Here is a 288,358-nt window from a genome sequence, read left to right as displayed (position 1 = left end):
TTGTCTCTATGGTGGATTTTTTTATGTAAATTATGTATAAAAATGTTGTGATCTCTGTAGATTCTGTATAATAATAACTTTCTTTTTATTTCCAAGTATACCAAGGATGGCAGAAAAACCAGCGGAAAGTGAAAGATTTGAATGAAATATAGGCAAGTAGAATGTTTAATTGATTGATTGTTTTTTAGAGCTTTTTTCCTAATGCTTGTAGTTTTAAGGTTTGGTTGGCTTGCTTGCTTTGCTTGTATAAATGTTTGCTCAAGCATTGTAGTTAAGATTGACATCTGCAATCAATAGATAGGCGGGGCTTCAGCTTGTATACATTATACTCTGCATTATACTTAACATCCACTAACATTTAAGTATGAGTATAATGTATACAGGCTGAAGCCCCACCTATCTATTGATTGCAGATGTCAATCTTAATTACAATGCTTGAGCAAACATTTATACAAATGAAGCAAGCAAGCCAACCAAACCCTTAAACAACAAGCATTAGGAAAATAGCCCTAATTGTATTGCTGTTTTTCATAATCAAGTTCATAGACAAGTCCTTCAACAATTAGAAAATGTTTAAGCTAGAGAAGGGGTCAGAACTTCTCCAAATAAAGTGATATATTTTGGATATGGTATTCAGTTAATTGTGTATATCCAATGAGAACTTCCAACTATTGTCTCTATGGTTGATTTTTTTATGTAAATTATGTATAAAAATGTTGTGATCTCTGTAGATTCTGTATAATAATAACTTTCTTTTTATTTCCAAGTATACCAAGGATGGCAGAAAAACCAGCGGAAAGTGAAAGATTTGGAAGAAATATAGGCAAGTAGAATGTTTAATTGATTGATTGTTTTTTAGAGCTTTTTTCCTAATGCTTGTATTCAAGGTTTGGTTGGCTTGCTTGCTTTGCTTGAATAAATGTTTGCTCAAGCATTGTAGTTAAGATTGACATCTGCAATCAATAGATAGGCGGGGCTTCTGCTTGTATACATTATACTCTGCATTATACTTAACATCCACTAACATTTAAGTATGAGTATAATGTATACAGGCTGAAACCCCACCTATCTATTGATTGCAGATGTCAATCTTAATTACAATGCTTGAGCAAACATTTATACAAATGAAGCAAGCAAGCCAACCAAACCTTTAAACAACAAGCATTAGGAAAATAGCCCTAATTGTATTGCTGTTTTTCATAATCAAGTTCATAGACAAGTCCTTCAACAATTAGAAAATGTTTAAGCTTGAGAAGGGGTCAGAACTTCTCCAAATAAAGTGATGTATTTTGGCTAAGGTATTCAGTTAATTGTGTATATCCAATGAGAACTTCCAACTATTGTCTCTATGGTGGATTTTTTACGTAAATTATGTATAAAAATGTGATCTCTGTAGATTCTGAATAATAATAACTTTCTTTTTATTTCCAAGTATACCAAGGATGGCAGAAAAACCAGCGGAAAGTGAAAGATTTGGAAGAAATATAGGCAAGTAGAATGTTTAATTGATTGATTGTTTTTAAGAGCTTTTTTCCTAATGCTTGTATTTAAGGTTTGGTTGGCTTGCTTGCTTTGCTTGAATAAATGTTTGCTTAAGCATTGTAGTTAAGATTGACATCTGCAATCAATAGATAGGCGGGGCTTCAGCTTGTATACATTATACTCTGCATTATACTTAACATCCACTAACATTTAAGTATGAGTATAATGTATACAGGCTGAAGCCCCACCTATCTATTGATTGCAGATGTCAATCTTAATTACAATGCTTGAGCAAACATTTATACAAATGAAGCAAGCAAGCCAACCAAACCTTTAAACAACAAGCATTAGGAAAATAGCCCTAATTGTATTGCTGTTTTTCATAATCAAGTTCATAGACAAGTCCTTTAACAATTAGAAAATGTTTAAGCTAGAGAAGGGGTCAGAACTTCTCCAAATAAAGTGATGTATTTTGGATATGGTATTCAGTTAATTGTGTATATCCAATGAGAACTTCCAACTATTGTCTCTATGGTGGATTTTTTTATGTAAATTATGTATAAAAATGTTGTGATCTCTGTAGATTCTGAATAATAATAACTTTCTTTTTATTTCCAAGTATACCAAGGATGGCAGAAAAACCAGCGGAAAGTGAAAGATTTGGAAGAAATATAGGCAAGTAGAATGTTTAATTGATTGATTGTTTTTTAGAGCTTTTTTCCTAATGCTTGTAGTTTTAAGGTTTGGTTGGCTTGCTTGCTTTGATTGTATAAATGTTTGCTCAAGCATTGTAGTTAAGATTGACATCTGCAATCAATAGATAGGCGGGGCTTCTGCTTGTATACATTATACTCTGCATTATACTTAACATCCACTAACATTTAAGTATGAGTATAATGTATACAGGCTGAAGCCATACCTATCTATTGATTGCAGATGTCAATCTTAATTACAATGCTTGAGCAAACATTCATACAAATGAAGCAAGCAAGCCAACCAAACCTTTAAACAACAAGCATTAGGAAAATAGCCCTAATTGTATTGCTGTTTTTCATAATCAAGTTCATAGACAAGTCCTTCAACAATTAGAAAATGTTTAAGCTTGAGAAGGGGTCAGAACTTCTCCAAATAAAGTGATGTATTTTGGCTAAGGTATTCAGTTAATTGTGTATATCCAATGAGAACTTCCAACTATTGTCTCTATGGTGGATTTTTTTATGTAAATTATGTATAAAAATGTTGTGATCTCTGTAGATTCTGTATAATAATAACTTTCTTTTTATTTCCAAGTATACCAAGGATGGCAGAAAAACCAGCGGAAAGTGAAAGATTTGAATGAAATATAGGCAAGTAGAATGTTTAATTGATTGATTGTTTTTTAGAGCTTTTTTCCTAATGCTTGTAGTTTTAAGGTTTGGTTGGCTTGCTTGCTTTGCTTGTATAAATGTTTGCTCAAGCATTGTAGTTAAGATTGACATCTGCAATCAATAGATAGGCGGGGCTTCAGCTTGTATACATTATACTCTGCATTATACTTAACATCCACTAACATTTAAGTATGAGTATAATGTATACAGGCTGAAGCCCCACCTATCTATTGATTGCAGATGTCAATCTTAATTACAATGCTTGAGCAAACATTTATACAAATGAAGCAAGCAAGCCAACCAAACCCTTAAACAACAAGCATTAGGAAAATAGCCCTAATTGTATTGCTGTTTTTCATAATCAAGTTCATAGACAAGTCCTTCAACAATTAGAAAATGTTTAAGCTAGAGAAGGGGTCAGAACTTCTCCAAATAAAGTGATATATTTTGGATATGGTATTCAGTTAATTGTGTATATCCAATGAGAACTTCCAACTATTGTCTCTATGGTTGATTTTTTTATGTAAATTATGTATAAAAATGTTGTGATCTCTGTAGATTCTGTATAATAATAACTTTCTTTTTATTTCCAAGTATACCAAGGATGGCAGAAAAACCAGCGGAAAGTGAAAGATTTGGAAGAAATATAGGCAAGTAGAATGTTTAATTGATTGATTGTTTTTTAGAGCTTTTTTCCTAATGCTTGTATTCAAGGTTTGGTTGGCTTGCTTGCTTTGCTTGAATAAATGTTTGCTCAAGCATTGTAGTTAAGATTGACATCTGCAATCAATAGATAGGCGGGGCTTCTGCTTGTATACATTATACTCTGCATTATACTTAACATCCACTAACATTTAAGTATGAGTATAATGTATACAGGCTGAAACCCCACCTATCTATTGATTGCAGATGTCAATCTTAATTACAATGCTTGAGCAAACATTTATACAAATGAAGCAAGCAAGCCAACCAAACCTTTAAACAACAAGCATTAGGAAAATAGCCCTAATTGTATTGCTGTTTTTCATAATCAAGTTCATAGACAAGTCCTTCAACAATTAGAAAATGTTTAAGCTTGAGAAGGGGTCAGAACTTCTCCAAATAAAGTGATGTATTTTGGCTAAGGTATTCAGTTAATTGTGTATATCCAATGAGAACTTCCAACTATTGTCTCTATGGTGGATTTTTTACGTAAATTATGTATAAAAATGTGATCTCTGTAGATTCTGAATAATAATAACTTTCTTTTTATTTCCAAGTATACCAAGGATGGCAGAAAAACCAGCGGAAAGTGAAAGATTTGGAAGAAATATAGGCAAGTAGAATGTTTAATTGATTGATTGTTTTTAAGAGCTTTTTTCCTAATGCTTGTATTTAAGGTTTGGTTGGCTTGCTTGCTTTGCTTGAATAAATGTTTGCTTAAGCATTGTAGTTAAGATTGACATCTGCAATCAATAGATAGGCGGGGCTTCAGCTTGTATACATTATACTCTGCATTATACTTAACATCCACTAACATTTAAGTATGAGTATAATGTATACAGGCTGAAGCCCCACCTATCTATTGATTGCAGATGTCAATCTTAATTACAATGCTTGAGCAAACATTTATACAAATGAAGCAAGCAAGCCAACCAAACCTTTAAACAACAAGCATTAGGAAAATAGCCCTAATTGTATTGCTGTTTTTCATAATCAAGTTCATAGACAAGTCCTTCAACAATTAGAAAATGTTTAAGCTAGAGAAGGGGTCAGAACTTCTCCAAATAAAGTGATGTATTTTGGATATGGTATTCAGTTAATTGTGTATATCCAATGAGAACTTCCAACTATTGTCTCTATGGTGGATTTTTTTATGTAAATTATGTATAAAAATGTTGTGATCTCTGTAGATTCTGAATAATAATAACTTTCTTTTTATTTCCAAGTATACCAAGGATGGCAGAAAAACCAGCGGAAAGTGAAAGATTTGGAAGAAATATAGGCAAGTAGAATGTTTAATTGATTGATTGTTTTTTAGAGCTTTTTTCCTAATGCTTGTAGTTTTAAGGTTTGGTTGGCTTGCTTGCTTTGATTGTATAAATGTTTGCTCAAGCATTGTAGTTAAGATTGACATCTGCAATCAATAGATAGGCGGGGCTTCTGCTTGTATACATTATACTCTGCATTATACTTAACATCCACTAACATTTAAGTATGAGTATAATGTATACAGGCTGAAGCCCCACCTATCTATTGATTGCAGATGTCAATCTTAATTACAATGCTTGAGCAAACATTCATACAAATGAAGCAAGCAAGCCAACCAAACCTTTAAACAACAAGCATTAGGAAAATAGCCCTAATTGTATTGCTGTTTTTCATAATCAAGTTCATAGACAAGTCCTTCAACAATTAGAAAATGTTTAAGCTTGAGAAGGGGTCAGAACTTCTCCAAATAAAGTGATGTATTTTGGCTAAGGTATTCAGTTAATTGTGTATATCCAATGAGAACTTCCAACTATTGTCTCTATGGTGGATTTTTTTATGTAAATTATGTATAAAAATGTTGTGATCTCTGTAGATTCTGTATAATAATAACTTTCTTTTTATTTCCAAGTATACCAAGGATGGCAGAAAAACCAGCGGAAAGTGAAAGATTTGAATGAAATATAGGCAAGTAGAATGTTTAATTGATTGATTGTTTTTTAGAGCTTTTTTCCTAATGCTTGTAGTTTTAAGGTTTGGTTGGCTTGCTTGCTTTGCTTGTATAAATGTTTGCTCAAGCATTGTAGTTAAGATTGACATCTGCAATCAATAGATAGGCGGGGCTTCAGCTTGTATACATTATACTCTGCATTATACTTAACATCCACTAACATTTAAGTATGAGTATAATGTATACAGGCTGAAGCCCCACCTATCTATTGATTGCAGATGTCAATCTTAATTACAATGCTTGAGCAAACATTTATACAAATGAAGCAAGCAAGCCAACCAAACCCTTAAACAACAAGCATTAGGAAAATAGCCCTAATTGTATTGCTGTTTTTCATAATCAAGTTCATAGACAAGTCCTTCAACAATTAGAAAATGTTTAAGCTAGAGAAGGGGTCAGAACTTCTCCAAATAAAGTGATATATTTTGGATATGGTATTCAGTTAATTGTGTATATCCAATGAGAACTTCCAACTATTGTCTCTATGGTTGATTTTTTTATGTAAATTATGTATAAAAATGTTGTGATCTCTGTAGATTCTGTATAATAATAACTTTCTTTTTATTTCCAAGTATACCAAGGATGGCAGAAAAACCAGCGGAAAGTGAAAGATTTGAATGAAATATAGGCAAGTAGAATGTTTAATTGATTGATTGTTTTTTAGAGCTTTTTTCCTAATGCTTGTAGTTTTAAGGTTTGGTTGGCTTGCTTGCTTTGCTTGTATAAATGTTTGCTCAAGCATTGTAGTTAAGATTGACATCTGCAATCAATAGATAGGCGGGGCTTCTGCTTGTATACATTATACTCTGCATTATACTTAACATCCACTAACATTTAAGTATGAGTATAATGTATACAGGCTGAAGCCCCACCTATCTATTGATTGCAGATGTCAATCTTAATTACAATGCTTGAGCAAACATTTATACAAATGAAGCAAGCAAGCCAACCAAACCTTTAAACAACAAGCATTAGGAAAATAGCCCTAATTGTATTGCTGTTTTTCATAATCAAGTTCATAGACAAGTCCTTCAACAATTAGAAAATGTTTAAGCTAGAGAAGGGGTCAGAACTTCTCCAAATAAAGTGATGTATTTTGGATATGGTATTCAGTTAATTGTGTATATCCAATGAGAACTTCCAACTATTGTCTCTATGGTGGATTTTTTTATGTAAATTATGTATAAAAATGTTGTGATCTCTGTAGATTCTGTATAATAATAACTTTCTTTTTATTTCCAAGTATACCAAGGATGGCAGAAAAACCAGCGGAAAGTGAAAGATTTGAATGAAATATAGGCAAGTAGAATGTTTAATTGATTGATTGTTTTTTAGAGCTTTTTTCCTAATGCTTGTAGTTTTAAGGTTTGGTTGGCTTGCTTGCTTTGCTTGTATAAATGTTTGCTCAAGCATTGTAGTTAAGATTGACATCTGCAATCAATAGATAGGCGGGGCTTCAGCTTGTATACATTATACTCTGCATTATACTTAACATCCACTAACATTTAAGTATGAGTATAATGTATACAGGCTGAAGCCCCACCTATCTATTGATTGCAGATGTCAATCTTAATTACAATGCTTGAGCAAACATTTATACAAATGAAGCAAGCAAGCCAACCAAACCCTTAAACAACAAGCATTAGGAAAATAGCCCTAATTGTATTGCTGTTTTTCATAATCAAGTTCATAGACAAGTCCTTCAACAATTAGAAAATGTTTAAGCTAGAGAAGGGGTCAGAACTTCTCCAAATAAAGTGATATATTTTGGATATGGTATTCAGTTAATTGTGTATATCCAATGAGAACTTCCAACTATTGTCTCTATGGTTGATTTTTTTATGTAAATTATGTATAAAAATGTTGTGATCTCTGTAGATTCTGTATAATAATAACTTTCTTTTTATTTCCAAGTATACCAAGGATGGCAGAAAAACCAGCGGAAAGTGAAAGATTTGAATGAAATATAGGCAAGTAGAATGTTTAATTGATGGATTGTTTTTTAGAGCTTTTTTCCTAATGCTTGTAGTTTTAAGGTTTGGTTGGCTTGCTTGCTTTGCTTGTATAAATGTTTGCTCAAGCATTGTAGTTAAGATTGACATCTGCAATCAATAGATAGGCGGGCTTCTGCTTGTATACATTATACTCTGCATTATACTTAACATCCACTAACATTTAAGTATGAGTATAATGTATACAGGCTGAAGCCCCACCTATCTATTGATTGCAGATGTCAATCTTAATTACAATGCTTGAGCAAACATTTATACAAATGAAGCAAGCAAGCCAACCAAACCTTTAAACAACAAGCATTAGGAAAATAGCCCTAATTGTATTGCTGTTTTTCATAATCAAGTTCATAGACAAGTCCTTCAACAATTAGAAAAAGTTTAAGCTTGAGAAGGGGTCAGAACTTCTCCAAATAAAGTGATGTATTTTGGCTAAGGTATTCAGTTAATTGTGTATATCCAATGAGAACTTCCAACTATTGTCTCAATGGTGGATTTTTTACGTAAATTATGTATAAAAATGTTGTGATCTCTGTAGATTCTGAATAATAATAACTTTCTTTTTATTTCCAAGTATACCAAGGATGGCAGAAAAACCAGCGGAAAGTGAAAGATTTGGAAGAAATATAGGCAAGTAGAATGTTTAATTGATTGATTGTTTTTTAAAGCTTTTTTCCTAATGCTTGTAGTTTTTAGGTTTGGTTGGCTTGCTTGCTTTGCTTGTATAAATGTTTGCTCAACCATTGTAGTTAAGATTGACATCTGCAATCAATAGATAGGCGGGGCTTCTGCTTGTATACATTATACTCTGCATTATACTTAACATCCACTAACATTTAAGTATGAGTATAATGTATACAGGCTGAAGCCCCACCTATCTATTGATTGCAGATGTCAATCTTAATTACAATGCTTGAGCAAACATTTATACAAATGAAGCAAGCAAGCCAACCAAACCCTTAAACAACAAGCATTAGGAAAATAGCCCTAATTGTATTGCTGTTTTTCATAATCAAGTTCATAGACAAGTCCTTCAACAATTAGAAAATGTTTAAGCTAGAGAAGGGGTCAGAACTTCTCCAAATAAAGTGATATATTTTGGATATGGTATTCAGTTAATTGTGTATATCCAATGAGAACTTCCAACTATTGTCTCTATGGTTGATTTTTTTATGTAAATTATGTATAAAAATGTTGTGATCTCTGTAGATTCTGTATAATAATAACTTTCTTTTTATTTCCAAGTATACCAAGGATGGCAGAAAAACCAGCGGAAAGTGAAAGATTTGAATGAAATATAGGCAAGTAGAATGTTTAATTGATTGATTGTTTTTTAGAGCTTTTTTCCTAATGCTTGTAGTTTTAAGGTTTGGTTGGCTTGCTTGCTTTGCTTGTATAAATGTTTGCTCAAGCATTGTAGTTAAGATTGACATCTGCAATCAATAGATAGGCGGGGCTTCTGCTTGTATACATTATACTCTGCATTATACTTAACATCCACTAACATTTAAGTATGAGTATAATGTATACAGGCTGAAGCCCCACCTATCTATTGATTGCAGATGTCAATCTTAATTACAATGCTTGAGCAAACATTTATACAAATGAAGCAAGCAAGCCAACCAAACCTTTAAACAACAAGCATTAGGAAAATAGCCCTAATTGTATTGCTGTTTTTCATAATCAAGTTCATAGACAAGTCCTTCAACAATTAGAAAATGTTTAAGCTAGAGAAGGGGTCAGAACTTCTCCAAATAAAGTGATGTATTTTGGATATGGTATTCAGTTAATTGTGTATATCCAATGAGAACTTCCAACTATTGTCTCTATGGTGGATTTTTTTATGTAAATTATGTATAAAAATGTTGTGATCTCTGTAGATTCTGTATAATAATAACTTTCTTTTTATTTCCAAGTATACCAAGGATGGCAGAAAAACCAGCGGAAAGTGAAAGATTTGAATGAAATATAGGCAAGTAGAATGTTTAATTGATTGATTGTTTTTTAGAGCTTTTTTCCTAATGCTTGTAGTTTTAAGGTTTGGTTGGCTTGCTTGCTTTGCTTGTATAAATGTTTGCTCAAGCATTGTAGTTAAGATTGACATCTGCAATCAATAGATAGGCGGGGCTTCAGCTTGTATACATTATACTCTGCATTATACTTAACATCCACTAACATTTAAGTATGAGTATAATGTATACAGGCTGAAGCCCCACCTATCTATTGATTGCAGATGTCAATCTTAATTACAATGCTTGAGCAAACATTTATACAAATGAAGCAAGCAAGCCAACCAAACCCTTAAACAACAAGCATTAGGAAAATAGCCCTAATTGTATTGCTGTTTTTCATAATCAAGTTCATAGACAAGTCCTTCAACAATTAGAAAATGTTTAAGCTAGAGAAGGGGTCAGAACTTCTCCAAATAAAGTGATATATTTTGGATATGGTATTCAGTTAATTGTGTATATCCAATGAGAACTTCCAACTATTGTCTCTATGGTTGATTTTTTTATGTAAATTATGTATAAAAATGTTGTGATCTCTGTAGATTCTGTATAATAATAACTTTCTTTTTATTTCCAAGTATACCAAGGATGGCAGAAAAACCAGCGGAAAGTGAAAGATTTGAATGAAATATAGGCAAGTAGAATGTTTAATTGATGGATTGTTTTTTAGAGCTTTTTTCCTAATGCTTGTAGTTTTAAGGTTTGGTTGGCTTGCTTGCTTTGCTTGTATAAATGTTTGCTCAAGCATTGTAGTTAAGATTGACATCTGCAATCAATAGATAGGCGGGCTTCTGCTTGTATACATTATACTCTGCATTATACTTAACATCCACTAACATTTAAGTATGAGTATAATGTATACAGGCTGAAGCCCCACCTATCTATTGATTGCAGATGTCAATCTTAATTACAATGCTTGAGCAAACATTTATACAAATGAAGCAAGCAAGCCAACCAAACCTTTAAACAACAAGCATTAGGAAAATAGCCCTAATTGTATTGCTGTTTTTCATAATCAAGTTCATAGACAAGTCCTTCAACAATTAGAAAAAGTTTAAGCTTGAGAAGGGGTCAGAACTTCTCCAAATAAAGTGATGTATTTTGGCTAAGGTATTCAGTTAATTGTGTATATCCAATGAGAACTTCCAACTATTGTCTCAATGGTGGATTTTTTACGTAAATTATGTATAAAAATGTTGTGATCTCTGTAGATTCTGAATAATAATAACTTTCTTTTTATTTCCAAGTATACCAAGGATGGCAGAAAAACCAGCGGAAAGTGAAAGATTTGGAAGAAATATAGGCAAGTAGAATGTTTAATTGATTGATTGTTTTTTAAAGCTTTTTTCCTAATGCTTGTAGTTTTTAGGTTTGGTTGGCTTGCTTGCTTTGCTTGTATAAATGTTTGCTCAACCATTGTAGTTAAGATTGACATCTGCAATCAATAGATAGGCGGGGCTTCTGCTTGTATACATTATACTCTGCATTATACTTAACATCCACTAACATTTAAGTATGAGTATAATGTATACAGGCTGAAGCCCCACCTATCTATTGATTGCAGATGTCAATCTTAATTACAATGCTTGAGCAAACATTCATACAAATGAAGCAAGCAAGCCAACCAAACCTTTAAACAACAAGCATTAGGAAAATAGCCCTAATTGTATTGCTGTTTTTCATAATCAAGTTCATAGACAAGTCCTTCAACAATTAGAAAATGTTTAAGCTTGAGAAGGGGTCAGAACTTCTCCAAATAAAGTGATGAATTTTGGCTAAGGTATTCAGTTAATTGTGTATATCCAATGAGAACTTCAAACTATTGTCTCTATGGTGGATTTTTTACGTAAATTATGTATAAAAATGTTGTGATCTCTAGATTCTGAATAATAATAACTTTCTTTTTATTTCCAAGTATACCAAGGATGGCAGAAAAACCAGCAGAAAGTGAAAGATTTGGAAGAAATATAGGCAAGTAGAATGTTTAATTGATTGATTGTTTTTTAGAGCTTTTTTCCTAATGCTTGTAGTTTTAAGGTTTGGTTGGCTTGCTTGCTTTGCTTGTATAAATGTTTGCTCAAGCATTGTAGTTAAGATTGACATCTGCAATCAATAGATAGGCGGGGCTTCAGCTTGTATACATTATACTCTGCATTATACTTAACATCCACTAACATTTAAGTATGAGTATAATGTATACAGGCTGAAGCCCCACCTATCTATTGATTGCAGATGTCAATCTTAATTACAATGCTTGAGCAAACATTTATACAAATGAAGCAAGCAAGCCAACCAAACCTTTAAACAACAAGCATTAGGAAAATAGCCCTAATTGTATTGCTGTTTTTCATAATCAAGTTCATAGACAAGTCCTTCAACAATTAGAAAATGTTTAAGCTTGAGAAGGGGTCAGAACTTCTCCAAATAAAGTGATGTATTTTGGCTAAGGTATTCAGTTAATTGTGTATATCCAATGAGAACTTCAAACTATTGTCTCTATGGTGGATTTTTTACGTAAATTATGTATAAAAATGTTGTGATCTCTGTAGATTCTGAATAATAATAACTTTCTTTTTATTTCCAAGTATACCAAGGATGGCAGAAAAACCAGCAGAAAGTGAAAGATTTGGAAGAAATATAGGCAAGTAGAATGTTAAATTGATTGATTGTTTTTTTAGAGCTTTTTTCCTAATGCTTGTATTTAAGGTTTGGTTGGCTTGCTTGCTTTGCTTGAATAAATGATTGCTCAAGCATTGTAGTTAAGATTGACATCTGCAATCAATAGATAGGCGGGGCTTCTGCTTGTATACATTATACTCTGCATTATACTTAACATCCACTAACATTTAAGTATGAGTATAATGTATACAGGCTGAAGCCCCACCTATCTATTGATTGCAGATGTCAATCTTAATTACAATGCTTGAGCAAACATTTATACAAATGAAGCAAGCAAGCCAACCAAACCTTTAAACAACAAGCATTAGGAAAATAGCCCTAATTGTATTGCTGTTTTTCATAATCAAGTTCATAGACAAGTCCTTCAACAATTAGAAAATGTTTAAGCTTGAGAAGGGGTCAGAACTTCTCCAAATAAAGTGATGTATTTTGTCTAAGGTATTCAGTTAATTGTGTATATCCAATGAGAACTTCCAACTATTGTCTCTATGGTGGATTTTTTATGTAAATTATGTATAAAAATGTTGTGATCTCTGTAGATTCTGAATAATAATAACTTTCTTTTTATTTCCAAGTATACCAAGGATGGCAGAAAAACCAGCGGAAAGTGAAAGATTTGGAAGAAATATAGGCAAGTAGAATGTTTAATTGATTGATTGTTTTTTAGAGCTTTTTTCCTAACGCTTGTATTTTTAAGGTTTGGTTGGCTTGCTTGCTTTGCTTGAATAAATGTTTGCTCAAGCATTGTAGTTAAGATTGACATCTGCAATCAATAGATAGGCGGGGCTTCAGCTTGTATACATTATACTCTGCATTATACTTAACATCCACTAACATTTAAGTATGAGTATAATGTATACAGGCTGAAGCCCCACCTATCTATTGATTGCAGATGTCAATCTTAATTACAATGCTTGAGCAAACATTTATACAAATGAAGCAAGCAAGCCAACCAAACCTTTAAACAACAAGCATTAGGAAAATAGCCCTAATTGTATTGCTGTTTTTCATAATCAAGTTCATAGACAAGTCCTTCAACAATTAGAAAATGTTTAAGGTAGAGAAGGGGTCAGAACTTCTCCAAATAAAGTGATGTATTTTGGATATGGTATTCAGTTAATTGTGTATATCCAATGAGAACTTCCAACTATTGTCTCTATGGTGGATTTTTTTATGTAAATTATGTATAAAAATGTTGTGATCTCTGTAGATTCTGTATAATAATAACTTTCTTTTTATTTCCAAGTACTAAAATACCAAGGATGGCAGAAAAACCAGCGGAAAGTGAAAGATTTGGAAGAAATATAGGCAAGTAGAATGTTTATTTTATTGATTGTTTTTTAGAGCTTTTTTCCTAATGCTTGTAGTTTTAAGGTTTGGTTGGCTTGCTTGCTTTGCTTGTATAAATGTTTGCTTAAGCATTGTAGTTAAGATTGACATCTGCAATCAATAGATAGGCGGGGCTTCTGCTTGTATACATTATACTCTGCATTATACTTAACATCCACTAACATTTAAGTATGAGTATAATGTATACAGGCTGAAGCCCCACCTACCTATTGATTGCAGATGTCAATCTTAATTACAATGCTTGAGCAAACATTTATACAAATGAAGCAAGCAAGCCAACCAAACCTTTAAACAACAAGCATTAGGAAAATAGCCCTAATTGTATTGCTGTTTTTCATAATCAAGTTCATAGACAAGTCCTTCAACAATTAGAAAATGTTTAAGCTAGAGAAGGGGTCAGAACTTCTCCAAATAAAGTGATGTATTTTGGATATGGTATTCAGTTAATTGTGTATATCCAATGAGAACTTCCAACTATTGTCTCTATGGTGGATTTTTTTATGTAAGTTATGTATAAAAATGTTGTGATCTCTGTAGATTCTGAATAATAATAACTTTCTTTTTATTTCCAAGTATACCAAGGATGGCAGAAAAACCAGCGGAAAGTGAAAGATTTGGAAGAAATATAGGCAAGTAGAATGTTTAATTGATTGATTTTTTTTTAGAGCTTTTTTCCTAATGCTTGTAGTTTTAAGGTTTGGTTGGCTTGCTTGCTTTGCTTGTATAAATGTTTGCTCAAGCATTGTAGTTAAGATTGACATCTGCAATCAATAGATAGGCGGGGCTTCTGCTTGTATACATTATACTCTGCATTATACTTAACATCCACTAACATTTAAGTATGAGTATAATGTATACAGGCTGAAGCCCCACCTATCTATTGATTGCAGATGTCAATCTTAATTACAATGCTTGAGCAAACATTTATACAAATGAAGCAAGCAAGCCAACCAAACCTTTAAACAACAAGCATTAGGAAAATAGCCCTAATTGTATTGCTGTTTTTCATAATCAAGTTCATAGACAAGTCCTTCAACAATTAGAAAATGTTTAAGCTAGAGAAGGGGTCAGAACTTCCCCAAATAAAGTGATGTATTTTGGATATAGTATTCAGTTAATTGTGTATATCCAATGAGAACTTCCAACTATTGTCTCTATGGTGGATTTTTTTATGTAAATTATGTATAAAAATGTTGTGATCTCTGTAGATTCTGAATAATAATAACTTTCTTTTTATTTCCAAGTATACCAAGGATGGCAGAAAAACCAGCGGAAAGTGAAAGATTTGGAAGAAATATAGGCAAGTAGAATGTTTAATTGATTGATTTTTTTTTAGAGCTTTTTTCCTAATGCTTGTAGTTTTAAGGTTTGGTTGGCTTGCTTGCTTTGCTTGTATAAATGTTTGCTCAAGCATTGTAGTTAAGATTGACATCTGCAATCAATAGATAGGCGGGGCTTCTGCTTGTATACATTATACTCTGCATTATACTTAACATCCACTAACATTTAAGTATGAGTATAATGTATACAGGCTGAAGCCCCACCTATCTATTGATTGCAGATGTCAATCTTAATTACAATGCTTGAGCAAACATTTATACAAATGAAGCAAGCAAGCCAACCAAACCTTTAAACAACAAGCATTAGGAAAATAGCCCTAATTGTATTGCTGTTTTTCATAATCAAGTTCATAGACAAGTCCTTCAACAATTAGAAAATGTTTAAGCTTGAGAAGGGGTCAGAACTTCTCCAAATAAAGTGATGTATTTTGTCTAAGGTATTCAGTTAATTGTGTATATCCAATGAGAACTTCCAACTATTGTCTCTATGGTGGATTTTTTATGTAAATTATGTATAAAAATGTTGTGATCTCTGTAGATTCTGAATAATAATAACTTTCTTTTTATTTCCAAGTATACCAAGGATGGCAGAAAAACCAGCGGAAAGTGAAAGATTTGGAAGAAATATAGGCAAGTAGAATGTTTAATTGATTGATTGTTTTTTAGAGCTTTTTTCCTAACGCTTGTATTTTTAAGGTTTGGTTGGCTTGCTTGCTTTGCTTGAATAAATGTTTGCTCAAGCATTGTAGTTAAGATTGACATCTGCAATCAATAGATAGGCGGGGCTTCTGCTTGTATACATTATACTCTGCATTATACTTAACATCCACTAACATTTAAGTATGAGTATAATGTATACAGGCTGAAGCCCCACCTATCTATTGATTGCAGATGTCAATCTTAATTACAATGCTTGAGCAAACATTTATACAAATGAAGCAAGCAAGCCAACCAAACCTTTAAACAACAAGCATTAGGAAAATAGCCCTAATTGTATTGCTGTTTTTCATAATCAAGTTCATAGACAAGTCCTTCAACAATTAGAAAATGTTTAAGGTAGAGAAGGGGTCAGAACTTCTCCAAATAAAGTGATGTATTTTGGATATGGTATTCAGTTAATTGTGTATATCCAATGAGAACTTCCAACTATTGTCTCTATGGTGGATTTTTTTATGTAAATTATGTATAAAAATGTTGTGATCTCTGTAGATTCTGTATAATAATAACTTTCTTTTTATTTCCAAGTACTAAAATACCAAGGATGGCAGAAAAACCAGCGGAAAGTGAAAGATTTGGAAGAAATATAGGCAAGTAGAATGTTTATTTTATTGATTGTTTTTTAGAGCTTTTTTCCTAATGCTTGTAGTTTTAAGGTTTGGTTGGCTTGCTTGCTTTGCTTGTATAAATGTTTGCTTAAGCATTGTAGTTAAGATTGACATCTGCAATCAATAGATAGGCGGGGCTTCTGCTTGTATACATTATACTCTGCATTATACTTAACATCCACTAACATTTAAGTATGAGTATAATGTATACAGGCTGAAGCCCCACCTACCTATTGATTGCAGATGTCAATCTTAATTACAATGCTTGAGCAAACATTTATACAAATGAAGCAAGCAAGCCAACCAAACCTTTAAACAACAAGCATTAGGAAAATAGCCCTAATTGTATTGCTGTTTTTCATAATCAAGTTCATAGACAAGTCCTTCAACAATTAGAAAATGTTTAAGCTAGAGAAGGGGTCAGAACTTCTCCAAATAAAGTGATGTATTTTGGATATGGTATTCAGTTAATTGTGTATATCCAATGAGAACTTCCAACTATTGTCTCTATGGTGGATTTTTTTATGTAAATTATGTATAAAAATGTTGTGATCTCTGTAGATTCTGAATAATAATAACTTTCTTTTTATTTCCAAGTATACCAAGGATGGCAGAAAAACCAGCGGAAAGTGAAAGATTTGGAAGAAATATAGGCAAGTAGAATGTTTAATTGATTGATTTTTTTTTAGAGCTTTTTTCCTAATGCTTGTAGTTTTAAGGTTTGGTTGGCTTGCTTGCTTTGCTTGTATAAATGTTTGCTCAAGCATTGTAGTTAAGATTGACATCTGCAATCAATAGATAGGCGGGGCTTCTGCTTGTATACATTATACTCTGCATTATACTTAACATCCACTAACATTTAAGTATGAGTATAATGTATACAGGCTGAAGCCCCACCTATCTATTGATTGCAGATGTCAATCTTAATTACAATGCTTGAGCAAACATTTATACAAATGAAGCAAGCAAGCCAACCAAACCTTTAAACAACAAGCATTAGGAAAATAGCCCTAATTGTATTGCTGTTTTTCATAATCAAGTTCATAGACAAGTCCTTCAACAATTAGAAAATGTTTAAGCTAGAGAAGGGGTCAGAACTTCCCCAAATAAAGTGATGTATTTTGGATATAGTATTCAGTTAATTGTGTATATCCAATGAGAACTTCCAACTATTGTCTCTATGGTGGATTTTTTTATGTAAATTATGTATAAAAATGTTGTGATCTCTGTAGATTCTGAATAATAATAACTTTCTTTTTATTTCCAAGTATACCAAGGATGGCAGAAAAACCAGCGGAAAGTGAAAGATTTGGAAGAAATATAGGCAAGTAGAATGTTTAATTGATTGATTTTTTTTTAGAGCTTTTTTCCTAATGCTTGTAGTTTTAAGGTTTGGTTGGCTTGCTTGCTTTGCTTGTATAAATGTTTGCTCAAGCATTGTAGTTAAGATTGACATCTGCAATCAATAGATAGGCGGGGCTTCTGCTTGTATACATTATACTCTGCATTATACTTAACATCCACTAACATTTAAGTATGAGTATAATGTATACAGGCTGAAGCCCCACCTATCTATTGATTGCAGATGTCAATCTTAATTACAATGCTTGAGCAAACATTTATACAAATGAAGCAAGCAAGCCAACCAAACCTTTAAACAACAAGCATTAGGAAAATAGCCCTAATTGTATTGCTGTTTTTCATAATCAAGTTCATAGACAAGTCCTTCAACAATTAGAAAATGTTTAAGCTAGAGAAGGGGTCAGAACTTCCCCAAATAAAGTTATGTATTTTGGATATAGTATTCAGTTAATTGTGTATATCCAATGAGAACTTCCAACTATTGTCTCTATGGTGGATTTTTTTATGTAAATTATGTATAAAAATGTTGTGATCTCTGTAGATTCTGAATAATAATAACTTTCTTTTTATTTCCAAGTATACCAAGGATGGCAATAAAACCAGCGGAAAGTGAAAGATTTGGAAGAAATATAGGCAAGTAGAATGTTTAATTGATTGATTTTTTTTAGAGCTTTTTTCCTAATGCTTGTAGTTTTAAGATTTGGTTGGCTTGCTTGCTTTGTTTGTATAAATGTTTGCTCAAGCATTGTAGTTAAGATTGACATCTGCAATCAATAGATAGGCGGGGCTTCTGCTTGTATACATTATACTCTGCATTATACTTAACATCCACTAACATTTAAGTATGAGTATAATGTATACAGGCTGAAGCCCCACCTATCTATTGATTGCAGATGTCAATCTTAATTACAATGCTTGAGCAAACATTTATACAAATGAAGCAAGCAAGCCAACCAAACCTTTAAACAACAAGCATTAGGAAAATAGCCCTAATTGTATTGCTGTTTTTCATAATCAAGTTCATAGACAAGTCCTTCAACAATTAGAAAATGTTTAAGCTTGAGAAGGGGTCAGAACTTCTCCAAATAAAGTGATGTATTTTGGATATGGTATTCAGTTAATTGTGTATATCCAATGAGAACTTCCAACTATTGTCTCTATGGTGGATTTTTTTATGTAAATTATGTATAAAAATGTTGCTATCTCTGTAGATTCTGAATAATAATAACTTTCTTTTTATTTCCAAGTATACCAAGGATGGCAGAAAAACCAGCGGAAAGTGAAAGATTTGGAAGAAATATAGGCAAGTAGAATGTTTAATTGATGGTTTGTTTTTTAGAGCTTTTTTCCTAATGCTTGTAGTTTTTAGGTTTGGTTGGCTTGCTTGCTTTGCTTGAATTAACGTTTGCTCAAGCATTGTAGTTAAGATTGACATCTGCAATCAATAGATAGGCGGGGCTTCAGCTTGTATACATTATACTCTACATCATACTTAACATCCACTAACATTTAAGTATGAGTATAATGTATACAGGCTGAAGCCCCACCTATCTATTGATTGCAGATGTCAATCTTAATTACAATGCTTGAGCAAACATTTATACAAATGAAGCAAGCAAGCCAACCAAACCTTTAAACAACAAGCATTAGGAAAATAGCCCTAATTGTATTGCTGTTTTTCATAATCAAGTTCATAGACAAGTCCTTCAACAATTAGAAAATGTTTAAGCTCCAGAAGGGGTCAGAACTTCTCCAAATAAAGTGATGTATTTTGGCTAAGGTATTCAGTTAATTGTGTATATCCAATGAGAACTTCCAACTATTGTCTCTATGGTGGATTTTTTACGTAAATTATGTATAAAAATGTTGTGATCTCTGTAGATTCTGAATAATAATAACTTTCTTTTTATTTCCAAGTATATCAAGGATGGCAGAAAAACCAGCGGAAAGTGAAAGATTTGGAAGAAATATAGGCAAGTAGAATGTTTAATTGATTGATTGTTTTTTAGAGCTTTTTTCCTAAAGCTTGTAGTTTTAAGGTTTGGTTGGCTTGCTTGCTTTGCTTGTATAAATGTTTGCTCAAGCATTGTAGTTAAGATTGACATCTGCAATCAATAGATAGGCGGGGCTTCAGCTTGTATACATTATACTCTGCATTATACTTAACATCCACTAACATTTAAGTATGAGTATAATGTATACAGGCTGAAGCCCCACCTATCTATTGATTGCAGATGTCAATCTTAATTACAATGCTTGAGCAAACATTCATACAAATGAAGAAAGCAAGCCAACCAAACCTTTAAACAACAAGCATTAGGAAAATAGCCCTAATTGTATTGCTGTTTTTCATAATCAAGTTCATAGACAAGTCCTTCAACAATTAGAAAATGTTTAAGCTTGAGAAGGGGTCAGAACTTCTCCAAATAAAGTGATGTATTTTGGCTAAGGTATTCAGTTAATTGTGTATATCCAATGAGAACTTCCAACTATTGTCTCTATGGTGGATTTTTTACGTAAATTATGTATAAAAATGTTGTGATCTCTGTAGATTCTGAATAATAATAACTTTCTTTTTATTTCCAAGTATACCAAGGATGGCAGAAAAACCAGCGGAAAGTGAAAGATTTGGAAGAAATATAGGCAAGTAGAATGTTTAATTGATTGATTGTTTTTTAGAGCTTTTTTCCTAAAGCTTGTAGTTTTAAGGTTTGGTTGGCTTGCTTGCTTTGCTTGTATAAATGTTTGCTCAAGCATTGTAGTTAAGATTGACATCTGCAATCAATAGATAGGCGGGGCTTCAGCTTGTATACATTATACTCTGCATTATACTTAACATCCACTAACATTTAAGTATGAGTATAATGTATACAGGCTGAAGCCCCACCTATCTATTGATTGCAGATGTCAATCTTAATTACAATGCTTGAGCAAACATTTATACAAATGAAGCAAGCAAGTCAACCAAACCTTTAAAACAACAAGCATTAGGAAAATAGCCCTAATTGTATTGCTGTTTTTCATAATCAAGTTCATAGACAAGTCCTTCAACAATTAGAAAATGTTTAAGCTTGAGAAGGGGTCAGAACTTCTCCAAATAAAGTGATGTATTTTGGATATGGTATTCAGTTAATTGTGTATATCCAATGAGAACTTCCAACTATTGTCTCTATGGTGGATTTTTTTACGTAAATTATGTATAAAAATGTTGTGATCTCTGTAGATTCTGAATAATAATAACTTTCTTTTTATTTCCAAGTATACCAAGGATGGCAGAAAAACCAGCGGAAAGTGAAAGATTTGGAAGAAATATAGGCAAGTAGAATGTTTAATTGATGGTTTGTTTTTTAGAGCTTTTTTCCTAATGCTTGTAGTTTTTAGGTTTGGTTGGCTTGCTTGCTTTGCTTGAATTAACGTTTGCTCAAGCATTGTAGTTAAGATTGACATCTGCAATCAATAGATAGGCGGGGCTTCAGCTTGTATACATTATTATCTGCATTATACTTAACATCCACTAACATTAAAGTATGAGTATAATGTATACAGGCTGAAGCCCCACCTATCTATTGATTTCAGATGTCAATCTTAATTACAATGCTTGAGCAAACATTTATACAAATGAAGCAAGCAAGCCAACCAAACCTTTAAACAACAAGCATTAGGAAAATAGCCCTAATTGTATTGCTGTTTTTCATAATCAAGTTCATAGACAAGTCCTTCAACAATTAGAAAATGTTTAAGCTTGAGAAGGGGTCAGAACTTCTCCAAAAAAAGTGATGTATTTTGGCTAAGGTATTCAGTTAATTGTGTATATCCAATGAGAACTTCCAACTATTGTCTCTATGGTGGATTTTTTACGTAAATTATGTATAAAAATGTTGTGATCTCTGTAGATTCTGAATAATAATAACTTTCTTTTTATTTCCAAGTATATCAAGGATGGCAGAAAAACCAGCGGAAAGTGAAAGATTTGGAAGAAATATAGGCAAGTAGAATGTTTAATTGATTGATTGATTTTTAGAGCTTTTTTCCTAATGCTTGTAGTTTTAAGGTTTGGTTGGCTTGCTTGCTTTGCTTGTATAAATGTTTGCTCAAGCATTGTAGTTAAGATTGACATCTGCAATCAATAGATAGGCGGGGCTTCTGCTTGTATACATTATACTCTGCATTATACTTAACATCCACTAACATTTAAGTATGAGTGTAATGTATACAGGCTGAAGCCCCACCTATCTATTGATTGCAGATGTCAATCTTAATTACAATGCTTGAGCAAACATTCATACAAATGAAGCAAGCAAGCCAACCAAACCTTTAAACAACAAGCATTAGGAAAATAGCCCTAATTGTATTGCTGTTTTTCATAATCAAGTTCATAGACAAGTCCTTCAACAATTAGAAAATGTTTAAGCTTGAGAAGGGGTCAGAACTTCTCCAAATAAAGTGATGTATTTTGGCTAAGGTATTCAGTTAATTGTGTATATCCAATGCGAACTTCCAACTATTGTCTCTATGGTGGATTTTTTACGTAAATTATGTATAAAAATGTTGTGATCTCTGTAGATTCTGAATAATAATAACTTTCTTTTTATTTCCAAGTATACCAAGGATGGCAGAAAAACCAGCGGAAAGTGAAAGATTTGGAAGAAATATAGGCAAGTAGAATGTTTAATTGATTGATTGTTTTTTAGAGCTTTTTTCCTAATGCTTGTAGTTTTAAGGTTTGGTTGGCTTGCTTGCTTTGCTTGTATAAATGTTTGCTCAAGCATTGTAGTTAAGATTGACATCTGCAATCAATAGATAGGCGGGGCTTCAGCTTGTATACATTATACTCTGCATTATACTTAACATCCACTAACATTTAAGTATGAGTATAATGTATACAGGCTGAAGCCCCACCTATCTATTGATTGCAGATGTCAATCTTAATTACAATGCTTGAGCAAACATTTATACAAATGAAGCAAACAAGCCAACCAAACCTTTAAACAACAAGCATTAGGAAAATAGCCCTAATTGTATTGCTGTTTTTCATAATCAAGTTCATAGACAAGTCCTTCAACAATTAGAAAATGTTTAAGCTTGAGAAGGGGTCAGAACTTCTCCAAATAAAGTGATGAATTTTTGCTAAGGTATTCAGTTAATTGTGTATATCCAATGAGAACTTCCAACTATTGTCTCTATGGTGGATTTTTTTATGTAAATTATGTATAAAAATGTTGTGATCTCTGTAGATTCTGTATAATAATAACTTTCTTTTTATTTCCAAGTACTAGTATACCAAGGATGGCAGAAAAACCAGCGGAAAGTGAAAGATTTGGAAGAAATATAGGCAAGTAGAATGTTTAATTGACTGATTGTTTTTTAGAGCTTTTTTCCTAAAGCTTGTAGTTTTAAGGTTTGGTTGGCTTGCTTGCTTTGCTTGTATAAATGTTTGCTCAAGCATTGTAGTTAAGATTGACATCTGCAATCAATAGATAGGCGGGGCTTCAGCTTGTATACATTATACTCTGCATTATACTTAACATCCACTAACATTTAAGTATGAGTATAATGTATACAGGCTGAAGCCCCACCTATCTATTGATTGCAGATGTCAATCTTAATTACAATGCTTGAGCAAACATTTATACAAATGAAGCAAGCAAGCCAACCAAACCATTAAAACAACAAGCATTAGGAAAATAGCCCTAATTGTATTGCTGTTTTTCATAATCAAGTTCATAGACAAGTCCTTCAACAATTAGAAAATGTTTAAGCTTGAGAAGGGGTCAGAACTTCTCCAAATAAAGTGATGTATTTTGGATATGGTATTCAGTTAATTGTGTATATCCAATGAGAACTTCCAACTATTGTCTCTATGGTGGATTTTTTTACGTAAATTATGTATAAAAATGTTGTGATCTCTGTAGATTCTGAATAATAATAACTTTCTTTTTATTTCCAAGTATACCAAGGATGGCAGAAAAACCAGCGGAAAGTGAAAGATTTGGAAGAAATATAGGCAAGTAGAATGTTTAATTGATGGTTTGTTTTTTAGAGCTTTTTTCCTAATGCTTGTAGTTTTTAGGTTTGGTTGGCTTGCTTGCTTTGCTTGAATTAACGTTTGCTCAAGCATTGTAGTTAAGATTGACATCTGCAATCAATAGATAGGCGGGGCTTCAGCTTGTATACATTATACTCTGCATTATACTTAACATCCACTAACATTTAAGTATGAGTATAATGTATACAGGCTGAAGCCCCACCTATCTATTGATTTCAGATGTCAATCTTAATTACAATGCTTGAGCAAACATTTATACAAATGAAGCAAGCAAGCCAACCAAACCTTTAAACAACAAGCATTAGGAAAATAGCCCTAATTGTATTGCTGTTTTTCATAATCAAGTTCATAGACAAGTCCATCAACAATTAGAAAATGTTTAAGCTTGAGAAGGGGTCAGAACTTCTCCAAATAAAGTGATGTATTTTGGCTAAGGTATTCAGTTAATTGTGTATATCCAATGAGAACTTCCAACTATTGTCTCTATGGTGGATTTTTTACGTAAATTATGTATAAAAATGTTGTGATCTCTGTAGATTCTGAATAATAATAACTTTCTTTTTATTTCCAAGTATACCAAGGATGGCAGAAAAACCAGCGGAAAGTGAAAGATTTGGAAGAAATATAGGCAAGTAGAATGTTTAATTGATTGATTGATTTTTAGAGCTTTTTTCCTAATGCTTGTAGTTTTAAGGTTTGGTTGGCTTGCTTGCTTTGCTTGTATAAATGTTTGCTCAAGCATTGTAGTTAAGATTGACATCTGCAATCAATAGATAGGCGGGGCTTCTGCTTGTATACATTATACTCTGCATTATACTTAACATCCACTAACATTTAAGTATGAGTATAATGTAGACAGGCTGAAGCCCCACCTATCTATTGATTGCAGATGTCAATCTTAATTACAATGCTTGAGCAAACATTTATACAAATGAAGCAAGCAAGCCAACCAAACCTTTGAACAACAAGCATTAGGAAAATAGCCCTAATTGTATTGCTGTTTTTCATAATCAAGTTCATAGACAAGTCCTTCAACAATTAGAAAATGTTTAAGCTTGAGAAGGGGTCAGAACTTCTCCAAATAAAGTGATGTATTTTGGCTAAGGTATTCAGTTAATTGTGTATATCCAATGCGAACTTCCAACTATTGTCTCTATGGTGGATTTTTTACGTAAATTATGTATAAAAATGTTGTGATCTCTGTAGATTCTGAATAATAATAACTTTCTTTTTATTTCCAAGTATACCAAGGATGGCAGAAAAACCAGCGGAAAGTGAAAGATTTGGAAGAAATATAGGCAAGTAGAATGTTTAATTGATTGATTGTTTTTTAGAGCTTTTTTCCTAATGCTTGTAGTTTTAAGGTTTGGTTGGCTTGCTTGCTTTGCTTGTATAAATGTTTGCTCAAGCATTGTAGTTAAGATTGACATCTGCAATCAATAGATAGGCGGGGCTTCTGCTTGTATACATTATACTCTGCATTATACTTAACATCCACTAACATTTAAGTATGAGTATAATGTATACAGGCTGAAGCCCCACCTATCTATTGAATGCAGATGTCAATCTTAATTACAATGCTTGAGCAAACATTTATACAAATGAAGCAAGCAAGCCAACCAAACCTTTAAACAACAAACATTAGGAAAATAGCCCTAATTGTATTGCTGTTTTTCATAATCAAGTTCATAGACAAGTCCTTCAACAATTAGAAAATGTTTAAGCTTGAGAAGGGGTCAGAACTTCTCCAAATAAAGTGATGTATTTTGGATATGGTATTCAGTTAATTGTGTATATCCAATGAGAACTTCCAACTATTGTTTCTATGGTGGATTTTTTACGTAAATTATGTATAAAAATGTTGTGATCTCTGTAGATTCTGAATAATAATAACTTTCTTTTTATTTCCAAGTATACCAAGGATGGCAGAAAAACCAGCGGAAAGTGAAAGATTTGGAAGAAATATAGGCAAGTAGAATGTTTAATTGATTGATTGTTTTTTAGAGCTTTTTTCCTAATGCTTGTAGTTTTAAGGTTTGGTTGGCTTGCTTGCTTTGCTTGTATAAATGTTTGCTCAAGCATTGTAGTTAAGATTGACATCTGCAATCAATAGATAGGCAGGGCTTCAGCTTGTATACATTATACTCTACATTATACTTAACATCCACTAACATTTAAGTATGAGTATAATGTATACAGGCTGAAGCCCCACCTATCTATTGATTGCAGATGTCAATCTTAATTACAATGCTTGAGCAAACATTTATACAAATGAAGCAAACAAGCCAACCAAACCTTTAAACAACAAGCATTAGGAAAATAGCCCTAATTGTATTGCTGTTTTTCATAATCAAGTTCATAGACAAGTCCTTCAACAATTAGAAAATGTTTAAGCTTGAGAAGGGGTCAGAACTTCTCCAAATAAAGTGATGAATTTTGGCTAAGGTATTCAGTTAATTGTGTATATCCAATGAGAACTTCCAACTATTGTCTCTATGGTGGATTTTTTACGTAAATTATGTATAAAAATGTTGTGATCTCTGTAGATTCTGAATAATAATAACTTTCTTTTTATTTCCAAGTATACCAAGGATGGCAGAAAAACCAGCGGAAAGTGAAAGATTTGGAAGAAATATAGGCAAGTAGAATGTTTAATTGATTGATTGATTTTTAGAGCTTTTTTCCTAATGCTTGTAGTTTTAAGGTTTGGTTGGCTTGCTTGCTTTGCTTGTATAAATGTTTGCTCAAGCATTGTAGTTAAGATTGACATCTGCAATCAATAGATAGGCGGGGCTTCTGCTTGTATACATTATACTCTGCATTATACTTAACATCCACTAACATTTAAGTATGAGTATAATGTATACAGGCTGAAGCCCCACCTATCTATTGATTGCAGATGTCAATCTTAATTACAATGCTTGAGCAAACATTTATACAAATGAAGCAAGCAAGCCAACCAAACCTTTGAACAACAAGCATTAGGAAAATAGCCCTAATTGTATTGCTGTTTTTCATAATCAAGTTCATAGACAAGTCCTTCAACAATTAGAAAATGTTTAAGCTTGAGAAGGGGTCAGAACTTCTCCAAATAAAGTGATGTATTTTGGCTAAGGTATTCAGTTAATTGTGTATATCCAATGCGAACTTCCAACTATTGTCTCTATGGTGGATTTTTTACGTAAATTATGTATAAAAATGTTGTGATCTCTGTAGATTCTGAATAATAATAACTTTCTTTTTATTTCCAAGTATACCAAGGATGGCAGAAAAACCAGCGGAAAGTGAAAGATTTGGAAGAAATATAGGCAAGTAGAATGTTTAATTGATTGATTGTTTTTTAGAGCTTTTTTCCTAATGCTTGTAGTTTTAAGGTTTGGTTGGCTTGCTTGCTTTGCTTGTATAAATGTTTGCTCAAGCATTGTAGTTAAGATTGACATCTGCAATCAATAGATAGGCGGGGCTTCTGCTTGTATACATTATACTCTGCATTATACTTAACATCCACTAACATTTAAGTATGAGTATAATGTATACAGGCTGAAGCCCCACCTATCTATTGAATGCAGATGTCAATCTTAATTACAATGCTTGAGCAAACATTTATACAAATGAAGCAAGCAAGCCAACCAAACCTTTAAACAACAAACATTAGGAAAATAGCCCTAATTGTATTGCTGTTTTTCATAATCAAGTTCATAGACAAGTCCTTCAACAATTAGAAAATGTTTAAGCTTGAGAAGGGGTCAGAACTTCTCCAAATAAAGTGATGTATTTTGGATATGGTATTCAGTTAATTGTGTATATCCAATGAGAACTTCCAACTATTGTTTCTATGGTGGATTTTTTACGTAAATTATGTATAAAAATGTTGTGATCTCTGTAGATTCTGAATAATAATAACTTTCTTTTTATTTCCAAGTATACCAAGGATGGCAGAAAAACCAGCGGAAAGTGAAAGATTTGGAAGAAATATAGGCAAGTAGAATGTTTAATTGATTGATTGTTTTTTAGAGCTTTTTTCCTAATGCTTGTAGTTTTAAGGTTTGGTTGGCTTGCTTGCTTTGCTTGTATAAATGTTTGCTCAAGCATTGTAGTTAAGATTGACATCTGCAATCAATAGATAGGCAGGGCTTCAGCTTGTATACATTATACTCTACATTATACTTAACATCCACTAACATTTAAGTATGAGTATAATGTATACAGGCTGAAGCCCCACCTATCTATTGATTGCAGATGTCAATCTTAATTACAATGCTTGAGCAAACATTTATACAAATGAAGCAAACAAGCCAACCAAACCTTTAAACAACAAGCATTAGGAAAATAGCCCTAATTGTATTGCTGTTTTTCATAATCAAGTTCATAGACAAGTCCTTCAACAATTAGAAAATGTTTAAGCTTGAGAAGGGGTCAGAACTTCTCCAAATAAAGTGATGAATTTTGGCTAAGGTATTCAGTTAATTGTGTATATCCAATGAGAACTTCCAACTATTGTCTCTATGGTGGATTTTTTACGTAAATTATGTATAAAAATGTTGTGATCTCTGTAGATTCTGAATAATAATAAGTTTCTTTTTATTTCCAAGTATACCAAGGATGGCAGAAAAACCAGCGGAAAGTGAAAGATTTGGAAGAAATATAGGCAAGTAGAATGTTTAATTGATTGATTGTTTTTTAGAGCTTTTTTCCTAATGCTTGTAGTTTTAAGGTTTGGTTGGCTTGCTTGCTTTGCTTGTATAAATGTTTGCTCAAGCATTGTAGTTAAGATTGACATCTGCAATCAATAGATAGGCGGGGCTTCAGCTTGTATACATTATACTCTGCATTATACTTAACATCCACTAACATTTAAGTATGAGTATAATGTATACAGGCTGAAGCCCCACCTATCTATTGATTGCAGATGTCAATCTTAATTACAATGCCTGAGCAAACATTTATACAAATGAAGCAAGCAAGGCAACCAAACCTTTAAACAACAAGCATTAGGAAAATAGCCCTAATTGTATTGCTGTTTTTCATAATCAAGTTCATAGACAAGTCCTTCAACAATTAGAAAATGTTTAAGCAAGAGAAGGGGTCAGAACTTCTCCAAATAAAGTGATGTATTTTGGATATGGTATTCAGTTTATTGTGTATATCCAATGAGAACTTCCAACTATTGTCGCTATGGTTGATTTTTTTATGTAAATTATGTATAAAAATGTTGTGATCTCTGTAGATTCTGTATAATAATAACTTTCTTTTTATTTCCAAGTACTAGTATACCAAGGATGGCAGAAAAACCAGCGGAAAGTGAAAGATTTGGAAGAAATATAGGCAAGTAGAATGTTTAATTGATTGATTGTTTTTTAGAGCTTTTTTCCTAATGCTTGTAGTTTTAAGGTTTGGTTGGCTTGCTTGCTTTGCTTGTATAAATGTTTGCTCAAGCATTGTAGTTAAGATTGACATCTGCAATCAATAGATAGGCGGGGCTTCTGCTTGTATACATTATACTCTGCATTATACTTAACATCCACTAACATTTAAGTATGAGTATAATGTATACAGGCTGAAGCCCCACCTACCTATTGATTGCAGATGTCAATCTTAATTACAATGCTTGAGCAAACATTTATACAAATGAAGCAAGCAAGCCAACCAAACCTTTAAACAACAAGCATTAGGAAAATAGCCCTAATTTTATTGCTGTTTTTCATAATCAAGTTCATAGACAAGTCCTTCAACAATTAGAAAATGTTTAAGTTAGAGAAGGGGTCAGAACTTCTCCAAATAAAGTGATGTATTTTGGATATGGTATTCAGTTAATTGTGTATATCCAATGAGAACTTCCAACTATTGTCTCTATGGTGGATTTTTTTATGTAAATTATGTATAAAAATGTTGTGATCTCTGTAGATTCTGAATAATAATAACTTTCTTTTTATTTCCAAGTATACCAAGGATGGCAGAAAAACCAGCGGAAAGTGAAAGATTTGGAAGAAATATAGGCAAGTAGAATGTTTAATTGATGGTTTGTTTTTTAGAGCTTTTTTCCTAATGCTTGTAGTTTTTAGGTTTGGTTGGCTTGCTTGCTTTGCTTGAATTAACGTTTGCTCAAGCATTGTAGTTAAGATTGACATCTGCAATCAATAGATAGGCGGGGCTTCAGCTTGTATACATTATACTCTGCATTATACTTAACATCCACTAACATTTAAGTATGAGTATAATGTATACAGGCTGAAGCCCCACCTACCTATTGATTGCAGATGTCAATCTTAATTACAATGCTTGAGCAAACATTTATACAAATGAAGCAAGCAAGCCAACCAAACCTTTAAACAACAAGCATTAGGAAAATAGCCCTAATTTTATTGCTGTTTTTCATAATCAAGTTCATAGACAAGTCCTTCAACAATTAGAAAATGTTTAAGCTTGAGAAGGGGTCAGAACTTCTCCAAATAAAGTGATGTATTTTGGATATGGTATTCAGTTAATTGTGTATATCCAATGAGAACTTCCAACTATTGTCTCTATGGTGGATTTTTTTACGTAAATTATGTATAAAAATGTTGTGATCTCTGTAGATTCTGAATAATAATAACTTTCTTTTTATTTCCAAGTATACCAAGGATGGCAGAAAAACCAGCGGAAAGTGAAAGATTTGGAAGAAATATAGGCAAGTAGAATGTTTATTTAATTGATTGTTTTTTAGAGCTTTTTTCCTAATGCTTGTATTTAAGGTTTGGTTGGCTTGCTTGCTTTGCTTGAATAAATGTTTGCTCAAGCATTGTAGTTAAGATTGACATCTGCAATCAATAGATAGGCGGGGCTTCTGCTTGTATACATTATACTCTGCATTATACTTAACATCCACTAACATTTAAGTATGAGTATAATGTATACAGGCTGAAGCCCCACCTATCTATTGATTGCAGATGTCAATCTTAATTACAATGCTTGAGCAAACATTTATACAAATGAAGCAAGCAAGCCAACCAAACCTTTAAACAACAAGCATTAGGAAAATAGCCCTAATTGTATTGTTGTTTTTCATAATCAAGTTCATAGACAAGTCCTTCAACAATTAGAAAATGTTTAAGCTTGAGAAGGGGTCAGAACTTCTCCAAATAAAGTGATGTATTTTGGATATGGTATTCAGTTAATTGTGTATATCCAATGAGAACTTCCAACTATTGTCTCTATGGTGGATTTTTTTACGTAAATTATGTATAAAAATGTTGTGATCTCTGTAGATTCTGAATAATAATAACTTTCTTTTTATTTCCAAGTATACCAAGGATGGCAGAAAAACCAGCGGAAAGTGAAAGATTTGGAAGAAATATAGGCAAGTAGAATGTTTAATTGATGGTTTGTTTTTTAGAGCTTTTTTCCTAATGCTTGTAGTTTTTAGGTTTGGTTGGCTTGCTTGCTTTGCTTGAATTAACGTTTGCTCAAGCATTGAAGTTAAGATTGACATCTACAATCAATAGATAGGCGGGGCTTCAGCTTGTATACATTATACTCTGCATTAAACTTAATATCCACTAACATTTAAGTATGAGTATAATGTATACAGGCTGAAGCCCCACCTATCTATTGATTGCAGATGTCAATCTTAATTACAATGCTTGAGCAAACATTTATACAAATGAAGCAAGCAAGCCAACCAAACCTTTAAACAACAAGCATTAGGAAAATAGCCCTAATTGTATTGCTGTTTTTCATAATCAAGTTCATAGACAAGTCCTTCAACAATTAGAAAATGTTTAAGCTTGAGAAGGGGTCAGAACTTCTCCAAATAAAGTGATGTATTTTGGCTAAGGTATTCCTGTTAATTGTGTATATCCAATGAGAACTTCCAACTATTGTCTCTATGGATGATTTTTTACGTAAATTATGTATAAAAATGTTGTGATCTCTGTAGATTCTGAATAATAATAACTTTCTTTTTATTTCCAAGTATACCAAGGATGGCAGAAAAACCAGCGGAAAGTGAAAGATTTGGAAGAAATATAGGCAAGTAGAATGATTAATTGATTGATTTTTTTTTAGAGCTTTTTTCCTAATGCTTGTAGTTTTAAGGTTTGGTTGGCTTGCTTGCTTTGCTTGTATAAATGTTTGCTCAAGCATTGTAGTTAAGATTGACATCTGCAATCAATAGATAGGCGGGGCTTCTGCTTGTATACATTATACTCTGCATTATACTTAACATCCACTAACATTTAAGTATGAGTATAATGTATTCAGGCTGAAGCCCCACCTATCTATTGATTGCAGATGTCAATCTTAATTACAATGCTTGAGCAAACATTTATACAAATGAAGCAAGCCTGCCAACCAAACCTTTAAACAACAAGCATTAGGAAAATAGCCCTAATTGTATTGCTGTTTTTCATAATCAAGTTCATAGACAAGTCCTTCAACAATTAGAAAATGTTTAAGCTTGAGAAGGGGTCAGAACTTCTCCAAATAAAGTGATGTATTTTGGCTAAGGTATTCAGTTAATTGTGTATATCCAATGAGAACTTCCAACTATTGTCTCTATGGTGGATTTTTTTATGTAAATTATGTATAAAAATGTTGTGAACTCTGTAGATTCTGAATAATAATAACTTTCTTTTTATTTCCAAGTATACCAAGGATGGCAGAAAAACGAGCGGAAAGTGAAAGATTTGGAAGAAATATAGGCAAGTAGAATGTTTAATTGATTGATTGTTTTTTAGAGCTTTTTTCCTAATGCTTGTATTTAAGGTTTGGTTGGCTTGCTTGCTTTGCTTGAATAAATGTTTACTCAAGCATTGTAGTTAAGATTGACATCTGCAATCAATAGATAGGCGGGGCTTCAGCTTGTATACATTATACTCTGCATTATACTTAACATCCACTAACATTTAAGTATGAGTATAATGTATACAGGCTGAAGCCCCACCTATCTATTGATTGCAGATGTCAATCTTAATTACAATGCTTGAGCAAACATTTATACAAATGAAGCAAGCAAGCCAACCAAACCTTTAAAACAACAAGCATTAGGAAAATAGCCCTAATTGTATTGCTGTTTTTCATAATCAAGTTCATAGACAAGTCCTTCAACAATTAGAAAATGTTTAAGCTTGAGAAGGGGTCAGAACTTCTCCAAATAAAGTGATTTATTTTTGATATGGTATTCAGTTAATTGTGTATATCCAATGAGAACTTCCAACTATTGTCTCTATGGTGGATTTTTTTACGTAAATTATGTATAAAAATGTTGTGATCTCTGTAGATTCTGAATAATAATAACTTTCTTTTTATTTCCAAGTATACCAAGGATGGCAGAAAAACCAGCGGAAAGTGAAAGATTTGGAAGAAATATAGGCAAGTAGAATGTTTAATTGATGGTTTGTTTTTTAGAGCTTTTTTCTTAATGCTTGTAGTTTTTAGGTTTGGTTGGCTTGCTTGCTTTGCTTGAATTAACGTTTGCTCAAGCATTGTAGTTAAGATTGACATCTGCAATCAATAGATAGGCGGGGCTTCAGCTTGTATACATTATACTCTGCATTATACTTAACATCCACTAACATTTAAGTATGAGTATAATGTATACAGGCTGAAGCCCCACCTATCTATTGATTGCAGATGTCAATCTTAATTACAATGCTTGAGCAAACATTTATACAAATGAAGCAAGCAAGCCAACCAAACCTTTAAACAACAAGCATTAGGAAAATAGCCCTAATTGTATTGCTGTTTTTCATAATCAAGTTGATAGACAAGTCCTTCAACAATTAGAAAATGTTTAAGCTTGAGAAGGGGTCAGAACTTCTCCAAATAAAGTGATGTATTTTGGCTAAGGTATTCAGTTAATTGTGTATATCCAATGAGAACTTCCAACTATTGTTTCTATGGATGATTTTTTACGTAAATTATGTATAAAAATGTTGTGATCTCTGTAGATTCTGAATAATAATAACTTTCTTTTTATTTCCAAGTATACCAAGGATGGCAGAAAAAACCGGCGGAAAGTGAAAGATTTGGAAGAAATATAGGCAAGTAGAATGTTTAATTGATTGATTGTTTTTTAGAGCTTTTTTCCTAAAGCTTGTAGTTTTAAGGTTTGGTTGGCTTGCTTGCTTTGCTTGTATAAATGTTTGCTCAAGCATTGTAGTTAAGATTGACATCTGCAATCAATAGATAGGCGGGGCTTCAGCTTGTATACATTATACTCTGCATTATACTTAACATCCACTAACATTTAAGTATGAGTATAATGTATACAGGCTGAAGCCCCACTTATCTATTGATTGCAGATGTCAATCTTAATTACAATGCTTGAGCAAACATTTATACAAATGAAGCAAGCAAGCCAACCAAACCTTTAAACAACAAGCATTAGGAAAATAGCCTTAATTATATTGCTGTTTTTCATAATCAAGTTCATAGACAAGTCCTTCAACAATTAGAAAATGTTTAAGCTAGAGAAGGGGTCAGAACTTCTCCAAATAAAGTGATGTATTTTGGATATGGTATTCAGTTAATTGTGTATATCCAATGAGAACTTCCAACTATTGTCTCTATGGTGGATTTTTTTATGTAAATTATGTATAAAAATGTTGTGATCTCTGTAGATTCTGAATAATAATAACTTTCTTTTTATTTCCAAGTATACCAAGGATGGCAGAAAAAACCGGCGGAAAGTGAAAGATTTGGAAGAAATATAGGCAAGTAGAATGTTTAATTGATTGATTGTTTTTTAGAGCTTTTTTCCTAAAGCTTGTAGTTTTAAGGTTTGGTTGGCTTGCTTGCTTTGCTTGTATAAATGTTTGCTCAAGCATTGTAGTTAAGATTGACATCTGCAATCAATAGATAGGCGGGGCTTCAGCTTGTATACATTATACTCTGAATTATACTTAACATCCACTAACATTTAAGTATGAGTATAATGTATACAGGCTGAAGCCCCACCTATCTATTGATTGCAGATGTCAATCTTAATTACAATGCTTGAGCAAACATTTATACAAATGAAGCAAGCAAGCCAACCAAACCTTTAAACAACAAGCATTAGGAAAATAGCCCTAATTGTATTGCTGTTTTTCATAATCAAGTTCATAGACAAGTCCTTCAACAATTAGAAAATGTTTAAGCTTGAGAAGGGGTCAGAACTTCTCCAAATAAAGTGATGTATTTTGGCTAAGGTATTCAGTTAATTGTGTATATCCAATGAGAACTTCCAACTATTGTCTCTATGGTGGATTTTTTACGTAAATTATGTATAAAAATGTTGTGATCTCTGTAGATTCTGAATAATAATAACTTTCTTTTTATTTCCAAGTATACCAAGGATGGCAGAAAAACCAGCGGAAAGTGAAAGATTTGGAAGAAATATAGGCAAGTAGAATGTTTAATTGATTGATTGTTTTTTAGAGCTTTTTTCCTAAAGCTTATAGTTTTAAGGTTTGGTTGGCTTGCTTGCTTTGCTTGTATAAATGTTTGCTCAAGCATTGTAGTTAAGATTGACATCTGCAATCAATAGATAGGCAGGGCTTCAGCTTGTATACATTATACTCTGCATTATACTTAACATCCACTAACATTTAAGTATGAGTATAATGTATACAGGCTGAAGCCCCACCTATCTATTGATTGCAGATGTCAATCTTAATTACAATGCTTGAGCAAACATTTATACAAATGAAGCAAGCAAGCCAACCAAACCTTTAAACAACAAGCATTAGGAAAATAGCCCTAGTTGTATTGCTGTTTTTCATAATCAAGTTCATAGACAAGTCCTTCAACAATTAGAAAATGTTTAAGCTTGAGAAGGGGTCAGAACTTCTCCAAATAAAGTGATGTATTTTGGCTAAGGTATTCAGTTAATTGTGTATATCCAATGAGAACTTCCAACTATTGTCTCTATGGTGGATTTTTTACGTAAATTATGTATAAAAATGTTGTGATCTCTGTAGATTCTGAATAATAATAACTTTCTTTTTATTTCCAAGTATACCAAGGATGGCAGAAAAACCAGCGGAAAGTGAAAGATTTGGAAGAAATATAGGCAAGTAGAATGTTTAATTGATTGATTGTTTTTTAGAGCTTTTTTCCTAAAGCTTATAGTTTTAAGGTTTGGTTGGCTTGCTTGCTTTGCTTGTATAAATGTTTGCTCAAGCATTGTAGTTAAGATTGACATCTGCAATCAATAGATAGGCAGGGCTTCAGCTTGTATACATTATACTCTGCATTATACTTAACATCCACTAACATTTAAGTATGAGTATAATGTATACAGGCTGAAGCCCCACCTATCTATTGATTGCAGATGTCAATCTTAATTACAATGCTTGAGCAAACATTTATACAAATGAAGCAAGCAAGCCAACCAAACCTTTAAACAACAAGCATTAGGAAAATAGCCCTAGTTGTATTGCTGTTTTTCATAATCAAATTCATAGACAAGTCCTTCAACAATTAGAAAATGTTTAAGCTTGAGAAGGGGTCAGAACTTCTCCAAATAAAGTGATGTATTTTGGCTAAGGTATTCAGTTAATTGTGTATATCCAATGAGAACTTCCAACTATTGTCTCTATGGTGGATTTTTTACGTAAATTATGTATAAAAATGTTGTGATCTCTGTAGATTCTGAATAATAATAACTTTCTTTTTATTTCCAAGTATACCAAGGATGGCAGAAAAACCAGCGGAAAGTGAAAGATTTGGAAGAAATATAGGCAAGTAGAATGTTTAATTGATTGATTGTTTTTTGTTTTTTAGAGCTTTTTTCCTAATGCTTGTAGTTTTAAGGTTTGGTTGGCTTGCTTGCTTTGCTAGTATAAATGTTTGCTCAAGCATTGTAGTTAAGATTGACATCTGCAATCAATAGATAGGCGGGGCTTCTGCTTGTATACATTATACTCTGCATTATACTTAACATCCACTAACATTTAAGTATGAGTATAATGTATACAGGCTGAAGCCCCACCTATCTATTGATTGCAGATGTCAATCTTAATTACATTGCTTGAGCAAACATTTATACAAATGAAGCAAGCAAGCCAACCAAACCTTAATACAACAAGCATTAGGAAAATAGCCCTAATTGTATTGCTGTTTTTCATAATCAAGTTCACAGACAAGTCCTTCAACAATTAGAAAATGTTTAAGCTTGAGAAGGGGTCAGAACTTCTCCAAACAAAGTGATGTATTTTGGCTAAGGTATTCAGTTAATTGTGTATATCCAATGAGAACTTCCAACCATTGTCTCTATGGTGGATGTTTTGGTAAATTATGTATAAAAATGTTGTGATCTCTGTAGATTCTGAATAATAATAACTTTCTTTTTATTTCCAAGTATACCAAGGATGGCAGAAAAACCAGCGGAAAGTAAAAGATTTGGAAGAAATATAGGCAAGTAGAATGTTTAATTGATTGTTTCTTTCTGACTTTGGAGCTTTTTTCCTAATGCTTGTAGTTTTAAGGTTTGGTTGGCTGGCTTGCTTTGCTTGTATAAATGTTTGCTTGAGCATTGTAGTTAAGATTGACATCTGCAATCAATAGATAGGTGGGGCTTCAGCTTGTATACATTATACTCTGCATTATACTCAACATCCACTAACATTTAAGTATGAGTATAATGTATACAGGCTGAAGCCCCACCTATCTATTGATTGCAGATGTCAATCTTAATTACAATGCTTGAGCAAACATTTATACAAATGAAGCAAGCAAGACAACCAAACCTTTAAACAACAAGCATTAGGAAAATAGCCCTAATTGTATTGCTGTTTTTCATAATCAAGTTCATAGACAAGTCCTTCAACAATTAGAAAATTTTTAAGCTTGAGAAGGGGTCAGAACTTCTCCAAAACAAAGTGATGTATTTTGGCAAAGGTATGCAGTAAATGGTGTATATCCAATGAGAACTTCCAACTATTGTCTCTTGTCTGTTTGTCCGTCTGTCCAGCTTTGGATTAAAGTTTTTAGTCAAGGTAGTTTTTGATGAAGTTGAAGTCCAATCGACTTGAAACTTAGTACACATGTTCCTTATAATATGATATTTTTAATTTTTAAGCCAAATTAGAGTTTTGACCCCAATTTCATTGTCCAGTGAACATAGAAAATGATAGTGCAAGTGGGGTATCCGTGTACTATGGACACATTCTTGTTCATCTTGAAATAGTGGACTTTTGGGGCCAAAAAAAGGGCCCTTATCAGCCAACTCCTTTATACAACTGTCATGTGCAATTTGATTTTTGAATTTACATTGATGATTAAAGAATATTATTCAATTTCATTTGTTTATATGAGTTATAGTTTTGTCTTTTAACTATAAAAAATGAAAAACAACAAGCCAAAAATTTCATGCGTCCGAAGCGCTTTTCTGGATTTTCCTTCATCAGAAACGCTCAATGGCAAATATTTGAAAGCCAAGGATGTGTCTGACCTTCCAACCCTTGGAACACCATGAAACATTCATATGATTGAAAGAATAAAAATAAATAAATTTAAAGAAATGTGGGGTTCCAACCCCCAAAACATCCCCTCGGGCCCCCAATGCTATACCATGAGTATTCAGTGCAATTTCATATTGAAATATAGTTTTCATAAATCACTGGGAGTTGGCCTGAAAGAAAGATTTTCTATTTAACTATGCTTTGAAATTGAAGAAATGGTTGAATTATTTCAACAATTAATTTGCTGTACATTTTTTGTCTAGTCTTGTATATATATGAAAGATACATTTAGAAAGGGACTGTTGATAAATAAATTGATTTTAAATTTCGTACCATCACAGACATGTTACTAAATAAATGTATCATACAAAAGTCTATCATTGTAGGTACTGTGCTTCAGTTGTGATGGATGTGGAGTCCTAACAGGCTGACATTTTGGGCAAGGGGAGGTAATACCCCTGTTTTACTCCTCATTTTGGAAGTTCCTTTAGTATTGGGCAATAACTAGACATTTTTATACCCCCGCTTTAAAAAAGTGGGGGTATACTGTTTTACCTCTGTCTGTCCTTCCGTCAGTCTGTCGATCAGTCCGTCCGTCCCATGAATATTTTTGTCACATTTTTCTCAGGAACTACTTGACAAGGATTTCTGAAATTTGGTTTCAGGGTTTATATAAGTCAGCTATACCGTGTGATGCGTTTTCAGATTCATCACTCATCAACTTCCTGTTTACCGAAATATTTCGGCGGGGGTATCATTAGTGAGCAGTAGCTCACAGTTTTACTTGTTTAATTATGTTTATTTTATGTGTATAAGTATTTATATATCAGATGTCTGCTAACAAGTCTATTACTATTGTATGGAGGGTTGTAAAAAAAAACTGTAAGCAGAGATCTATATAACAGTGTTTTAAAGGGTGGAAAAAAATTGCGGGTTACAACTAAACTTTTGGTAAAATTTCAAAATATAAGTTCTGTTTAAAAGCTCATCTCTGGTACTTAATACATCAAAGTATAATAAAATCATCATGATTGGAAAAAAGAAAGTAATGTGAGAAAAATAAATATTTTCGTGACAAACTGTATATTATTAAATGTTGTGAATGAAGTAGACATTTCAGTTATTCAAATGGACTTTAGTGGAGTCAAATAGCATAAACGCCATTGAAGGCAGCCAGGATATCAGCTCCAAGGAAGATGGTTACATAGATCTTTAACCAAGTCGGAGGATTTACAATGAAAGAAATCAGGCAAGTTATTTAAGCCATACATTATCTTTACATCCTGTCAATTTACATGTACATAAAAGTACACAAGACAACATACAATATTATTCTTGTAATTATCTTTTTCACTTACAAAAGTTTATTTTATCTTTAAAGGGAGACAAGTGCAACAAACAAACAATAATGTTTTATTCAATGGGAGATTACTCAGACAATTTTTGTGCAGATGGAATAAGATCAAACCTTTTTCTAACTCTTAAATTCTTTACACAGACAGGATTGATGCTATATAATTGGGTAGTAAGAAACAGAATAACTTTGATAAAATTTTAGGATGACAGTCATACTGAATTGTAAAAATATATAATTTATGTCAATTTTTGTCGAGCCTGCGAATTTTGTCGCAGAAAGCTCGACATAGGTATAGTGATCCGGCGGCGGCGGCGTTAGCTAACTTCTTGAAAGCTTTATATTTTAGAAGCTAGAAGACCTGGATGCTTCATACTTTGTATATAGATGCCTTATGTTATGAAGTTTCTGTCTGCCATATGTCCATTGTCCTTGACCTCATTTTCATGGTTCAGTCAATACTTGAAAAAAAAAGTCATCATTTTTTGTAATGTTAATTTCTTTCTTATTATGAGTAATAGGATAACTATATTTAGTATGTGCGTACCTTGTAAGGTCCTCATGCCCATCAGACAATTTTCATTTGACCTCGACCTCATTTCATGGATCGGTGAACAAAGTTAAGTTTTCGTGGTCAAGTCCATATATCAGATACTATAAGCAGTAGGTCTACTATATTTGGTATATGGAATGATTGTAAGGTGTACATGTCCAACTGGTAGGTGTAATCTGACCTTGACCTCATTTTCATGGTTCAGTGGTCAAAGTTAAGTTTTTGAGTTTTGGTCTTTTTTTCTAATACTATTTGCAAAAGGTCAACTATAAATGGTGTATGGAAATATTTTATGATGTACATGTCAGTCTCACAGGTTTTATTTGACCTTGACCTCATTTTCACGGTTCATTTCTCAGTGTTAAGTTTTTGTGTTTTGGTCTGTTTTTCTTCAACTATAAGCAATAGATCAACTATATTTGATGTATGGAAGGATTGTAAGGTGTATATGTCTGTCTGGCAGGTATCATCTGACCTTGACCTCATTTTCATGGTTCATTGGTCAATGTTAAGTTTTCATGGTTAAGTTTGTTTCTTAGATACTATAAGCAATAGGTCAACTATATTTAATGCCTAAATTGATTGTAAGGTGTACATGTCTGTCTGGCATGGTTCATCTGACCTTGACCTCATTTTCATGGTTCATTGGTCAATGTTAAGATTTCTTGTTTAAGACTGTTTCTTAGAAACAATAAGCAATAGGTCAACTATGTTTGGTTTATTGAATGATTGTAAGGTGTACATGTATTTCTCGTTTGGTTTATCTGACCTTGACCTCATTTTCTTGGATCATGTTAAGTTTATGTGTTACTTGTAGTAAAGCTTTGTATTTAGGACTATCAACATAAAATCAATGGTTAGTAAAGAAGGCGAGACATTTCAGCGTGTGCACTCTTGTTATTCCTTTTAGGTTATTTCTGAGACAAGTTTCATGGGAGTAAGACTCGGTGGCTTTATACAGCAAAGATATAAGTAGGTTTATAATTTCTTTATTTGAAACAAATATTTTCATAATAAATTAAAAAAATATCAGGAAAATAATGTGCCCTGAGGATTGAAAAAAATATATAATCAACATCGTTATAGGTTACAACAAACCATTAAATATTATGGATGCAGCCAGTTTAAAAGATAACATGATATTCAGAATTAAAAGTATGACTTATCCTGATTGAATCATGTGTGCAACCATTATTTTTTATTACTAGACACTTCAAGCACTCTGCATTAAACCAAAGGCAAAATAATGTATTTCCCTCAGCGCTAAAGGGACTGAAGTGTTTTCTACGTTGTGAGGAGACATATTTTAAAGTGCAGAATTGATAGGCAAGGAAGATTTTTGGACTGAATAATACTAACATCCTTTTACTTTAGTCATGTATAACCTATATCTATATATACATTTAATTTTCCAACAGTAATTCTAATCTAAACATTTTTTTAATCATTACGTTTTCCAGGTTAGCATTCAGTTTGTCCATAAGGATTGAGACTGGAAATGGCAATTGGAGCAGACTTTTAAGGTAAGATTTAAACACTACTCATTCTTGCTTAAAATTTGTGTAGTTTAAAAGTTTAAAATTTACCACTAATGCATTACTATGAAAAATTATAATTGTAATTCCTACGTCATTATTATTTTTGAGTAAATATTTTTTCAGTTCTTTTATATTTTATGACAAATTAATTAAAAAGTGTCTTATTTCATTTTCAGGATGCCATTACTGTGGCTGCATGAAATAATTGTGTGATCTATTCTGTAAAAAGAAAAAAAAAAGCAATTGAAAAATGTTAAATATGTTTTAAGAAAACAAATTGTAAGATTCTCCATTTTCTACAAGAATGGAAGTTTGAATTTCTAATGATCTTAAAATTTAAATTTAGGAAAATTTCTTTTTATCCCTTGCATAAAATGGCTAGATCTTTTTATACTTACAAACCTCAGAGGGAGTATTAACACTTCTAGTGGTTTAGAATGGAGGATCTAAAAAAAAAGAAAAAAAAAAAACTTTTGTAAAATATTTCAATTTATTTCACAAGAAGCATAGTTAAAGAACATCTAGGGTGACAATGAAAGAGTACCGTTGAAAGGCTTGTATAGTTTGCACTGGTACATAGTCCGCACCCCCTTCTCCCCACGAAATTTTAGGTAAAAAAACTTTTTGTAACTGTTAGAAAAGGTCTAATGAAACTCCGGTAATTTCAAATCCTGTGCGTTTTCGTTTGCGGTATTTTCTTGGAAAAACCTTTTTTCCATCATCAAACAGAAGCTGAAACTGCTTGTAAATGATTCTAGAACGCTTCATTATTGTTAAAATAAGTTTAATTCACTTAAAAAACAATTTAGAAACTTGTGTATGTTTAAACAGGAAGTTTAAAAAGCACGTGTAAAAGAAGAAATTAACCGGTGAGAGTCGAAATCCGTACATAACAGATATCACTATAATACGACTTTGAAAGTAAAACAGTTCCATCCTTTTGTAAAACAGTCTTTAATATATCTATCACATTAATGTTTGAAGCGTCTTAAGCTAATACAAACCATATTAGTCAGTATGAAACACCAAAACGGAATGAACAATAACCGATTACGTTTTGTAGTTTACAAATTCTAAGCTGGTTTACGGTTGTCTTTTTCACTATGTTTGTATCGTTTCAATCAAGCAGATACCAGTTTATTTCAACCAATGCATTGAAAAGAAACGAGAAATTTGTAATGAAAGGTTTAGTTTTTATATTTATCAGTATTAATTTGATATTGAATAGAAATAACTTATTAATATGGATGAGTTAAAATTATTAGTTTGAAAAATGATAAGAGCGCCCTCTACAATATAAATAACAAAGATGGCGGAACGTAAACAAACCACCTCGCCCGCGAAATTGAAATTTTTCTCTTATTTCTTGCTTATTGTACTCTATAGTCCGCACCCCGTCTGGAAGGTCCAATTTTGGAGAATAAAACCGCGGACTATACAAGCCTTTCTACGGTACTAAATGTTATATTGAAATTTGTTGATTTAAAAAAAAAATCATATTCTTATTCCATTAAATTTTTTTTTTTTGTTACAAGACAGCAAGGGTGAAAAATTGTGTTTAATCCTTCAAAAAATTATTTATATTTTTTTAAATGGAAATTAAAATTCTTTTTGATTAATTTTGCAATATTGATGATAAATTTAAGATGTAACATATAGCAAATTTTTTTTATATTTATTTACTTTCCATTGCAAACATGTGTCAAACGAAAGCCTATCACTTGAGGTATTCTGCCCAGTTGTAATGAAGTCCCAATTAGGGTCAAATTTGGGGAAAGGGGAGGTAATAATACTGTTGAACTAATCATACTGGAAGATCCTTCAGTGTAAGCAATATACTAGACATTTTTTAATCAACATAATTTATGATATATGTGTGAGGTTTTTTTTTTTACATATCAGATGTTTGCTAATTTTATTGACTATTATTTAGAGCTCTGTAAATAAAAAAAAAATGTAAACAAAGTTCTAAATAATAGATTTTTATCAGGGGAGGATCCTGGATTTTTGAAAAGAGGGAGGGCATATTTCCATCAAAATGAAGAAAATTTTTTCAGATGATATAAAACTTAAAAACGATGTATTTTCCAATCAAAGTCAGGCATACATCCTCTATGCCAACCCCCTTGAATCCATCACTGTTTACTGTGGGAGAAATTATTTGGTCACTACTATTATTGAGTATATTCTCAAAAAATGATCAGTTGAAAGTGCAGGCATCTGATATTTTTGATGAACTGTATTTTGTAAAAATAAATGGAAAACAAATACATTGACAAGTGATTAAATAAACTGCTTTAAACAAAAATAACATGAGACTTTTATAAACTAGTGTCTAAAGGTTTTGACAAAACTCATAGAATAGGACATTCATTCACTTACATTGATACAATGATGACAGCCATCTTGGCAGCCAGGATAGCAGCTCTAAGGAAGATTGTCAATTCTTCAACCAATTCTGAGGCTTTACCAGGAAATATTTGTGGTAAGTTTAAATACTCCACAAACTTGATAGTAAAGGCATTAAAACAATTATTTTCTTGAGGATTCTTTTTCTATTATTGACATTGATTTTATCTTTACATAACATAAATTTGTTTTCAACATTGAAACCATAATCATTTGTTATTAGTTTATCCATCTAAATTTGGTATCCAGTTTACAGATTGAAAGTTGATAATACAAAATTTTGAAAGAAATAAAGCATAATGATTGGCCAGGTTTTCATTTGTTAATGTAAGCGTGACATTCTGCATAACAGCACATGGCTCAGCAGGATAACAATTATTTTAATGTCCTTTGGTGCAGAAAAATAGACAGCAAATACTGTCCATCGACAATTTGATTCTAAATTTAAAAGACATTAAAAAACATGAAATTCAGCATTTATATATAACTCGAATAACACATAGCTGTGATGCTGATAAAGCAGATTGTCACCACTTGAAAAAACACTGTCAACTTTGGATTTGCATTGGTTGAAAATGTTATACTCTCATGGCTATGTGTTATTTATATGCTGTATTGTTAAAGAAATCTAACATGCTTGGATTGATCTGTAAAAGAAATATTTCAAACAATCCTTTTTTTTTATTATTTGATTATAGGTTGATGTAATGTATTCATGGTGTTGAAGTAAAACTTGGGAGATCTGATACTGCTAACATTTTGGTAGGTATGAGTATATTTGATTTTATGGTTTTGCCAAAGTCTGCTTACAAGTCTATAGAAAATTTGTAATTCGAATAAAACTTTAATTGATGTTATGGTTAAAAAATGTCTCTTAATCTTTATTTCATCTTTATATTTTCTGCTGTAACTGTAATTGTAATTACAGTCCTTTTCAACTACTTTCTCTTATTCACTCTGTTAAAGTGATGTACTGAACAGTGGTGGATCCAGAACTTTTTATAATGGGGGGGGGGGGGGGGCCCACTGACTGACCTAAGGGGGGGCCGCTCCAGTCATGCTTCAGTGATTCCCTATATTATCAACCAAATTTTTCTTACAAAAGGGGGGCCGGGGCCCCCAGCCCCCCTGGATCCGCCTATGCTGAATGAGAGAATGGTTTTATGATAATAGAGTATTGTATTCACTGAAGTAAGGGAGGTAATCTACCATTTATTTGTCATGAAAAGGCTGTCAGAAAGATGAGATGTTTAATAGCTTTGCTTGAATTATTCAGTTTTGTATTTTTTCATTACAAATTTTCAAAGAATTCATTTCTTTTGTTTATATATTGAGAAAATATTTTGAGTAAATGTCAATGATAATGAACTAAACAATGCAAGTTTATCAAAGAGAAGGGAAAGATACCAAAGAGATATTCAAACTCATAAGGCAAAAACGAAATAGCCACAGTAATATTATTCCAGTATGTCAATTTAAAAATAAATTACAGCTTAATAGCTTCTGCATGTATCTGACACTATGTGTGATAGATATGATAGCAGTCATAGTGATTTTAACACCTTAAAAATCAAAATTGGTATATAAAGATGGCTTTCCATTTTATCATAAATTTAGCTGCATGATGTCTATTGCAATATTTTTTGTAGTAATCAATAAATTTGAATAGAAAACAAGTTTTTTTTAATACAACAATATCTGTCTATTTAAATAAAAAAAATGCCACTCAAATATTTTAATCCCTAAAACATGACTTTAACATTACCTTATTCATATATTTTAACATTACTTAATTATTATGAATTGTCAATGAATGAAATATTATTTAAATTCTTTTACAGGTAAAAGTGTAACTGCTGCTGCCTTAGTGTGTGGTCAGTCCTGTGGACAATAATTATGGGTCAATCCTGTGGACGATAATAATCATGCAAACCATATGATAAACTAGTGTTGTTTTGTTTTTACTATTATCATCCAAACCATATGATAAACTAGTGTTGTTTTGTTTTTACTATTATCGTCCAAGCCATATGATAAACTTGTTTTGTTTTGTTTTTACTATTATCGTCCAAACCATATGATAAACTTGTTTTGTTTTTACTATTATCATCCAAACCATTATTGATAAACTTGTTTTGTTTTTACTATTATCATCCAAACCATATGATAAACTTGTTTTGTTTTTACTATTATCATCCAAACCATCTGATAAACTTATTTTGTTTTTACTATTATCATCCAAACCATACGATAAACTATTGTTGTTTTGTTTTTACTATAATCCTTAAATGATTTATTCTCTATTCTTTTAACCCCATCCAGACCCTCATACTTATCATATTTAGTTGTCATAGATTATCTTCAGTATCAAATGGCACTCTGTATTTTTTTTGGGGGGTGGGGGTTGTCAAAATCAAATTTTAAGTGTCCCAATTGAAATGAATGGACTTGTGAAACAAGAAAGCAAAATTAAGCAGCTTCTATCATAATTTTATAATGTGAATGATAAGATGGTTTGCATATTTTTTAGTTTGTTTCACTGCTTGTAGTTGTCAGATGCCAGCATTGAAGATTCAAATTAAAATGAAAATTCATTATATGAAAGTGTTGAAAAAAGGCCAATAATACTCTTTTACTGTAAATTCAGAAATTAATGTGTGCATTTATTATTGTAAATTCTCGACATCTGGCAAAGGTGTGAAATTTAATTACTACGATTGCAAAGATTTGATGAAGGAAATTTACTACTAAAATTATGAATGCGACTGTTTATTATTGTGAACCATACTGTTGCATTTTTCGCATTAATAAAAACATCACAATAATTTATGATTTTACAGTAATTATTATTGGAGTAATAGATTATGAGCCAACAGATAATATTGCTCTCTTTCATACATTTCGTAATGAAGAAATTTGACTTTAAAGTTATCTCCCTTCCTTAGAAAAAATTTAGTACTCGTTCCCTGCAGAATGCTCAATTATTACAATTAGATATGTAAATTGAACTGTACTACAATATACCCAATCAGATTTAGTATTAGAAAAGGATAGAAGTGCAAAAAGATTAAGAATCTTTGCAAAATAACAAAACTTGGGGTTTAGATGGAAGAAATAAAAGGCAATTATATTTTCTAGGTGATAAGTTTTTTGCACATATTTAGAAGTGGAGTTTATTTAAATCACTCTAGGAAATGGGTCAAAAACACCTCAAATAAACAAATTTAGTATGTTTTTACCTTTTTATTGTAGCTTGTACAATATTTTTGTTTGTTTAAGATTTCTTTTATATTGTTTGAAATGCTGTTTTTAAAAGAACAAGACAAACTCTGGATTCATGTTTTTTGTTGTTGAATTCTATAAATTCTTATACATTTAGTATTAAGTTATTATTGATATATATATATTAATTATTTCTTTAATATTTATAATGATTTTGCTTTTGAAGCAAATTGTCTTGTTTCATTTAGGTATTGTGTAATGTGATGCATTATAATGGTATTTGATGAATACATTGATTGGTAAATAAAATTTATTTTAGAAAATTCGTCTTATTTGACTCTCGATGACAATTGAAGGGGGAAGAGGTTTCTTTTGTAAGGGATATGCAACTATTCTGCCCATAATATTCATATAGCTTACTCAGGTGAACAGGGAATTTTGAAATACCTTCTTGTTTCTAGAAATTACAGCATCACAATCCATAACGCAATCTGTATGAAAGTTATTTTAGATTTCAAGCAATAAAGCATTAAAGTACCATCATGCCAAAGACCTTAGGGAGAATATTTGATATGTGACGGGTGATTTTTATTTCCATCACATTGTGTCTATCCTCATCATTCTTCAATTTTGTAGAAATTTTCTCAACCTCAGGCAACATGGGATTATTGCCATGTCTGTCTGCCTAGGTTGTGACTGGTTTAGAACTAAGAATGCCTTGAAGGAAATTAATTTACTGGGTATAATTGTTGCCCATCACCTCAGGTGTGTGTTGTTAGAAAGTTATCTGCAAGGTCAAGGTCGCAATAGTTTTTAACTATTGAAGTCCCACTCAGAACTTTTGAAATCTTTGCAGGATATGAGATGAGATCAGTTTGGGACCTTTACTTGGTATGATTCATGCCTTCCATGCCAGAGGGAGTGCATAAAATAAAGTTTGGAATGGTTATTTGCAAGGTCAAGGTCACGACCATAATTTCAAATACCGCTAAAGTTGTCTCACAGTCACAATGTTTGATTGCTTTGAAGGATATTAATGATAAAATGCTTGCCCACCACCAAAGGGTGAATTAATTGGTTTGAATGTTTGGCTACAAATTAAAGTTCAATAGGTTTTATATTATTTAAGATAAATACAAGGGACATAAAATATCTTTTTGTGAACTTCGCAGTATTCCGACACAGGGATAAAAACATTATTCAACACTTTATCCTACATTCTGTTGATACCTATGTTTTGGCATTGCACAATATCATTTTTCTCTCTCGACTTTTAATGTCCTCTTTACACTAAATCCATTGGATGAAGGATGTGTACTTATTGATATTTGAGTCTTATATACATAATTGTTTTATTATTATTGGCCTTGAATTAGCTTTTAGTAACTTCGAGTACTCTCAGATCTCAACTGTGTATTTTTGGTGTGCCAAGTGCACTATTCTCATCACTTGTCGTCTGTTAACGTCTACAAAAATCTTCTCTGAAATTGCTGGACAAAATTTTACCAAACTCTACCACAATCATCATTTGGGTATATTTAGTTTTTAATGTGTCCGATGACCCCTGCTTGCCAACCAACATGACTAAAAATGTAACATAAATTTTCTCTTATCTTGAAAACTACTAGACATAGAGAAAACCTGACGGGCAGAAATGTTCAGAATGTCGAGATCTCCATACTGTCACATCAACACTGTCAGACGACTTCTTATTAGAGTTATTGCCCTTTAATGACGATTTTTATTAATTATTTGCGTTTTTGCCTACTATTTTGAAAATTATAATAGATAGATACAAATTTTAGATAGCACATATGATCAGCAAGACAATATCTACACATACGTAAACATGGCTGAAATTGTCAGTTGATTCTTTATTGGAGTTATTGTCCTTAAATGAAGATTTTTACCAATATTTTTTATGTTATTGCCTATTGATTTGAAACTATAATAGAGAGAAACTTTAAATAGCAAAAATGATCCACAAGGCAATATCTACAATTAAGTTGATGTTCAACACTTTATATAGGAGTTAATGCCCTTAAATGACATTTTTGCCTATTATAAAATAAAAAAGACATTTTTAAAGCAAATCAAGCTCTGCAAATAGGTCACTTGTCTTAAAATCTAGGAGTTATTCATAAATGACCAGTCATGAATTATATTCTTGTCTACAATGTTGGAGAGTGTACATTGTTGGAGATGAACAAAGGCCTAGGTGAGCAATACAAGCCTTTAGTTGTTAGTTGTTTTTGTTCTATGTATCGATCTGATGGGCGAGGGTTGAGAGACCGCAAACATGTTTTAGCCCTGCCACATTCTGTATGTGCCTGTCCCAAGTCAAAAGCCTATAGTTCAGTGATTGACATTTGTTGCTCTATATCATATTTGTTTTTCGTTTGTTTTGTTCAATCCGTAAAGGCCATTAGTTTTCTCATTTGAATTGTTACTATTTGTCATTTCAGGGCCTTTTATAGCTTGCTATCTGGTATTGATTTTGCTCATTGTTGAAGGCTGTATCGACAGGTGACTTATAGGTGCGAACTTCTACATCATTTGGTCTCGGTTGGAGAGTTGTCTCATTGGCAATCATTACACATCTTCTAAGGGAGTTACCATTTGATTTTTATGGGGGGCTAGGATGAAAAATTTTGTCTTGCATTTTTTTTTAGTTGTAATCTCTGTCCTGCCTTTCTTTTATTAGTTTATCCTTACTTTTTTTACATAAATTGTCATCCTGTTTTTTTTTTGTTTTTGCGAAGTTGCTCATCCTGCCTTTTTTTTTTTAACTCAAAACTCCTTTCCTGCCTTTTTTTTCAAATTTCATCCTAGCCCCCATAAAAATCAAATGGTAACTCCCTTATTTGAATATATATATTTTGAAGATACAAGTGTGGACACAGATCAGTGTGGATAGTAATAGTTTGGTTTGATTCATGGTACTTTGTGACTTTCATACTGAAGTTTGCAAGATATGCTTTATACAAATAGTAATATTAAGGAGGTATTACTATATTTGTTCTCTTTTTTAGCAGAACTTACAGATATTTTTTATTGAATTTGTAGGCTTATCTACAATGTTTGTTTAGTATGGTGTTCACCACCCTAGTAGCATTTGTGCATGCTTTGGTTTGAATGTCTTTCTCATTGGGTCTACTGAAGAAGATGGAGTCAAATTGATGACAATACTTCACATAATAGTCCACTCTATTTTAGTGCCATCTGTGAGCATGTTTTGTGCCTAGACCCACAAGGCTTTTTGTTTATTTCTAGAAGTCAAATAAGATAAAGTATGTAAAGTAAAAGAAATTTTATATATTTTTACTTAATTTAAAATGGAAAAGATAGTGCAGAATTTCATAGTTAAAGTTAAAAGAATTACAACACTGATCTAATTTTATGTGAAAAATCAACACTTGCTCTCCTTTTTCATTTACTTTTTCATTCCAGAAGTTTGTTATGTATTTATGTTTTATAAATAACAAACTTGTTGCATAAAAGTGTCAAATAATGAAAAGGAAGTATGCAACTGTAAATTTGAGAAAAAAATACATTAGACAACAGTAGTTGTTATTTCTATAACAAAATTTTATTATTTTACCAACTAGTTTTAATGTTCAACAATGTAAGATAAATTCTTAGTCTGTTTAAGCCTTGTGAGTTTCGTCCCTTTACATGGATTTAAAACAATTACCATTTGTACTTGGGACTCTTCAGTAGGCAGTACAGATGGTTAGAAAAACGGGTTAATAAACACATAGAAACATATTGCAGTTTGATAGTAGTTTTCTGGTAAATAAATATTTGAATCTGGTAGAATTTTTTTTTATAGTTCAAATAGAAATAAACTGTTGAAACAGAGATATCTCTCGCTTTTTTGTTATACAAATAGTATAATGCAACTGTTGAATTCAAAATGGCAATTTTCAAACATGTAAACTATGCATAACATTCAGTCGATGAACCATGACTGAAGGTTCAGGGCCAAATAACATGATGTGACAAAATGATAATTCCTATAAAACATGCATACCAAATACCATTGACTGGTGGCGGATCCAGGGGGGGGGGGGGGGGGGGGGGGGGGGGGTCCGGGGGTTGGAACCCCCCTTTTTTTTTGACGATCAATGCCCTTTATCCTGGGTTAGGAACCCCCCCCCCCCCCCCTTTTATAAATGGCTGGATCCGCCCCTGAATATCATCGTTGACAACTTTTGGCTACAGAACATTTTGGATCCTAGGTTACGGCCAAATGTTTCCTCAAGCTTTTAGGTCGGAAAAATGCACAAAATCATCGTTTTTTGACAATAAATCCAACATGTGATGACTTTGAAGCCTAGAATGTACTCTAATGAAGAGATGTGTTTAATGTAGTAGTAAGGCTTTTGAAATAGGTCCATTTAAGAATCAAATTATGGCCATTTTAATATTTTATGATACAGTTGTATTTCAAGGCCATATTTGGCCTAAAGTGAACCTTGTCCTTTCACCAAAGGACAAATCAGGGTTTTTTTTCATCTTGTCGTAAAGGGATTAAAGTAATCCCAAATTTCACAACCATATAATAATATTGGCAAAATTGTGTGATCGAATACATATAATGAAATTTTGGGTGAAGGACAATGAGAAATAAATTCCTTACACAGTTTAAAATAAGCTTTTAGACCCTTCTGATAAAGTTCATTTTGAGCATAGGAGAAATATCCAGATGAACAGAACGTAATGCCAAGATAATTACATTTGCTATAACTTCAACAATTTTTGCATTGTATTTGAAATTATCTTTGAGATGTCTGCTTGCCTTATCGAATATAAGTACTTTTGTTTTAGATAAATTCACAGTAAGACACCACTGTTTGCAAAACTTGTCTAAAATATCTAGTTTTTGTTGAAGTCCATGTGATGAGGAGGAGAGCAGAACAATATCATCTGCATACATCAAACAATGTATAGGCCGAGAGTTTAGTATAATCGGGTTCGATGTTTGTTTCAGTGATAAAGGAAGTTAGGACTTAGATTGTCGCCTTGCTTATCTCCCAATTTACTTTCAAACAGTTCAGTGCGAGCAGTGTTACTTGTTTTTATACAAGATTTACTTACAGAATACATATTCTTAATAACATTACAAAATTTAGTACTAACCCCTATTTCTAGGAGATTAAGTCGTAATCCTGTATGAATTACAGTGTCAAAAGCCTTTCTTGGATCAACAAAGCAGGCAAACACTCTACCATCCTTTTGTGAACAATATTTATCAATAATACATATGGTCAGATGTTATAGCCTTTTTAGTGAAACCAATTGGAGAGTCATCAATTAGATTGTGCTTTATTAAAAAATTATCCAATCTAGAGTTTAATATGCAATTGAATAATTTACCGGATGACAACAAATCATTTATTTTCAAAGCTACAGATGTTTTGCAGTAAATAGAGTTGAAGTGTGTAATTTCAACCAGAGACATATAACTTTATACGAGGGTCTGGAAGGGTTTACACTGGGAATATAGCTTGTATACTGTGTCCTAGGTTTACTGCAGAATACAGCAATATTGATCTTTTTTAATATAAGACAACTATAAACAGCATGGTTTTGACCATTTTACCCAAGTTTGGTCCAATCCAAGTTGAGAATGATAAATCCGATTGACCAGTCAATACCAATATTAATATTCCAGATACCCATTTTCTGCACAAATCTTTTGTCTTTTTTAATAATATCTGTGACCAATAGAAATAGACCTTGCAGTTGTTGACTCCCCCTAAAAAGTTGGGTCTTCTACCTATAATTTATGACCATATATCAAAATTTGAATCTTATCCTTAAGTAAGAGTAGATATTCAAAGCCCTTATTCTGCAATAATTTGTCTATTTTCAGTATGTGTGACCTTAGACTTCTTAAATAAAGAAGTATCTTCCTCTTATGATGAAACATGATATAATCTATCAAAGTTTTGGTCAAGTTCCAACAAAAGTTCTCATCCAGACAACCTGTTCTTGCACTTCAAGTAAACCTCAAATTGATGGGGATCACCCTACTCCTGACTCCATGCCAATTAAGCTTTGTTTTTTGTTCCTATAATAGTATATACTAGTATTCACAGTGCACTTGGCAGAGAAGTAAAAAATACAAATTTTGAAATCTTAGGTTTGAACAAGCTAGGGATTGAATCAATGACCTCATGCACTCAATGTGAGATACCGGTAACTATGACAAACTTATGTCTTCAACAAGGAATTACTAATAAAGAGTTTAAATTTTTTTTTTAAAAACTGCCAACATGGCTAAGTAAATGGAATTTTACAAGAGTGCACACGCTGAAATGTTTCGCCTGCTGTACTGACCAAAATAAAGGTTTTACTGTTATTACATAAGCTTAACAGAATCAATGATCGATGACAATAAGGTCAAGGTCAGATAACCCATGGCAGAAATACATGTACACCTTCAAATCATTCCGTACACAGAATGTTGGCCTTTATAGTATCAAAGAAACAAACCAAACTGTGAAACCTAAACATCGTCCAATGAACCATGAAAATGGGGTCAAAGTCAGATGATACATGACAGACAGACATGTACACCTTGCAATCATTCCATGCACCAAATATAGTTGTTCTATTCACAGGCACTTGTCTCAGATTTTTTTTTGTATTTACCTTCATATATTAAGGTATATAGAAGGAAAAACAAATTCTGAGACAAGTGCCTGTGGTTCTATTGCTTATATTATCTACGAAACTGGCTTAACCAGAAAAACTAAATATTGACCAATGAACCATGAAAATGGGGCCAAGGTAAGATGAACCCTGCCAGGCAGTCATGTCAACTCTACAATCATTCTATACACCAATTATAATTGACCTATTAAAGTATCTGAGAAGAGGACCAAACTACAGAAACTTAACAATGAACTATGAACATAAGGTCAAGGTCAGATGATACCTCCCAGACAGACATGTACACCTTACAATCATTCCATACACCAAATATAGTTAATCAACTGCTTATAGTATTTGAAAAACAGACCAAACCACAAAAACTTAAAACATTGACCATTGAACCATAAAAATGAGATCAAGATCAGATGAAACCTACCGGACTAGCATTTGCTCATTACAATCATTATTTACACCACATATAGTTGACCTTCTACTTCTAGTATCTGAGATACAGATAGCTTGATAGATTGACACAGATTATAATTTTTACATTGGTTGTTCAAACACAGAAAATCTACAAAGTCAATGTAACTGAAACCATTGGAAGACTGTTTAATGGTATTATTGCCCTTTCATGATATTCTTTTTACTTATTTTCGAGTTTTTGCCTATTATCCCGAAAACGGAAAGAATAAAATCAGTAACGCAAGATCTGCTAAAATATCAATTATGACCGTAGCTGTTTGATGACTCATTATAGGAGTTTAAAATGCCCTTAAATGACGTTCTGGAACTCATTTCTAGTGTTTGCCCATTATCTCGAAAACTATGATAGATAGGTAGATACTCAATCTAATTAAAATATAGAACTCGGAGTTCGTTATACTACATACGAGTAGTATAACGAAATCCGAGTTCTATATTTTAATTAGATTGGTAGATACTATAAACATAAAAAATGATCAGCAATACAAGATATACTGGGAAAGACTTCATTGTGAACCTCTCTTAATGACGAAATAAGTAAAGAAATGAAGGGGGTTCAAAGGGAAGTCTTACCTATTGTTTAGGTACTTGTCTATTTGTGAAGACAGTATGCTGACCTCTATAGATGTCATTTGGTTGTTTGTGTCGTATGATTCCCGTTTATTCATTTAATAGATTCTCACTTGAATCCCCAATTCCATTTCCTTGTGGATTATACTTTAGTGTTAAGCATTTAAATTTTGTGTTACAAGGAATATTATTTTTACAACATTATGTAGATACTGAATAATATATTTGCTTTTAATATTATGTACATTTTGAATAATAGGTTTTAATATGAATTGGCATTAAACCTGGATTTAATATTTGAACTTAACAGAAAATCGTCAGTGCGCAGAAAATTCGGGTATCAAAATTAGTGAAACTCTGTTGTTGCAGTACTACATCTAGAAAAAAACGTTAAAAAAAATGATATTTAGAATTTAGAATGTGTATAGCAACAAATCAGTAACCAGAATATTAGCTACAATAATTACCAATGATAATTAAGGACACGGATTTCTAATGAAGGATTTTGACACAAACATAATAATTTACCTAACTGATAAGGCAATTTGACCGGTGAAGATTCATGATCTTTACTTTGCTTTTGCATCTGATTACATTTTGTTAGATTAAGGCCAAGTAACCTGTACGTAAATGAGCAATGTCACGGGTTTTTGTAAGATTTTACATACATCCTGGTAATGACGATCTTTAATTAAAAATCGAAAAAGTAATTCATATAAGGCCACTCCAAATTTATGCATAGTTCTTTCGAATAGGCTCTCACACATTTTTGTAACCTGTAAAATAAATTGACCTCCTTTCAATGAAAACGTTCAAGCTTAATTATCGCTCCATTTACATGAATTTAAAATGTCATCGCTCGTCCCACAATTCGCAGGAAATTAAAGGGTTTTTACCCATATTTCTTGATTCACCGGACATGCACATGTGCTATTGCGAGTGGATATTGATTAGTAATATAATCTAACTAATATTAGGTTTAATTATATAGTCATGAAACAAAATAAACCGTTTCCACAACACAAAAAAATACAAACAAAATACAAAATGAAGAAATTTATTACAAGAACTTACATGTTACCAGTTTCAATATTACACACAGATAAAATACTCTTAAAGTACTTTAACATCATACACCGGAACTTTTATTTTTTATCAAACATTAGCGATGTTAAAACCCTTTGAAAACAACTACTATTTAAAATAGGGATATGTGGTACGATTGCCAAGAACTGTACATATACGAGAGCGAGCGCTTACAAACCCGAACGTACGGACGGACGGACAGACGCCCGGTATTTGAAACCCCCACAACACGTCGCGCGGATGACAAAAACTAACTTTCTGATTTATGTACAAAACAACAAAAATATTCAGTTTGCCTTCGGAATATACAAATATTAACAAACTTGTCAAATAACGGCTGGGTACCAGTCTAACATCCAATGGATTTAGTGTAATGACGTCATAAACATTATAGGAAAACGTGACCTTGTGCACTGACAAATATGATTTTTGACAGGATTTCGAACCGTTAGCGTTAAAATCGTTTGTTGTTTCTTAGTTTGTATACAACAAATAAAACACACTATCATCGAAGAACCATGTCATCATTCCACAGAAGACAATATTCCCTCGTTTATCAATTTGATATTGTGTGATGGATTGAGCTGTGAAAGTTCTATAATCACATGGTCTGCAGTTAACCAATAGCTTCAAGTAGTTTGGCCCAGAAAACTATATTTCCTTGTTCATCATGTGGATATTCTATGTAGGAGTGTTGCTGCACAAGTTCTAACATAATTAATGGAAGCTCATTTGGACGTATCTGTTCATAGAATACTAAAAATAAAATATTTTGTCCATTTCTAGAATAAATACTTTCCATTCTGGCCATATTGTATTCGAACATGCAGTAATATGAATCCAGAAAAGATCTAGTTATAATACAGATAGTTTTTCTACTTTCATGGATTGCATTTGTAATGTTATTTGCTATTTCTTCTCCTGGTAAAAAGTCACGCTGATGTATGCAAAGTGTTTTGTTTCCGTGTTGTTCTAAGTTTGCAATGCAATCTTTCAGAACAAAATCTTGCTCACTGTCTGCATATGAAATAAACGCACAATACTTGTGTTGATAACAGTTATCAGCAGGTTTGTATTGTTTATATTTGCTTTTTGTCATGTAGTACAAGTAACGAATCCTCCAACGGTATCGATACACTAATCCCAGGATAGTTACTGTCAGCATAGCAAAAATGGCAATTGAAATACAAATTATAAGCACAGCATGGGTTTCACATTCTCTCGATATTTGTAAAAATGTATGTTTAAACTGTTGAATCTCTAAGATAGAACCATTTGAAAACCTGCACCTATATTCATTGCTTGGCATAAAATGATCACTGTTTTCTGCCATCCATGTTAGAAATTGATAAGTTTCACAGCTACATTGCAACACATTTTTGGACAAGTTAATTTTTAAATCAGATTTCTTAAATATTTCATTGATACTTTTTATTGACATTTGACTTAAAGTGCTTATTCTGTTACTTGAAAGATCAAGCATTTTCAAATTTTGTAAATGAGCAAGGTCAAAGGTGATGTCAGTCAATATATTTCTGCTCAGATCAATAACTTCTAATTGAGGATGTCCATGAAAAATTGAAAAAAACAGTCTGTCAATTCCGTTATCCGATAGATAAATGCCTTTTAGTCTTGTTATATTGGAGTGACTGTATCTGTACCATTGCAAAGAACTACCTAACCGATTTTCATTTAAATTCAGGAAAATTAAATTTGGCATTACAAATACTAAGTCACACAACTCATTTTTAGATAGATCTAAATGCAACAAAGATTTAGGAAGAATAATAAAGTTTCCATATGAGTGGGCATTAAAAATGCCATTCCCGTTTATATACAGCTTTTGAATGGCAGTCTTATTCAGTGTTTGAAGTATATAACTTAAGGAATTAAACTGACCACGAAGAAAATGATTCATCATTAAAACGTCCACTGTAGTATTTTTAATATCATCCATTATGGCATTTATATAATTTTCATGTTCCTGTACCCTATTTAGATTAAGAAACTTGAGATGTCTTCCGCATAATGTACCATACTTATAAGACTTTATCGTACAGTGATAAAGGTTAATTGATTTCAGATGTAACAAATTTTTAAAGGTATAGTTACTGAAGTGCATGTTGCAGTAACGAATAGTAAGCTTTTGAAGATGGGTTAATGGTAAGAATCCTTTTCCAAATGCTGTTTCATTTGGTTCTGTTATTCTAGCATCTATTACGAGACTTTTCAAATTTGTTAGGTATGAAATTACTTCACCTGGAAACTTTTTTGCACCTTTATTATTTGCGACATTCAAATGTGTTAGTGATTTCAAAGGTTTGAAAACGAGTCTTGGAAAGGTTTTCAAGTTATAGGACAGTTCATTGTCGTTGAGATGAAGCATTTGTAATTTAGTTAGTCCGTAAAAAGCATCTTGGCGAAGAAGAAACATGTTATTGTCACTTAGATTCAGTTGTATAAGGTGATGTAGATTTTCAAAGTCTTTAGCAATCAGTATTCCGAATAGGTTAAAACTTAGATCAAGAACATTAACGTTTGATGGAAATGTTGGAAGTTCTGATAGTTCTAAATTTGAACAATTGGTAATCAGCAAATGGTTGTTCCTCGTACAGGTGCATTGAACACAACATGGATACACTAAGGCTGATTCACTGTTTCCAGACAAAATAAACAGTAGTACAAATGCAGTAAGTTTCATTATTTTACCTGAAAAAGAAGAGAAAGTTAAAGGGTCACTAGCTGTCAAATTCATGTTCATCGATTTGACTCAAATTCTCATATTTGATTTATAACCATGTAAATCATTTATCCAAATTATAAATCTCTGAAATTTACAATTTACAGGGCACAGGGTCGATAATATGTATCTTCTTTTCGTATGTATTTTAGTCTAGACGCCATCTAATTAACTATCGTGTTGACCTCAGACGACCTCTGATGACCATATAAGCGATATAAACATAAATATGTATAGATATAAATAGATATCTTAATCGTGCAAATGAATTTTTCTAGGGCTGTTTAATTTCATATTATAGATTGAAAATATATTTTAATCATCGTTTTTACCTGTATACGAATGAGTTTTTGTGAATCGAATCAGTCAATCAAATGATTTACCTTCTTACACTTTCAATGTTGACATTCTTTTCCTTTAGATAACTCAACACGGACAATGCATGCGTTATCGATCTCTAGCTAAGAGGTTAAATTGAGGTTCACATGAATACGGATTCAATCAGGTCAAATTATTCACTTGCAAGTGAATAATTCGTCATCAATATTTCTTAGCTAAAGTTGACAAAATTGAACAATTCTGGTTGCTAAAAGCGCATTATTATTTCATTTTTCACTTTCATTTATGATTGAACAAAAAAAAATCATACTTTCGATTTTTTATATATCACGTAGCTAGTGCCCCTTTAAGCAAAATTATATATTTTTTGTTGACTTGATAAAATTTTATCGGTGAAGTAAAAAAAAAAAAAAGGCGGAAGATACCAAATAGAATTTCAAAAATCATATTTCGAAGAGAACCCCACAACACCCCTGCAATAAAAAGACCTCAAAAGGCGAAGAAACAATATCAGTCTACAAAACACAACATAGCGGAAATTAAAGACCATGCAACACAAAACCCACCAAAATCTGGGGTGATCTCAGATGCTCCGGAAGGACAAGCTGATCCTTTCACATGTGGAACCTGTCGTGTTACTCATGGTTTGTACAAAATAGGTGCTGATCCTCATTCGGTGATGTCACAATCGAGAAAAAGAAGTAAAAAATTCTGTTTTATTTTTGTGAACGCTAACATATGTTAGCCGTGTCAATATGCTAGCAATCCTTTAAAACATTGTGCAGATTCTTTCTTCATGCAAAAAGTTTTTTAATTATGTGATAAAAAAATAAGATATTTTGATCATAAGAACAACACATTTCATATTTTGCTCATACCTTTTTGTTTGTTACCATCACGTCTATAGTTTTCATAGTTAAATCAGTTGATTTTCTATTTATGTAAATCTGCAAGTTAAACTTCTTAAATTGTCCGTTTATAAATTAAGAAATTATTAAGAAACTGAGTTTCCACAGTCAAAGTTGACCTTACATTTATTTAGCTATAATTTTAGGTCCCTATTGGTTATATAGCTCTTCATGTGTTTCGGTACTTAAATAGCCTTGATTGGCTCTCAAAATTTCAGGTCCCCTGTTCTCAGGTCTGTTGACTTGTTTTTAAAGGAACAAAACTTATTTACCTAAATGTATGATAAAGGGTTGAGGATATATTTCGTTTCATATATGTCAGTTTATCAAAAAAAAATAGACTTTTCATATAGATCGTTAATTCCACAATGTAAAAAGAAATGAATTTCATCTTCATTTCGTTTTGCGTTTTTAGCATAATCGATCTTCTCTGTGTATCTTAACATATATCCCTTTTTTTTTTAAATCAATAATAGTCACGTATTCTAAAAAAAATTATCGGCTCTATAAATTCAAATTTGGATCAAACAAGATATTTTATTTCAAAATTATTATTTTAACATGTTTATCTAACTATGAAATTTGCTGTTGTCTTCTATATCTGCTAGTTTAATATTTATTAATTTTTCATAAATGCATCAATTTAACTTTATTTGTTCTCTTATAGTTAAAGTTTTTTCTGTGAGGAATAATGTTTCAATGTATCCAAATCTAGACCAGTTTCCTCTACCACATTATTTGAGTATGAAAAACACTGTAAGTTCCCAAAGAGTCAAGGTTTTGAGTTAATACAATTGACTCTTTAGCAGGACGATTAATGGATTATAGTATAGAATATAATCTAATTATATACATTATAGATTGATATTCAATATAACTTCCAGAGGAAGTCTTCCCAAATCACCGCTTGCACCTGAATTTGATGAAGCTTTTCTTATATTTGCAAACATGTACTAGAAGTCACTTTTCTATAGGTGTTTTATCAATGTAATGCAAAGAGTTTTATTATTTTCCTAAATTATTCAGTGCTCTCATTTCGTTGCTAAAATATATAATACAAGTATAAAATTAGAGGCTCTAAAGAGCATGTGTCGCTCACCTGCATCTTCAACAATGGCCAATTTAGAGTAAAAATCATCATAAAAGTGTAATAATTCTATTAAGAGTTAACTGACAATTTCAGTCATGTTGACATGTTTGTAGAAATTATCCTGCTGATAATTTTTCCTTTTTAAAGTTTCTATTCATCTATTATTATTTACAAAATAATAGGCGAAAATTGAATAAACAATATCATTTAAGGGCAAAACTCAAATAACGAGTCGACCGAAGATTTCGGCCAGTATGGCACATTTGTAGATCTTGTCTTGCTGATCATTTGTGCTATATAAAGCTTCTATTTATCTATTACAGTTTTCAAGAGAATAAGCAACTAGAGGCTCCAAAGAGCCTGTCGTCGCTCTCCTAGCTTAATGTGCATATTCAACAAAGGACACTCTCCAACATTGTAGACGACAAAAGAATTGATGACAAAAATCTATTTTTGTTGATCTTGTATTGCTGATCGTTTTGTCTGTTTAGTTTCTCTCTACCTACTTTCGTTTTTGCTCAAAACACAAAAAAAGAGTTAAAAAAATCCTCATCTAAGGTCAATCACTCCTATAAAGAGTGAGTGACAGTCTACTAACTTTATCTGCAAAATTTGACTTCTTTGTAGATCTTGCCTTGCTGATCATTTTTGTTATTCAAAGTTTCTATTTATCTTTTATAATTTTTTATCATAGAACAAATGTAGAAGGCAAAACGCAAAATAATTGGTAAAAATCGTCAATAAAGGGCAATAACTCCAATAAGGAATCATCGGACAATTTCCTCCATTGATCTTAATTGTAGATCTTGTCTTGCTTATCATTTTTGCTTATCTAAGTTTCTATCTATCTATTATGAGTTTTAAGAAATAAGGCAAAAAACACCCGAAAATAGTAAAATTCGTCAACAAAGGGCAATAACTCTAATAAGGAGTGAACTGACGATTTCAATTGTAGATCTGACCTTGCTGATCATTTTTGCATTTTAAAGTTTCTCTGTATATATTTCAAGATGAGACAAGAATATAAAAAAAAACGGTAAAATTTGTCTTTTAAGGGCAATATCTCCTATAAGAAATCCCCTGACAGTTTTGACGTAAAATACCAATTGGTAGAGCTCAACATTGTAAATATTTCTGCCCCTGTCCGAATTTCTCTATTCATAACGGTTTTCAAAATAATAGACAAAACTTGCATTTTACCCCTATGTTCTATTTTTAGCCATGTCGGCCATCTAGGTTGGCAAGCGGGGTCATCGGACACATTTTTTAAACTAGATACCCAAATGATGATTGTGGCCAAGTTTGGTTAAATGTGGTCCACTAGTTTCAGAGGAGAAGATTTTTGTAAAAGTTAACGAACGACGACGACAGACGACGTCGACGGACGCCAAGTGATGAGAAAAGCTCACTTGGCCCATTATATTATCGTATTTCATTTATATGATGAACTAGTATATGACTTCATACCAAAAAGAACTGTTTTTGCTTTAATTAATTCTATTACCCTGTGACAAAAATTTCCATTATTTTAAATCAACATGCCCAAAATTGTTTGTCATTTGTACCTGACAATGGAATATATTTGCATGTTACAAATGCGGGAACCATTTCAGAGTAGTTTTACTTTATAATAGAATTGAGGATTGAAACGAGGAATGTGTCAAAGAGACAAAAACCCGAACAAAGAGCTGAAAACAACCCAATGCAACCAAAGGGTCTTCAACGCAGTGAGAACATTCCGCACCCGGAGGTAGGCTTCAGCTGACCCCTAAACAATAATGAATACTAATTCAGCGAAATGGACTCCACACTAAACTTCGAACCATATAAATGAACCAAAATTTAAACTGAGCACTAACACAAACTAGAGGTTCCTGACTTGGGACAGGCGCACAAATGCGTCGGGGTTAATCATGTTTTGTGAGATCTCAACCCTCCCCGTTTACCTCTAGCCAATATGGAATACACAACAATACGACATAAAACTAAAGTCTTAGTTTTACTTTTAATTATAATTAAATTTAGTTGTCAATTATTACATTAACATTTTAATTGTTTTAATTATTCTGTAATTTTTATCATCTTATTCTTTAATTACATCATTTATAGAAATATTAAATAATGTAGCAATGAATCCCCTTGTTTTACCCCTCTTGAAAAACTTAAATATTTTGAAAATTTGTTTTTATATTTGATAGAAGATTCTTTTCTCTTAGAGTTCTCTTTTATAACATTTAAAACATATTTTCCAACACCCGATTTTCAGTAGTTTGTACAAAATATAGGAATAATGGATAATAAGAATATGTTGTACGATTGTCAACTATTCAACAAAATTCAAATAACCGGTGGATATAAGCAAGTATAGGCAACCGTTTGGCCTTCAACAATGAGAAAAAAGTTCAAAAAACCCATACCGTATACTATAGGCTTTTTTTCTCTCCACAACGATACAAAAGCTTTACAGAGGTCAACAAAACCTTTTTTTTTCTTTATGTATGTATTTAATAATTAAAGATTTAAAAGCAAATATGATATCAGATGTTCGATTTCTTTCTCTGAACCGATTTTTACTTATACTTGCCCATCTATTATTTTTTCAAACTGTTATTCAAAATTGCATTAAATATTTCTGGAAGACATTTCGATCTCCTGATTTATGAAGAGCTATCAGGAAAGATTTTTTCAATGCGTTTGAATATTTACCCGTTTTTAAAATAAGGTTAAACTATTTAAGAAATGGTTTACCAAGCACGAGAAAGGTATTTTTCGATAAATCCGTTTAAAAATTCGTCCGGTCCTGCCGAATTACCTGTTTTCAGTTGGGAAATAACTTGTTTAATTTCTACGATATAATAATACTTACTTTTTGTTTGGAAGACACTGATGGAGCTATTTGTGTTTTTCTTTATAATTGAATAGTCTAGACTGCTTATAAATAGTTATAATTATTGAAAGACAATTTGTTTCCTGTCATATGTTGCATAGATATACAATTCAAGGAAATATTTAATAAAACAATTACATGCGTCTAAAGTTTGAAAGATTGCATCTAGATATTCGCACTTCCCTAAGCCCAAAACTCCCACTTCCTTCCCCATACTTCCCAGCATATTTATATTTTTACTCCCCCTCCTCCACCCCCTAATTTCCATGCCCTTACCTCTGTCCACCCCCTGATAATATCCTATTACACGAGAAGATACTCCCTATTCGAATGTAAATGCATAACAGGCGTTTATTTTTATTTAAAGATGAACGAACTATGCTGAACGGAGAAACAGAAATCTTGACTAATACTTTCATTGGGTATAGTCTGGCGACCAAAAATTTAAAACATTCACGAGCATAAAGACCAAAACAACAACAATCAAGGTCATTCGAATGTCAACATTGCCTGAGCTAGTAACGAACGACCTTACTCTAAACTTTATCAATTGAAAAACTACCATGCAGATTATATGATTATCATTTAGTGAAGTTATGCTAGTACCAACACTGGCTCTATAATGAACGAATGGTGACATCGGGGACTGGCTTGTCTAGCATAAACTTCATCACATGCTATGTAGTTAACCTAAAAGTGATAGAATGATTCAATCAAGTATTTTTTCCCAGAATTAAGACAATATTTCCACGTGAGTATTTTATTATTCATCATTTGGATATTTTATATAGGAATAGGCTGCTGCACAAGTTCTAACATAATTATAGGAAATGCATCTAGACGTATGTGCTCATAGAATTCTAAGTAAAAAATATTTTGTCAATTTCTGGAATAAATACTTTACATTCTGGTCACATTGAACTAAAACATGCAGAAATATGAATCCAGGAAGTTTTTTTTTCAACTGTCATGAATTGCAGTTATAATATTGGTAGCGTGTTGTGTTATTCCTTTCCTGGCATGAAGTTTCTCCGGTGTAAACAAAGTGTCTTTTCTTCATGTTCTAACTTTCAATACACCTTCTATTATATTAAAACAAAATTATCATCAACATCAGAAGACGAAATATTTCAACTGGCTTGTATGGCTTCTATGCGGAGTCCATCGATATCGACAAAACTATCCAATGATAATAGTGTAATGCAAATTACACATGGTGCAAATTACACATGGTGCAAATTTCAAGTATTGTATACCTTGTAACATTGATTGTTAGTTGTACAAAGTTTTTTGAACTGTCAGTGAAGCAAAATTGTTCATCCATTCGAAAATATGCATTCGTAATAATTGCTTTGAACAAAACTATCGCTATATTCATACCAAACAATGTTGTTACGATAAACTGAAAAAACGTCACAAATCTGATGAGAAAAAATGTACATTTTTGAACAAATGTTTAATGGTGTCACTGTTCCATTTCTTTTCTCTTCTTTTAAAGTTATACGGATCTTTCAATGATAAAAAATGATATATTAATAATATAAACCTAATCTTTTTAAGGTTTTAAGTGTCCAGACAGTAGGCGATTGACAGGAAATGTAAATATATATATTGTAAACTGAAGCAATTTTAATTAGTTAATTACTGTCTGTTGGATTGTGTTTAAAAACTAGACATTTTCATGGACAACATTTTGTTTACAATATTAGAAAATTATACGAATTGCAATAAACACATTGAAATACCCCCACCCCCTGTATTCTAATATAAAAAAATGATGAAATATTCTGAAACAATATCCAGTTTATATTAACTACATACAATTTCAAATAATTTTTCTATAACTTTTTTCCATGCATTAGAGACATATAATGTATATGTTTCTGCCTACATCTTGTAAAAATCTAATAAAAATATATTCAAAAACTTAATGAATACCAAATTTACTACTTTTTTTTATTATCGTGACTTTATTTCCTGTGACCCTTAATTTTCCTTTGACTTTTTATCTTTGACTTTTTTCCGTGACTTTTTTCCCTACATTCGTTGTTACAACCACAAAGTCGTTTTTTCGTCAACAATCTATTCTGACTATAATTTCTAAAACGCTTCTTCAATTCTTTTCAATGAAACCGAATTTAAAGTGTTAATTCTATTACCTGAAAGGTCCAGTTTTTTCAGTTTTCTTAGATTCTGAATATTTAAAGAGATATCTTACAAGGCGTTATTGCTCAAGTCGATTAACTGAAGGTGTGGATGTCCTCTAAATATTGAAATGTTCAAACGGTTAATATCACTATGTGACAAGTGGATTTATTTTAACTTTGTTATTTGCCATGCATATATACATTTGTTTTTAAAAAGTTTCCATTTTTTGTAGATTATGATTGGCAAGGCCGGGATCATTTCAGTCATTGTTAATTTTCAACTGTGAAACATCCGCAATCTAATTAAAATATAGTTCTCTGCTTTCGTTATACTCATATGCTTATATATACGAGCAGGCGAGTGTATATGGATCAGAATTTTACTCAGATTGAAACATCCGAAGTCGTTCAATAAATTTTGCATGGCATCTGGTTGTACTGATATTTCGCTAAGATTAAGAATTTCGAGGATTTTTACGCACAGGGTGAATCAGTTTAACATGTTCATAATATTGCATTGTGCACTTTGAATTGATTAGTGAGTTCAGCTGTTTAAAACTTATAAAGGTTTAGTTTCAAAAAAGCATATTGCAAACCCGTATTTTAAGGCGTCGTAGAGGTGAGTCAGTGTAAATCCGTATCCGAAAGATATAACGACTTTTCATTGGTGTAATAGCCTCTATTAAATTGTCGGAAGGTCTAGTTAAACATGAAATAACTACCATGATCTCGAAAATCAACGCATTCACCAGCATATTTTTTGGTGTTATACCGTATATTCAAGTAGGTGATGTATGTTTCATTAGTTTCAAAACAAATTTTGGAAATACTGCAAAGTTATACCATAAATCATTTTTAGATTGATTGATTGATTGTAGGTTGCTTAACGTCCAGTGGCAAATATGTCATGCATCTTCAGGCTGATCCTCTAGAGATAACGAATTAAAGTATCCCAGTCCATAAAATGCACCAGGTTACAAATGGTTAATGATCGATGTTCTTACTTAAATCCAGTTTTATTTAATGTTTTAAAACAGCAAAAGAATTGATTTTAACGATTTTAAGTTCGTTAGCATTAGGACTAAAGTCAAGAACATTTATATTTGATGGAAACTTTGGAACGTGCTACATCAATGAACATACTATTGTGAAGAAATGATCGATTGTTTTACAAGAACACCAGACATCAAAATTGCACTGCTTCTGTATATGTAATTCAGCAATTGCACAAGAAAAATATAGCACATTGTGGACCATATCATTTTCCATCACCAAATAGATTTGCAAGAATAAATATATAAAACAAATATGTATTAATAAATATATTTTACCTTTACCCTCGGGTATTTATAATTCAAACCTCCCGATTTCTCTTGTGCATCGTCCCAATACAAATAAAATATCGCAGGCCAATTAATATTTGGAAACCTTGGCATGACTTGTTAGCCAAAGGCCCGAAATATCCAATTCCCCAGCCCATCAGCTGGAAGATGAAATCCAGGTTACTGATGGATGCTGTTGAGGGATATGTGACCAGAAAATGGATAGAGCGCGAGCCAGATGAGCCAAACGGGACATTTTATCTGAATCATCGGGATCAAAGCTTTTAAGTTAGGCATTCTGAAGCGCATTCAAAGTCTACAATGTTCAAAGATCACACGGTTTTGACCCTTTCAAGGAACACGACGTTGTGGATGTTTTTCTCTCTTCACGACAAATATGTTATTGTTCCACCAGACTAAGCCCCAAACACTTTTGTTTTATATGCAAAAGTCATCATTCGGAATGCCTCAGTTAAGAAAAAAGGACAAATCCATCCTTCTCTCTTTTGATATAATAAGTAAACATTAAATAAATCATAATTTTGTTTTGTAATCCAAACATTCCATCAAGATTTCAATATATTTCAATAAGGGGTTCTCCATTTATCACAATCAACAAAAATCACAAAATTTAGATTTTTTTGTTCCAACCATCAACTACCATAACTCTGGAACTGTAAAAGCAAAATCAACAAAAATCGAATTTAACCTGTCTTTTGTGGTTCAAAACATTCCATTAGAATTTGAATTCTATTATTGAAAAAGCAGTGCCTTATCTATCCGATGATCTGGAAACAGTCAAATTTTTCCATCAATCAAGTACGTTCCATTAATTTGATCTTTATTTATCATCAGAAAACTATTTTTTTATTCTTATTTATCCAACAATCAAGTACCATAACTTGGAATGATAAAAGTCAAACGAATGAAATCGAACTTAAGGTGTCAGACCACCAATTCATAATCCCTATCTATTCAACTTTTTTTTTCAAATTTCACAGCTTTCTAAATATTTTACCTTTAGTTTAACTTCATAGAAACCAGGTATATCCTGAAGTGTACGTGCATCACCTTTCTACATGCCATTTTTCAACCTATGTTTAAAGTCTTGTAGTGAAATACCAATGTTCCGAAGATAACTACTACTAAAAATAACCCCTGGTTTTCTGGAAGTCTTAAATAAGTATACTATAGAGCGCATTGATCCTCAATTTTCAATGCAAACTCATGGACAAGTAAATTATGGCAATGGTCTAAATATATTTCTCTATCACCAACAGTTTCATTAACAATAATATCGAAAGCACTATGTTTTGTCAGTGTAGGGCTAATATTACATATGTTCTAAATTAGAGTGGGTGAATTGGTGGTCTGACACCTTAAACTGTCTTTAGTGGTCCGAAAGATTCCCGCATTTAATTTTCAATTAATTTAAAAAAGCACTGTTCTCTATTTATCATCAGCTAATGAAATAGTCATGACTGGAAACCAAAAGTGTGACGGACGGACAGACATGCAGATGACTCGGGTGGTCTGACACCTTAAACTGTCTTTAATGGTCCAAAACATTCGATTAAATTCTCAATTAATTTCAAAAAGCGGTTCTCTATTTATCATCAGCTAATGAAATAGTCATGACTGAAAACCAAAAGTGTGACGGACAGACAGACATGCAGATAGACCGACGAAGGGACTGCCGACGGACATACATGTTCCGTGGACTGACGGAGGAAAGAACGTCAATTTACGAATAGCCGGACGGAAATGAGGATTCCTATATACACCGCTCTATATCGAGCGTAGGTATAAAAATGAACTAAACTTCCGACACAAACATCCTTATAGAGAACGATATATAACCGGGTTCCACTAAATATCTTTATAAAGTTTTCCCCACCATACTTTTTGCAGTAAAAGATGGCCTTCAGAAATACTTGTCAATGAGTGTGATGAGGACGTATATGATCGTATATCATTTCATACAGTGGTGTCAATCAGATGTGGATTCAATAAAGATTTTAAACACCTACTCAAATAGTTTCCAATTCCAATCTTTACAATTTTGCAGTTTTATCAAAACTTTTGATTTTTCTACACTATTCCCTGTACCGTCAATTGAAAGATCGACTCATATCGTAGACCAGTGACTTTCTATACTAACGGTTAGCATTAGCAATATATATATAGCATAGAAATAAATATGATATACTATTCTATAATGGACTATAATGATATAAACTGCACGCTACATATTTAATCTCTCTTGATCTTTTCTGGTTTTTTTTATTGGTAAATAATTTGGTGAGTCAGTTGCCTCATTGCCTGTCCTCAATCAGTCAATAGAAGCTTCACCACCGAAAAATATATAAATAAAATGTTTAACCAGAAAGTTTTAAAGTTTACCGCACCAATCGCATCTATTCCGTGTTTTATTTTTTTTTAACTATTTTCTTCTATGACACATGCGCAATAAAACGAAACAAAATATTTCCGGTTGTGTATTTTGCATCAAAAAAGGTAAACACTCTCATTTCAATTTCTCAACTTAAAACTTTTATGCATTAAGCTATAGGAATGTTATTAAAGAAAACCCCTTACGTATTTTTATTTGCAAAGATGCATTTCGCTTGCTGTCAAATTTTGCGCACGTTGTATTTGTAAACAAGATTGATTCAGAATTTCATAGCAGTCGATATAATTTTTTTTACCGGTTTACTTTAATACTTGGTCGCAGGGAAAAGGCTGTAGGGAAAATGGAAGTATTTATTCTTCCGTAGGCGACAAAACTAACATTTTTAAAATTTACTACTTTTATAATTAAAACCATTACAAAATAGTTATGTATGGTATTAGTACTTTATTTTTCTGTTTTAGAAATTGAAGTCAAATACTAGTATCATGACCATCTTCCAACAGAGCTTGTTTATGGTATCCATGCCCACCTTCATTTTACATCAAATTTATGAAAATTAGGTAGTGTCTTCGAATAATTCTCAAGAAATATTTCAATGGGTTTCAAAATTTATATTGTAAATATACACACTGCAGTTATTCATGAATAAATAAAAAAATATATTATACCCTTACATCCAATCACAGCGCTCCTAAGTTGACTTCCTTCAACTGCCCTGTGTACACAAAAGGCCAACCTAAAGCTGGGAAAATGTAATACTACTTTTTTCCCTGTATAACAACTATGAGATATATTATTGATCATATTTTCCTTGCTACATGTATTTGAGGCACGTGAGACCTATGAAAGGGGTCAAAGTCAGCAAACCTTTACAATACTTTATGATATCCCATTTAAAGCAAATATATATTATATATATAAACATTTTAATACTGTAAAAAAAAATCCCACCATAATTTCTGGTGGAAAAGTAATTGAATTATGGAAACCTATCCAATGATGGTCCTATTGTTGGGAATTTAATGTATGACATCATTTTCAATGTAAAGAAAAGTTATCTTAAGGTAGTTTGTTTTCTCTCTTTTTAAAGTATATATTGAAGTTTAATTAAAAACATAATAAATTTAAATTTAGAATCAACCAATAAACAAAGGTGGCTTATTACTGATCTTTGTACATATACAAAAATCTGTCTGATTGATCTGAGGTGAATTTCCCAAGAGAAGTCATTTTGTATTCTATAAAATTGTATATTGAATAAGCTCTAGACTCATTTTATTATGTACTCAAACAGAATAAATTCAAAATGTTTGTCCTCGTTATTCTTTTTGGTTATCAGTTATATGGGGATGAAATTCCCAATATCAGTAAGAAAATCAATAAAACGAAAAATCAGTATAAAAATCAATATACTAATGAACTCAGAATCATTAACTTTTTTTTTTTACTTTTTTCTAACAGTTGAGCTTATGCATTACCCCGTTCCTGTTCTGATGACTGATGCTGTCATGTTTATAGTCATATGCTTTCCTGCAAATTTGTATATTTACAGGCTGGCCATCTTAAAACAGGTCATGGAGATCCCTGATGCTCAAATTTGTTAATATAAATGGATGGTCCTACATGTACTCCCTTCACAGATGCGAGTGATTCACACTCTACTCATTCTCTTATTCCCATCACAGATTCTACTCATACTCTTACTCTTGCTCCAGCGATTCACAGACTCCACTCATGCTCTTAGGGTGCACTCCACGGTTAGGAAATAAAATTAAAATATAAAAACTACAGTACTCCCATCACAGATTCTAGTCATTCACCGTGTCTACTCATGCTTTAACTGTCAAAACAGATTCTAGTGAATCAAAGACTACTCATACTCCTACTCCAGTCACAGACTCTTACTCATGCTCTTTCTGCAGTGATTCACGGACTCCACTCAAGCTCTTAGGTTAGTAAGGTAGGACTCCACAATTAGGAAAAAAAATTAAAATATAAAAACTACAGTACTCCAATCACAAATTCCAGTCATTCACAGAGTCTGCTCATGCTATAACTCCCAACACAGATTCCAGTGAATCACAGACTACTCATCATCCTGCTCAGCCTCTTACTCGAGGGATTCAGGGGCTCTTTCATGCTCTTATGTTGCACTCCACAGTTAGGAAATAAAATTTGAATATAAAAACTACAGTACTCCCATCACAGATTTCAGTCATTCACAGAGTCTCAGTGTTCTCAGAAATTTCTTATATCATCCTGGCAAACAGGGAATTATGAAATACCATCTTGTGTCTAGAAACTATAGCATCACATCCATAACACTATCTATAAGAAACTCATTTCAGATAGCATCACATTCTAGCAATATAGCATCACATTACCATGATGCTAAAAGGCCCTGGGGAGAACACTGAGTCTACTCGTGCTTTAACTCACAACACAGGTTCCAGTGATTCATAGACTCTACTCATGCTCTAACACCCAACACAGATTCTAGTGATTCACAGACTCTTTAATTTTCTTGCTTTAAACTCCAATCATAGATACCAGTGAATTACAGACTCTACTTATGCTCTTACTCCCATAATAGATACAGTGTACCAGTGATTACAGACTACCCCAAATTACTCCCAGTCTCTTCTCCTCAGTATCTTGGAATATTTTTATTACCTTGATACTTTTATGTAGAAGGATAGATATACAATGCAATATCCATAGATAAAAATACTCAGAATATTACCCACTGAGCACCCTGAAGCTCCCTTTGTAATATCGAAGGTACAGCACTGGGTGATGATGGAGATAATAGATAGCCGACATCCTCCCAACAGACTAATTACTTATAACAATTAAATATGAATTATCGAACAGTCGCAGTGTCTTCCCTAGAAAAATTTTCATGCATGGTGGGTCCATGGTGAATTTGCAACGCGGCATGCGATGCTTCTCTTTCCAGAATTAGTTACACTACATAATTTATATGTTTAAAGCCATATACCAATCTAATTGTTTTATTATAGGTACAGCAATTCATATAAGTCATGGAACTTTAAAGTATTTATTACAGATGAGAGGAATTAATGAAAGACTTTATAAACAATAATAAAAATAATCCAGTCTGCAATAGTTATTTACAAATTAATGCCATGTACACATTATTTTGTTGATATCTTCCTCTGTTTCAACTTTCCAAAGGTCACCACACATTTTTCAAAATCAAAATCTTCCTCCTTTGGTCCTTCAATTGATATATGCATTAAGCAATTCAGCACTTTTTGGCGTAGTCTATTTCTCAAAGGTGTTTTAACTCTGTTTAAGCATGAAAAACACCTTTCACAATCAGCTGTTGAAACTGGCAAAAGAAGACCAATTGCTGCATACTTAGACAGACAAGGATACAAAGTTCCAAGACTGGCAACTTTGTTCATTGTCTGCCTAAATGTCATGTCTTTACATTCTTTCCACAGGCACTTGTCTCAGAAAAAATTTCCTATATACCTTAATAATATATTAAGGTATATAGGAAAAAAAATTTCTGAGACAAGTGCCTGTGATTCTTTCACTAACAGTGTCCTCAGTTTGCTGATATAATGGTTTCAGCATCAAAAGCAAGTTGTTAAATAAAACTTTGAATGTCATCATTGCTTCACAGAGATTTTACAGGAAACAATAAAACAAAGTTTATTTGCGTTAATTACAGAAGTCGTCGATGAAGAATACCTGACATACGGACATACGGATGACATTGTTTGGAAGCTAAGCTGACATTTTATTTCATGACAATTTCTAACTATTTTTTTGAAATACATCTCTGTCCGATTTATTTACAACGCTTCATAATTGTAAAAATCCTATCTTGCCGAAGTGAAAGAAATTTAGCCCCACTTGTGTAAAAAGCGGCAAATGAATCCGCTACACTTAAAGCTTCATGTGACCCATTGAAATAAAAATAGAACAACACAAGTTTATTAAAAACAATATTTCCTTAAATAATTACGTATGTTTTGATAGTTTTTCTATCAAATCTTTTAAATTTCATAAGACACGTCTTTTTCTCGGCCCGGTGGCGGTGATGTGTATTCTTTGATATAACCAATCAACCACGACTAATCTAAAAATAACTGATTGTTGTGACCAATCAAAAAATAATTCATAGATGTAAATATAGCTGATGAAAAAACTGCGAAACTTTATTAAAACAAAAGTTTTGTCCATTCTCGGTGAAATTACCTTAGTTTTATTTTATAATACCAGACACTATACCAAATTTTAAATTTCTACTTTTTATACGACCGCAAAAAAATTTTGCGGTCGTACATTGGTATGACGTTGTAGTCATCGTCGTCGTCGTTGTCGTCCGAAGACACATTGGTTTTCGCACTCTAACTTTAGTTTAAGTGAATGGATCTCTATGAAATTTTACCACAAGGTTCAATACCACAAAAGGAAGGTGGGATTGATTTTGGGGGTTATGGTACCAACAGTTAAGGAATTAGGGGCCAAAAATAAGCATTTTTGTAACTTCCAGACATAACTTGTGTGTTAGTGTATGGATCTCTCTGACATTGTACCACAAGGTTCCATATCACAAAGGGAATGCTGGGATTGATTTTGGGGGTAATTGCCTCAAAATTTTAGGAATTGGGGGCCAAAAAGGGGCAAAAAACAAGCATTTTTCTAGTTTCATGACAATAACTTGTGTGTAAGTGTATGGATCTCTCTGACATTGTACATGTACCACAAGGTTCCATATCACAAAGGGAATGCTGGGATTGATTTTTTCGGTAATTGCCTCCAAATTTAAGGATTAAGGGGCCAAAAAGGGGCAAAAAACAAGCATTTTTCTAGTTTCATGACAATAACTTGTGTGTAAGTGTATGGATCTTTATGAAATTGAACTACAAGGTTCCATATCACAAAGGGAATGCTGGGATTGAGTTTGGGGGTAATTGCCCTAAACATTTAGGAATTTGGGGGCCAAAAAACAAGCATTTTTCTAGTTTCCAGACAATAACTTGTGTTCAAGTGTATGGAAATCTCTGAAATTGTACTGCAAGGTACCATACCACAAAGGGAAGGCTGGGATTGAGTTTGGGGGTGATGAATCATAATGGGGTTCAAAATTGGGGGAGGGGGATTTTTTTTTCCTTTTTTTTCTTTTAAATTTTCCATTTTAAATTGGTTACTTCTGATTTATATATAAAAGCAAATAATAATGATATGGTTTGAATAGGTAAATTAAAAAATTTTAAGTTCTTAGAACACATTCATTCTGTGTCAGAAACCTATGCTGTGTCAAATATTTAATTACAATCCAAATTCAGTGCTGTATCAAGCTTGAATGTTGTGTCCATACTTGCCCCAACTGTTCAGGGTTCGACCTCTGCGGTCGTATCAAGCTGTGCCCCAGCGGAGCATTTTATTAATGATCACAGTAAAATAATGGAGGGGGGGGGGTAGGACCTTTATCGGGACTCCGGGATCGGGTGTTTTTAAGCTCGGGATTTCGGGATCCGGGAATTCTTTTTTTGAATTTCGGGATGTCGGGATTTATTTTTTTTAAATTTCGGGACCTCAGGATTCCATGTTTTTAAGCCCGGTATTTCGGGATCAGGACCCCTCCTTCCCCCCCTCAATAATGATGTCAAACACCCGTTTTAAAGGTGAAATTTATACTGGAAAAGGTTAAACTTTTTATTAAGCACAGAAAGATATGCATTTGAGATTAATCTGACTATTTATCTATCAGCTAACTGGCAACTTCTATCATGTAACCAAAGTCTCGATATATATAACCAACTAATCAAGAAGGTTGTAAAATCCCGGCACACGCGACGTGATGCATCCACTTATCAGTCGGATGAGTTTAAAACACATGTGGAGTGTTGTCACTTGTCACTTCACTTTCAAAATATCGATGATAAATATTTTAAAACAGTTATAGTTTTCACACATAGCGGGATGCATTGCCGCAATGAAGAAAGCATGGCGGTCGAAATTTATGCGTAGCAGTACCGCAATGCTTGAATAGCCTATAGGGAAAACACTGCAGTCGTCATATCAGCCTATAATAAATTTGCCCTACCTGTCTCTCGTAAAAATATGCAAGGGTGTGGAAGCACTAACAATCTTAAACAAGGAAGAATTGTTTTGGTTGATGTTTATTTGGTAAAAATAATATTTGCAAGAACTAGCTGCTTAATTTTTTTTCTCTCTCTATTCGTCACAAAATTATTAACTTTCAAGAAGAACTATGAATTTTGTTCGTGTGGAGCAAATAATGCTATTCCTTGAAAAGGATCGATTCAATGACATCCATGCCAACAACAAGAAAAAATTGCTCAGTATTGACTTTCCAATCAATGTAATATTAAATACATGCCACCACTGAACCCATTGGGTGAACAAATGGGCATTTATGAGTATTTAAGAAATACCTGCTTTTGATGAGGGGTCAGTACTTTATCTATGGCTTTTATATCTATGGTAGAAGTATTGAAAATATTATACTTTTGTTATGTTTCAAAAGTGTTCTGTATTCTGTTTTCCAAAAAGTTTTTGGGACCTCATTATAAACAGCCAATCGTGATACTGATAACAAAATAATGAATGAAAACAGTTAAGGATTGTTGTACTTTATTTACAACCTCTACTTATTATTTTAATTAACAACTACCATTCATATGTCATACTCCAAAGGGACACTGGAAATAACAATCTCCCTGTTTGAAATAACCTCTTGAGGTTTGTCCAACTTACAATTAGACGATTAAACCTAAACGGTTTGGGAGGTTAATTTTGATTTTTTTGTTTAATAGCGGCTTCAATAAATAACTTAAAAATTAGTTTTAGAATACATTCTATCAAGATCTGTGCATACTTTTGTACAATTTTTCAGACCTTATTTTACTTCAAGATTTTGACAGGGGACTTTCTATATTTTATCAGAAAGTGAAAAAAAAGTTTGTATTACAATACAGAGTGAAACCCATATTATGGTCATTTTCATGTAGATTTGTATATTATTGTACATGTACAAAAAAATGTATGTCAAATTCAATGATAAAAGTTAATGTCTTTTTTGTTTTTTATTAGGTTAAAATTGTACATGCAATATAGAATGAACACTGTTCCTTGAATCCTTGATACATAGTGTTTAGAGTATATTTCATAGAATTGGTAAATAAAGGACGTCTCTTTCATAACTTTCTTTTGCAAAGTTAATATGATTTCTGGATATGTATAGTGCCATTTAAATATCACTATAATAAAAAACCCTTCAAGTCATGAAAGTATTTAAAAGTACATATAAGTATGTAAGTACGGTGCTATGGGTCGTCTTAAACTTGCAGCGAGGATAGAGTTTTTTTTCCTTTTTTCCTCTGTATTGAAGGCCTCACTATAACTGAGAATAAGAACAGCAATAAAAGTATGTTTAACTTTTTTGCTGTGCATGCACTGATTTTGTGTCATGGATTGATACCCCATATCCTTTGTTTTTCTATTATATTGAAGGATGATAAAAGGTTACAACAGTTGAGGCAAAATATACAATACCAGTCATTCTCTCATCTTAAATCACATAGCCAATTAATTTTCCCTATTGGCAAAACTAGCTTGAATAATAGCTTTGATATCAATTATCAAAATTGCATATATACATGTATATGATGTCTTTAATAACACAATAGATAACTTTCTAACCTGGACATCAATACCCAAACATTCATTTGACCTTAGCCTTTTCCGATTGATTCATACAGTATGTTCTTGTGTTCAATGTGTTGTTACACCCCTGTTCCAAGTTAACAGTGAGGGTTACCAGCTCACAATCATTTTAAATCCTGACACATTCTTCATACCTGTAATCCAGTAACTGCAAATTGGTTTTGGTTGTCATAATTGTTTTTCATTTATTGTTGTAGTATATCAATTAGTCATCCTATGGTATATTTTTCCTATTACATGCATATATGGTATGTGTTTTGCTCATTGTTGATGATCATTTGATGGCCAGTTATTGTTTACATCTTTGTCCTTTTTCCTGTAAAGAGTAATTCTCATTCAGTCATTGGTAATCATACCACATCTTCTTATTTTTATACTAATTTCACTCTCATTTGTAAATATCAATGTATTGCTTTTGATGAGTGGAACTCGTTGTATCTTGGTAAAAAATTGGTTTCTCTATCAATACAAGGGTCTATGAGTCTAACATGCTACAGTGTTTATTTGTTAAATGCTCCTGTGCTTGTTACATTGTATTTATCTAAATAAAGATTTGTATCATTATTATACAAACATTTATACTCAACAACAAAAGATTTCAGGAAAAATCAATACGATTTTTCAATTACAATAGTATTAAAGTCCTGTTTGAAAATCTTCAATAGCAGCCTGATTATCGCCAACTCATTAAAATTTCTTTGAAGTCAATGTGTCTCTTCAAGTGGTATCACTTTCTTGAAAAATACAGATTTCTGTAATTTGTTTTTTTCCCCATAAAAATGCACTTAACAACAACTGATTCTGTCAGCAAAGAGGTATTTCTTTTTAACTTTTTGTTACTGAAAATGCAAAGCACTAAATTGTAATCACAATTTCTAAATTTTACACATATGCATGACTGTCTCATTTTGAAAAATGGGATTGAAATATTGTGTTGATTGTAAGGGAGCTACCATTTGATTTTTATGGGGGGGCTAGGATGAAAAATTTTGTCCTGCCTATTTATTTTCCCCTCTATTTGGTCCTGCCTTTTTATTTTTCACTCTTTTCGGTCCTGCCTTTCTTTTTTAGTTTATCCTGATTTTTTTTTTACATAAATTGTCATCCTGCCATTTTTTTTTGCAAATAATTTCATCCTGCCTTTTTTTTTCACTCAAAAATCCTGTCCTGCCTATTTTCTTCAAATTTCATCCTAGCCCCCCCCCCCACCATAAAAATCAAATGGTAGCTCCCTTATTGAAGAAAAAAGGTACTTGACATTTCAGAAGGTCTTCATTTTCATGGTTCAGTGACTGCTTGAAAAAAAATTACTTAAATGGCAGTTTTTATTTGTAAGTGAAATACTCACTTATTATAAGTAATGTGATAACTATATTTGGTATATAGGGTTCCTTGCAACGTCTATCAGATAGGGTTCACCTGACCTAGACCTCATTTCATGGATCAGTGATGATCAAGGTTAAAGTTACATGTTCAAATTCGTATTTCAGATACTATAAGCATTAGGTCAACTATATTTAGTGTATGGATTGATTGATAATATTGAGTTTATGTAGTAAAACCTTCATATCACAGACTTTTAACATGAATTGAATGATAAGTCGAACAGTCGAGAAGTGTACTCATGTTAAATGCTGAGAATTCAATAATTTTTTTTATTTTTTTTTAAATATTGGGGAATTGCTGGTTTGAATTTGACCAAAAGGTCCTGCATGTCATGTGGTGAGTGTCTAATCCCAGTAGTTTTGCCCATATAGTCCTTGGTGATAATAAAATTACATTATTTCAAGTAAAATAACTGGATCCTTAATTTTTTGTCTGGTATATACATAAATGGAACATAAATGCACGCTTAAATGTATATGGCAGGGTAACGGTAGAGCTTATAGTTTTAAGTTTCCAAAGTTTCTTTATTTCAAGCTGTAGGCATTGTCTGTAGATAATCACATGAACCAGGGGAAAATTCAGTTTACTGAAAATTAATTGTAACTAGAAAGTTGAGGAAAACTTTTGTGGTTTTATTTTCATGTAAAATTTCCTGATTACCTTGTTATCTCTATTTCCTTAATTAATCTCTCATTAACCTGTAATGTGCATTGATCAATGTGTCTCATTGTTTACAACAGTTTTATGGGGTTTCTTTTCTATTTTTCATGACCAACGAAGGTATGTGTATGCCTTGCAGCACACAGGTTTACTTTGACAATCGTTAAAAATGCCAAGTGAAATCACTGTACATGTAAGTTAAAACTTCAGATTAAGTATAACTTTGGAATATTTAATGTATAGGGCTCCTTATTAACTGTAATTACTCTTTCATTTGGAAAGCTGATTATGGACTACTGTACGTGTACAGTAATAGAAGTACAGCACTACCAGCTTTTTAGGTTCTAAAGTATAATGTTTTAAAAAATCCATGAAGCTAATGATTTGATAGCTATTTTCACTGGTAACTTCTCATCACAGAGTTAATATAATAGTGAAGGAAATAGAATTCGTGGTCAATTCTGTTCATGCAACAGTGCATACAAGTCAATAAGAAACCTGCCTTTAATAATTCATGCATGTTTTTGATATACTGTGGATTCATTATTATTCGTTGGATACTAATTTTCGTGGATTTCATGGTTACCCAAGAACCACAAATTATAAATTTTCGAAAGGAATTATGCAGACTTTGGAAAAAACACGAAATCAAATATCCAAGAAAATGCAAGTTTTCCTGAATCCACGAAAATTGGTACCCACGAAAATAAATGAATCCACAGTAAAATATATGCATGAATGCATCCAAATTAAAAAAGAGTTTTTCCTCAGCGCTAATTTTCAGGATCCATTTTGGATTTTAAAATCCAATCTAAATTATTAACATGATCTTTTTGAGTACAATGTGATCCCGAAAGCACTAAACCTTGATGCAATGAATTTTTATCCTGACTCTATCACAAAAAGATATTTTATGCACCCGCCGTGGTTTCCGTTCTCTAACTTTAGTTTGCCTCAACCAAATGTTATGAATCTAATATACAATGCTTATTACCATAAAACACAGATCAAGTTTGAATTTTGGTGGGGTTACTTTTACAGTTCTAGAGTTATGCCCTTTACAAATGGAAAAATTGCTGAATTTTTATACGCCTGTTTACGGGACGTATTATGGTATACCTCTGTCCGTCTGTCTGTCCGTCCGTCGTCAACATGTCAGACATTAACTCAAAAACGTTTTATCCAATATGCATGAAACTTTGGTGAATTGTTTATATCTATTGACGTGAGCTCCCTTTTGTTTTTTATAAATTTCGGATTTACCGTTTCCGAGTTTTGGGGTTTTATTCATTAAAAAGGGGGGAATTTTCCAGTTTGTGGACAATAACTCAAAAACAATTTCACCAATTTGCAAGAAACTTTGGTGAATTGTTTATTTCTATCGACATGAGCTCCCTTTTGATTTTTATAAATTTTAGACCATACGTTTCCGATTTATGGGGTTTTATTCATTACAAAAAGAGGGATTTTCCAGTTTTCAGACAATAACTCAAAAATGCTTTCAGCATTTTTTATGAAACTTTGGTGAATTGTTTATATCTACTCAGTATTGATGTAAGTTCCCTTTAGAATATTATAGATTTTAGATTTTACATTTCTGAGTTGTGGGGTTTTATTTATTAATTAGGGGGGATTTTCCAGTTTTTGACAATAACTCAAAAACAATTTCACCAATTTGCAAGAAACTTTGGTGAATTGTTTATTTCTATCGACATGAGCTCCCTTTTGATTTTTTTAAATTTTAGACTATACGTTTCTTATTTATGGGGTTTTATTCATTACAAAAAGGGGGATTTTCCAGTTTTCGGACAATAACTCTAAAATGCTTTCAGCATTTTTTATGAAACTTTGGTAAATTGTTTATATGTATTGTTGTACGCTCCCTTTTGATTTTTATAAATTAAAGATTTTACGTTTTTAAATTTAATGCTGCGTTCACACGTAATTCGAATTCGATTCGCATTAACTAATTCGAATTAGTTTAATTCGCATTCGAATCGTTTTACGTCCAAACGTTAATTCTAATTCAAATTGCAATACGCGTCAAATTTGCTTTACTGTCCGAATGACGTTAACTTTTAATTCGTATCAACAAAAACGGATTTCTAATGCGAATTGGTTAATGCGAATTAGCCAATTCGAATCAATTCGAATTAAAAAGGAAGAGTGTGTGAACGCGATTAGCGAATTCGATTCGCATTCGATTCGAATTCAATTCGAATTAAATGTACGTGTGAACTAGGCATTAAATTAAAAATTTTTTTTTGGTTGTATATTGGTATCACGTTGTCGTCATCGTCAGCGTTGTCCAAAGACAGATGGTTTCTGGATAATAACTTTAGTATAAGTAAATAGAAATCAATAAAATTTTAACACAAGGTTTATAATCACTAAAGGAAGGTTGGGATTGATTTTGGGGGTTATTGTCCCAACTGTTTAGGAATTAGGGGCCAAAAAGGGGCCCAAATAAGCATTTTTGTAGTTTCCAGACAATAACTTGTGTTAAAGTGTATGAATCTCTCTGAAATTATACCACAAGTTTCCATACTACAAAAGGATGGTAAGGATTGACTTTGGGGGGTTATGGCTCAAACCAATTAGTAATTAGATGCAAAAAAAGGGGAAAAACAAGGGTTTTTCTGGTTAAAGGACAATTGAGACAATTTAAAAGCAGTGTAAAGGAGGTAATCCAAATCAATTAAAAGAACACTGTTTGATTACCTCCCTTACACTGCTTGTAAATTATGTATTAAGAAATGATGATTGTCTTGAGGTGATTAGCTGTCAATTTATTTTTAGCGGTTACTATTAATTAATATTAATTTTAGCCATGACTATGTATGTCATTTTATATTTTAAAACTTTTATGATGTATTTAAATGGGTAATTATGGTTGCAAACTCCATTAGAAATTTGAATTGAGATACTGACCATATTTTGAGGGAAAGATTTTTTTTTGGGAATAAGGGAAAGTGGGGAGGTGAAAAAAATTGGAGGGGGAGGGACAATTTTTCTCATTTCAGATTTCAGAAATTCAAAGAAAATTTCTTCAAATATTTTTTTTTGGGGGTTAATATTCAACAGCATAGTGTATTGCACAAAAGCCAAAAACCGGGTTAAAATTATTTTTTTTGGGGGGGGGGGGTCAATTCGCAACAGTATAGTGTATTGCACAAAAGCAAAAAAAATTGAATATAAATTCAAATCATATAACCAATTTGAAGTTCTTTGAATACAGTTATTCTGTGTCAGAAACCTATTATTTATGTGTCAAAAATTTAGTTACAATCCAAATTCAGACCTGTATCAAGCGTGAATATTGTGTCCATTTTGGCCCCAACTTTTCAGGGTTGGACATCTGCGGTCGTATCCAGCTGAGCTCAGCAAAGCAATTTATTGAGTTATAAGATTATATTCATAAAAAAAGGGTTGATTTTCAAGTTTTTGGACAATATCCTTAAAGTGCTTAGAGCAGTTTTCATTAAACTTTGATGACTGATTTATATCTATTAAGATAACCTCCCTTTAGTTTTTTATAAATTTCTGATATAACATTGAGAAGTTATTGTTTGTTTATAGTCTGACAACAGATTTACTAAGTATTGGGCAACAGCACAGTGTATTGCACAACATCAAGAAATCTTTAATTGAATATAAATTCAATTCATATAACCAATTTCAAGTGTTTTTACTACATTTATTCAGAAACCTATAATATGTCAAATATTTAATTACAATCCAAATTCAGACTTAAATCAAGCTTGAATATTGTGTCCATTTTTGCCCCAACTGTTCAGGGTTGGACCTCTGCAGACGTATCCAGCTGCGCTCAGCGAAGCAGTTTATTCATTTCCGTTCTCTTTCTTTAGTTTGCCTCAACCAAATGTTATGAAACTTATAAACAATGCTTATTCCCACATAACACAGATCAAGTTTGAATTTTGGTGGCGTTACATTTACCTTTCTAGAATTATGCCCCTTTACAAATGGCAAAATAGCTGAATTTTTCGTTTCCGTTCTCTAACTTAAGTTTGCCTCAACCAAATGTTATGAAACTTATACACAATGCTTATTACCACAAAACTCAGATCAAGTGCAAATTTGGGTAGCGTAACTTTTACTGTTCTTGAGTTATGTCCCTTTATAACGTTGTATGCAAGTTGGGGCATCATCTGTGTCCCATGGATACATTTCCCATTTATTTTATAATAAAATTATATTTACCCTTGGCACAAATTTAAGCAAAAAGATGATACATGTATGATATAAATATTTGCTGTATGTCAGGATGCTTATAGTAATTTCTGTGGAAAACATTGAGTAATGTGTAGACAAAAGAAGAGGAGATACATGTATATAGCAAATGATACCAGGGAACATGGACTTTATAAAGACTTGACCAAACTCATTAGAATAAGAATAAGTATTGTACAATATATATCAGGATGTTTCTGTTAACCTTCCAAAAGTCAGGAATCTCCATAATGATTAGCCCGACATATATATCTCTTGAGCTATTTATTTAGGAAATTAGAGTTTGTGTCCAATATTCAGTCATCTCTGTGAAGATTATTTATAACTTGTTTAGAATCAATCTGAGCAATGGCAGAGTAATCCTTGTGTGGGTTTTTGTCCGTCACTGATGGCCAAGTGTTGACCTTTAAAAGTCTCTTTAGGTAAACTTGTGTTTTGGGGATTATTGTCTCATTGACCCTAACCTCACATCACCTTTAATTCATATATATATATTGGAAAGATTTGTTTTCCATTTTCTCTCCTGATATTACAGAATAAGATATAAAGATGTTATGACTCAGAACTGCAGTACATAAAGGGTAATTAGATCGACACTATATCATAATATTATCAAATTATTACATTAGGTTTCTCCTTGTTTTCTTTGTGTTAAAGCCAGGGTTCATTTGTATGTTGCAGTAAATTGTTGATAAAGAAGTTTATTAATTGTCTGCCAAAAGATATTCGCACAGGAATGTGCACTTCAAAGAACATAAAATTTTTACACATTTCTAGTTTTTATTTAACTTTTCGTGTACATACTAGTTTGACTAGCATTCAATTCTATATTCAACTGTCAATTATCACTTCAAGTCTTTTTATAAATTTACCGAATGATAAACTTTATAATAAATGTTAGAAAAATTTGATACAACTTTTTTCAAACTTTTTTAAGCTTCTGTGTTAAGACAGCATTAATTTTGTTTCAAACAGAAATATCTAAATGCTGTCTACTTTGCACAGGTTTCAAGATCTATTCTGCAATTTTTGTTTGTCATATGCACATGTATGCGTTCTTTCAAAACACATCTACTTTACTGTTCATTCAAGAAAATGGCAGAAAATATGAATTTGCCATAATAAAGAGTCTGAGTATAGAGTAAATTGAAAAAAATAAAACAATGTTGAACAGGTTCAGTCTTTCTTCAGTATTTTAAATGTTTGGAGCCCTTAGCTTTGAACCTGTGTCAACAACCAGTTAAAGGAGTACTCAATCCCAGCAATTATACTTAAATACATTGAACATTAATTATTTGGGTATTGATTATGACACACTGTTCATTCATAACAGTTTACCTTTCACTGTTGCTTAAGATGATACCTTAAATATAAAGTGTTGTAAACTATTTATTGTTTGTCACATTGAATTAGTTATTTTTAAACGTGATTGAAATATTCTAATGTGAATCAACAGAGTATGATCAAATAAAAACTTGTCTACATTGGAGTTCAGTAGCCAGTACATGTTTTACAAACGTTGCTAGATGAATCATTTAAATGTATGACTTACTTGTACATGGTTTATGTATGTATATATATATATATAAGTGTAAAGATTTAAAAACACTAAAACATCTTTTTAAAAGACCTCCATGTAGGTGCAAGAAATATACTGGTGGTTCTTTTTTTACAAATTTGCTGTACTGTGCTTGTTATAAGGAAATGGTGTACATTGTACAAATTAACAGACTCATGCTAACAAGACTAAAGGTTCATGATGTCCAAAAATTCAAGTCAAAAGATACTTTTTTTGTTGTTAAAAATTCCACATGAGAGATTTTATGTTCTGCTGCTCTCATCATTAAAGTTATCTCAATTTATACTGAGATGTTCAACCCTATGAGTTAATTTTAAGATAGAAGTGATAGTTTAAGCTTTAGCTAATTTTGTTTGCTTGACTCGCCCAAATTTATGCTGAGGTGTTCATCTCTATGTGTTAATTTTGAAATAGAAGTTCTAGTTTAAGCTTTAGCTAATTTTGTTTGCTTGACTCACCCAAATTTTTACCAGTGTTATATTTATTATTATTTTTTGTTGAAAGGGGGTCCCTACCTGCATATGATCTGCAACTGTTCATTGTTACAGAGTAAATAATGTGGAAGCTCTTTTATTTTATTTCTAGAAAATGCAAACGTGATAGTTTAATTGATCCAAAGATGAAATGACTCTAAAGATTTAGAGAGAAATGGACAAACATAGGTTGTTACAGCAGTTTGTGGACAGGGTCAACTGTAATCCTGATGTGGCTCATGATATCCTCACAAGTAAGTTTGATTAGGTATATAAAGACTTTCAAGTTCTCTGGGCCAAGCATTTTCAACTTGTTTTGTGCAATTAAAAATAAAATGTTAAATCAGAAGAGTTTGTGTGTTCCCCTTATTACTGCATCAGTGAGATGGTTTGATAAACTTAAATGTTCATGAAATTTTTTAGGGTACAATAATAATAATAATGAAACAATGTTGAATTAAACAATCATATCATCCATCGTAATGCTGCAGCACCACAGGAATGCATCAAACAAGACTTCATACAGTCTGTTACTGTTCAGAATCAATCTGTGTACATTTCTGTGTTCTCCCTGCTTATTTCAAATAGCTTCCTGACTGTGTCATAGAAATTTTTTTAAGTAGCATCTTGTTGTTGAAAATGTGAAAATTAAAGTTAAGGGTTAACCAAACTCTTTACAAAAAAAATTTTCAGAGAAGTTTATTATCGAGAGGACAAAGGTTAAAAATCAGAGTACATGTATCATGCATTGAACTTTACGGAAAAAACACTGCATTTTGTGCATAAGAAGTCTCCTTCAGAATATTACCAAATGAAATGTGTAAATAATTCTCTGCAAAAACATGAAAAAATCTTGGGTTCAGTCTGTTGAAAATCTAATAACATACTTTGATTCACCAATTAATTACAGTTAATGTCAAAATTTGATGAAAGTTTGGAATTTATACTGCTTTAAAATGATTAACTCTATAGGACTGTATTCTATTTTATAAAGTTAATGAGTTGCTATAATAGGCATATAGAATTTTGTATTGTAATCAGCAGTCCCACATTGTACTTGAACATGGATTTTATGTCGTAAGAAAATATTCAGATATTTAGTTTCGTATAATGCATTTTTACTACTCTGGTCTGAAGTTTGAATCCAATATTGCATGTATCTGAGGAATTAAATTTCTGCTTTTATCACCAAACATGGAAAATAGATCTTGCTTAATTTTGCTATAACAGTGTAGAGTAAAAATTGTATGGGGATCGTCCAACTAATGGTGTTTCATGACGAAAACATCACTTGTGGGTAACAACTACCATTAATTAAAGATAGAATAGAAAAAGTAAAGCTATCTGTCCCAAGTGAATAACATCTAATGCCTATATTGTGTGAAATCCAAGTTTATCTTGGTAGAATTATTGTCTCATAAATATAATCAATACTATGATTGGTTGAAGACCAATTATGTCCCCTTTTTAATACTGAGTTGGTATCATTACCAGGGATCTATAGGGAGACTGGGAGAGATAGTATACAGTTTTTTGTATTTTACATGAACTTTGTTATTATGTTTTAATATCTTTACATGTTATGATATTGATCAAGGTTAGTGGGATCCACTGTCACTCAGTTTCAATACATTTGTACTTTAGTCAAGAATTGCATAACTGCATAATGTAGGATACAATTTTACAGGTGGTTCTGTTATACAAAATTTTCAAAATGCAATAATATCAAAGCAGCAAAGAAGCTGAAAATAAAAAGAAATGTGTAAAATAGTTATTGTTAACAGTGTGGTAGCATGTAGTGAAGATGGAGATTTTGTTTACAGAAAATCCACAGGTTTTATTACAGAGATTTAAACATAGATTACTCACTTGTTTGACCATGTAATGCAACAGTAACTGTTAATTGTTTATAAAAAGTTCAACCTTTACTATCCGAAAACCTCTTTGCTGAGTCACTAAAGTAAAGTAGAGCGCACCTTAAAAGGTGTACTGGAATAGATCCATATTTGTGCTTGTTTTGAACTAATATCTATATTAAAAAACTTGTTTTAAGGGCAATCATTGGTAGCAGTGCATGTAGTAACCCTCTATTGATTAAGGAAATATAAAAAGGCTGTGGATTTTCTATAAAATTCCAATATGTTTGCATTTAAAAAACAAAAGTGTTCATAATCCTTAAGTAACTACATTTTAATCCAAAATTTATGGGAAAATACTAAATATCTCGATTTAAGGGAAGGGATCATTAAAACTTTTAAATATATGTACTGTTGGCAGTTAATCGACATATTCCAGATTGACATAACCAGATTTTTATGCCCCACCTAAGGGCTTTATGTTTTTGGGTCTGTGCATCCGTTCGTTTGTCCGTCCGTTCGCCCGTCTGTCCCGCTTCAGGTTAAAGTTTTTGGTCAAGGTAGTTTTTGATGATGTTGAAGTCCAATCAACTTGAAACTTAGTACACCACATGTTCCCTATGATATGATCTTTCTAACTTTTATCACATATTAAGAGTTTTGACCCCAATTTCACGGTCCACTGAGCATAGAAAATGATAGTGCAAGTGGGGCATTCGTTTACTATGGACACATTCTTGTTCTCTTTGTCTTTCGTTCTCTGATAGGAAGATTGAATGTTATCTTTAGTTTGACAGGATATCATTTTTATGCCCCACCTAGGGGCGTTATGTTTTACGGTCTGTGCTTCTGTTCGTCTGTCCGTCCGTCAATTCGTCCATTTGTCCCACTTCAGGTTAAAGTTTTTGGTCAAGGTAGTTTTTGATGAAGGTGAAGTCCAGTCAACTTGAAACTTAGAACACATGTTCCCTATGATATGATCTTTCTAATTTTAATGCCAAATTAGAGTAAACTCCAATGAACATAGAAAATGATAGTGTGAGTGGGGCATCCGTGTACTATGGACACATTCTTGTTAGTGCCTCTTTTAATCAATACCAGACAATAGAATCTTGTTTGATCTTTAATTAGACAATAAAGATTCCAATTGTATTTTTAAATTCAGTGTATTCAATTAAAGAAGAGAATCCTAAAAGAATCAGAATTAATGTAAAAAAAAATTTCATTAAATTTTTAGCTCACCTGGCCCAAAGGGCCAAGTGAGGTTTTCTCATCACTTGACGTCTGTCGTCGTCGTCCGTTTTTCGTCGTCGTTAAATTTTTGAACTTCTTCCAGAGAACCACTGAATGAAATGAAAACAAACATGGAATGAATGTTTCTTATGATGTGCTGACCAAGTGTTAATACTTTGAAGCCGATCCATCATCCAAGATGGCCGCCAGCGGGGGACTTCGTTTAGCATAGAACCCTATGGACAATACATACAAATGTCTTCTTTTAGAGAAGCACTGAATGGATTGAAACCAAACATGGCATGAATGTTTCTTTTGAGGTGCTTACCAAGTGTTGTTACTTTGAAGCAGATCCATCATCCAAGATGGCTGCCAGCAGGGGGCTTCGTTTAGCATAGGACCCTATGGACAATACATACACATGTCTTCTTTAAGAGAACCATTGAATGGATTGAAACTAAACATGGCATGAATGTTCCTTATGTGGTGCTGACCAAGTGTTGTTACTTTGAAGCCGATCTATCATCCAAGATGGCCGCCAGAGAGGGACTTGATTTAACATAGGACCCTATGGGAAATGCATACAAATGTCTTCTTTTAGAGAACCACTGAATGGAATGAAATAATACATGGCATGAATGTTTCTTATGAGGTGTTGACCAAGTGTTGTAACTTTGTAGGCGATCCATCATCCAAGATGGCCGCCAGCGGGGGACTTCCTATAACATAGGACCCTATGGACAATACATACAAATGTCTTCTTTTAGAGAACCTTTGAATGGAATGAAACCAAACATTGCATGGATGTTCCTTATGAGGTGCTGACCAAGTGTTGTTACTTTGAAGCAGATCCATCATCCAAGATGGCTGCCAGAGAGGGACTTAGTTTAACATACTACCCTATGGGAAATACATACAAATGTCTTCTTTTAGAGAACCACTAAATGGAATGAAATAAAACATGGCATGAATGTTCCTTATGAGGTGCTGACCAAGTGTTGTAACTTTGTAGGCGATCAATCATCCAAGATGGCCGCCAGCAGGGAATTAGTTTAACATAGGACCCTAAGGGAAATACATACAAATGTTTTCTTTTAGAGAACCACTGAATGGAATGAAACCAAACATGCATGAATGTTCCTAATGAGGTGCTGGCCATGTGTTGTTACTTGATAGCCAATCAATCATCCAAGATGGCTGCCAGCGGGAAACTTAGTTTAACAAAGGATTCTATGTGAAATACATGCAAAAGTCTTCTTTTGAAGAACCACTGAATGGAATGAAACCAAACATGGCATGAATGTTCCTTTTGAGGTGCTGACCAAGTGTTATTACTTTATAGCAGATCCATCAACTAGATGGCTGCCAACGGGGAACTTAGTTTAACAAAGGACCCTATGGGAAATATATACAAATGTCTTCTTCTAGAAAACCGCTTGATGGATTGAAACCAAACATGGTATGAATGTTTCTTTTGAGGTGCTGACCAAGTGTTGTTACTTTGTAGCTGATTTGTCATTGTCCTCACAATGCCATTTTCTACAGTTTCAATGAATTTATTGGTTATGTAATTTCTGTAAACTTTACAAAAGTCTTCTGCTTTTGATTAAATTACGGGGCCAATATTAAACCAATTTTGGCCTCAATCATTATTAGGGTATCTGTTATGATTTTAATCTATTTTTACATGATTTCCAAAACCAAAATAGAATCAGGTGAGCGACACAGGCTCATGGGAGCCTCTAGTTTATACGACCTCAAAAAAATTTTTGCGGTCGTATATTGGTATCATGTTGTCGTTGTCGTCAGCGTTGTCTGAAGACAATTGGTTTCGGTTTCCGGTCAATAACTTTAATTTAAGGGAATGGATCTCTATGAAATTTTACCAAAAGGTTCAATACCACAAAAGGAAGGTTGGGATTGTTTTTGGGGGTGATGGTCCCAACCGTTAAGGAATAAGGGGCCAAAAAGGGTCTAAAACAAGCATTTTTCTAGTTTCAGGACAATAACTTGTGTATAAGTATTTTGATTGCTCTGAAATTGTACCATAAGGTTCAATATCACAAGAAGAAGGATGAGATTCATTCTGGGGGTAATTGCCCAAACTGTTCAGGAATTAGTGGCCAAAAAGGGTCTAAAACAAGCATTTTTCTAGTTTTCAGACAATATCTTGTGTTTAATTAGTGTATGGGTGTCTCTAAATTTTTACCACATTTTACAAAAAGAAAATTTCTTCAAAATTAATTATTTTGGAAGGGGGAGGGGGGGGGGGGGGGGATTTATTTTGCTAATTCTTTGCATATAGTCTGAAAACAGATTTACTAAGTATTGTGCAACAGCACAGTGTATTGCACAACAGCAAGAAATCTTCAATTGAATATAAATTCAAATCATACAACCAATATCAAGTTCTTTGACTACATTTATTCTGTGTCAGAAACCTATAATGTGTCAAATATTTAATTACAATCCAAATTCAGACCTCTGTATCAAGCTTGAATATTGTGTACATTATAATAGATAAATAGACACTTTTAATCACAAAAATGATCAGCAAGGCAAGATCTACTAACAAGTCAAAAATATACTTAGTAGACTGTCACTCTTTATAGGAGTGATTGCCCTTAAATGAGGATTTTTTTTTACCTCTTTTGTCTTTTGAGCAAAACCTAAATAAGATAGAGAGTTTTTAACAGACTAAATGATCATCTATACAAGATCAACATAACAGAGATTTTTGTCATGAATTCTATTCTCGTCTACAATGTTGGAGAGTGTCCTTTGTTGAATATGCACATAGAACAAGGTGAGGGACACAGGCTCTTTAGAGCTCTAGTTTTAAATATCATTTGTTGAATCATAATCACTTAGTAGTTATATTGAAAACCTCTCCTGCTTGAAAGTTGATGAAGTCATCCTTATTAATCAAACTATATATTGGGAATGCAGACAAGTTTTCCCTGTGCATGCATTTTTTGTTCAAGTTTTTATTAAAAAGCATAATTATAGATAAGCAGTGAAATTGGTGTTTTTAAAGGAGTTCATTCTTACCACAAATATTCCTTTAGTAAAAGGATTTAATTACCACAATACAATTAAAACAATTTGACAGAAGTAAAATAAAAAATATAGCAACATAAAAGAAAGCTTAACAAACTGTTTATTTAAAATTAGAACTTAAAAATTTGCTGTGATCATGCACACTTAACTTACTGTTAGAATTTGATTTAAAACATTTGCTAAATCATCAATAATTAAAAATGCAAGGTTAAAGAACTATAATAGGGTATTGATGCACACTACTACTAATAAAACTGTGCTACTAAGTTCAACATTCCAAGCCCCTCCCTTTTCAACATTTATGCCTCACATATAGTATCAACTAGTTGAATTGGTAATTTTTTTTTTAATCCTGTAAGTCTGTCTTACACTAACCTAATTTAGTATTAGGTTAGTGTATTAATTCTTCCATGACCCTTTTTTCCCAGCTTTAGGTTGGCCCTTTGTCTATTCAAGGCAGGTGAAGGATTAGTCAACTTTGGAGTGCTGTGATTGGATGTATTAAAGGGTATACTATATTTTTTATTTTTTTTATGAATAACTGCAGTGTGCATATTTACATATATAAATTTTGAAACACATTGAAATTTTTTCCTCAGAATTCCAAATTGTCATAAATTTGATGTAAAATGGCCATGGATACTATAAAAAAAACTCCGTTCGAAGATGGTCATGCACCAATTGCCTTCACTTTCTAAAACAGAATAATAAAGTATGCTATAGTATCACACATATCTGTTTTGTCCAAGTTTTTGAGTGATTAATTTAGAAAATGTTAGTACTGTTGCCTAAGGAGGAAAAAATCAGGTTGATTACGTATGGGATAATTCCATATTTGTATTAATTCTTTGGCATGTGGAGAACTAGTGGACTATGCTTTCCATTTTGAGCCTCTTTCTGTAGACAGAGCTACATTTTGTAATTGGAATATATTGAAGGATATTGGAGAAATTATACCAAGAATGTTGTTTACATTCTGACAGTTCTATCATGGAATCTCAATGATAATAACTTTTACAATAGGTCACCAGGAGCTCAATAAAAACTCATTCACATTTGTGATTTATCATCCAGGTCAAGGATTAGAAGTGCAGAGAGTATATGCTCTAGTTTTTCAGTTCAGTTATTTAAAAGCCATCTGTCATACAGAGTTTAAGCTAGCTAGTATTACCATGTGATTAAATGAGCTTTTTGAGGTTGCTTTCAGTAATTGGTAGCTATCTTTGATATGGTATTAATAAGTACTTTTACCTGTGGTTTTGCCATCTATAATACTCATATTATAGAGTTAAGTGATTTTTTTTAATTGATATTTTTTCTGTTCATTCTTCTATGTTCCTTTTGTTATTCTGCTGATTGTGATAAAAAGAGTAATAAGCAGGTGGTGTTTTGTATACTGTATATATATGTTTTAAGGTTCCATGATTGATACAAATACTTATTAATACATATGTACTTTTTCTATAATGTACAAGCTCATTCCATTTAATTATTCAAATAGGGTTTTTACTTGAATAATTGAAAATAAAAGTTTATTACAACATACTAGTAAACATATGTAAATTAAATGCTATACCAAGAAACAGGTACATTTCCAACTTATTTTATTTTGTCAGAGGGGTCTTTTTTTAGAAATTGTTCAAGAATATAGTTATAATTAATATTTTGACTAAGATGAGTATGAACATAATTATGTTACATATCTTCATATTTAATCAGAACTAATATAGTAATTTTAGCCTGAATACAAAATAAATGTTTGACTTTTAACCCAATATAAGTATATTTTTCAAATAAATTTCTCTTTTGAAAATATCAAAATTTTACAACAATGAAAGTTAAAAACAAAAATAAAGGAAATGACACTAGTAAGTTTGTATTGTTTGTGTTAAAAGTTTTTTCGTGGAAAGAGTTATATGAATCATCAAGAACAACTGTATAAAGTACATCAGCTGTTGTTGTTCATTAATCAGTCATATGGATACAGGCTATGTATAAAGATTGGGTGGGTTTACCTTTTATAATTAATATTTGTCATATCATAATTATAAGTGAATGTAGGTTGTATAAATGTTTATCAAAAGATTTGTTGGTAATTGATATATTTATATAAATGGTATTTTTACTTGTCATCACCAAAAGGACAAATATTTATTTGCCAATGGATATTTTTTTTCAAATATGTGTACAAATTCCTAAAAAAGTACATGGCCATTTTAGACTAAAAGTAGTTCAGGTTAAGACATAATATAGATATTTTTGATCATGAGTTCTCCATCTTCGTTAACCTCAACATTGTCCATCTGCCACGACTTTTTATTTCACATTTTTTCAATTTAAAAAAAAGGGGGGGGGGGTGTTTTTCTTATTTGCTAATAGATCAAATCTATACCACAAAAGGTTAAAATTGAAATGAAAACAAAATTGCACACCTAATTCAAATTGAAAAAAATGATCAGAATAAGAATATAGGATTCCTGTGATAACTATAGCAACCATAAGTAAAATAAATGATATCATAGGATATTTAAGTTTGGTCATATTTCTAAACAGTGATACAGTAATTTATGGAAGACTGACAGCGTGCATTGTAAAAACTTTTTGAAGTCAAATGAAATATTGAGGGTTTTTTTTCATAATACCTCAAAACTCAAGTAAATGATATGTAGGCTGTGAAAAAATTTTCAGTGTAAAAGTACATATAAAAAGAAAGAGTTGTGTCTAGATCGGCAGGCAATAAATAGATTATGGAAAATTGTATATAACAAATTGGTTTGTAATTTATATTTCAGAAGCAGACTGGGATCAAAATCAAGCCATTAGATTGTTTGATGAACTTGTCCGAGTTGGTAGAATCCGACCATACTATCCACCTACTCCTTCTAACAGCCAGCTTAGGCCAACACTTCGACCCATTCCTGTAGAACATGTCAGGACGGGAATAGGTCATGCAACAGCTAAATCTGGCCACATACAAGCACCAGCAACTGTAAGACCAAGTAATATGGAAAAACCAGCAGTAGGAGCCTGGTCTAGTCAAGGTCCAGCAGGTAGACCACTGAGTCAACCAATAAAAGTTAATTCAGGTATACTTGTAGTTGGATTTTCTGGTATGCTTTTTATGCCCTGACTATGGTGTTAGGCATTATGTCTGTGTGTTCATCTGTCAGATGTATCAGGTTTTTGTATAAGGAAGTTTACCATGAAGTTTAACTCACAACAACTTGAAATGTTTTACACATATTAGTTATGATGTGATCTGTTTGAATTGTATGCATGCATGCCTAATAATGGGTTTGCCCCCTTTTTTTATTGTTCACTAATCATAGAAATGTGATAGTTTGCAATCAGTAAATTCTCTGGTTAAAGTTTTGGGTAAGGTAGTTTACCATGAAGTTGTGGTTACATCAACTTGAAACTTAAAACATGTTCATTATATTAAGTGAATTTTTAAAATTATATGCCATTAGGCATTACCAGTGTCTGAGCAGAAGCTTGATGATCCAGGGTTATGTCAAAGAACGTCTCATCCTTTTTCTAAAAAAGTTCATCAGAAGATACCAAAGACCTTGTTGATAAATATTCTGTATCAACTTCAAAAATAATACATGATGGTCTTAAAGTATAGATTCTAGGTACTGATGTTGTTTGAGTTTATCATCTTGATTACGTGTTATAGTGTTCTTTTATTGTCTTTGAAAATTATTTACCTTTACTGTTTAGTCCATTTTTGGTAATATTCTTTTGGCGTGGCTCGGTACACATCCCGCCATTGTGTTGTTGTGCTGTGGTCATTTTTTGTATTCTTGTCTTTCATTTTTACTTATGTTCTTTGTCTATATGCCATTTTGTTTTTCTTTGTTGACATATTTGTTTGTTTTTATAGTGATTAAGATTATAACACAATGTTGACTGCTGTACCCCTATTTTTGTCATTTTTACCTTTTATATCTGTTTGTTTTGTTCACACATTATTGTCAATATAATGGAATTTTATGCGACTGTCACACAAGTGAGAGGTTTAACTAGCTATAAAACCAGGTTTAATCCACCATTTTCTACATTAGGAAATGCCTGTACCAAGTCAGGAATATAACAGTTGTTTTCCATTTGTTTGATGTGTTTGAGCTTTTGATTTTGCCATTTGATAAGGGACTTTCCGATTTGAATTTTCCTTGGAGTTCGGTATTTTTGTTATTTTACTTTTTACAGATTTGACCCCCATTTCAAAGTTCACTGAGCATGAAAATGTAATAATATGAGGGATACATGCTGACCTAGGGACACAATGACTTGTTATAGATGTCTTCAATGGCAGTTTCCGGGGGTGTTCCGTGGGTTTAAACACCCTCTTTTTCCATTTTTTTTTTTAATTATGTGAACTTTTCATGGTGTTCTGGGAGTTGGAACCCCACCCCCTTTTCAAAATGGCTGGAGCTGCGTCTGGTCTTTGCACTGCAGAAGCACAAGTCTTTTTTACTCAAATAGCAGACAAAATTGTATTTGAAACAGATCTGAAATTTTTTTCTGATTACCAGAACTCTGAACAGTTTTAATCCTTTAACAGTTTCCAGAAAATTAGGCATTTGTTCTTAGCATATAGAGTAGCTATTTAAACTGGATGAATTTAGCTTTGGTGCTCTTAAATAGTAGAAGATGTCAGGTTTACATCAATGTCAGGTTATGGTTTACTTTTACAAATTGTGACTTGGATGGAGAGTTGTCTCATTGGCACTCATACCACATCTTCTTATATCTATTTACATCAATTTAACAACTCAACTACCATACACAAAAAGTCTAAAGACATCTAGATGTCAACATACTGTCTCCAACAGCAGTTAAATGTATAGGATACAACATGTCTAAATGGTTATTTTACACAATTTGACAGTTTAAGTCATTCATTGGGTGCTTATTCATGTTTTAATGCTTGCTTAAGAATTATCTAAAGTGCTTGTCTTAGTAGGATTTCGATATTTATATCCAGGTTATATAAATGCTTTGGAAAAACTGTACTTTTTCAAGTTTAAATTGGATACTGATTTAGAATGTATAAAAATTATCAAAGCAACATTTTTGTATTTTTCTCAAGTTGTTGAATAGAAACGATTGCTTAATCATAAATGCATTGTGGAACAAGTGTTTAGGGGCAACAGCCCATGAAAATGAAGCCTAATGTATCAGCATCCTTTGAATAAACAGGCCTATATGAATATAATGCCTATTATTTGCAACTCAGATCAATTGAAACATTAAATGCACACAATAAGCTGTAGAATTCTAGATCTGAAGTAAATGTTCAAGAACCATATGGCAAATGGGGGAATTAGGAAAGACATATAAACTTTAATATTCCTCAGTCTATAGGAACACTTATTCAACAGTGTAATTGTAAAACATGTGTCAGTAATTGAAAAATAATATATTTGATAGAAATCATATTTGGCATTAGAAAACAATGAATTGTTTATAATTTGAGCATCAATTGATCTGTAATTCATCTTTGTATAATTGATTTGATATTAAAAAATACTTTCGATGGAATGTAAACAAGATAATAGAAAAAAGATCTATTCATCATTGCTATGTCAAATGATCTATTAATTATTTTAAAAGATACTTTACAATTAATGGAATGATTTAACAAATAAAGATTGTAGGTGGTAGTCAAAGTTCTTTTTCTAATTCAGGGTTGTTTTTCAGTTCTGATGGCAAAAATTTTCATGATTTTAGAAAGTTGATCAGAAAATCAATTTCGAGTAGTTAATTATTTATTTAGGTAAACTGAGTAATTAATTGATGTAGCAATTCATGAATTGATAAAACTTTGGTAGATAGAGTTATCAAGGAAAATGGAAGAAATGTGATAAATTCTGATCAGTACAAAAAATAGGAAAGATAACTTCAGTTTCATAAAACCATACATGTATCCTGTTCTTTTCAAGCATTTGTTTTGGCAAAATGATTTAAACACTTTTTACAATAGATAAAATATGTTATCCATAAAGTGATAAAAACAGATAAAATATATTTGCTTATTGCATCTCGGGTAAACTATGGCGTTATGATTGGTTTAACGCTGTCACATGGTGACCCCTGGTGGATACGTAGGGGGTCAGTAGATTTCATGTGGGGTTGATGACGTCATGCTTACTATTAATGGTGACGTCATCGATTAATGTTTTTGTATTTCATTGCTTATTTTTATACATAACTTAGCAGGAACAGTCCTGTGTGCGATAAATTCGTTATACGGTTCACTACTGACCCCCTACGGTTCCATAGAGGGTTAGTTAAATCTATAGGAGATTCGGACTTCGGCCTCACCCCCTATGGATTTTACTAACCCTCTATGGATCCGTATGGGTTCAGTAGAAAACCATATAACTTATAATCTGTAATTTGTTATGCTTGTGCCACAAAATGTCCTTGAGCATATATCTATACATAGTGCATGGAATGATTGTACATGTAAGCTGTACAAGTCTGTCTGGCAGGTATCTTATGACCCTGACCTTGTTTTCATGGTAAATTAGTCAATGTTAATTTCAGTATTTTGGTCCTTTTGATGGATACCATAAAAAAGGTCAAATATAGTTTAGGAATGATTGTAAGTGTACATATCTGTTTGACAGGTATCATCTGACATTGACCTCATTTTCATGGTTTATTGGTCAATATTAAGGTTTTGTGGTAAGGTCTGATTCTATTAGCAATAGGTTAACTATTTTTTGGTTTATGGAAGGATTGAAAGTTGTACATGTCCATCTGGCAGGGTTAATCTGACCTTGACCGAATTTACATAATAAAAATGATAATGTTAAGTTTAGGTGATAGTTCTAGTAAAACCTTTATTTTATAGACTTTTAGCAAAAAATCAATATCGAACAGTAAAGAAGGCGAGTCATTTCAGTGTGTGCACCTATTTTATAGTTTTGCAGGATATTTTAAGATTTGGAAATAGAGCTATGAAGGAAGCTATCATTTGATTTTTAGGGGTTTCAGATATGTTGATCCACAGTTATTGGATTTTGATTGTCAAAAATTTATCATTGATTTGTTTTATTTACATTGCCTTTTTATGCCCCTGCGACAAAATGACGAGGGGCATATTAATTTACCCCTGTTGTCCGTCCGGATTAGGATACATTTTTGCCCAGCTATCTCCTCCTACAGTTTTGGAGGTACAACTTTAATATTTTGTAGAATGTTCATACACATAATGCATGGCCACAGGATTTTGATTTTTTTCAAATATTCTGAAAATGACAGGTAGTTGGACTTAGTCATTTTTTTGGTACAAGCTGCATAAAGAGATCATGGTTTGTCCGGCTATCTCCTCTTACAGTTTTGGAGATACAGCTTTAATATTTTTTAGGATGTTCAAACACATAATGGAGTTGTGCATGGCCACAGGATTTTGATTTTTTTTTTTAAATATTCCGAAAATGACAGGTAGTTGGACTTTCTTATTATTTTAGTACAAGCTGCATAAAGAGATCATAGTTTGTCCGGCTATCTCCTCCTACAGTTACATTATCATACATAGTGTTAAATTTATAATTTCCTATGGTCAGGCGGGGGCATCATTTGTGTCTTACAGACAGCGTAACAATTTCAAGTTGTATGCCAACATCACTGTTTTGTCAAATCTAAAATATGTGGAACTATACTCATGCATATGGCAGAGCAGAAAAGGGAGGGGGGTATTGTCCATATCTAGTTTGAATATAAATCACATCATACACTAAAGCATTAGTGCTCTCTAGCTGATTTTTTTCATCTTGACAATAGATTTAAGCAGCATTATAAATTCAGATGCGTCAGTCATTCTTTAAGATTGTGAAATTTATAACTATGCCAGTCTTTACATTTAACTGGATAAGACATTGTGTTTTCAAATGAAAAGTATTACTGTGGCTCTTTTCACAAAAAAATATTATGAGAAAAAAAAAAATTTTAAGACAAGAACATTTCAGTACAACTTAGATTTTTTGTGAACAATGCCACTGGTCTTTGCTTTTATTCTTAGATATATTAATCTCTAAATTTTTAATATAATTGTAATGTTTTAGGTAATGATAACAAAACAGTAGCTCCACGTCCTGCAAGTGAAATTTTGTCTAAACCAGCTCCTTCTAAGCCTGAACATAATGCCATCGGACAGAATGTTTCACTAATTAATATCAGTGCCAACAGAATTAGTACTGGTAGTACAGATTCCGTCTTTTTACCAGCAACTCCTGCCAAGGGAAATAACTCTAGTCTGCAAGTACAGAAAAACAGTATGCCAATGAAATCACCTCCAGCTTGTAAGTTACATGTTAAAAAGATTTTTTTTTAATACAAACTTTTTTTTATCACAAATGGCTTATTTAAGATGTACTTATCAAATCAAAGTTTTTAACTGAAATTGCTGAAGACTCAAATTGCCACTAACCATTTTTACAACAAGGGTTATTATTATACAATGAGTATACTAAATCATGTAAATGTAGACTGTCAACATAATATGATAGATTCTTTTTGTATTATAAATGTTGACATGATGTTTCAATCAAATTAATAAAAAAAAATTCTAAGGTTGACAAATAGAGCCAAAGTTTTCTGATGCATCTATTTTACTCTTCCTCCTCTTCCTTATTTCATTGCCTGATATGGTATGAATTCCTTAGATATAAAAAAGTTTTATTTATTTGTTTTTGTTGACTATTCTGTTTAAGTTATAATACCAATGAACAGGATTTTAGATGATAGGAAATAACAAAAATACTTAACTCTGAGGTAATAATGAAAATCTGTATATTCATATATACACTGACAAGTTTTGGCTTAACGGTCATCAGATAGACAAATGATGATAGTTCTTTCTTGGCACAGTCACATTTTACCTTGAACAAGACCTTTATTTGGATACAATGAGTTTCTTGATTTTAATAAATTATGCACTGGAATTATTCCTACTTCTAAAATGTCATCTTTTGAACTTATAAGAAATGTATAGAATAATCTCGTTTGAAATAGAATTCTATGATATTTTTGTAGCACCCAAAATTTTGAAGAGAGGTATATCAAAGATTATGGAAAATGAGACACTTGTTAAGCAGACACAAACCAAGCTTCTCCATGACATTGAAGAAGATAGTAAGGATCACTTGTACACACAAACGTTTATGTTACCAGATCTAACAGTGTACACTGCTGACTTCAGGGCATTCCTTGAGAAAGAGTTGATAGAGACTTCCACCCTGGTGTCTTTAGAACAAGCAGGTATATAGTAATAACAAGAGAGTTAAGGCGATATGTATATCGGTGAAACCACTGACCATAATATAGAATGTTTTTTTCAAAATAGAACTGAATCTTATATTAATTGACTATACAGGTAAAAGAGAATAAAAAGTGAATAATTTCAGATGCAAATCTACTAGTGCCTACATTTAGATCAAATGTATATACAGGCAAACCCTCATTGTTTTGAAAACTCTGATTTGTCAATGTATTTTGTCAGTCCTGGTAAAATTCTTGTTGGTTCAATGTATTTTTAAATCTTAGGGGTAAATGAAAATAACACTTAATAATAGTTGTGCTTCCAAAGCACTTTTCTTGATTTATCTTCAACAGGAACTCTCAAACTCAGGTGTTTCACAATTTGTTTACTTCCATTATTTATATTGACTTTTCTTTGTAAAAATAAGATGAGTTCTATTTTCTCTGTCGCTTTTTTTATACGCCCGTTTACCGTTTTCGAGTTATGGGGTTTTATTCATTAAAAAAGGGGGATTTTCCATTTTTCGGACAATAACTCAAAAAAAAATTTCACCAATTTGCAAGAAACTTTTGTGAATTGTTCATATCTATTGACATGAGCTCCCTTTCGTTTTTAATAAATTTTGGATTTACCGTTTCAGAGTTTTGGGGTTTTATTCATTAAAAAAGGGGGGATTTTTAAGTTTTCAGACAATAACTCAAAAAAAATTTCACCAATTTGCAAGAAACTTAAGTGAATTGTTTATTTTTATCGACATGAGCTCCCTTTGGATTTTTTTAAATTTCAGACTATATGTTTCCAATTTATGGGGTTTTATTCATTACAAAAAGGAGGATTTTCCAGTTTTCGGACAATAACTCAAAAATGCTTTCAGCATTTTTTATGAAACTTTGGTAAATTGTTTATATCTATTTTTGTAAGCTCACTTTAGATTTTTATAAATTTTCAATTTTATGTTTCCGAGTTATAAGATTTTATTTGTTTATAGTCTGACAACAGATTTACTAAGTATTACGCTACAGCACAGTGTATTGCACAACAGCAAGAAATCTTTCATATAACCAATTTCAAGTTCTTTGACTACATTTATTCAGAAACCTATAATATATCAAATATTTAATTGCAATCCAAATTCAGACCTGTATCAAGCTTGAATATTGTGTCCATTTTTGCCCCAACTGTTCAGGGTTGGACCTCTGCGGGCGTATCCAGCTGCGCTCAGCGAAGCAGTTTATTATTAAATAAATTTCATTTTTAAAGTATTGTTGCATATAGATTTGAATATATGAAAGATGTTTGGAATATAAAAAACACCAGGTTGAAAACACAAGTTACAATATTAGGAAATTATAATGTAACTAACGTCCTGTGGTTGACTAGAATTTCAGATAAGTCAAATAGTTATGTCATGTTTCCTTAACTTCGACATAACAAGGTTTGACTGAATAATGTACATTTAAAAACTTTCAAGAAAAAAGAACTATACAAAAGCATGCAAACTAAGGCTATACTAAATGTTCGCTATTCTTATGTATAATGGTAAATTGATCTAAATATTAAGTTTTTATGTATTTTATTTGTTTTCAGAACAAACCATTATGGTATATAAATCTTGTACTCTGACAATAATATTCAGACCAACAATAACTCAAATTATGTGCAAACGGTCAAAGATTTAAAATATGTTCGGTCAACCATAGACAAGATAATTTAGATATATAATAACTATATGCAATTCTTAAAATTCAGCTGACATGTACTTTAATGAAAGATTTAGAAATGAAAGTAGGTAAATGCATGTTAATTTAGAAAAGGAAACTGTATTTATATTGAATGAAAGGAAATGGAATTAATTTTAAAGAAAGGAAACCATTTAAATAGTATATCAATAGTTGACATGTTTTGGTAACCATTTTATAACACTAGATATTAACAATACTACAGGACAATACTAAATAATAATAAGAAATTCAGAATATATTTGGTAAAAGACTTGGGTATTGGTTATTATATGATTTCAAAATTTTGTCCATACCTGCACCCTTGATGATATCCATATTAGTTGTGATAGAAACTTGCTTATATAGGACAGCTTGTTTCTAAGCTCTAACAGTTTAAAAAATGTGGTTAGTTTTTAAGGTATTTTAAAAGTTTGATTGAAGCTAATGCTATTTTTGTCTCTCCTTGACGGAGTCAAAGCGAAACTTAGGTATGCTGTTTCGGGCGGCTGCAGCTCTGCATCAACAATGTATTAGTTTGTGATTAGGTCAATTTATAGAGAACCACTAGTGGTAGGTCAATGATATTTGGTATGCAGTTGTATTAGCATTGGCACATCTCATTTTCATGAAGACTATTTGGCCCCTTCCCCTCAGTCATGGTCTTTTGACTTTAATTTTTTTGCTAACTTAACATATATAAGTTTATGATTAGGTCAGTTTAAAGGGAACCCCTAGTGGTAGGTCTATGATATTTAGTATACAGATGCATAAGCATTGGCACATCTCATTTCCATGGAGATCATTTGGCTTGCTTCTTAAGTCATTGTCTATTCACTTTGAATGTTTTGCATAGTTTACATGTTAAAGTTTGTGATTAGATAGTTTAAGACGAACCGCTAGTGTTAAAAGTCAATGATAGTATTAGCATTTGCAAGTCTTCTTTTCCATTGAGATTATTTGGCCCCACCCCTATCAAGGTTCATTGACTTTGAAACTTTTACATTGTTTACAAGTTGAAGTTTGTGTTTAGGTTAGTTTTTAAGGAAACCAGTTAATTATAGTTAATAGTATTTGGTATGCAGTTTTATAAGCATTGGCATTTCTCATTGCCATGGAGATTATTTGGTCCTGCACCTTAAGTCATGGTTCATTGACTTTGAATGTTTTGCATAGTATACATGGATAAATATTGCTATTTGGATTCAATATTTGCATTACATAATCAAAATTATAAAAAGGTGAGACATATCTCTGTGTCAACAGTTTATTTTTATTAGCAAACCTGGAACATCTTCTCTGCATGCATTTTATACATGTATCTTTATAATGTTTATATTAGGATTCTCTGCTGTCTTGAACAGCTCTAATAGGTAAGTTCTGTCCCTTCTTGAAATAGCAATATGACCAGTTACATTGATTAAAGGAATACATGGTTTTTGACCCATTGATAGGTGGTTAATGTTCACCAGCAAATATTTCATGAATAATCACAACAGTAACATGTTATTGCAATATGAATATTTCCTGCTTTGTCCTAGATCAACAGTCAAAGTCAGTTTTATCTCACACTAGATCACAAGGTAATAGTCAGTTTTATCTCACACTGGTAATGTTAACAGTCAGTTTTCATCTCACACCAGCTTGCAGTTAACAGTCAGTTTTATCTCTCACTAGCTCACAAGGTAACAGTGAGTTTTATCTCACACTAACTAACAAGGAAACAGTCAGTTTTATCTCACACTAGCCCACAAGGTAACAGTCAGTTTTATCTCACACTACCCCACAAGGTAACATTATGCAGGAGACATGTCACCCTACCCAAGTACATTATCATGACCCCAGGCAGACTAGTCTTTTCTCAATAGTTTTTATACGACCGCAAAAAAATTTTTGCGGTCGTATATTGGTATGACGTTGGCGTCGTCGTCCGAAGACACATTGGTTTTCGCACTCTAACTTTAGTTTAAGTGAATGGATCTCTTTGAAATTTTACCATAAGGTTCAATACCACAAAAGGAAGGTGGGGATTGATTTTGGGGGTTATGGTACCAACAGTTAAGGAATTAGGGGCCAAAAAGGGGCAAAAAATAAGCATTTTCTAGTTTCCAGACAATAACTGTGGAACGGTGTATGGATCTCTCTGAAATTATACTACAAGTTTCCATACCACAAAGGGATGGTTAGGATTTGCTTTGGGGGGGTTATGGCTCAAACCGTTTAGGAATTAGGGGCAAAAAAGGGGGAAAAACAAGGTTGTCCTGGTTAATGGACAAATACTTTAGTACAAAACATAATTTAAAGCAGTGTAAGGGAGATAAATCAAATACATCATTGAAATTATCTCCCTTACACTGCTTTTAAATTATGTATAAAGTAATGATTAATGAACATTAAGATAATTTAAAACAGTGTAAGGGAGGTAATCCAAATACAATGTTTTGGTTACTTCCCTTACACTGCTTTTAAATTATGTTGAAAGAAATGCATATTTATAAAGGAAGACCAGTAAAAATATCTGCAAATGTTGCATCTTTTTTTTTTACAAAAAAAATCCATATGAAAGATTTGACACTATATTTTAAATTCTATTATAAAATAGGTTAAGTTAGCACTATGGTAAATTTAAATGGGTAATTATGGTTGCAAACTCCATTGGAAATTTGAATTGAGATTATGACCATATCTTGAGGGAAAGAATTTTTTGGGGGAAAAAAGGGGGGGGAGGGTAAAAAGAAATTGTGGGGGGTCAATTTTTTCTCATTTCAGATTTCAGAAATTAAAAAGAATTATTCTTCAAATATTTTTTTTTTTTCAAATTTTAAATATTGAAAAATTTCAAGAAGTAATCTTTAATTGCACAGTATGGCGCATTAGATTTGTAAAATCTTTGACCACATTTATTTATTTGTTATGCCGAATCTTACCATGTATTTAGATTTTTAATTTTGGGTCCAGTTTTCAAATTGGTTTACATTAAGGTCCAAAGGGTCCAAAATTAAACTTTTGTTTGATTTTAACAAAAATTGAATATATGGGGTTCTTTATATGCTGAATCTAAACATGTATTTAGATTTTTGATTTTTGGCCTAGTTTTCAAGTTGGTCCAAATTGGGGTCCAAAATTAAACTTTGTTTGATTTCAACAAAAATTGAATATATGGGGTTCTTTGATATGCTGAATCTAACCATGTATTTAGATTTTTTATTTGTGGACCCCGCTATCAAATTGGTTCATATTGAGGTCAAAAGGGTCCAAAATTATACTTCGTTTGATTTCATCAAAAATTGAATTATTGGGGTTCTTTGATATGCCAAATCTAACCGTGTATTTAGATTTTTAATTTTGGGTCCTGTTTTTTAAATTGGTCTACATTAAGGTCCAAAGGGTCCAAAATTAAACTTAGTTTGATTTTAACAAAAATTGAATTCTTGGGGTTCTTTGATATGCTGAATCTAAACATATGTTTAGATTTTAGATTCCAGTTTTCAAGTTGGTCCAAGTTGGGGTCCAAAATTAAACTTTTTTTGATTTCAACAAAAATTGAATATATGGGGTTCTTTGATATGCTGAATCTAAACATGTATTTAGATTTTTGATTTTTGGCCCAGTTTTCAAGTTGGTCCAAATTGGGGTCCAAAATTAAACTTTGTTTGATTTCAACAAAAATTGAATATATGGGGTTCTTTGATATGCTGAATCTAACCATGTATTTAGATTTTTTATTTGTGGACCCCGCTATCAAATTGGTTCATATTGAGGTCAAAAGGGTCCAAAATTAAACTTCGTTTGATTTCATCAAAAATTGAATTATTGGGGTTCTTTGATATGCCAAATCTAACCGTGTATTTAGATTTTTAATTTTGGGTCCTGTTTTTTAAATTGGTCTACATTAAGGTCCAAAGGGTCCAAAATTAAACTTAGTTTGATTTTAACAAAAATTGAATTCTTGGGGTTCTTTGATATGCTGAATCTAAACATGTATTTAGATTTTAGATTTTTGGCCCAGTTTTCAAGTTGGTCCAAATTGGGGTCCAAAATTAAACTTTGTTTGATTTCAACAAAAATTGAAAAATGGGGTTCTTTGATATGCTGAATCTAAACATGTATTTTGATTTTGGACATTGGACCATAATAGGTAAATTAAAAAAATTCAAGTTCTTAGACCACATTCTTTCTGTGTCAGAAACCTATGCTGTGTCAAATATTTAATCACAATCCAAATTCAGAGCTGTATCAAGCTTGAATGTTGTGTCCATACTTGCCCCAACTGTTCTGGGTTCGACCTCTGCGGTCGTATCAAGCTGCGCCCAGCGAAGCATTTTATTAACAGTTTTTAGCATAATTTACTTTGGCTGCCACCCATGATTCTTATGCCCCACCTAGCGGCATTATGTTTTTCGGTCTGTGCATCTGTTTGTCTGTCCATCCGTCTGTCCCGCTTCAGGTAAAAGTTTTTGGTCAAGGTAGTTTTTGATGAAATGAAGTCCAATCAACTTGAAACTTAGTACACATGTTCCCTATGATATGATCTTTCTAATTTTAATGCCAAATTAGAGTTTTGACCACAATTTCACGGTCCACTGAACATAGAAAATGATACTGCGAGTGGGGCATCCGTGTACTATGGACACATTATTGTTTGTTTTTGTGTCTAGGGATTCGATATCATCATTGGCAACTTTTGATTACAGAACATTTTGGATCCTAGGTTGCGACCAAGGGTTTCCTCAAGCTTTTATATCGGAAAAATGCACAAAATCATCGTTTATTGACAATATATCTAAAATGTGCTGATTTTGAAGCCAAGAATGTAGAATTATGAAGAGATTTATTTTAACAAAGAAGTAAGGCCTTTGAAATAGATCCATTTTAGAACCAAATTATGGTGATTTTGAAATTTTTTGATGAAGTTGAAATTCAAGGCCATTTTAGGCCTAAAGTGAATCTTGTCCTTTGTGCTTAACCTTTACCTAAGAAATCCACAAAGATTGGTACCCCACAAATAATAATAAATGCACAGTATTTTATATTAAAAAAAACAATTTTTTGTAACTTAAAATAAAAAAAAGAAGAAAAAGTTGTAAATTATCATATAAAGATGTAATATCTTTCTCTAAAAATAAAAGTTGACACACTTTTGTACTATTTATTCATGACTTGACATTTTGGAATAATCAGCTAGTACTAGTGTTCGTGTTTGGTTCATCGACATAAATGAATGGTTTCTCTAATTATATATTTCTGAATACCACGACTTAGATCAAGTATACATTTACTGATTTAATACTATTGATCTAACAACTAATACCTTGTATAATCAGGAACTATAGAATTCTAATATTTCTGAGTCACTGACATTCAAAGAAGGCATTACTTTTATGTTTCTTTAGTAAGCTGTGCTGTGTTCAAATTACTTTTGTCATTAATCTGTATCTGATGCTAATTTAAAAGATGTCAAATATGTCTTACTGTTTTCTTAGAAGATTTATTTTTTTATAGATCTTATAAAAAAAATTTCAGTTCGTTAGTTGATAATGATTTTAAAGATTTTCAATTAAATGCAAAAACTGAGATAGTTTCCTTCAGGATTAGGAATGCAGTAAAATCATGACATGAATAGTTGAGAAAAACATTTTAGACCACAAAATTCAATATCTTTAAAAACAAAAAAAATGGTCATATGCTTTTCTGATAAAGGTTATTATAAAAACAAAAATTTATATTTTTCTGTGAAGTGAAAAAGTAATATAATATATAATATATATGCATAAATTTTTTTTAAGAATAAAAACATGGAAAGGGGTATAATTTTATTAGTATTTTCAAGCTATAACATGACACAAATATAACAAAATTGATATATGTACTTTAAAACATAAGTCTTGTCTCTACTATTTTTGCACTGAAATGATGTTACTTTGATATTCTACTTTGGTTGACAAAATTTGTAAAATTTGTTGAATTTTAAAGTTATCCTCTTGATACATATGTGTTGCGCAGCAGGTTGTGGTGTCCATTTTGGTATTATTTTCGTTTTTCATTTGCTCTGTTTAATACTTTTGATTTCCAATAATTCGTTTCTGTTACATGTTCTGATGTTGAAATTGTGGAATACACATAAAGATTACCTTCCTTTCTTTGCTTTGGCATTATATCATCCTGCAAAGTTGCTCTGTAATGTATCTTTGAGACTTTTAAAAGCAGAACTTATCAGCTATATCATAATGTCTGAGAAGAAGTTATCAGGAACATGACAAAGTATAAGGAGACGTTATCAAGCTTACTTTTGTCAAACATAGAACTGTATAAGCAAGAGGGATAAGATGAAAAATAGCACGATAAAGAGATTATCTGGTGTTCTGTGTATGGATAAAGTAAAATATCAGCCACTTGTCAAAATATGAATCTTTCTTGATCGTTGACTTTGTTTACTTGCCAAAAACGTTCACATTGTGGCTTGAGACTTGTATTTTAGGTTATTAATGTGTAGTAAACCAGATAATCTATACTTCTCCTTCTGTTGTGAGTTGGGTACAATATATCTTTCCTCAAAATAGCTACATTTTTAATTTACAACATGGCAGCTTTAGCCAGCATGTTGAAAGTGAACTATTATAAGTGGAGAAATAACATCAATCAGAATCTAACAAAAGGAGACTTCTCAAATGTTGTTCAATCTTTGAAATGAAAAAAAACATGTCTTGGGATAGGACAACAATACCTCTGTTCCCAACAAAGCTATCATTAAAATGACATCATAAGGAATTAGCCAATCACTGAAATAATGTTTTATTGTGCGAGACAGTTTAATTTGCATATGATTTTCAATTTTTGTAGTGTATAAATTGCTATTATTATAAATGGGAGAAATATGATATGTTGTTAACCTTCAATAATTAGAAAAATAATAGGAATAGATAGTTCATTATGCTAAAATATTGTTCATTATGCTAAAATATTGATTCTAATTACAGGAAGATTAAATTGGTGGGCAGACATGGGAATTTGCCAAAGGTTGATACCCATGGCAACCACTGGGGATGGAAACTGTCTTTTACATGCAGCTTCTCTTGGTAATTTGTAGAATTATATATAAACTAAGATTTTATTTTTTTTAAGTTATTGTGTGTGCCAAAAAGGTAGTGTTCTTTTGATTAGATTTTCAGTAACATCCTTACACAATCCAAGTAGGGCCGTGGCCCAGTGGTCTAAGTAGTTCATCTACTGTATCACTAGCCTGTCATCACTGGAGTTTGAACCCTTCACATTGCAGGTGCCTTACACTCCATCTTAATTGACTAGGATTGTCAGTTTTCCTGCCAAAGATCAATGGTTTTCTCTCTTGGCATTCCGGCTTCCTCCACCAATAAAAACTGACTGCCACAATATAGCTTAAAGTGGTGTTAAACACCACAATCAATCAATCAATCACAATTCAAGCTTTGAAGAAAATTTTTGTATACTTTCAAACAACTTCTAGTATGAAGATACACAACTCATGTTGACGATTATTTAAGATTAAAGTTTCATGAATGACCTGTTGAGTGAATTAGATGAAGTGCAAATAAAAAGACATTTTTCTCGTCAAGTTGGAATGATAAAAAGCAAGCTATAGCTATATATAAGGTTAATAACTTTTGTAGCAAAATGGTCATTGACAATGGAATTCAGTACTTTTCACTTAGGTATTTTTGAGAAGAAGTACATAAAATAGATCATAGATATTTGATTTATAGATATATGCAGCATCCATGCATTTCAATTTTAAGTGCAACATGATTCTCTGTTCCCATCATCCATGTTTAATTGATATTAGAATTAAAGATATCTTAGGTATTTTCTGAATTCATTGATTTACAGCAATGTTGGGTATCCATGATAGACAGTTAATGTTGAGGAAAGCTTTGTATGACTCGCTAACATGTAAACCATATTGTACAGCACTTAAAAGAAGATGGAGATGGCATCAGACACAACTAAATTTACAGGTATGTAATGACTATGACTGATTTTTATGACCACTGATATAGGCTGGGAATGTTTAGGCCCCACCTAAGATAGTAGAGGGGCATTATGTTTTTCGGTCTGTGCGTCCGTCCGTTCGTTTGTTTGTCCGTCCCGCTTCAGGTTAAAGTTTTTGGTCAAGGTAGTTTTTGATGAAGTTGAAGTCCAGTCAACTTGAAACTTAGTACACATGTTCCCTAAAATAAGATCTTTCTAATTTTAATGCCAAATTAGAGTTTTGACCCAATTTCACGGTCCACTGAACATAGAAAATGATAGTGCGAGTGGGGCATCCGTGTACTATGGACACATTCTTGTTTATGTAGTGTTTTGTAAACTGTTTGTCTTTTCTTCATTTTTTTACATTATTTAGTCAGTTTTTCTTCAATTCATGAGTCTTTTTTTCTGTATTGTTGATTCTTTGAGATTTTCTTGAGATGCAGCTTTTCCTATAAGTTTACCGGGAGACCTTTATAAAAACAAAAAGGCAGCTGTTTGTAATTAAAAAAATAAACATGAAGAGTCAATCTGTGCATATATTGTATGTTTCTGTCGTTAAATGCATAATTTTTTTCAAAATTTTCTATTTTATAGTATGGTTTAGTATTTTCTGAAGAAGAATGGCAAAAAGAATGGAATAGTGTGTTAAAGTTAGCATCATCAACTCCAAGATCATTTCCTTGGAATAACCGAAGGAATAGCAGCTGTTGTGACAGCCCTGTAACGAATAGGTAAGACCTGAACAGAATAAAGATTCCAATACAGCTAAAAAGTTTCAATATACTCAATTGTAGACACACATAATGATATAAAATCAAACAACAGTCTAAAAACAAACCAGGGTATTGCCCAGCCCAGTTGAATTACGGGAAAAACTTGGGTTTTACCAGGTAATACTTGGCAAAATGAAATACTGGCCTGAATATGTAAGAGGATTCAGTGATATATAACATATGCAATACTTAAAAAAAGATAAATAAGAAGACTCAATTTAGAAGTTAACTTGTTTGAGATTCCTTTTATATTACCGGTAAAAATGTTTTTGTTTTTTCAGCAATTCTGGTGATGATGTAGACCCAGTTGTTTATGAAAGTTTAGAGGAATTCCATGTCTTTGTCCTGGCTCATGTTTTACAGCGTGCCATAATTATTGTAGCAGATACCATGCTGAAGGATACTCATGGTGACGCTTTAGCACCAATACCTTTTGGAGGGATTTATCTCCCCTTAGAATGTAATCCAGCCACTTGTTATAGGTCACCATTATTGTTGACATATGATGCTGCACATTTTTCTGCTCTTGTTCCCATGGAAAAAGAGAAATCTCAGAAAGATAAGCCTAGTCTTCCGTGTAAGTATAGAATACTTACTCTAAATACAACCATTAAAACAAAGGTGGAAATTTGATTTTATTTTACTTTCATATAACTCGGAAACAACCTTCTTCTTTTTAACACTCTCCCTTGTAAAAAGAAACAAATGCCAGTTTGTTGAAGTGTGGAAGCGTTTTTGGATCTGTCAGACACCTAATTTCTTTTTCCGTGACTTTGAAATTCAAATGAGGATATGCTTATGACATGTATCTTTCTGTTGTTATTTAGAAGTCATTTACTGTTCACATGTTGGTAACTCAGCAGTGCATCCAAAACTTTTTAAATACTTTTTAAATAAATAAAGTATTTGATTTTCCAAAAGTTAGGCTTATTTATTTGTTTGTTTAATTTTTATAAACAGTACAGGTACAAAAGAAAAACATTTTGAAATAAAAGGTAAATTTGATCTGTTTTTGATTATTTTATTAAAATAATGACGAACAGAAATTGCGGGTACAGGATATTTTTGCGCAGACATTATAGCCCGGATTTATTTGTTCACCTGTATTTTCAAAAGCCTATTTTAGCGAAACTTACCTGGTTCAAATATACTTGCTTAATCTTTATAAGTCCTTTGCATTTACAATTTGGACAAACATGGAGATAAATGTTCTTGAAACAAACAGGAAATAAACGTTCAAAATGTGATGGTTTTTCTATCTATTATATTCAAATTACAAACAATAACATATAATAAAATAAGAAGTATCGATGAGTGTGCACCTCAATCTAGACATGACAAAGAGAAGGAACAGTACATATATCGCAATTTTATGAACAGTACTGTACAGGGTGTATACCAAGAGCCCATTACGTACATTTACTGGGATATAAATTCTAGGCTAGAACGGACTTGTAAAATTTGTATTAAATTTTTTTTATATTGGTATCACGTCGTCGTCTTCCGAAGATGCATTGGTTTCCAGACAATAACTTGTTTAAGTGTATGGATTTCTATGAAATTTTACAATAAGTTTTATACCCACAAAAGGAAGGTTGGGATTGATTTTGGGGTTATGGTCCTAACAGTTCAGGAATTAGGGGCCAAAATGGGGCCCAAATAAGCATTTTTCTAGTTTCCAGACAATAACTTGTGAAATGGTGTATGGATCTCTCTGAAATGATACCACAAGTTACCATATCACAAAGGGTAAGAATTTGCTTTGGGGGGTTATGGCTCAAACTGTTTAGGAATTAGGGGCAAAAAAGGGGGAAAAACAAGGGTTTCCAGGTTAATCGACTATTACTCAAGTACAAAACATAATTTTAAAGCAGTGTAAGGGAGGTAATTCAAACACATATTGTCAAATTACCTCCCTTACACTGCTTGTAAATTATTTATAAAGAAATATATTGTCTTTAGGTGATTAGCTGTCAATTCATTTTTAGGAGTTACTATTTTAAAAATGTTTAATAAAGGTAATTTAATTATAGCCATGATTATGTATGTGAAGGAATTTTATTTTGAGTTATTACTATTTAATGTTGCTGATGGAGGCTTTTTAATTTTAGGCATGATTATGATGTCATTTTCTATTTTGAAAATTATTTAATTTTAGCCATGATTATGTATGTGAAGGAATTTTATTTTTAGATATTACTATTTAATATGGCTGATGAAAGTGTTTTAATTTTAGGCATGATTATGATGTCAATTTTATATGACCGCAAAAATTTTTTGCGGTTGTATATTGGTATGACGTTGGCGTCGTAGTCGTCATTGGTAGAAGACACATTGGTTTTCGCACTCTAACTTTAGTTTAAGTGAATGGATCTCTGAAATTTTACCATAAGGTTCAATACTACAAAAGGAAGGTTGGGATTGATTTTGGGGGTTATGGTACCAACAGTTGAGGAATTAGGGGCCAAAAAGGGGCCAAAAATAAGCATTTTTGTAACTTCCAGACATAACTTGTGTGTTAGTGTATAGATCTCTCTGACATTGTACCACAAGGTTCCATATCACACAGGGAATGCTGGGAATGATTTGGGGGGTTATTGCCTCAAAATATTGGGAATAAGGGGCCAAAAAGGGGAAAAAAACAAGCATTTTTCTAGTTTCATGACAATAACTTGTGTTTAAGTGTATGGATCTTTCTGAAATTGTACTGCAAGGTTCCATATCACAAAGGGAAAGCTGGAATTGAGTTTGGGGGTAATTGCCCAAAACGTTTAGGAAAAAGGGGCCAAAAATAAGCATTTTTCTAGTTTCCAGACAATAACTTGTGTTCAAGTGTATGGATCTCTCTGAAATTGTACTGCAAGGTACCATACCACAAAAGGAAGGCTGGGATTGATTTTGGGGGTAATTACCTCAAAATTTTAGGAATTAGGGGCCAAAAAGGGGCAAAAAACAAGCATTTTTCTAGTTTCAGGACAATAACTTGTGTGTAAGTGTATGAATCTTTATGAAATTGTACTACAAGGTTCCATATCACAAAGGGAAAGCTGGGTTTGAGTTTGGGGGTAATTGCCCTAAATGTTTAGGAATTTGGGGCCAAAAAGGGGCCTAAAAACAAGTTTTTTTCTAGTTTCCAGACAATAACTTGTGTTTAAGTGTATGGATCTCTCTGAAATTGTACTGCATGGTACCATACCACAAAGGAAAGGCTGGGATTGAGTTTGGGGGTGGTGAATCATAAGGGGGTTCAAAAAATTTTGGGGAGGGATTTTTTTTTTCCTTTTTTTTTACTTTAAAATTTTCCATTTTAAATTGGTTATTTCTGATTTATATATAAAAGCAAATAATAATGATATGATTTGATATTGGACCATAATAGGTAAATTAAAATTTTGTAAGTTCTTAGACCACATTCATTCTGTGTCAGAAACCTATGCTGTGTCAAATATTTAATCACAATCCAAATTCAGTGCTGTATCAAGCTTGAACGTTGTGTCCATACTTGCCCCAACTGTTCAGGGTCGTATCAAGCTGCGCCCAGCTGATCATTTTATTGATAAATGAAAGGTTATTGAGTTACATTGACACATGAGACAGGAGTATGTGAATTAAAATCACAAATCCTACACAATTTCAATGATAGATAGTTTTTAATCAGAAATCATGTTCAAACTGGGGTTAATTATCAAATGACAATATTTGAAATAAAATATTAGATGGTTAGAGAGTTAAAAACTTCTTAAATGTGGTACATTTAAATATATTTGTACTATCAGACAGAGCAGTAGGATGGGTATTTAATTTTTGTAACAAGAAACAAAGTCATTTTCTGTATATACTTGCAACTTATATTTTTATGTCATTTTTCTTTATTTGAAATAGTTAATAACTGATTTTGTTATTTTGTTTTTACTGAACTTTTTTTGTTTGTTAAAAAAGATTTTCTGATGTCATAATATTAGAAATACAGTGTACAAAAATGTTTTTGATCTATCTTTCAGTATCTATTCCATTAGTTGGACCAGATCTAAAGCTATTACAGTTACATTTCAACGTGGATCCAGGAGCAAACTTTAACTTTTCTTCTGGTACAGGTAACTCTCTTGCCAAAGTAAAAACAACTTTATCTCCTGAAGACCATATGAATTTGTTACAAAAATATATGGATTTGGAACGTATACCATATGTTGAATCTGATGTGGATAGTGACACAGATCGTAAATCTAGTGGATCATATGATTCTGATGATAATATAGCCTGCATAGGGAAAGAGAAAAAGAAGGATGGAAAAGGATCTAAACAAAGTGTGTCAAAACAGTTTGGGAGTTTAGGTAAGACTGTTGGTAAAAAGTTAAAGAAAAATTTTGGAAATGTTGGAAAGTCTCTAAAAGCAATGGGTCCAGATAATGAAAAAAGTCGTAAAGCCTCAATTGGAAGTGGACTTACACAGAGTACAAAGGTTCCCATGACGATAGCAGCCATGATTGATCAGGAACAAAAGTTTGTATGGACAGCCAAACTTAATGTTAAAATAACAGATGAGCAAACTAAAATGATAGGGAATTATCTTAAAAGTGCTGAAGGCCGTTTTCGAGAGGAACGTTCACTCCTGAAAGCTGCTGGCGATGAGATACGGAGACGTTCGATAGGAGCTTCTTTACAGGATTTGCATACATCTGGAACACCAGTCAGATGTGTAAATTCTGAATGCCAGTTTATTGGAAATGTAGATACACATTATCTTTGTTCAAAATGTTTTGAAGAGCAAAAAATTGCAACTCTTGACCGTAATAGGCCTTTGAAAGAAAATTATGCTACGTATCCTGGACGTGTTCCAAAACAAAATTCTGAGGTTGAAACCTATGGGAAGTCAAAGTTTTATACTCATGTAGGTGAGGAAGAGGCATCAGAATTAGCCAAGGTAAATCTTCGTAATAAACCAAATCCAACACCTAACACCAATTCTGCTGATACCAGGAGTCGTTCTACAGGAAATGTTCCAGTGAACAAATATTCAAGACAAAGGACACCATCACCAGATTATGATAATGTTGAATACAAAGTTAATTTGAAAACCCAACCTTCTCCGAAACTTCTGCCAAAAATTCAAAATATGACTGCTAACAAACAGACAACAAGACCTGCATCTATGTCTGGGACTAATGGTAAACCAGAACCAGTACCTGTTCCAAGTAAACCACTCTCAACTACCACAAGTGTTCAGTCCACAAACCGTCCCGTTGGCCCTGCAGGAACAAGACACTGTCAAACGCCAGGATGTGAATTTTATGGCAGTGAAAAAACTGATTATTTGTGTTCAGCTTGTTACAAAGTGAGACAAAAAAGCAATGACTACATTAAAACTAGGTTGTAGGACTATAATATATATCAATTAGCTTTATCAATTCAATAATTTAGAAAGATGAAAGTAGTAGCACTGTTGTTTATTTAGCAAATATTTCCAACTTGAGCGGTAAAAGTACTGATAGAAAATCTGTTGTATACTGTAGCCTTTGACTTCTCATGTATATGTTAGGGGACTTAAAGTTTTTACTATATAAAATATGTGTATCATTAGCAGTGCCACAGTGTACTAGAAAATGTTTATGTTGACATGATTGCAATTCTGTTAGGGTGTTTGCACTTTACACAATTATTCATAGTTTTGCTTATACCTCCATGATGCTTTCAGTTGTACTGTATTTTTATGGTGTTTACAAACTTGGCAGAAAACAATTTGGTATGATAATAATGACAGATGAGAGGTTTAGATTGAAATTCTTCTGATAGAGCTGAGTTCAAAATTTTTTTGAAAATTATACATTTTTTTCTTTCTTTAAAATTGACAGCTTTAAATTGTAAAGGATCTTGAAATACTGCATTTATATTCCCTGTTTATCTAAGTTAAGACATACCTGTCAACCTCTGAAAATGAAAATGCAGTTCATGACCCGCATTGAAGAAGAAAATCTCAGGTCATAACATGTATGAACTTTTTTCAGCTGAATTTAAGTATTTTATAGGGGACATTTTTTTTTATATCTTAACTTTTAAAGATACTATACATAAAAGAATTAAAGAATGAGTTTCCTTATAAAAATGTTTAGTTTTTTGAAAAGAATACTTTAATAATTAGATATTATACCTATCATCTGCTCAACACACAATAAGAGCTTCTTTATATCAGATATTTTGCTGTGCTCACTTGCCAAATAAAAATCTTACTGTCTCTGAATACTGTTATATTGTTTTATATTGAATAATATTTTACTATATTATTTAAATGTAGTAAACTTAACAAACTAACTCTTGATTTATTTGTTTGTTCTATTTAAAGCATGACAGTAAATTCATATGCAGTTGGAAAATAATTGAGGGAAAATAAGCAACTTTATGAATAAATGATTTCAAAATATAATCCGTTTTCTTATGAAATAAATGCTACTAGTATCCATTTGGTATTTTAGATGTATAAAAAGATGGCTTTATACTTTGTAATGAAGTCTGTTGAAGGGTTGTTGCTTGAATGCTAACATGCCAGAGGAATTTTAACACACCATCACATAGATATGACCATTATATTATTTATTATCTAGTGATATCCTTTTTACACAATTTTTTTTTTTTTTTTGCTTTATAAATGTTAGTGAATAATTTTGTGATATGTTCTTATATCATTATAAGAACAAACACATATACCTGTATCAGGCCTTCTGTTATATATTGATTGGTACTATTATCATCGAGCTTGTTGTTAAGTAATATTTATTTTAGTTTAAATTATATTTTCTTTTATTTTAAAAAACTTATTAATTAATGTATAGTGCTTGTTATCTGCATAGCTGTTTCGATATATTTACATATTTACAATGTTCTTTTTCTCAATTTATTTATTTGTCTGTTGTCTGTATTTAAACAAATAACATAAATATCAGAAAACTGAAAATAACATAAAATGTGAAAGCTGTTATAACAGCAACACTTTAAATTTGAAAATAACATTGATATCTGAAAATAACATAGCTATCAGATAACTGCAAATAACATAGATATCTGAAAACTGAAAATAAAATAGGTATCAGAAAACTGAAAAAGATATAGATATCAGAAAACTGCAAATAATCTAGATATCTGAAAACTGAAAATAACATACCGGTAGATATCAGAAAACTGAAAATAACATAGATATCAGTTTCTTTCTTTACCTTGGTTAGATTTTGTCAAGTTTTGTTTGTGGAAAAGAACTATATTTCACAAATGTAGCAGTTGAATGATGATTCATAGTTATCATATAAAGTATCATCTACCAAGGTTGTAGAAGAAAGAGACCAATCATTACCTCTTGATGGGGCTCGGAGTCCCCTCCAGTAGGGTACCACCCTTAGGTCTCAAGGTCATGATTAAAATTTTAAAATAATAAAATATTTGAATAAAAGTTTTTGAACAATTTTAAGGTCTCAGGTCCTTTCAAATGAGACATCAGGTTGCAAGGTTGCAATGTCAGATTTTACCATGTTGGAGCCAACTGGATAGGGAATGCACAATTATTATCAAGTTATGTCATTTTTTTCCTCCCATTGCATAATTTCTTATAGGGCTTTAATTGTTCATGCATAATTTACTTTGTGTTTGCTTTACCTTTTTTTATTTATGTTATAGCTATTGTGATTAACTTATTACTTTGAAGTAAACAAAAATAACATGTTACCATATTTTCCAGATTTCAAATATTTGTGAAGTAAATTTCTGTTACCTTAGTAAACATGTTTAACCCTTTCCTCCATAATGACGCCTTTTGACGCCACCCCCTTTACTCCATAATGACGCCTTTTGACGCCTCTGTATAGTACCTCAGTTGAAACACTTTGACTACAAAATGTCTGTATCAGACTTAATAAAATTTGTATCCAATATAAAAAGGATATTCATAAAAACATCTGACTTGAATTTCATTGATGAAATATTTGTTTTCGCAATGCATTAATACTTTAAACGTGCCGATTATTTTTATAAATAGCCGTCGCCATTTTTTCGAAGTTCTTGTTGACAACCAAGTTTCAGAACACTGACATTGTCACGTTAACTACATTTATTGTTGGTTATTAATACCAACTGGTTATAAAATACCTAATAATCAATGTTTACGATACAGTTTGCGTAAAAAAAACTTTATTTTGAAACTCCGAGTGTTCACTGCCGCTTTTCTCGCTTTGGAGTCGTACATTATTGCAACAAAAGCATTTTTTTTGAAACTTACGTTGAAATATCAGAAATTTAATGAACAACGCAGAGATATGCAGTTGAGTCCATACAATTCTTTTCTGACCCATTGAGTGAACAAATATAGCAACTTGTAAAATGTAAACATGTGTTTGGGGAATCCCATTATACGACTTCCGGCGAGTCATTAAGTGGGCGGGAACATACAAATTTTAATGACCACAAAAAAATCTTTCAACGTACAATCTTTCAATGTTTTTGCTTATAGAAAGTGACATTTAAGTTTCAATCATAATTATTTTAAGTTCTTCAATTAAATTAACGAGAATAGCGAATTATGCAACAATATTCAGCATCCGTAAGTTGTGATTCTAAGCCCCGCCCACCAATAGAATTTACCGTTTTTACAGTGATGTTTACACAAACAAAAGATGATGAATATTTTTTCCGCGATGTTTATTTCAACAATTATGAAGGCATATGGTTCCGTGAACCACTTTGTTTTAGTAGTAACAATTTGACTAACAAATTACAGAGCCTTAACTTTGCAGTTCACTTCCCATTTATAAAATATGTCAGACTAAAAGAACAGACATACGTGCATTTTTCTCTTCACGATTTTCGCCGTATTTCGGGTTTCAGAGAATCAAAATTCGAGATAGAAGTAAAAATGTAGTTAATCATTTGATTAAAAGCTACCTTAAATTTAAGCAACCAACTGATCAGCACATCATATTATTAATGTTTAGTAGAGGAACAACAGGGATATCAAATAATATTAGTATCCTAAACTTTGATGAAAGAACATGTCATGTTCATACATTGTATGTTGCAAATTTTTTTCAAGTTGTACATCCCAAAATTGGTTTCCGTTCTCTAACTTGAGTTTGCCTCAACCAAAAGTTATGAAACTTATGCACAATGCTTATTACCACAAAACACAGATCAAGTTTGAATTTGGGTAGTGTCACTTTAACCATTATTGAGTTATGCTATACACAATATTCATTACCACAAAACTAAGATCAAGTACAAATTTTTTGTTTCCGTTTTCTAACTTTATGTTGCCTCAACCAAATGTTATGAAACTGATACACAATGCTTATTACTACATGATACAGATTAAGTACGAAATTTGGTGGCGACACTTTTACCATTCTAGTGTTGTGTCCCTTTATTATCATAAAAATTGCTGAATTTTTTAGTTTGTCTCAACTAAATGTTATAAAACTTATACACAACCGTTCTAGAGTTATGCGTGTTTACAAATAGAAAAATTGCTGAATTTTAGTTTCTGCTCTCCACTTTAGTTAGCCTCAACCAAATTTTATGAGACTTACACACAATGCTTATTACCACAAAACTCAGATCAAGTTCAAATTTGGGTAGCGTCACTTTTACCGTTCTTCAGTTATGTCCCTTTATAACTATATGATATGCAAGCGGGGGCATCATCTGTGTCCACATGTGGACACTATCCACATTTATTGTCTATTTGAATCACTGCCCAAGTTTGTGTTGCACAGTCTTAAGTTTTCTATGTAGTGTTTTGTAAACTGTTGTTTGTCTTTTTTCTTTTTCGTTGTTTACCATTGTGTTGTCAGTTTATTTCAACTTATGCGTTTGAATGTCCCTTTTGCCTCTCTTTGGGGAGTAATGTGCGCTCATAATCATAATTAACACAACCACATTATGTATGTTTCTGTCCAAAGTCAGAAGCCTATTATTCCGTGGTTGTTGTTGGTTGCTGTCTATCATCTTTTTGTTTACCCTTTTAGCATAAATCAGGCCATTGGTTTTCTAGTGTGGATTGCTTCACATTTTGTCATAACATGCATAACACATAAACTATGAATGGTCATTGTCTTACATCCACATTATTTGGACTGTTGAAAAGTCACATTGGCAATCTTACCACATTTCCTTATTTCATTATTGTATGCAAAACAGTCTACAGAAAGATCTTTAGAAGACTAGCATTGAGAAGAGGTAAACAAATAAGGATTTATAAGGACCTCCTTCTGAATATGCATGAAATATTTGCCACTGCACGTGAAACAAACAACCAATCAATGTAATGGCTATCTATTGTAGATTTTGAAAGATATGCATATATGTATGATTCGTGTTTTACAAATGAATGGAACCTTTCCTTCATCTTTTTTCTTTCAAATCTTCTGTGTATCTAGAAGAAGGAATGATGAAAAGAAAATACCTAACCCTGGGGAAGAGGTTAGCTGAATTCTTTCAAGTTAATGTATTGTTATTTCTGGAGGGGAAGGGGTTTGCCTTTATAGGAAAAAACCTAAATTGAAATAATGTTTTTATTTTTTATAAATTCAAATTGTGATGAAACGCACAGCAGGATATCAACATAGGAAAAAGTTTAATACCCTTCTAGATTTCAGGATTGATGTTACATTTTCAAGGGGACTTTACAAAGAGAAACAGGCATATGCATAATCAGCATGTTGTTAACAATGACAGTGTCAGTGTTCCATTGAACACAACTAAAACCAGATGCAAAATGGTGTACAAAAATGTAATAAAAAGAAACTATACCACATGCTATTATTTTCATATTGCCTTTTCAAACTGTGATATTTATCACTACTAGTATACAAAAAGGTCTTTGTTAAACAACTTCGCAAACATCATAGATATCTGATAACTAATAATGCATTTTCTAATTTGTTGGCCTAAGCACCTACTTTTTAGTCTGATTCTTGGGCCTTATTTGGATGCTAGGAGCACACATATGTTAAATCTTTTTCAAGAGCAATGTTGTGATAAAAAGTTTCCATTTGTTATCATCCAAAATATCTAACTGTCAACTGATCATTTTTTACTTATTATACAGGATTTCAGTTGGTTGCTATGAACAGAAACTGTTGCTAGGGAAAAATAATGTACAATATTATTTTCCATAATATATTCCAATATATGAGTCATCTTGATTAACCTGTAAAAACCTTATTTTGAAATATTTGCACCAATTTTTTTTTAAATTCAATTTTAATCACAATTTTCTTTGGTTGCTACGGAAATACTTCTGTTGCTATGAAGAAAAAAATAGACAAATTTTAAAGAAAATAAAGTTTCCATTCTGATTATTTATGTACATTCAATTCTCTCATTGTTTTCTTAGAAACAAATTGATATTACAAAATTTAACCCAAAATTTAATCATTTTAATTTTATATTTGGATAAATCTGTTACCATGGCAACAATATTAAAAATTTTTTTTTAGTAAATTTTGAAGATCTGACTTAAATGTATAACTGACAAAAAATTTCAAATGTCTAACTGGTCTATTAGAGGTACAGTCAATATTTCATTAAAGTAAGCATATTTTCAGCATTTTAATGAAAAATCCTATGCAAATCAAGTATGTAAAAAAAAAATTTCCATGGAGGAAAGGGTTAATAAAATGAATTATAACGATAAATTTGTAGAAGAGCCAATGGTTGCCACTTAGTTTACTTTGATAGAATGACCTCTTAACAAAACTCTAACCAAGATTGATTGTTTGCAGTTTTATTAATAAAAGAAGGAGTAAACTAACAACCATTTTACTTTTTAAATTCATAGACATTTCACGGTATCATATCTAATCTTAACAAAAACTGCTGTTCTCCTAAAGTCTTGAAAGTGTTGCTTTTTTGGGGTTTTTTGTTTGCCAATTGTTAAGTTTATGCATTATTATTTAGTGTTTACATTTTTGGAAATTGCAATGATACTATTGAATTTTAGTCATTTCAAGGTACTGTTTCTCAAAAAGACTGTATGGAGGAGCTGTAACCAATCGTTTTGTTAGTTGTAAACTTAAAACATCGTAAAACTGTTAAATTTAAACATACATGGTACACAGGGAAGGCCCTATTTAAAATTGGGTAGGGTAACCACCTATAGAGGCAAAGTTAGAATTTAACCTACATTTTCACTGTACTTGACACTCACTCACAGTTTGAGAAGTGCCTTCCATTGTTTACATGTATGATTTAATAAAACAGCTCAAACATTCTTAGATGGAATTATATCTTGATGTTTCTGCAAAGTAAAAATGTATTGATTTTTTTTTTTTTGTATTTAAGATGTAAGAGGTGAATATGTTGCTAGAGTGTTTTGCACAAAAATGTTTTATCTGGCCATCAACTATTATACTGCACAAATGATGGTGTGCAAATGAACTTGCAATATTTGTTAAGTATATTGTTCAACTTGTTCCCTGGTATCTGGCCTTTCACAAAAAAAATCACAAGAAATATTACAACTAAAATTGATGACTTGTAATATTTTTGGGTGAAAGGCCTGGTTCTCTTTATGTCATATTCTATTTATGTGGTAATAGCTTGCATACAAGCAATATATACTTCTTTGGTAAACAAGGACAGAGTCTTGTATTGTTAAAATCTTTAGCATCTTTTATAAGTGATAAATATTAAATCTTTCTGGAAGAACAGGTTTGTACTAAAATTCACAACTTATATTAAATAAGTAGACATGATAGAAAGAAACCAATTTGTTTTTAGATATGCAAATTTATACATGATGTTGTTGTGGAATATGTGTGTACATACATGATTATTTATTATTGTTTATTTAAAGGTTGAATGAAATAAATTTGTTAATTGCTTTTCTTCCATTGTCTCTTCTTCATCAGCACAGAGTTAATATTTGAAACAGTAATTCTTCAAAATAATTAGAACACACCCACATTGCAGGTCCGTGACCGAACTAAAGTACCTAGGCCTTATTTTTTAGCCTGGATTTTTAGTATTCGTATTGTCTTCTGATAAATTCATGCTGATTGTAAGGTGCACAGTTTTCTCTGCTTTCAAAATCTTTCTGTTTGAACCCATCCTGTTTTTCTTACTACAATAAACTTACTATAAACTAAATTTGATTTTTGTCGAGCCTGCGACTTTTATTGCAGAAAACTCGACATTAGGGATAGTGATCCGGCGGCAGCTTTAACTAACTTCTTAAAAGCTTAATATTTCAGAAGGTAGAAGACCTGGATGATTCATACTTTGTATATAGATGCCTTATGATATGAAGTTTCCGTCTGTCATATGTCCATTGTCCTTGACTTCATTTTCCTTGTTCACTGACTATTTGAAAAAAAAATTAAGATTTTTTGTAATGTTTATTTCTCTCTTATTATGAGTAATAGGATAACTATATTTGTTATGTGCATACCTTGCGAGGTCCTCATGCCTGTCAGACAGTTTCCACTTGACCTCGACCTCATTTCATGGATCAGTGAACAAGGTAAAGTTTTCGTGGTCAAGTCCATATCTCGGATACTATAAGCAATAGGTCTACTATATTTGGTGTATGTAATGACTGTAAGGTGTACATGTCCAACTGTCTGGTGTCATCTGACCTTGACCTCATTTTCATGGTCCAGTGGTTAATATTAAGTTTTTTGAGTTTTGGTCTGTTTTTCTAATACTGTATGCAATAGGTCAACTATATTTGGTGTATGGAAATATTTTACGATGTACATGTCAGTCTGGCAGGTTTTAATTGACCTTTACCTCATTTTGATGGTTCATTGCTCAATGTTTAGTTTTTGTCGAGCCTGCGACTTTAGTCGCAGAAAGCTTGACATAGGGATAGTGATCCGGTGGCGGCATTAGCTAACTTCTTAAAAGCTTTATATTTTAGAAGGTGGAAGGTCTGGATGCTTCATACTTTGTATATGGATGCCTCATGTTACGAAGTTTCCGTCAGTCACATGTCCAATGTCCTTGACCTCATTTTCATGGTTGAGTGACTACTTGAAAAAAAAGTTAAGATTTTTTGTAATGTTAAATTCTCTCTTATTATAAGTAATAGGATAACTATATTTGGTATGTGCATACTTTGCAAGGTCCTCATGCCTGTCAGACAGTTTTCACTTGACCTCGACTTCATTTCATGGATCAGTGAACAAGGTTAAGTTTTGGTGGTCAAGTCCATATCTCAGATACTACAAGCAATAGGTCTAGTATATTTGGTGTATGGAAGGACTGTAAGGTGTACATGTCCAACTGGCAGGTGTCATCTGACCTTGACCTCATTTTCATGGTTCAGTGGTTATAGTTAAGTTTTTGTGTTTTGGTCTGTTTTTCTTATACTATATGCAATAGGTCTACTATATTTGGTGTATGAAATGATTGTAAGGTGTACATGTCTAGCTGGCAGGTGTCATCTGACCTTGACCTCATTTTCATGGTTCAGTGGTCAAAGTTAAGTTTTTGAGTTTTGGTCTTATTTTCTAATACTATATTCAATAGTTCAACTATATTTGGTGTATGGAAATATTTTATGATTTATGGTCAGTCACGCAGGTTTTTTTTTAACTTGACCTCATTTTCAAGGTTCATTGCTCAGTGTTAAGTTTTTGTGTTTTGGTCTGTTTTTCTTAAACTGACTAAAACTATAAGCAGTAGGTCAACCGTATTTGTTGTATGGAAGAATTGTTAGCTGTACATGCCTGCCTAGCATGGTTCATCTGACCTTGACCTCATTTTCATGGTTCATTGTTCAATGTTTAGTTTACTTGGTTAATGTTAAGTTTATGTGACAGTTGTAATAAAGCTTTATGTTTAGGACTATCAACATAATATCAATGATTAGTAAAGAAGGCGAGACATTTCAGCATGTGCACTCTTGTTTTGTTTTGGTCTGTTTTTCTAATACTGTATGCAATTGGTCAACTGTATTTGGTGTATGGAAATATTTTACGATGTACATGTCAGTCTGGCAGGTTTTATTTGACCTTCACCTCATTTTCATGGTTCATTGGTCAATGTTCAGTTTTCCTGGCTAACTTTGTTTCTTAGATACTATAAGCAATATGTCAACTATATTTGATGCATGGAATGATTTTAAGGTGTACATGTCTGTCATCTGTCTGGCAGGGTTCATCCAACCTTGACCTCATTTTCATGGTTCATTGGTCAATATAAAATTTCCATGGTTTGGTCTGTTTCTTTATACTATAAGCAATAGGTCATCTATATTTGGTGTATGGAATGATTGTATTAAAGGTGTACATGTATTTCCGGCTTGGTTTATCTGACCTTGACCTCATTTTCTTTGATCATAAATGTTAGTGTGACACTTGTGGTAAAACTTTATATTTAGGACTATCAGCATAAAATCAATGGTCAGTATAGTAGGCGAGACATTTCAGCGTGGGCACTCTTGTTAAACTATTTAACCAAAATTAATAGTGGTATTGAGGTGGAAGAAAACTTGTTAAAAAGTGTACTATAGTGTAACATAGATATAAAACAACCACTGGAAGAATTCCAGGTTCTCCTGATAGAGGAGGGATTTACAGAAGGTAACCAGTAATTCGACCCGGAACTTGTTAATTATTGGTACATTGTAATATTAACTATGTGGAAAGCAAAAGGGCGGGAATGGTGTAATTTTTAATCAACACCATTGTCCTGTATTAGTTGTATATAAAGTTGAATTCTTTGATTCGTTGTTTCTAGGTCATGTTGGCTAACAAATTGGACCTCATTATTTTAGTACATTGTACCGGGTAGTATAGATTGTTAGCTTTGGATATATTATGGAGAAAATGCTTTTGCTGATCATTTCTTAATATTTCCCCACCAAATAATGCCTATATATCAAAAGACCATGGCGATATTCCTGATTATAAGTTTATCAAATATCATATAAATTGATTGATTGATTGTTGGTGTTTAACACCACTTTCAGCACTATTGGCTCTATTACGGCAACCTGTTGTTTTGGTGGAGGAAGATGGAGTGCTCTGAGAGAACCACAACCTTTGGAAGGAAAACTGACAATCCTAGTCAATTAAGAAAAATATAAAAAAAATATTTTACAATTCTGGTATGAAAGTTCACAGGTTATTGCTGTCTGGGCCAAACTTTTGAGATCTCAATTCAATCTCAATCAATGGAGTAGATTAACAAAAGGTATTTAAAGAACATACAATAAAAATAAGCACAGGAAAAGCACTAACTTAAATAAATAGTATAACAAAAACTCAAGTACTATCACAGCAATAATAAAAAATACCATATCAAAGAATACTGAGGCTGAAGTTACTGACAGTGCTAAACCTGCTTATATCAAATCATTCTATTCTACACTCTATAATCAGTGGCTGTACTTCAGAGTAGACCTGATCCCAAGGGTTAATTAGGGTATAGAAGTACAGTCATCACTTGGTCTTCTTCCTACCTGCAGTAGAACACTTGCAGAAGTGGGATTTCAGTTTGGCTGTGAATTGATGATTGGTGGGTTGGTATAGTATAGAAACAAGACTCCATTTATGTTTGTTGCCAAGTCTTGTTCCAAACAACTCAGAATTTTCTTAGCAGAACCTTGTTAATGTATTTTTATGCCCCCGCCGTAGCGGTGGGGGCATTAAGTTTTACCCTTGTCCGTCTGTACGTACGTACGTACGTCCCAAAATTGGTTTCCGTTCTCTAACTTGAGTTTGCCTCAACCAAATGTTATGAAACTTATACACAAGGCTTATTTTCACAAAACACAGATCAAGTTTGAATTTTGGTGGTGTCACTTTAACCGTTCTAGAGTTATGCCCCTTTATAAATGGAAAAATTGCAAAATTTTTAGTTTCCGTCCTCTAACTTAAGTTTGCCTCAACCAAATGTTATGAAACTTATACACAAGGCTTATTACCACAAAACACAGATCAGGTATGAATTTTGGTGGCGTCACTTTAACTGTTCTAGAGTTATGCCCCTTTATAAATGGAAAAATTGCAAAATTTTTAGTTTCCGTTCTCTAACTTAAGTTTGCCTCAACCAAATGTTATGAAACTTATACACAATGCTTATTACCACAAAACACAGATCAAGTTTGAATTTTGGTGGCGTCACTATAACCGTTCTAGAGTTATGCCCTTTATAAATGGAAAAAATTGCAAAATTTTTATTTTCTTCTAAATATCAAGTTATTTTTAAAATTGGAGTTATCTTCCTTTGTCCATGATTATAGTTGAATCAACTACAATGAATGCTTTATACAATGCAATGTTTAATTTTGACTTCCACTGATAAAACACAGATCAAGTTGAATTTTGGTAGTGTCACTTTAACCATTATTGAGTTATGCCCCTTTATAAATAGAAAAATTGCTGAATTTTTAGTTTCTGTTCTCTACTTAAGTTAGCCTCAACCAAATGTTATGAGACTTACACACAAAACTCAGATCAAGTTCAAATTTGGGTAGCGTCACTTTTACTGTTTTTCAGTTATGTCCCTTTATAACTATATGATATGCAAGCAGGGGCATCATCTGTGTCCACATGTGGACACTATCCACATTTATTCTGTACTATCACATGTAAATTTATGTTCAGTTCTTCATGATGAAATTTAAATGGGAAAAATCTACACAGCACCAGTTTGAATTTGTCAGCCTTACTACTAGTATTCAGTAATTTTGAAAAAAATTGGATGAGGAATGACCAGATGGACTAAATTTGAAAGTACAACGCTGTAGTATAAACATATAATTCATTTGGTCCCAATACATTGTACTTTAAAATAATATGAAGATTGACAGTTCATATAAAAATGAGATGTGGTATGATTTGCCTATGAGACAATTATCCACCAAATAACATGGATATAGGCAACTGTAGGTTGTTATACAATCTTCAACAATGAGCAAAACCCATACTGGTAGTCAGCTATAAATGACTCTAACACGACAATGTGGAACTATTCAAACAAGAAAACCACATGCTCAGATATGTGGAACTGTACCTTAAACAAATTTGTAAGGGGTTACCCAGAACCCTGTGTCTCACCTACGATTACTGCTGTCAGTGAAAAAGTGTAATGTTGACTTAAAAAGGGAGTCCATTTATCAGTAAAATACAGAATTTAAAAAAAAATTCAAACTTTTTATCTAAATGCTATTTCTTGGTCTTGGAGATTAGCTTCTGTCCAAGTTTCATATCAATTCATGAAGGTTTACAAACTTATCATGTAAACAAAATTTAATCCCAGACTGTCTGTAAATGTTAACTGTAAAAAACTAATTATTCCATCTATCAGAAAAATACTGAAAATGAAAATATATTTTCAAAACTTTGCATCAGACATTATCTCTTTATCATAAAAAAGCTTCTGCTAAAGTTTCATAAAATTCTATGAAGGTTTGACAAAGTATTTGATGTGTAACAAACTTTAACCCCAGACTATATCTACTTGTTAACTTTGAAATAAACTAAGTTCATTTAACATTAAAATATGGAAAAATGAAAATAAATATTTTCAAAGTTTTGCTCTGGATACTGTATTTTGATCATAAACAAACTTTTGTCCAAATTTCATAAAATTCCATGAAGGTTTGACAAAGTTATTGATGACTGAACAACTTTAACCTCAGACTGAATCTGAATGTTAACTGTAAAAAAAAAATTAAGTTCATTTATCAGTAAAATACGGAAAAATGAACATAAATGTTTTCCAAATTTTGCTCTTAATATTGTATTTTGGTCATAAACAAGCTTCTGTCCAAATTTCATAAAATTCCATGAAGGTTTGAAAAAGTTATTGATGTCTAAAAAAACTTTAACCACAGACTGAACCTAAATGTTGACGCTGCATATTCACCAGTTTAATCCCATGTTGTGATTTCCTTCATTATATAAGGTCCCATTTCTGATAATCAAATTTTGATAAGATTGAACTGTAAGTCAGGTTTTTTTTTTTGAAATCAAACAAGACATTTTAAAATGCATTATTTAGGCAGCAGGAATAGTTACAGTATTATTGTCCCCTTCAATCCAAAAAGTTCCCCATTTTTATACTTAGAATGAAATTTTTGAAATTCTTCTAAATGTGAAGGGGATCTTACATAAAACAAAAGATGACATGATTTCCTGTGAGCACAACATGTTTGTGACATAACATTCATTAAGTTTGCTTAAGACCAAAAAAGCAATAATACTCAAAATGCAAACACAGGACAGCCAAATTAATCTAAGATCAACTTTGCTTGAGGGAGTTCCAAGCTTAGCTTAAAGCACAAGTATGTATTCCATTACTATAGTTTCTCTGATAATCATACTCATCTAAAAGTAAAATTGCATTTAAATAAGGAGATCTAATATGAAATAAATTGCTAAACAGGTCCAACCCTGAACAGTTGTGGCAAAAATGGACACAATATTCACGCTCGATACAGGTCTGAATTTGGATTGTAATTGAATATTTGACACATAATAGGTTTCTGACACAGAATAACTGTAGTCAAAGAACTTAGAATTGGTTATATGATTTGAACTTATATTCATTTTTTTGCTTTTGTGCAATACACTGTGCCTGTGCGAATTGACCCCCCTCCTCCCCCCTAAAAAAATAAATAAAAATTAACCCATTTTTTATTGCTTTTGTGCAATACACTATGCTGTTGTGTATTGGAACCCCCCCCCCCCCCCAACCAAAAAAATATGTGAAGAAATTCAAATTTGGTCATAATCTCAATTCAAATTACCAATGGAGTTTGCAACCATAATTACCCATTTAAATACATCATAAAAGTCTTAAATAGATAATTTAAAAGCAGTGTGAGGGAGGTAATCCAACATTGTACAATTTTGTTTTTGAATTACCTCCCTTACACTGCTTTTAAATTGTCCATTAACCAGGAAACCCTTGTTTTTCCACCTTTTTTGCCTCTAATTCCTAAACGGTTTGAGCCATAACCCCCCAAAGCCAATCCTAACCATCCCTTTGTGGTATGGAAACTTGTGGTATAATTTCAGAGAAATCCATACACTTAAACACAAGTTATTGTCTGGAAACTATGTGCTATTTTTAACCATGTCTGCCATGTTGATTACCAGGTGGGGTCATCTGACACATTTTTTTAAACCAGACACCCCAATGATGATTGTGGCCTAGTTTGGTTAAATTTGGCCTAGCAGTTTCCAAGGTGAAGACTTTTGTAAAAGTTAACAGAAGAAGATAATGACAAACGATATGACAGACGCCAAATGATGAGAAAAGCTTTCAAGGACAGTATTGACAATACCAGGTCCCAGATCAGAGTAGACTTTCATTATTTTAATCACACTTTAATTACAAACTGTAAGTTCATAAAACATCTAATAATTTTAAAAGTGAAACTTGTATCCCATCATAAGAATCTTGTTTTGCAGGGCAAAATCATAATAGTGCCAGGGTCTCTCTCAAAATGATTGACTGATAAAATATTTACATAAAAGGTCATATAAATATGACTCCTCAGATCTTAAATGAGCGACAAACAAATCAACAATTCCAGCAAATATCAAAGTGTTTGTTCAGTGCTTCTTTGACCATTTTAATTCTTATATAATAACAATGCCATATGAAACCTTTAAACATTTATATAGTCAGTATATATTATATGCATAGCATCATTTTCAAACATTAGAACTAGTCAAATAAAACAAAAGATAAGAAAAAATGTATAACAATTACATGTATTGCATCATAGTAAAATCTCAAATCATTGTGAAAAAAAACAATACAATAACAAATATTTCAAATACATATCAATTTGATGGTGGAGGTCGCCATAAAATAAGAAGAGGTGTTTTAGTACTGGTGTTTTGTGGCATAACCAATGGACTATGGAATCTTAAACTTGTGGTGCTCTGTCCTTTCAACCTGTTGCTGGAAACTGTTTTCTGCTGATTTATTGCCAGTCGGAACTGAGAATGATTAGTTGATCCTTTTGGAAGAATGAGTTTGGGTTTTTCGATTATTTTGTTTTGAAGAACAGGCCCTGCTTCATTTTGATCATTGTAACTGTCATTTGTTTGTAATAAACTTTTCTGTTTGGGTATAATACAAGAACTGCTGGACACTGGTAGTTTCTCAATTTGTTCTGACTGACCATGAGACATATTGCTGTAGTTATGATCAGACTGACCATAAAACAAATGACTGTAGCTATGCTCTGACTGAACATAAATTCCTGTATTTTGCTTTGGTTTTTCAACTTTTTTCTCTTTAAGAACAGGTAATGGGTCTGTGTTGATAATATCACTGCCATTGGATTGTAAAAGGCTGTTTTGTTTAGGAAAACTTAAATCAGTACTGGACCGAGGTAGTTTGTTATTTTGTTCTGTTTGAACACGAATCAACTGATTGTTCTTAGCATGTTCTGACTGAACATATATCTCAGCATTTTTTTTCTCACCAGAATTCTTGTTTATGTTCTCATGATCTCTTAATGTGTTGGATGCCTGATTTATAATATTCAGTGGTGCATATTTGAAGTTTGCAATACAAATACCTTGGACAGGTTTCTCAGCAGAAGACTTTATAGGTTTAAATTTGGAATCTGTAATTGCTTTGACGGCAGCCAAAATATCAGTATTTACCACACACTTTGACATTTTACTGTTGGTAGATTTAGTTTGCTTCTTTTTTTTCTTTCTTGAAACAGATTTTTGAGTTGAAAGGTCTGTTTTACATTCTGATTTCATTAACCTATTCAATGACCTCCGACGAACAGCTGTAGTTGCATTTTTGCTGTGAACTGATTTCATATGATGGCGAAGTGCTTCAATACGTGTAAAACTTCTACCACAAAAACATTTCTTGTGATTTTCGATTGAATGTGCCTTGATGTGACGATGAAGCGCATTTCTGGACTTAAAAGTTGATGAACATAAATTGCAGCAAAAATCCCTTGCGTCACTATGTTTATATGCAATATGTGATTGGAGAATTTGAAGAGAATGGAAAGCTGCTCCACATGATTCACAGACAAATCTTCGTTCTGATTCAAAGTGTTGAGATGTGTGTCTCTTTAACGTATAACTGAAACAACACTTAAAATCACAGTGCTTACATGAATATTTCTTTTCTGTTTTGTGATATTTCATGTGTGTAGCTAAATAATCCTTTCTGAAAAAAGTAAACATAACAAAGGATTAAATTAAATGTATAAAGATATAATTAAAATATAATGATTAGTTATACAATTTATTATGGTATATATAGGAGGGTATAGGTGGAGTTTACAGAATAGAGAATAATGGGCCCAAAAAATAAAACAATAGAGAAAAATGGGCCAAAAAATAAAGAATAGAGAATAATAGGGTGCTAAAACATAAAGAGTAGAGAATAATGGATAAAAAATATAAGGAATAGAGAAAAATGACCTAAAAAATTAAAGAATACAGAAAAGGACATCCCCCACCAATCTAGACCCTCATATACGCCTATACGGTATTATATTCTAACAAAATGACTTAATATATGTAATGTAGATGGATCGACGTAATGTAAAAAGCAAAACAAGAGGCTCCAAAGAGCATGAATTGCTCATCTGTTAAAAATATGCCTTTTGTAGATCTTGTATTGCTGATCATTTTTACTGCTGACAGTTTCTACCGATCTATTATAATGGTCTAGATAATAGGCAAAACCAAGAAAATTAGTAAAATACTGTCATTTAAGGTAGATCGGTTGTCAGGAAGAAAATTATGTGATTTATCGTACTATTAATTAGATATAAGAAGATGTGGTATGAGTGCCAATGAGACAACTCTCCATCCAAGTCAAAATTTATAAAAGTAAACCATTAAAGGTCACATTACAGTCTTCAACACGGAGCCTTGGTTCACACCGAACAGTAAGCTATAAAGGGCCCCAAAACATTACTAGTGTAAAACCATTCAAAAGGGAAAACCAACGGTCTAATCTATATAAAAAACGAGAAACGAGAAACACTTAGGGACCACATCAACAAACGACAACTACTGAACATCAGATTCCTGACTTAGGACAGGTGCAAACAAATGCAGCGGGTTTAAACGTTTTAATGGTACCAAACCTTCACCCTTTTTCTGAAACAATAGTGTAACATCACAACATAGAAAGACACACTATAAAATATCAACTGAAATAGCTTAACTCAATCAAAGGACATATTAACACCATTGAACATACACTGAACAAATAAATTTGACCTATGACACAATGTAAATACAAAATAAATAAACTAAGGGAAGAATAATAAAAGTAACATGTTATATCGGTAAGAAATGTTAAACAATTAAAGAAAAACAATATGCTCGAACAAAAATATCAGACATTTGCAATAACTTTAAACACAGGTAAATGAAAATAATTTTGTTGTTAGGTATACGTGTACAGTACCAATAGAGTAAGGAAATATTTTTACAAAATAAATAATTTTGATGTTCATAGTACGAAGTGAAAATTTATAGTTATACCAAACACTTATCAAAGCTGGTATATAGACCAGATATAGCCCTGAATAACATTAAATAACAAAAAAGCAATACAATTAGTATCAACAGGTCAAATAAACAAGAAAGTACGATTTGAGAGTACTCGCAGTTACTGACAGCTAGTTAAAAGCCAAAACAATTAATAATAAAAAATCATGCATCAGAGACTATTAAGACTGTTTCTACTAATGGTCCGAGGACACAGTTATCGTCCTTTGATTTTCGTTGTCTACAAATATAGTCCTTAGTTTGGACAGTGTATAACTTGTAAATTTTTTTCATTCACTTTCAAAATTTATTTCTTTATATTTTATGCATGAAATATTAAGTAGGGGGATGAAATTACATGTAAAAAAATTGTGGTGATGAATTTTTATTATAAAGTAGTGATTTTTAAAAAGGTAAAAAAATAGTATGTCTGAAGCTGTCAAACTGAATTAAAGACCCCCTTAAGATAGAATTGTCCATATTTTGAGTTAGAGCTGGTAGACTTTTCTATAATTTTAATATTATTTGTCCCAAAAGTAGTACACTAAACTTTAAAAATCTTTTTGAGATAAAGCAGGTGCAATTTTTTTAATCTAAATTTATTGTCTAAAAGAAATACTATACGAAATAACTGTGTTCTCTGGCCTATTTAAATACTGAATATCTTTTTCTTTGAATCATTTTTTTAAATACTGATTTAGTATGTGTACATCAGTTATCTTTCTATTTTCATTGCATTCTGAAACCACAAATGTTTAATCTATCATTTTGTCTGTAAATATTATATATGAATTTCTTAATTTCAATGAATGAATACTTATTCAGAGTTATCATTAAGCTTGTTAAATCCTAACAAGGGAAATACCAATGTTAACATGATAAATCACTGTAATAAATGTATTAACAAGGGAAATACCAATGTTAACATGATAAATTGCTGTAATAAATGTATTAACAAGGGAAATACCAATGTTAACATGATAAATTGCTGTAATAAATGTATTAACAAGGGAAATACCAATGTTACCATGATAAATCACTGTAATAAATGTATTAACAAGGGAAATACCAATGTTACCATGATAAATCACTGTAATAAATGTATTAACAAGGGAAATACCAATATCAACATGATAAATCGCTGTAATAAATGTATTAACAAGGGAAATACCAATGTAAACATGATAAATCACTGTAATAAATGTATTAAATCTTTCTGTCATAGTTTTACATTTTTCAGGGGTTTTGTTTTAAAAAAATTATGGATTTTAAAACTGGTAAAAAAAAAAAGGTTTCAAGTCTTATTGTTTAGAACAATTTTCAGAAAACTTCTATGAAAATCAATGTGATCTGAGAGCACTAGTGGAAAGATTGGAAGAATTGTTTGCATAATTTCATTCATATGTTTCTCTTCCAATGAGGTGATGGAAGGCAAGAAAAACTTGCTTTAGCACTATTGCATATTTGTTATTTGCATTACTGTAGATTTTTAGAAAGACTAGAGGCTCCAAGGAGCCTGTGTCGCTCACCTGATATTTTTGTTTACAATTGATGCATGAAATAATGCAACCATTATACTTTTACTTTAGTTTCAGAGATATAAACCAAAAACTGCATTTTACCCCTATGTTCTATTTTTAGCCATCTCAGCCATGTTGGTTGGCAGGCGGGGTCATCAGACACATTTTTTAAACTCGATACCCTAATGATGATTGTGGCCTTTGTCTCAGTAGTTTCAGAGGAGAATATTTTTGTAAAAGATTACAAAAATTGTTAATAAACTGTTAACACAGAGATATGTCTCGCCTATTTGTTATTTTGATAATGCAAATGTTGAAATTAAAATAGCAATACTTTAACACGTAAGTTATGCAAATATTCAAAGTCAATGAACCATGACTGAAGGTACAGGGCTAATCAATCTCCATGGAAATGAGAGGTACAGGGCTAATCAATCTCCATGGAAATGAGAGGTACAGGGCTAATCAATCTCCATGGAAATGAGATGTGCCAATGCTAATACAACTGCAAACCAAATACCATTGACTTTTCATAAGTCGTTCCCTTTAAACAAACCTAAACACAAACATTAACTTGTAAACTATGTAAAAGTTTCAAAGTCAATGAACCATAATTCATGTAATTAGGGGGTGGGTTATATAATCTCCATGGAAATGAAACTTGCAAACGCCAATACATTTGCATACCGAATATCATTGACTTAACATAAGTGGTTCATCTTATTTACAATGACAAAGAAAAAACCTGTGGCTTATTTAACGAATTTAACGGGTAATGAGATGTGCCAATGTTAATACAACTGCATACCGAATATCATTGACCTACCACTAGTGCTTCCCCATAAACTGACCTAATCACAAACTAATACATGTAAACTAAGCAAAGTTTCAAAGTCAATAGACCTTGACTGAGGGGCGGGGCCAAATAATCTCCATGGTAATGAGATGTGCCAATGCTAATACAACTGCATACCAAATATCATTGACCTACCACTAGTGGTTCACCATGAACTAGACCTAATCACAAACTAATACATTGTTGACGCTGCCGCTGCCAACGCCGGAAACAGCATACCTATGTCTTGCTTTTTGACTCCGTCAAGGCGAGACAAAAATTGATTTTAAAGGGCAATAACTCCTTAAGGGGTCAATTGACAATTTTGGTCATGTTGACTTATGTGTAGATCTTACTTTGCGGAACATTATTGCTGCTTACAGTTTATCTCTATCTATAATAATATTCAAGATAATAACCAAAAACTGCAAAATTTCCTAAAAATTAACAATTCAGGGGCAGCAACCCAACAATGGGTTTTCTGATTAGTCTGAAAATTTCAGGGCAGATAGATCTTGACCTGATGAACAATTTTACCCCCAAGTCAGATTTGCTCGTAATGCTTTGGTTTCAGAGATATACCGGTAAGCCAAAATCTACATTTTACCCCTATGTTCTATTTTTAGCCATGGCGGCCATCTTGGTTGGCGGGCTGGGTCATCGGACAATAATGATTGTGGCCAAGTTTGGTTAAATTTGGCCCAGTAGTTTCAGAGGAGAAGATTTTTGTAAAAGTTAACGGACGACGACGGACCAGGTGAGCTAATAAGCAGTAGATAAATTGAGCTTCTTTTAAATTGCAACTTAATGACAATGTTTTTATCAAATGGTGTTCAGTTACAAGTATAAAGTTTTACACTTTTTGAAACTGATAAAAAAAATACCTATTAAAAAAGAGCTCTTGAATTTTTACTCATACATAATTTCTTGAAATATACTGTTGACACACAGATATGTCTTGCCTGTATATAATTTTGATAGAAAAAATGCTTTAAAAAGGCAATAAATAGGCTACGATTTAGACAAAAAATTCAAATATGATTCTTTTTGTTTCAAGTATTAATAAAAGTGGAATTTGGAAATAATATTTCGTTAAAGCTTGGCCCAAATTTGTCAAAATCAGCTCAAAAACATCGCTGATGTATTATTGACTTGCAAGTCAATAATTTAACTTCATTGAATCCCTATTCATTTGACCTTTAATTTAACCTTTAGAGATTGGTTATGCATGTACTAGGTGTGTTCAGCTATTAAATGAAAAGAATGTCAACATTGAAAGTGAAACAAGGGTAAACCATTTGGTTGACTGATTCGATCCACATAAAATCAGTCTTATACAGGTAAAAACATTAACATATTTTTTTAACCTATAATAAGAAATCAAACAGACCTAGAAAAATCCAATAGCACATACCCTCTTATCTATTTCTATTTAAGTTTATATCGAGTTAAATGACTGTCAGCAGTCTTTGGAGGTCATCTCGATGGTTAATTAGATGGCTTCTATACTAAAATACACACGAAATGCTGATACATATTATTGAGTCCATGCATTGCTAATTTTTTATTTTAGACTTTTTGTGATTTGGATAAACGTTTTAGTATGCTAAAAATCAAATATGAAAATTTGAGTCAAATAGGTGAACATGAATTTGAAAGCTAATGCCCCTTTAAAATGCAAAATATTCAACGTCAATGAACCATAACTGAAGGTTCAAGGCCAAAAAAAATTCTTGTAAATAAGGTATGCAAATGTTAATATGACTGCACAACATTGCACATCATTGACTTATCATAAATGGTTCACCTTATAAACTGACCTAATAACAATCTTTAACATGTACACTATGCAAAAGTTTCAAAGTCAATAGACAAAGACTGAGGGGACAGGGCTAAAAAATACCCATGGAAATGAGATGTGCCAATGCTTATATAACTGCATACCAAATATCATCGATTTACCTTCAGTAGTTCTTAAAAGGACCTAATCACAAACTTTAACAAACTGTTGATGCCACTGCCACTGACGGTGGAAACAGCATACCTAAGTCTTGCTTTTTGACTCTGTCATGTGAAGTGAATTGACACTGTAATTGGAGAGATCTCTCCCAATTTGTTGAGCTTGAGGAATATCCAAGTTTCCTTGTGTGACACCAAGAAATAACTTGATGTTGGGAGTATGGAAATCTATCCTCTTCACTAGTACTTTAACGTAAATGGAAAACAAAAGCAATTCTTTTCCATTGTTAAACCACAATTCGTATTGTGACCTTTTTGTGGAATATGTAGTCCTGGACTGGTACCTGAAATGGATATAATTTTAAACCTGGTCTTACCTACCTATAAAATGATTTTCCACAATCTGAACACAAAAAATTCCTTTCTAATGTAAATTTCTTTCCACTTTTTACATGGTGTGCATAACTTCTTTCATGCATTTTTAAATTGAGTTTTGTTCTGAAGACCTGTTGGCATGGTTTACAACTTATTGGTCCTTCTGTAAAATAAATGGATGCAGATATTATATTTTCACAAAGTGAGGTACACATCTTTAATGTTCATAACAAATATTCCCTCAAGTTTATAGGCCCTGGGTTGAAAACTGAAAAAGAAGTTGATTATACAAAATAAATGCATTTGTTCTATCTCCTCTCTGACTACCTAGTATGCACCATACTATAAAAAAAAAGTAAAATAACATAAAATACCGAACTCCAAGGAAAATTCAAATCGGAAAGTCCCTTAACAAATGGCAAAATCAAAAGCTCAAACACATCAAAAGAATGGAAAACAACTGTCATATAACCATGTGGTTATCATATTGACAGGAAAAATAAAAGCTCATTCCATATTTATCACATTTGAAGTTAAAAATGCTATGACTTGATATCATGTGTTTCTTATGAGCCTTTCCACTTTCAAAGGTCAAGATTATATAAAAAGATAATTTGTACTTCATGCAACATGGCAAAAATATAATTACTATGCATTTTGATCTGTTTTCTAAGTCAATAGCTCATTTAATGTAATTTATGTATTTTTCTTGTTGTTGCCACAAGTTTGTATTGCAGTTTTCAAATTTTTTTATTCCAGTTTTCTTTTGGTTGCTGTGATACCGTTGAATATTTCAAAAACAGTACTACATAGTACCATTGGCAGATCCGGGGGGGTGTTCTGGGGTTTGGAATCCCCCGCCCTTTTTTTTATTTATTAATTTTTTCTTTTAAATTACATGTATGTGAACCTTTCATGGTGTTCAGGGGGGGTTGGAACCCCCCTTTTCAAACTGGCTAGATCTGCGCCTGAGTACATAATACTAATGTATATATTTACCTGCATGAATTTTTTTGTGGTGGGTATATAACCTGCTGGGTATGTCAAAGGATTGATCACATAATTTACAAGTGTTATTAATTTTCATCAAATCAACTTTTGAGACATTTATGGCATGCTGATCTTGGCAGTGATCAGAATATTCAGTGAATGAGTGAAACAACTTTTCACAAGTATTGCAATTATATTCCTGGTGAGATTCCATATGGTTATTATACTGACGGGAAAAATAAAAGCTCATTCCACATTTATCACATTTGAAGTTAAAAATGCTATGACTCAATTTCATGTGTTCTTTATGAGCCTTTCCACTTTCAAAGGACAAGTCACATTTTTTACAGATGTGGATTATGTTTCGACGACGAGTTCTCTTTTTTGAAGATGGGTCCTTTTCATCTTTTGTCTTTATTTTTCTTTTCTTTTTTAAACCTTTCATTTTTGACTGAGACTGCAGACATTCTTCTTCAATCACAATTTCACTTCCCACCATGCTGTAGTCATCACTGTGGTCAACATGGTCAATACAGCTATATGGTTTCTCACAAGTAAATTTATTGTGGGCTCTATTGTAGTCCTGGTTTACCAATGTTCTAAAGGCTTCTGTATTTATTGTTTCAAAACCTATATTAACATTATTAACAGTACATGCAGTAGTGGTGGATTCTTCATCTCTGACAATTTTTTCATAAATTTCCTTGTTTATTGACTCGGCAATAAACTTATTTGTAGATTGGCTGTTTATTATTGATGTATTCGATTTACACATTTCGTTGCTGACAATAGCAGCTTCATATGTTATATCCTCTTGAACAGCCCTATAAATATTGGATATTTGGTCTAAATTATGTGTTGAATCTACCAATGGAATAGATACATGTAGCTTAGATGATGCTCCAATAGAACTTGGGGATGTTTCGGCTGATAAAGTTTTCAAACATCTTGTTTGGAAGGACAGCAACAAATTGAAACCTTTTTCTTTTTCCTCAGCAGTAAAATGACCTTGAAAAATTTCTTCTGCTGACTTCAACTGTGAGAAAAAATCATGAAGTTATTTAAAGATATGTATGCATGTTTGCTTTATTTGTGAAAGTTTCTGTTTAGTAATTTAACAATTCCTGTTCTCAGCCAATCACAGTGTTGGCCAATAAGACAAACACAATAATGGATTATTGGAAATAATTGGAGTAAATATTCAACTGGAGCAGTGTTTACATTGTGAATCGAGACGGTACTGAGTATTTAAGTGTTTTAACAAATAATCTGAAAAATAAAATTCAGTGATATCCAGTAAATACGCAATAATCTTTTAAGATTATCAGTAACATAAAGTTAAAACTGGACTGACAAGTCATAGTATACAAGCATTAACCACCTTGTCAGTTTTGTTGGAATTTTCATTCATCCTCTTGGTGTGTGGACCAAAAAGTGTGGATCAGAAAGTGGCTAATTTAACTTCCCTTCAATGCCCAAAATATGACAATGGAAATTAACCCAAAAAACAAATTTTGTTTGACCTGAAGAACATACTGTTGCCCAAAGGAATAAACTGAGGGTAACATTTTATGTGGCAGGGTCAAAGTAATTATATAAGTAGCTGTTGCCTAAGAACACAGAACATAATTGTGTTGTTATACCTTAGACATAAAAAAAGAAAAAGCATTTGCCAATGTTTTTGAATGTCACATTATTCATGTTATTAGCCTTTAAATTCAAGCATGTAACCAGCTAGTCTGAGATTGCTCAGACATTCTGACTGCCTTTTTAGAACATGTTGGGCCTGTGGGAAGTCAGAGAGCAGTCCATATAGAAAACATTGAAAAATTGTCGACCAAGTCTTGGAGCGGTATTAAAGTTTATGCCATGCAATCGTAATAGATCCATTTTCAAGTGGATAAATTCATTTAAAGCCTCACAAGAGCACAAGTAGACTGAGGGTTACATTGTATGTCATCCAATCTAGTGACCAACAAATCAATGGCAAAATTTTAATAGTCAAACAGCACAAGGTTTTTTGGATTGTAAGGGTAGTTTAGCACTTTTAATGAGCAATAAATTAAATGGCAGCATACATTGTATGAAGCTTTGATAAACAAGAGAGTAATCTATGTTTAAAATGTCATTACAAAAATCTCAGTTAAAAGTCTGTGGGTTTCCCCCAAAAAAAATCCTGGCTTGATTTGCCACATAATCCCCATGCCATTTTCCATTAAATAGAATGAAAAATTAAAATAAATATTATTTCTATGAACAACGTTTCCTAATTTGTACAAAATGGCATGTCTACTTTATGCAGTATCTTCATGATCTTTGCTAGTTTAAAATTATTGCACTTTGAAAATTTCATTATACCATTGCAAAAGGAGTCAATAACCTTAAGCTGAGAAGATTTTTAAAAAGTTACTGCTTTATAATCATTTCTAAAATTAAAACAAAAGGGAATTCTATGTCTTATTTCTTTCGGCCTTTTTCAACTTTCCACATTCATCTTTAATACCAAATGACCCCTGTATTGACCAATGATTTGCTCATATGTCCAGTGGCAAATATATCTCTTGCAAAGTCCGGATGAGAACGAATTTTAAATCAGCCACCTGGAAAGGAAGCTATTCATTTCATACCTTAACCAATTTCGTACTACTGCCATTTTGTACTCTAAATTTGCGATTTCACATCCGCATGATCAAAACCATTTCGATCCATATGGACTGCATATGTCATTTGTACCATATAGACAAACATTATTCAGACAAAGTTGACCTTAGATGGATCTGGCTATTTTTTAGGTCCTTTTTGGTAATATATCCCGCAATGGTGGTAAGTCGTGCACTTAAGGCCATTTTTTATTTTATTTTTCTGTAGACTTAGTTTTGTTTTTTTATTACTGTGTATTGTCAAGCTTGGTTACTCATAATTGTTTCTCAGTCTCTGAATGTACGATGTTGTTCCATACGGGAGCAGCTGACCCGGTTTGTTTACATTCAAATTCTAATGGCTTCAAAACCACGTAAAACATTGAATCGTTATATCCAATCAAATTGCTCTACTGTCAATTAGGTGATTTTTTAGTACAAGGCAATTATATTATTTGTTTGTATGATATTGCTTTGAAATAGTTTGCAATAAATTGGGGGATTATTCAATAGGAAAACTCATTATTAGCCATGAAATTTGACATCAATGGAATTTTATATGAATATTTACTTATGGTCAGAATATCGATCTCTTTATATTAAACCAATTTTTTTTTTTATGAAAAATATATTTATATTGTTTTTTCTTAACCTACTCTATATTCCTGAACAAAAACATGGCATGATTATCGTTTGTTTCCCAAAGTTTTTCTTTCAATTTGGATGTTTTTTTTCGCGGGAAAATCGCGGAAGACCTAAGGTGCTTGCCATTTTGAAATTCTTAAAAATACGATTTGCTTGGCCTGTTTGGTCTGCCATTAAGATTGATGACGCTCAATGGAATGTAAACAAAGCAATGGAGGCCGGAAGAGGGGTTTTCTTAAATTCTGAAATGCTTTTAGGCATTCGGAAGTCAGGTTTGAAATGGCCATTAGAAAATCTGCATTTTTGTACAATACTTAAGAATAATAATGAAAACATATCTTTAGAAATATCATTATATTTAGAAGTGTAGAAAAAATGTATTCTGCACTAATTTTATACGCTGGTATTAGCGTAGTGACGTCAATGCGGAGTTTTCCCATATGATAAGTACAATAACAAAATCCGAACGAACCAACGTCATGACCGATTATAGACTACGGTAGGATAGCTCTTCAACTGTTTCGGTTCTTGTACATCCTTGGCTTTCAAATATTCGTCTTTGAGTGTTCCTGATGAAGGTAAATCCAGAAAAGCACTTCAGACGCATGAAATTTATAACGTGTTCTCCGCCCGACAGTTTTCATTTTTTTTTTAGTATTTGTAAATTGTTGAAGTGTGTACCAACATTAATGGTATTGGTGATTCTGTAAAACCACGGATTTGTATAGTAAGTGTTTCTAAATGTATTTTACACATGCACATGTATTTCTAGTCAATTCAACAAGGTCAACAATGTTATTTAAAGTATAATTCCCTGGTACTGTTAAGTTAAGTTTAGTGTACTGGTGTAATGAAAATGGTATTTCCAGATCCTTGCTAAACATACCTTAACTGAAAATAGTGTGAAATAGATGCTCTGCATTTTAAAACATTTGAATGTCGATATTAGATATAAATAACAAATTGAGGAGAGGTGTTTTTACGTAGGGGGACAGAAACGTACGGTTTTTTTTTAAAGTTTAGACTATGGATTAGGCTCTAGTCAAAAAGTTATCTTATAGGATCATTTGAAATATAACAAAATTTATGACAAAAAACAACAAACAACGCACCACAATGTTCCAAATAAAAAACTAAAAAACCTGTACATACTCACTCAGGTCAGGCTGGGAACAGTATATCCATATATATGTTCCTGGGTCAGGTTACGATGACCTTCCGTCGTTTTAATGGAGAAAAAGCGATCTTTTCAAAACACACTTTTTCAAAACATGATAAAATTTCAGGAATGTGGCCTTGGATGTTGTTTTAAAAGATTAACTTATCAAATGCATGTAGGAGCATTTTGTGTATATTTTGAAAAATTAAGTGTTTATTATTTTATGAGGAAGTGCGAAATAGGGTGATGTGCCGAAACTTGATGACACGTTCGCAACGTTACTGTAGAGTTATGCAGAATGTTGCGGTTTATTCACGTTTCTCCAACATTTGATAATTAGACTAAAACAACATTAAGGATTAGGGGGTCCTCTTAAGGACTGGCATCTTGATATTTACCTGTTATTCACCTGTATCAGTTCTTAACTGAAATATTGTAAAAAGGGGTATGTTTATTAAAACATTAACAAATTATATTTATTTATTTTTTACAATAATTGGTTTATATTTATGGTTGAATATAACCAGAAAAATATGTTATTATTTTTATCCGTGTTTGAATTACAAAATTAAAAAGTTATTCAACAAAAAAATCCATAAATAAATAAGGAAAATTCAAACATTTCTCCTTCAACTGTGAAAATTTCATAAAAATTTATCAAGAAATAATCTCAAAATGATTTAAAAAAAAAGAAGGAATTTTTGTTGAAAATAACATGAAAAATCGAAATGTTCACTGACTCTGGGACATAATATATTAAGTTAGTATAATAGTCCCAGACTGACTGTACCTCATTTTAATAATGTATTCTATTACTTGATACCAAAGAAATGAGGATACCGAACTTAAGGTCCGTGGCTTCATCTTTAACGAACTCCGAATAAGTGACCACATCCAATTTGGAAATGTCCACAGATTCGGCAAGAGGGATAGAACTGGACATCGGCCGATCGAAGCGATATTTATTGCTAGGCGAGATCTTGAGTTGGTGCTAAAAAAACTCCTACCGGCTAAGGCGACTAAGGCGCTATTTTGCCTTTACAGGAAATTGAGAAATATCTCTTTACCAATAAAATTACAACTAAGACTTTTTGATACCCTAATACTGCTAGTTCTTATCTACGGCTGTGAGGTGTGGGGTTTTGAAAACACATACATTTTAGAAAAGATACACTAACAGTTTTGTAGAAATATCCTAGGTGTTAGAACAACAACTCCAAATTTCATGATTTATGGTGAGCTTGGTCGATGTCCGATCGATATCATAATTAAACTTAGAATAGTTAATTTTTGGAACCGAATTATTTGCAAATTCCCATAATCGTCAACTTTCTTCCATTTTGTAATCTACAATGTTAAAATTGAACGAATCCGGACTGCATAAGTTTAAATGGATTGAACATGTTAAAGCCATATTTGACAATACTGGATTTAGTTTTATATGGAATCTGAAATCGAAGATAGATCCAATTCAGATAAAAACGAATATTAAGCAAAGATTAACAGATGAATTCATCCAACAATGGCACAGTCAAATCCAAAACTCATCGAGGGGGGGGGGGATATTATGGTCTTTTCAAAATCGACTTTGGCTTAGAAAAATATTTAATAAGACTCTCATTTGAAGATCGTAAAAATATTACTAAACTGCGATGCTGCAACCTTAAAAGGTAAATAGAAATAGGAAGATGGAATGGAATTCCTAGAGATGAAAGACGGTGTCATCTCTGCTCCTTGTCAATTGGAAATAAATTTCACTATCTATTTGAGTGCAAGTCTGTTATTGTTAAACATATAAGAAATAAGCATATTTCAGAATATTACCACAGGTATCCATGTGTCGAAAAAATGAAAGGGCTGCTTTCATTTTCCAATATTAAAGTTTAATATGAAGAACTTATCACTTTTCATTAACAAATTAGTTAAAATATTGTAATTATGCTCTCTTTAATATAAATATATGATTATGTTAACATTGTTCTGTAGCAACCATAAATATTATTATGTATTTTGCCTTTTGTTACAGATGTATATGTGTCTGAGTGTTTCAACAAAAAGTATTATTAAGTGTCAGATATGTTTTTGTATTTGTATTATATGTAGATATCCAAATCTAAAACGATGCCCAACAACGAAGTTTTATGTACGTATATAGTCATCGAAAGCTGTTGTCTTCTAGTGCGAAGAACCATATAATATTGTCTACCTGGTCGTTCTGTCTGTATATCATAAGAGCCGAAGTCAATGTTCTTGGCATGCTGTCTTAAGCAGATGGAATAGTCAGTCGTATATCTGTTCACTTTTTCCACGAAAAAGGGAGAATACAAATTGGGTACATCACGACGTGAACTATAGAATGTTTAACTGTGGTAACTGGCTTGTTGAATTGTGAGTTACAAGTATTCTCGATTTGACACATAAGCTTTGGACAATTAATGCAAGCTGACCAAGAAATTTAAATATACTATATATTTGATAATAAGCAGCGTTTGATACTTTTATAAACGTTTAATGACTCAAGCTATTATAAATACTTAAAAGCTCTCAGAATATTAAATGTTTATTTTTATTCAAGATCGCAACATTGTAATCAACAATACATTATTATGGAAAATTGAGAAAAAAAATATTAAAACAAAATTAAATTTAAATTTTCATCACTGTGCTAGATTATATCGACTTTTAAAATCTTGGGAAACTATTATTTTTACAAATATGAAAAACCAATTATTGTAAAAAAAAAAATATGTTTTGTTGATATTTTACAATAAATCTTTTAAAAACACCCCTTTTAACAATATTTTATAGTTAAGAACTGAAACAGGTGAATTAATTACATAATCCTTAATGTTGTTTTAGTCTGATTATCAAATGTTGGAGAAACGTGAACACACCAATGTTGCACAGGGTTTTTAGTATATGTAAGAGAATGTTATTGTTGCAGTTTAAATCTTCTTAAATTGCATGGTATGTAGGTTAATCAAGATAATATTGTAACAATAACGAACAACACCAATTAATTACTGGAATAATAGATACATGTGAAAAATGGACGTAAACAAGTAAATGATTTATAACCGTTAATAAAAACAACAAAAGAAAAACAAAGAAAACAACTTAATTAATTTGGTGTTCGTTATACATGTATTATATATATAATGGTACTGATTTTGCTCATAATGGGTCCTCTATTGGAAATAAAATTTATCTTTATTTTTATATAAGTTGGGTGCTTTAACTTAAGTGGGTTTGAATATACTTTCTCTTCTTTCTACTTTTTATACGCCCATTTACGGGACGTATTATGGTATACCGTTGTCCATCCGTCCGTCTGTCCGTCCGTCGTCCAAATGTCGGACCATAACTCAAAAACGCTTTAACCAATTTTCATGAAACTTTGGTGAATTGTTTATATTTATTGACGTAAGCTCACTTTCGATTTTTATAAATTTTAGAATTTACGTTTCCGAGTTGTAGGATTTTATTCATAAAAAATGGGGGATTTTCCAGTTTTCTGACAAACTAAAAAATACTTTGAACAATTTTCATGAAACTTTGATGAATTGTTTATATATATTGACATAAGTTCCCTTTCGATTTTTAAAAAATTCTGATTTTATATTTTTGAGTATTGGGACTTTATAAAAAAAAAATCGGGGATTTTCCAGTTTTCGGACAATAACTCAAAAATGCTTTAAGCAGTTTTCATGAAACTTTGGTGACTGGTTTATCCCTATTAATATAAGCACCTCTTTAGTGTTTTTTTTTACAAATTTCTGATATGACATTAATTAATGAGTTATGGAACTTTATTCGTTGAAAAAGCGACGGGCGTATCATGCGCTCATTGCGCAGCTCTTTATTGTTACTTCTCTAATTGTAAAGAAAAATAAAAACCAAATGGTGAAGTGCTTAAAATAAGTTTAAACTCGCACACATTCATTACCACGAATTAATTAGAAAGATCGACAATGATTACTTTAATTCTGTCTAAATTTATTGATAACACTGAGATCTTTGATAGATGTCAAATGTCATCTCTACTTGAAGCAGTAACTGCTGAGCCTTCCGAAGAACCTGATCTTTAACTTTTCTCATTGCAAATAACTCGAATAATTCTGCCTATCGTTAATGTAGCAATCGGAGATTAGTCGGAGATCGGTGGAATATAACGACTGACATTATTCTGGTTACATTGCAAAAGGGCCTGTGTGAGCTTTTGTCATCACTTGGCGTCCGTCGTCTGTCGTGGTCCGTCGTCTTCGTTGTCCGTCGACGTCCGTGAACTTTTACAAAGATCGTCTTCTCTGAAACAACTGGGCCAAATTTAACCAAACTTGGCCACAATCATCAATGGGTATCTAGTTTTAAAAAAATGTGTCCGATGACCCCGCCTGTCGCATCCATGTCCAGTGCACAATTTAAAAGCAATATTGTCGACATCGCGATATTTACAATGTTTACACGATATCGTTTCAACATCCTACACATTGTAAGAACTCTTATATATTGTTTACATCATAAACATCGCGATGTATATAATGTAGTAACGATATCGTGAAAAAGCGACGGGCGTATCATGCGCTCATTGAGCAGCTCTTTATTGTAAAAAAAAATAATAAATAATTATATATTTTTTTACAATAAAGAGCTACGCAATGAGCATGAAAACATCGTTTACATCGCGATATTCACAATGTTAACACGATATGGTGTCAACATCGTTAACATTGTAAGAACTCTTATATACTGATTAACCTCGTTGACATCGTTAACATCGTGGTGTATACAATGTATTAACGATATCGAGTTTACATCGTTTACATTGCGATATTAACAATGTTTGCACGATATCGTGTTAACGTCGTTTACATTGTAAGAACTCCTTTATACTGTTTATTCGTTTACATTGTTAATATCGCGATGTTTTCAATGTTGCAACGATATCGTGTTTTCATCGCGATATTAACAATGTTTACGCGATATCGTGTCAACATCGTTTACATTGTAACAACTCTTATATAATATTATACAATGTATTATCAATATCGTGTTTATATCGTTTACATTGCAGTGTTCACGATACCGTGTCAACATCAATTATATTGTATGAACTCTTATAATCTGTTTACATCGTTTACATCGTTAACTTCGTGATATTTACAACTTATTAACGATATCGTGTTTACATCGTTTACATTTATAACTAATTAGAGGAGTTATTGCCAATTAAAGGCGACTTTCCTCGTTAATTTTTCAACTATTGCTTATCAAACAATTATATCAAATTTTTAAAGTGTAAACAAAAATCAATTATTTTGACAGTATATATAATATGGCGGTAAAAATGCCTAAAGAACATAACTTTTCCCTGAATATGAGTATTTTAATTAAATGAAATTCTTTTGTTTTATTTTTTTGTTTCTTATGCACACAACTTTTACAGGAAATGCACACAATCAAATTCATAAGTATTACATAATAAGCGAAATTATTATTATTAATTTCTAATTGCGATGTTGACGATGTAAACGATGCAAAAACAAAACTTAAGACTCCGTTAACATTATAAACACGATGTTGACACGATACTGCCAACATCACGATGTTGACGATGTCAACGATGTAAACTCAAAAGTAAAGACTCAGCATACAATATAAACACGATGATGACACGATATTGTCAACATCGCGATGTCTACGGTGTAAACAGAAAGGTATAGACTCGGTATACAATATTAACACGATGTTGACTAGCTATTGTCAACATCGCGATGCCTACGATGTAAACACAAATGTAAAGACTTGATATACAATATAAACACGATGTTGACTCGCTATTGTCAACATCGCAATGTCTACTATGTAAACAATATAAACACAAGGTATAGATACGATTCAATGTAAACACAATAATGACACGATAGAGTAACCATCACGATGCTGACAATATCGATAAAACATCGTGCACTGAACATAAACATGGCCGACATGGCTAAAAATAAAACAGGGAGAAAATGCAATTTTTGTCTTTTTTTCTTGAAAACCGCTACAGATAGAGCAAATCTGATAAAACAAAAATGTCCCAAATGATAAGATTATTATAATGTCTATAGACATCAAAACTGTCAGAAGAAATCTTATAGGAGTTATTGTTCTCAAACAACGAATTTTTCCAATTTTTGTTCATTTTTGCCTATTATCTCGAAAATTATAATATTAAATAGACAGAATTTTTAAACACCAAAAAAAAAAGATTACAAGGCAAGATCTACAAATAAGTCAACAATGATCGAAATCGTCAGTCGACACCTTATTGAAGTTATTACCCTTTAATGACAGTTTTTTTTCAAATTTTTTGCATGTTTGCCTATTATCTTGAAAATTATAATAAAAGATTTACTTTAAATCGGAAAAAAAAATAATGATTAGCAAGACCAGATCTACATATAAGTGAACATAATGGAGATGGTCAGTCAACACCTTTTTGAAGTTATTGCCCTTAAATGACAAAAAACTGTAATAGATAGATAGAAACTTTAAAAAGCAAAAATGATTAGCAAGACAAGATCATAGACCAAATGGCCTTTTCTAATTTATTAGTGTCTAAACTTAGAAAACTTCTTCTCAAGAACGATCGACTGACTCCGTTAAAACAAAATTTGGCAACTATGTTCCTGTGAAGGTTGTCCTTAATTTGTCCTTTACAAGCATTATGACTTTAGAGACGATTGGAAATTCAAAATGGCCACAAGCTGAGATCAAAGTTTACTATATGATCATGCATTTTGCTTTGCATTTCAAGAACGAATAAAGTGAAATGAAAACAAACAAATCAGTATTGTTCCTAATTAGAAGGGACTACTAATTGTTGTTACTTTGGTCCTGATAAACAGTCCTATAAGACTAAAACGAGGCCAAAGGGGTCAAACTGGTCCGATTTTAAAAGATTTTTTTTTATCTAGGACCACGGACTCAAATGAAATCAAACTTGCCAGATGTTTCTTTACTGTAATGCCGATCAGAAATTCCAAAAGGCCGCCAGTTGAAGTCAAATTTAACATTTAAACCATTAAGGAAATTGCATTTCATTTTTCTGTTCAAGAACAAATGAAGTGAAATGAAAACCAAAAATCCCTGAAACGCTCTTTAAAATGAACTTACCAAGTGTGGTTACTTTATTTAGTCTTGATGAAAAGGCAAATACCGGCACGGCTTCAAGGGGATAAAATGGGTCCAAATGTCCTGTTTTTACGGATATTCTTCAGAGGAAACTATTAAAAAACAAATTGAAACCGAACTTCCGACTGGATTTTATAGTTTTTTTTATGTTGTGCTGTTAGACAGTCAGTCTGTCTCGTGTTAGAGGGAGGACTGAGCGCTCAAACTGGGAGGGTTAGGCGCCCGCAAACGTGTTTAACCCCGCCACATTCTGTATGTGCCTGTCCCGTCCAAGTCAGTAGCCTGTAATTCAGTGGTTGTCGTTTGTTGCTGTATATCATATTCGTTTTTCGTTTGTTGTTTTGTACATAAATCCGTTATGTAAATGTAAATGCCGTTAGTTTTATCTTTTGAATTGTTCAACATTTGGTTCTTACGGGGTCTTTGATACCTTGCTATGTGGTATGGGTTTTACTCATTGTTGGAGGCTGTACGGTGACTTATAGTTGTTAACTTCTACGTCATTTGGTCTCTGGTGGAGAGCTGTCTCATTGGCAATCATACATCTTCCGGAAGCTAGCATGTGCCTATCCTATCTGTAATTTGTCGTTGGTTACTGTCTCATTTTTGTTTTTCACTATTCTTTTGTCATAAATCAGATCCGATGATTGGTTTTCTCGTTTGAATTGTTTCACATTTTTCAGTTCGGAGCCTTCTTTAGCTGACCGTACGGTATGGGTTATGCTCATTGTTGAAGGCCGTACAGTTACCTAAAATGGTTTACATCCACATCGTTTGGACTCTGGTTGATAGTTTTCTATTGGCAATCATACCATATCTCCTTATTTTCATATTATTGTGAAGGTCCTTAACAAGTGAGATCGAAGTTAATTTTTCATGTTTTACGAAACTTGAACCTTAAAAATGAGGTCAAGGTCAAAAGAGCTCTGTCAGACGGATTTGCACACCTTACAATGACGATAATAAGACCACCCATAGCCTATCTGTGACTTGCTTCAACATACCTTTCAATGTGCTCATTTATGAGCCTTTCAGTAGATTTTAACAACAAATGTGGACCCAATGAAATGTATAGCTTTCTTAACTGAATATGACTGGTTTGAAAGTCTTTGAGATATTTTTTAATGTTTCACACGAAAACTTGAATCATAAAAATGAGACCAAGGTCACAAGAGCTCAGTAAGACGGATATGTACACCTTACAGTGACACTATAGACCACACACAGTCTATCTGTGACTTGTTTTAACTGGGCAACTGACATAATCACATAAACTGGTCGTTTACTTTAAATAGAAAGTCATTACAACAGGAAAATGACATCAAGGACAACAGACTTCTGGAATATAAAGCTATAAACAATAAGTCACAGGTGTCATCAATGCTTAATAAGGTTTAGTGACAATCATCACAGGCAAGACAATAAATGAACTGTGGTCTGCCTTATTGGACGGTAGACAGGGGGCCATTAGATTGCATTCTGATAAGAAACCATTTAGTTATATCTTTGTTTTCCCCTTTAGGGCAGTTGGTGCTTTGGGCATATCTTTGGTAGTCTCCATTAAAATTTTTGATTCAACCAATTTAAAGCTTGACATTTTATATAGACACGTGTCTTCAAGACTATACATTGACCTCGCAAAGTCTTTAAGGATGGTGCATACCTCCTGTTGTTCAAATCAATGAGATACTTTTTTTGTTTGATCTTCTTTTTACCTTTTATGGTGGCATCTAAATAGGTTATTAAATTGATTACTTTAGTAATATCAACATCATTTACTTAGAATAGATGTTCATTGATATGTAGCAAGGAAGATAACTTGTGTTCAACTCTATCAGCGGCAGGTATCATTGACAATAGTTTTCTTGATTTTGTTGTTCGCTGTACTGACTATGCATTACTTAATTTGGTGTATATGTTCATGCTGTAATCAAAGGGAGACCAAAGTTTGGTCTTTATTTTAAAAAGAATTACCTTACAGACTATTCAGACAAATTTGGTTGTAAGCCATCAACTGGTACATGTATGTAGGAAATGTATTTTCCTAAAGATCTTCTATATCTATTTTCTGTTACCTAAATATCTCATTTTATCATCTCCTTCAATGTCAGATGGAATTATCTAAAGAAGATGACTAAACATATTCGGAAAATTAATATTTTGATAAAAAAATGTTTGCAATTTTTCGATTTATAAAGGGGCATAACTCGATAATGATTAAAGTGACGCCACCAAAATTCAACTTGATCTGTGTTTTGTGGTAAAAAGCATTGTGTATAAGTTTCATAACATTTGGTTGAGGCAAACTTAAGTTAGAGAACTGAAACTAAAAATTTTGCAATTTTTCCATTTATAAAGAGGCATAACTCTAGAACAGTTAAAGTGACGCCACCAAAATTCAAACTTGATCTGTGATTTGTGGTAACAAGCATTGTGTATAAGTTTCATAACATTTGGTTGAGGCAAACTTAAGTTAGAGAACGGAAACTAAAAAATTTGTAATTTTTCCATTTATAAAGGGGCATAACTCTAGAACAGCTAGAGTGACGCTACCAAAATTCAAACTTGATCTGTATTTTGTGGTACCGGTAATAAGCATTGTGTATAAGTTTCATAACATTTGGTTGAGGCAAACTTAAGTTAGAGAACGGAAACTAAAAATTTTGTAATTTTTCCATTGATAAAGGGGCATAACTCTAGAACAGTTAGAGTGACGCTACCAAAATTCAAACTTGAATTTTGCAATTTTTCCATTTATAAAGGGGCATAACTCTAGAACGGTTAAAGTGACGCCACCAAAATTCAAACTTGATCTGTGATTTGTGGTAATAAGCATTGTGTATAAGTTTCATAACATTTGGTTGAGGCAAACTTAAGTTAGAGAACGGAAACTAAAAATTTTGTAATTTTTCCATATATAAAGGGGCATAACTCTAGAACAGTTAGAGTGACGCTACCAAAATTCAAACTTGATCTGGATTTTGTGGTAATAAGCATTGTGTATAAGTTTCATAACATTTGGTTGAGACAAACTTAAGTTAAAGAACGGAAACCAATTTTGGGACGTACATACATACGTACGTACAGACGGACAAGGGTAAAACTTAAAACTACAGCAGGGGCATAAAAATAATTTCAAATGCCCTTATATAAGCAATTATATAGCTGGGAAATCATTAAAAGACCATTTCATCAACATTTGATTGATTGTGGGTAAGAGATGTTTTATGTTAAATCTGATCAAAATAAGCTGAAAGGTTTAGTAGTGATATAAATATGTGACATCCTATGATTGTCAATGAGACAGATACCAATCAAAACCAATATGAAGAGGACAAGAAAATATGATGATGATAGATTAGAGTTTAACCTACAGTGGCAAATATTACGAACCCTGCTTTGTACTGGACCAACAAACTGAGCAGAATTTTTAACGAACAAGTTCACAATGTCTGCAGGAAGGCATGTCAACCTACCTAGATTTTGAGCTCAACAGTCTTTCCTCTTACCACTAAAAGCTGTGAGCTTGACAAAGAAGCAGCAAATGCCAATTTTAAAGTAAAGTCTTTAATTTGACTCTGAAGGGGATCGAACGGAAGAATCTACTCTAGGCGAGCATGCTTCCACAAGACCACTGAGGCAGTCATGACCATTTGAGTTCAGTGTAAGGCCTTCAGCAATGAGCACACTCACCATACTTTTGTCCTATAAAATACTGTCCTACATTGTGGTAGCCATATTGAATGAAATTTTAGGTTCCAATGTGTCAGTCTTTTTTTGTTCTTCAAATAATTTAAGACTGTGAAGTCCAAAGGATTATGAAGGTCAAGTACACTAAACACTTACGAAATAGACACATAAAAATGGTTTGTTGAATTCAGATGTCTTTTCCTTTTTTATTGTGTAATTGGATTGCTGTCTATACCCAACATTTTTTTTTTTAATAATGTTTCACTTAGACTCTCCGATTCTTTACAGCTAATGGCAGATGGCAAATGGTGACATTAGCTTAATGGACTTTTTTTTACCAAGCTGGAATAATGAATTAACCCAACAAGTCTGGGAAGTGTGAATTGTTTGCTAATATCTGAATTATCTTTTTCAATTACAACACATTAGCTTAATGGACTTTTTTTTACCAAGCTGGAATAATGAATTAACCCAACAAATCTGGGAAATGTGAATTGTTTGCTAATATCTGAATTATCTTTTTCAATTACGACATGTACAAGTCATGGTCAGAATGTAACACAGCAGAAACTGAATTAATAATTTTAATTTAATTTCCTGAAATCAATGTCAATAACAAGTTAAAAATATCACATGTCATATACATATTGCAACACTGCTCATTTTCCATATCTCTTTTCTCATCCCTCATATAAAATACAAATACAATTGTATAGGATGAAAAAGATTTAAATCATTTCCCAATTTAGTGTACTAAGGTATCATTCTCTCCAACAATGTTTACATATGTGGCATACAATTGGCAATTTTACAGAAAATTAAGAAATGCATCTTCATAACAATTCATGACTCTGTGAAGAATATTATGTATTTTGTTTATAAAATTCATATAAATCCATGCTATTTATTCATTATGCTTACCTGAAATTTATATGAAAATATATTTTGAAAAGGTTGTCACCTAAAAATTATCCCTTAGTTAGATTGATTGATTGATTGATAGATTGGTGTTTAACACCACTTTCAACACTATTGTGCTATTTCGTGGCAGTCAGTTTTTATTGGTGGATGAAGCCAGAGTACCTTGGAGAGAACCAACGACCTTTGGTAGGAAAACTGACAATCCTAGTTAAGATTGGAGTCTAGCGCACCATGTGCGGGATTCGAACTCATAACCTCAGATACAGTAGTTTGACTACTTGGACCACTTGGCCAATGAGGCCCCTCCATTAGTTAGAAAAAAATTCGTAAGGGTTCCGCGGAACCCAGTGTCTCGCCTACTTCTGCTGTTAATCACAGGCTCAACAAAAATGAGAAAAAAAATTAATAAAAATATTCCTCTCTATACTATCTTTTGATTGTAAGTAGCTTCTGTCCAAGTTTGGAAAAATCCAGGATAGTTTATGAATCTAATAAATGTTTTAAAATAAAAACTTAAACTGCAGACTGTTATGTAATGTTAACTGGAAGAAAAACTAAGTCCATTTATAAGTAAAATACGGAAAAAATGGAACAAAATTTTAACAAAATTTCCTTTTAGATACTAGCTTTTAATCATAAAAAAGCTTCTGTCTAAGTTTGGTACAAATCCAGGATAGTTTAAGAAAGTTGTTAAAATTTTAAAAACTTTAACCACAGAGTGAATGTAATGTTAACTGGCAGAAAAACTAAGTTCATTTATAAGTAAAATACGAAAAAAATGGAATTTTTTTTTTACAAAATTTACTTCTGGATACTATCTTATGATCACAAACAAGCTTCTTTCCAAGTTTGGTACAAATCCAGGATAGTTTAAGAAAGTTATTAAAATTTCAAAAACTTTAACCACAGAGTGAATGTAATGTTTCCTGGCAGAAAAACTAAGTCCATTTATAAGTAAAATACGGAAAATTGGAATTTTTTTTTTACAAAATTTACTTCTGGATACTATCTTATGATCACAAACAAGCTTCTTTCCAAGTTTGGTACAAATCCAGGATAGTTTAAGAAAGTTATTAAAATTTCAAAAACTTTAACCACAGAGTGAATGTAATGTTTCCTGGCAGAAAAACTAAGTCCATTTATAAGTAAAATACGGTAAAAATGGAATTTTTTTTTTACAAAATTTACTTTTGAATATTATCTTATGATCATAAACAAGCTTCTGTCCAAGTTTGGTAGAAATGCAGGGTAGTTTAAGAAAGTTATTAAAATTTCAAAAACTTTAACCACAGAGTGAATATTTGTGGACGCCGCCGCCGCCGCCGACGGAATGTAGGATCGCTATGTCTCGCTTTTTCGACAAAAGTCGAAGGCTCGACAATAAAAATCTTGGACCATAAAACACATGAAAATATATATGTATTAATAGAACTATTCCAATTGTCACTAACAACGGTTTTGGAATTTTCTATATTTGCCAGAATAAATAAAATATAACTTCAACAATCAGTTTCAAATCCTTGGTCCTCCTCAACAATTTATGAAATCATCACAAAACTTCAATTACATATTTACATACACATTACCATCTTCTTAATTCTCATTCTTTTCTAAATCATTCACTCACAAGAACTCATATTTTCAAAAATTAAGTACAAAACAGAAGCATTTTTTTTTATTACTGTATTAAGTTTACATGACTGGGCATGGCTTTAACATTTAGGTAATCTAGGAATTTGCTTTTAAAGAAAAGGTTAATAGTGACACTAATTTCTAATTAATGTCATTTAAATGTATTACAAAATAAGAGGAGTGACTCACAGATAACCCCATCTTTAATTAAATGTGACGCAAGTTTATAGTTAGGTTGTCTACTTGTGAATTACATAACATATCTTTTTAGTTATGCAAATTTAGGCAAATTTAGTGGCCTTTCGGAAGGATCACTTTAAAAATACACAATGCCATACAAAGTTCATCATAAAACTCACCAAAGCACAGAGTTCCAAATAAGCAATTGTCATGAGTTGCAGTTTGTAAACAAATAACTCTTTGGTCCTGAAACTTTTCCAGTAACTTCATAGCAGCTTACATCTAGCACTCAACCAATTTATCAGTATTTGATTTCATTAAATCAATGATTAATGCCAAAAAGGTAACATTTGTTGAGACCTATTCTAATTCACAAACATAGGGAACAAATATTCTATTGCTTTGTCAAATATTGAAAACTTAATACCAGAGGCCTGTTTTTATCTGCTATATGTATTCATTGAATTGATCACTACAAATGGCTTTATTGATAATCCATTATACTACGAAGATAGACATTTAAAACCAGCACCAATACCTTTATATAGAAAAAAATTTGTGCAGGGGGCTTATTGTACTCAGTATGTTCATGAGGCATTGTGAAATCAGAGATGTGTGTGCCCTCGGTCATAAAACTTAACTCAGTGCTCGGAGTACAAAATTTGTGCTCAAAACACCAAATCCAGTATTTTGATTAGTTGATTTCTGAGCCTGAGTACGAAAATCGTGCTTGAAAGTTTTATTACCGCAAGGCCAGGAGTTGCTGATTTACAAATGTATGATACCAACATGTGATGCAAATTATTGGACAGAGATCCCAATCTGTTATGCTGATGATATAAAATATATAATTATGCAGTTTAAAAATGATCTTTGTCATGATTGAAATCATTGAATTGATTAAAGAAAAAACTTGAGATCATTTTAAAATCTAAAATGTTTAAATCATGGATTGTACAGCAAGATACAAGACATGTCCTTTATCTGGGACATCATTAATTCTAAGAGGTGCAACCCAACTTTACTTTGCCAAACCTAAGAGAAAATGAAAACTTATGATTTTTTTAAATATCAGGAAAATTTCTGTTTCATGCTGTTGTTGCTTTATAAAATAACAATGATCAGCATTTTTTAATACAGCATACAATATCAAACATTTTCCTTTAAAGCTGAATTATAAGAACAGTAAGTAAGAGATTTCCCTTTGAGACAGATAAACAATGATTATGCAGTGGTACTAATTGAACATGATAAGCTTAACTAATAACAATATGTGTTAAATGTTACACATTATTTTGTGCATTTTAAAACTATTGTGACGGCAAAATAATAATATCATCTGTTGAAAAGACATTATCCCATGAATTTAAGGCAGCAACGATTTTTTTTATTAGGTGTAAGTTTATTGCATTCTTTTTTTTCTCTACAACATTCTTGATTTTGTCTTACTTTTAATTTCAATTATAGAGAATTATTTACAGAAAGTAAAAATTTTTTGGTGACTAAAAATTATTGAGGAAAATATTGTGTGTCAAAAAATAATTTAGGTAACCAAAATATATATTTTACTGAATCTGACTGTGAGAGCAGAATAAACTATCACTCTGGAACTTTGTCCCATACTTCACAGTAACGCTTTACAGCTATTTTAAAATAAGCATTAAAGCATATTTGGATTCCAAAATTATCAGGTCAATATATATATGTCTCTTCTTTCCATCTTCTTTCCTTTCTTTTATAAAAAGAAAAGCATCAATAGTATGTGATTTTTTAGTTAATTTTCCATTACATCAGCACCAAGAAAAGAATGGAGCTCTGTGTGCAAAGCTCTGTGTAAATGTTTCACTGTCAGTTCTGCCACGCCCACCTAGTCCTTTACTTCTTTCTATTGTAACTACTGGCATCTGTACTAGTTGTACTGGTGATTTTCCATCTTTTAATGCTTGAGTCAAATTCAAAATCTGCAGAACAAAAATACTTGTTATTCATACACGCATTTAATAAATTGATATGTTAACAAAAAATTAAATTGGGTGTTAGACTACTAGGTGAAAATAATTACAACCAAAGTTAAAGATACATGAGAGGCATCTTAAATTTGCCACTATGGATGGGTGTGAAATATTATGTTAAAGTATGCAGTTCTATAGGGGGGTATTCTTATGCAAAAATGCCTTTCTCTGGGTTCCATGTTTATTTTAATTGAACAGACCTGAGTTAACACATAATTTAACTCCTTCAATATAAGTAATTCTAAATAATAATTTTTCAAGAAGCACTTTTGTAATTAAAGTGTATCTCATAAAACTGTATTTTAATATATTAATTGTTATGCATAGTATAAAAAAAGGGTGAATCAGAAGATATACTCACTTGTCCTCTCATCACAGACATCTGTTTTTCAAAAGTTCTCCTATCGAAACCTTTATCTGTCTATAAAAAGAAATTTAATTGTACAAATACTTTTGATAAGCAGATCTGTGCTTCTTTCAACTAGAGGCTCTAAAGAGCCTGTGTCGCTCACCTTGGTCTATGTGCATAATCAACAAAGGACACTCTCCAACATTGAAGACGAGAACAGAATTCATGACCAAAATCTCTGTTTTGTTGATCTTGTATTGCTGATCATTTAATCTGTATAGTATCTCTCTATCTTTTTTAGTTTTGCTCAAATTATTATTTTCAAGATATAATGCAACAAGAATGTGTCCAGAGTACATGGATGCCCCACTTGCACTATCAATTTCTATGTTCAGTGGACCTTGAAATTGGGCAAAAACTCTAATTTGGCATTCAAATTAGAAAGATCGTATTATAAGGAACATGTGTACTAAGTTTCAAATTGACTGGACTTCAACTTCATCAAAAACTACCTTGACCAAAAACTTTAACCTGCCCACTCACACAATCATTTTCTATGTTCAGTGGACCTTGAAATTGGGGTAAAAACTCTAATTTGGCATTAGAATTAGAAAGATCATAATAGGGAAAATGTGTACTAAGTTTCAAGTTGATTGGAATACAACTTCATCAAAAACTACCTTGACCAAAAATTTTAAGCTGAAGTGGGACAGACAGACGGACGAACTGCCGCACAGACCAAAAAACATAATGCCCATAGGTGGGACATAAAAATGCAAAAAATTGGTAAAAATCATCATCAAAGAGCAATAACTCTTATAATGAATCAACTGACAATTTTCAACCATGTTAGACTTATTTGTAGAACTTGTCTTGCTGATCATTTTTGCAATTTACAGTTTCTCTCTATCTATTATAATTTTCAAGATAATAGGTAAAATTGGAAAAATAAATGGGGAATGTGTCCATGGGGCACAGATGATGCCCTCGCTTGCATATCATATAAAGTTATAAAGGGACATTACTGAAGAACGGTAAAAGTGACTCTACCCAAATTTGTACTTGATCTGAGTTTTGTGGTGATAAGTATTGTGTATAAGTTTCATATCATTTGGATGAGGCAAACTTAAGTTAGAGAACGGAAACGAAAAATTCGGCAATGTTTCCCTTTGTAAAGGAGCATAACTCAAGAACTGTAAAAGTGACACCACCAAAATTTATACTTGATCTGTATTTAGTAGTAATAAGCATTGTGTATAAGTTTCATAACATTTGGTTGAGGCTAACTTAAGAAAGAGAACAGAAACAAAAAATTCAGCAATTTTCCCATTTGTGAAGGGGCATAACTCTAGAACAGTTAAAGTTACACCACCAAAATTCAAACTTGATCTGTATTTTGTGGTAATAAGCATTGTGTATAAGTTTCATAACATTTGAGGCAAACTAAAGTAAGAGAACAGAAATGAAAAATTCAGCAATTTTCCAATTTGTGAAGGGGCATAACTCTAGAACGGTCAAAGTGGTACAAAAATGTACCACCAAAATTCAAACTTGATTTGTATTTTGTGGTAATAAGCATTGTGTATAAGTTTTATAACATTTGGTTGAGGCAAACTAAAGTTAGGGAATGGAAACCAATTTTGGGACGTACGGACGGACAAGGGTAAAACTTAATGCCCCCTCCGTTACGGCGGGAGCATAAAAATAGTAGAATTAATCATTTAAGGGCAATAATTCCAATAAGGAGTCGTCAGAAGATTTCCTCCATGTCTTATTGATCATTTTTGCTTATTAAAGTTTCTATCTATCTATTATAATTTTTAAGATATAAGTCAAAAACGTAAAAAATTGGTAAAAATTGTCATGAAAGGACAATAACTTTAAAAAGAGTCGTCTGACAATTTCGACCATTGGACTCATTTGTAGAACTTGTCTTGCTGATCATTTTTGCATTTTCAAGTTAATCTATTATACTTTTGAAGATAATAAGCAAAAATAAAATGCTCCGCAGGGCGCAGTTTGATACGACCGCAGAGGTCGAACCCTGAACAGTTGGGGGAAGTATGGACACAACATTCAAGCTTGATACAGCTTTGGATTTGGATTGTGATTAAATATTTGACACAGCATAGGTTTCTAACACAGATTGAATGTGGTCTAAGAACTTAAAAATTTTAAATTGGACATTCACCTATTATGGTCCAATATCCAAAATCTAAATACATGGTTAGATTCAGCATATCAAAGAACCCCAAGAATTCAATTTTTGATGAAATCAAACAAAGTTTAATTTTGGACCCTTTTGACCTCAATGTGGACAAAGTTGATAACGGGGCCCAAAAATCAAAAATCTAAATACATGGTTAGATTCAGCATATCAAAGAACCCCATATATTCAATTTTTGTTGAAATCAAACAAAGTTTAATTTTGGACCCCGATTTGGATCAACTTGAAAACTGGGCCCATAATCAAAAATCTAAATACATGTTTAGATTCAGCATATCAAAGAACCCTAAGAATTCAATTTTTGTTAAAATCAAACTAAGTTTAATTTTGGACCTTTGGGACCTTAATGTAGACCAATTTGAAAACGGAACCAAAAATTAAGAATCTAAATACACGGTTAGATACGGCATATCAAAGAACCCCAATAATTCAATTTTTGATGAAATCAAACAAAGTTTAATTTTGGACCCTTTTGACCTCAATGTGGACAAAGTTGATAACGGGGCCCAAAAATCAAAAATCTAAATACATGGTTAGATTCAGCATATCAAAGAACCCCATATATTCAATTTTTGTTGAAATCAAACAAAGTTCAATTTTGGACCCCGATTTGGACCAACTTGAAAACTGGGCCCATATTCAAAAATCTAAATACATGTTTAGATTCAGCATATCAAAGAACCCTAAGAATTCAATTTTTGTTAAAATCAAACTAAGTTTAATTTTGGACCCTTTGGACCTTAATGTAGACCAATTTGAAAACGGAACCAAAATTTAAGAATCTAAATACACAGTTAGATTCGGCATATCAAAGAACCCCAATAATTCAATTTTTGATGAAATCAAACAAAGTTTAATTTTGGACCCTTTGGACCTCAATGTGGACCAATTTAAAAACGGGGCCCAAAATCCAAAAACTAAATACACGGTTAGATTCAGCATATTAAAGAACCCCATGAAATCAAGAATAAAACCCCATTGAAATTGGTCAAGAAATAAGCAATTTATAGGAAGTATCTTCTTTTGCACAATCCTGTGCTATTAAATATTTCTTGTTATTGCGCAATACTGTACAATTGACAATTTCTTGCTATTGCGCAATATTGTGCTATTGGATATTTCTTGCTATTGCGCAATACTGTGCAATTGAAGATTTCTTGCTATTGCGCAATACTGTGCAATTGAAGATTTCTTGCTATTGTGCAATACTGTGCAATTGAAAATTTCTTGCTATTGCACAATACTTATTATATAATAATTTACACATCCTGTTTGGTGTGTATCTCCTACCATATCATTATTATTTGATTTTAAATATAAATCAGAAATAACCAACTTAAAATGGAAAATTTTAAAAGAAACAAAAAAGGAAAAAAAGAAAAAAAAGGAAAAAAAAAATAAATCCCACCCCAAAATTTTTTGAACCCCCATTATGATTCATCACCCCCAAACTCAATCCCAGCCTTCCCTTTGTGGTATGGTACCTTGCAGTACAATTTCAGAGAGATCCATACACTTGAACACAAGTTATTGTCTGGAAACTAGAAAAAAATGTGTTTTTTGGCCCCTTTTTGGCCCCAAATTCCTAAACGTTTAGGGCAATTACCCCCAAACTCAAACCCAGCTTTCCCTTTGTGATATGGAACCTTGTAGTACAATTTCAGAAAGATCCATACACTTACACACAAGTTATTGTCATGAAACTAGAAAAATGCTTGTTTTTTGCCCCTTTTTTGGCCCCTAATTCCTAAAATTTGGAGGCAATTACCCCCAAAATCAATCCCAGCATTCCTTTAGTGATATGGAACCTTGTGGTACAATGTCAGAGAGATCCATACACTAACACACAAGTTATGTCTGGAAGTTACAAAAATGCTTATTTTTGGCCCCTTTTTGGCCCCTAATTCCTTTACTGTTATTACCATAACCCCCAAAATCAATCCCAACCTTCCTTTTGTGGTATTGAACCTTGTGGTAAAATTTCATAAAGATCCATTCACTTAAACTAAAGTTAGAGTGCGAAAACCAATGTGTCTTCGGACGACGACGACGCCGGACGACGACGACGCCAACGTCATACCAATATACTACCACAAAAATTTTTTTGCGGTCGTATAATGAAAAAAATTTGGTAAAATTTGTCATTTAAAGGCAATAACTCCTACAAGAAGTCGTCTGACAGTTTTGACGTATATGAACAACTGGTAGAGCTCAACATTCTGAACATTTCTGCTCCTGTCATATTTTCTCTATTTATAACAGTTTTCAAAATAATAGACAAACTTTGCATTTTACCCCTATATTCTATTTTTAGCCATGTCAGCCATCTTGGTTGGCAGGCAGGGTCATCGGACATATTTTTTAAACTAAATACCCCAATGATGATTGTGGCCAAGATTAGTTAAATTTGGTTCAGAAGTTTCAGAGGAGAAGATTTTTGTAAAAGTTAACAGACAAAAAAGACAACGCCAAGTGATGAGAAAAGCTCACTTAGCCCTCTGGGCCAGGTGAGCCTACTAGAGGCTCCAAGAAGCCTGTGTCGCTCACTTGATATTTTTGTTTACAATTGATGCATGAAATAATGCAACCATTATACTTTTGCTTTAGTTTCAGAGATATAAGCCAAAAACTGCATTTTACCCCTATGTTCTATTTTTAGCCATGTAATCCATGTTCGTTGGCAGGCGGGGTCATCGGACACATTTTTTAAACTAGATACCCTAATGATGATTGTGGCCAAGATGGTTAAATTTGTCTCAGTAGTTTAAGAGAACATTTCAAAATAAAATGCTTCGCTGGGGCGCAGCTTGATACGACCGCAGAGGTCAAACCCTGAACAGTTGGGGCAAGTATGGACACAACATTCAAGCTTGATACAGCTCTGAATTTGGATTGTTATTAAATATTTGACACAGCATAGGTTTCTGACACAGAAAGAATGTGATCTAAGAACTTGAATTTTTTTAATTTACCTATTATGGTCCAATGTCCAAAATCAAAATACATGGTTAGATTCAGCATATCAAAGAACCCCATATATTCAATTTTTGTTAAAATCAAACAAAGTTTAATTTTGGACCCCAACTTGGACAAACTTGAAAACTGGGCCCATAATCAAAAATCTAAACACATGTTTAGATTCAGCACATCAAAGAACCCCAAGAATTCAATTTTTGCTAAAATCAAACTAAGTTTAATTTTGGACCCTTTGGACCTTAATGTAGACCAATTTAAAAAACGGGACTTAAAATTAAAAATCTAAATACACGGTTAGATTCGGCATATCAAAGAACCCCAATAATTCAATTTTTGATGAAATCAAACAAAGTTTAATTTTGGACCCTTTTGACCTCAATATGAACCAATTTGATAGAGGGGCCCACAAATCAAAAATCTAAATACATGGTTAGATTCAGCATATCAAAGAACCCCATATATTCAATTTTTGTTAAAATCAAACAAAGTTTAATTTTGGACCCCAACTTGGACAAACTTGAAAACTGGGCCCATAATCAAAAATCTAAACACATGTTTAGATTCAGCATATCAAAGAACCCAAAGAATTCAATTTTTGTTAAAATCAAACTAAGTTTAATTTTGGACCCTTTGGACCTCAATGAAGACCAATTTAAAAAACGGGACCCAAATTAAAATCTTAATACACGGTTAGATTCGGCATATCAAAGAACCCCAATAATTCAATTTTTGATGAAATCAAACAAAGTTTAATTTTGGACCCTTTTGACCTCAATTTTTGCTAAAATCAAACAAAGTTTAATTTTGGACCCCAATTTGGACCAACTTGAAAACTGGGCCCATAATCAAAAATCTAAATACATGTTTAGATTCAGCATATCAAAGAACCCCATATATTCAATTTTTGTTGAAATCAAACAAAGTTTAAATACTGGACCCTATCTTGGACCAACTTGAAAACTGGGCCCATAATCAAAAATCTAAACACATGTTTAGATTCAGCATATCAAAGAACCCCAAGAATTCATTTTTTGTTAAAATCAAACTAAGTTTAATTTTGGACCCTTTGGACCTTAATGTAGACCAATTTAAAAAACAGGACCCAAAATTAAAAATCTAAATACACGGTTAGATTTGGAATATCAAAGAGCCCCAATAATTCAATTTTAGATGAAATCAAACAAAGTTTAATTTTGGACCCTTTTGACCTCAATATGAACCAATTTGATAACGGGGTCCACAAATCAAAAATCTAAATACATGGTTAGATTCAGCATATCAAAAAACCTCATATATTCAATTTTTGCTAAAATAAAACAAAGTTTAATTTTGGACCCCAATTTGGACCAACTTGAAAACTGGGCCCATAATCAAAAATCTAAATACATGTTTAGATTCAGCATATCAAAGAACCCCATATATTCAATTTTTGTTGAAATCAAACAAAGTTTAAATACTGGACCCTATCTTGGACCAACTTGAAAACTGGGCCCATAATCAAAAATCTAAACACATGTTTAGATTCAGCATATCAAAGAACCCCAAGAATTCAATTTTTGTTAAAATCAAACTAAGTTTAATTTTGGACCCTTTGGACCTTAATGTAGACCAATTTAAAAAACAGGACCCAAAATTAAAAATCTAAATACACGGTTAGATTTGGAATATCAAAGAGCCCCAATAATTCAATTTTAGATGAAATCAAACAAAGTTTAATTTTGGACCCTTTTGACCTCAATATGAACCAATTTGATAACGGGGTCCACAAATCAAAAATCTAAATACATGGTTAGATTCAGCATATCAAAAAACCTCATATATTCAATTTTTGCTAAAATCAAACAAAGTTTAATTTTGGACCCTTTGGACCTTAATGTAGACTATTTTGAAAACTGGACCCAAAATTAAAAATCTGAATACACTGTTAGATTCAGCATAACAAATAAATAAATGTGATCAAAGATTTTACAAATCTAATGCGCCATACTGTGCAATTAAAGATTACTTCTTGAAATTTTTCAATATTTGAAATTTGAAAAAAAAATAATATTTGAAGAATAATTCTTTTTAATTTCTGAAATCTGAAATGAGAAAAAATTGACCCCCCACAATTTCTTTTTATCCCCCCCTTTTTTCCCCAAAAAAATTCTTTCCCTCAAGATATGGTCATAATCTCAATGCAAATTTCCAATGGAGTTGGCAACCATAATTACCCATTTAAATTTACAATAGTGCTAACTTAATCTATTTTATAATAGAATTAATAAAAATATAGTGTCAAATCTTTCATATGGATTTTTTTGTAAAAAAAAATGATGCAACATTTGCAGATATTTTTACTGGTCTTCCCTTATAAATATGCATTTCTTTAAACATAATTTAAAAGCAGTGTAAGGGAAGTAACCAAAACGTTGTATTTGGATTACCTCCCTTACACTGTTTTAAATTATCTTTATTGTTCATTAACCATTACTTTATACATAATTTAAAAGCAGTGCAAGGGAGATAATTTCAATGATGTATTTGATTTATCTCCCTTACACTGCTTTAAATTATGTTTTGTACTAAAGTATTTGTCCATTAACCAGGACAACCTTGTCTTTCCCCCTTTTTTGCCCCTAATTCCTAAACGGTTTGAGCCATAACCCCCCAAAGCAAATCCTAACCATCCCTTTGTGGTATGGAAACTTGTAGTATAATTTCAGAGAGATCCATACACCGTTCCACAGTTATTGTCTGGAAACTAGAAAATGCTTGTTTTTGGCCCCTAATTCCTTAACTGTTGGTACCATAACCCCCAAAATCAATCCCAACCTTCCTTTTGCGGTATTTAACCTTATGGTAAAATTTCAAAAAGATCCATTCACTTAAACTTAAGTTAGAGTGCGAAAACCAATGTGTCTTCGGACGACGACGACGACGACGCCAACGTCATACCAATATACGACCACAAAATTTTTTTGCGGTCGTATAAAAATTGTTAAAAATTGACTTTAAAGGGCAACAACTCCTTAAGGGATCAATTGACCATTTTGGTCATGTTGAATTATTTGTAGATCTTACTTTGCTGAACATTATTGCTGTTTAAAGTTTATCTCTATCTATAATAATATTCAAAATAATAAAACCAAAAAATGCATAATTTCCTTAAAATTACCAATTAAGGGGCAGCAACCCAACAAATGGTTGTCTGATTCGTATGCAAATTTCAGGGCAGATAGATCTTGACCTGATGAACAAATCTATACTGTCAGATTTGCTCTAAATGCTTTGATTTCAGAGATATAAGCCAAAATCTACATTTTACCCCTATGTTCTGTTTTTAGCCATGGCGTCCATCCTGGTTGGCGGACCGGGTCATCAGACACATTTTAAAACTAGATACCCAAATGATGATTGTGGCCAAGTTTGGTTAAATTTGGTTCAGTAGTTTCAGAGGAGAAGATTTTTGTAAAAGTTTACGGACGACGGTCGCCAAGTGATGAGAAAAGCTCACTTGGCCCTTTGGGCCAGGTGAGCTAAAAATGCATAATTTCCTTAAAATTACCAATTCAGGGTCAGCAACCCATCAAATGGTTGTCTGATTCGTATGCAAATTTCAGGGCAGATAGATCTTGACCTGATCAACAAATTTATACTGTCAGATTTGCTCTAAATGCTTTGATTTCAGAGATATAAGCCAAAATCTACATTTTACCCCTATGTTCTGTTTTTTACCATGGCGGCCATCTTGGTTGGAGGGCCGGGTCATCAGACACATTTTTAAAACTAGATACCCAAATGATGATTGTGGCCAAGTTTGGATAAAATTTGGTTCAGTAGTTTCAGAGGAGAAGATTTTTGTAAAAGTTAACGGACGACGGACGCCAAGTGATGAGAAAAGCTCACTTGGCCCATTGGGCCAGGTGAGCTAAAAATTAATAATGCAGGTTTTGAAAATTGCATTTTTTAAACAAGTTAAGATATAATTTATTGTTTAAGTGTTATTGGTACAGCTCATAGAGATGAAAGACTATTCATACAAATGATATATAGCTAACTGCTTGTTTTCAAGGTGTTACAAAAAAATCATTTAAACAAGGACATATAATTTGGATGACTGTATTTTCATAATACTATCTCATGTGACTTTACTCTTCGACCTTATCTTGCACTCGAAAAGTGGATGTGGTGTACATGTAGATGATACAAAGATCCTATGTTTTACGGAGATATAGCACAAGCAGAAATGATTTTCAAATTCTTTTTCATTTTCTCTTTTTTTTTTTAACAAATACAACTTCATTTAAATAAGAATTAAAACAGTAAAAATGTCCTCTTTGATGCAAAATCTGAACAATTTCAAAAGTAAATCAATCTGAAGTTGGTGTCAAAGTCTAATGAAACCTGTCAGATGTAAAACACAAAATATTGATGGTATATGGGTTAGCAACACCCAGGGCTATGGGTTTTTTAACGACGTGCGTTTAACCAATCAAAATCCAAGAAATATACTAAGCCGGTGATAAATGCTTGTTACTACCATTCCACATACAAAATTTTGTTGAAATGTCAGAAATATCTACTGATTACATAATCTTGAAAACTTAACCTTACAATTGGAGCATAAAAATGGGATCATGGTCAGATGACAATAACTGTCTGAAATTTTTGGCTAACAATGGTGAAAGTGGGAATAAGTAATATAGGTATTTGTAACTGTTCATGCAGTGGCTGTCGCCAAACCACTTGAAAAGTCATACTTATGTCTGACCGAATGAACTTTTTATTGCAAATAATACAATAAAAGCCAACCTTAAAGAGTTCATACAAATCATCCACTAAGTCTTCTACAAATGTCATATCTGATAGTTGTGGTAATACTAAGTCTTTGATTTCATCTGAAAATGGAATCTTTGCCTGTGGTAGCCATGCCCAATGATATGGATCTGAAATCATAACAATAGTTTGTAAGCTGAAATTAATATTAAACATACTAGCATGTGCCGTATTCTTCACAGGATATGTTGAGAGCTTTAAAACTAAACTTTTAGTAAAAATAGAATAAGGGTTGTTCCATTAAAACATACATGGGACCTAGAGAAGGCACTTTGAAATCTCAACTATGGGTGTGTGTCAAGTACAATATCTTTTTAGTTGAATTTTAAATTTGCCTCTTTAAGTGGTTACCGAATCGTGAAAGTATTTTCCTTTAGTGCCATGTATGTTTAAATGGAACCAACCCTAGGTTATCTAGTGATCACAGATACCCCCATTTACAGAAAAAAACTCTTTAACGGTAAATACAAAACCAAAATTCAAATTGAATGTGACTTGCATTTAATGTTTCATAACATTGTGTTAACATCTAAAAAGTTTTGTCAAACAGAACTTTCATTATATCTTGGAAACCACCGAATAAAACTTTTTAAATCTAACTTAACCTGTATTTTATGGTCCATGATTTCGTGATAAAATTTCAAAAGGTTTAATCAATTAGTACATTAATTATCATTCAGAAACCAAACTTGTGACAGACATGTACATCAAAATATCCACACACCTCTTTAAACATAATTTACTTTCAGCAAAATTTTGCAAGGCATACTGAAAGTGTTCAAGATAAATTTCGTCTTAAAATTTTTTGGTGAAAAGAAAATGATATACTTATTAATATTGGTCTTACAGACTGATTACAATTTTGTAGTAACAGTTAACTGCAAACCCTGTATTTTATGATTTTACAATTTTTTTTAATATAGAAAGATTTCACTTCAAATACATTGTAGTATTCCTAAATTTCATGCCAAATAATTAGATTAAAAAAATTAGTAAAATGTTGTAATAATTTGACTGTTTTAAAACACTTACAAGCTCTCCATTCATCAGGATGTTTGAAAGGGAATGCTAATCCATTGTCAATAGCTGCTACACTGATGTCAGGATTGTCAACTAAACTCCATTCACCATCCTGAAATATAAAACCTCTCAAAATAAAATAAGTCACATTAAGTTTTATTACAAATTTATCTGGAAACAAGGTGATTATTTTTTACAAAAAATGATTTTTTACAAAAAACGAACTAAGACTGAAATGTACACATTATGGATTCAGAGACGTTAATTACAATCGTATCATTCCACTATCAAAATCCCAGTTAGATGTTTTCTAGTGAACTTGGTAAAAAAAAATACAGAACTAAATTTTCCATATGCAACTCATAAGTGAACTGTGTAAAAATGTTCATTTGTTTTCTAACTTTGTGCCCCAAGTTTATTCTAATATTTTCTGCTAGCAGTACCAAAGGAAATGTTTTCATTTACAAATCCATAAACATCCATCATGTTCATATCTTATACACAAAAACACATTTGGTAGAATACAGTTCTCAGATGACAATTGAAGAGACATTAACTTTTTAACAATTAAATGCAACTATTGTGAATTTAAACAGTTACGTGCAGTCAGCAAAATGTGATGACTTTCAATAAATATCAATGGGATGAATTAGTTGGGAGTATGTTGCATATACAAAACTTTTTTATCTTTTTAAACACAGATATTGCATCCCGGGCATGTATTTCTCCTATAAAGAATTAAAATACCAAAGCAGGGTTCTCACTAATGCAAGTCCATGAGTCCTGAACTCATCATTTTCAAAACTGGTGAGTGTAAAGATGCAGAGATTGTAAGTTTTAACTGAGAACATATTTCAACATTTTATAACTAAAGTTTCAAAAATAATCTGAATTTGATGTCATTTCTATTTGGTCATGAAATAATTATAAATTATGTAGGTATAAATAAATTATAATGAAATTATAAATCATATAGCAATAAAATTTCATATTATCACTATTGGAATCTGTGGCCAAAAATAATGAGTCCCTGGACTCGCCTTAAAAAATTCAAAGACAGAACTCTGCCAATAATGTGATTGTGGTAGTGACCCTTCTGAAACTGATGTGGAAATCAAGACATTACAAAAAGGCAAATCTATAAATGGAAAAAATCAAAATGGTAAGTTCTTTTCACTTGTAATTTGATCAATTGCAAGCCGCTTAGGGATAAGCATAGTGACAAATAAGGGAAAATGTGAAATTATACTTTAATAAAATGCTCCGCTGGGGCGCAGCTTGATACGACCGCAGAGGTCGAACCCTGAACAGTTTGGGCAAGTATGGACACAACATTCAAGCTTGATACAGCACTGAATTTGGATTGTAATTAAATATTTGACACAGCATAGGTTTCTGACACAGAATAAATGTGGTCTAAGAACTTAAATTTTTTTAATTTATCTATTCAAACCATATCATTATTATTTGCCTTAATATATAAATCAGAAATATCCAATTTAAAATGGAAAATTTTAAAGAAAAAAAGGAAAAAAAAATCCCCCCCCCCAAATTTTTGAACCCCCTTACGATTCATCACCCCCAAACTCAATCCCAGCCTTCCCTTTGTGGTATGGTACCTTGCAGTACACATACATGTGATGGACTGTGAAACTAAGATCAGGAGTTTTGGAGATTAGGACTCAGATCAGGATGTTTTTAATCAACATAAATTCTGTCGTAAATGTAACTGTGTGCTGTAGAAATTGTCTGTTAAAGTGTGTTTTCTTCAACTTTCCATCCGAATGTATTATGTTTATAGTACCTTTGTACTTATAAATTTTCTCTATCTTTTTAAACTTTCAACTTGTTCAATCTAACATTCTTCTTTTTCAGTATGATCTTTAAATTTTTTAGGTCATATCTTTTTTACCATTATTCATTGCAATCAGAACATTTGCTTATCTACCTGCAAGTAGATCTTTTATTTTTATCTTTATGCAAGTAATTTTTAATGCATGATAAGTTACACATTCAAACTGTGATCATGGGTCATTGTTATTATATAAATTTCAATTTAAGCCTTGAAAGGAAGTATAGAACCCTCAAATAATTTTCAAATTATTATTTTTTTATTCGTCCTAAAACATTTAAAATCATTTAATTACCATCCTTTTATGATTATTTGTTCAATTTATATTTTATTTATATTCTTTTAAAAATTTACATTATTTAAAGGAAAGTAACTTAAAACAGGATAAATCAAGGAAGTAACCCAACATTCATTTTAAATAAACAAAGTTTTATTACACAACGACAGTTAGCCTGAGGTAAAAATCGTTTATTACCAGTATGTTTGACACCCAAGGTGACAAGTGAGGCCATAAAATTATGCATGTTAATTGATTTACAGGTAAAATATAACTTCAGTAATGTCAGTTACACCAGATATGTTGGGCTGAAATTTTTCATTCATGAAATATTTCATACACAGGATTTTTGTGTCTTCAACGGGAGGTCGGGAGGAGACCCCTGAAAACGGGATTATTGTACTCCCGTCGGGAGATTCACATGTATGAACTGTACAATTTCAGAGAGATCCATACACTTGAACACAAGTTATTGTCTGGAAACAAGAAAAATGCTTGTTTTTTGGCCCCAAATTCCTAAACATTTAGGGCAATTACCCCCAAACTCAAACCCAGCTTTCCCTTTGTGATATGGAACCTTGCAGTACAATTTCATAAAGATCCATACACTTACACACAAGTTATTGTCCTGAAACTAGAAAAATGCTTGTTTTTTTGCCCCTTTATGGCCCCTAATTCCTCAAATTTCTAGGGAATTATCCCCAAAATCAATCCCAGCCTTCCCTTTGTGGTTTGGTACCTTGCAGTACAATTTCAGAGAGATCCATACACTTGAACACAAGTTATTGTCTTGAAACTAGAAAAATGCTTATTTTTGGCCCCTTATTCCTAAACGTTGTGGGCAATTACCCCCAAAATCAATTCCAGCTTTCCCTTTGTGATATGGAACCTTGTAGTACAATTTCAGAAAGATCCATACATTTACACACAAGTAATTATCGTGAAACTAGAAAAATGCTTGTTTTTTGCCCCTTTTTGGCCCTTAATTCCTAAAATTTGGAGGCAATTACCCCCAAAATCAATCCCAGCATTCCCTTTGTGATATGGAACCTTATGGTACAATGTCAGAGAGATCCATACACTTACACACAAGTTATTGTCATGAAACTAGAAAAATGCTTGTTTTTTTCCCCTTTTTGGCCCCTAATTCCTAAAATTTGGACGCAATTACCCCCAAACTCAATTCCAGCATTCCCTTTGTGATATGGAACCTTGTGGTACAATGTCAGAGAGATCCATACACTAACACACAAGTTATGTCAGGAAGTTACAAAAATGCTTATTTTTTGCCCCTTTTTGGCCCCTAATTCCTTAACTGTTGGTACCATAACCCCCAAAATCAATCCCCACCTTCCTTTTGTGGTATTGAACCTTATGGTAAAATTTCATAGAGATCCATTCACTTAAACTAAAGTTAGAGTGCGAAAACCAATGTGTCTTCGGACGACGACGACGACGCCAACGTCATACCAATATACGACCACAAAATTTTTTTGCGGTTGTATAAAAATAGCGCTATATATCTACTGATGTGAAGTTCTATTCTACATACTGAAGTCAGTACTAATGATTTATTGACTTTCAGACAGTGATTTAGGAGAACAAGAGGATACCATAAAACTACCCCCTGGCCTATGTACATAACCATGTTCTGAAAAATAGTATCCATAGTCAGTTTAAAGAATCATGAAAATAGACTTAAAAATATGAATTTAAGGACTGCAATAAGTGAGTATACTTGTGAAAATCTATAAGTGAATTCTTAAATAAAGGAGAAAAACTACTTTAACAAATATATAATTTCGGTTTTTCAATAAAATCTTGATTTTGTTTTATTCTTAACTAAGCATGCATGTTGTACTAAGCATATCCCCACTTGAATGTGTATTAGTTTATAGAGGCAGAGGTAAGAAATAAGGGTTAAAAATATAGAGGAAAGTTTAAAGAGGAATTTCATACATTAGGTAATGGTTTAAATAAGATCTCTTAACTGACAAATAATCTATATTCAAATTAAATATAATTATTCAAAAAAGTATAATCTTTGCATGCAGTTAAAGCTGAAGCTGTTTAGTCATAAAATAAGATGGTATTTTCTTTTCAAGTTCACACTCCATTTTTCTCTTCTTGTTTTTTATTTCTATTATAACCCACCTCTATATCTGTCCCTGAGCTGCCTCGTGATGACACTGGGTCATATTTTATTAACCAGTTGTCATTTCCTCTATCTACAAGATCAATATATAATATTTTTTTCAGAAATTGTTAAAGTTTATGAAGATTTATTAAGGTCCAACCAAATTAAAGTTTCATACTTTCTTCTACAAAGACAAAACTCCACCGACTTTAAATAAGGGCTTTGATAAGTCCACTGACTACAAATAAGGGCTTCTATAAATTCACGGACTACAAATTAGGGCTTCTATAACTCCAATGACTACAAATTAGGGCTTCTATGTAAACTCCACAACTACAAATTAGGATTCTATATAACTCCATAGACTACAAATTAGGGCTTCTGAAGAGGTCTCTTGTTCATTTTCATATTCATTATTCAATTTCATTTAATTCGCATAGCCAGCTAAATAGGTTTTAAAATGTTATTGTCTGGAAACCAAATGTCTTCAGACGACGATGACATCACCATACCATTATACGGCCGCAATATAGTCCAATTATGTATTGAAAACGTTGCACTAATAACAAATGTAAAATATTTAAATCCTTAAAATTGTGCCTTACACTTTAAACCTCAATAATATTGTGTACAACTATCATATGATGCCAGTTCTGTTCAACATGTTTATTTTTGCTATTCAAAGTTTTAAAGTTACTAGACAGATTTCTATATGCCATCATTATGCAATATGCAGATATTTGGTAGTAGTAATTCATTAGAAACAAGTCTAGACAAGGGTGATTAATAGCTCAACATATAGTATAGACACTTATCTTCTGTGGAAGAATAGATGTTGACCATGAACTGTTTCTTCTGTATTTTTATATCGCTGTCTAATCAATATACTGTAAATTCAGAAATTGTTGTATGCATTTATTATCACGAATTTTGTAGAATGGACTAAAATGACAGATTAATTATTGCGATTCCAGAAAAATCTGCATGCAGATGCATGTATTAGATATAAAAATGGGAGTTCTTATTATTGCGATAGTCATTCAGTCGCTTTATTCGCATCAATAAAAACCTCATTATAATTTCTGAATTTACAGTACATCACAACAGATGCTTCTATTACATGTAATATGATTAACTATACCTGTGTTTCTAATTATATAATCTAATACTACAAGTCTTTCAAATAAATGCTGTAATCTTGTCGCTGTAGAAATTGGGAGATCTTCATGATCAAATTTTCGAAGCCAAAAATCTGCATCTTTGAAATCAGTCACAAACAGTTGAAATGAACCAGTCTGCAAAAGAAAAAGTCCCTTATTATATTAATTCTTGTAAAAAAAGTTGAACTGTGGACTATTGCTCACTAATGATACTCCTTTTATAAGTATTTGGTTAACAGGAAGTTGAAAGACACAGTATTTCCTGAGAAAAATATGACAAAAATTTCTTACATTGCCATCTATGTGTACAAAGAATATATATGTATCTGTTAAAACAGGGAGTGGATGAGCCTTGCATTTGACTCGCACAGTAAAGCATGCTCACATAAAGTTTAATAACAAATTTCAGGAAGCTCTGATTTGTTGTTCCTGAGAAAAATGTGACCAAAATCTTATGGGAATGATGGGACAGATGGAAACTCTGACAGAAGGAAAGAGATCAACGTAAACCAGTATACACGGCCTCCTTTGGAGTAGGGGTATAATTAGACACAATGATGATTATCTGATGAGGAAAGGCTCATTCAAATGGACATGTTGCCATTTTCTATCTGAACAACACTTCAAAAAATAATGTAATAGTAAACTAAAGCCTGTGTCGCTCACCTGGATCTTCAACAATGGCCACTATTTGGTAAAAATCATCATGAAAGAGCAATAATTCTATACAGAGTTAACTAACAATTTCAGTCATGTTGACCTATTTGTAGATCTTGTCCTGTTGGTCATTTTTGCTTTTTAAAGTTTCTATCTGTTAAAGATTTCAAGATAATAGGCAATAAACTGCTTCGCTGAGCGCAGCTAGATACGCCTGCAGAGGTCCAACCCTGAACAGTTGGGGCAAAAATGGACACAATATTCAAGCTTGATTCAGGTCTGAATTTGGATTGTAATTAAATATTTGACATATTATAGGTTTCTGAATAAATGTAGTCAAAGATCTTGAAATTGGTTAAATGAATTGAATTTATATTCAATTAAAGATTTCTTGCTGTTGTGCAATACTTAGTAAATCTGTTGTCAGACTATAAACAAATAAAGTTCAATTAATTCTCAATATCATATTAGAAATTTATGAAAATAAAAAGGGAGCTTACATCAATAGATATAAACAATTCACCAAAGTTTCTTTCATTTTTGAGTTATTGTCCGAAAACTGGAAAATTACCCCTTTTTTTAATGAATAAAACCCCATAACTCAGAAATGTAAAATGTAAAATTTATTAAATTCTAAAGGGAGCTTACAGCAATACATACAAACAATTCACCAAAGTTTCATAAGAATTGCTGAAAGCATTTTTGAGTTTTTGTCCGAAAACTGGAAAATCCCCCCTTTTTTTATGAATAAAACCCTGTAACTCGGAAACATAAAATCTAAAATTTAAAAAAATCAAAAGGGAACTCATGTCAATAGATATAAACAATTCACCACAATTTCTTGCAAGTTCTTGATTTTTTGTCCGAAAACTTGAAAATCCCCCTTTTTTTAATGAATAAAACCCCATAACTCGGAAACGAAAAATCTAAATTTTATAAAAATCGAAAGGGAGCTCACGTCAATAGATATAAACAATTCAGCCAAGTTTTATGCAAATTGGTTAAAGCATTTTTGAGTTAATGTCCGACATGTTGACGACGGACAGACGGACGGACAGAAGGACAGACGGACAAAGGTATACCATAATACCACCCGTAAACGGGCGTATAAAAATGAACAAAAAATGGTAAAATATGTCAGTTGGAAAGCTGACCCTGGTTTGACCCCATTTCTTAAGACAACAATGGAAGTCATGTGACTACCATACTTGGGCATTTTTTTTTTCAATTTTTCTTTATTTGAAACGAGTCTGTGTCCTCCAAAAAGTCATATCAAATGAAATCAAAGCATGCTGTATGTTATAAATGTCAACTGTGTATACTTTCTGGAAGTTCTAACATACACATTGTTTTGATTTAGCATACTGATTTAGAATACGAAGCCTTCAAACCCCAGGTCGTCACTCTTTGCATCAATTTTTTTCAACACATACAAGTTGAAATTTCTTTCTTTATTTCTGGGGAACCTATGCTGAATTTAAAATATGTGATGAGGCTTTTTATGAACTGGCATATGTGAAATTTGTGCGACTTAACACACTGTAATACGCAAATGTGCCACTTCGATGTGTCGAAATTTCTGACGAAGAGGATCCGATAGTAATTTACGACTTACGTCCCTTTGTTGACCTTTTTCATGAACAAACTTATTTGTACTATTATATATATTTAGCACCATATGCTGTTATTTACAAGTGAATATTTTTAAAATAATTATTTATCTATCATTTTTTAAACACGGTTTCAGGACTGAAATAGGGCTTTAATATTACAGTAAATGTTACTCTGGGCCATAATATATCATTACTCAAATTAACCCTTCTGCAATTTATGCTTTGTTTGAGGATATATTAAAGAAACCACAACCTTCCATAAACCAAGGAATCTTTACAACTTATCACAGCTAGAGTCTTTTTTTTTAATGTCAGAATTGTTTTTTCTTACCAACATTCATGACATAATGTTAAATTTATTTTACATAGAGTGCATTTAACAGGATTTTGGTTCAACCATCATTTGAAATAGGTCTATACAGCAGATTTGGTGGTTACATTTGGAACGTGGTGATTAAATTTCTTTAACTACATGTATATTGAACTTTGTATATTTAAGTCATGAGGAAGTAATAAACTTTTGTTTAAAGGAAAAGAAACTGTACAAAGTATCTGAATATTGTATTTCACATCAAAGATATCAGGCTTCAAATTTGGTACACTAGATGTATATATATATATATATATATAGAATAATGGCATTTTTTTTGTATTTGATACTGACTTTATCCGCAAGAATGTCAAGTGAATTAGAATTTAGAATTAGGAAGGGCGAGCTGATATTTGAGCTGATGAAGTCAGTATCGAAAAATTAAATGCCATTATTCTATCAGCAATTTTGTTTTTTTGATTGAGAATATGAAATACAAATAAAATGAAATTCAGTAAAACTATTTATACATGTATAAAACGTTGTGATAGTTGTTCAGTTGTATGAATGAAATCGCATGCATTTCATTGCTAAGTTGATGCAGATGGACATGAACCTGTGACGTTGCTGCACTGTTACAATAACTTACATGACGTCATTGGCTAATATTTTGGAATATTATTAATTCGTATATTTTAACAAATTTGATTCGTTTAGGGATAGTCACATGTTAAACTATATTTTCGAAGGTAGAGAGAAAACGGCGGATAGCAAAAAGCATATTGCACAGCAAAATGCATATTGCACGGTTATTTTTAGAATATCTAAAAACCGATATACTTTGTGACGTCATGTAATGAATTTCAGGATATTGTTCAACATTTTGAAACAAATGACATCTGTGGTCGATTATTTGACAAATTTTTTTTTCAAATACATAAGATGTGAAACAAACAAAAAAAAGTAAATGAAATAACAACTAATATGTTGTTATTGTCAAGGAGACAATATAATATCTATAAAATTCCAACAAAATCAAATGACGATTTTGATACAAATATGGTCGAAAATTAATAATATAACAAATATAGCCTTTGTATGAGGTCAATACAGGATATATCGACCCAAAGAAGTATATCGACCTCGGACTTCGTCCTCAGTCAATATACTTCTTTCAGGTCAATATATCCTTGTATCGACCTCATACAAAGGCTATATTTGTATAGTATCAGGTCCTGTCCATGAGATAGAAAATTATTAGGCACTTATATCAAAGGGAAACTGTACAAATTGCCAATAAATATAAATATTTGGTGCACACTTGCTGTACACACTTGCTGATTCAGTAAATAATAACACTTGGTAATTATTTATCAGAGTGAATGCTGGTGCTTGTGGGTGATTCACTCTGAAATACCTCTGTATATTTAATAGATACTATGTAAATAAATCTGAGTAAAATCATTACATCACCAGCATGGGCTGTTTTTTGGAGTTACAAAAAAAGAATGGTATCTCTCTATAAAATAACACCAGCAAGGGTAATTTTTCACAGAATCATCTTATGTGTACTACATATTATATAAAACAAACCTTTGGTGGTAAACCCAGTCTATGAAATCTCTTTCCTATGGCTGGTACTTTCTGTAATATGCTCTGTTTTGTCCTGGATTTTAACCTGTCGATGTCTGTGTAATTAAATGTTTCACTAGATAACTTCACTACCTACAAACAGAGTGACATACTTTTTGAATGTACAATAAAATGAACAAATGTAGGAAAGATTGACACTACAGTATTGAACCTTTTTGTAATATATTCATTACCTTTGTGAATGATTTATTTATTTGTACATTTTCCTCTCACATGTCTCAATCCCCACTCTTACACCAATTATTAAGAATAAATAATCAATCAATTTTTATAAATAATTCTTCCTAATTCTAATCAAGGATTCTTATAGTAAGAAGAATTTGAACCTCATGGACAGTTTGCATACATTGTATGGAAATATGTTGTGTGGCAAGTTTTTTTCCTGAGATTTTCTTTCATGCATCTCATTCATTTGGCTTGATTGTAAAATGACGAAAATTTTCTCACTTCCATAATTAAGTTTGCATTTTGTAAGTATAATAAAACATAATAACATGCATGATTTGATACTTTTATGTTTAGGTTTATGACAGTTCTAATTCAAAATGACACTTAACAACATGATAATATTCAATATTTGCACATAAAAAGACTGCACATTTGCTCCCTACATCATCAGTATCCATCCAAATAGACAATCTACACTATAAATTGATGTTTCTCTTACCTTAGTTTTTGGGACTATATTCAACTGAAGTTTTGAGTCTACGAGACTAGCACCTGCCTCAGACAGGTATCCTTGGTTTGGGACTAAGCAATTTCTACCAAAACAACATGGGCAACAAATTTTATGCATCCATTTAGTCCACTTTGGATTGAGTTGGCCATATGGTTCTTCATCTTTTGGTTTGAACACACCAATAATTTTCTGAAAAAGAAAAGATGACAAGATTAAATTTCTACCACTAAAACATTACTCTGAATTTGAATAAATTGACATGTAATTTTAATCAACAAGAAAGAACTTCAGAAAAATAAAAAGGTTGCTTGCTCGACATTTGGTGACAAATATATTAGGTTGAAAATAGTAACATGGTGCTATAACACTGTGTAATTTTTCTCTACTTATTATATTAAAAGCAGTGGTATATATTTTAAGTTACATATATAACAAGTCTAAAAGGGTACAACATCACCAAAAAATAATAATAAAATGAACAAATGCTAAATATTTCGGATAATAGATATCCTTCATCAGTATGATCATGATGTAAAATGAATCATATAAACATGTGATAAATCTAGTCTGATTATAAAACAATAACAATCTTGAAATTTATACAATAAAAGTCAAAACTGAACATCATAGAGACGCTTGTACAATTCTAATTCTTTTTTTTTTAAACATGATGTAGGTTATGTAGCTATTTACAACAGAGACTGCAAAGATATGCTTAAAATAAAAATAGTAATGTGTGATATGAACTGGTACAACTCTAAAATTACAAAGGTGACGACGGTTAAGATGTTACAACAAGGATTGCGTGGAAATACATTCACAATAAACAGGACTGACCGATCCAAGCTAGTATAATATTTCAAATTTGACAACGGTAGAGTAATTAAAACAGAGGCTGCGTATTTAAACATCCCAAATAGATAGCAGTTTGATAATGATTAAAAAAAAAAAAAATTTTGACTAAGGTTAAATAATTGAACGGGACTGCGTACTTATACATCCCTCCCAAATGAATAGAACCCTGTAATTTAAACTGGTATAATTAAATAAATTGCTTCGCTGAGCGCAGCTGGATACAACCGCAGATGTCCAACCCTGAAAAGTTGGGCCAAAATGGACACAATATTCACGCTTGATACAGGTCTGAATTTGGATTGTAACTAAATTTTTGACACATAATAGGTTTCTGACACAGAATAACTGTAGTCAAAGAACTTCAAATTGGTTATATGATTTGAATTTATATTCAATTTATTGCTTTTGTGCAATACACTATGCTGTTGAATATTAACCCCCCAAAAAAAATATTTGAAGAAATTTTCTTTTACTTTCTGAAATCTGAAATGAGAAAAATTGTCCTCCCCCTCCAATTTTTTTCACCTCCCCCCTTTCCCTTATTCCCCCAAAAAATTCTTTCCCTCAAGATATGGTCAGTATCTCAATTCAAATTTCTAATGCAGTTTGCAACCAAAATTACCCATTTAAATACATCATAAAAGTTTTAAAATATAAAATGACATACATAGTCATGGCTAAAATTAATATTAATTAATAGTAACTGCTAAAAATAAATTGACAGCTAATCACCTCAAGACAATCATCATTTCTTAATACATAATTTACAAGCAGTGTAAGGGAGATAATCAAACAGTGTTCTTTAATTTGAATTGGATTACCTCCCTTACACTGCTTTTAAATTGTCTCAATTGTCCTTTAACCAGAAAAACCCTTGTTTTTCCCCCTTTTTTGCCCCTAATTACTAAATGGTTTGAGCCATAACCCCCAAAGTCAATCCTAACCATCCCTTTGTTGTATGGAAGTTTGTGGTATAATTTCAGAGAGATTCATACACTTTAACACAAGTTATTGTCTGGAAACTACAAAAATGCTTATTTGGGCCCCTTTTTGGGCCCCTAATTCCTAAACAGTTGGGACCATAACCCCCAAAATCAATCCCAACCTTCCTTTAGTGGTTATAAACCTTGTGTTAAAATTTTATTGATTTCTATTTACTTATACTAAAGTTATTATCCGGAAACCATCTGTCTTTGGACGACGCTGACGCTAGACGACAACAACGTGATACCAATATATGACCAAAAAATTTTTAATTTTTGCTGTCGTATAAAAATTCCTTAAAACTGTAATAAGAATCCAGTACGGACCCCTGAGTTACTGGAAACAAGTGATGGTAGGAAAATTAGTGATAGTAGGGTAAATGAGTCTCTCATTCTATGTTTTTTCATTTATGCCCTCTGGGGAAACTGTCCTTAGCTTTCTTATCCAAAACCTTTCTCCTAGCGAGTCTGTCGGCCCTTGACCAACCCTCGTTGTGGTCTATGATTGTGATGGTAAGGTTTTTGAGATCAGCTTGGGCGTGCCCAGGTGATCTCAAATGACAACTTACAAGTTACATAGCAAAATATAGTGTACACAGACCCAGTGGAGTGGCAAGTAAATGTTTGAGTATTCAGTATTTGTTGGCAAGTCAGACATCGTCTGTTACCACACGACGTGCACCATCCTGCAGTTGAACTGCTTTTATTAGAGGAGACGTCAGCTCTCACAAATAAGTCTTTCAGACTTGCTGGTCTCCGAAAAGCTAAGACAGGAGGTTTGGGAAAGATCTTGGATAATATTGGGTGCTTGGCAATAAATTGCGAAGTTCCTGTATATATATATATTCCATTTCAATTATCATGGCTATAAATCCATACTGCATATAAAAAACTACACAGCCATGAAGTTTGAGGCAAGTCCTGAATAGCAGAAATTCTCTTTTCAACTATTTCAGTTGATATTGGTGCATTCCTGGGAATCTGCACATTGAGTACAAGGACAGTTAGGCCAAGATTTAAAAAAAATACTTGTGTTTGGGGTTTACCTATGGCTAAAAATGTTCCTATCATATTTGACGCTTTAAAATAACTACCCTTAAGTTTTATTGTTACTTTTGTTAATGAATCTTTCAAATTATAAGTCTCCACACATACATGTTCACAAGGCAGAAAAAAAGAACAAAATAAAAAAGAGAATTCCTATTCTATTTTTCTAAGGAGGAAACCCTAAACATACAAACTTCTTTGTTTTGCCTATGGTTTTAACTGTTTAATGCTGTTTTCTGTCCATTTAAAAAAAAAATTCAATGTAAAATGATGAACTTATCTTTCTGTAATGTACAAAAAATGAATATAATGTACATGTACCCAGTAAATACCATTTTTAGTGATACACTTCAATGCACATGTACATGCAATATACTGTGTAATGTACATTTGTATGTGAATTAAGACAATAATCATGATAATAGCTAGAATCATGTTCAACATCAATAACTGTCACAGCAACTTTTAAATTATGCTGTTTTAAAATTTGATTATAATTTCATTCATTAGCATGTCCATGTATAGCAGTCTCACATAAGGAATAAGCAGCTGTAACCTCAGACAGCACTTTCTTTTTAGAATGTTTGTTAAAGAAAATAATTTTTTTCAATATTCATTATAGATTATACAATCACGACAATTACATTTTCAATGATGATAGGCATTTCCTGGTGCAATATTTCCTCATAAGTCATGTCAAACATAATTAATGGCTTAAAATTTGTTAACAAAATAAAAAAATTAAAACACAAAAATTCGTAAGGGTTCCGTGGAACACAGTGTCTCGCCTACTTTTGCTGTTAGTCGCAGGCTCAACAAAAATGGGGAAAAAATTATTAAAAATTTTCCTCTAGATACTATCTTTTGATTGTAAGAAGTTCTGTTCAAGTTTGGTAAAAATCCAAGAAGGTATTATGAATCTAATAAATGTTTTAAAAACTTTAACTGCAGACTGTACATACCAGGGATGGGGTAATCGTAATCTGTAATCGTAATCAATTGTAATTGATTACATTTTTTCCAGTAATCGACAGTAATCTGTAATCGAAGACATTTTAATCGATTACAGCAAAAATTATGATGTAATCATCGATTACTTTTCGATTACATTTCGATTACTTTAGTAAAATAGTTTGATGAAATATAACCTATTTTAAATGAAAATATGTAAGCATTCATCACTTTATAGTACAGATAAAATACAATGTATTAAAAAGTCTTCAGAGTTTATCAAATGCCTTATTTGTTTCTATTGTCTATAGCTGCATTATGATCAACCAGATCTCCTACCAAATTTTACTGTATATAATCAGCTTTGAAACAATTGACTTTACTGTCTTCAATGCTTGTCAATAATTTAAAGACCTTTTATTTTGAAATAAGAAAATAGATTAAAATAAGAAATGAGTCTTGTGTTAAGTTCTGTACTACATTGACATTGAAGCTCAGTTTTCAATAAGAGTTGGAATTTTAGCTAGAACAGATAAACAGTTGATTCGTCATAATATTATGATATAAAAAATTAAAAGTTCACAAAATCCTTTTGACAATGTACCAATGACTATGCATTGAAATTCTTGTTCAGAAATAGGTACATGTATCCCATTTTGACACTAAAAATATATATTGTTTATAATTTTGAATAGAGCATAAAAAATTCTCAACTGACTTCTTGTCTTTACTAATCAGATGATCAAGGACTTCTAATCAATGACATGCCAACTTTGTTTTTGATTTCAATTATGTCTAATTAAGAGGAGATTTACATTATATTGCCCCAGGTTATAAAATATACCCTATTGGCAGTTTTATAACCTGTAATTAGGGAGGCTATCCAAACAACTGGATTAATTCATGCATGTATTAATTATAAATATTATAAATTTACATCTTTAAAATTAGCTGAACTAGTTAATTATTCTACTTTTTGATATTTTTTTCAGAGGAATCTTCTAACATTGTAATGAACTATATTCAAATATACCTGTTAAAAATGAGTAAATACAAAATACCTTACTTAAGTCAGTATGACAGCAAAAATTTGCAAAACATGGAGAAAATAACCTAAAATGTAAAGAATTGACCGAAGCCATGCCATGTCATTGCAAGAAATTTATCACCACTCACCCATGTTGAAAACCAAAATTTCAAGAATTTTTGAATATTTCGGATCCTCAGTAAGAGCTTCCATCTAGTAAACAACTGTTAACTTAACATTTCAAAACAATGCTTTAAATACTGTTTTTATAAAGGTCTAAATTTCCACTATACATACGTTGAACAACATATTTATGTTTAACTTACTTTTTTATTTTTTGGTTATATTGTAGCATGTAATTGACAGTAATCGAAAAAGTAATGTAATTACTTTTGATAAAGTAATCGATTGCAATCGATTACATACAAAAATCAGAGTAATCGATTATTAATCGAATACACAAATATCCTTCAAGTAATCGATTATTAATCGATTACATTTGTCAGTAATCGTGCCCATCCCTGGTACATACAGTAATGTTAACTGGAATAAAACTAAGTCCATTTATAAGTAATATACGGAAAAACAGGAAATAAATTTTTACAAAATTTCCTTCTAGATACTAGCTTTTGATCATAAGCAAGCTTCTGTCCAAGTGTGGTACAAATCCAGGATAGTTTAAGAAAGTTATTAAAATTTGAAAAACTTTAACCACAGAGTGAATGTTATGTTAACTGGCAGAAAAACTAAGTCCATATATGAGTAAAATACGGATAAACAGGATTTTTTTTTTACAAAATTTTCTTCTGGATACTATCTTATGATTATAAACAAGCTTCTGTCCAAGTTTGGTACAAATCTAGGATAGTTTAAGAAAGTTATTTAAATTTGAAAAACTTTAACCACAGAGTGAGAGTGAAAGTACAAAAATGTAATGTTAACTGGCAGAAAAACTAAGTCCATTTATGAGTAAAATACGAATAAACAGGATTTTTTTTTTTACTAAATTTACTTCTGGATACTATATATATATCTTATGATCATAAACAAGCTTCTGTCCAAGTTTGGTTGAAATGCAGGATAGTTTAAGAAAGTTATTAAAATTTCAAAAACTTTAACCATGCACAGAGTGAATATTTGTGGACGCCGCCGACGCCAACGGAATGTAGGATCGCTATGTCTCGCTTTTGCGACAATAAGTAAATATAAGCAAATGAAAGTAATTAATAGTAAAACACCAATTTTAAGTTCTGGGAATCTGCTGCATGTTACCTTGTGCAAGTTCATAAATTACTTAGGTCTGTAGGTAAATGTAAAAGTTTTTTGCAACCATAAAAAATTTCAGGAAAATTTCATTTATTTGATTGACCGTCCAGCTCTAAATTAAAAACAGTAGAATACATGTAAACAAATGAAATAGCAGAAATGTATAAAGCAATTGTGCTATCTTGCATATCAAAAGATCGATACACTGAGGCAATCTATGTGGAAACTTGAGGGCAAATTCCTTAAATATTAGTTTTGTTCAAAACATTATAGCCTAAAGAGGTGGAGGGCATCAGCATTTTATTTTTAGGAACTGTCAGATGTACATGCATTGTCCATTGTACAAATTACTTTTTCTTAAACAACTATAATTTACATACACCCTTTCTGCCATGAACAAAATAGCATCCACTTGTCCCTTTGTCACTTAAAATCGGTTTATCACCAGCAATTATTGCTAATTCTGCATCATAAACAATCTCAGCATATTCTCTATCTAGGGGAAATCTATTCTCAAAGGGAGACAGGTACTTGTTGACATCAATGGGCTGGTTATCATTGCATGCTCCATAATTATCATTATTTGGCAATTCTTCCCTGACAATAATGTTAACAGTATCAGAATCTTTCGTCTCCATAACTGTTACAGATTTTCATTTTGCACCGTGTGTGCAACTAACGTGCAACGTCCTGTTTGAACTGTTTCCTGAGTCAAATGATTCATCAGAGTCCTTGAGAAATGTTGAGCTCTTATTTTTATCTTATTTCGTTTCCGTACAGCAATGAATTACTTGTTATCGACAATTTAACAAATTAAAAAGGTGTGTCAAGATCTCTTTCCTTTTTGTCCTGTTTCATCAGCAGGTCTTGTTTTCATGGGTGACATACAACCTTCTCTCGCCGGTAATTATTTTAGTTCCGGTTTATGTTTTTAGTTCCCTTCGACTGAGTTTGTCATTTTTGCATTAAGCATATGTCAGTGAAATGTAAATAAACTTTCTTTTACAATAAAAGCTTGAATTCTTGCACAGCTGTTGCAAATTACGTTTATTTCTAATGTTTACATTCGTCGATCAACGTGGAACAAGGGACGTAACTCTTTTGACATTCAAGGGGAAGTAACTTTGAAAATACTTAAAAACATCATGAGACAATATCACATGATAATGACAGTGTATAAAGACTTTACCTATTTTTATTTCTTCTTAATTATTTCAAAATAAAAAATTCTTTGTTTGAGGTTAGACATATACACTAAAGTGCATGTCTCAGAGACAATCCCACTCAACTATGTAATTTTTCTTGTATTTATCTATTATTTTGGTAAATAGTTGTTTTATGATTAAAATGTGATAGTCATAATTGGTTTATGGTCATCTATTTTGCAAAGTTTGTGAAAAATCTTTTTTATATCTTAAAAAAATATCCAGATTAAGCTATTGAAATTTATTATCAAATCAAAGTCTTTTAAAAAGAGCAATTTGAGGATTGAGGTATATTTTTGTCAGTATTATAAAGGTACCTAATAAAATCTTTCAGATATTTGTAAAAAGTCAGTCCGTCAAACATAAGTGAAAACTGCAAAAACTTAAAACTGTAAAAAAAAAATATGAAAATAAAATTTGATAAATTGTACTCGTCCTTGTTGCGCTTTTTGGATTTACTTTCATCACATTAAAGCTCAAAACCAAATATTTGAAAGCAAAGAAAAATTGCTATTTTGAGATCTTGTCATTTATATTTCAATATGAGTTAATATTTTACCCAATAAGAAATTTTTCTCCCAGATGTTCTTTCCAAAGATTTTTAAATAACAAGTGTAAAATATCTTTTTGGGTAAAGCCTAAGCTCACTCACATTTATTTTGTCCAAAAACTATGTGTAAAATTGCCATTTTTTTTATCAAATATGTCAATTTGGAGATGATGTGTATGACATCATAGTGACTTCACAAGTGACTTTTCTGCGCTTTAGTGTCCATATCATATGTTAACCAGTTCATTTATCAATAAAATAAACATAATTTTAAAAGGCTTGTATTGTTTACTTTTTTGCAATTTCATGGGCCAAATAATGTCTCCTATCAATATCCTCCTTCCCAATGAATTTATTTCACAGCAGTGCTATTTTCAAAAAGCTTATCAATTAGTCCCCTAAAAAATAAAAATTCATGGTATAATGTATAAGATAGAGACGAAAGATACCAAAGGGACATTCAAACTCACAAGTCAAAAATAAACTGACAACGCCATGGCAAAAAACGTAAAAGACCAAAAGTCAAACAACAGTTCACAAAACACAACAAAGAAAACTAAAGACTGAGCAACACGAACCTTCTTAACACAAATATAACAAACATTTTAATAGAAGTATCATTTACAATACACGTATTTTAAATTTCCTGTGTGTTGTGGGGTCAGTATTGGTGTGCAGACAGGGGAGGAGAGATTATCAAAATGGTTATATCTAGGCTTGAACCATTTTAGGTGAGTAAACATTTTTTACTTTCTTAATTTTTGGGTGCAATTGGGGTGCAAATTTGAATACCATTTATTTTTGTTTTGCCTCAACACTGGTATTCTTTGTGGTCATTTTTGAAAAGTCATGCATTTTATTTGTAGGTTTTGAAATAAAAACTGGGTGTCGGTATTTTAATTAGTTATTGTTTTGTTTTAAATCAGCAGATATTATAGTGTGGGTTTGAAAATTTTGGGTTAAGAATGGATTGGGGTAAACATGGTTCTGACAAATTTTAAGTTGCACATATTTTGTTAAGCAAATACTTGTTTTCTCATGCCCCTCCTCCCTCCTATGCTGAGGTTAAGGTTAATGGAACTGTCAGTTGTGATTGTACTGCTTATTATGAATTTTCTTAGCTCATCATATACATGTACAATTCCTGACATGTTCCAAAAAACTAAAACCTCACCTGATGACTGGAGCTTTATCACAAATTTTAGGCAGACATGGTTTCATTACAAAGAATCAATATACAATACGTCATCAATATCCTTTTCAGACTCAATTCAATTTATTACCCCCATCAGCCATCTTTGCAGACTTTAAACTGACATTGGTTCATAATTGTATATTGAGAAGCTAAAAATTATAAATGTTGGAATTTGGTTGTAATTAACATACAATTGACCTACATGTACTTACAACAGGTAACTGAGGTTTGGTTGTAATTAACATACTATTGACCTACATGTATTTACAACAGGTAACTGGGGTTTGGTTGTAATTAACATACTATTGACCTACATGTATTTACAACAGGTAACTGAGTTTGGTTGTAATTAACATACTATTGACCTACATGTATTTACAACAGGTAACTGGAGTTTGGTTGTAATTAACATACTATTGACCTACATGTATTTACAACAGGTAAGTGGAGTTTGGTTGTAATTAACATACTATTGACCTACGTGTATTTACAACAGGTAACTGAGGTTGGTTGTAATTAACATACTATTGACATGATTGACCTACATGTATTTACCACAGGTAACTCAGGTTTACCTGCTTTTAGAATAATTATGGTCATTGAACATGAAAAATTTCATGGAAATGTAGATTATTCCCCTTTTCAAGTTTTCAACCCTCCTTGAAGATACTGAGCTCATAATTGGAATATAATTGTATGATTACTAATCACTTTTAGGTTTCAGGTTCTGGTAATCTGGTTGCCCATTTACATACATATTTGTACTAGAAATACAGTATAATAATTGAGCAGGTTTTTCAACAATGTTCTGTTTTCCCAAAATGGACCAGTATAAAATACATATATGACAGTATCACCCAAATTATTAACATATTTGCTTGAATCACCTGCATTAATCCTGATAATTGACTGACTTAATAACAACTAAACTCATCAAATACATATCATTCAATCTCAAATAAACTCAAGATCAAACTCTTTAAATAAAGAATTATCATATTATTATTATTATTATTAATAGCATAACTGTATTTTGGACTGGAAGGACACAGGCACTTGTCTCTGAAAATTTTATTTTCCAGTATACCTTAATATACTAAGGTCAATGAAGGTACATTGTAATTGGATTTTTTTTTCAGAGACAAGTGCCTGTGTGGAAGGAGTGCAACTTTTGGCAAATGAATTAGTGACTAGATCAACAGCCCATTTACAACTGATTGGTAAATATACATCACTACTGATTCTGAGCAGATGAAAATATATATTTTTAACTCAATGATTACTTTTTAGTTTTTTTTTTTTTTCAAATTTATGGAAGATTGGCAGCACAGGTAAACATATGTTTACTGACAGACTTTAAAAATGCAACACACATTTTGGTTATTTTTTTTAACAAATCATGATTAAACATCTTATAACTACTATTCATGCTTACCATATTTCTTTCTGTTTAGAAAAATTCAATTCCTGACTTACATGAGGTTATTGAACATACCGGAATAATGGAGTCGCACAAATTTCTTAAAGCAAAATTTAAAACCCATATATGATTTTTTTTAGTTTTTTTCTTTGTGGAACAATTCTTTCAATCCATATATACCCACACATAAATCAGTGACAAAATATTGCATCTCCATATTACAGAGACTGAGCAATGAAAAAATAAGAACATTGCAGGCAGGAATACTTACACGTGCTGTTGCTAGACAATTCCACGTCAGAAACTCATCTTACTGTCCTTACAATGGAACAGGCAGACGGGATTTGTTGATGACCACCCATGACCAGATTAATATGTAGTGACAACGCAACGTAAAAAAAATTTGATTACACATCATTTGCGAGACATGTTTACGGCCCTAACGTTAACTGCTCATCGAGTCATCAAATGCCATGACAGACAGATTCAGGCCATAAATGTTTCCCATATACTGAAATGCGAAAGAATCAACTGAAGAAAAACATTTAAAGCCCTAAAGTTTTAACCGCATAAATGCCAAAAAACACTGTAATGGGTGGGACATAGGCCAAATCAGAAGGTACAAAACAGAACTCAAACCATGCCCAAAAGAATTGGTTGACCTTTCTGTCAATCATTTAGGCGTTGGTTACAGACGGTCATTGCCTTCGACAGTGACACATCCATTGATAAGGGGAAAACCAGGGTTTCAGTGCATACCACATGATTTGAACATTAAACATTAAGTAATCAATTTAACTTTCAAACTGCAAACTTTTGAAGACAATGAAGTTATGAATGAAATTAATGTTTATACTTTTACTTTACAATAAATTGCTTCACCAAGCGCAGCTGGATATGACCGCAGAGGTCCAACCCTGAACATTTGGGGCAAAAATGGACACAATATTTGTGCTTGATACAGGTCTGAATTTGGATTGAAATTTAATGTTTGACACATAATAGGTTTCTGACACAGAATAACTGGTCCAAGGACACAGTTATCTTCCTTTGGTTTTCGTTGTCTATGAATATAGTCCCTATTGTGAACAGTGTATAACTTGCATTTTTTTTTTATACACTTTCCCAATTTATTTCTTGATATTTTATGCATGAAATATTAAGAAAGGGGATGAAATTACATGTTAAAAAAATTTGGGTGCTGAATCTTTATGTTAAGTAGTGATTTGGTCCAGTTAAAAAAGGTCAAAAATTAGAATGTCTGAAGCTGTCAAACTGAATTTTAGCCCCCCTTAACACAGAATTTTCAATATTTTGAGTTAGAGCTGGTAGAAGTTTCTATAATTTTTATATTATTTGTATCAATAGTAGTACACTACACTGTAAAAATCTTTTTAGATAGAGCAGGTGTGATTTTTTTAATTTGAATTTACTGTCTAAAAGAAATGCACTACGAAATAACTGTGTTCTCGGGCCTAAGAGATGAATTCCGTAAATGTAGATTCTGTACTTTGGCAACTTTCCTGAATGGTTTGCTGGTTTCAATTTGTCAAACTCAATAAAAGTAAAGGATTTACATCTTTGTTTGACAGAAATTCTGTTAAAATAAGCATTTTGGCATTATACGGCTAAAATAAGCATTTTAAAGCAGTTTCCATTTTATGCCTAAGAGCCATGCTGACTTTCTATCTGACAGCTTTTTATGTTCCTGATATTTGTGTTTCTATGCTTAAATCAAATTTAATTAACCATTTGTGAACTCGGAATCTAGAGAAAAGTAGATTATCACAGAAAAAATGTGCAGAATATTTGTATTTATGTCCCTGGTTAAACGGCCTGTTTGATGTATGTGAAATGTGAAGAGCTTTGTACATAAAATCTGTAGTCCATCACAAATATTTCACTAAATCTGTAAAAAAAAACACTTTACAATGATCAGTACACCCTATTCATTTCATATGCTACCATAATTTTCTTCTTTAGGATAGTAAGTGGTTCAAATATATGCCAAATGAGACTAAAACTACATGCAAGTTTTCCATTGAAAAGTGAAAAACTGGTCATCAAACCATACTGTCTACAAAAAAAAGTTGAATTCAAGAGTCCTTTTGCAATTAGACTTCTTGTATCATGACACCTTAGCATAGAAATGAGCAAAAAGTAACAAATTTCAATTTCTTATAGCCTCTGTGTGCATTTTTATATGTAAATATGGGCTACGGCCTACCGTAAATCGACTCTAAATAATTCTCAGTCTTACATGGCCTAAGACCATTTTATACTCATGTGGTATGCTTTTTGTAACTTTTCTTTACATTTTAAGTACATTTAATATATATGGAAGAATAATGTATGGTTAAAAAACTTCAAAAACTTCAAATTGGTTGAAAAAAATGCATGTTTATGTAAGGCTTCCCTTAATTCGAAAATCTCTTATTTTCAGGCACAGGCTCATATAAATTTGACTTTTGAATAACTGAAATAAATCTGATAAATCAAATGAGTGTTCCGTTGCTTTTAATACTTATTATATCAAATTCAAGAGTATTTAAAAAGCAAATTTTTGCAATATTTAAATTTTTTAGGCCAAAATCTTGACAGTTGAAAATATTTGATTTAAACGTCAAAAATAAACATCCAAATTTCAATATTAAAATGGCCCTAGTTTCTATAATATATATCCTATGGCCATGAAACTTGGCCAACTATCTTATAATTGCTTAAGCTTAGGTCATGCAAAGTTTTATTAAAATTGGTCAAGTCTTTCTATCCTATTAGGCCCAAGGACACAGTTATCGTCCTTTGGTTTTCGTTGTCTACGAATATAGTCCCTATTGTGAACAGTGTATAACTTGCATTTTTTTTTGATACACTTTCCCAATTTATTTCTTGATATTTTATGCATGAAATATTAAGAAAGGGGATGAAATTACATGTTAAAAAAATTTGGGTGCTGAATCTTTATGTTAAGTAGTGATTTGGTCCAGTTAAAAAAGGTCAAAAATTAGAATGTCTGAAGCTGTCAAACTGAATTTTAGCCCCCCTTAACACAGAATTTTCAATATTTTGAGTTAGAGCTGGTAGAAGTTTCTATAATTTTTATATTATTTGTATCAATAGTAGTACACTACACTGTAAAAATCTTTTTGAGATAGAGCAGGTGCGATTTTTTTAATTTGAATTTACTGTCTAAAAGAAATGCACTACGAAATAACTGTGTTCTCGGGCCAACTGTAGTCAAAGAACTTAGAATTTGTTATATGATTTGAATTTATATTCAATTTTTTGCTTTTGTACAAATCACTATGCTGTTGCCAATTGCCCCCCCCCCCCCCAAAAAAAAATTTCACCCCTTTTTTTTGGCAAAACATTTTTTTTCACCCCACGCCTTTTTTTTGCAAAATATTTGAAGAAATTTTCGTTTTTAATTTCTGAAATCTGTAATGAGAAAATAAAATTGTTCCCCCCCACAATTTCTTTATACATAATTTTAAAGCAGTGTAAGGGAGGTAATCCAAATTTAACATTGTACTTAAAAGTGATTGTCCATTAACAAGGAAACCCTTGTTTTACCCCCTTTTTTTAACATACTATTGACCTACATGTATTTACAACAGGTAACTGAGTTTGGTTGTAATTAACATACAATTGACCTACATGTATTTACAACAGGTAACTGGAGTTTGGTTGTAATTAACATACTATTGACCTACATGTATTTACAACAGGTAACTGGAGTTAGGTTGTAATTAACATACTATTGACCTACATGTATTTACAACAGGTAACTGAGGTTGGTTGTAATGAACATACTATTGACATGATTGACCTACATGTATTTACCACAGGTAACTCAGGTTTACCTGCTTTTAGAATAATTATGGTCATTGAACATGAAAAATTTCATGGAAATGTAGATTATTCCCCTTTTCAAGTTTTCAACCCTCCTTGAAGATACTGAGCTCATAATTGGAATATAATTGTATGATTACTAATCACTTTTAGGTTTCAGGTTCTGGTAATCTGGTTGCCCATTTACATACATATTTGTACTAGAAATACAGTATAATAATTGAGCAGGTTTTTCAACAATGTTCTGTTTTCCCAAAATGGACCAGTATAAAATACATATATGACAGTATCACCCAAATTATTAACATATTTGCTTGAATCACCTGCATTAATCCTGATAATTGACTGACTTAATAACAACTAAACTCATCAAATACATCTCATTCAATCTCAAATAAACTCAAGATCAAACTCTTTAAATAAAGAATTATCATATTATTATTATTATTATTAATAGCATAACTGTATTTTGGACTGGAAGGATTCTGAAATCTGTAATGAGAAAAAAAAATTGTTCCCTCCCCACAATTTCTTGTTTACCCCCACCCCCCTCCCCCTCCCCTTTTTCCAAAAAAAAAAATCTTTCCCTCAAGATATGGTCATTATCTCAATTCCCAATGGAGTTTGCAACCATAATTACCCATTTAAATAAATCATAAAAGTCTTCAAATAGAAAATGACATACATAATCATGTCTACAAATAATATATCTTTTTAATCAGTATTTTTATTAGTAACTTAAGCTTCTAAAAATAAATTGACAGCTAATCACCTCAAGACAATACAAAATTTCTTTATACATAATTTTAAAGCAGTGTAAGGGAAGTAATCCAAATTTAACATTGTACTTAAAAGTGATTGTCCATTAACAAGGAAACCCTTGTTTTTCCCCCTCTTTTTACCCTAATTCCTAAACGGTTTGAGCCATTACCTCCCAAAGCCAATCCTTACCATCCCTTTGTGGTATGGAAACTTGTTGTACAATTTCAGAGAGATCCATACACCGTTCCACAAGTTATTGTCTGAAAACTAGAAAAATGCTTATTTGGGCCCCATTTTGGCCCCTAATTCCTAAACTGTTAGGACCATAACCCCCAAAATCAATCCCAACCTTCCTTTTGTGGTTATAAACCTTGTTTTAAATTTCATAGATTTCTATTTACTGATACTAAAGTTATTGTCAGGAAACCAAGTGTCTTCGGACGACGATGTGATACCAATATACGCCCACAAAAATTTTTTGTGGTCGTATAAAAATTGCATATTTTAAAATGAGAATTAAAAAGAACAAGCATTCTGAGAGTATTGCATGGCAATACATAGTCCCCTACCGGGTAAAAATTCATTATACTGGAACAAAATGCTAACTTGTTCTATAACTTGGTGTAAACAAAAAGAAAATATCAAGTCAATATCTTCAAGCATGACTAAAAACAGTGTGGAAAACTGAAAATATGAGTGAATTTTTTCAAGTCCAAGGACCATAACTCTGCACAAAATTATCAGACCTAAACAAAAATTTGAACATGATCTGTAACTTGTCATGATAAAACTATTTACCAATTGTCAATCAAATATTCAATCATGATGAAAAAAAGTGTGGAAAACCTATACCGGGTAATACTCTAACATTAGATATGATGTAATACAATGTATATCTATTTTCAAATTACAAGAGCCACTGGACGTTAAGCAACCAACAATCAATCAATCAATTTACAATCAAATATAATTGATAGTTCCAAATATTTTTTCTTTCATTTGTCACAAACTAATATAGATTTGTAACTTACCTATAAAATGTCAACAACTTTTATCTACACAATGTAATGTATTGAAATATATACATGTACCTTAATAAAAATAGATTATTATCTAATTAAAGGATTTCACTTAATAAAAAATATATATATATATATATATATATATATACATGTAGCATTCAGAAAATTAGTTTATACAAAATAACATATACACCTGCCACAAAATTCCTCAAACAATTTACCAAAGAATGGCTTTTAAAAAATGAGTTATCTCCCTTTGTACAGATATATGGTTTAACATAGTACTCTAACATTAGTTATGGAGTTTTTTCATGGACCATAACTCTGGACAAAATTATCAGACTGGAACAAAATTCGAACTTGATCTATAACTTGTCATGATAAAACTATATACCCAAATATCAAATCAATATCTCCAAGAACAAAGAAAAAAAGTATGGAAAGCTGAGTTGCCGGACTGACGGATGGACAGACGGACGGACGGACAGACAGACGGACAGAGTGCAAGCCTAAAGTCCCCTTCGACTTCGTCGGTAGGGGACAAATAATCTGGTTTTGCATTTTTAAAGTCCGTCAGTATATTTTATATGTTAATTGCTATGAATAAAGTAGAACTTTTATTAGCTTTATCATGTTTATGTTTGTTTTTCTGTGACAAGTACAAGGGGGTTTGTGAGAGCTCCTAGAGTATGGTCCCTTGGTGCCTGTGTAACAGCCACTATGTTCCGTCAGTTACTTTGTTTCGGCGGAACTTTTCAACTAGTTATTTCGTTCCGATGGAACTTTCCAACTAGTTGTTTTATTCCGATTGCAGTCGAAAAGTTCTGGAAAAAAGTAGCTAGTTGAAAAGTCCCGGAACATTGTAGCTAGTTGAATAGTTCTGGCGGAACAGAACAACTAGTTACATCGTTCCGAATATACCATATTTCGTCCTTTTTGTAGAAAGAGGGGGAAGAATGAGTATCAGTATATATAAGAGCATATCATTAATTTACAAGAATACCCAACGCACTGAAAGGGGTTTCTTTGAGGACAAATATGCAAAATTTACCGGTAAGTTGTATTTCATAGCTCACATAAAACGGAATAAGTTGCATTATCATGCAAATTTAGTATTCATAGTACCCTCAAGAGAGGGAAGAATACCCCCTCCTCATGAGGTTCTTTGCATCAATTCTCCAAATGGAACTTTGTGACTGGTTGATAAGTTCCGTTGGAACTTTTGGGCTAGTTTGTTAGTTCCGGTTTTGACTAATTTGGCAAAAAAGAACTTTCTAACTAGTTGATATGTTCCGTACGAACTTTTCAACTAGTCACTTTGTTCTGGTGGAACTTTTAAACCAGAGGAAGAACAAAGTAACTAGTTAATAAGTTCCTCCAGAACTTTTTGGCTAGTAAGTTCTTTCCGCCCGGAACTTTCCAACGTCGGAAAAAAAGAGAATTTACACCTGTTGCAGTTAAACAACCAAATATATACATATATTCCAGCAAAAATAAATTATTAACAGGAAACATCATACTAAATTTGAACAAAGCAATGTTACATTTTGCACCTTGATAGAATATATATATAAGACCAGTTTGACAGTGACAAAGCACCAGTAGAAAATCAGATATTCTGACCATTGTTTATCAGACTGATTAAGTTTTTCCTGGCTTTTGACCATGGGACCAAAGTCCATAACAAACTGTGTACTCAAATTGTTTTATTAAACAATGATGAAGTAAATGCAAAACATTTTAAAATCTACATTTATTGACAATGAAAATGAAAGGACCTTTGTGAGCACGCTCACATACCCCATGCCCTCACATTGTCACTGGGCCAACAAAATCTCACCAGATTCCTGAGTTCAAGATAATGAAGGGACATGTTTTGACTGCATTTCTATTATACATGTAGAAGATGAATTTCATTTCATTTTTAAATGTCTGTTATATGAAGACAAATCATGATTCATGAAGCTCTCAGTTTCAATGAACATATAAACATGTTATCAGATAGCGAGAAATTTATATTTTTATCTAGAAATAATAAAAATGTTACAACTGTAGTTGTCAAAACCTACAACAACAGTGTATTTGTCATGAGGAGATTGACCGAGACACAGAATATTATGTCAACAGCATTTAAAAGAAACATGTTTTGCATATCAATTTAACATCGTAAATTTTATGTGGATGAATAAAAATGTATATAGATAACAGGTCTCAAAAGTCTCTACTAAATATTTTTGGATTGGAGCATACATTGGCCCACCCTTCAAAGATTCTTTGTTTCATGTTACCTATCCATGCCTTGTAGGGTTGGGTAAGTGGGTATGGATTTTTGTTTGGGGGGTGGGGGTTTGGGGGGCGGCAACAACATAAGTTACATGTTTTAAACAAGAAAACGATGTTAGAGCAGGAAAAAATCTTCTAAAATAATTGAAACGATTTGAGTCATAAAAATTTTCTGGTAGGCTGCTTTTTAGGTGGGTACATGTACAATGAACATGGTAGGCAACGTCAATCTAAACTTTATTTTTGGTCCTGCAAATATTATTTTGTGAATCTTATTGCCTTTTATACAGTGTATAATTGGATGTCAAGTATATGGTGAGACTATAATAGTACATTGAATCTGAATCTGGAACTGTAAAATTGGAACATTGTAATTTGGGATAAGAAGTGGACACATTTATTTTATTTCTCAGTATTAATCAATGATTATATAAAAACTAACCATATCTGTATTTTTAACAAAGTAGCTTCCACTTGAACCTTGATAGATTCTTTCTGGCAGAATTCCTTGATCAATTGCTGCTTCAGCTTCTCTGATTATTTCTTGAAAATTTGGATCATCTGGGAAATTATTTTCAAATAACCCATACTCATGTTCAACTCTAGAAACTAGCAGAGGTGAACTTTCTTCATTGCCCCTTGTATTTGTACGTGTTGGTGACCTTGGAATACGGTTATCAGGCAATCCTGGGGCTGCAAATGTTACATCAGGAGGTGGCGCTACAGTATGCACATGTGAAATACTGGTCATTCTCAATTTTGTTTAAATGGAAAACTTGCATAAAAAAGAATAGGTTTACAAACTGTATATAAATATCAAAGCAGAAACTTATTTGTCAGATACCAGAGTCGTTACATTCTTTGAAATTATTTTTAAAAGTTTCCAAGTCTTTTTAACATGTCCTTATCAGATTTGAATATGTCTATTGATCGTTGAGATAAACAACAAAATTAGAAATTTCCGACTCTGGACCACCAACTGGAAAAATTACTGTCAAACTGTGGCGGCTATGCTGATGAGTCACTTTTCTGTAACCGATTTTATTGATTGTTGAATTGTCGATTTCTTTTGGAATAAGAATCCATACTGGTATCGATTAATTCTTTGATCAGAGAAGACAATGAAACCGAAACTCACATCACATGATCCATTTGAGGATGACAAAATATTAATTTGGGTTTCGGAACTCCTCAGCTGTTCCGAACACCTGTTGCAAATACTTTCGCACTCCATTATTTGTCTGACAGATTCATAAATTCAACATTTATTTTAACAATTTTTTTTTTACCCTGGTTTTGATATAGGAACATTCATTTACAACTTAATTTAAGATTATCTACGAAAATAAAACTATTTTACTTACTTTGCAGCAACCGGCGTAGTCAGATCATAGTCCATTTTCAAAATACCAAATTCTTTTTTTTAATTTTAAAGTTTGTTGCAATGGGTAGGACAAAGCAAGTAATTGATTTTGGCACACGAATTGCATATTATTTTGGGTCTGAAATAAATATTGATAGTAAAAAGAAAGATGATTGGGAAAAAAGTTATTGGAGAATAATCCGAAGTTTTAGATTTGAACAGGAACATATATATATTATATATATATATGATAGATATACTGTTTCCAGGTTTGAACAAAGTCGTTATTGTAAAATTTACTTTTTGCATCTTTGAATGGACAAAAAAAAATATAACAGTCATTCCTTATAATTTAATTCGAAATTCCATTTTTATGGAGTAATTAAATCATGAAAAAACGTTGATGACGCCACGTACGGTCACATGACAAAATACTGTCTATGAGCTGATAGACAAAAAACTTTCAGCCAATCAGAAGACGTGTTACATCCAAAATTAAATTATTGAAGAATAATCCGAATTTTTAGATTTGAACAAAGTCGTTATTCTCAAATTTACTTTTTATTTAATTATGAATATCTGGCTAGTCGAAAAGTTATCCTGCCATTGGGCTTATACTAACTCTTATTGGCAGAAACTACAAAGACCATGGAAAAGTTCTATATATTATCTGTGATCTTCCTGATCCTGATATCCTAAGGTCAAAATTGACCGTGGCACAACTTGTCTCTCTGTACTATTTTGTTTTCTGTGATGGTACATCGTTGCTTTAATAGGGTAATTTCTCACGGTACTTTTGAGTAGTTTAGTCGCAGGATCAGGATTCAGGGCTTGCCAGTTCTTGAAATCGGCCTGATCTTGCTAAATATTCCCCTACAATTTGAGCTGTTGCTACGTAGGTTTCTCTCTTTGGTGGTGACAATATTGATCGTATATGTCTGTTGGGATGTCTTGACGTGTGTAAGACAACTCGGACCGTCTACAATGCCAACTTAGACCTGAGACATAATATATTATATTTAGTATTATAGTCCCAGCTTAGACAAAGTATTGATGAAAAGTTTTGACTATATAAATGATTAAATGAGTGTCTACGAAAAAGACAACTCGGACCGTCTATATGGAGACAAGTCGGTATTCAAGATCACAACATTTTTGTGTAGACATGCAAAAGTCTATTGTTGGAGATTGGAATAATTAAATTTACATTACTGGTTGTTAATTTAATCTAATTCAATATCGAAACTAGGCAAAATGCAACGATATTATAATAAACAAATATTATAATCAAGGATTTGTATAGTGATCCTTGTTAAAATCAATAAATTTATCATAAGTTTGAATTAATCTGGGACTATTATACTAATACTATTATAGACGGTCCGAGTTGTCTCCGGGCCGAGTTGTCCCGTACTTGTTGTGACTATCAATATATTATGTCCCATAGCCGAAGTGGTAGTCACAAAGTATGGTCGAAACGTCTTAAATCACCGGACGGCGTCACAGCATGAAATAAGTTTAGCCTATGTTAGTCTTACCGGTCTGGTGCCTGCAGGAAAATCGGTAACCAGTTAACCTACAAAACGCGACCTGACAAGATGGGCGACGATGAACAAAATGAACATGATCATCATGACCATGGGCCTAGAGACAATGGTGATCGTGATTTCAGATCACACAGAAATCAATACAACGGCCCTCCACGTGGTAGAGGATATATGAGAGGCCCAAGGTATCCAAAACTAAAGCATGAAAGCTAAATTCTGTATTGGCGGCCATCTTTGTTGCTAGAAATTGATCTAATTGAAAATTATTTAGCCGGCGTATGGATTTAAATAATGTCAGTTCCGTAGGCGACAATAGTAGCATTTTGTCGGATACGAACTTTAAGAATTTGATTTATCATGGTCGCATCCATGTCAAAAATGGAGATAAAATATTGTCAAATAATTTTCACTCACGAGTCAACAGTCCGGGGACTTACTTAAAAAAAAAAAGTAAAATCACAAAAATACTGAACTCGGAGGAAAATTAAAAAAAGAAAAGTCCCTAATCAAATGGCAAAATCAAAAGCTCAAACACATCAAACGAATGGATAACAACTGATTCAAGTAACATTTTTCCAGAAATGTTGGAAGTAAGAGTTGTCTTTCTTGGTTTCCGGTCGTTCCGGCCCCAAGTCAATCCAGCCCAAAGTCGATCCAGCCCAAGTCGATCCGGCCCACGTCAATCTGGCCCCACGTCTATCCGGCCCCATAATAAAATGATAAGGAATAAACTATATAGACATTTAATAAGTATAAATGGAATTTGTTAAAAGTATCAATGATGGATGACAACAGGTCAGTAAAGTATGAATATATTGGAGTACCAGTAAGATGAAAGATTTAAAATTTTTAAAGTCGATACAGAAATGGTTGTGATTGTGTCTGTTTGTATAGCAGCTTCAGCATAATAATATTAAGGTATTTTCCTTGATAACTTTGAATGTCATGGCGATTTTTAATTATTGAAATCACACTTAGACGAGATAAATAAATATTTACGGTCCAATGAAACCTATAAAGTTTAACTCATTATGATGACTTGTTTAATCAAATCATTAGTCTATAATAATTGGTTTGTTTATTCAACTATTGTCTGATGATTGTGAACTAAGGTAATGCAACTTGTAATCACTTAATTCAATCAAATCCTGATTGATTAAAGTTACGTAATCATAAAGTTGACAATATTTTGAATAGTTGTGTGTAGACAGTCTGTGCCAAAAACTTTTCAAAGCACTAGCCCGCATTGATGTTTACTAGACCTGAATAATTTTGTGTCACCGGTGAGGATCACAAAGTGATCGGAACCTAGGAGGGTTTGGGGGCATGCCCCCCCCAAGAAAATTTTGGAAAATTAAATGTGAAATCCTGCATTCTGAGGTTACATTTTTGTATCTGTAAGTGAATATAACTTATCAAAAATTGTTGTTATTTTCTCCAGGTCAAATGTAAAATTCTCATTTTCTCCAATAAAAAATTAAAATAGTTCTTTTGCCAAAAAAAAAATCTTTTTTCCATAAACTCGTACCATTTCAAGTAAAAAGACATTTAAGGCACTAGTATATTATTACTCAACTTAGGGATTGTTACTTTTTTGGGGAAAAATTCCCTCATTGATGGATCGATGATCCCAACCAGTTTAAAATTATTCCTAATATTCTTTCATATTTTTGTTAGTCTTAACAAGGATTTACAAATCCTTAGTCTTAAATATCAAAGTTTAGTTAATTCTCTGGCACTTCTTTTTGATCTGGAAGGGGCCTTCATTTCTGTATTCTTTATTTTTTATGCTATTTTTCTCCATTCCTTATATTTGAACACCTCATTTTTATACGACCGCAAACAAATTTTTGTGGTCTTATATTGGTATGACGTTGGCGTCGTCGTCGTCCGGCGTCGGCGTCGTCTGGCGTCGTCCGAAGACACATTGGTTTTCGCACTCTAACTTTAGTTTAAGTGAATGGATCTTTATGAAATTTTACCACAAGGTTCAATACCACAAAAGGAAGGTTGGGATTGATTTTGGGGGTTATGGTAATAACAGTAAAGGAATTAGGGGCCAAAAAGGGGCCAAAAATAAGCATTTTTGTAACTTCCAGACATAACTTGTGTGTTAGTGTATGGATCTCTCTGACATTGTACCACAAGGTTCCATATCACTAAAGGAATGCTGGGATTGATTTTGGGGGTAATTGCCTCCAAATTTTAGGAATTAGGGGCCAAAAAAGGGGCAAAAAACAAGCATTTTTCTAGTTTCATGACAATAACTTGTGTGTAAGTGTATGGATCTTTCTGAAATTGTACTACAAGGTTCCATATCACAAAGGGAAAGCTGGGTTTGAGTTTGGGGGTAATTTCCCTAAACGTTTAGGAATTTGGGGCCAAAAAGGGGCCAAAAAACACATTTTTTTCTAGTTTCCAGACAATAACTTGTGTTCAAGTGTATGGATCTCTCTGAAATTGTACTGCAAGGTACCATACCACAAAGGGAAGGCTGGGATTGAGTTTGGGGGTGATGAATCATAATGGGGGTTCAAAAAATTTTGGGGGGGGATTTATTTTTTTTTCCTTTTTTTTCTTTTTTTCTTTTTTTGTTTCTGTTAAAATTTTCCATTTTAAGTTGGTTATTTCTGATTTATATTTAAAATCAAATAATAATGATATGGAAGGAGATACACACCAAACAGGATGTGTAAATTATTATATAATAAGTATTGTGCAATAGCAAGAAATTTTCAATTGCACAGTATTGCACAATAGCAAGAAATCTTCAATTGCACAGTATTGCGCAATAGCAAGAAATCTTCAATTGCACAGTATTGCGCAATAGCAAGAAATATCCAATAGCACAATATTGCACAATAGCAAGAAATTGTCAATTGTACAGTATTGCGCAATAGCAAGAAATATTTAATAGCACAGGATTGTGCAAAAGAAGATACTTCCTATAAATTGCTTATTTCTTGACCAATTTCAATGGGGTTTTATTCTTGATTTCATGGGGTTCTTTAATATGCTGAATCTAACCGTGTATTTAGTTTTTGGATTTTGGGCCCCGTTTTTAAATTGGTCCACATTGAGGTCCAAAGGGTCCAAAATTAAACTTTGTTTGATTTCATCAAAAATTGAATTATTGGGGTTCTTTGATATGCCGAATCTAACTGTGTATTTAGATTCTTAAATTTTGGTTCCGTTTTCAAATTGGTCTACATTAAGGTCCAAAGGGTCCAAAATTAAACTTAGTTTGATTTTAACAAAAATTGAATTCTTAGGGTTCTTTGATATGCTGAATCTTAACATGTATTTAGATTTTTGATAATGGGCCCAGTTTTCAAGTTGGTCCAAATCGGGGTCCAAAATTAAACTTTGTTTGATTTCAACAAAAATTGAATATATGGGGTTCTTTGATATGCTGAATCTAACCATGTATTTAGATTTTTGATTTTTGGGCCCCGTTATCAACTTTGTCCACATTGAGGTCAAAAGGGTCCAAAATTAAACTTTGTTTGATTTCATCAAAAATTGAATTATTGGGGTTCTTTGATATGCCGAATCTAACCGTGTATTTAGATTCTTAATTTTTGGTTCCGTTTTCAAATTGGTCTACATTAAGGTCCAAAGGGTCCAAAATTAAACTTAGTTTGATTTTAACAAAAATTGAATTCTTAGGGTTCTTTAATATGCTGAATCTAAACATGTATTTAGATTTTTGATTATGGGCCCAGTTTTCAAGTTGGTCCAAATCGGGGTCCAAAATTAAACTTTGTTTGATTTCAACAAAAATTGAATATATGGGGTTCTTTGATATGCTGAATCTAACCATGTATTTAGATTTTTGATTTTTGGGCCCCGTTATTAACTTTGTCCACATTGAGGTCAAAAGGGTCCAAAATTAAACTTTGTTTGATTTCATCAAAAATTGAATTATTGGGGTTCTTTGATATGCCGAATCTAACCGTGTATTTAGATTCTTAATTTTTGGTTCCGTTTTCAAATTGGTCTACATTAAGGTCCAAAGGGTCCAAAATTAAAATTAGTTTGATTTTAACAAAAATTGAATTCTTAGGGTTCTTTGATATGCTGAATTTAAACATGTATTTAGATTTTTGATTATGGGCCCAGTTTTCAAGTTGGTCCAAATCGGGGTCCAAAATTAAACTTTGTTTGATTTCAACAAAAATTGAATATATGGGGTTCTTTGATATGCTGAATCTAACCATGTATTTAGATTTTTGATTTTTGGGCCCCGTTATCAACTTTGTCCACATTGAGGTCAAAAGGGTCCAAAATTAAACTTTGTTTGATTTCATCAAAAATTGAATTATTGGGGTTCTTTGATATGCTGAATCTAACCATGTATTTAGATTTTGGATATTGGACCATAATAGGTGAATGTCCAATTTAAAATTTTTAAGTTCTTAGACCACATTCAATCTGTGTTAGAAACCTATGCTGTGTCAAATATTTAATCACAATCCAAATGCAAAGCTGTATCAAGCTTGAATGTTGTGTCCATACTTGCCCCAACTGTTCAGGGTTCGACCTCTGCGGTCGTATCAAGCTGCGCCCTGCGGAGCATTTTATTCTCAATTCTTTATGTTTTGTCAATTTTTTTCTAAACAAAATATTCTTTATGTTTTTTTGCCCATTATTCTCTGTTCTATAAACCCCTATCAACACCTCTTTATTGTCACTTTCACCGTTAATTTTGACTTTTGTTTAAAATAATAAAATGCCTAGATCGTTTTCTGCATAGGTTTTTTCAACTCGAAACTTCTCCGGTTATTCATGAAGGCATTTTCAACTTTTCAATGTTTTACCTGGGATAGCCCCCTGTTTCCATTTCAGAATCGAATGAGATCGAATCCTTGATTGTTTGTTTACATTGAGTGGTATTTATAGATTGTGTTTATTGCAAGCACATGGTTGAGCCTCGTTCTCGATTTTGTTGGTAATTGGGTATATCGCGTTGACGACTGGTTCCCTTTGATAAGAAGGGGGAACAACCATATATAATTAAATAGGATACCAGTTAACGGTAGAAAACAAGGTCGGCGACAAATTTGTAACTTGTTTTTCATAGATTCAATAAAATACCGACTACAATTTCGCAAACGATTTCAGATGTTCACAAGACCGGGCGGGCAATCACCAGTGCTTCTGCACAAGTCCGATGAGATTTTTACTAGACAGGGGCTTCGGGCTACCGCTTAGCGTCGCAGACTGTGTAGATAAAATAAAAACAAGTTATATGAGTATCCATTATTCTTTATTGCAAGATAATAAACAAACAATAACACTGAATGCACATTTTCAGAAAGGATTCGGCAAATCATACGTTTCTCAATTTGAGAAATTTTAAGAACAAAGTTTGTATGTATTAGATTCGAGATCGTCTAGTACCATTGTGTATGTAACTATTTGTTATTACACAGGATGAAAGACTTGTAAAGATCACAGTCAGTTGAAAGAAAATGCTAATTACTGCTGATTAATGTTGATGTCTTTTGATTGTCCTAAATTCTGTTATATACGTTTTTAATATAATTATACCCAATAATTTTGAAAACTTGTAATGAAAACATAATCAACCTAGTTGTTTTATACTCATGTAAAGACAATATTTGTCAAAGGCCTTTTTTTTTTACCGTACTGCAGTACACCTTTTACATTATAATAAAATTCTATAACATTTATGAATTACAATTAATATATATCTTTATTTTTATTCCTTATAAATATATTTTTATTGGGGCCGGATCGACTTTAAATATGGTCCGGATCGAAGTGGGCCGGATCGACGTGGGGCTGGATCGACATGAAAGCGTCTTTCTTTATTAATCACCTATTTAAGTAGTACAAATAAATCATCACTAGACTAAGTGATTAAATTTTATAGTAGCATTAAATATATAATACTAATGATCCAGGGACTAATTATGTTGCTAAAATAATCAGAACCAACATCTGTGTTCATAGGATGACTGGTCATGTCAGGTGATGACCTTGTACTGAATCTGGGATAATGACATGAAAATTACTTGTTTAAGTATCATACCTCTACTCTAGTTTCTTAAAAAAAAATCACTTTAAGTTTTTATTTTAATTACCCCCATTAATTTCAACCCCCCCCCCCCCACCCCCCCCCCCGAACAGTGAAATTTTGGTGGCGAACAGTAAAATTTTATTACATAATCTGTTAGTTGAAACCTTGGATTTTACAGGAAAAATACTCCCACTGCTGGGAAAAATCTGTTAAGAAAGTATTAGATCATTATTCAAAGCTTTATTATAGCATTTTTTTTTCAACAAATATAGAATTTACAGATGAATGATTGCATCAAAGGCATAAATCTTGCTACTTTAAAGAAGCAAAAGGTTCATTTTTTTCAATTTTACTAATAATTAGATATAATTTAAACCTGTATGTTTAAAATTTTGGTTAAACTACAAAATCACAGAATTTCTTATTTTCTACTTAAATGAGTGATTAATAAATCACTTATCAGTCTTCACGATAAACTTTTGAATCCACAAGCCGGAAGCTCAATTTTACGAATATTTAAGTTGGATTCTGTTGGCTTGTAGAGAAGAATTATACAAGCCCCAAAGCAATTCTGCAAGCCATGGCTGTAGGACTCGTGGTTAAGCGTGAAGACTGCTTATTTTAGTAATTCCCCTGACAGGTCAAAATGACATGGACCCCCCTTTTATATTACTTGATTTGTCCGTACAGTTATTTCCAAGAAATTTTTCTAAATTATTTCTGCTCATTTTCTTTCCTCAACACTTCCTTACTCTACACCTAACAATTGTCACGTTTAATCAGGCGTTAACTGCACAGTTTTGTCAAAATCTACACGAAAATTTTGTTGGTGCAAGATTTTTTTTAACTTTTCCCAAGGGAGACAATCATGCACAACTTATTTATTTTTTAGGCATATTAACAAAATCCAGAAAATAACTTTTCTCAGAGTTTGATCCTGTTTTACACATGCATATGGTAATTTGCGAATGCGACAGATGTTGATACGTTTTATAATTTTCTATGTTTTGACAAGTTTTACTCCCTATATGCGTCAATCTGAGTAAAAATTTGAGTGAATAATCTAGTTGAAATAATATTTGTAGTTTGATAAGACAACTCTTCAACGCTTTTTCAGGATTAATTTTTTGGAAAGGCAATAACAGATCTGCCAACTATTCCGATTTATGGGGATATCCCCATGACAGGTGTTGACCTGAATTTTAAAATTCTTTATCACATAAACTGAACACCTCAAAACAGGCATTCAAATGAGTTAAAAGGGTATTACTAATTAAAACAATATAGTAGTAGATTAAAAACACTTACGACAATTATAAGAGGTGCATTAGATCCTCTTGTGCTTAAAATCCCCTTTGGAGATTTTGAAAAGTTGGCAAGTATGCAATAAAATGTATTGGGGTCAGTAGGAGTCAAGATACAGGCATATATCTTTTTATTGCTAAGAACTCAAAAGTGGACATAATTTCAGAATCTGTTAAGATTTAGAAATAAACTTACTCTAAATAATTAGAATGTGTAGTCTCAAAAATGAAACACAATGCTAATTCTTCAATATATTTTTGGCAATGCAATAAAATCGTTCTTAGGGTTCAGTCAAAGGCAGGGAACAGACATTTATATATTTTTTTTGGCAACAGCATGTAATTTTTGTGTCTGTTGATGATTTGTATGTACCGTAGAAAGGCTTGTATAGTCCGCGGTTTTATTCTCCAAAATTGGACCTTCCAGACGGGGTGCGGACTATAGAGTACAATAAGCAAGAAATAAGAGAAAAATTTCAATTTCGCGGGCGAGGTGGTTTGTTTACGTTCCGCCATCTTTGTTATTTATATTGTAGAGGGCGCTCTTATCATTTTTCAAACTAATAATTTTAACTCATCCATATTAATAAGTTATTTCTATTCAATATCAAATTAATACATGTACTGATAAATATAAAAACTAAACCTTTCATTACAAATTTCTTGTTTCTTTTCAATGCATTGGTTGAAATAAACTTGTATCTGCTTGATTGAAACGATACAAACATAGTGAAAAAGACAACTGTAAACCAGCTTAGAATTTGTAAACTACAAAACGTAATCGGTTATTGTTCGTTTCGTTTTGGTGTTTTATACTGACTAATATGGTTTGTATTAGCTTAAGACCCTTCAAACATTAATGTGATAGATCTATTAAAGACTGTTTTACAAAAGGATGGAACTGTTTTACTTTCAAAGTCGTATTATAGTGATATCTGTTATGTACGGATTTCGACTCTCACCGGTTAGTTTCTTCTTTTACACGTGCTTTTTAAACTTCCTGTTTAAACATACACAAGTTCTAAATTGTTTTTTAAGTGAATTAAACTTATTTTAACAATCATGAAGCGTTCTATAATCATTTACAAGCAATTTCAGCTTCTGTTTGATGATGGAAAACAGGTTTTCCCAAGAAAATACCGCAAACGACCGCACAGGATTTGAAATTACCGGAGTTTCAATAGACCTTTTCTAACAGTTACAAAAAGTTTTTTTACCTAAAATTTCGTGGGGAGAAGGGGGTGCGGACTATGTACCAGTGCGAACTATACAAGCCTTTCTACGGTAAGATCACTCAAATATCTTTTGTTGACATACCTCTTTTTATTCATATAAACAGGGTTTTCACCAAGAATTTTTATGCCGCCGTAGCAGAGGGGACATTAAGTTTTACCCATGTCCGTCTGTATGTCCCAAAATTGGTTTCAGTTCTCTAACTTAAGTTTGCCTTAACCAAATGTTATGAAACATATACACAATGCTTATTACCACAAAACACAGATCAAGTTTGAATTTTGGTGGCGTCACTTTTACCGTTCTAGAGTTATGCCCCTTTACAAATGGGAAAATTGCTGAATTTTTTGTTTCCGTTCTCCAACTTTAGTTTGCCTCAACCAAATGTTATGACACTTATGCACAATGCTTATTAGCACAAAACACAGATCAAGTTTGAATTTTGGTGGCGTCACTTTTACTGTTCTAGAGTTTTTCGTTTCCATTCTCTAACTTAAGTTTATTATGCCCCTTTACAAATGGGAAAATTGCTGAATTTTTTGTTTCCGTTCTCCAACTTTAGTTTGCCTCAACCAAATGTTATGAAACTTATGCACAATGTTTATTTGCACAAAATACAGATCACGTTTGAATTTTGGTGGCGTCACTTTTACTGTTCTAGAGTTTTTCGTTTCCATTCTCTAACTTAAGTTTATTATGCCCCTTTACAAATGGGAAAATTGCTGAATTTTTTGTTTCCGTTCTCCAACTTTAGTTTGCCTCAACCAAATGTTATGAAACTTATGCACAATGCTTATTAGCACAAAATACAGATCACGTTTGAATTTTGGTGGCGTCACTTTTACCATTCTAGAGTTTTTCGTTTCCATTCTCTAACTTAAGTTTGCCTCAACTAAATGTTATGAAACTTATATACAGTGCTTATTACCACAAAACTCAGATCAAGTACAAAATTGGGTAGCACACTTTTACAGTTCTTGAGTTATGTCCCTTTATAATGTTATATGCAAGCGGGCGCATCATCTGTGTCCCATGGACACATTCCCCATTTATTTTAATAAGTCTTATGACTTATTTTATATATTGTATTGTTATAGAGATGATGAAAGTTGATGATAACATGCCACTAGGAACCTCCAATAAGACTGTGTACAGACGTGTGTGAATAGCAGCCAACCACCGTTAATAACTTTATTGACTTACTTTCATTTTTAACCGGATTTTCGAAGTAAAAATCGGTTATTGATTTGGCGATGTATGGCGGGCGGGCGGCTGCCAAACAGTGTCCATTCATTTACATGAAAAGGCTTTGAAGAAATTTTTTCAAATTTAGATATGTTGTTTCCTGTGACTAAATGAAGGTCAAGTTCAATTTTCATGATTTTAGCTTTTCTCGTTAGTCAGTTATAGCCCTTTTCCAAGAATTCAATTTTTGATGAATTAATCCATTTCTGTACGAGGGGAAATAACTCATTTTTAAAAAGATTTTTAAAAGACATTATATTAATGATAAATGACATTTTGAATTTTTTCTTTTTTCTTTGGTAAATTGTTTGAAAAATTTTGCGGTTGGTTTGTTCAATGTTTGTTTGTTATTCTGTATAAACTAATTGTCTGAGTGTGTGTTTATTTTAATTTTTACTTGATCCTGTTCCAGATTTGCAAATTCATTAGATAATAATCTATTTGTATTAAAGGATATATTTCATTACATTAAATTGTGTAGATAAAGTTGTAGAATTTCATAGATAAGTTGCAGATCTTTATTAGTTTGTTACAAATGAAAGAAAAAATATTGGGAACTGTTAACTATATATATGAAGTTTGATTACACTAAGTGTTTTTAAATGATTTTCACCTTTTATCTAGATAACACACCATCTGGTAATTGTCAATCACCCAATTATAATTGTAGTGACAGATTTATTTGAAAACTATTAATTATATCAGATTATAATTTGAAAATAAATATAACATCATATCTAATTACATTGTATCTAATTTTAGAGAACTATAGTTAAATCATATCTAATTTTAGATTTACATTATTGGTTCATGGAAATAAAGTTATTTCCCTTTGAACAGAAATGGTTTAACTAAGAAAGTGTTTCATAAAAAAATGAATTCTTGGGGTTCCTTGATATGCTGATTCTAGCAATGTACATAGATTTTGGATATTGGACCATAATAGGTATATGTCCAATTTCAAATTTTTCAGTTCTTTGACCACATTTATTTTGTGTCACAAACCTATGCTGTATCAAATATTCAATCACAATCCAAATTCAGAGCTGTTTTAAGTTTAAATGTTGTGTCCATACTTGCTCAACTGTTCAGGGTTCGACCTCTGCAGGAAAATCTGGTTTGCTGTCTCTCTGACAGCCTCTTGTCTATTCAACTAAACTATTTTTATTTCACTTTCTACTTTTATTGATAACGTTGTCATACAACAATCATTGTAACATTACTTCCAGTTAACCACAAAATTTGTACTTTATTTCATGTATATACTTGTCCTGAAGACGCCACTCTTGCTGGCGAAACATGTTGACCTAATAAACCAGTACTATGCGGTAAAAATTTGAGTGTTGTTGTCTTTTATGTTGACATATTTGTGAATAAATCAGTCCTGGAAATTAGCACAGGACCGACAGGACATCATGTCCTGTAAAAATATATTCGGTCCTGACGATTTTTTTAAATTTTGTAATACATTCCTAAAAAAATTTGAAGAATTATCAATTCGGTCCTGTAAATGCCAAACCCCAATTTCTATGACTGATAAATGGTGAAAACTTAAGAGTCAGCAAGTTTTTTAGAGTCAATTATAGATACATCTTTTGGACTCATTTGTTATACATGTACCTCTACTCCCAAAAAGGGGCTATATTGCATTTGTTTGTCCATTCTTCCAACAAATATTTCTGTCACACCTATCTCAGGTTTTACTCATCAGAATAACTTCATATTTGGTCAACATACAGCTTGTAAATGATGAGTTGTAATGTGTAAGCACTTTTTGGATCTGTCAGACATCTACACCCTGCACTGCAGGTTGTAGATAATATAAATTTTTCAATATGTTGAATGAATCTCAAAATTCTACTCACACTTTTCTCAATTACTTATCAACAGAATGACTTCATATTTAGTCAGCTGCTTGACAGTGATGAGTTGTAATGTGTGAACACTTTTCGGATCTCTCTGACTTTTGTTTCCTGTTTACCAATATTTTGAAATACACAAGTGGGGTCTACATAGCAAGACAATGTGTACATTCTTGTTTAGTCCAGCTCTCATACTCAGAATTGTCTGCATGAAAAAGCTAAGATTGTATATTTTTTTTGTTTTTCAGAGGACCACCACCATTTAGAGGTCCCCCAGGACCAGGAGGTCCTCCAAGAGGATATAGAGGGCCACCACCACCTGGCATGAGAGGCCCACCACCACCTGGAATGAGAGGTCCCCCACCACCTGGAATGAGGGGTCCACCCCCGCCAGGAATGAGAGGACCACCTCCATTTGGTAGGCCTCCATTTGATCCAAATTATGGACCACCTCATCCAGGAGGACCTGGTGGACCACCACCTCAGAATTATCAGGGAATGCCTCCTCCTCCAGGAATGCCACCACCTCCAGGGATGCCGCCACCTCCTGGTATGCAAGGAATGGTAAGTTTTCAATTAATTCCCTGTGGATGAACTTGAATTTTGGCCAGACTATAACAGTAGTTTTATTTTTATGCCCCCGCTGTAGCGGAGGTAGCATTAAGTTTTACCCTTGTCTGTCTATACATACGTACGAATGTACGTCCCAAAGTTGGTTTCCGTTCTCCAACTTTAGTTTGCCTCAACCAAATGTTATGAAACTTATACACAATGCTTATTACCACAAAACACAGATCAAGGTAAAATTTTGATGGCATCACTTTAACTGTTCTAAGAGTTATACCCCTTTATAAATGGAAAAAATACTTAATTTTTCGTTTCCGTTCTCTAACTTTAAGTTAGCCTCAACCAAATGTTATGAAACTTATACCCAATGCTAATTACCACAAAACACAGATCAAGTTTGAATTTTGGTGGCATCACTTTTACCGTTCTAGAGTTATGCCCCTTTACAAATGGAAAAATTGCTGGATTTTTCGTTTCCGTTCTCTACTTAAGTTTGCCTCAACCAAATTTTATGAAACTTATACACAATACTTATTACCACAAAACTCAGATCAAGTACAAATTTGGGTAGCGTCACTTTTACCGTTCTTCAGTTATGTCCCTTTATAACTTTATATGATATGCAAGCGGGGGCATCATCTGTGTCCCATGGACACATTCCCCATTTATCTTTAAAAGAATTGTTAAATAAATCAGGCTGAAAGAAGTTATGACATTGAAGATCAAGAATCATGAAAGAATTTGTAAATTGATAAATTCTGTAAAACCTAAAAAAAAAATTTGACAAAACATTTGTTTTTAATTCTTTTAGCGACCACCTATGATGCCTCCTCCTGGGATGCCACCAGGAATGCCACCACCAAACTTTGCCATGCCACCACCAGGTTACAATATTCCTCCTCCAGGACAGATGCAACCTGGCTCTGGAGTACCCAATATGGATGGAAATCAAGAATTATGGGTGGAAACTAAGACAGCTGAAGGAAAGGTATTTATGTCTTGTATCCTAGTCCAACCTCAGTATATTTATCTTGTACAAGAAACTACATATGAAATTGTTTGTAATTTTTACCAATGAATATATTAAAGTGCCACATACTCCTGTAGGGGCTGTCCTTTGATCTGGATGTAAGGCTTAAGTGTGTCATTTTTAAAGATCTTTCAGTGAATGTAAAGATCATGAAGAGCAGCAATAAATAATCTTTGATGTACATGTATGTTTTATCCAGGTACCACATTTATTTGGAATTGTCTCATGTACACTAATCCTATTGATCTTTTACTTCTGTTAACTGCATCTTTGGTCTTGTTGTAGCATTCTCCATTAAGTGTGAGTGGTCATTGCTTCAATCTCAATCCTGGTCACACCCAAACACTCGAAAATTGGTATTTGCCACTTCTCTAAGAGTAAATAGCATTAAGAAGTAAGAATTTGTGATATGCATGCCATATGATATTTGCCACTGGACAAATTTTCCCAAATTTATTAAAAAATTACATATAATAACGATTTATTTACCAGCATGTTTTTTTTTTAATTTAAGGTCTACTATTACAATGCAAAGACTAGAGAAGCTGCTTGGTCTAGACCAGAAAATGTTAAAATCATAACTCAGTCAGAGGTGGAACAGATGGCTGCCCAGCAACAATCCACACCAAATCCAGTTCAAACTGGTCCAACTACAGCAGCACAGAATGCAGTAGCTCAGGGTAGGTAATGGGGGATAGGGACTAAATCTAGCACATATTTGTCCAACTTGAGTAGCTTAAAATGAAATAATTCTGACTGGTTAGCTTACTGGTGCTAGAAACACTAAATCTAACAGAGACTTGTCCAACTACAGCAGCTTGAAATGCCATAGCTAAGGGTAGGTTGCAGACAAGAAAAACTTGATTTGGTTCATGGTTCCAGCTCATTTGGATCCACTTACAACAATTTATAATTCTGTAGATCAGGGCAGAATAAGGACAAGCCAGAGGTTCATGAATCTGAAGGCAAAAAAACTGTACCAACCCCAGAACATATTTTATATTCATTTTTTACTGAAAAAGGTTTGATATTTTGAGATGATTAGCATAACAGCACAATGCAATCTGAAAGAATATTGCAGGATAACTTGATAGCAGTGATTGAGTATGCATGTTTGTGACCATGATGTTTTTGGATTATTTCTGTTAGAAGGTTGCTGTCATATTGGCCTATACCCCACATCCTCTTTTATCTATCTGTATTTATCGAGAATAGGGTGAATGAATTCATTTGAGATTTTTATGCCCCTGCCACTAGGCAAAAGGGGCATTAAGTGTTACCCTTGTCCTTCCCGTCCGTCATACATCCCCAAAATTGGTTTCCGTTCTCTAACTTTAGTTTGCCTGAACCAAATGTTATAAAACTTATACACAATGTTTATTACCACAAAACACAGATCAAGTTCGAAATTGGGAGGAGTCCTTTTACCGTTCATGAGTTATGCCCCTTTATAAACATAAAAATTGCTGAATTTTTCGTTTCCGTTTTCTAACTTTATACACAATGCTTATTACCACTAAACACTGATCAAGTTTGAAATTGGGTAGCGTCATTTTTACCGTTCTTGAGTTATGTCCCTTTATAACATTATATGCAAGCAGGGGCATCAGCTGTGTCCCATGGACACATTCCCCATTTATTTTTTTTGGGCTATTCCATTAAAATGTATGTGGGAGGGTAGGAAGGGAAGTTTAATTATTGAATGTGGGTCATGGGTCTTTTTATACAACTGCAAAAATGAAAAAATTTTTGGTCGTATATTGGTATCACGTTGTCGTCGTCGTCGTCAGCGTCGTCCGAAGACAGATGGTTTCCGGATAATAACTTTAGTATGAGTAAATAGAAATCAATAAAATTTTAACACAAGGTTTATAACCACTAAAGGAAGGTTGGGATTGATTTTGGGGGTTATGGTCCAAACTGTTTAGGAATTAGGGGCCAAAAAGGGGCCCGAATAAGCATTTTTGTAGTTTCCAGACAATGACTTGTGTTAAAGTGTATGAATCTCTCTGAAATTATACCACAAGTTTCCATACTACAAAGGGATGGTTAGGATTGACTTTGGGGGGTTATGGCTCAAACCAATTAGTAATTAGGGGCAAAAAAAAAGGGAAAAACAAGGGTTTTTCTGGTTAAAGGACAATTGAGACAATTTAAAAGTAGTGTAAGGGAGGTAATCCAAATCAATTAAAAGAAAAGTTTGATTACCTCCCTTACACTGCTTGTGAATTATGTATTAAGAAATGATGATTGTATTGAGGTGATTAGCTGTCAATTTATTTTTAGAAGTTACTATTAATTAATATTAATTTTAGCCATGACTATGTATGTCATTTTATATTTTAAAACTTTTATGATGTATTTAAATGGGTAATTATGGTTGCAAACTCCATTAGAAATTTGAATTGAGATACTGACCATATCTTGAGGGAAAGATTTTTTTTTTGGGAATAACGGAAAGGGGGAGGTGAAAAAAATTGGAGGGGGGACAATTTTTCAGATTTCAGAAATTAAAAGAAAATTTCTTCAAATATTTTTTTTGGGGGTTAATATTCAACAGCATAGTGTATTGCACAAAAGAAAAAAACCGGGGTAAAATTTTTTTTTTTTTTTGGGGGGGGGGGGTCAATTCGCAACAGCATAGTGTATTGCACAAAAGCAAAAAATTGAATATAAACTCAAATCATATAACCAATTTGAAGTTCTTTGACTACAGCTATTCTGTGTCAGAAACCTATTATGTGTCAAAAATTTAGTTACAATCCAAATTCAGACCTGTATCAAGCGTGAATATTGTGTCCATTTTGGCCCCAACTTTTCAGGGTTGGACATCTGCGGTCGTATCCAGCTGCGCTCAGCGAAGCAATTTATTTCAGAATGCATCTATTACCATTATGCAAAATTATCTAAAAAATGATTCTTGGTTGTAGGGATATTTTGAAAGTCCCTTCCTACCCTCCCACATACATTTTAATGGAATAGCCCTTACACAATCACAAACACACACAAACAATAAAAAATATGAATCAAAATTGTAATGGTAACTCATAATGCTATCTCAATTAAAATCAAACATTTTTTACCTTTCTTACATGTTTGAAATTCTTCTTTCAGCAGCTGCAGCACAGCCACAAGTCACACCAGATCAGACAGGTATGTTATTATGTTTTGTTAGATAACAAGTATTTTACTTTTATAGACACATTTTCAATCAACAGAAAAAGCTTTTCATTTTGTTAAAGGTTTGTGTTATTCATTTGATATGAATTTTTAATGAAAATAGAATAAACATATTTAAACAGACTGCCTACCCTTTCAGTCATTAATTTCCCAAAAAATATTATCCAAAGAAGGTCCATTTCAAATAAGCATTGAAATGTTATTCTGTTTAAAAAGAGTTGATGCATATTTTTTTAAAAGTGATTTTAGGTAGCATGGTCAAATTCATGCTTTGGAGCAGATTTAGAAGAAGATATATTTAATTTGATATCATTTGATTTAAGGTATTCCAATGCAGCAAGCAGTACCAGCCATTCCAGCAGCTGTCTTGCCTAATGCCAATCAAATGGGTGGACAGTCTCCTACTGATGCTACATCATTACAGAAACCTTCTACAGTTCAGGTATTCAACTTCCACATCAATTTTAATACACCATTTTGACAGAAGAAAATGTATTAAAGTCATATGTTATAAAGATACTTATCAAAATTCAGAATTAGTTAGCATTTGTGCCCTCAATTTACAATTGCATGACTGCAACCGTGAAAATATCGAAGAATTTTTATTTGTATAATATGTAATGTAAAGAATAATTCACAAAAAATCAGAAGAATTGAAGTACACAGTAAATTAGCCATGTCAGCATTCAAAGACAGTACTGTAACTATTTGGAACCTAGATTTTGATTGTACCAAAGGGCTGTTCCAAATAAAGCTTTAAGTATGGGTAGGCGTGGTAGGAGGCACCTGAAATAAATAATCTAATGGGTGTAGAAGCTTGAAATAATTTTGGAAAGGTCACAAATATGTTTAACCCCAGTGATTTTGCTAGCGCTCGTCATTTTCGTCATTTACGAAACGGTTTTCAAAATGACGAAAGTATTCCAAATCAATTTCGTCCTTTAAATTTGGAAAGAGTAAAAATATTTTCGCATGAAAATACTATAATTCTACCTGTCTTATTGTTTCTGACAAGTTTATGACCCTCAGCTAATTAACATTTACAACAGGTGTTATAAGTTGTGATTACAGATAATCCGCTTATCGCCATCTGATGGGTCACTAATCCGTTAATTATTTATCAACCTCATAATTTATCATCATAATTATTTTCCCCAGTAAAATTAGTCAGTCGGCATTTCAATTTCAATATTTATCAAACGAGCACAATTTGCAGTTCGTTTGTCGTAGTTTCGTCATTTGAGTCTTCCCTCGGGCAGTTCACATTTTAATTTTTATATTTCTCAAACGATCACAATTTGCAGTTCGCTTGTTGTAGTTTCGTCAAATGAACGTATTTTCGTCATATTTGATATAACTTTTAATTTAAAACTTTCGACAATTTCTATTAAAAAGATAGAACTTTATTCATAACATTCAGAAATGTTTTCACGAGTCAAACAGGTGCTTCCTTTACGATGAACTGCGCATGCGCGAAAGTATTCTTATGAATTTAAAGACACTAAAACGTAAAATACGAAATAATTAAGTATCAAACTAAACGAGAGAGACAAATATAGTTCTTATTTAGCAAATTTAATTTAAAAAATGATTATTTCCTGCCTTTTTTAAACACGAACCAATCCGTAGATGAATCCGGATTCATTCTGAATTTATTATATCCACTTTGCACTTCCCGTTTTCATTTCATTTGGAAATCGAAAGTAAACGTGATCTATTCATGATAAATTTACAATTTAAAGTCATTAGAATTGTTCCAATAAGGATTTGTACAAATACTTGGTTCCCACTTTATAGAATTAATTCTAAATATCGCTTTAAAACATTTTTAAGGATAATGAGTATGAATAATGCAGTGAAATAGTCCTTACAAGTTCATTTATGCTGTGATTTTTGGTTTAAAAAAAATGGTTCCCAACTTTTGCTGATTAGGATATACCCTGAAACTAACTGAAGTGAATCTGTGAACTAGATTTCTAGATCTTATATCTTAATCTTCGTATTAAAGTGCCACATCAGTCAAATTATGCAATAACTGCCTAGTTTGCCTATATCAATAAGTCCTTCAAAGTCTGACAAAGATGTATAGATAGTAATATACATCCTAGATCCCTTGCTGATACCCAAAATAAGGTTGATTTTCATCCTGCGCAAAAGTGACTAAAGCCCTCAAAATCCTAGCTTAAACCCTGTTTAACCCCGCCACATTCTTTATGTGCCTGTCCTAAGCTAGGAGCCTGTAATTCAGTGGTTTACTTTGGTTCATGTCTGTCATATTTGTTTTTCGTGAATTGTTTTGTTATAAATTAGGCTGTTAGTTTTCTCAATGGAATTGTTTCATATTTTTCATTTCTGGGCCTTTTATAGCCGACTATACGGTATGGGTTTTCTTCATTGTTGAAGGCTGTACAGCTGCCTATAATTGCTTACATCCACTTTATTTGAACTTTGGCGGATAATTGTCTCATTGGCAATCATACCACATCTCTTTATTTTTATATAAATACTAATATTTTATCTTAAGTATTGTGGATATGAGAAAAAGGGCCCTTCTTACCTCCATACTGTTTTGTTCAATAGCCTTAAGTATCATTTACTTTCAATTAAGGATAGAAAGGTTGTGCACAGATATTTTTCATGTTAACATTATTTTGATTTGGCGATTAATTATGAAGTGTTTATAATTTCAGCTTCCTCCAAAGCCTGCAGAAGTAGTAGAATGGTCTGAACATAAAAATGCTGAAGGCAGATCATACTTCTACAACTCAAGGACGATGGAATCAACCTGGGATAAACCTCAAACTCTTGTTGACTGGGAAGGTTAATATAAAAAATACATGTTTAAAAAGATTTTATTAAAATTTTGATGTTGCAATTGCTATATCATATTAAAAGACAAATCAGAAAGCGACTTGAATTTGAATTAGATCCAATAGTAAAGGAAGCGTTCTTGACTAATCATTAAAAAACCCTTGTTGACCTGGAAGGTTAATATCAAAGAAGTGCATGTTAAATATGAGTAATTTAAAATATTTTGGCTGTTGTTTGACCACCAGTTAGCTGCCATTATTTTATCTCCGAGAAAAGGATTGATTGATGGTTGCCGAACATATAGCTACAAATAATAATTTGCATATTCCAAATACTAACATGTATATGTGGTATAAATATACCCTGTCATAAACTAGAGTGGCAAGCTGAGTCAGATTGATTAACTTGCTAGATCACAAGGTAGACATGTTTTATTACAGAACACAATATTTTGACTATTTTGTGGCTATATTTGGCTCGTATTCTTAAATGATTTCAATGCTTAAATTGAAAATTGAAAAGCCAAATTTAAAGTCTGATTTGACTTTCTTGGGATTGAATACACAGACTCGCTCACTCAAGCAAGCATGCTACCACAAGACCAGTACGACAGTTGCCCCCAAAAAGAAGGAGCATAAACCATCCTGTAGAAATTGCACACATTCTACTATGGCATATTGTGGAGTAACACATTTCTGCTTTCAAGAAAATTATGATCAAAATGCCAAGCTTGCTGATTTTTAAAGCATGCAATTGTAGTCAAAAGGCTAACATTGTCATTGATGATGTCTTTATAAAGTATCTTATATTTGTAGCAAAGATAGCACAGATACAAGCTACTCAACAACCACCACCAACTCTAGTTCAGCCTGTGAAAGAGGAAAGTCCCAGAATGAATGGACATGCAGAAGAAACACCCATGGAGACTACTGAGGAAGAGGTCACAAAAGATGTATGTAGTACAAATAATATGGCTCCTTTTTGTGTACATTCAATAAATTAACAAAAAACTAGAAAAATTAAGAGCAGAGCCCACTAAATGTTTGCTTTTAGATCACCCCTTTCTAAAAATATTTAAAATAAAGATGTTATCATTGAAAAAAAGAAGGAACTTGGGTACCTAGTGCCATTTGGAACCAAAGGTTTTTTGAAAGCTTTATTGAAATTTAAGGCACTTGAACACAAAATGTGAGCATAAGTGCCTTTATATGTATGTCATGTATGTATTTAAGTACAAAAAACCTGAGGACTTTACATACAAAGCTACCCAGATGGAGATCACTAATTTATTTAATATTCACATTCAGAACAAAGATTTGGAACTGTTTTACAGTTTCCTAGAGAAAGTAACAAGTTATTGAAGATGAATTTTATTTTCTAATTGCTGGTTTTTCAATTTTACAGGTGGAAATAGAAGATAAATCCAAAGAGAAATCAGAAGAAGAAAAAGCTGCAGAGAAAGCCAGACCGGTCTCAAGTACACCTGTACCTGGAACACCTTGGTAAATTATTTTCTTACAATATGACAGTGCTTTGAAAGTTATGAAAAATTTCTCTGTCAATTAAAGGACCTATGTGAATTAATAATCAACTTTTCCTTGACCTTGGCTACAAGATTGATTATTGTTTTCTCATTATCCAGTGGCAAATATATTATGCATATTCAGGTTGATTGATGGCAAGAAATAGAGATTGGCTGATCAAACAAGAATTTGCTAAACTCTTACTATAAGAGCTGTAATCTTAGGTCTCTGCCCAAAAAATTGGTTTTTGATTTCAATGTCTTTCAATACTTTAAAGATTGATTGATTGATTATTGGTGTTTAATGCCACTCTTTAATAGCACTATTGGCTGTTTCATGGTGGTCGTTTTTTTTTTTTTCTTGTTTAGGAGGCTAGAGAGATACTTTCAGAGGTTAGCTCTGATATTATTTTCAAAATTCTGGCATTTTCCCTCAACCTTAGGCAATTTATTGTTTTGCAAGAATATAACTACTTAAAATATTGATAATTTAAATATTCTTTGGAACCTGGGACTATTATACTAACGGGACTGGAAACCGTTACACCAATCAGTATAATGATATCAACATCACGGTCGTTAGAACGAGACTTTACCTGCGCTCTTTAACGATACGCCATATTGTTTTGACAGTGACAGCGTGCCTTGATCTTATAATTTCGGTTCTGTTTTTTTTATTTTATAGTTATTCGAAATGATAATCCTTAATATAAACATGATTACTATAATGATAAAAGATATCTCGATCTTTGACAGTTGTTATTAATCACCAAATCCCGTCTTAAGTGTAAAAAATGACACATAAATATTAAAATTTTCAGGATGAAAATAGCGTGGGGACGATGTGGAAAAAAGTATATGATTCATAAAATTTCTTATAACTGTTGATTAAAAAGAGACACGCAAGTTCGGTTTGTTGTAAAATCATATTTATAGGTTATAGTTTGGATTTGTCTATTTTTATTGTCACTTTTTAAAATAAAAAGTACAATATAAATCTCTTTCTCATTACAACCGGAACCCACATGCACGGCTCAAATAAATTATACTGTTCCTATAAAATTACCTACTCCTTTTTATGTGTACAATATTTTTATTATAATCAGGGTTAATTTTGCTTAGTAATGGTCTTCTGGTGGCATTAGCAAATGACTTCGTGAAAATATGTACACTAGGTTCCATAATTAGAACTACAAAAGTAGGCCCTTTCACAGCCATATTGAAATTTTGGTGTAAACACGAAGTTCACAAAAGTTCAAAACAATGTGACTATATCTTTATGAGACCCGGGTAACTTTTGTTATATGAATTATTTATGAACTGAAATTGTAAACATTGTTTTTATTGCACACTTATTGTTTTTATCAGGATTAATTATGATCTGTTAACCTTTGACACGTTGTTTTCTTAGCGGTCAAGTAAAGCGCCGGCATTTCGACTATATCTGGTTTATTTTCAACACTAATATATTGACTACTTATTAATAATTTTTCGTAAACAATATATATTTTTTGCATTTAAACTAATTAATTTAATAATTATTTTTTTATTTCAAATCCACCAATTTTCACAGTATTATATATATGCTGACTTGTTTGCCGAAATCTATTGTTTAATTTTGTGTACCGAATGCTAATTTACTACGTGACACGATAGCTCAAAAAAGAATTATTATAAAAATATGGTAAAAGACTCCAATGACCCTAAAACTTTATGGAAATGTCTTCACAGTCTGAACCCAAAAGTTAAAAATACACCATATGAATTAGCCACTGAAGATAACAATACAACTAAAAGTAAAAAATCAATAGCAGAAACTTTAAATAACTTTTTCACTTCCTGTGCTGAAAAATTAAGAGAACAAGGAAGTTATACACCTGTAAACAAAGCAGATTTCAGTAATCTTGGTAAATTTGTTAAAAATAAATTACATAAACATGATAAATTTTCTATACCACCAGTGATCATGAATGAGCTATTTAATGAGTTAACAAAACTTGATATAAACAAAGCATCTGGTATGGATAATATAGGACCAAAAATCCTAAGATTAAGCGCCCCTGTTATTGCATCACCTCTCACATACATATTTAACAGAATGATAGATACTGGTATATATCCTTCTTTACTGAAGAATGCTAAGGTAACACCAGTTTTCAAGGATGGTGACAAGCTTTTAGCAACAAATTACAGACCTATATCTGTTCTTCCAACTTTATCAAAATTAATAGAAAGGCATGTTTCTAATAACATGTACAAATACTTATCTAAACTTAAACTTTTACACCCTACACAATCTGGTTTCTTGTCAAACTGCACTTATTAATATCATTGACAAATGGTTGCAAGAAATGAATGATGGTAATTTAAACCTAGCAATTTTATTAGATTTTAAAAAAGCTTTTGATTTGGTAGATCATGACATTCTTTGTTTAAAGCTTGAAATTTATGGATTTAGTGAGGCTACTGTTAGTTTTTTCAAGTCATACCTGAATAACAGAAAACAGCAGGTAAACATTTGTAATGTTTACTCTGAACAACAACATGTAAAATTTGGTGTCCCCCAAGGTTCTATACTTGGTCCTCTATTGTTTGTGCTATTTATAAACGACCTTCCCTTATGCATTGAAAATTGTGAAACAGACCTATATGCTGATGACACCACTCTTCATAAATCAGGGAAAAACATAGAAAATATACATGATGATGTTCAAGAAGATTTATACAGGGTTGAAGAGTGGTGCAAAATGAATAACATGTTCATTAATGCAAATAAAACAAAATGTTTGGTTACTGGAACAAAGCAGAAACTATCAATTCAGACTTATCAACCAAACTTAATAATAGATTCAAAAGTATTACAAAATTCTTCATGTGAAAAATTATTAGGTGTTAAAATTGACAGCACACTTAACTGGAGAAATCAAATTGACCAAGTTTGTGCTAATATATCATCCAGAATATACCTCCTTTCTAAAATAAAGAAATTTTTAGATATAAATGCAAGGAAAACATATTACAATGGGTATCTTCTGCCCCTGATTGACTACTGCTGTATTATTTGGGGTGAATGTAAAAATGAAGGGATAGCAAGAATTTTAAAACTCCAAAAAAGGGCAGCAAGATTAATTCTAGATGCAGTTCCTTTATCCCCCTCAGCCCCCTTATTTAAAGAACTTGGGTGGATGACAGTTGACAATAGAATAAAATACCACAAATATTTACTTCTATATAAATGTATGCGTATGGAAGCACCAATGTACCTAGTTCAAAAGTTTAAACTGAAATCAGATAATAATCCTTACTCCCTGAGAGGCGTCACTCAAGGTAATCTGATAGTTCCTAAGCCAAAAGCTGAGCTATTTAAGAAATCTTTTGTTTATTCTGGATCAGTGTTATGGAATGGACTACCAAACAAAATGCGTAAAGCTCAAAACACTTATACTTTTAAACAAAGTATCAAGAAGTACTTAACACAGTCCTGATAAGATTATGTTTTCTACAATGTATTTGTATATTCTTTTATTTATATTTGTATTTGATTTTTTGACTACATGTACATCTTGAACAGCCTTATATCTTATCATGTTAGTAATATTACATTGAACTAATTGACTGTAAATTAACTATGTGTAAATATCTGTTTTTTGATTGTATTGTAATTTGTATGTGAGGGCCTCAGGGAAGATTAGTTTATTGTAACTAACTGAGTTTACCCTCTTTAAATAAAGAATTTATTATTATTATTATTATAATCAAAACAAAAATATCAATAATCCGCTATCGGGGCAATGAAATCTCAACAGATCGATCAGTTTCCAGTCCCGTTAGTATAATAGTCCCAGTTGGAATTGACTAGTCGTAACAACTTGTTGCAGTTCTGGTACAGATGAAAATTGCAAAAAATTTTAGTTGGACTTTTTTATACGACCGCAAAAAAATTTTGGGGTTGTATATTGCTATCATGTCCTCGTCTTCCGAAGACATTTGGTTTTGGGACATTAACTTTAGTTTAAGTGTAAGGATCTCTATGAAATTTAACCAAAAGGTTCAATACCACAAAAGGAAGGTTTGGATTGTTTTTGGGGGTGATGGTCCAAAGCGTTTAGGAATAAGGGGGCCAAAAAGGGGCCCAAAACAAGCATTTTTCTAGTTTCAGGACAATAAGTTGTGTATAATTATTTTGATTGCTCTGAAATTGTACCACAAGGTTCAATACCACAAGTAGAAGGTTTCGATTTATTTTGGGGATAATTACCCAAACCGTTCAGGAACTAGGGGCCAAAAAGGGTCTAAAACAAGCATTTTTCTAGTTTTCAGATAATCACTTGTGTCCAAGTGTATTGATGTCTCTTAGATTGTACCACATTTTACAAAAAGAAAATTTCTTCAAATGTTATTTTTTTGGAAAAAGGGGGGTGGGGGTAAAAAAAAAAAAATTTCCTCAAGATTTAAGAAGTTGGCGTCACAATTTATTTTGCTAATTCTTTGTATATAGTCTGAAAACAGATTTACTAAGTATTGCACAACAGCACAGTGTATTGCTCAAAAGCAAGAAATCTTCAATTGAATATAAATTCAAATCATATAACCAATTTCAAGTTCTTATACTACATTTATTCTGTGTCAGAAACCTATAATGTGTCAAATATTTAATTACAATCCAAATTCAGACCTGTATCAAGCTTGAATATTGTGTCCATTTTTGCCCCAACTGTTCAGGGTTGGACCTCTGCGGTCGTATCCAGCTGCGCTCGGCGAAGCAGTTTATTGTAGACTGCCATGACTAGATAAGTTTTCCTCAGAGGTCAACACTTTTTATGGTTCATGTGTTAGCTGAAGCCCAATGGCTATGCAGACTTCAGCATGCAAACTACACCTTTCAGCATCATTGGGTCTTGCAGGACAAGAACTAATACGAAAATGTTCGAAATCAATGTTTTTTTGCACCAGATGGCTTACTTTGGGCAGCTTATAATTTACTTAGCATGATGTTAACAACTGTTCTCAGGGCCAGTTAAAGAAAGTGCAACAAATATTTTTTGCCAAATGGGCTTCTTGGGGGGAATTGTAATGCATGAAATGTACATATAGATTTTTTTCCATTTGTGTCATAGGTGTGTGGTTTGGACTGGCGATACCAGGGTATTTTTCTACAATCCAAGCTCACGTACATCTCTTTGGGAAAGACCTGAGGAGTTGGCCGGAAGAGCTGATGTCGACAAGATGGTTCAAAGTCAACCTGATGGAAAGAGTAAATACATATCTGCATGTTTTTTATGAAAGATTCCTATTGTAAAGTTATTACGATAATAGATAAACTGGTTAACAAATGAATTATATTGAATTTAAGGATTCCTAACTTTTTTCTTTTTCTAAAGTTAAAATAGTTAGAACCAACTAATTTTTATATTTTGCCCATATACCCAGAAATTCCATGAAGATAAATATACGCTTAAAAAGTAATCAAACTAAAGTATAATTTCTTTTCTCTTGATAATTTTGTCACTAAGCTGTTGTTTTATTTCAGATGCTGTAGAGAAGAAAGAAGAGGATGATGAACCACAGACAAAGAAACAGAAGTAAACTTAATATTACAATGTTTTATAGTGAATTAGCTTTCGCTGGGTGTGGAGTCGAAAATCTTTATTTACAATTGCAGTCACAATGTCAACCAGTTTAGGTTTCAACTAATTATTTTCAACTTCAATCATAATTGACTAGGATTGCCAGTTTATTTTTTGCCAAAGTTTAGTGTTATCTTTAGCTACTCTGGCTTTCTCCAAATACATACTGGCCCCCATGATAAGCAAAGAGTGCTGAAAGTACTGTATAACACCAACAGTCAATATATAAATTCTAATTTTATCTGATTGAAAATTTAAAGACTACTAAAAGACTAGTTTGGAAAAAACACTGATTTTTTTATAAGGTATGTGTATGAAGTAGTAATAGAATATACCATTGGTAAATGGCATGGTGTTGCATTACCATGAATTTTGGTTTCAGGGGGGAAACTTGAGTTAGTGAGTTTGTAATTTTTACATAGTTCAAATGTCAAGTTGATAATTAGGTGTGTTTTTAAAGAAGTACTTTCATTAGACCATTGATATTTGTATATGCTTGTGTGCATTAGAATATCCTCATTTCAGTTGAAAGAAGAATTTGAGGCCTGCCCCTTTAGTCATGTTTCCCAGACTTGGGAATATTTACGTTGTTCAAATGTTAAGTATTTTTTAAGGGGTAGCTTTTTTAAGTACTTTCAATGGACCATTTTTATTTGGAATTTAATTATTATGGCCACGACACTAAGTGGTCAGGGCCATATAGTTTTACCCTTATCCTACTATGAGTCTGTGATGAGTCACAGACCAAGTTTACGTTTGGCTCTGCTCTACTGATTTTTGCAGAAATAAGGGCTGTAATATGCTGGGTCACAGATCAAGTTTACATTTATTTCTGCTCCACTGATTATTGCAGAAATTATGAGCTTTGGATTTTGAAATTTTGTGAAAATAACAGTTATACAGACAGTTTTTCTAAACGCCCTCACATTGGGTTGATTTGTAATATGTGAGTCTACTTTGATGAGTTAAGATCAAGTTTACGTTTGGTTCTGCTCTGCTGATTTTTGACAAAATTATGGGTTTGTGAAAATAACAGTTATACGGACTTTCATTCTCAAATTTCCACTCCTAAAAATGGTTTCAAGCTTTTTTTGCAAGCCGTAATATAGCAGTTTATCAAATATGTTTTTTTTACCACATAGCAGGTGAAACATATTCTGTGTTAACAGTTTTATTTGCATTAAATGCTGTTAACTTTCACAATGCAATAACATTTTTTCAGGGAAGGCACTTTGAAATATGGGGTCATCTATAGAGATTTAGAATTTCTCTTATATTTTCTCTTAGTGAAAAAGTCTTTAACACTATCTAGAGGTTTATATTTTGATATGCCTTCCCTTTTTTTAAGCAGCCCTCATTAGGAAATAAGAAGCTATAAAACTAATAAACATATATATTTTAGATTGGACAAAGATGAAATCAAGAAGGAAGAGGACAATGGACCAAAGACAATCGACGCTGGGAAGGAGGCAGCTATAGAGGCAGAGGTGCAGGCAGCCAGACAGAGGGCTGTTGTACCTCTAGAAATCAGGATGAAACAGTTTAGAGATATGTTATCAGAAAAAGACGTATGTATTTTATCCAAAAGTTTTGTCTGACATTAGAAAATAAAAAAAGAGTTTGATCTTTGTCTGTCTATAAAAAGAAAATTGTCATAACTGATATTTATGTTGAATTGACTAAAACTTTATATTGAAATGCCACAGGAAAATGTTTTAACTAAAAACAGTTCAATACACTAGACAAATTGTAAGTTTACTGCTTTTGTATCAATCTGTACCAGATTTATTTCACTTTATTATTCATAAATATTTTCCATAAATTTGACAAGCTGTAATAAACATTTGTGAAATGATGTAGCTGTTTAATAAAAAAAAAGATTCCAAAAAACCAACGTAAATGTTCAGATCTTAAAGCTATGAAAACAAACAAAAATATTAACTTCCCAAATTAAGTATTTTAAGAAAATATTTGCTTATTTGTTTAGGTGTCTGCATTTTCCACATGGGAGAAGGAACTTCACAAGATTGTGTTTGACCAGAGGTATTTATTACTGACATCAAAGGAAAGGAAACAGGTATTTGAGCAGTATGTTAAAGAAAGGGCGGAAGAGGAAAGAAGAGAGAAACATCGCAAACTCAGAGAAAAGAAGGATTTTTTCCGCAATTTACTTGAAGATGCTAAATTGCACGGAAAGTAAGTATTGTTATATATTTTGTGATGTGCATATAAAAGTAGCAAATTAATATTTACATGAGAAGGGATGTTCACATAGACAAAACAGTGTGGTATATTATCTAATTGTTACTCGCATTCAATCTTTATATGTGTGTCGAAAACATGTTCACATAGACCAACAGTGTGGTATATTACCTAATTGCTACTCACGTTCACTCTTTAAATGTGTGTTGAAAACAAAACATTTGAAATTGGATCAAAATCTTGTTTCATCTAAAGACATGTGGATTTTTATGATAATGTAACTGCATTTATATTACAAGAAGGAACCTTAACTACTTGTTTCAATTTTTGTATTATCTTAACTTTAAAATACACCATAAGAGTAAATCTAAAATTAAAGGTAAAATTTCTGTGAGAAATAAGACCAAATATGAAGACCATTTGCAAATTTGCGCAATAACAACTCAAACACTCAAACAAATAATTTCTTGAACTACACTTTTAATTTTTAATTTTAAATAGGTATATACATTGGAGAAAAATTATCCATAAAAAACAAGATATATACAATTTGATAAAGATATCATTTTCTTTTACATTAGATCATCCTTCAGTGAGTTTGCTGCAAAATATGCTAAAGATGAAAGATTCAAAGGCATTGAAAAGATGAGAGAGCGTGAAGCCCTCTTCAGTGACTTCTGCTCAGATCTAAGGCGAAAAGAAAAAGAGGAAAAATCACTACAAAAAGAAAAGGTAGGTTACAGAAAAAGACGTAAGTTATTGTGTGCTTAATTTTTAGGCCTCAAGTCTCCTTGTAATTGTCTCTGATAAAAGTTTACAAGCTGTGATATAAGAAGTGATTGTTAGTGCATAGTCATAACAGTTTTAAGCCAAATTACAGGTAAGGTTTGGTTAACTTCACTTAATCAAATTTTTCTGGTTCAGTTTTCTTGTTTTCATATAATCAATGGCATTAAATAGATATGTAAAGATGTAGTTAATGTTTTATAAGATTTTAAAAACAGATGTATGTTTCCATGTATTTTAACTTTGGTTTGTACAGTTATAAATTGCTATCTGATATCTTTCAGCAACACTAATGGAATTACAATAATGAATAGATATATACAATGTAGGATTGGTACATTTTAAAGAAAAAAATGTGATTTATATTAGTTGATTTAATTTAATAAAAAATATTCAATTGTTATAAGATTATATTAAGTTTTTCTTGAGACTTGAGGCCTAATTTTTGTTGATGTTGAAGACAGGAGACACAAGGTGAAAATCATCTCGGTCTTTTCAACTGTTCACTGAGATTTCAGTATTGTTACTTTCTTAAACCTTCAAGTCATGGGCACTACATCTTCCTCTAATAAATCATGGTTGCCACATGAAAACTGTGTTTACAAAATTACTGGAAAATTTTGCCTTTGTTTTGAATTATTGCTTTGGTCTTTTTTTAAGAAAAAATTCTATTCTTCTTTGGTACAAGTAAGCATAGCATTTATTCGAGTTAAGTACTGATAATTACAGAAATAATATACATATGGTATGTTATACTAGTAAATTCACTCAATTCTTACAGAAATGATATACATATGGTATGTTATACTAGTAAATTCACTCAATTCTTACAGAAATAATATACATATGGTATGTTATACTAGTAAATTCACTCAATTCTTACAGAAATAATATTCATATGGTATGTTATACTAGTAAATTAACTCAATTCTTACAGAAATAATATTCATATGGTATGTTATAGTAAATTCACACAATTCTCAATCCTTTATTCGTGGTTCTTTTATTTCCTCTACCAATAAAACTTAGCAACATGTATTTTATTATTCTGAAATTTTGGTCATGTCTCGGATAGTTTTTGGTAGTTACTTTTGTTATCTTGGGGTTAAACAATTCTTTTTTGAAGAAAACATTGCTCCTTGTGATAATTCAGAAGTTCAGTCACATGATTAAGGAAAATATTTGACTGCTTGGAGCCGTTAGATTACTTGTACTACAAGTTTAATACATAGCTACATCCAAATTGAGATCAAGGATGATTAAACGTTCATAACAATTGATGCTTGTACTTGTTGTCTCTTGGATTCCATCATCACTTCATGATTTATGTTTCAGGGATTTACAGACAAACATGTTTAATACCCAGAGTTTCATAACTTTTTTTTTTATAGGCTTTTACGCAAACTTTGGCAAAACCATGAAATCAAGTATCCATGAAATTACTATTTATTCCTTGATTCATTAAAATTGTTAGCTATGATAATAACTGAATCCATAGTACATTTGCCAAACAACAAAATCAGAATACCAAGATTCAAAAAATTCATTTGTCCTTTTAAAATTCTGACTGCTTTTTTAAAATAAAAATTATGAAGCCCTGGGTATATGATATCTTTGCATGTTAACATGAAAAACATGAGTAGCAAACAGAAAAACATCCGTTACTGCACAAATGACATGTAAAAAAAAACGAAATATATCTTGATTGAATTACTTTAACTGTTGAATGGTTGTCATGATTAAGTATGAAATGTGTCTGTTTTGAATGTCTTATAGAAATACATGAAATGGAAATACATGTAGTGTGACATGTATAAAAATGCAGAGACACATTTCATATGTAACTCATTAAAATGTAATTTTGCTTTCAGGTTAATAAAAGCATTTTATTTCAGCTTTGTCATTGTATTTTACACTTTTAACATGAGATCATAATTTTGTGGTTGCCTTTTTTTAAGAGCATTGATTCATGCAACCAAGTAATTTTGTGTCTTGGTCACTTTACATAATTGCAATTGTAAGAGTTAATATAGAATTTGATGAGTTCAAGGTTTTGAAGATAAAGATAACCGTTGTAGTTAATCAAGTTTTCACAGAAGATCGACAAGTTCTTTTATTTATCCACAGTTTTAAGTTATTCTGTTTTCTGATTTGATAAAGTGCCAAAGTAATAGTTGTTAAAGATTGTACATAATTCAGTTAATGGTAATTAATTAGAGAAATTTGATTTTAAATGATAATTGGTAAATAAAAGTTTTAATTTGAGAAATTTATAGGAGAATTTGAATTTGAATGAGTTAAATTTCAGTATAATATTTTGTTGAATGAGTTAAATTTCAGTATAATGTTTTGTGATTTGTCCCTTTAAGCGTCTAGCTTCAGAACGAGAGCACATGAGGCTGAATGTTAACCAGGAGCCACAGTCTATCATATTAAGGCCGACATGCGGTATTTGTTAACTATAGTTTATTTGCCTGTTTTTTAATGTGAAATTGGACTTTGAAACCTTTCAACAGACTGCCTCAATCACAGCTGCACTTTGAACAGGCTTAAGAGAGATACAGCAGTCTTGTTTTCTCTTGGTGAAACATAGTGCAGCTGGGATTGTAAACTTCTTGACGTAAAATTTATTGACATCATATAGAGATGGTTATTAATGATTGGGGTTATGAAAAACTTTGAAGTAATTTTTGGTTGTTTTTGAGTGTAATGGAACTCTCACTGATAGATGAAAAAGGCATTTTATTTACATGTCTTGATGCTATCCCTCATCCCATTGTATTCTAGATAAATAATAGTGTGGGAAGATGTGCATTGATCTGGAAGTCATGTGTCAATTTGATAATAGGACAGCATTTTGTTGTTAGGTCTGGTATGAAGTTGTGGTCTTATCATCTGTAAACTTCGTATGCATGTTCATTATGATGTGAATTATTTAGATTATTTTCCAAATGATGATTTTTTACCTTGGTTTCACTGAACAGGAAGATATGATAGTGTGAGCTGGCATCATGTCTCATGGACATATATTTTTGTTCTCATATCCATATGTTAAAGAGTATTCGAAAAGTATGTAATGGATGACAAGATCTAAAAGTTTAATAATTATCCCTAGTAGTTAAATTTTTTATCAATCAACTATTTTCATAAAATGATACAGGCCTTAAATTTTGATGGCATGCACTTTAATATTCTATATTGATTCTGGAAAGATATAATTGAATTGCTGTTGAGTTTATGATAATGTCTTGAGATTTTTTTTCACTCGTCTAGAAAGCCTAGTGAAAACACTAAAAAAAAAAAATAGCAAAATAAAATTGTTAGAAAATATTAGGTGATTCTCAATTAAACAGTAAAACCTGCATAAACAGAACTCTTGTATCAGGATATACAATGAATATTCTTTTGTAATTTTACCTGTTGCCTGTCCAATTTGAATAAAATCTTCAATGTTGATTGTTTAGGCAGGTTTTATTGTAATAAGTTGAAGGCAGTTTGTTGTAAGATTTCATTGTAGATGACTGTTCTTTGATTATGATATGTACTTATTGTGGGAAAGGTTTCCCCTATACTTTCACTGAGAATTCCATTCTTTACTCTGTGACTTTATTTCGCGGTTACTTGTTTGAAAATCCTAATTAAAAATGTGGAAAAATTAATTCAAATTAGGCCTTGGCTATTAAGTTTGTTAAGGAATCTATACCATAATATTGGCCACATGATTACTTTGGGGGAAAAAGACTTGATGGGAGTAAAAAAAACTCTCTTCATTTTATTGGTTAACATTGGGGGAAAGCATGTAAAGAGTATGATTTGGTAGACTCTGAGATACTCATCCAACTGGTCATTTATAGTAATGTCAAACAATTCAGATAACTACCATCATTTTTAACGTGTGGATTCCTTAATTGTGTAATTTTAATTAGTAATTTTGAACCTTGTAATTGAATATAAAAAAAATCACAAATAAATTCCATTTAAAAATGGAATTTATTTAGTACAATTTTGCTAAGTATGTATCATAAGAAAGAATTGATGAAAAAACAGGATAAAAATTTGGAATGGCAAATATTTTTGTATGATGGAAGAAAGATTGGCTATATTGTATTTTTTAATGCTATTTAAATGGATTTTAAGGGAACAGTTCATTTATTGTATGTATTTAAAAATTTTCAACATAATTGAAGAATGGTTTAAAGTTAATGTAATTCTTTATATCATGTATATTCAATATGTAAGTGTAATTATGTATTTTCGTGTACAGAATTATAAGAATTCACCTAATGTTGTAATCAGTAACCATGGAAAAACATACAAGTTTGTATTTCATGGAATATTGGCATTAAAATTTCTGAATATCAATTTACCATAAAAATGATTTGACTTGGAAAATAATATTGCACAGTAAATGTTGACTTACTCTTTTTATGTTCTCAGATAAAAACCATAGTGGCAGCCATGGGCATGTTTATACCATAAAAACTATTTCTAAATCAGCCTGATTAAAAAAAAATTAAACCATTTGGAAATATTTTGGTTAAGAAATAACTGTTACAGGTTAAGTGAGTTCAAGGTATCATGTTCTATCTAAAAATTGGATTTTTTTAAGAAAAAAATGGAAAAATAAATGCAAGTGAAAAAATGAGAGTTGAATTTGTGATCCAGAAAAGGGTACTGACTTCTGACTTCTAAAGTGAGATCTAGCAACTGGGTCATTTTTTTAGGCTATGCCTGGATCAAATTTAAAAAGACTTTAAAAACAAAAATAAAGTTTATTTCTGATAGCAAGATGATTTTGAATAGAGATTGATTGAAAAAAGTTAGATATATTTAATTAAATGCTATGTATGTTTTTCCATTGTTCAGAATAATAAAAATGATAAGTTAGTTTATTGAATAAAAAAATGAAATCATATTGTTCATTGAAACTAGATTTTCATGCTACATAGATATAGATATATTTGAATATCAAGTTTAAGAGAATCAATAAATTTTGTTAAAAAATAACATAAGTAATTCTAAGAAAACTTTAGAATAAATATGTTTTTATTCCAGTATAAATGTTGTATTTGTAATAACTAATCAAACTTTAATTTCAGCAAGAGAGTTTACTATAGAATATATAACATGTATATAACTTACTGTATCAGAATTAGTAAAGATAACAGTTTGCCATTCCATCCTTCAATCTCACATGCTTCAAACTTTATTTCAACTCTTTTTTTCATCTTTGTATTTTCATTTCTTGTAGTTAAAGGCTGACTTTATCGCCTTGTTGAAAGAGACCTCTGGTCTTGATAGGAACTCTAGATGGAGTGAAACAAAACGTAAAATTGATTCTGATCCTCGATACAAGGCCGTTGACAGCAGCTCACGTAGAGAGGATTGGTTTAGAGATTATGTGAGAAAGCTGGAGGAGGTATGTAATACTGAAAATTCAGAAATTATTGCGTGCATTTATTATTGCGATTTTTCAAGAATGGACAAACATGGGAGTTTAATTATTGCGATATCATGAAAACCTGCAAACATGTATATGTAACAGACATCAGAATGCGAGTTCTTATTATTGCGATAGTCGCTTAGTGGCTTTATTGGCATTAATAAAAACCTCGCAATAATTTCTGAATTTACAGTAGTTTACATTTGTGAAAACACTAATTTGGTTTTGCTATAATGTTAACATCCGTCGTTAGAAATATAACACATTGTTATATATACAATATATGTCAATTTTTCGGCTAATTATTTAAAGATAATGGAAACAAATCTATAATTTGACTTTGAAAGTAAATTATCTTTAATAACTTGTCAATCATGGCAAAGCTTGTTTGTTAGGTAATCTATAAACACATATCAGTAATCGTAAATATAGAAGCAAACTGGTCTAACAGGGTTTTAAGTTACCACCTGTTTCTGGATTTCATTCGTCAAAGATATTTGTTGTTACTTCTTCAAAAGGTAGTAAACAAGGTTAATGATGATTTCTGATCCACCTGGTAATCAAGCAAACTTCTTTCACACTCAAAAAGACATTTCAAATATTGTAATTTCGTTGTCAGTTACTACTTTCTCTTTATGCTATTCATATTAACATTTGGACAATATCTAAAAAGCAGCATATATTTGTGAATAAAGCATTACCAAGATCCAATATTGAAACTTAAAACTTTCTCACATTACAGGTTGAATCAGATGAAGACGATGATAGAAAAGATGAGAAGAAAGAAAAAGAAAAACAGGACAGAATAGAAGCTAGTATTCGTAAACGTGAAGAGGAAGTACAAAGGTCATTGTCATCGTCGCTCAGAGAAAGAGATAAAGAAAGGGAACAACACAAAAAGGATGAGGCAATTCAAGTCTTCAATGCCCTCCTTGTTGATCTGGTAATATTAATTGCGATGTTTGATAAAAAAATAATTAAAAAAAAAGGTCTTGGGTGAATTTTCTCTGAAGTTAATTTCTTGGATGTAGGAGTATTATTTTTTGCTTTAAAAAATTAACTGTAAGAGATGCATTTTGTTATGAAGGTGAGGCAAAAAAAAAATCTAATGATAAAATTTGTAGATCTTGTTGACAATTTCTTTATAAAAAATATCCATGAATTATATACTTAGCATGTCTTAATTTGATTTCTTTTCATATATTTATGCACACTTTAGGTAGAATGTTGACTTGCATATGACATAACATTCGTCTTCTTTATGAAAACTAGTAGGAGACTGTGGGAGACTGGAACTAAACATGACATAGTCGCTGTGAATCATATTAAACTTGATCCACACTGTATAGCAACCTCTAGATGTGAATAAACTCAACATGGATGATTAGAAATTAAAGTCAAATTATGCAAATTAACAGAAACAACGAGTGATAGCCACTGAAAAGTTCTTTAACTTTGGGCAGGCACACAAATATGGTGAGACTAAACTAGTCCTGTTAGTACGTAATCTTCAAAATTTAAAGTTCCTTCACTACAGGGATATATTTTAAAATGAAAACTATATTGAGCATATCTGACAATTCTTATTCAAAGATGTAGAAAGTTCTGGTAACGGTTTTCTTTTTGCTTTGCACTGATGATAAGTATACTATTGAATTTTAGGTCAAAACAGCAGATGCATCTTGGAGAGAAACTCGTAAAATGTTAAGGAAAGATCATCGATGGGATATGGCAGAATTATTAGAGAGAGATGAAAAAGAAAAAATCTTTGAAGAGCACATTGAAAATTTATACAAGAAAAATAAAGAAATGTTCCATAAATTACTCGATGAAACACAAGAGGTATGGACATTCTTATTAATTTCTGCTTTAAATGTTGACTTTAAAAATGTCTGTATTCAGAGTTTTTCAGTGTCATAGTTTGTAAAATTACCATATGTAAAAAAAAAATGGATAATTTACAAATCACAGTTTCATGGTTTGTTTAGATATTCATCGAACATAATAATAGTTGAGTTTCTTGGTTTTGTGTATATTATGGTCAAAGATAAAGCAGGTGTATAACTACACATTTATTATTTAAGGAATGACTGTAATATTTTTTCTGTCTATGAAGAAATAACATAAAAAATGTGGTGCACACTGAATAACCCACGTAGTGGTTTTTTTTAAAGTGTGCACCACATTTTTTATGTTATTTCGAATAGACAGAAAAATATTACAGTCATTTCTTATAGTTTAGTTCTAAATTCCATTTTAAACCGGAGTAAACCATGAAAAACCGTTGATGACGTCACGGTCACATGACAAAATTATGTCTATGAGCTTATAAACAAAACAATGTCAGCCAATCAGAAGACGCGTTACATCCAAAATTAACTTATTTTAAAATAGACCTATAAATGAATAAAGGAATGATTTTAAGACTTCAGGGATTAGAGGGGAGGAGGCTTGAAAGCACATTGAACTTTCAGTAAATTTAAAACTTATGACCAAAAATAAATGTAATATTAAAAATGTTCTTGAAATTTCAGATAAATTTAACAACAAGCTGGAAAGAAACAAAGAAAATGATCAAAGAAGATCCTAGGTATACCAAGTTCTCAGCAATATGTAGTGACAAGGTAAGTCCTTATTAAATGTCAAATGATATGTTAAATGTAATGAGTCGCCCTCAATCTATACCTAGAACTATATTTATAATTGAAAATTAAACCATAATAACACTGCCCAAAACTGAATACTGTGGATTCATTACTATTTATAGGGGAACCAATTTTATTGGATATAGATGAACCTTGCATTTACATGTTATTAAACTACACAATTCTTATAGGCTTGTATATATAGACTTTTGCAAAACCACAGAATCCCATATTCACAAAATTACAATTTTTTCCTCAACGCATGAAAATTGATACACTTATATAAATGAATCCATATTACTTTATATTCTAAAGAATCTATTTACTTTTATTTTTATGCCCCACCTATGATAGTAGCAGGGCCATTATGTTTTCTGGTCTGTGCATCCGTTCGTTTGTTTGTCCGTCCGTCCGTCTGTCCTGCTTCAGGTTAAAGTTTTTGGTCAAGGTAGTTTTTGATGAAGTTGAAGTCCATCAACTTGAAACTTAGTACACATGTTCCCTTTAAAATGATCTTTCTAATTTTAATGCCAAATTAAGAGTTTTGACCCCAATTTCATGGTCCACTGAGCATAGAAAATGATAGTGCGAGTTGGGCATCCGTGTACTATGGACACATTCTAGTTTTATTTTATTTTGTATTACAGAAACGAGAAAAAGAATTTGACGATTACTTGAGAGAAAAGTATGTACAGGCTAAAGCAGATTTTAGAGAGTTACTGAAGGAGACCAAACTGATAACTTACAAGTAAGAAATTGACAGTATTTAATTTATTATGTACTTATATGCCAAGCTGATTATAGTTTTATCAATTTGCATTCTTTGTCTTCTTCCTTTCCTTCTTTAAATCATTCTGAAAAGTAGAAGTATGGGGGACTTTTTTTTTTATCTTGCCTATAGGAATAGGAGTGAAATTTCGTATTGAGCTTGAAAATGACAAGTTACAGACCAATTTTCATTTTGTTACTGTTGACCTACTTTTGAATTACAGCCCTAAAACTTACAAAATGTTATGAAATCAGCACTTGTGTCGATATAAAATTTTTGGTGCCTCTTCATCCTCTGACATACATTGTACTATGCCCCATCTATAGGGGACAATGGGGAAAATGTTCCTGTCTGTACATTCCAATTCAGGTTTCAATGTTGGTTCAAGGTAGTTTACCAAGAAGTTGTGATTACATCAACTTGAAACTTGTTCATTGTGATGTGAACTTTAAAAGATATATGTAAAATTAGGGTTTGACTGACATATCTCATCATTCACTGAACCTGTTAAAATGGTAGTGAGAGTTGGCATAGTGTCCTAATGGCACATATTCTTGTTTACTGTTAAAAACAAAATCTAGGCAAGTGACCCAAAATCCAGGAAGTTTCAGGTGTGGCAGATAAGAGCTGACATTTTGTTTGTAATTGTATATGATATAAGCCTTGGGACTTGAAAAAAATTAAATGAAAATTGTTGATGTTGATGTAGGCTATGGAATTATGAAGGACCTGGTGTTTATGCCAACTTTACAATAAGATTTAATTCATGGTTACTATGTTGAACATTTCTTGCCTTATTGTTGAATTTTGATAATTTAACAGCAGTCTTGTCCTGAACATGCATGAAATATTTGCCACTGGATGTTAAGCAACCAACAATCAATCAATCAATTTAACCGCAGTGAATCAGTATAATGAGGAAAAACAAAGTGAACAGTTAGTCATGATTACTCTAAAAATGTTGTGAAAGGATATGATCCGGGGCAAAATAAAGTATATATGATTTTTGTTTTAGATCAAAGATACTAATAGAGGAATCGGACTCTCATCTGAAAGATATTGAAAGTATATTACAGGTAATTTGTGCTGATTCATACTTGAGGCTTCAAATTAATATTAAAAGTATACACCCTAAGTGACAGGACATTTGCCCTAAACTCTCCTGACTAAGATTGAAACATTTTTTTATGTTTCATAAGGAAATGATATTATAAAGATGTGTCTGATTCAAGATAATTTGATTTTAAGTTTTAATGTAGAAAATATTAACCCTTTTTGTCTCGACTTGACGGAGTCAAAAAGCGAGACATAGGTTTGCTGTTTCCGGCAGCGGCGTCAACAATCTATTAGTTTGTGATTAGGTCTATTTTAAGGTGAACCACTAGTGGTTGGTCAATGATATTTGGTATGCAGTTGTATTAGCACTGGCACATCTCATTTCCACGGAGATTATTTGGCCCTGCCCCCTCAGTCATGGTCTATTGACTTTGAAACTTTTACTTAGTTTACATGTATTAGTTTGTGATTAGGTCAGTTTATGGGGAACCACTAGTGGTAAGTCAATGATATTTGGTTGCAGTTGTATAAGCATTGGCATATCTCATTTCCATGGAGATTATTTGGCTCTGCCCCCTCAGTCATGGTCTATTGACTTTGAAACTTTTGCTTAGTTTACATGTATTAGTTTGTGATTAGGTCAGTTCAAGGGGAACCATTACTGGTAGGCCAATTTTAATTGGCATGCAATTGTATAAGCATTAGCACATCTCATTTCCATGGAGAATATTTGGTCCTGCCCCCTCAGTCATGGTCTACTGACTTTGAAACTTTTGCTTAGTTTACATGTATTAGTTTGTGATTAGATCAGTTTAAGATGAACCGCTAATGTTAATTCAATGATATTTGGTATGCAAATTTATTGGCATTTGCAAGTATCTTTTCCATGGAGATCATATAGCCCCACCCCCTCATCATGGTTCATTGACTTTGAAACTTTTACATAGTTTATAAGTCAATGTTTGTGTTTAGGTTTGTTGAAAGGGAACGACTTATGATAAGTCTATGGTATTTGGTATGCAGTTGTATTAGCATTGGCACATCTCATTTCCATGGAGATTGTTTTGCCATGTACCTTCAGTCATGGTTCATTGACTTTGAATATTTGCATTATCAAAGGTACAAAAAGGCGAGACATATCTCTGTGTTAACAGTTTATTTGGATAGAGGAATGGTAAAAACCTCATGATTCTACAAACACTGTTACTTTTTGTTGTATTCATGAAACTTTACATGACGTATTATGCATAAATGTAATCATGTATATTAAAGAATATTACATAAATTGATTATAGGGAATTTTATTCTAATTTTCTTACTCTAACTGCTAAAATAAAACTCCACAAAAAGTATAAATTGAATTGACAAAAATATTGGAATGTATGCAAAAAATAAATGTGTGACTACAGGAAAAACATTGATCAGATATACACCTTAGTTTACTATATGTATTGTAAATTTTATTGATTTGCCATTACAGAATGATAAAAGATACCTAGTGTTAGACTGTGTTGCAGAAGAGAGAGCCAAAATATTGGTTCAGTACATGGACGATCTGGCTAAGAAAGGTGCACCACCACCCCCTACAGCATCAGAGCCTTCTCGGAGATCAAAATAGTTAGGAGAGACATTAAAAGATAATTTACCCTAGCCAGTTCAGTCAATGTTATTTTATAAAGGAGGAAATACTCTTTATCATGAATTTTTTTTTTTATAAAGTCCTGAAGATGATCATTGAATTGATTATTTATTTCTACATTGTGGTCCAATCATTTAATTATTTTAGCAGTTCATTGATATTTCATGTTTTATAAGACATCGATGTTGTTTTATCTCACATTTTATCATGTATGACAGTCATTTGTCAGTGGAAATAAAATTGTTATTGTATGTGTTATTTAATTTATAGATCTATTTGTAATTTGTACATTTCGCTCTGTTTCATCCACCCATATCAGGTCAAAGTTTTAGTCGAGGTTGTTTACTTTGAAGCTGTGAACTCATCAAATTAAAACTCAGTACACTTGTTCATTATGATGTGATCTTTTTAGAATAAATGCCAAATAAGGGGTAAAATCCCAGATTTTGCAGGTCACTGAATATGGAAAATGTGATAGTGTGTATTAGGTTAAAGTTTTTAGTTACAGTAAAAGGAGATATGGCGTATATGTCAATAATAAGCTAGCAATCTGATGACAAATAAACAAAACACTTCTAGAATGCAAGAAACAGTCTTTAATAATAGACAGGTGTCAACACAATATGTCAAGCTCTGTCATCCCACAGAAAACATTACGATATAACATACAACTACTATTGATCGAGTTTCCTGACTTAGGACCAGACGATGCAAAATGTGGCAAGGTTAATCTTGTTATTTAGATCTCTCTCTTTTTATGTAAATGTGTAGCTTAACTAAACATATATAAAAGAACATACAATAAAAACAGGTACAGGACAATTTCTGAATAATGAATATCAAATCAAACTGCACAGATATTGCTCGCAATTACTGAAAAAAAAAGTAACAAAAGTACCAATCTCCAATGTAAATTCAAAAAGGACAAAATCAAAGGTTATCAATCAAGCTCAAAGTACTTAATCTGCCGATGAGAAGTCTTACTGTACTACACTTAATATTGGCTGCTGTATTTCATTCAGGAATGTCATAAACAGTTCAGGAAGAAGATATTATCTTGTGCATTGCCCAAAACAAATTCAACACACAAAAACATTTTAATATAACTGTAAACTATAATAAGCAATTGATATTTATCTAAAAAAATATTATAGACAGTTTTTCATCAACAACAATATAATGATAACCTTACCATGGAGACAGATTTGAAAGACAATTCCAGAATTTGTTAGCTTTATGAACAAAATATCATAAAAAGCTGGATGTTTCTGCACTTATAAAAAAAATTCACAATGAATTTCTATATTTGTGATAAATTAAATAAAAGTGTTACTGTGACTTGACTGTAAATGTTGCCCTCCACCTATTGCAGTTTTTTCAAAATTCTGACAAGCCTGAAACATTCTGTTACAGAAGTGAGATGTATGCATTCCTGCGCTAGTGTCTTCCATGTCGTCAAGACTGAGGTTATGATAAAAACAGTATCCTGAGTTAAAGGAGGGGGTATGAAAAACCATTATTTGACACTATGAAATTGCAAAGACAGTAAACTTATTCAAGCCTTTCATCAAAATGTTATTTTAATTTATAATGAACAGGTTAAGATAATCAGGACACTAGTGCAGAAAGGTCATTAGTGATGTAACCATGACGTCATAAACAATTCAAAATTTATGTATTTGACCTGTTTCAGGCAAAATATATATGAGCAATAGCTTTTCCCAAAAATATTTAACATACATTAACATCTTTGTAAAATACATTTTGGTACAAAACATATTTTTATACGACCGCAAAAATTAAAATTTTTTTGGTCGTATATTGGTATCACATTGTCGTTGTCCGAAGACAGATGGTTTCCGGTTAGTAACTTTAGTATAAGTAAATAGAAATCAATAAAATTTTAACACAAGGTTTATAACCACTTAAAGAAGGTTGGGATTGATTTTGGGGGTTATGGTCCCAACTGTTTAGGAATGAGGGGCTAAAAAAGGGGCCCAAATAAGCATTTTTGTAGTTTCCAGACAATAACTTGTGTTAAAGTGTATGAATCTCTCTGAAATTATACCACAAACTTCCATACAACAAAGGGATGGTTAGGATTGACTTTGGGGGGTTATGGCTCAAACCATTTAGTAATTAGGGGCAAAAAAAGGGGAAAAACAAGAGTTTTTCTGGTTAAAGGACAATTGAGACAATTTAAAAGCAGTGTAAGGGAGGTAATCCAATTCAAATTAAAGAACACTGTTTGATTACCTCCCTTACACTGCTTATAAATTATGTATTAAGAAATGATGATTGTCTTGAAGTGATTAGCTGTCAATTTATTTTTAGCAGTTACTATTAATTGATATTAATTTTAGCCATGACTATGTACGTCATTTTATATTTTAAAACTTTTATGATGGATTTAAATGGGTAATTTTGGTTGCAAACTGCATTAGAAATTTGAATTGAGATACTGACCATATCTTGAGGGAAAGAATTTTTTTGGGGAATAAGGGAAAGGGGGGAGGTGAAAAAAATTGGAGGGGGGACAATTTTTCTCATTTCAGATTTCAGAAATTAAAAGAAAATTTCTTCAAATATTTTTTTTGGGGAGTCAATATTCAACAGCATAGTGTAGGGGGGGGGGGGGGGGGGTCAATTCGCAACAGCATAGTGTATTGCACAAAAGCAATAAATTGAATATAAATTCAAATCATATAACCAATTTGAAGTTCTTTGACTACAGTTATTTTATGTCAGAAACCTATTATGTGTCAAAAATTTAGTTACAATCCAAATTCAGACCTGTATCAAGCGTGAATATTGTGTCCATTTTGGCCCAACTTTTCAGGGTTGGACATCTGCGGTCGTATCCAGCTGCGCTCAGCGAAGCAATTTATTCAGTTAAGCTGTTCCTCATATCTAAATATTAATTACAATATCTCAAAATGAGGTTAGTTTGGCAGTTTGCAGTTTTACACTTAATATTAGAAGTTTGAACCTCTGATGCTAATATGAAATTGAAGTTTTACTGATAAAGGACCTAATTAGTTTTTGCGGGTCACATTTACATCACCAGGCAAGTAGTCAACATTTCTGTGTTGACATGAATTGTCATTGATATGGTCATAATTACAAATTAACTTTACTAAACATTGAAAGTTTTCTAAATACGAAGGATTTTCTACCCCCAGGAATAGATTACCTTAGCTGTATTTTGGCAAAACCTTTTGGAATTTTGGGTCCTCATTGCTCTTCAACTTCGTACTTTATTTGGCTTATTTTAACATTTTTTGATTCGAGCGTGACTGATGAGTCTTTTGTAGACGAGCGTACAAAATTTGGATCCTGGTATCTATGATGAGTTTATTTAGATACTGCCTTGGGTTAAAGTTTTTTAGACATCAATAACTATGTTAAACCTTCATAGAATTTATGAAACTTTGACAGAAGCCATTTTAGGTTTACGAGATAATATCTAAATCCAATTTTTTTATAATTTTTCCTTATTTACTAATAAGTTGACAACGTTTGTCTTTGCAACTAACGTAAACAATCAATCTCTGATTATGCTTTTTAGACATCAATTAATTTGTAAAACCCTCATTGAATGTTCAGAAACTTGGAAATAAGCCTCTTTAAGATCAAGAAATATCATCAGATGAAAAAAATTTGATTTTGTTTTTTCCTGGTAAATTGACTGTATTTGCGATCAACATAACACTTTTACTTTGATAGCAGCAATCGCTGGCAAAACAGAATTATAGTGATGGAAATAAATTATTTATTCAAAAATTGTTTAATAGGTTTACAGTATCTATATATATGGTAAGTTTTCTTCAGAATTGTGAAATACTGTTAAAAAAAAATCCCAAAATTTACCCCCAAAAAAGCACTGAATCACAGTTTTGATCAAAACAAAAACACATTTTGTGTCCCTAACATACCTTTGAGAAAAAATGTTTGCCTGCATGAAACCTTGAAATGGCTTTTAAGACAAAAGTGTGTAAAGGATAAATCAATCAATCACAGATATTCTGCAATGCTAACTCAGGGGCTACAATAGTAGGAGGGCATTTTGTTTTCCAGTCTATATATCTGTTAGTCTCCGTTTGTTCCATATTAGGTTGAAGTTTGGATAAGGTAATTTACGATGAAGTTGTTGGGAATGTTGTCACATCAACTTATATCTTGGTACATTTTTTGTACACAAGTACATTATGATGTGAACTATTTAATATATGTGCCCAATCCGGGTATGCTCTAGTGTTAATAGCATCCATGGTGCCCAATGGATACATATTCATGTTATCTCTTCACTTTACCAAATAAGCTCCTCAAAGATATACCAGCTAGGCTTATTTTTCGGTACACCAGAGGCATTTCTTGTCTACAAAAAACTCAATAGGGACACTCGAATAAAAAAAGTTAAAAGGACAAATGAAATACAAGGTGGAACAGCATTGAGGACCCAAAATTCTGAAAGGTTTTGCCAAATAAAGCTATGGTACTAACATAGTAATATATTCCTGAGGTAGAAAATAAATGGTTGCAAAACTTATTGGTACATACATGTAGTTAATTGAAAATTTTCACATTTGTCGTTCTTGAGAATGTTTGAACTGATCCTGTTCAAATCTTACTATATAATTTAAGTGCTATTATTAGGTTTTTAAAACTGACATTTCAAGAAGGGGTTGAGTTTTCCATAGTAAAGGCGATGGATTCAAAACTTAAATCTTTCAACATATTTTTATACGACCGCAAAAAATTTTTGCGGTTGTATATTGGTATGACGTTGGTGTCGTCGTCGTCCGGCGTCGTCCGAAGACACATTGGTTTTCGCACTCTAACTTTAGTTTAAGTGAATGGATCTCTATGAAATTTTACCATAAGGTTCAATACCACAAAAGGAAGGTTGGGATTGATTTTGGGGGTTATGGTACCAACAGTTAAGGAATTAGGGGCCAAAAAGGGGCCAAAAATAAGCATTTTTGTAACTTCCAGACATAACTTGTGAGTTAGTGTATGGATCTCTCTGACATTGTAACACAAGGTTCCATATCACACAGGGAATGCTGGGATTGATTTTGGGGGTAATTGCCTCAAAATATTAGGAATTAGGGGCCAAAAAGGGGCAAAAAACAAGCATTTTTCTAGTTTCATGACAATAACTTGTGTGTAAGTGTATGGATCTTTCTGAAATTGTACTACAAGGTTCCATATCACAAAGGGAAAGCTAGAATTGAGTTTGGGGGTAATTGCCCTAAACGTTTAGGAATAAGGGGCCAAAAAGGGGCCACAAATAAGCATTTTTCTAGTTTCCAGACAATAACTTGTGTTCAAGTGTATGGATCTCTCTGAAATTATACCACAAGGTTCCATATCACACAGGGAATGCTGGGATTGATTTTGGGGGTAATTGCCTCAAAATATTAGGAATTAGGGGCCAAAAAAGGGGCAAAAAACAAGCATTTTTCTAGTTTCATGATAATAACTTGTGTGTAAGTGTATGGATCTTTCTGAAATTGTACTACAAGGTTCCATATCACAAAGGGAAAGCTGGAATTGAGTTTGGGGGTAATTGCCCAAAACGTTTAGGAATAAGGGGCCAAAAAGGGGCCAAAAATAAGCATTTTTCTAGTTTCCAGACAATAACTTGTGTTCAAGTGTATGGATCTCTCTGAAATTGTACTGCAAGGTACCATACCACAAAGGGAAGGCTGGGATTGAGTTTGGGGTGATTAATCATAAGGGGGTTCAAAAAATTTTGGGGGGGGGGATTTTTTTTTTTCCTTTTTTTTTCTTTTTTTCCTTTTTTTTTTCTTTTAAAATTTTACATTTTAAGTTGGTTATTTCTGTTTTATATTTAAAAGCAAATAATAATGATATGGTAGGAGATACACACCAAACAGGATGTGTAAATTATTATATAATAAGTATTGTGCAATAGCAAGAAATTTTCAATTGCATAGTATTGCACAATAGCAAGAAATCTTCAATTGCACAGTATTGCGCAATAGCAAGAAATCTTCAATTGCACAGTATTGTGCAATAGCAAGAAATATCCAATAGCACAATATTGTGCAATAGCAAGAAATTGTCAATTGTACAGTATTGCGCAATAGCAAGAAATATTCAATTGCACAGTATTGTGCAAAAGAAGATAATTCGTATAAATTGCTTATTTCTTGACCAATTTCAATGGGGTTTTATTCTTGAATTCTTGGGGTTCTTTAATATGCTGATTCTAACCGTGTATTAAGTTTTTGGATTTTGGGCCCCGTTTTTAAATTTGTCCACATTTAGGTCCAAAGGGTCCAAAATTAAACTTTGTTTGATTTCATCAAAAATTGAATTATTGGGGTTCTTTGATATGCCGAATCTAACCGTGTATTTAGATTCTTAATTTTTGGTTAAGTTTTCAAATTGGTCTACATTAAGGTCCAAAGGGTCCAAAATTAAACTTAGTTTGATTTTAACAAAAATTGAATTCTTAGGGTTCTTTGATATGCTGAATCTAAACATGTATTTAGATTTTTGATTATGGGCCCAGTTTTCCAGTTGGTCCAAATCGGGGTCCAAAATTAAACTTTGTTTGAATTCAACAAAAATTGAATATATGGGGCTCTTTGATATGCTGAATCTAACCATGCATTTAGATTTTGGATATTGGACCATAATAGGTGAATGTCCAATTTAAAATTTTTAAGTTCTTAGACCACATTCATTCTGTGTCAGAAACCTATGCTGTGTCAAATATTTAATCACAATCCAAATTCAGAGCTGTATCAAGCTTGAATGTTGTGTCCATACTTGCCCCAACTGTTCAGGGTTCGACCTCTGCGGTCGTATCAAGCTGCGCCCTGCGGAGCATTTTATTTCATTCAAGATGGTAATTGGAACATTAGAAATATATTCACTAGTTTGAATGGTATCAAACAGGAAATTCTGAAAGTAGAGTCAACTTTCCATGGTAAAAACTCATCTGAGATGTTCGGCTTATGATTTTTAACGATACACACGCGTTTAGTATACACGAGATTTGTACTTGGCACCCACAACAAATCAAGATATTAAACTGTGTCCATTGTATGTCAAACATTTTCCCTGTTGCATTGAAAATTAACAGAAATTTGCAACTTCCTTTTATTCCTCTTAAGATAAAGAATTATTATTATTATTAATTGGATGTCAGAGATGATAGTTTCAGAAATACACATTAATGGTAGTTTTCGTATGGCTTATTCTGGGTAATTTTTAAATAATATACTGGTACTTCATTCAATGAGAATTGCTTATTGGAGTATTTTAACTATATTAATCCTGACGACTCGAGAAAGGGTATGAACAGTAAATGTACAGAAAAGTTAACTTTTATTGCGAACCAAATGAGACTTATCCACAGAATCATCTCCACTTGGTCAAGGTATTTAAACTTTTGTCAGTTCAATTGTCCCATTGAATAAATACAATAGCTCTTGTTCTCTGTGTAGTTTATTCACTGGGACCTTTAAATTTCTTCTAAGAGAAATCAATCACTCATTGATTAATTTACCTGTATAAAAAAATATCTAAGTACATGAAAATACATGTATCAACTTACAAAACTGCATGTGATGTTGTATTTATTCAATATCAATAATATATTTTCAATCTGTTCAATGTAAGCACTGATTCAAACATTAAATTTTGATTTCTGACAAAATTTTCAACATTGTTCCTATCAAAATTTGTTTTTTTGTGTGTTTGACAAATAAAAACTGGATGATGACGATGTTTGAATTAAGGCCTTCTTCAATGTTATCTTTATTATTTTTTTTTAGGGACTTTAATTAACAGACTCCTTCTTGTTCTAATTTGAGCTGACAAAGAGGTTACGGGCCAATTTCTCCTGAATTTATTTCACTCACAGGGCAAAAAAAAAATCTTCCATTCTTTACTAAAATTCATAGTATGACACCTTCATATCTGTACTCTGAGATTCAAACAATATAATGTCTTACTTATTTGATTAAAAATTCCAAATGTTTTGATTCAAGAGTAGGAACTTGACTTCAGGTCAGATATATAGCCAGACATGTGACAGAGTTGTCAAGCCACAACTGGAGATTTGGAAATTTTCAGCTGGAGTTTGGGCTTCATAACTGGAGATTTTTTATCGACCTATTTTTCAACGTACGCAATGGTTTTTTAGTGTGTTTAAACTGCATATCTTCTTTTTTTGTTTGTTAAAAGAACAATAATTCCATACCTTTCAACAACTCCATATCCATTTTTACTTGATAAAAATAGATGATAAGGGGTTTTCAAATATTTATTCATTATATATAATTCAAGATAAAGCGATCAGCCATCATACAGAGTTGGCAAAAAGTACCCCTGATTTAGCTACATTGTCAACTTTGGTACCACTACTGATCATGCTTGTAACAGAAGGTTTTAAATTGATAGAGTTGTAGGCTTGCTGGTGGGTAGCTGTCCCCATAAGTTTGGTCAAATCATTAGGGCCACCACAGTCAGCTTTGCATGAAGTGTAGTAAGCATGGTCTTGACCCTTGGTACTGGATTTGCATCATTTGAAACCAGATCTCCAGGCAGAGTTGAATTTGGCTAGATACTTGGTCTTCTTTTATTTGCTGCTGGGGTATTTGGTGATATAAAAATACGGTTTGTATTTTGTCAAATTCAAAAATTTTAGAATAGTCCAAGACAACTGTACTTATATAGGTATTCCATTGGCTTGGATAGAAAACAAGCCATAAATATCATATTTGAGTTGATTTCATTTGTCTTTGAGGTTCAGTAAATGTTCCATGTTTTCAACAGCATCAAATTAAATCGTTGTTTATACAACTTGTACAATTTAATCCTTTGTCAGTATTTTACTTTTAATCAACCTAGCTAGTTGATCACCAGGTAATTGCCTATTATCTTTTATTTATTGTTGTATATACAGTTTAATCCTAAACACCTCAGGCTAATTTTACCTATTTTAACTTTTGACACAAAATCCATTACAGGAAACTTCCGTTTTTCTCGGACTTTTCCCATATCAATTTCGAGTTTCTCGGACTTTTTCTCTGTCCGTATCGATTTTGTAAACAAAAATGTCTAATGAAAATTTTACGAGGTTGACATTTTCAAAAAGCGGAAGATTTCAAATTTTAACGGGAGGGACGGAAGAGGGTCTAAAAAGCGGGAGATTTTGACTCCCGCCGGAAGAATCACATGTATGTATAGCCCGTTAATCGTCTACGTGCATTTAAAAAAACGTATACCCCTACTACCCAACACCAGGTTATCAGTCTAATATCTCTGAGGAGTTTTCTTCAAATCAGATGACCAATTTGAAAATGTTCGAAGATTGATGAGAACAGCAATTTTGACAGATTTTGTCAAATTTTGAGCATTTATCCTGTTAATCTAGTAGAACATTTGTAACCAAAACTGTACTCAGTTCAGAAAGGAAAGCTACTTATTGTCTATTTATTAATACCATTTATAGATGTGGTATTATTGCAAATGAAAAAACTATCCACCAGAGTTCAAATGACATGGATGTAAGCAACTATTGGTCACTGTACAACCTTCAACAATGAAAAAAAACCCTGCCATATAGACCGCTATAAAATGCCCTGCAGACTCGGAAGAAAAATTAAAAGCAATGCAAATGAGAAAACAAATATGACGGGCATGAACGGACATGGGGTGGATAAAACATGTTTGTGTCTGCACTCATGTCTCCTCCTAACATGGGACAGGGGTGTACATTTGTAACAAAACATCATAAGTAAAAACTGTAAAAATCAGTTGCAAATGGTTAACTCAATAGATCGGTACACAGCATCATCTTGAAATAATGGACTTAATATTCGGGGCCAAATATAGCCTTTACAGACTTGGTCTTTTTTCGAAAAAGTTTTAAGTATATGATGTAGATACTTCAATCTATATTATAATTCAAGGAGGAAGAGAACACTTTTTGATTTTGACCATTGTCATAACCATTGATTCAACTGCCGAGGGTACAAGCTAATATGATAAATGTATACTATATACAGTTATCTATTTTAAGATTTAAAAGGACATGTATGATATATGTCAATCAGAGCAATCCAACAATAAAAATATCAAAAAACATCTAGGGGCAACATACAGTCCAACAATGGATGGGTGTCTAATATATAATACGTTGTGCTCTAAAATGTCCGGATTCTTATAAGTCTACTCGGTGGATGCAGAAATTTTTGCAGTTTTTTTTTTATTGCCAATTCAAGATTGTGACAAGATTAGTGCTGCAAAAAAAAATGGAATTTGCACATTATAAAATTGTGAATGCATTATGTGTACATTCTATGCAGTATTTCAACCTCTATTAAACTTGGTTTTTTCATGTTTATCATAGAAAGGTCGAATTCTGTTCAATATGTGTTCAAGTGTCAAAAAGAGGGACATATTACAAATGTAAGCATTCACTGTAAATTTTTTGCCCAGGATTTGTGCATGAGGGGTGACTTCTGGTGCTATTAACTATAATTTGTACTGAATATTTTCACCACAACCTCCTATAGGTTCTACATCTTACGGATCTATAGACAAGGCTTTTTTTGCAGGTTCTCCATGCAGTTTTGTCACAAACTGCTAATTTAAATTATGGCCAGTTTTACAAAGTAACTAACTGGATTGAGCATCCTCCAGTCCCTAAGATTACTATGAAGGTTCTATGCACTAACTGAGACCGGTTCATTGTTATACCTTAGTGAACGATCATTTAACTTCAAAACTTCAAGGGCGGGGGGGGGGGGGGGGGGGGGGGGTTATGGTTTTTTCCTTAAAAAATATTCTGATCCCCAATTTGATGAAAAAAAATATTGTGGTCAAGCAGATGACAAAAAAAAATATTCTGAATCCAGATTTTCCCCATACCTTATAGTGTTAAATTTTGAAAAAAAATAATTTGATTGATAGTGTCGAAAAACTAAAAAAATGTTTGCACTTTGCGCGAAAAAAATTTCTGATTCAGACAAAAAACCATAACCTCCCTTGAAGTTAAATGGTTGCTCCCTTATCTTTAGATTTGTAAACTGGCATCCCACATGTACATATGAACTGTAAGGTAACATCATAAGATGACAGAAGCGTTGTGCAGGATCTTAACGTAATTTTCAGCATAAGGTAAGATTCAGCATAATATAGACTGTTAGAGATTTTTGTCCCGCCTTGACAAAGTTAAAAAGATGAGCGTAGGCCTGCTGTTTCTTGTAGTAGCGTCAACAATGTATAAGTTTGTGATTAGATCAGTTTAAGGTTGGTATGCAGTTGCATAAACATTGGCATATATCATTATTTGGCTAGCACCTCTCAGTCATGGTTTAATGACTTTTTGAAACATTTGCTTAGTTTACATATGTATTAGTTTGTGATTAAGTCAATTTAAGGGGGGACCAACTAGTGGTAGGTAAATGATATTTGGCATGCAGATGTATAAGCATTGGTACATTTTATTTTTATGGAGATTATTTGACTCCACCCCCTCAGTTGTTTTCTATTGATTTTGAATGTTTTGAATAGGTTACATGTTAAAGTGATCAGAACAGTTTAAGATGAACCACTTATGTTAAGTCAATGATATTTGGTATGCAGTTGTATTATCATTTGCAAGTCTCATTTCAATGAGATTATCATGGCCTTCCTCCTCATTATGGTTCATTGACTGATACTTTTGCATAGATTACAAGTAAAAGTTTGTGTTTAGGTTAGTTTAAAGGGAACCACTTATGATATGTCGATGGTAATTGGTATGCAGGAATTGTCATTTTGTAACATGTCATTTGGCCCTGAACCTTCAGTCATGGTTCATCAGCTAAGTTATGCATAGTTTACATGTTTGAAAATTGCCATTTTGAAATCAACGGTTGCATTTTACTATCTGTATTACAAAAAAGCGAGAGATATCTCTGTTTCAACAGTTTATTATTTCTATTTGAACTATGAAAAAAAAATTCTGCCAGATTCAAATATTTATTTCCCAGAAAACTATCAAACTGCAATGTTTCTATGTGTTTAACCTGTTTTTCTAACCATCTGTACTGCCTACTGAAGAGTCCCAAGTACAAATGGTAATTGTTTTAAATTCATGTAAAGGGACGAAACTCACAAGGCTTAAACAGACTAAGAAATTTATCTTACATTGTTGAACATTAAAATTAGTTGGTAAAATAATAAAATTTTGTTATAGAAATAACAACTACGATGTATTTTTTCTCTCAAATTTACAGTTGCATACTTCCTTCATTCGTTATTTGACACTTTTATGCAACAAGTTTGTTATTTATAAAACATAAATACATAACAAACGTCTGGAATGAAAGTGTAAATGAAAAAGGAGAGCAAGTGTTGATTTTTCACATAAAATTAGATTAGTGTTGTAATTCTTTTAACTTGAACTATGAAATTCTGCACTACCTTTTCCATTTCAAATTAAGTAAAAATATATAAAATTTGTTTTACATTACACAATTTATCTTATTTGACTTCTAGAAATAAACAAAAAGCCTTGTGGGTCTAGGCACAAAACATGCTCAAAGATGGCACTAAAATGACACTAGAGTGGACTATTGTGTGAAGTATTGTCATCAATTTGACTCCATCTTCTTCAGTAGACCCAATGAGAAAGACATTCAAACCAAAGCATGCACAAATGCTACTAGGGTGGTGAACACCATACTAAACAAACATTGTAGATAAGCCCACAAATTTTTAAGTTCTACTAAAAAAGAGAACAAATATAGTAATACCTCCTTAATATTACTATTTGTATAAAGCATATCTTGCAAACTTCAGTATGAAAGTCACAAAGTACCATGAATCAAACCAAACTATTACTATCCACACTGATCTGTGTCCACACTTGCAAAATATAAATATACAAATAAGAAGATGTGTAATGATTGCCAATGAGACAACTCTCCACCAGAGAACAAATGATGTAGAAGTTCGCAACTATAAGTCACCTGTCGATACAGCCTTCAACAATTAGCAAAATCAATACCAGATAGCAAGCTATAGGTGTAATACCACCATTGAGTTTCCCCTATTAGTCTTTGTTAAATTTGCACTTTTCAAAAAATTGTGCAGAATTTATCTTTGTTTCAAATAAAGAAATACTTGGCATGAGTAAAGTTTTATCCTGTCCAGTACTATAGAAAAAATTTCACATAACATTTCATTGCATATAAGAAAATAACCATCACTGGAAGTTAACCAATCAAATTTCCCCCTTTTATTAACCTGTGTACAAGCTTTAGTAACCATGTAACCTCAAGTTTCCAAAATATTCTATAGAAACCCCAAATAAAAATATAATGGTGCTTTTAAATACCCAAGATATATGTTTATGACCCAGAAATGTTTTACTGCAATGAAATGTAGGATTATTTACCTACAACTGTTAAATTCAAGGGAATATTTGTATTCGACCTATTTTCGTATGCAACCGGATGAGACGTACTATGATTTGGTGGTATGACACCTAAAAAAGGCCCTGAAATGAAAAATATAAAACAATTCAAACGAGAAAACTAATGGCCTTTATGGATTGAACAAAACAATAAACGAAAAACTAATATGATATACAGCAACAAACGTCAATCACTGAACTACAGGCTTCTGACTTGGGACAGGCACATACAGAATGTGGTGGGGTTAAACATGTTTGCGGGCGCTGAACCCTCGCCTAACCTAGTACAGTGGTTTAACCGCACAACAACAGACTAAAAAACAGTTGAAAAGGGCCTAATTCATCAGATCGATACAAAGAACAAAAACAACTAACAACTAAAGGCTTGCATCCCTCACCTAGGCCTATGTTCATCTCCAACAATGTACACTCTCCAACATTGTAGACAAGAACATAATTAATGACTGAAATCTCTTTTTTGTTGAACTTGTTTTGCTGATATTTTTTTTGTTTTCACAGTATTTCTATCTTCTATAGTTTTTTCCCTAAAAGGGAAATGTATGGATAACTCCTAGAAGATTTTAAGCCAAGTGACCTATTTGCAGAGCTTGATTTGCTTTAAAAATGTCTATCTATCTTTTTTTCTCTATAATAGGCAAAAATGTCATTTAAGGGCACTAACTCCTATAAAGTGTTGAACATCAACTTATTTGTAGATATTGCCTTGTGGATCATTTTTGCTATTTAAAGTTTCTCTCTATTACTAAGTTTCAAATCAATAGGCAATAACATAAAAAATATTGGTAAAAATTGTCATTAAAGGGCAATAACTCCAATAAAGAGTTAACTGACAATTTCAGCCATGTTAACGTATGTGTAGATCTTGTCTTGCTGATCATATGTGCTATCTAAAATTTGTATCTATCTATTATAATTTTCAAAATAGTAGGCAAAAATGCAAATAATTAGTAAAAATCGTCATTAAAGGGCAATTACTTCAATAAGAAGTCGTCTGACAGTGTTGATGTGACAGTATGCAGATTTGAACATTCTGAACATTTCTGCCCCTGTCAGGTTTTCTCTGAGGGGGTGGACAGGGGGTACCCTTCTCCCACCTCCCGCCCCCTATTTCCCACCTCCCACTTTTAGAATCTTTTTTTCTCTCCCACCTATTTTTTATCTATCATGTATATAAGACTCAAATATCAATAAGTACACATCCTACATCCAATGGATTTAGTGTAAAGAGGACATTAAAAGTCGAGAGAAAAAAATGATATTGTGCAATGCCAAAACATAGGTATCAACAGAATGTAGGATAAAATGTTGAATAATGATTTTATCCCTGTGTCAGACTACTGCGAAGTTCACAAAAAGATATCTCATATCCCTTGTATTTATCTTAAATAATATAAAACCTATTGACCTTTAAGTTGTAGACAAAACATTCCAACTTATTCACCCTTTGGTGGTGGGCAAGCATTATATCATTAATATCCTTCAAAGCCGTCAAACATTGTGACTGTAAGACAACTTTACCGGTATTTGAAATTATGGTTGTGACCTTGACCTTGCAAATAACCATTCCAAATTTTATTTTATGCACTCCCTCTGGCATGGTAGGCATGAATCATACCAAGTAAAGGTCCCAAAATTATCTCCTCATATCCTGCAAAGATTTCAAAAGTTCTGAGTGGGACTTCAATAGTCAATAAACTTATCACAGAGATATGTCTCGCCTTTTTGTAATTTTGATAATGCAAATGTTGAAATTAAAATAGCAATACTTTAACATGTAAGTAATGCAAATATTCAAAGTCCATGAACCATGACTGAAGGTACATGGCTAAACAATCTCCATGGAATGAGATGTGCCAATGCTAATACAACTGCATACCAAATACCATTGACTTATTATAAGTTGTTCCCTTTAAACAAACCTAAACACAAACATTAACTTGTAAACTATGTAAAAGTTTCAAAGTCAATGAACCATGATCAGGGGTGGCGCTATATAATCTCCATGGAAAAGATACTTGCAAATGCCAATAAATTTACATACCAAATATCATTCACTTAACATTAGCAGTTCATCTTAAACTGATCTAATCACAAACTAATACATGTAAACTAATGCATGTAAACTAAGCAAAAGTTTCAAAGTAAATAGACCATGACTGAGGGGGCGGGGCCAAATATTCTCCATGGAAATGAGATGTGCTAATGCTTATACAACTGAACACCAATTAACATTGGCCTACCACTAATGGTTCCCCTTGAACTGACCTAATCACAAACTAATACATGTTAACTTAGCAAAATTTTCAAAGTCTATAGACCATGACTAAGGGGGCGGAACCAAATAATCTCCATGGAAATGAGATATGCCCATGCTTATACAACTGCATACCAAATATCATTGACCTACCACTAATGGTTCCCCATAAATTGACCTAATCACAAACTAATACATGTTAACTATGAAAAAATTCAAAGTCAATAGACCTTGACTGAGGGAGCGGGGCCAAATAATCTCCATGGTAATGAGATGTGCCAATGCTAATACAACTGCATACCAAATATCATTGACATACCACTAGTGGTTCACCATGATCTAGACCTAATCACAAACTAATAGATTGTTGATGCCGCCGCCGGAAACAGCATACCTATGTCTCGCTTTTTGACTCCGTCAAGGCAAGACAAAAACTATTGCGACCTTGACCTTGCAGATAACTTACTAACAACACACACCTGAGGTGATGGGCAACAATTATACCAAGTTAATTAATTTCCTTCTAGGCATTCTTAGTTCTAAACCAGTCACAACCTACACAGACAGACATGGCAATAATCCCATGTTGCCTCAATGCTATTTGCTGAGGTTGAGAAAATTTCTACAAAATTGAAGAATGATGAGGATAGACACAATGTGATGGAAATAAAAATCACCCGTCACATATCAAATGTTCTCCCTAAGGTCATTGGCATGATGGTACTTTAATGCTTTATTGCTTGAAATCTAAAATAACTTTCATATAGATTGTGTTATGGATTGTGATGCTTTAATTTCTAGAAACAAGAAGGTATTTGGGACTTCTTTTAAACTGAGTTTGACTGTGCGTATTGCTGTGTGTTTCTTTATTCTACATTGGCTAGAGGTATAGGGGAAGGGTTGAGATCTCACAAAACATGTTTAACCCCGCTGCATTTTTGCGCCTGTCCCAAGTCAGGAGCCTCTGGCCTTTGTTAGTCTTGTATTTTTTTTAATTTTAGTTCATTTATATGTTTTGGAGTTTAGTGTGACGTTTATTTTCACTGAACTAGTACACAATTTTATTTAGGGGCCAGCTGAGGACCACCCCCGGGTGCGGGATTTTCCTCGCTGCGTTGAAGACCCATTGGTGGCCTTCGGTTGTTGTCTGCTCTTTAGTCGGGTTGTTGTCTGCTCTTTAGTCGGGTTGTTGTCTGCTCTTTAGTCGGGTTGTCTCTTTGACATATTCCCCATTTCCATTCTCAATTTTATTTCAAAATTCCCTGTTCACCTGAGTAAGCTATATGAATATCATGGGCAGAACAGTTGCATATCCCTTACAAAAGAAACCTCTTCCCCCTTCAATTGTCATCGAGAGTCAAATAAGACGAATTTTCTAAAATAAATTTTATTTACCAATCAATGTATTCATCAAATACCATTATAATGCATCATATTAAATAATACCTATATGAAACAAGACAATTTGCTTCAAAAGCAAAATTATTATAAATATTAAAGAAATAATTAATATATATATATATAATAACTTAATACTAAATGTATAAGAATTTATAGAATTCAACAACAAAAAACATGAATCCAGAGTTTGTCTTGTTCTTTTAAAAACAGCATTTCAAACAATATAAAAGAAATCTTAAACAAACAAAAATATTGTACAAGCTACAATAAAAAGGTAAAAACATACTGAATTTGTTTATTTGAGGTGTTTTTGACTGATTTCCTAGAGTGATTTAAATAAACTTCACTTCTAAATATGTGCAAAAAACTTATCACCTAGAAAAATATAATTGCCTTTTATTTCTTCTATCTAAACCCCAAGTTTTGTTATTTTGCAAAGATTCTTAATCTTTTTGCACTTCTATCCTTTTCTTACTAAATTTGATTGGGTACATTGTAGTAGTTCAATTTACATATCTAATTGTAATAATTGAGCACTCTGCATTGCAGTGAACGAGTACTAAATTTTTTCTAAGGAAGGGAGATAACTTTAAAGTAAAATTTCTTCATTACGAAATGTATGAAATAGAGCAATATTATCTGTTGGCTCATAATCTATTACTCCAATAATAATTACTGTAAAATCAGAAATTATTGTGATGTTTTTATTAATGCGAAAAATGCGACAGTAATAATAAACAGTCGCATTCATAATTTTAGTAGTAATTTTCCTTCATAAAATCTTTGCAATCGTAGTAATTAAATTTCACGCTTTTGCTCACGCTTTTGCCAGAGGTCAAGGATTCACAATAATAAATGCAGATTAATTTCTGAATTTACAGTAAAAAGAGTATTGGCCTTTTCTCAACACTTTCATTATATTCCTCAGTATCTGCTGACGTGCACTATTTTATTATTTTCTTTCTAAAGTTCTCCAGTTTAAGAATGGATTTAATATTTGTAGTATCTTATTACTCATACTGAAGGATAGGATGGTTTCGAAGATATTGTCATAGATACAATTGCAGCAGGTTCTGAATTTTCATCTCAATTTGAATCTTCAATGCTGGCATCTGACAACAAAAAGCAGTGAAACAAAATAAAAAATATTCAAACCATCTTATCATTCACATTATAAAATTATGATAGAAGCTGCTTAATTTTGCTTTCTTGTTTCACAAGTTCATTCATTTCAATTCATTTCAATTTGGACACTTAAAATTTCAGTTTGTAACTTTGTTGGTGTTTAACACCACTTTCAGCAACCTCCGCTACATTATGGTGACCAGATTTTATTGGTGGAGGAAACTGGCATATCTTATTGGTTGGCATTCAAAAATCTAAACAAAAAGTAAGAGTTCAATCCTCAAAATTCAACTTTCAGAAAATTCATATAAAGATACACGACGAACATTTTGGGGTCTGCTTTTGAAAATGTTACCCAGAATGCATTAGAAAAAATAATAAAAACATATCTATTCTGCAATTCAGAATTTTTTACAAGCATTTTTTATTTGAGATGGTTAAACATTGGATAACAAATGTTAAATTTAATTATAGCCAATGCTATCAAAATTTAAAATGTAAGTTATAAACTTTTTATTATTGCAGAACCTATTCTCTGGCAATTTTCACAGAAATGAAATTTTGCAAAAACTTGTGAATTTACAGAAATTGGAAATTAAATTGAATTTACAGAAATAACTGGAAAATAAAATAACAGCATTTAAAATATATTAATCTTTTGGCTTACAGAACTATCATTTAAGGATTATAGTAAAAACAAAACAACAAAAGTTTATCATATGGTTTGCATGATTATTATCGTCCACAGGATTGACCCATAATTATTGTCCACAGGACTGACCACACACTAAAGCAGCAGCAGTTACACTTTTACCTGTAAAAGAATTTAAATAATATTTCATTCGTTGACAATTCATAATAATTAAGTAAATGTTAAAATATATGAATAAGGTAATGTTAAAGTCAAGTTTTAGGGATTAAAATATTCAAGTGGCATTTTTTTTTATTTAAATAGACAGATATTGTTGTATTAAAAAAAACTTGTTTTCTATTCAAATTTATTGACTACTACGAAAAATATTGCAATAGACATCATGCAGCTAAATTTATGATAAAATGGAAAGCCATCTTTATATACCAATTTTGATTTTTAAGATGTTAAAATCACTATGACTGCTATCGTATCTATCACACATAGTGTCAGATACACCCAGAAGCTATTAAGCTGTAATTTATTTTTGAAATTGACATACTGGAATACCACTGTGGCTATTTCGTTTTTGCCTTATGAGTTTGAATATCTCTTTGGTATCTTTCGCCTCTCTTTGATAAACTTGCATTGTTTAGTTCATTATCATTGACATTTACTCAAAATATTTTCTCAATATATAAACAAAAGAAATGAATTCTTTGAGAATTTGTAATGAAAAAATACAAAACTGAATCATTCAAGCAAAGCTATTAAACATCTTATCTTTGTGACAGCCTTTTCATGACAAATAAATGGTAGATTACCTCCCCTACTTCAGTGAATACAATACTATATTATCATAAAACCATTCTCTCATTCAGTACATCACTGTTAACAGAGTGAATAAGAGAAAGTAGTTGAAAAGGGCTGTAAACACAATTACGGTTACAGCAGAAAATATAAAGATGAAATAAAGATTAAGAGACATTTTTTAACCATAACATCAATTAAAGTTTTATTCGAATTACAAATTTTCTATAGACTTGTAAGCAGACTTTGGCAAAACCATAAAATCAAATATACTCATACCTACCAAAATGTTAGCAGTATCAGATCTCCCAAGTTTTACTTCCAACACCATGAATACATTACATCAACCTATGATCAAATAATAAAAAAAAAGGATTGTTTGAAATATTCCTTTTACAGATCAATCCAAGCATGTTAGATTTCTTTAACAATACAGTATATAAATAACACATAGCCATGAGAGTATAACATTTTCAACCAATGCAAATCCAAAGTTGACAATGTTTTTTTCAAGTGTTGACAATCTGCTTTATCAGCATCACAGCTATGTGTTATTCGAGTTATGCTGAATTCCATGTTTTTTAATGTCTTTTAAATTTAGAATCAAATTGTCGATGGACAGTATTTGTTGTTTATTTTTCTGCACCCAAGGACATTAAAATAATTGTTATCCTGCTGAGCCATGTGCTGTTATGCAGAATGTCACGCTTACATTAACCAATGAAAAACTGGCCAATCATTATGCTTTATTTCTATCAAAATTTTGTATTATCAACTTTCAATCTGTAAACTGGATACCAAATTTAGATGGATAAACTAATAACAAATGATTATGGTTTCAATTTTGAAAACAAATTTATGTTATGTAAAGATAAAATCAATGTCAATAATAGAAAAAGAATCCTCAAGAAAATAATTGTTTTAATGCCTTTACTATCAAGTTTGTGTAGTATTTAAACTTACCACAAATATTTCCTGGTAAAGCCTCAGAATTGGTTGAAGATTTAATTGACCGTCTTCCCAATAGCTGCTATCCTGGCTGCCATCATTGTATCAATGTAAGTGAATGAATGTCCCCCTATTCTATGAGTTTTGTCAAAACTTTTAGACACTAGTTCATAAAAGTCTCATGTTATTTTTGTTTAAAACAGTTTATTTTATCACTTGTCAATGTATTTGTTTTCCATTTATTTTTACAAAATACAGTTCTTCAAAAATATCAGATGCCTGCACTTTTAACTATCAAGAATATGATTTTTTTTTTTAAATCAACAAATTTCAATATAAAATTTAGTACTCTTTCATTTTCACCCTAGATGTTCTTTAACTATGCTTCTTGTAAAATAAATTAAAATATTTTACAAAAGTTTTTTTTTTTTTTTCTTTTTTTTTAGATCCTCCATTCTAAACCATTAGAAGTGTTAATATTCCCTCTGAGGTTTGTAAGTATAAAAAGATCTAGCCATTTTATGCAACAGATAAAAAGAAATTTTCCTAAATTTAAATTTTAAGATCACCAGAAATTCATACTTCCATTCTTGTAGAAAATGGAGAATCTTTACAATTTGTTTTCTTAAAACATATTTAACATTTTTCAATAGCTTTTTTTTCTTTTTACAGAAAAGATCACACAATTATTTCATGCAGCCACAGTAATGGCATCCTGAAAAAGAAATAAGACACTTTTTAATAAATTTGTCATAAAATATAAAAGAACTGAAAAAATATTTACTCAAAAATAATAATGAAGTAGGAATTACAATTATAATTTTTCATAGAAATGCATTAGTGGTAAATTTTAAACTTTTAAACTACACAAATTTTTAAGCAAGAATGAGTAGTGTTTAAATTTTACCTTAAAAGTCTGCTCCAATTGCCATTTCCAGTCTCAATCCTTACGGACAAACTGAATGCTAACCTGGAAAACCTAATGATTAAAACAAATGTTTAGATTAGAATTACTGTTGGAAAATTAAATATATATATAGAAATAGGTTATACATGACTAAAGAAGTAAAAGGATGTTCAAGAACATCAATTTGACAGCTACCCAAGAACTCAAAAGTTCAAGACTTTCATGTAATCAATTTGGTTTTTAATATGTAGTCAATTAATTTCCCCATAGGCGACAATAGTTGCCTTTTCAAGATACAAACTATAGAAAGTTAATTTTTAGATTGAAACCTGGCTAGAATTAAAGAAAAATTATAAGGACAGTATTATTTAGTCCAAAAATCTTCCTTGCCTATCAATTCTGCACTTAAAAATATGTCTCCTCACAACGTAGAAAACACTTCAGTCCCTTTAGCACTGAGGGAAATACATTATTTTGCCTTTGGTTTAATGCAGAGTGCTTGAAGTGTCTAGTAATAAAAAATAATGGTTGCACAAATGAATCAATCAAGATTAGTCATACTTTTAATTCTGAATATCATGTTATCTTTTAAACTGGCTGCACCCATAATATTTAATGGTTTGTTGTAACCTATAACGATGTTGATTATACATTTTTTTCAATCCTCAAGGCACATTATTTTCCTGATATTTTTTTTATTTATTATGAAAATATTTGTTTCAAATAAAGAAATTATAAATCTACTTATATCTTTGCTGTATAAGGCCACCGAGTCTTACTCCCAATACCATGAAACATGTCTCAGAAATAACCTAAAAGGAATAAAAATTGACATAAATTATATATTTTTACAGTTCAGTATAACTGTCATCCTAAAATTTTATCAAAGTCATTCTGTTTCTTACTACCCAATTATATAGCATCAATCCTGTCTGTGTAAAGAATTTAAGAGTTGGAAAAAGGTTTGATCTTATTCCATCTGCACAAAAATTGTCTGAGTAATCTCCCATTGAATAAAACATTATTGTTTGTTTGTTGCACTTGTCTCCCCTCAAAGATAAAACAAACTTTTGTAAATGAAAAAGATAATTACAAGAATAATATTGTACATTGTCTTGTGTACTTTTATGTACATGTAAATTGACAGGATGTAAAGATAATGTATGGCTTAAATAAACTTGCCTGATTTCTTTCATTGTAAATCCTCAGACTTGGTTAAAGATCTATGTAACCATCTTCCTTGGAGCTTATATCCTGGCTGCTTTCAATGGCATTTATGCTATTTGACTCCACTAAAGTCCATTTGAATAACTGAAATGTCTACTTCATTCACAACATTTAATAATATACAGTTTGTCACAAAAATATTTATTTTTCTCACATTACTTTCTTTTTTCCAATCATGACGATTTTATTATACTTTGATGTATTAAGTACCAGATGAGCTTTTAAACAGAACTTATATTATGAAATTTTACCAAAAGTTTAGTTGTAACCCGCAATTTTTTTCCACCCTTTAAAAAACTGTTATATAGATCTCTGCTTACAGTTTTTTTTTTACAACGCTCCATACAATAGTAATAGACTTGTTAGCAGACATCTGATATATAAATACTTATACACATAAAATAAACATAATTAAAAAATGTCTAGTTATTGCCCAACACTGAAGGAACTTCCATAATGAGGAGTATAACAGGGGTATTACCTCCCCTTGCCCAAAATGTCAGCCTGTAAGGACTCCACATCCATACCGTAACTGCGATGATAGACTTTTGTATGATACATTTATTAAGTAAGATGTCTGTGATGGTACGAAATTTAAAATCAATTTATTTATCCACAGTCCCTTTCTAAATGTATCTTTCATATATATACAAGACTAGACAAAAAATAATTCAACCATTTCTTCAATTTCAAAGCATAGTTAAATAGAAAATCTTTCTTTCAGGCCAACTCCCAGTGATTTATGAAAACTATATTTCGATATGAAATTGCACTGAATACTCATGGTATAGCATTGGGGGCCCGAGGGGATGTTTTGGGGGTTTGAACCCCCCTTTTCTTCAAATTTCTTTATTTTTATTCTTTTAATCATATGAATGTTTCATGGTGTTCCAAGGGTTGGAAGGTCAGACACATCCTTGGCTTTCAAATATTTGCCATTGAGTGTTTCTGATGAAGGTAAATCCAGAAAAGCACTTTGGACACATGAAATTTATAGCTTGTTGTTTTTCATTTTTTATAGTTAAAAGACAAAACTATAACTCATATAAACAAATGAAATTGAATAATATTCTTTAATCATCAATGAAAATTCATAAATTAAATTGCACATGACAGTTGTATAAAGGGAGTTGGCTGATGAGGGCCCTTTTTGGCCCCAAATAATGTCTATTATTTCAAGATGAACAAGAATGTGTCCATAGTACACAGATACCCCACTCGCACTATCATTTTCTATGTTCACTGGACTGTGAAATTGGGGTCAAAACTCTAATTTGGCATTAAAATTAAAAATATCATATCATAAGAAACATGTGTACTAAGTTTCAAGTTGATTGGACTTCAACTTCATCAAAAACTACCTTGACCAAAAACTTTAATCCAAAGCTGGACAGACAGACAAACAGACAAGAGACAATAGTTGGAAATTCTCATTGGATATACACAATTTACTGCATACCTTTGCCAAAATACATCACTTTGTTTTGGAGAAGTTCTGACCCCTTCTCAAGCTTAAATATTTTCTAATTGTTGAAGGACTTGTCTGTGAACTTGATTATGAAAAACAGCAAAACAATTAGGGCTATTATCCTAATGCTTGCTGTTTAAAGGTTTGGTTGGCTTGCTTGCTTCATTTGTATAAATGTTTGCTCAAGCATTGTAATTAAGATTGACATCTGCAATCAATAGATAGGTGGGGCTTCAGCCTGTATACATTATACTCATACTTAAATGTTAGTGGATGTTAAGTATAATGCAGAGTATAATGTATACAAGCTGAAGCCCCGCCTATCTATTGATTGCAGACGTCAATCTTAACTACAATGCTTCAGCAAACATTTATACAAGCAAAGCAAGCAAGCCAACCAAACCTTAAAACTACAAGCAGTAGGAAAAAAGCTCCAAAAAAAAACAATCAATTAAACATTCTACTTGCCTATATTTCTTCCAAATCTTTCACTTTCCGCTGGTTTTTCTGCCATCCTTGGTATACTTGGAAATAAAAAGAAAGTTATTATTATTCAGAATCTACAGAAATCACAACATTTTTATACATAATTTACCAAAAAATCCACCATAGAGACAATAGTTGGAAGTTCTCATTGGATATACACAATTATCTGAATACCTTAGCCAAAATACATCACTTTGTTTGGAGAAGTTCTGACCCCTTCTCAAGCTTAAACATTTTCTAATTGTTGAAGGACTTGTCTATGAACTTGATTATGAAAAAACAGCAATACAATTAGGGTTATTTTCCTAATGCTTGTTGTTTAAAGGTTTGGTTGGCTTGCTTGCTTCATTTGTGTAAATGTTTGCTCAAGCATTGTAATTAAGATTGACATCTGCAATCAATAGATAGGTGGGGCTTCAGCCTGTATACATTATACTCATACTTAAATGTTAGTGGATGTTAAGTATAATGCAGAGTATAATGTATACAAGCTGAAGCCCCGCCTATCTATTGATTGCAGACGTCAATCTTAACTACAATGCTTGAGCAAACATTTATACAAGCAAAGCAAGCAAGCCAACCAAACCTTAAAACTACAAGCAGTAGGAAAAAAGCTCCAAAAAAAAAACTAATCAATTAAACATTCTACTTGCCTATATTTCTTCCAAATCTTTCACTTTCCGCTGGTTTTTCTGCCATCCTTGGTATACTTGGAAATAAAAAGAAAGTTATTATTATTCAGAATCTACAGAAATCACAACATTTTTATACATAATTTATCAAAAAATCCACCATAGAGACAATAGTTGGAAGTTCTCATTGGATATACACAATTAACTGAATACCTTAGCCAAAATACATCACTTTGTTTGGAGAAGTTCTGACACCTTCTCAAGCTTAAACATTTTCTAATTGTTGAAGGACTTGTCTATGAACTTGATTATGAAAAACAGCAATACAATTAGGGTTATTTTCCTAATGCTTGTTGTTTAAAGGTTTGGTTGGCTTGCTTGCTTCATTTGTATAAATGTTTGCTCAAGCATTGTAATTAAGATTGACATCTGCAATCAATAGATAGGTGGGGCTTCAGCCTGTATACATTATACTCATACTTAAATGTTAGTGGATGTTAAGTATAATGCAGAGTATAATGTATACAAGCTGAAGCTCCCCCTATCTATTGATTGCAGACGTCAATCTTAACAACAATGCTTGAGCAAACATTTATACAAGCAAAGCAAGCAAGCCAACCAAACCTTAAAACTACAAGCAGTAGGAAAAAAGCTCCAAAAAAAAACCAATCAATTAAACATTCTACTTGCCTATATTTCTTCCAAATCTTTCACTTTCCGCTGGTTTTTCTGCCATCCTTGGTATACTTGGAAATAAAAAGAAAGTTATTATTATTCAGAATCTACAGAAATCACAACATTTTTATACATAATTTACCAAAAAATCCACCATAGAGACAATAGTTGGAAGTTCTCATTGGATATACACAATTAACTGAATACCTTAGCCAAAATACATCACTTTGTTTGGAGAAGTTCTGACACCTTCTCAAGCTTAAACATTTTCTAATTGTTGAAGGACTTGTCTATGAACTTGATTATGAAAAACAGCAATACAATTAGGGTTATTTTCCTAATGCTTGTTGTTTAAAGGTTTGGTTGGCTTGCTTGCTTCATTTGTATAAATGTTTGCTCAAGCATTGTAATTAAGATTGACATCTGCAATCAATAGATAGGTGGGGCTTCAGCCTGTATACATTATACTCATACTTAAATGTTAGTGGATGTTAAGTATAATGCAGAGTATAATGTATACAAGCTGAAGCCCCGCCTATCTATTGATTGCAGACGTCAATCTTAACTACAATGCTTCAGCAAACATTTATACAAGCAAAGCAAACAAGCCAACCAAACCTTAAAACTACAAGCAGTAGGAAAAAAGCTCCAAAAAAAAAAACCAATCAATTAAACATTCAACTTGCCTATATTTCTTCCAAATCTTTCACTTTCCGCTGGTTTTTCTGCCATCCTTGGTATACTTGGAAATAAAAAGAAAGTTATTATTATTCAGAATCTACAGAAATCACAACATTTTTATACATAATTTACCAAAAAATCCACCATAGCGACAATAGTTGGAAGTTCTAATTGGATATACACAATTAACTGAATACCTTAGCCAAAATACATCACTTTGTTTGGAGAAGTTCTGACCCCTTCTCAAGCTTAAACATTTTCTAATTGTTGAAGGACTTGTCTATGAACTTGATTATGAAAAACAGCAATACAATTAGGGTTATTTTCCTAATGCTTGTTGTTTAAAGGTTTGGTTGGCTTGCTTGCTTCATTTGTATAAATGTTTGCTCAAGCATTGTAATTAAGATTGACATCTGCAATCAATAGATAGGTGGGGCTTCAGCCTGTATACATTATACTCATACTTAAATGTTAGTGGATGTTAAGTATAATGCAGAGTATAATGTATACAAGCTGAAGCCCCGCCTATCTATTGATTGCAGACGTCAATCTTAACTACAATGCTTGAGCAAACATTTATACAAGCAAAGCAAGCAAGCCAACCAAACCTTAAAACTACAAGCAGTAGGAAAAAAGCTCCAAAAAAAACCCCAATCAATTAAACATTCTACTTGCCTATATTTCTTCCAAATCTTTCACTTTCCGCTGGTTTTTCTGCCATCCTTGGTATACTTGGAAATAAAAAGAAAGTTATTATTATTCAGAATCTACAGAAATCACAACATTTTTATACATAATTTACCAAAAAATCCACCATAGAGACAATAGTTGGAAGTTCTCATTGGATATACACAATTAACTGAATACCTTAGCCAAAATACATCACTTTGTTTGGAGAAGTTGTGACCCCTTCTCAAGCTTAAACATTTTCTAATTGTTGAAGGACTTGTCTATGAACTTGATTATGAAAAACAGCAATACAATTAGGGTCATTTTCCTAATGCTTGTTGTTTAAAGGTTTGGTTGGCTTGCTTGCTTCATTTGTATAAATGTTTGCTCAAGCATTGTAATTAAGATTGACATCTGCAATCAATAGATAGGTGGGGCTTCAGCCTGTCTACATTATACTCATACTTAAATGTTAGTGGATGTTAAGTATAATGCAGAGTATAATGTATACAAGATGAAGTCCAGCCTATCTATTGATTGCAGACGTCAATCTTAACAACAATGCTTGAGCAAACATTTATACAAGCAAAGCAAGCAAGCCAACCAAACCTTAAAACTACAAGCAGTAGGAAAAAAGCTCCAAAAAAAAACCAATCAATTAAACATTCTACTTGCCTATATTTCTTCCAAATCTTTCACTTTCCGCTGGTTTTTCTGCCATCCTTGGTATACTTGGAAATAAAAAGAAAGTTATTATTATTCAGAATCTACAGAAATCACAACATTTTTATACATAACTTACCAAAAAATCCACCATAGAGACAATAGTTGGAAGTTCTCATTGGATATACACAATTAACTGAATACCTTAGCCAAAATACATCACTTTGTTTGGAGAAGTTCTGACACCTTCTCAAGCTTAAACATTTTCTAATTGTTGAAGGACTTGTCTATGAACTTGATTATGAAAAACAGCAATATAATTAGGGTTATTTTCCTAATGCTTGTTGTTTAAAGGTTTAGTTGGCTTGCTTGCTTCATTTGTATAAATGTTTGCTCAAGCATTGTAATTAAGATTGACATCTGCAATCAATAGATAGGTGGGGCTTCAGCCTGTATACATTATACTCATACTTAAATGTTAGTGGATGTTAAGTATAATGCAGAGTATAATGTATACAAGTTGAAGCCCCGCCTATCTATTGATTGCAGACGTCAATCTTAACTACAATGCTTGAGCAAACATTTATACAAGCAAAGCAAGCAAGCCAACCAAACCTTAAAACTACAAGCAGTAGGAAAAAAGCTCAAAAAAAAAAAACTAATCAATTAAACATTCTACTTGCCTATATTTCTTCCAAATCTTTCACTTTCCGCTGGTTTTTCTGCCATCCTTGGTATACTTGGAAATAAAAAGAAAGTTATTATTATTCAGAATCTACAGAAATCACAACATTTTTATACATAATTTACCAACAAATCCACCATAGAGACAATAGTTGGAAGTTCTCATTGGATATACACAATTAACTGAATACCTTAGCCAAAATACATCACTTTGTTTGGAGAAGTTCTGACCCCTTCTCAAGCTTAAACATTTTCTAATTGTTGAAGGACTTGTCTATGAACTTGATTATGAAAAACAGCAATACAATTAGGGTTATTTTCCTAATGCTTGTTGTTTAAAGGTTTGGTTGGCTTGCTTGCTTCATTTGTACAAATGTTTGCTCAAGCATTGTAATTAAGATTGACATCTGCAATCAATAGATAGGTGGGGCTTCAGCCTGTATACATTATACTCATACTTAAATGTTAGTGGATGTTAAGTATAATGCAGAGTATAATGTATACAAGCTGAAGCCCCGCCTATCTATTGATTGCAGACGTCAATCTTAACTACAGTGCTTGAGCAAACATTTATACAAGCAAAGCAAGCAAGCCAACCAAACCTTAAAACTACAAGCAGTAGGAAAAAAGCTCCAAAAAAAAACCAATCAATTAAACATTCTACTTGCCTATATTTCTTCCAAATCTTTCACTTTCAGCTGGTTTTTCTGCCATCCTTGGTATACTTGGAAATAAAAAGAAAGTTATTATTATTCAGAATCTACAGAAATCACAACATTTTTATACATAATTTACCAAAAAATCCACCATAGCCACAATAGTTGGAAGTTCTAATTGGATATACACAATTAACTGAATACCTTAGCCAAAATACATCACTTTGTTTGGAGAAGTTCTGACACCTTCTCAAGCTTAAACATTTTCTAATTGTTGAAGGACTTGTCTATGAACTTGATTATGAAAAACAGCAATACAATTAGGGTTATTTTCCTAATGCTTGTTGTTTAAAGGTTTGGTTGGCTTGCTTGCTTCATTTGTATAAATGTTTGCTCAAGCATTGTAATTAAGATTGACATCTGCAATCAATAGATAGGTGGGGCTTCAGCCTGTATACATTATACTCATACTTAAATGTTAGTGGATGTTAAGTATAATGCAGAGTATAATGTATACAAGCTGAAGCCCCGCCTATCTATTGATTGCAGACGTCAATCTTAACTACAATGCTTGAGCAAACATTTATACAAGCAAAGCAAGCAAGCCAACCAAACCTTAAAACTACAAGCAGTAGGAAAAAAGCTCCAAAAAAAAACCAATCAATTAAACATTCTACTTGCCTATATTTCTTCCAAATCTTTCACTTTCTGCTGGTTTTTCTGCCATCCTTGGTATACTTGGAAATAAAAAGAAAGTTATTATTATTCAGAATCTACAGAAATCACAACATTTTTATACATAATTTACCAAAAAATCCACCATAGCGACAATAGTTGGAAGTTCTAATTGGATATACACAATTAACTGAATACCTTAGCCAAAATACATCACTTTGTTTGGAGAAGTTCTGACCCCTTCTCAAGCTTAAACATTTTCTAATTGTTGAAGGACTTGTCTATGAACTTGATTATGAAAAACAGCAATACAATTAGGGTTATTTTCCTAATGCTTGTTGTTTAAAGGTTTGGTTGGCTTGCTTGCTTCATTTGTATAAATGTTTGCTCAAGCATTGTAATTAAGATTGACATCTGCAATCAATAGATAGGTGGGGCTTCAGCCTGTATACATTATACTCATACTTAAATGTTAGTGGATGTTAAGTATAATGCAGAGTATAATGTATACAAGTTGAAGCCCCGCCTATCTATTGATTGCAGACGTCAATCTTAACTACAATGCTTGAGCAAACATTTATACAAGCAAAGCAAGCAAGCCAACCAAACCTTAAAACTACAAGCAGTAGGAAAAAAGCTCAAAAAAAAAAAACTAATCAATTAAACATTCTACTTGCCTATATTTCTTCCAAATCTTTCACTTTCCGCTGGTTTTTCTGCCATCCTTGGTATACTTGGAAATAAAAAGAAAGTTATTATTATTCAGAATCTACAGAAATCACAACATTTTTATACATAATTTACCAACAAATCCACCATAGAGACAATAGTTGGAAGTTCTCATTGGATATACACAATTAACTGAATACCTTAGCCAAAATACATCACTTTGTTTGGAGAAGTTCTGACCCCTTCTCAAGCTTAAACATTTTCTAATTGTTGAAGGACTTGTCTATGAACTTGATTATGAAAAACAGCAATACAATTAGGGTTATTTTCCTAATGCTTGTTGTTTAAAGGTTTGGTTGGCTTGCTTGCTTCATTTGTATAAATGTTTGCTCAAGCATTGTAATTAAGATTGACATCTGCAATCAATAGATAGGTGGGGCTTCAGCCTGTATACATTATACTCATACTTAAATGTTAGTGGATGTTAAGTATAATGCAGAGTATAATGTATACAAGCTGAAGCCCCGCCTATCTATTGATTGCAGACGTCAATCTTAACTACAATGCTTCAGCAAACATTTATACAAGCAAAGCAAGCAAGCCAACCAAACCTTAAAACTACAAGCAGTAGGAAAAAAGCTCCAAAAAAAACCCCAATCAATTAAACATTCTACTTGCCTATATTTCTTCCAAATCTTTCACTTTCCGCTGGTTTTTCTGCCATCCTTGGTATACTTGGAAATAAAAAGAAAGTTATTATTATTCAGAATCTACAGAAATCACAACATTTTTATACATAATTTACCAAAAAATCCACCATAGAGACAATAGTTGGAAGTTCTCATTGGATATACACAATTAACTGAATACCTTAGCCAAAATACATCACTTTGTTTGGAGAAGTTGTGACCCCTTCTCAAGCTTAAACATTTTCTAATTGTTGAAGGACTTGTCTATGAACTTGATTATGAAAAACAGCAATACAATTAGTGTTATTTTCCTAATGCTTGTTGTTTAAAGGTTTGGTTGGCTTGCTTGCTTCATTTGTATAAATGTTTGCTCAAGCATTGTAATTAAGATTGACATCTGCAATCAATAGATAGGTGGGGCTTCAGCCTGTATACATTATACTCATACTTAAATGTTAGTGGATGTTAAGTATAATGCAGAGTTTAATGTATACAAGCTGAAGCCCCGCCTATCTATTGATTGCAGATGTCAATCTTAACTACAATGCTTGAGCAAACATTTATACAAGCAAAGCAAGCAAGCCAACCAAACCTTAAAACTACAAGCAGTAGGAAAAAAGCTCCAAAAAAAAACCAATCAATTAAACATTCTACTTGCCTATATTTCTTCCAAATCTTTCACTTTCTGCTGGTTTTTCTGCCATCCTTGGTATACTTGGAAATAAAAAGAAAGTTATTATTATTCAGAATCTACAGAAATCACAACATTTTTATACATAATTTACCAAAAAATCCACCATAGAGACAATAGTTGGAAGTTCTCATTGGATATACACAATTAACTGAATACCTTAGCCAAAATACATCACTTTGTTTGGAGAAGTTCTGACACCTTCTCAAGCTTAAACATTTTCTAATTGTTGAAGGACTTGTCTATGAACTTGATTATGAAAAACAGCAATACAATTAGGGTTATTTTCCTAATGCTTGTTGTTTAAAGGTTTGGTTGGCTTGCTTGCTTCATTTGTATAAATGTTTGCTCAAGCATTGTAATTAAGATTGACATCTGCAATCAATAGATAGGTGGGGCTTCAGCCTGTATACATTATACTCATACTTAAATGTTAGTGGATGTTAAGTATAATGCAGAGTATAATGTATACAAGCTGAAGCCCCGCCTATCTATTGATTGCAGACGTCAATCTTAACTACAATGCTTGAGCAAACATTTATACAAGCAAAGCAAGCAAGCCAACCAAACCTTAAAACTACAAGCAGTAGGAAAAAAGCTCCAAAAAAAAACCAATCAATTAAACATTCTACTTGCCTATATTTCTTCCAAATCTTTCACTTTCCGCTGGTTTTTCTGCCATCCTTGGTATACTTGGAAATAAAAAGAAAGTTATTATTATTCAGAATCTACAGAAATCACAACATTTTTATACATAATTTACCAAAAAATCCACCATAGAGACAATAGTTGGAAGTTCTCATTGGATATACACAATTAACTGAATACCTTAGCCAAAATACATCACTTTGTTTGGAGAAGTTCTGACCCCTTCTCAAGCTTAAACATTTTCTAATTGTTGAAGGACTTGTCTATGAACTTGATTATGAAAAACAGCAATATAATTAGGGTTATTTTCCTAATGCTTGTTGTTTAAAGGTTTGGTTGGCTTGCTTGCTTCATTTGTATAAATGTTTGCTCAAGCATTGTAATTAAGATTGACATCTGCAATCAATAGATAGGTGGGGCTTCAGCCTGTCTACATTATACTCATACTTAAATGTTAGTGGATGTTAAGTATAATGCAGAGTATAATGTATACAAGATGAAGCCCAGCCTATCTATTGATTGCAGACGTCAATCTTAACAACAATGCTTGAGCAAACATTTATACAAGCAAAGCAAGCAAGCCAACCAAACCTTAAAACTACAAGCAGTAGGAAAAAAGCTCCAAAAAAAAACCAATCAATTAAACATTCTACTTGCCTATATTTCTTCCAAATCTTTCACTTTCAGCTGGTTTTTCTGCCATCCTTGGTATACTTGGAAATAAAAAGAAAGTTATTATTATTCAGAATCTACAGAAATCACAACATTTTTATACATAATTTACCAAAAAATCCACCATAGAGACAATAGTTGGAAGTTCTCATTGGATATACACAATTAACTGAATACCTTAGCCAAAATACATCACTTTGTTTGGAGAAGTTCTGACACCTTCTCAAGCTTAAACATTTTCTAATTGTTGAAGGACTTGTCTATGAACTTGATTATGAAAAACAGCAATATAATTAGGGTTATTTTCCTAATGCTTGTTGTTTAAAGGTTTGGTTGGCTTGCTTGCTTCATTTGTATAAATGTTTGCTCAAGCATTGTAATTAAGATTGACATCTGCAATCAATAGATAGGTGGGGCTTCAGCCTGTATACATTATACTCATACTTAAATGTTAGTGGATGTTAAGTATAATGCAGAGTATAATGTATACAAGTTGAAGCCCCGCCTATCTATTGATTGCAGACGTCAATCTTAACTACAATGCTTGAGCAAACATTTATACAAGCAAAGCAAGCAAGCCAACCAAACCTTAAAACTACAAGCAGTTGGAAAAAAGCTCAAAAAAAAAAAACAATCAATTAAACATTCTACTTGCCTATATTTCTTCCAAATCTTTCACTTTCCGCTGGTTTTTCTGCCATCCTTGGTATACTTGGAAATAAAAAGAAAGTTATTATTATTCAGAATCTACAGAAATCACATTTTTATACATAATTTACCAAAAAATCCACCATAGCGACAATAGTTGGAAGTTCTCATTGGATATACACAATTAACTGAATACCTTAGCCAAAATACATCACGTTGTTTGGAGAAGTTCTGACCCCTTCTCAAGCTTAAACATTTTCTAATTGTTGAAGGACTTGTCTATGAACTTGATTATGAAAAACAGCAATACAATTAGTGTTATTTTCCTAATGCTTGTTGTTTAAAGGTTTGGTTGGCTTGCTTGCTTCATTTGTATAAATGTTTGCTCAAGCATTGTAATTAAGATTGACATCTGCAATCAATAGATAGGTGGGGCTTCAGCCTGTATACATTATACTCATACTTAAATGTTAGTGGATGTTAAGTATAATGCAGAGTATAATGTATACAAGCTGAAGCCCCGCCTATCTATTGATTGCAGACGTCAATCTTAACTACAATGCTTGAGCAAACATTTATACAAGCAAAGCAAGCAAGCCAACCAAACCTTAAAACTACAAGCAGTAGGAAAAAAGCTCCAAAAAAAACCAATCAATTAAACATTCTACTTGCCTATATTTCTTCCAAATCTTTCACTTTCCGCTGGTTTTTCTGCCATCCTTGGTATACTTGGAAATAAAAAGAAAGTTATTATTATTCAGAATCTACAGAAATCACAACATTTTTATACATAATTTACCAACAAATCCACCATAGAGACAATAGTTGGAAGTTCTCATTGGATATACACAATTAACTGAATACCTTAGCCAAAATACATCACTTTGTTTGGAGAAGTTGTGACCCCTTCTCAAGCTTAAACATTTTCTAATTGTTGAAGGACTTGTCTATGAACTTGATTATGAAAAACAGCAATACAATTAGGGTTATTTTCCTAATGCTTGTTGTTTAAAGGTTTGGTTGGCTTGCTTGCTTCATTTGTATAAATGTTTGCTCAAGCATTGTAATTAAGATTGACATCTGCAATCAATAGATAGGTGGGGCTTCAGCCTGTATACATTATACTCATACTTAAATGTTAGTGGATGTTAAGTATAATGCAGAGTATAATGTATACAAGCTGAAGCCCCGCCTATCTATTGATTGCAGACGTCAATCTTAACTACAATGCTTGAGCAAACATTTATACAAGCAAAGCAAGCAAGCCAACCAAACCTTAAAACTACAAGCAGTAGGAAAAAAGCTCCAAAAAAAAACCAATCAATTAAACATTCTACTTGCCTATATTTTTTCCAAATCTTTCACTTTCCGCTGGTTTTTCTGCCATCCTTGGTATACTTGGAAATAAAAAGAAAGTTATTATTATTCAGAATCTACAGAAATCACAACATTTTTATACATAATTTACCAAAAAATCCACCATAGCGACAATAGTTGGAAGTTCTAATTGGATATACACAATTAACTGAATACCTTAGCCAAAATACATCACTTTGTTTGGAGAAGTTCTGACCCCTTCTCAAGCTTAAACATTTTCTAATTGTTGAAGGACTTGTCTATGAATTTGATTATGAAAAACAGCAATACAATTAGGGTTATTTTCCTAATGCTTGTTGTTTAAAGGTTTGGTTGGCTTGCTTGCTTCATTTGTATAAATGTTTGCTCAAGCATTGTAATTAAGATTGACATCTGCAATCAATAGATAGGTGGGGCTTCAGGTTGCACTTTGTAAATACAGCTGTTTCTCAAACCACGCCTCTTTTGGGGAGATATTTAATATTCATAGGTATGTTAATTTGTTAATGTCCTGGTTCCCATTGATGATCTCTGTGTTTCATCTCATAGAGACATCACTTGGGAATGTAACCAGTATAGATAAACATGGTAGCGGCTAAATTTTAATTCTTAGGAGGTCCAAAAATGCAGGTAAGGGTAGTATAGAATTTTAGTATAAGTTTAAACTCTTAGAAGTTCAGGGCATATAAATGTTGAAAATATGCCGCACAGCCCTATATTTTGACCTTTGAATAAAATAGTAGTGCATATAAACTTTCCGTTCTGGGATATTGTTTTTCACGAAACTTCATAGTAAAAGTGTCACAGTTTTAGCCGCAAAGGGAGTTCCTATGGGAAATTGCATTGTCTGTATTTACAGAATTGCAACCTATATAGGGTTAAAAAATAGAACATACAGAATTTCACAAAATCTGGTTTATCTCAGAGATTTTAAAGAATTTAACTCAAATATGAAGTTTTATAAATATTTCATGAAGATTGAGGAAATCCTGGGCCTTAACTATGATGACTCAGCATAAATTCACAGTTTACAGTATGCATGGTTTACTTAAAGCCCTGAATTCAAAATAAATTCATAATATATGCCTATTTGTAATTTAAATTGTTTAGAAGTGCTTATATATACTCTTCACAGTAATTGCAACTCATTGATCCTTCCTAAATATTTCTGGTGGGGTGTTTTTGTCCTGTCGATAACCCAAAAGTAAGCCGTAACGCCTAAATGTGCTTTTTTGTGACTGCGGCATAAAAAAGTACAAGCTAGAATTACAAAAAGACCTCAGTAAAACTTACAATAGTGTGTTCTATCCTAAATATGTAGTAAATATTTCACATTGCTAGAAACAGGGAAAAAAATTAGGAAATGTGAGGCCCCAGGGGCAAAAAACAGAGGAAAATGCCTACCCCTGAGTCATAAAACAGATAATTTAACTTGTAAATGCTATGATTTTTTTTATTTTAAAGGTCTTTTATAAAGTAAACAATAACTGTGCTAGGAAGTTATGCAAAAATCAGATGTAAGCAGTCATTTCAATCAAACTTTTAGTGAATTTATGCACCAGACTGTTATCTTCATAAATACAACTTTTGCAAATATGCCTTTGTTTATACACTTCTAGGACATATATTAACTAACTTATGTTAGATATATGGTTAGGGATGATACTGTTGTGACAAGAATTCTAAACTGACCATTTGAGGCAGAAATTGTGAACTTTCATTGACAAATAGGCATACAGTAAGATGTGGACTGGAGACACAGGCAGGATTGGATACTTTGTATAATCTTGAATGTTGGAATGCTTAACTACTAAACAAAACATTTATAGTATTCTAAAATGCTTTCAATTTGTTATCAGAATAGTTTCAAACAGGTTTTAGACAGTTCATGTCAGAAACATGCACATAGGGTAAGCTGGCAATAATTAGAGTCTTGTTTTCAAAATCTTTAAAAAATTGAAACAGGGGTAGGGGTATAAAATGTACTGTAAAAGGAGACTTAGAGTATATGCAGTGATTTCTTTAAGGCTATAATTCTGATAAATAAGTATTGTTGTGAGAAAAAGTGTTTTTAGAGAGTTTTCTATTTGAATAAATGTTTGTATAGGTTGCACTTTGTAAATACAGCTGTTTCTCAAACCACGCCTCTTTTGGGGAGATATTTAATATTCATAGGTATGTTAATTTGTTAACGTACTGGTTCCCATTGATGATCTCTGTGTTTCATCTCATAGAGACATCACTTGGGAATGTAACCAGTATAGATAAACATGGTAGCGGCTAAATTTTAATTCTTAGGAGGTCCAAAAATGCAGGTAAGGGTAGTATAGAATTTTAGTATAAGTTTAAACTCTTAGAAGTTCAGGGCATATAAATGTTGAAAATATGCCGCACAGCCCTATATTTTGACCTTTGAATAAAATAGTAGTGCATATAAACTTTCCGTTCTGGGATATTGTTTTTCACGAAACTTCATAGTAAAAGTGTCACAGTTTTAGCCGCAAAGGGAGTTCCTATGGGAAATTGCATTGTCTGTATTTACAGAATTGCAACCTTCAGCCTGTATACATTATACTCATACTTAAATGTTAGTGGATGTTAAGTATAATGCAGAGTATAATGTATACAAGCTGAAGCCCCGCCTATCTATTGATTGCAGACGTCAATCTTAACTACAATGCTTGAGCAAACATTTATACAAGCAAAGCAAGCAAGCCAACCAAACCTTAAAACTACAAGCAGTTGGAAAAAAGCTCTAAAAAAAAACCAATCAATTAAACATTCTACTTGCCTATATTTCTTCCAAATCTTTCACTTTCCGCTGGTTTTTCTGCCATCCTTGGTATACTTGGAAATAAAAAGAAAGTTATTTTTATTCAGAATCTACAGAAATCACAACATTTTTATACATAATTTACCAAAAAATCCACCATAGAGACAATAGTTGGAAGTTCTCATTGGATATACACAATTAACTGAATACCTTAGCCAAAATACATCACTTTGTTTGGAGAAGTTCTGACCCCTTCTCAAGCTTAAAACATTTTCTAATTGTTGAAGGACTTGTCTATGAACTTGATTATGAAAAACAGCAATACAATTAGTGTTATTTTCCTAATGCTTGTTGTTTAAAGGTTTGGTTGGCTTGCTTGCTTCATTTGTATAAATGTTTGCTCAAGCATTGTAATTAAGATTGACATCTGCAATCAATAGATAGGTGGGGCTTCAGCCTGTATACATTATACTCATACTTAAATGTTAGTGGATGTTAAGTATAATGCAGAGTATAATGTATACAAGCTGAAGCCCCGCCTATCTATTGATTGCAGACGTCAATCTTAACTACAATGCTTGAGCAAACATTTATACAAGCAAAGCAAGCAAGCCAACCAAACCTTAAAACTACAAGCAGTAGGAAAAAAGCTCCAAAAAAAAACCAATCAATTAAACATTCTACTTGCCTATATTTTTTCCAAATCTTTCACTTTCCGCTGGTTTTTCTGCCATCCTTGGTATACTTGGAAATAAAAAGAAAGTTATTATTATTCAGAATCTACAGAAATCACAACATTTTTATACATAATTTACCAAAAAATCCACCATAGCGACAATAGTTGGAAGTTCTAATTGGATATACACAATTAACTGAATACCTTAGCCAAAATACATCACTTTGTTTGGAGAAGTTCTGACCCCTTCTCAAGCTTAAACATTTTCTAATTGTTGAAGGACTTGTCTATGAATTTGATTATGAAAAACAGCAATACAATTAGGGTTATTTTCCTAATGCTTGTTGTTTAAAGGTTTGGTTGGCTTGCTTGCTTCATTTGTATAAATGTTTGCTCAAGCATTGTAATTAAGATTGACATCTGCAATCAATAGATAGGTGGGGCTTCAGGTTGCACTTTGTAAATACAGCTGTTTCTCAAACCACGCCTCTTTTGGGGAGATATTTAATATTCATAGGTATGTTAATTTGTTAACGTACTGGTTCCCATTGATGATCTCTGTGTTTCATCTCATAGAGACATCACTTGGGAATGTAACCAGTATAGATAAACATGGTAGCGGCTAAATTTTAATTCTTAGGAGGTCCAAAAATGCAGGTAAGGGTAGTATAGAATTTTAGTATAAGTTTAAACTCTTAGAAGTTCAGGGCATATAAATGTTGAAAATATGCCGCACAGCCCTATATTTTGACCTTTGAATAAAATAGTAGTGCATATAAACTTTCCGTTCTGGGATATTGTTTTTCACGAAACTTCATAGTAAAAGTGTCACAGTTTTAGCCGCAAAGGGAGTTCCTATGGGAAATTGCATTGTCTGTATTTACAGAATTGCAACCTATATAGGGTTAAAAAATAGAACATACAGAATTTCACAAAATCTGGTTTATCTCAGAGATTTTAAAGAATTTAACTCAAATATGAAGTTTTATAAATATTTCATGAAGATTGAGGAAATCCTGGGCCTTAACTATGATGACTCAGCATAAATTCACAGTTTACAGTATGCATGGTTTACTTAAAGCCCTGAATTCAAAATAAATTCATAATATATGCCTATTTGTAATTTAAATTGTTTAGAAGTGCTTATATATACTCTTCACAGTAATTGCAACTCATTGATCCTTCCTAAATATTTCTGGTGGGGTGTTTTTGTCCTGTCGATAACCCAAAAGTAAGCCGTAACGCCTAAATGTGCTTTTTTGTGACTGCGGCATAAAAAAGTACAAGCTAGAATTACAAAAAGACCTCAGTAAAACTTACAATAGTGTGTTCTATCCTAAATATGTAGTAAATATTTCACATTGCTAGAAACAGGGAAAAAAATTAGGAAATGTGAGGCCCCAGGGGCAAAAAACAGAGGAAAATGCCTACCCCTGAGTCATAAAACAGATAATTTAACTTGTAAATGCTATGATTTTTTTTATTTTAAAGGTCTTTTATAAAGTAAACAATAACTGTGCTAGGAAGTTATGCAAAAATCAGATGTAAGCAGTCATTTCAATCAAACTTTTAGTGAATTTATGCACCAGACTGTTATCTTCATAAATACAACTTTTGCAAATATGCCTTTGTTTATACACTTCTAGGACATATATTAACTAACTTATGTTAGATATATGGTTAGGGATGATACTGTTGTGACAAGAATTCTAAACTGACCATTTGAGGCAGAAATTGTGAACTTTCATTGACAAATAGGCATACAGTAAGATGTGGACTGGAGACACAGGCAGGATTGGATACTTTGTATAATCTTGAATGTTGGAATGCTTAACTACTAAACAAAACATTTATAGTATTCTAAAATGCTTTCAATTTGTTATCAGAATAGTTTCAAACAGGTTTTAGACAGTTCATGTCAGAAACATGCACATAGGGTAAGCTGGCAATAATTAGAGTCTTGTTTTCAAAATCTTTAAAAAATTGAAACAGGGGTAGGGGTATAAAATGTACTGTAAAAGGAGACTTAGAGTATATGCAGTGATTTCTTTAAGGCTATAATTCTGATAAATAAGTATTGTTGTGAGAAAAAGTGTTTTTAGAGAGTTTTCTATTTGAATAAATGTTTGTATAGGTTGCACTTTGTAAATACAGCTGTTTCTCAAACCACGCCTCTTTTGGGGAGATATTTAATATTCATAGGTATGTTAATTTGTTAACGTACTGGTTCCCATTGATGATCTCTGTGTTTCATCTCATAGAGACATCACTTGGGAATGTAACCAGTATAGATAAACATGGTAGCGGCTAAATTTTAATTCTTAGGAGGTCCAAAAATGCAGGTAAGGGTAGTATAGAATTTTAGTATAAGTTTAAACTCTTAGAAGTTCAGGGCATATAAATGTTGAAAATATGCCGCACAGCCCTATATTTTGACCTTTGAATAAAATAGTAGTGCATATAAACTTTCCGTTCTGGGATATTGTTTTTCACGAAACTTCATAGTAAAAGTGTCACAGTTTTAGCCGCAAAGGGAGTTCCTATGGGAAATTGCATTGTCTGTATTTACAGAATTGCAACCTTCAGCCTGTATACATTATACTCATACTTAAATGTTAGTGGATGTTAAGTATAATGCAGAGTATAATGTATACAAGCTGAAGCCCCGCCTATCTATTGATTGCAGACGTCAATCTTAACTACAATGCTTGAGCAAACATTTATACAAGCAAAGCAAGCAAGCCAACCAAACCTTAAAACTACAAGCAGTTGGAAAAAAGCTCTAAAAAAAAACCAATCAATTAAACATTCTACTTGCCTATATTTCTTCCAAATCTTTCACTTTCCGCTGGTTTTTCTGCCATCCTTGGTATACTTGGAAATAAAAAGAAAGTTATTTTTATTCAGAATCTACAGAAATCACAACATTTTTATACATAATTTACCAAAAAATCCACCATAGAGACAATAGTTGGAAGTTCTCATTGGATATACACAATTAACTGAATACCTTAGCCAAAATACATCACTTTGTTTGGAGAAGTTCTGACCCCTTCTCAAGCTTAAAACATTTTCTAATTGTTGAAGGACTTGTCTATGAACTTGATTATGAAAAACAGCAATACAATTAGTGTTATTTTCCTAATGCTTGTTGTTTAAAGGTTTGGTTGGCTTGCTTGCTTCATTTGTATAAATGTTTGCTCAAGCATTGTAATTAAGATTGACATCTGCAATCAATAGATAGGTGGGGCTTCAGCCTGTATACATTATACTCATACTTAAATGTTAGTGGATGTTAAGTATAATGCAGAGTATAATGTATACAAGCTGAAGCCCCGCCTATCTATTGATTGCAGACGTCAATCTTAACTACAATGCTTCAGCAAACATTTATACAAGCAAAGCAAGCAAGCCAACCAAACCTTAAAACTACAAGCAGTAGGAAAAAAGTTCCAAAAAAAAAACCAATCAATTAAACATTCTACTTGCCTATATTTCTTCCAAATCTTTCACTTTCCGCTGGTTTTTCTGCCATCCTTGGTATACTTGGAAATAAAAAGAAAGTTATTATTATTCAGAATCTACAGAAATCACAACATTTTTATACATAATTTACCAAAAAATCCACCATAGCGACAATAGTTGGAAGTTCTAATTGGATATACACAATTAACTGAATACCTTAGCCAAAATACATCACTTTGTTTGGAGAAGTTCTGACCCCTTCTCAAGCTTAAACATTTTCTAATTGTTGAAGGACTTGTCTATGAACTTGATTATGAAAAACTGCAATACAATTAGGGTTATTTTCCTAATGCTTGTTGTTTAAAGGTTTGGTTGGATTGCTTGCTTCATTTGTATAAATGTTTGCTCAAGCATTGTAATTAAGATTGACATCTGCAATCAATAGATAGGTGGGGCTTCAGCCTGTATACATTATACTCATACTTAAATGTTAGTGGATGTTAAGTATAATGCAGAGTATAATGTATACAAGCTGAAGCCCCGCCTATCTATTGATTGCAGACGTCAATCTTAACTACAATGCTTGAGCAAACATTTATACAAGCAAAGCAAGCAAGCCAACCAAACCTTAAAACTACAAGCAGTAGGAAAAAAGCTCCAAAAAAAAAAAACAATCAATTAAACATTCTACTTGCCTATATTTCTTCCAAATCTTTCACTTTCCGCTGGTTTTTCTGCCATCCTTGGTATACTTGGAAATAAAAAGAAAGTTATTATTATTCAGAATCTACAGAAATCACAACATTTTTATACATAATTTACCAAAAAATCCACCATAGAGACAATAGTTGGAAGTTCTCATTGGATATACACAATTAACTGAATACCTTAGCCAAAATACATCACTTTGTTTGGAGAAGTTCTGACCCCTTCTCAAGCTTA

At 32.2% G+C, this 288,358-nt stretch overlaps 4 protein-coding genes and 5 long non-coding RNA genes across 12 annotated transcripts; 5 read left to right on the top strand and 4 right to left on the bottom strand.

Moving 5' to 3' along the window:
- Positions 1 to 40,950: 40,950 nt before the first annotated feature.
- Positions 40,951 to 42,055, top strand: LOC127733332 (uncharacterized). Its single transcript, XR_007997083.1, has 3 exons — positions 40,951 to 40,969; positions 41,458 to 41,520; positions 41,712 to 42,055. It is a non-coding gene; the product is annotated as an uncharacterized LOC127733332 (long non-coding RNA).
- A 1,024-nt stretch (positions 42,056 to 43,079) lies between these two features.
- LOC127733328 (uncharacterized) lies at positions 43,080 to 47,489 on the top strand. The gene is made up of 3 exons (XR_007997079.1): positions 43,080 to 44,020; positions 44,643 to 44,706; positions 45,786 to 47,489. It is a non-coding gene; the product is annotated as an uncharacterized LOC127733328 (long non-coding RNA).
- Positions 47,490 to 69,878: 22,389 nt separating this feature from the next.
- Positions 69,879 to 124,682, top strand: LOC127733290 (OTU domain-containing protein 7B-like). 2 transcript variants are annotated; one of them, XM_052242647.1, is made up of 12 exons: positions 69,879 to 69,921; positions 79,715 to 79,787; positions 86,013 to 86,154; positions 94,842 to 95,135; positions 100,128 to 100,364; positions 101,098 to 101,322; positions 110,019 to 110,117; positions 110,905 to 111,032; positions 111,643 to 111,779; positions 112,103 to 112,398; positions 115,823 to 119,586; positions 123,463 to 124,682. In XM_052242647.1, exons 3-11 carry the CDS (start codon positions 86,076 to 86,078, stop codon positions 117,193 to 117,195), a joined length of 2,868 nt encoding a protein of 955 aa, XP_052098607.1. In that variant the 5' UTR covers positions 69,879 to 69,921; positions 79,715 to 79,787; positions 86,013 to 86,075; the 3' UTR covers positions 117,196 to 119,586; positions 123,463 to 124,682. The 2 variants fall into 2 exon arrangements, with proteins under 2 accessions (XP_052098607.1, XP_052098606.1); XM_052242646.1 differs by lacking the exon at positions 79,715 to 79,787.
- LOC127733329 (uncharacterized) lies at positions 81,517 to 247,757 on the top strand. The gene is made up of 2 exons (XR_007997080.1): positions 81,517 to 81,994; positions 247,001 to 247,757. It is a non-coding gene; the product is annotated as an uncharacterized LOC127733329 (long non-coding RNA).
- Positions 91,306 to 102,556, bottom strand: LOC127733336 (uncharacterized). The gene is made up of 2 exons (XR_007997086.1): positions 102,463 to 102,556; positions 91,306 to 91,471 (listed from the first exon to the last, which is right to left on the bottom strand). It is a non-coding gene; the product is annotated as an uncharacterized LOC127733336 (long non-coding RNA).
- On the bottom strand, positions 132,418 to 145,229 carry LOC127733291 (zinc finger protein 813-like). The gene is made up of 4 exons (XM_052242648.1): positions 145,154 to 145,229; positions 140,993 to 142,019; positions 140,000 to 140,156; positions 132,418 to 133,964 (listed from the first exon to the last, which is right to left on the bottom strand). Exons 1-4 carry the CDS (start codon positions 145,187 to 145,189, stop codon positions 132,602 to 132,604), a joined length of 2,583 nt encoding a protein of 860 aa, XP_052098608.1. The 5' UTR covers positions 145,190 to 145,229; the 3' UTR covers positions 132,418 to 132,601.
- On the bottom strand, positions 156,869 to 202,383 carry LOC127733306 (phosphatidylinositol 4-kinase type 2-alpha-like). 2 transcript variants are annotated; one of them, XM_052242675.1, is made up of 9 exons: positions 201,632 to 202,383; positions 182,760 to 182,960; positions 182,033 to 182,164; positions 177,841 to 177,994; positions 176,717 to 176,790; positions 172,446 to 172,545; positions 171,390 to 171,523; positions 161,405 to 161,464; positions 156,869 to 160,992 (listed from the first exon to the last, which is right to left on the bottom strand). In XM_052242675.1, exons 1-9 carry the CDS (start codon positions 201,938 to 201,940, stop codon positions 160,822 to 160,824), a joined length of 1,335 nt encoding a protein of 444 aa, XP_052098635.1. In that variant the 5' UTR covers positions 201,941 to 202,383; the 3' UTR covers positions 156,869 to 160,821. The 2 variants fall into 2 exon arrangements, with proteins under 2 accessions (XP_052098635.1, XP_052098636.1); XM_052242676.1 differs by lacking the exon at positions 201,632 to 202,383 and adding an exon at positions 189,281 to 189,997.
- Positions 204,105 to 245,317, top strand: LOC127733289 (transcription elongation regulator 1-like). Of its 2 annotated transcripts, none has more exons than XM_052242644.1 (21): positions 204,105 to 204,284; positions 216,038 to 216,353; positions 217,168 to 217,344; positions 217,901 to 218,066; positions 220,504 to 220,539; positions 220,890 to 221,008; positions 223,257 to 223,386; positions 224,193 to 224,329; positions 224,782 to 224,879; positions 230,017 to 230,153; positions 230,430 to 230,481; positions 231,929 to 232,094; positions 232,514 to 232,722; positions 233,310 to 233,460; positions 238,766 to 238,933; positions 239,700 to 239,900; positions 240,620 to 240,799; positions 241,492 to 241,581; positions 242,250 to 242,350; positions 243,387 to 243,447; positions 244,908 to 245,317. In XM_052242644.1, the coding sequence occupies exons 1-21, from the start codon at positions 204,151 to 204,153 to the stop codon at positions 245,043 to 245,045; spliced, it is 2,967 nt and encodes a 988-aa protein (XP_052098604.1). In that variant the 5' UTR covers positions 204,105 to 204,150; the 3' UTR covers positions 245,046 to 245,317. The 2 variants fall into 2 exon arrangements, with proteins under 2 accessions (XP_052098604.1, XP_052098603.1); XM_052242643.1 differs by having other exon boundaries at positions 220,501 to 220,539.
- A 14,626-nt stretch (positions 247,758 to 262,383) lies between the features above and the next one.
- Positions 262,384 to 266,674, bottom strand: LOC127733331 (uncharacterized). The gene is made up of 4 exons (XR_007997082.1): positions 266,614 to 266,674; positions 265,722 to 266,421; positions 265,042 to 265,106; positions 262,384 to 264,131 (listed from the first exon to the last, which is right to left on the bottom strand). It is a non-coding gene; the product is annotated as an uncharacterized LOC127733331 (long non-coding RNA).
- Positions 266,675 to 288,358: the final 21,684 nt, after the last annotated feature.

This window comes from Mytilus californianus, unplaced genomic scaffold, assembly GCF_021869535.1.
Source record: "Mytilus californianus isolate M0D057914Y unplaced genomic scaffold, xbMytCali1.0.p SCAF_3, whole genome shotgun sequence".
NCBI classification, from domain to species: Eukaryota; Metazoa; Mollusca; class Bivalvia; order Mytilida; family Mytilidae; genus Mytilus; species Mytilus californianus.
The sequence above is the reverse complement of the archived record's forward strand: the minus strand, read 5'-3'. Positions and strand labels throughout refer to the sequence as shown.

Bases quoted from the DNA above. Each gene is read 5' to 3' on its own strand.
- LOC127733289 (XM_052242643.1), top strand. From the start codon at position 204,151: ATGGGCGACGATGAACAAAATGAACATGATCATCATGACCATGGGCCT. The intron at 224,330-224,781 runs GTATGTAGTACA...TCAATTTTACAG, and splicing joins AGGAAGAGGTCACAAAAGAT to GTGGAAATAGAAGATAAATC. The intron at 238,934-239,699 runs GTATGTAATACT...CTCACATTACAG, and splicing joins ATGTGAGAAAGCTGGAGGAG to GTTGAATCAGATGAAGACGA.
- LOC127733306 (XM_052242675.1), bottom strand. From the start codon at position 201,940: ATGACCAGTATTTCACATGTGCATACTGTAGCGCCACCTCCTGATGTA. The intron at 177,995-182,032 runs GTTTGTTTTATA...TTTCTTTTGCAG, and splicing joins GACTGGGTTTACCACCAAAG to ACTGGTTCATTTCAACTGTT. The intron at 160,993-161,404 runs GTGAGTATATCT...TTTGTTCTGCAG, and splicing joins TGTCTGTGATGAGAGGACAA to ATTTTGAATTTGACTCAAGC.
- LOC127733291 (XM_052242648.1), bottom strand. From the start codon at position 145,189: ATGCAGAGCATCTATTTCACACTATTTTCAGTTAAG. The intron at 140,157-140,992 runs GTAAATATATAC...TTTATTTTACAG, and splicing joins CCACAAAAAAATTCATGCAG to AAGGACCAATAAGTTGTAAA. The intron at 133,965-139,999 runs GTAGGTAAGACC...TACTTTTTTCAG, and splicing joins TGTGGAAAATCATTTTATAG to AAAGGATTATTTAGCTACAC.
- LOC127733290 (XM_052242646.1), top strand. From the start codon at position 86,076: ATGGACAAACATAGGTTGTTACAGCAGTTTGTGGACAGGGTCAACTGT. The intron at 101,323-110,018 runs GTATATAGTAAT...TTCTAATTACAG, and splicing joins GGTGTCTTTAGAACAAGCAG to GAAGATTAAATTGGTGGGCA. The intron at 112,399-115,822 runs GTAAGTATAGAA...TCTATCTTTCAG, and splicing joins AGATAAGCCTAGTCTTCCGT to TATCTATTCCATTAGTTGGA.